At 41.1% G+C, this 211148-nt stretch overlaps 2 protein-coding genes and 1 pseudogene across 3 annotated transcripts; 2 read left to right on the top strand and 1 right to left on the bottom strand.

Moving 5' to 3' along the window:
- Nucleotides 1–29302: 29302 nt before the first annotated feature.
- On the top strand, nucleotides 29303–70024 carry PDLIM1 (PDZ and LIM domain 1). Its single transcript, XM_019952906.2, has 7 exons — nucleotides 29303–29589; nucleotides 46642–46793; nucleotides 48315–48399; nucleotides 52437–52633; nucleotides 63574–63725; nucleotides 68941–69058; nucleotides 69490–70024. The coding sequence occupies exons 1-7, from the start codon at nucleotides 29494–29496 to the stop codon at nucleotides 69674–69676; spliced, it is 987 nt and encodes a 328-aa protein (XP_019808465.1). The 5' UTR covers nucleotides 29303–29493; the 3' UTR covers nucleotides 69677–70024.
- A 20696-nt stretch (nucleotides 70025–90720) lies between these two features.
- LOC109578982 (multiple coagulation factor deficiency protein 2 homolog pseudogene) lies at nucleotides 90721–94063 on the bottom strand (annotated as a pseudogene).
- Nucleotides 93493–185952, top strand: LOC109553150 (cytochrome P450 2C21-like). Of its 2 annotated transcripts, none has more exons than XM_070780515.1 (9): nucleotides 93493–93585; nucleotides 136328–136490; nucleotides 139774–139923; nucleotides 147227–147387; nucleotides 160720–160896; nucleotides 161841–161982; nucleotides 171243–171430; nucleotides 183120–183261; nucleotides 185331–185952. In XM_070780515.1, the coding sequence occupies exons 2-9, from the start codon at nucleotides 136370–136372 to the stop codon at nucleotides 185510–185512; spliced, it is 1263 nt and encodes a 420-aa protein (XP_070636616.1). In that variant the 5' UTR covers nucleotides 93493–93585; nucleotides 136328–136369; the 3' UTR covers nucleotides 185513–185952. The 2 variants fall into 2 exon arrangements, with proteins under 2 accessions (XP_070636616.1, XP_070636615.1); XM_070780514.1 differs by lacking the exon at nucleotides 93493–93585 and adding an exon at nucleotides 121564–121757.
- Nucleotides 185953–211148: the final 25196 nt, after the last annotated feature.

Raw genomic sequence — 211148 nt, 5'->3', positions numbered from 1 at the left:
AGATATTAAAAGCCTGATGTGAGGCTATGTGATATGAGGCTATGAATGGCCACGTGACACTTTATGAGGTCTATCCTAAAGAACAACTTTTACGTTCTTCCAGGCCCCTCACTCTGGCATCATCAGAGGTTAAAATCCTGGGTAGACTGAGTCTCTGGACCTTTCTGGCTTACTCCTTTTTAAAGTGACTTCTGACAAACTCGAGTGAAACTGCAAAAGAGATAGATTTGAGAATCATCTTCAAAACAGCATAAATCATGTAGACTGATGAGAGCTTATATTATCAAGGTCAGAGGATTGCACAGTATGGTCTGTGGACCTCTAGGAGTCCTCAGTCCCTTTCAGGAGATTCATAGAGTAACAATTATTTTCATAATTTGTAGTAGCCAGCTTCAAAGGAGGCCTTCAGTGATCTGCACCTCTGGGTATTCACACCCTTCTGTGGTCCCCTTCTGCATTCTGTGGGTTTTGTGGCCATTAGAATATGGCAGAAGAGATGGTAAGTCAACAAGTCTAGGCCATAAAAGCCATTGTGGGTTTTGTCTTTTATTTGGACTACACTTTAGAACTAAGTCCTAGTTGTTATGTTGGATAAATGTGCTAATTCATCCAAAAGCAGGCATTAAAATAAATAGCAGGCTGGGACATTTTTCACAGAACTGGAACAAATAATCATAAAACTTATATGGAATTTATAAAGGACCTAGAATTGCCAAAGCAATCCTGAGGAAAAAGAACAAAGCAAGAGGCACACCCTCCCAGACTTCAGACAATACCACAAAGCTATAGTAATCAAAACAGTATGGTCTTGGCATAAAAACAGACATTTGTTTCAGTGACAGAGAATAGAGAGCCCAGAAATAAACCCACACACCCATAGTCAATTTTTAACAAAGGAGGCAAAACATACAAGGGAGAAAAGACAGTCTCTTCAATAAGTGGTGCTGAGTAAGTTGGACAGCCACACGTAAATCAATGAAGCTAGAACATACCCTCACACCATACATGAAAATAAACTCACAATGGCTGAAACACTTAAACATGACATGACATCATAAAACTCATAGAAGAGAACATAGGCAAAACTTTCTCTGATATAAATCGTAGCAACATTTTCTTGGGCCTTGCAAGGCAAAAGAAATAAAAGTGGAAATAAACAAATGGGACATAAACTTATAAGCTTTTGTATAGCAAAGGGAGCCATAAACTAAAAGATAAGCTACAGACTTGGATAAAATATTTCAAATGATGTAACTGATAAGGGCTTAATTTCCAAAATATACAAACAGCTCATACAACAAAATAAAACAAAAATAAAGCAACCCTATCAAAAAATGGGCAGAAGACCTAGACATTTCTCAAAAGATATATGGATGGTCAATAGGCATATGAAAAAAATGCTCAGTATCATTATTAGAGAAACGCAAATCAAAAACTACAGTTAGGTACCATCTCACACTGGTCAGAATAGCCATCATTAAAAAAGTCTAAAAGATGATGCTGTTAAAGTACTCCGTTCAATGTGCCATATGTATACATACATATATCTGAGTCACTTTGCTGTACAGCAATAATTAACACATTGTAATTTAATTATACTTGCATAAAAAATAAAAAAGGTTTTTAAAAAGAGTTGTAATCATCTTATATAAACCCCATAGACAAATTGATATATACTTTATCTCAATCCTATCAACATTTATATCCTTAACTTTAGTTCTCACTAGGATAGGACTCAATCAAGTTTTTGATCTTACAAGAGGAATCATAAAGTCTCTGTTTCCCAGTCCATTTTATCTGTTTATATATAAAAGACTCTGGGATCTCCAAAAAGGAGTTGAACCATGGAACTCATGCCCTTTTGTCAATCTTGGTTAACTGGCCTGTTGCTCAACAAGTAACTGTTGGTCAAGTATCTCAGTGTAATTTTCCAGCCCCTTATATAATTTAAACTGGAGTAAACAGAGTGAACTTATTGGCCTTTAGTGTTGGGGACCAATAGGGTTTCCTTTCGGACTGTTTAGCATTTAGGTAGTGTAATATCAAGCAGGAGATGGTAAAAGTGAACATCGACATTTTAGGAATCAGTGAACTCAAATGGACAGGAATGGGTGAATTTAATTCAGATGACCATTACTATTACTATGGGCAAGAATCCCTTAGAAGAAATGGAGTAGCCCTCATAGTCAACAAAAGAGTCCCAAATGCAGTACTTGGGTGCAGCCACAAAAACAAAGAATAATCTCGATTTGCTTCCACGGCATCATTCAACATTACAGTAAAAGTGAAAGTTGTTCAGTCATGCCGGACTCTTTGTGACCCCATGGACTATACACTCCATGGAATTCTCTAGGCCAGAATACTGGAGTAGGTAGCTTTTCCCTTCTCCAGGGGATCTTCCCAACCCAGGGATTGAACTCAGGTCTCCTGCATTACAGGCATTATAGTAACCCAAGTCTATGCCCCAACCACTAACACCAAAGAAGCTGAAGTCAAATGCTTCTATGAAGACCTACAAGACCTTCTAGAACTAACACCAAAAAAGATGTCCTTTTCATCATAGGGGATTGAAATGCAAAAGTAGGAAGTCAAGAGATACCTGGAGTAACAGGCAAGTTTGGCCTTGGAGTACAAAATGAAGCATGGCAAAGGCTAACAGAGTTTTGCCAAGTGAATACACTGGTCATAGCAAACAACCTCTTCCAACAACACAAGAGACAGTTCTACACATGGACATCATCAGATGGTCAATACTGAAATCAGACTGATTATATTCTTTGTAGCTGAAGATAGAGAAGCTCTATACCGTCAGCAAAAACAAGACTGGGAGGTGACTGTAGCTCAGACCATGAACTTCTTATTGCAAAATTCAGGCTTAAGTTGAAGAAAGTAGGGAAAACCACTAGGCCATTCAGGTATAACCTAAATCAAATCCCTTATGATTATACAGTGGAAGTGACAAATAGACTCACGGGATTAGATCTGATAGAGTGCCTGAAGAACTATGGATGGAGATTTGTAACACTGTATAGGAGGCAGTGATCAAAAGCATTACCAAGAAAAAGACATGCAAAAAGGCAAAATGGTTGTCTGAGAAGGCCTTACAAATGGCTGAGAAAAGAGAAGTCAAAGGCAAAGGAGAAAAGGAAAGATAAACCCATCTGATTGCAGAGTTTCAAAGAACAGGAGAGATAAGAAAGCTTTCCTAAGTGAACAATGCAAAGAAATAGAGGAAAACAATAGAACAGGAAGGCTGTATGTGTGTGCATGTGTGTGTAGGGAGGGACTAGAGATCTCTTCAAGAAAATTAGAGATACCAAGGGAACATTTCCTGCAAAGATGGGCACAATAAAGGACAGAAATGGTATGGACCTAACAGAAGCAGAAGATATTGAGAAGAGGTGGCAAGAATACATAAAAGAACTATACAAAAAAGATCTGAATGACCTGGATAACCACGATGGTATGATCACTCACCTAGAGCCAGAGATCCTAGCGTATGAAGTCAAGTGGGCCTTAGGAAACATCAGTACAAAAAAAGCTAGTGGAGGTGATAGAATTCCAGCTGGGTTATTTCCAATCCTAAAAGATGGGGACTTCCCGGGTGATCCAGTGGTTAAGAATCTGCCTGCAAAGGCAGGGCACACGGGTTCAATCCCTGGTCCAGGAAGACCCCACATGTCGCAGGACAACTACTGAGCCTGCACAGCTAGAGCTTGTGCTCTGCAACACGAGAAGCCACCACAATAAGCCCCCGCTCACCACAACCGGAGAAAGCAATGAAGACCCAGTGCAGCCATAAATAAATAAAACAAAATTTAAAGGCTATTTACAAAATAAATAAAATCCTAAAATATGATGCTGTTGAAGTACTGCACTCAATATGCCAGCAAATTTGGAAAACTCAGCAACAGCCACAGGACTGGAAAAGGTCAGTTTTCATTTCAATCTCAAAGAAGGGCAATGCCAAAGAATGTTCAAACTACCCCGTACAAATGCACTCATTTCACATGCTAGCAAGGTAATGCTCAAAATCCCTCAAGCTAGGCTTCAACAGTATGTGAACGGAGAACTACCAGATGTACAATCTGAATTTAGAAAAGGCAGAGCAACCAGAGATCCAATTGCCAACATCTTTTGTATGTTGGATGTTGGAAAAAGCAAGGGATTTCCAGAGAAACATCTACTTCTGCTTCATTGACTACACTAAAGCCTTTGACTGCGTGGATCACAACAAACTGTGGAAAATTCTTAAAGAGACGGGAATACCAGACCACATTACCTGCCTCCTGAGAAACCTGTATGCAGGTCAAGAAGCAACAGTTAGAACCAGACATGGAATAACAGACTGGTTCCAAATAGGGAACAGAGTACATCAAGGCTGTATATTATCATCCTGCTTATTTAACTTACATGTAGAGTATATTATGTGAAATGCCGGGCTGGATGAAGCTCAAGCTGGAATCAAGATTGCTGGGAGAAATATCAATAACTTCAGATATGCAGATAATACCACCCTTATGGAAGAAAGTGAAGAGGAATTAAAGGGCCTCTTGGTGGAGGGGATAGAGGACAGTGAAAAAGCTGGCTTTAAACTCAACATTCAAAAAATGAAGTTCATGGCATCCAGTCCCATCACTTCATGGCAAATAGATGGGGAAACAATGGAAACAGTGACAGACTTTATTTTCCTGGGCTCCAAAATCACTGCAGATGGTGACTACAGCCAAGAAATTAAAAGATGCTTGCTCCTTGGAAGAAAAGCTATGACCAATCTAGACAGCATATTAAAAAGCAGAGACATCACTTTGCTGACAAAGGTCCATCTAGTCAAAGCTATGGTTTTTCCAGTAGTCACGTATGGATGTGAGAGTTGGGCCACAAAGAAGACTGAGCAGTGAAGAATTGATGCTTTCTAACTGTTTTGTTGAAGAAGACTCTTGAAAGTCTCTTGGACTGCAAGGAGATCAAACCAGTCAATCCTAATGGAAACCAACTCTGAATATTCATTGGAAGGACTGATGCTGAAGCTCCAATACTTTGGCCACCTGAGGCGAAGCACTGACTCACTGGAAAAAACCCTGATGCTGGGAAATATTGAGAGCAGGAGAAGGGGGCAACAGGATGAGATGATTGGATGGCATCACTGACTCAATGGACATGAGTTTGAGCAGGCTCTGGGAGATACTGAAGGACAGGGAAGGCTGGTGTGCTGCAGTCCATGGAGTTGCAAAGAGTCAGACATGATTGACTTAGCACCCAAACGTGTAATACCAAAACCTTGTGTTTTAATCCCATAAATGTCCATTTTATTTATCCCATTTAAAATAACTACCTAAAGATTTCTTATCTATTTGGGATAAGTAAGTACCTTTAAAATTTCTTCCTTGTTGGGGAAATGTCTCTACACCTTCCCTAAAGTTCTTTCTTTCCTGTTAATGGATCTAATTTAATGTTTTTATTAGCATCTGTAAGACACATTGAGCAGAAGCCAAGAACACTATAAGGTTTTCAAAACCAGTTTTTCTTGTTTGATTTAAACTAAAGGAGTTTTTAAGTTAACTATTAGAGATACGGACATATTTATATTTTCACCTTTGATTTTTTTCATTGGCACCAATAAGACAGGTGCTTATAATGAAAGTTCTCTAAAAAGCTACCAATTTAGAAGTTTCTCCAGTTTAATTTAAAGCATCTATCATCTGGCTATTAATGAGATATATATTAATAGTGACTCAAACCACTAAGACAAAAGAGATTTCTCCATAAGAGAATGGGGACTACGTCAACTGAAAAGAATCCAGAAAGTTCACTCCCCAAAATAGCACGGCAGAGGTCAAGTTTTCAAACACATACACACACACACACACACACACACACACACACAACACCTTAAGATCAGGTAGAACATTTACATCTCAAAGACACAGGAAGAGAAATGCAAATTCCCCCTACAAGGCTTTTGTTTAAGATCGGAATTTGCCTGGGAGGAGTCCTTCAGAGTGACCTGAGAGTCTTGTCTCCCAGGCTCGATGTCCTCCAAAAGACAGAATAAGACAGAACTATCAGCTTCTAGAGGAGAAGGCGATGGCACCCCACTCCAGTACTCTTGCCTGGAAAATCCCATGGACGGAGGAGCCTGGTAGGCTGCAGTCCATGGGGTCGCTAGGAGTCGGACACGACTGAGAGATTTCACTTTCACTTTTCACTTTCATGCACTGGAGAAGGAAATGGCAACCCACTCCAGTGTTCTTGCCTGGAGAATCCCAGGGACGGGGGAGCCTGGTGGGCTGCTGTCTTCTGGGGTCGCACAGAGTCGGACACGACTGAAGCGACTTAGCAGCAGCAGCAGCTTCTAGGGTGTGCTCTTTTTTTTTTTTTCAGTTGACACCATAATGGAAAAGAATATGAAAAAAAAATATAAATGTGTATATATGTGTATATATATACATTCATATATATATATATATATATATATATATGAATCCCTTTGCTGTATGCTGGAAACTATGCTATGCTATGCTAAGTCACTTCAGTCGTGTCCGACTCTGTGCGACCCCATAGACGGCAGCCCACCAGGCTCCTCCGTCCATGGGATTTTCCAAGCAAGAGTACTGGAGTGGGGTGCCATTGCCTTCTCCGATGCTGGAAACTAACACACTGTATATCAACTATACTTCAATAAACATAAATTAAAAAAAAACAATAGGCTGCAAGTTAGAACACCTGGATTCAAGTACTGCCTCTGATACTTACTAGGTTATGAAACCTCGGAAATGTCACTTAAGCTGAGCCTGGGTTTTTTCATCAGGGAGGGGGAGACATCTGGACCAAAGAGGGGGTTCTGTCAGGAAGAAGGAACAAGAAGTGTGTTTGAAGGGCAACCTGCAATGGCCCACCACAGAGCATTCCAGTTTTCCCAGTGCTTACTGTGTACCAGTAATTTTCATGCATTATCTCGTTTATTTCTCATAGCAAAACTATAAAGTAGATATTCTTATCTCCGTTTATAGGTGAGGAACCTGAGACTCAGAAATCCAGCCCAAGGTTTTACAGCAAGTGGATTCAGTCTCACTGCAAAGCCAGGGTCCTCTCCACTGATTCTACTGCTTTCAAGGACAGCCATCAAGGACCAGTCTGCAGACCAGTATACCTCTGGAACATCTAAAGTATACTCAAAGATTACAGCATCTCCAAGAGTAACCTCATGGAATAAAGACAACTATTTGATGAGCACCTATTATGTGCCTGAATGAAAATTCAGTATGTCCCTCCTCCGTCCTCTGCCAGAGCCAACAACAGTATCAATGGCATAGAAAAAATCTTCATGCGTCCCTCAGGAATCCACGTCATCTTACTCTTTACCACTCACAAGCCTCTCAAAAGTGTGGTCCAGCCTCACTGCCTGTGCCTCCTCACTGCCACACAGACCCTTCACTGGCGCAGTATGTAGTGTTGCAGATTTGCAAAGCTCAAAGGCTACCAAGAACTTCGTGCTTCTCCATATTGCCTGCATCTGTTAAGAATGACTTCAGCTATAGCAGCAGGTGATGCAAAGCAGCAGCTTATGGGACACAGGTATGTCTTACATCTCACAGGAAAGCAGACAGGGCTCTGGGTTAGTGTTTGATTCTCCTGGCCTCTCATCATTATCAGCTGGCGGCAATGGCCACTCCAAGCTTCACATCCTCATACATCTATACTTGAAGGCAAGAAGCAGGACATAAGACAGAGTTTTTCTTTTTCTCATTACCTGCTTCCCTCCAAGACAGATCATGTGTGGGACCACAAAGCAAGCCTCAGTAAATTTTTAAAAACTGAAATAATATCAAGTGTCTTTTCCAAACAATGCTATAGATTAGAAATCAACTACAAGGAAAAAACTGCAAAAACACACAAACACATGAAGGCTAAACAATATGTTACCAACCAACCATGGGTCACTGAAGAAATCAAAGAAGAAATCAGAAAGTCATTGAAGAAATAAAAAAATACCTAGGGACAAATGGAAACAAAAACACAACAATCCAAAACCCATAGGACACAGCAAAAGCAGTTCTCAGAGGGACGTTCATAGCAATACAATCTTACACAAGGAAATAAGAAAAATCTCAAATAATCTAAATTTATACCTGAAACAACTAAAATAAGAAAAAACAGAACCCAAAGTTGGTAGAGGGAAAGAAATCATAAAGATCCAAGCAGAAATAAATGAAATAGAGACTAACAAAACAATAGAAAAGATCAACGAAACTAAAAGCTGCTTCTTTGAAAAGACAAACAAGATTATTAAACTTTTAGTCAGACTTAAAGAAAAGAAGGGAGAGAGTACAAATCAATAAAAATTAGAAACGAGAAAGGAGAAGTTATAACTGACACCACAGAGATAAAAAGGACCATAAGAGAATACTACAAGCAACTATATGTCAATAAAATGGACAACCTAGGAGAAATGGACAAATTCCTGGAAAGGGACAATCTCCCAAGACTGAACCAGGAATACAGAAAATATGAGCACATGAATTACAGGCACTAAAATGCAATCAGTGATTTTAAAACGCTCAGCAAATAAAAGTCCAGGAGCAGGTGGCTTCACAGATGTATTCTATCAAACACTTAGGAGTTAACACCTATCCTTCTGAAACTATTGCAAAAAATTGCAAAGGAAAGAACACTCCCATTCCATACTAATTCTACGAGGTCACCGTCACCCTGATGCCAAAAAAATAAAGAAAATTACAAACCAGTATTACTGATGAATATAGATGCAAGAATTCTCAACAAAAACTAGCAAACCAAATCCAATAATACATGGAAAGTCATACGCAATGATGAAGTGGGATCTATCCCAGGAATTCAAGAGTTTTTCAATGTCTGCAAGTCAATCAGTGTGATATACCAAATCGACAAATTGAATAAAAACCATATGATACTCCAATATAGTCCAGATACTTCCTCTCTTCCTCAGACCTCTGCTCACACCTTACATTTTGAGTGGGGCCTTCACTGACTCTGTCAGACAGAGAAGCCACTCACATGCCAGCCTGGTACCTTCTAACCCAATTAAAAAAATATATATATATATATATGATCATTTCAATAGATGCAGAAAAAGCTTTTGATAAAATTCAACACCCATTTATTTGTTTGGCTATTCCAGGCCTTAGCTGCAGCACACAGGATCTTGAGTTGCAGCCCTTGAACTCTTGAGTTGCAGCATGTGGGATCTAGTTCCCCAATCAGGGATGGAATCCAGGTTCCCTGTATTGGGACTGCAGAGTCTTAGCCACTGGACCACCAGGGAAGTCCCCAACACCCATTTATATTAAAAAAAAAAAAAACACCTCTCCAGAAAGTGGGCATAGAGGGAACCTGCTGCTGCTGCTAAGTCGCTGCAGTCGTGTCCGACTCTGTGCGACCCCATAGACGGCAGCCACCAGGCTCCCCCGTCCCTGGGATTCTCCAGGCAAGAATACTGGAGTGGGTTGCCATTTCCTTCTCCAATGCATGAAAGTGAAAGGCGAAAGTGAAGTCGCTCAGTCGTGTCCAACTCAGTGACCCCATGGACTACAGCCTACCAGACTCCTCCATCCATGGGATTTTCCAGGCAAGAGTACTGGAGTAGGGTGCCATTGCCTTCTCCGAGAGGGAACCTACCTCAACATAATAAAGGCCATATATGACAAATACAGAGCTAAATTCATATTCAATGGTGAAAAGCTGAAAGCATCTCTTCCAAGATCAGGAACAAAATAAGGATGTCCACTCTCACCACTTTTATTCAACATAGTTTTGGAAGTCCTAGCCACGGCAATCAGAGAAGAAAAAGAAATAAAAGGAAACCAGATTGGAAAGAAAGAAGTAAAACTCTTTGTATATGATATGATACTATAGATAGAAAATCCTAAAGATGCTATCAGAAAACTAGTAGAGCTCATCAATGAACCTGGTAAACTTGCAGGATACAAAATTAATAGTGTAGAAATCTGTTGCATTCCTACACACTAACAACAAAAAATGAGCAAAATTAAGAAAACCACCTAAATTACCATGTGGCTCAGACTGTAAAGCATCTGTGTACAATGTGGGAGAGCCAGGTTCGATCTCTGGGTTGGGAAGATCCCCTGGAGAAGGAAATGGCAATCCACTCCAGTACTATTGCCTGGAAAATCCCATGGTCAGAGGAGCCTGATAGGCTACAGTCCATGGGGTCGCAGAGAGTCGGACACGACTGAGCGACTTCACTTTCACTTCACTTTCTTTCAAAAAGAATATCTAGGAATAAACTTATCTATTGAAGTAAAGAGATCTGAACTCCAAACAATGTAAGACTCTGATGAAAGAAATCAAACATGACACAAAGCAGATGGAAAGATATACCACATTCTTAGACTGGAAGAATCTATATCGTTAAAGTGACTATACTACTCAAAGCAATCCACAGATTCAATGCAACCCCTATCAAATTAGCAATGATGTTTTTCACAGAATTAGAACAAAAATTTTTTTAATTTTCATGGAGGCAAAAAAGACCCTGAATAGCTAAAGCAATCTTGAGAAAGGAAAACAAAGATGAAAGGAATTCCTTGGTGTTCCATTGGTTAGTATTCCATGCTTCCGCTGCAGAGGGTATAAGTTCAATCCCTGGTCAGGGAGCTAAGATTCCCACTGCAGAGCAACTAATGAGCCCCTGTGCTCCAAAGCCCAAAAACCAGAACTAAAGAGCCTGCACACCGCAACTACTGGGCCCATGTATCACAACCTCAGAGTCCATGTGCAGCAATCAAAAGATCCTGTGTGACACAGTAAAGATCCTGCAAGCCTCAACTAAGACCCAGTGCAGTCAAATAAATAAATACCAAAAAAAGAAGACGTGCGGTGGGTGGGTGGGTGGGTGTGTGTGTGTGTGTGTGTGTGTGTGTGTGTGTGTGTGTGATGGAATATTACTCAGCCATAAAAAAGAATGAAATAATGCCATTTGCAGCAACATGGATAGATCTAGAGATTGTCATACTGAGTGCAGTAAATCAGATAGAGAAAGACAAATATATGTTATAACTAATATGTGCAACCTAAAAAAATAGTACAAATGAACTTATTTATAAAACAGAAACAGAGTCACAGATGTAGAAAACAAAGATATTACTTAGCCATAAAAAAGAATGAAATAATAACATTTACAACAACATGGATAGACCTAGAGGCTACCATAATCAGTGAAGGAAGTCAGAAAGAGAAAGACAAATATCATATGATACTGCTTGCATGTGGGATCTAAAAATAATAATAAGATACAAATGAACTTATCTACAAAACAGAAATAGACTCACAGACAGAAAACAAACATGGTTATCAAAATGGAAAGGGGGCAGGGAAAAATTAGGAATTTTGAATTAACATATACACACTATTATATATAAAATAGATAACCAATAAGGACCTACTCTATAGCAAAAGGAACTATACTCAACATTTTGTATCTTCTTTTCCTATAAGGGAAAAGAATCTGAAAAAGAATAGATGTATAGATGTATAACTGAGTCATTTTGCTATACACCTGAAACTAACATTGTAAATCAGTTATACTTCAATAAAAAATTAAAATAAAAAATGAAAAAGAAAATTTAAAAAATATAAAGTTATTGAAGTAAAACAGAGCACCTGCATAACCACTGCCACTGAGATATAACATCTTGATATGTTCTCCATACATAAGCATGTGTGTAACACATGTGTTTGCAACCTGCTTTTTTACTTACCACAAGCACCTTTATTTTAAAAAAATATATATTTATTTTAATTCAAGGACAATCACTTCACAACACTGCGGTGGCCCCTGCCACACATCGACATGATTCAGCCACAGGTGCACATGCATCCCCCCATCCTGAACCCCTCCCCGCCTCCCTCCCCACCCCCCTCCCCACCCCATCCCTCTGGGTTGTCCCAGAGCACCAGGTTTGAGTGCCCACCCTGCTTCATGCGTTGAACTTGCACTGACTATCTGTTTTACATATGGTAATATACATGTTTCAATGCTGTTCTCTCATATCATCCCACCCTCGTCTTCTCCCACATAATCTAATAGTCTGTTCTTTACATCTGTGTCTCTTTTGCTGCCTTGCATATAGGATGGTTGTTACCATCTTTCTAAATTCCATATATATGCATTATATACTGTACTGGTGTTTCTCTTTCTGACTTACTTTACTCTGTATAATAGGCTCCAGTTTCAACCTCATTAGAACTGACTCAAATGCATTCTTTTTTTATAGCTGAGTAATATTCCATTGTGTATATGTACCACAACTACCTTATCCATTCATCTGCCAATGGACATCTAGGTTGCTTCCATGTCCTATCTACTGTAAACAGACAAGCACCATTTTTGACAAAACATTCACCTCTATGTCATTGTTTTAGTGATCACACAGTTTACTTAGCAGCCCTCTACTGCTGATGCCTAGGATGTCTCCAGTATTTTGCAACTATGGATAGTACATGATGAACAACCTTTGGCATACTTTTTGTCTACTTTTCCCCCTAGATTAATTTCTTGGAAGTGGAATTGCCAGATCAAAGAGTATACTGTATTAAAGGCTTTCAACACACACACATTGTCATACAACTGTTGACAATATCTATCAGTTCTTCCTTGGAACTTATCTTGGATTTGTTCTTTCCTCTCTGTCACTAAGACTTCATCGTCTTATGCCCCACTCCACCCTCAACTGATACCACTTCCTGAAATCTCTTCTAAGATAAAATACTTCCTACCCACAGAATGATTGTGGATTTAGAGGTGAGAATACATTGCAGATGGACTGTCTCAAGTATTTTGGAAAAGTTTCCAAAAGATTAAAATGGGGCTCCTTAAACCTAGGGCACTGAGAGTCCAGGAGGACAGCCATCACAAAGGGGGATGAGGCAGAGCAGCTGGTGTGCGTCTAAGAGGACACTTGTAGGAAATTACAGGAGCAACAGGCCAGATGAGACGGGGAAAGAGGAACTCTGGGAAGAGAGAGCTTAGAGCTTTCAGGAAGAGCTGTAGGAAGAAACAGGACAGACAGCAAGTTAAACTTTACCCTAGGTTGGAGGCGGGGAGGGGGGTGGGGTGGTGCTTTACAGGGTCAGCTGGGAGCAGGGGCAGGTCAGAGAGAGAATAATAAACAATGGAGTCCCTTTCGAGGACCCAGCAAAGAATCACCAATTTGCTATATTCGTTTAAGGAAAACCTCTCTTGATCCTGTTCCTCTCCAGCTACTGCCTCATTTCACTCCTTCCTTTTACAGCAAAAGGCCTCAAAAGAGCTGTTTCTACTTGCTATCTCCAATTCCTCCCCTCTCATTCCCCCTTGAGCCCACTCCAATCAGGATTTTGCCCCCACGTGCCAACAAAATCCTTTCATCAGGACCCTCAGTGACCTTAAGAGCATTACACCCTGAAGACAATTTTTCAATCTAAATCCCTAGGACTTCCCTGGTGGTCCAGTGGCTAAAACTCTGAGCTCCCAATGCAGCGGCCCTGGGTTCAATCCCTGGTCAGGGAACTAGATTTCGCAAGCTGCAGCTAAGAGCCGGAATGCCGTGAGCAAGATCCTGCACATTGCAAAGAAGATCCGGAGTAGCCAAATTAAAAAAAAAAAATCCCAGCTCCCTCATCTTGTCAGCAGCACTGGACACCCCTGATCACACCTTCCTCCTCCCTCGGCTTCCTGGACTCCACCGCCTCTTGGCTCTCCTCTTCCCTCACTGGCCGTCCTCTCTCAGCCTCCTCTGGTAGTTCCTCCTCATTTGCCAGGCTAGCAGCTTGCAGTTGGCGTTCCTAGGCCCAATCCTTGGATGTTGCCTCCCTTTCTACTTCCCCGGTGTCCTCATCCACTCTTGTGTCTTTAAAAAGTCCTCTATATGCTCATCTCTTGCCTGGGGCTCTCCCATGGCCTGATTCCTATCCACCCCTCCACTGAAATACTGCATGGGTGTCGGAAACTTCAAGTATGTCCAGGACTAAATTCCTCAGTATATCCCCAAAGCGGCCTCTCCCACAGGCTCCCCCATTTCAGTTAATGGAAATTCCATTCTTGTTGCTGCTGTTCAGGCCAAAACACTTGAGTCATGCTTGACACCCCTCCTTTATCTCACTTCCTATCCATCAGCAAATGCTTTAAAATACAGCCAGAAGTCAAATACTGCTTGCAGAGTCCTCTGCATCCACCCTGGGTCCTAGCCAATAATCATCTCTCTCCTGGATTATTACAACAACCCACTTATGGCTCCCCTGCTCCTGTTCTTGCCTCCTCTTCCATCTGTTTCAACACAGCAAGCAGTGTTGAAAACAAAAGACAGATCATCTTAATCCTCCTTGCAAAGCCCTTAGGACTGTCCCTCTTCCTTTTCAGTTGAGTTCAGCTTAGTTGCTCAGTCGTGTCTGACTTTTTGCGACCCCATGGACTGCAGCACGACAGGTCTCCCTTTCCATCACCAGTCCTGGAGTTTACTCAAACTCATGTCCATTGAGTCGGTGATGCCATCCTACCATCTCATCCTCTGTCGTCGCCTTCTCCTCCCGCTTCAATCTTTCCCAGCATCAGGGTCTTTTCCAGTGAGTCAGTTCTTCACATCAGGCGGCCAAAGTATTGGAGGTTCAGCTTCAGCATCAGTCCTTCCAATGAATATTCAGGACTAATTTCCTTTAGGATGGACTGGTTGGATCTCTTAGCTGTCCAAGGGACTCTCAACAGTCTACTCCAACACCACAGTTCAAAAGCATCAATTCTTCAGTGCTCAGCTTTCTTTATAGTCCAACTCTCACATCCATACATGACTACTGGAAAAACCATAGCTTTGACTAGATGGACCTTTGTTGGCAAAGTAATGTCTCTGCTTTTTAATCAGCTGTCTGGGTTGGTCATAATTTTTCTTCCAAGTGGTTCCTTCTAGTGGTTCTCAAATGCCCATCAGGCTCTCTGTTATTTCTCTGACCTCATCTCCTACTCCTCCCCTCCCTCACTCAGCTTCAGCCCCACTGGCCTCCCTGCCAATGAAGGTGCCAGGCTTGTTTCCATCTTTGAACTTACTATTCCTCCACCTGAAATGCTCTTCCCCCAGCTACATGGGTTGCTCACTCACCTAGCTCAGGTCTTGACTCAAGAACTTTCCTGAAGTCTTGTTACTGAAGGCGAGTTCATGGAGTTTGGGAGCAGAGAAAGGTTTACTGCAGGGCCATGGGAAGACGCCCTGGAGAAGGGAATGGCTACCCACTCCAGTATTCTGACCTAGAGAATTCCATGGACAGAGGAACTTGGCAGGCTACAGTCCATGGGGCTGCAAACAGTTGGACATGACTGAGCAACTTTCAAGCAAGGAGAACATATGGGTCTTGCTCAGAAAAACCAAAACTCCCTGAAGGGCTTCAGCAAGGTGAGAGCCGAGTGTCCCAGGGAGCATGTTCAACTTGTGCATAGTTCTCTGATTGGTTGATGGCGACCAATCCATAGGCACCAGAAGACCGATGGCTACAGGCTCCTGATCATCAAGCAGCTAATTTCCTCCATTTGGTTGTGGTTTTAGCATCTGAAAAACATGAGATACTATTATCTAGGTACTTCAGAGAAGAGCTAAAGCAGAGAATGTGGGGCATAGGGTCCTGCTGCTTAATCTTCCCTCATCACTTGGTATTTGCAACCTTGCTCCACAGAGCATAACACCATCTATCATGCTGTATATTTTTTCCTTAGAAAACATTTTATTTGGAATTAAGTTCAAAATTATAGAAAAGTTCCAAGAATAAGGACAGTACAAAGAACATCCATATAGCCGTTACCCAAATTCACTTATTGCTAATATTTTATCCCATTTGCTTTATTTGCATTCTCTTTGTCTCTCTCTCTTTCACACACACTATCACAAAAACACAACTTTTTTTCCTGAACTATTTGAGAATAGGTTATATACATGTGGCCCTTTATCCCTAAATAATTCAGCATATATTTCCTAAAGGTAAGGATAGTCTCTTTTACAACCACAGAGTTATCAGCCAGTAAATGTAACATTGTTACAAGGCTTTTCTCCCATCTGTATCCATGTTTCTCTCCAGTACAAGGTCAAGTCTGCTGCTGCCGCTAAGTTGCTTCAGTCGTGTCCGACTGTGTGTGACCCCAGAGATGGCAGCCCACCAGGCCCTGCGGTCCCTGGGATTCTCCAGGCAAGAACACTGGAGTGGGTTGCCATTTCCTCCTCCAATGCATGAAAGTGAAATGTGAAAGTGAAGTCACTCAGTTGTGTCCGACTCCCAGCGACCCCATGGACAAGTCTACTATCAGATATATAACATTTGGATTGTCTGACTCTACTCTCCTTTAATCTGAAGCATATCCAAAACCTTCCTTTGTCTATTATGACATTACCATTTTTGAAGACTATAGTCCATTTGTAACTGAGCAGGACCCTATGGGTTCTTCTCGGATCAGACCCTTCCCCACATCTTCTGCTACAGCTCCTCTCTGAAGTATCCAGCTAATAGGATCTCAAGCATTTATTTCCTGCATTTTTCAGATGCTAAAACCACCACCAAATGGAAGAAATTTGGCTTCCCTTGTGGCTCAGCTGGTAAAGAATCCGATGTGGGAGAGCTGGGTTTGATCCCTGGGTTGGGAAGATCCCCTGGAGAGGGAAAAAGGCTACCACTCCAGTATTCTGACCTGGAGAAATGCATGGACTATAGAGTCCATGAGGTCACAAAGAGTTGGACACAACCAAACAACTTTCACTCACTCACTTAATGGAAGAAATTAACTGCCTGCTGACAATGAGCACAAAGCCCTCACCTACAGGCACCTAAGAATTGATTAACAATTCTTAACATCCAACCAATCAGAGAATTGTGCATGAGCTGATCACGTACCTTGTGACCACCCCTCCCTTACCTGGTCTTTAACTGTTTTGCTGTAACCCTTCAGGCAGTTTGGGCTTTGAGGGGCATCAGCCACTTGTCTCCTTGTATGGCCCTGCAAGGGCCTTTCTCTGCTCCAAACTCCAACATAACATTTTGGTGGTGTTTGGCCTCACCGCGCACAGGAAACTTGCGTTCGGTAACAACATGGCAAACTTCAACACCACCTTGCCAGAAGATCATGATTAGCATCAGAAAAACATCTACTTCTGCTTTATTGACTATGCCAAAGTCTTTGTGTGGATCACAACAAACTGTGGACAATTCTTCAAAAGATGGGAATACCAGACCACCTGACCTGCCTCCTGACAAATCTGTATGCAGGTCAAGAAGCAACAGTTAGAACTGGACATGGAACAACAGACTGGCTCCAAATAGAGAAAGGAGTACGTCAAGGCTGTATATTGCCACCTTGCTTATTTAACTTATATGCAGAGTACATCATGAGAAATACTGGACTGGAAGAAGCACAAGCTGGAATCAAGATTGCTGGGAGAAATATCAATAACCTCAGATAGGCAGATGACACCACACTTATGGCAGAAAGAGAAGAACTAAAGAGCCTCTTGATGAAAGTGAAAGAGGAGAGTGAAAAAGCTGGCTTAAAACTCAACATTTAGAAAACTAAGATCATGACATCTGGTCCCATCACTTCATGGGAAATAGATGGGGAAACAGTGGAAACAGTGGCAGACTTTATATTCTTGGGCTCCAAAATCACTGCAGATGGTGACTTCAGCCATGAAATTAAAAGATGCTTGCTCCTTGGAAGAAAAGTTATGACCAGCCTAGACAGCATATTCAAAAGCAGAGACATTACTTTGCCAACAAAGGTCCATCTAGTCAAAGCTATGGTTTTTCCAGTAGTCATGTATGGATGTGAGAGTTGGACTAGAAAGAAAGCTGAGCACCGAAGAATTGATGCTTTTGAACTGTGGTGTTGGAGAGGACTGTTGAGAGTCCCGTGGACAGCTAAGAGATCCAACCAGTCCATCCTAAAGGAAATTAGTCCTGAATATTCATTGGAAGGACTGATGCTGAAGCTGAAACTCCAATACTCTGGCCACCTGATGTGAAGAACTGACTCATTGGAAAAGAGACTGATGCTGGGAAAGATTGAAGGTGGGAGGAGAAGGGGACAACAGAGGATGAGACGGTTGGATGGCATCACCGACTCAATGGACATGAGTTTGAGTAAACTCTGGGAGTTGGTGATGGACAGGGAGACCTGTCATGCTGCAGTCCATGGGGTCACAAAGAGTCGGACACGGTTGAGCAACTGAACTGACCTGTGAGGGGCTAAAGAACAATTTGTGACTTAAACATAACATCCTGAGAAGGATGCTGCATTGCTATGTAACATTCCAGCCAGGAAAGCATAACCTGAACCAAATCACAAGGAAACATCAGACAACCCTCTACTAAATAAAAGGGGTTGGGGGAGGTGTCACCAAAAGCAAGTCCTGGGGCTTCCCTGGTGGTCCAGTGGCTAAGATTCTGTGCTCACAATGCAGGGCACCAGGGTTTGATCCCTGATCAGGGAACTAGATCCTGCATGCTGCAATGAAGACCCAGCACAATCAAATAAATAAATACTTTTTAAAAAAGGAAGTCTTGCTTGGTCACTATGTATTGGTTTCTTTCTTTCTTTCTTTGTTTTTTCTTTGCATCTGATAAGCAATCTGTGGGGAGATAGTTTAAGACCATACCAACATCCTCTTCCTCATCAAACGCTAGATTTTGCATCAGTGATGATTCTTGCTGGAGTTAATTTTGACAATGATATTACAAAAAGATGGTTTTCAAACTCCTGTACTCCCTCTCCTTTTCCTAGTTGGCATTCATGCTTTAGATGATGTCCTTATGAGCCCACCTCCTTGAGGTCCACATCAGGGAACTCCTGCCCCCTCCTCCAATTCTGATAGGGGGCAGGCTTCCAGACCGCCTACCTCTAGTGCCCCACCTGGGTGCCGGGAAACCCTACCACCTTATCCTTCCAGCCCTGTCCTGAATCCTCTGTTACTAGAGGTGAGTCCCACCAGTACTACAGGAAGCACAGCTACCTATCAGCCTCCCAATACCAAACTCTGTCCCTTAAGGGAAGTGCCGACTGCTGACAGAGGAACAGAGTCCACGTCCCTTTTCCTATGACTTGCAAAGAGAAATCTGGACATTTTCCCCAAGACCCCAGTTAGTTCTCAGAGCAATTCACTACACTGACAATGTTCTATGGACTTCAGTTCAGTTCAGTCGCTCAGTTGTGTCCGACTCTTTGCGACCCCATGAATCTTACTTGGGGGCAATCTCCACCTTTCTACCTGCTGCACCTCTAAAGAGAAAAGCCGGTCCTGATGAACTGATGAACTCACAGCCCCAAATCAAGGATATGTAATCTACCTTGGGTGGGGGGTGGGGAGTGCAATCCCCAACCAGGACCCCCACTGTCCTACGGCTAGTAGTCCCCACTGGGACTACCAACAAGGAGGTAGAGGGCTTGAACACAAGAACCCACATGCTTCAGTGAAGACTGAAGACATCATGTGCCACGACTAAGACCTGGTGCAGCCCAATAAATAAATAAAATAAAAATACCTTCTTACTACACCATCTCATCTAAGCTGAGGGCATTGAATGCTCCGGGGTTCTACTATTTTGAATATAACAATGGGCTCTTGTCCCTTGCGCATTGTGTTCATAACTTGTCCCTTCCACAGATCTGAATGGCTGCTTACTTGTGAAAGTCTTTGGTTCCCAGACATCTTAGATATCTGTACTTTCAGGATATGTCTGCACATGTGGCACTCCCCAGAATGAGGGCCTCAAGACAAGGGCACCCCAGGGAAAATTTGACCCCTATGTAAATGCTTCTCCTTATATTCACACTGTGTGGCATAAGGGAGCCTGTATATTAGGACATTGAGTCCCATTCACAGTCACAACACATAACAATACTCAATACAGTCCCAGGAGGGCCATCAGATTAATACTGGCAGGGATACGACTGGAAGAGGGGTTGGCAGCTCCATGAGGAGGCTTTGCCTACCATGAGGTAACCCTAGAAAATATAACCAACACTTTAGAGAGCCTAACCCTGACAGCTGGAAATGCCCTAAATAGACTTTCAACTTCTTTAAACTCACTGGTCAATGTGGTCATAGACAACAGATTGGCCTTGGATTACTTCCTAGAGAAGCAGGGTGGTGTTTGTGTGGTTATAAACAAAACCTGCTGTACCTCTGTTAATTATTTGGACCAGATTGAGGTGGGCATCAAAAAGATTTATGAGCAAGCATCATGGTTACACAGCTACAACCAGGGGTCAGACCCTAGTATCATCTGGTCCACCAGTAAGGAAGCCCTCTCTCCCTAGCCTTCCTCGGTTCCTACCCGCCCTGGGCTCAGTCATGGTCATCCTTCTCTTCCTCCTCTTTGGACCATGCCTCTTTAATCCCTTGGTGAAGTTCCTGTCTTCTGGCTTACAACAGTTCCACGTTAAAATGATGGCCGTGCAAGGATTCCAACCCATACTGCCCTCTGACTTAAAACAAGAAGTTGTCCTGCCCCTGGGACCCCCTATACCAGGCATCCAGAGACTTTTACTCCCTGACAGGCAGGGTTGATGCCCCTGCCCAGCCCAGAAGCAACTATAGAAGATGGACCACCAACCTTCTGCTTCCCACAAGAATAGGAAGTAAAAATCTCTGAGCAGAGAATGAGAGGGAAAGGGGCAGGACACCAACACTAGATAATGAAGAAGAGGCACAGTTGTTCCGATGTGATAAAGACCAGCTGGAACCAGTTGAAACCAAGGTGGCCTTGAGAATAGTCTGGTCATTGACCTGGAGCTCATTATACCTTCACTGAGACACTAAAACCGCTCCCCCTTACATCATGACAGGACCAAAAAAAAGCCAAGTAGCCAGTGGTCCAATTCCTGGGAAACCTCCACCCTATTCTGAAATAGCAAGACGATTTCTCCCACTCAGCCTACGAAACTATCTATACTTAACCTATAAAAACCTATGACCCCATGCCACAGGACTGCATTCATGTTTTGAGAGGGTTCCACATTCCGCCTATGGAACGTGTCTCTCCCTAAATAAACTTGCTTTCCCTTCATTATGGCTGCTCTTGACTTCTTCCCTGCTTGAGAAGCCAAGAATCGTCACTTGGTGGTCCGTCCTAAGGACTCCCACAGGTCCCAGGATGTCACATTTCCCTCTCCTGCAATGCATCCACCACTTATTCAGGTACTTCAGGTACTTTCATACTTTCTGCATAAAAAGCTATTCCAGGTTCCTCTTGTACTTATCCTGTTGCAGCCCTAGAATTTCCTTGAGAAGCCCTGGTTCCTTTTACAGTATTTAAAAAACAAGGTTAGGAAAGCAAGTGTACTCATTGCTCTGGAGCATCTTTGCTCTTAGGCCCTTTGGGCAGGAAAACACGCATGCAAATAACATAGACATACACACACATTTCGGACAAGGCAATGGCACCCCACTGCAGTACTCTTGCCTGGAAAATCCCATGGACGGAGGAGCCTGGTAGGCTGCAGTCCATGGGGTCGCTAAGAGTCAGGCACGACTGAGCGACTTCACTTTCACTTTTCACTTTCATGCATTGGAGAAGGAAATGCAACCCACTCCAGTGTTCTTGCCTGGAGAATCCCAGGGACAGAGGAGCCTAGTGGGCTACCATCTATGGGGTCGCACAGAGTCGGACACGACTGAAGCGACTAAGCAGCAGCAGCAGCATACACACATTTAAATACATACCTACCCACAAAACATGCCATAGGGTTTACTTGTTTATCTTGTTTATCTCTTACACTAAAATGTAAGCTTCATGAAGGAGAAAATTTGTTTTGTTTTCTTATTCGTTATTGGGGTATAGCTGACTGACAAACAATGTTGTGATAGTTTTAGGTGGACAGTGAAGGGATTCAGCCATACATATACGTGTATCCATTTTTCCCCAAACTCCCCTCCCACCCCAGCTGCCACATAACATTGAGCAGAGTTCCATGTGCTATATAGTGGGACCTTGTTGGTTATCCATTTTAAATATAGCAGTGTATACATATCCATCCCAAACAGAGGAGAAAATTTTTGTCTGTTTTGTTTGCTGTTGACTTTTTAGTGCACAGAATAGTGTGCAGCAAATGGGAAGTAGTCAACAGACAGCTGTTGACCAAAACAGAAGAAACAGCCGAATCCTCACAGCTGACCAATGACATAGCCCTCTCTTTATCATGCTTCCAAGACCCAATGTAGGAACTAGTATCTGGCAGGATAGCAGATATCTTCATAGTCATTTTCCCATCTTAATTTTTTTTTTTACCTTTTTGTTTTTAATTATTTCATTGAAGTATAGCTGATTTAAAATGTGTTAGTTTCAGGTATACAGCAGAGTGATTCAGTTTATATACCTAGGTATATATAATATATAATGTTTTTCATATCTTTTCCATTATTTCTGACGTCTTTTAACTCTAGACATCTGTAATTTGTATCCTCTCTTATGACCCTCTGGGATTCATAAACTCAGGTGATCAGTGGGTAGGAGCTGAAGGCTCCTAGGTGACTAGTGACTAGTCCTGGGAACAGGAGAAGCCCCCAGGCCCATCACCCAGTGGTGATGGCTGAGACCTCTCCCCAGCCTAGAATGTGATCTAAAGCAGAAAGTGGGCACTAGGTGGTGGTACCTAGAGTCAGTTATCATTGCTAGGGTACCCAGTGGCAGCCCTGATGCTACCCAAGGAATGACCACACGGAAGTAGAGCTTCAGAGAGATAGGAGAGAAGACAGACCCAGAGGGAGTAGGTGGAGACCCAGCAGAGAGGAAGCCACCCTCCAGGAGCCCTGGCATCATGGAAACTGGCCCTGCCACTCCATCTGTCCTTGAAGTCTATAAATAGTTGGTTTCAGTATCAGCCATGGCCAGACCAGACCAGCAGCATGGGCAAACCCTGAGAGGAAGTGGATTTGGGGGAGGATGTCCCACACACAGAGAGAATGGGTAGGATGAGAGGAATGAGATGAGATGGAGGGAAAGACTTTGTCCCCACTGCACACCGCAGCAGGTCACTGGCACTTAACCCACCCCACAGAATTTTCAATGCTGCCGATCATTTAGTAATGTCATTTAGATAGATCATCCCCCACCCTTCCTACTACTTTGTTCTGTTTCTGCTGCTTAGTATAGCCTTTTTGCCTTCTCATTTGCTCATACATTTAAAGCTTATCTCAATTTCTACTTCCTCCAAGGAAGAAGTCCAAAACGCCATCCCACCAAAGACTTCTAATCAAGTTGCTGACACATGGGCTGGGGGTGACCCTGTTAGTGAAGAAAGAAGACCTGTGCCTTGGGCCCTCTGTGAGTTGGGAACATGGGGAATCTTCTAGGACCCTAAGAATCCCTGAGTAACCTCCTGTCCCCCCCTTTTCTGTTACAAAGTCTCCTGAACACTATAGCTCCTCCTCTGCCTCCCCAGCCCAAACTGTTCTCTGTTACTTGGTTACTGAGTGCTTTTAGGGAAGTCTCTTAACTTCTCTGTGCAGGCTGAGTTTGGTTTCAGAGACAGGGTTTCTAGGCAGGATGTTTATTAAGAAGGGCCCTTGGGCTCTATGCCTGGTGGAGGGTGTGACAGGAAGCTGGACTGGGCAGAAGGAGAAGCTGAGCTCCACGGAGCCCTGGAGCCAAGCCATAATGACCCATCAGAGAGGGCCCATTTTGGGACAAATGGCCGGTCCTTTATCCCCACTAAGATCAGTCACTGAACACAGCCTGGGGACAGGCATGCCCCTGGGGAGTGTCAGTCCCTGAGGGGGCTAAAAGCTAAAGGGTGTCCATCTCCCAGGAACTGGAAAATTAAGTCCTTCCACAAAGAGAGAACTGGGCAATGCAGCGGTGCCTCAGCTTTTTCCTATAATAAGGGCATCATGACACTTCATTGGCCTCTTCTCTGGATAAATACAACCATATATGTCAAGTTCCTAGTACACATTCTGACTTGTTTAGTAATGAAGACCAAGTTCATTTTCTGAATATTGGGCTAGAATCAGGTGGGTAACTCTGACCCCAAGCTACCTTTCATCTTTTGGGGAGGTGACCAAGAGGTGGGTCCAACTGCACTAAGACTCAAATTTAGACTTCTGAAGTTTTTCCTCATGAGGTTACATAAAAGTTCATTGAAATATAATAACAGTAATGAAATATGTTAATCCCCCAACTTCAAATTCAGGTCTTAGCAGATAAATTATATTTTTTAAACAATCCATTATCTTGTGAACAACACTACTCTATGACATTATCTTTTTGTCTTCTCCAATACAGAGGTTCAATAGGAGCCACCTTATCTATGATTCTGTTTTGGAATTTCTTCTTTTTTAAAAATAATTAATTAGTTTATTTTGCTGTGCTGGATTTTAATTACCGTGTTGGGGGCTTTCTCTAGTTGTAGTTATCAGGGACTATTGTTTTTTGGGGTGGATGGGCTTCTCCTTCTGTGGTTTCTCTTGTTTTGGAGAAGGGACTCTAAGGTGTGTGGGCTCAGCAGTTGCAGCTCATCGGTTTAGCTGCCTTGCCACATGTGAGATCTTCCCAGGCTAGGGATCGAACCCTTGTTCCCCTGCAGTGGCAGGTACATTCTTAACACTGGGCCACCAGGGATGCCCTCTTCTTTGAACATTCAGGGATGCTTGAGAAATGGTAGTGGTCTAGCCTCTTTGACGATTTGAAGATTTTTGTGCCACATGTTCAGGGAGCCAGGAAGCAGGTGGACAAAATAGCTGCTTGTCTGCTAGGCACACGGCAGGCCTTAGATCCCCCAGCTGATCTGCCCACACCTTTATCAGCCAGGAGGGAACTTGAGCCAGTTCCGGTGTCCAGGTGTCCTTAGGCCCCGCCCCCCCCCCCCCCGCCCGCCCCGGCTCCCTGAAGCATGCTCTTTGTCAGGAATCCCAGAGCCGCCCAATCCCTAACGGCCACTTCAGGATTCCACCTCCCCCCCCACCCCCAGACTGAACGAAAAAGCCGGAGAAAGGAAAGAACTGGGAGCTGAACTTCCTGCCCAGTTCCTGGCGCAGCGGAGGGCAACTCCCCCGGGTCGGCGGTCCTGGACCGGCGCGTGGGATCCCAGTACACCGTACTGAGTACAGGACGCTGACCCGGGGAGTGAGGTCGCGAATTGCTGGGCCAGACAAGCGGGATAGGACCGGCGGGAAAAGATGTCTTTGTTTTGCGAACCTCTGAGCTTGGGTTTCAGTGTTTCAGTTCTTTTCAGCGGGAGAAGAAACAGTTGCCCTGATGTCTTTAGATCTAGGTGCCCCGGGCAGTTGCACTGGTTTGGGGATAGGGGTGCTGCCGCTGCGCGCGCCCCAGCCCCACCCCAGGCGGCTAGATGAGAGCTTCCGGCTCTCTAACCCCTGGACAGAGCCGCCTCAGATCTCAGTGTAGGCTTGGAATCCCGGAGTCACTTACGCCCCATCTTGAGTCCCAGAGGAGGGGTCATGGGCACGATCTCCAGGAATGGGAGCTCTGTAGTCCCCTGAGCTAGTCCAGGACTTGTCCTGGAAATTAAATGAGACGGTCTGTAACGCCTAACTCAGCCTTAGTCTCACAAGACCATCACAGCAAAACATAAATAAATAAATGCATTTAAAAAATAATGAGTTAATTAAAAAAAGGAATGAGGCTGCTATTCCAGGAAGCAGTGGTTCTGAAGGGTCCTGGCAATTGCACCCTTGGTGTGGGAGTAGACAGCTCTGCAGAAGCCAAGAGGGGGGCGGGCCTGTTAGCTCGGGAATCCACTAGCAGACAGCCACCCAACCTGTTCTGTCCACTTGTAAAACTGAACAGTTGGAAAGGCCCACTATTCCCTGACTTCCTAGATCACTGCTCCTCTGTCCTTTTCCCATCCTCCTTGCTTCCATTTCTTCAGCATCCTCTCTACCTTACCCCCACCCCCTCACGCACAGGTATTTTCATCTAAAAAACTATTAGTTTTTTGAACTAAAAGATTTTTAGATCAAAAAATTTCCATGGAATTTATTATAATAATAATAAACAAGGTAACTGAAGTTTAGAGAGGTTAAGACCATTCAACTAGTACTCTGCAGGAGTCAAGAGTCTGAGGGAACTGTAGAGTTTGAATTAATAAGTAATGGTTTTAAGATAAAACAAGGTTGCTTGTCTTTGGGGGTCACAGTTGTCAATCCATCACTGGGCATTTTCTGAATAGAGGCTGTGTGTCCAACTCAGAGCTAGTTCACTGGAGCAGGGGGAAGGAGATCAAAAAGATAGAAGACAAGGGCCCCCACAGGGAGAAAGATTAGCATTTAGTCTCCATCCAAGGAGCTGAGGCCATTTAATTAATTTTTATTTTGAAAACTTTACGTCATGTTAGAAGAAGTTATTGGATTGGCTAAAAAGTTCGTTTGGGTTTTTATTTAATATCTTACGGAAAAACCTGAATGAACTTTTTGGCCAACCCAATATTAAAAAATTTTTTTTCTCCAATTGCATCTCTCAAAGTTTTTGTACTGTCTCCTAATTTTTGGCAGTAGGTAGACATAATTTTTATTTTTTATTTATAAACTCTATAAATAATTTTGTCTACAAATAATAATTGGTTTAGAAATAATTGTTTCATTCTTTTTTTATATAATCTTGAAAACACATTTCCATGCCTTCTCATAGACTTTATGATTATCATTTTTAGGCTGTGCACTACTCCCTCACATGGCCATACCATATTTAGCTACTTTTCTGTGGCTGCTTAATTCCAGGTTTTTTTTTTTTTTTTTTTTTGTCATTATAAATAATGCAGCTATAAATATCTTTGTACATATAGCTTTTTCTTTTAAATTATATCCTGGAATCAGTGCCCAGAAAGGGAATGGCCTGGTCAGAGTGTTGACTGTTTTTAGCTTTTGCTGTGTAGCGCCAGACTACAACTGACAACGTTTAAAAACTAAATGATGTAACCTATGTACCAGTGCCCTATATCCAAAAAGAATACTGTAAAGAATAGGAACTGTTGGCACTCACGATGTATCAGGTCTATACATCTAGGGATGAATGAGAGGCAGTTCCCACCTTTGGGAGCACAAGAGCTGTGGCTCTTCAACCTTTTTCTCTTCCTAAGACACAAAATATTCAAAACTGCTCCCCATCTTAGGGCAGACCCAGAATTTGGTTAGTCTCCCAAATTCTGCAGGGACTTGAAACACAAGCATGTTTTTAAATCAGGAGAATCTTAATCAAAGATGGTATAATTTTATCTAATAACAGTGTATGAGATACAAAAATTTAAATATATTTGTGTAGGATATAAGATTAATAAAAGTTAATGTTAATATTAATTTATTAGATTTAAATTATTAATAACATCATTCAAGATGCTCCCATTCTTATTTTTTCTGCACTTGATAAATTATTCTCTGAGAAATCTTAGTATGTCTCACAATGATTATGTTTTTTCTTTTCCTTTATATTTCTTCTGATTTTTGTTTTATGTATCTTTGTTTCTTTGTTGTTAGGTGTCTAATGGTTTATAATATCTATATTATTTGGGAATTATACCTTTTATTATTAAAAATATTCATCTTTGTTAATAAAAAAGATAATTTTTGGCTTTGATGGAGCAGGTAGCTGGCTCCTGGTGGTAACACTATTCTTTTTTCTCACATCCAAGAATATCAGGATGCGGAGTGGGTGGAAGGGATAAATTAGGAGTTTGGGATTAATAGATACACACTGCTTTATATAAAACAGATAAACAGCAAAGATCTACTGTATAGCACAGGGAACTATGTTCATTATTTTGTTATAACTTTGAAAAGGATCTGCAAAAGAACATATGTCTGAATAGTAAATCAACTAAACTTCAATTAAAAGAAAAGAATATCAGGGTGCAAAATGAGAGGGATGGATAGATGACATAAATCCACTTTAATTTCTAAATTCAAGCAAACCATTCCCAAACCAGTCACTTGTCCTGTGACACAATTGGACAAGTAAGATGATCCCTATATGTGTAAAGCTCTGCACAGGGCATCTGGGTAGGTAGGCCAGTATCACGAGGAGACAGAACACTGGGGCTCAGGTGGCAGCATGAATTGGAGCCAAGAAAAATATGAAGAACCTGAGATTCAAAGGTCATAAGGTTGGCCAATGTATTGCCTTCATTAAATACTATTCTTAGGCTCTGGGATACAGCAGTGACCCAAACAGATAAAAACCCTTACCCCTGGGGAACTAAACCTTAGGGGTGGAGGCCGGGTGCAAATTAGTGAAATACTGATTTTGTCAGATGATGATAAACATAATGGGAAAATAAAAGCAGAGGAAGGTGACTCGGTGTTCTGGACAGGAAGTTTTAAATAGGGCTCTCGGAGATGACCGGACTGAGACCATGACATCTGAACAAAGGGCGAGCCTTAGGATGTCTGGAGCAAAGCATTCCAGGAGCCCTGATGCAGGGCCTTGAGGCTGGAGCGACAGGCCGGTGTGGGCAGAGAGTGGCACAAGGAGATGAGATCAGAAAGGGAGCTGGGGCCATTCCGTGGGTGGCCCTACAAGCTTCTTAGGCATTCAGCTTCACTCAAGAGTAAGTGGGCAATGAGACGTGGTGCGATCTGGCCTGGCGAATGTACTCCAGAGCGAGGGGGACAGAGCCCACTTAGGAGGATAGCGGCGCCCTGGGAACCCAGGTGTTTGGACTCAACCCGGTTACCTCTACACGCAGCTGGTCTGCCTCAGACTTGAGGTCTGAATTGTTGGGAAGGTCAGAATCTACGGCGAATCCAGCCTGTAGGAGAGGTTTCTAGGAAGGTTTTGAAGTTCCCTTACAAACTCTGGCGACGGTCTCATTAGCATTAACAAAGTTCCAGTCTGGGGTTCTTTAGTAAGGGGAGCCTGCGCAACAGTCCAGTTACACCACTGTCAGCTGCGTGGCCTCGGGCAAGTCTTCTAATCTCAGGCCGACTCAGCTAATTTATTTGTAAAATGGAGCTATAAATGCCCTGACTGCTTCACATTTTCTAGCGAGATCACTGGACAGCATCTTTAAAACATCACTGTCGTTTACATGAAAGCAAATGTGAAAATGGAGCTGACCTCAAAGGGGTGACTTTGTAAAGCACTTTCAAACTGGTTTTCAAGCGTAGACTCCTCCGCGGTCACCGGAACCTGCCCGCCTCTCACCTAGCGCCCGCGGTGGGGCTGGGAGCCCGGCCGGGCTGCGCCCGGGGCAGGGCTGTTTAGATCCCTAGACCCTGAGCTGACCCCCGGCTCTCGGGCCAGACTCTCTGCCCGGGCCGCGTGCTGCGGACCGCGGGCGGGAGGACGGGAGGGGCTGGCGGCCGCGACGCGGCCTGGGAGGAGCCGCCCCCGCCCTCCTCCTGCCTAGCTCCCGCCCGCCGCAGGCTCCACCGGACCGCGCCGCGCGCTCTTTCTCCGACAGCTGCCAGGGAGCACAGTTCGCCACTCCGCGTCCTGCCCCGTCTGTCCCCTTGGGTCGCCACCCGCCGTCGCCGCGCCATGACCACCCTGCAAATAGTCCTGCAGGGCCCGGGACCCTGGGGCTTCCGCCTCGTGGGGGGCAAGGACTTCGAGCAGCCTCTCGCCATTTCCCGGGTAAGAGGAGCCCGGGACGTGCGGGGAGCGGAGCCATCCCGGGCTGGGGAGTGGCGTGCCCTGAAGGGGACCTGGGGCGGCCGGAGCCCCGTGGGCGCGGTCGGAGACGGCGGTTTTCTGAGCCCGGGACGGAGCTGGGATCTCCGGGCGCGTCCAGGTGCGCCAGGTGCGCGGAGCGCTTTCCGCACGTCTCGGGCCCGCCGCCCTTGCCGGACGCCCGGCTCGCAGGCGAGCCAGGACCTGCGGAGCATCCACTTACCGCGTCTGCAGGACAGCGGGGGCCAGTTTTCGTTCCTTCGCCTTGAAAGCTTGGCGGGCGTGTGGACGCGCTTTGTCAACGGGCGAGGGGCTCAGTGTTCCCGCAGATCCCGCTCGCTGGGAGATAGCACTCCACTGTTCTAACAACGCCGTAAAGCGGCCGAAAGCAGTTTGGAAATAGCAGGAACCACCTAGAAACTGAGGTGGAGCGGGTGGGAGGTTTACTAGGCCGGGGGTGGTGATAGGGGCGGCCCGCGGGGGACGAGTGAAATTAACAACAGTGGAAGTCTAACTAATTGGACTTCATTCATGGCCGTTTTACCTCTCTAATGTCTTTTGGAGAAATGGCGGGATTTTACCACCCGAATAAACCCTCTTGGATATTCCACTCCTTTGCGGGAGATGGCTGTGACATATTTCGCCTGGCATTTCGGGATTATCAACCGATCAGCTTTAAACAGGGAGGGGTGCGATGAGGGTCCTACTTTATGTGTGTGTCAGGGGGAAGTGGTGTTTGAAAAATTCTAAGAGAGCCCTCATCTATTTGGAACGGCCCAGGTTCAACTGGAGATGACCAGATCCATCATTCCCAAATAAAGTGGAAACCCGAGGGAGATCCAGACTTAGCGTTTGGAAGCCCAGGTTTGGTCATCTAGTCTGGGCTAAAGGCAAGCTTGAGGTCCCACTGAGAGGTGCCACATTCAATGTGCCACCTGGAAGTTGGCCCAGAAATTTTTGGATTGAATTTAAAAGGGGAGCTAAAAGCACTCTGGTATCACTCTTTGCTAGGCTTCTCATTCCATTCTTGGGCTCATCTGCTTGCTGAAGGTGACCCTAGACCTGCCTTTCCAGTCATCTGAACATTCCTCTTTTTTAGAGGGGCAGTTTGGAGAGGGAGGGGAGTACCTACAGGTCATTTTGACTTAAGTCCCTGCTTCCAGCCCCGGAAAGAATATGGAAGGTACAGGAGAAAAAGAATCAGGGCCTCCTCTGAGTCTTCTGTCCAGCCATAGTCCTACCTACGTTTCCTTCCAGGTGGGCCTAGTGAACTGATGAGGTCTTCTTTAACCATCCCACTCCTAGAAGGGACAGGTGCTTCAGTTCTTAGGCACTGTCTCCTCCCTATCTTCCACCTCTTGTCCCCAGGGGGCCACTTTGAGTATTGCCAGGTACATACTATCTTCCCAGGCACCAGCCAGATTCCTCAAGTGCAGAAACTACCTTTCCCAAATCTGGACCCCCGTGCCCAAGCTTGGCACTGAGCTGAACCTGGCTGTGCCTAGTAAATCTTTGCAGGCATATTAATAAATGCTTATCCAGGGGAGAGACATTTAGACTTGCTTACCTCATAGTCCATTTGTCCCCACTCTTTGTGTCTATAATTAACCTGTCAGCCCTCTCAGCTTCTGAATTTATATGTCACATGAAACCTTTTCTTTAGAATTGGAGAATATGGCTCCTGTTAAGAACGGAAGACAGAGCAGGAGAACAGAGTAGCAGTGATTAAAACAAACAAGAAAACCAAAAAAACTTAAAAAACTCTAAAGGGAGGGGAAGAGAGATTTTACTGGTCATCTGTTGAAAGGGCGTTACTGCCTGTCATTTTAGCTGTTTTGAAAAGGCTTAATGCAAGTGGCGCTGTGCAGGAATGATGGTAGGGGGTGGTACTGAATTCAGTACTGTGAATTCAGTAGTCTGTACCCTTATCTGTTTATTTTTTTATTAGCACAAGTGTCATGAGCATGTCGCATATTCTAGAAACTATGCAAAGCCCTAGAGTTCCAGAAATGAGAAGACACAGCTCCACTCTCAAGATGTTTGTGGTTTAGTGAGGAAAGCTAATCTTTATAACACCCTGGGCTGTCCTTTGATTGAAAAGTGAAGGTGATTCGGAGGAGGTGACATCCTCTTGATAACAATTATTTACCTGTTTACTCACCTCATTATTTCCACATGGAAAAAACATGGAACTCTGAACTTCCTGAGCATGGGAAAGTCATTGTCATAAAGGGTCCCCAGGTGGGTAAAATCTGGTGTAGATTTGATATTTGGTTCTTACTTGAGTTGTCCCTGGAGGGAGTCTCCTGTCTGAGGCTGTCTTTTTTTTTTTTTTAATCTCCACAATGGGGATAACTCTGGTCACTGGTGGGTTAAGGTATGTGAGATTGCTCTGTAAACAGTGAACAGTATTGAGGTGTGAATGTCCACAAAGTTATACACACCTGGTTGGTAGGTGTGCTACATTTATCATTGGGGCAGATACAGTTTGCTGTGGTTTTTTATATGCAGACTTTGAGTCTCCACACCAAAGCAAACCGTAAAATTAAGCTGGAAGAGGAGTGCCTTTTACTTAAATAGCTATGTTTGCTTTCTCTTGCATGAATTATTCTGTTATTAGCTCCATCCTTTTGTTAAACTACTGAAGTTCCTGAATATAACTCTGAAGTCTTGGGTACTTGAAATTTTTTTTTTTAAACTTAATTTTATTGTAAAATTAAAAAGTCATAAACTAAAAATGCACAGCAAGTGGTTATAAATAACCAGTAGAGTTACTACCCAAGTCAAGATATAGAACATTACAGAGTGCCAGGCTGGGCTCCCTGTGTTACATAGCAGCTTCTCACTAACTGTTTTACACATGATAGTGTGTAAAATATGAGCCGGAGGATGGGGAGGGAGGCTTAGGAGGGAGAGGATTTATATATATTTATGACTGATTCGTGATGTTGTATTGTAGAAACCAACACAACATTGTAAAGCAATTTTCTACCAATTAAAAAAAAAACAGCCAGACCTCAGCAGCTCACTAACCTGCCTCATTGTTTTTCACAAGTTTCAGAACAGAAACAAACAGAATACATTTGTATGTGTGTGAATAGCTGCTTTTATTCCTCAGTATTTTCATCTGTGCTTTTGTGATAAATTTTCAACCCAGATCTCCAAATTTGAATGGATAAAACTATCTTTCTTCCTTTTCCCAGTTTTTCATTTAAGCCTCTACCTTGGACTCCCTACTTATCCAGAAACACATTTGCAGTTGTCCCCTGAGATTTTTTTTTCTCAGTCAGATCTACAGTTGTCTATCTCCTTGAGTTTTTTTTTCCTCCATGTCAATTTCTTATTTCCTCTAGTTGCTTTCAAGGGAAGCCTTCAGAGGATTTACACCCTGGCCAAAATTGCTGTTGAGTTTATGTTGACTGTTTTTCCTCTCCCAGCAACTGACAAAAGACAGGAAGGGGTGGAGCCAGAGATAAGGGATGCTCTTGGTAGGAGGCTGCTCATTTGCCTCTTGAGTCCTGGGGAAACCTCTGTTAACAGCCTCTGGTTTTCGCTTGTGCATCCTAAGGGGTGCTGAATAATGGATACTCTGTAGTCAGAAGGTCTTTTCTGACTTTTAAGAGTGTTATTTCCAGATTCAAGGGCTTACATCATGTCCTTAAGGGTGAAAGAGCAGGGCTTATCTGTCAGATTGTGAAAAGCCAGTATTGTCCATAAAGGCTCATTATGCATTAATGGTCCTTGCTGTGTGCTCCCTCATTCTGTGAAATCGATCACCTAGGAAATATTAGCTGCTCCAGCTGGTCAAAGGAGTGGAGGAAGAGGACGAATTACAGGGAATGTCATGGAAGTGAATGCTTGAGCCTATGGCATGAAACTGTCTAAGCTGTGTTATGTCCCTTTGACAAGAGTCTCTGCTGCTGCTGCTGCTAAGTCACTTCAGTTGTGTCCGACTCTGTGCAGCCCCATAGACGGCAGCCCACCAGGCTCCACCGTCCCTGGGATTCTCCAGGCAAGAACACTGGAGTGGGTTGCCATTTCCTTCTCCAATGCATGAAAGTGAAAAGTGAAAGTGAAGTCACTCAGTTGGGTCCGACTCTTAGTGACCTCACAGACTGCAGCCTACCAGGTTCCTCTGTCCATGGATTTTCCAGGCAAGAGTACTGGAGTGGGATGCCATTGCCTTCTCCGAAGAGACTCTGCATGTTACCCCAACTCCTGGGTGCCAGCCTGTTGGCTTGTCTTTGAGGAGGAGAGAGCGGAGAATGGTGTTAAGGTATTGCAAGTGAAGTTGCGACCCTGTGGACTGCAGCCATTGGAATGGGATACATAATTGAGAGGAAGTTATCATCTAACCACTGAGGTCACTTTCCTAGTCTGATCAGGACTGGGAGAAGCACCATAATTCGTCTTGTCCTGGAGCTGTTTTCTAAGCTGTGCTCATTCCTTGGCATACCTTGTCACTGCTCCCTGGATGAGAGGGAAACAAGTATTCTTTGCATTTTACAGGTGAGAAGCTCCATGCCCAAAGGTCAGGCAATTTGAATTTACAGATTTTTCAGTGAATGAACTATTTCTTAGCTTCTTTGTAAAGGAAAAGGTAAAGGCTCATTAAAAATGAGCAAATGTCATAAAGTTAACTTTTAAAGGATAATTTGACTTCCAGTATGTCTCAGAGGAGAGCCTGAAAAGCTGCATGGTAGAGTGCCCGGGACAGGAACTCAGGCTGACCTCCAATCCTGAACACCACACTGGGTGACCCTGGGTATGTCACATGCCTTCTCTAGGGTTCAATTCTCTGTGAGGATAAAATAAAGAAACAAATGACCAAACCATTGATTTTGTACCCTTTGAATACGAGGGCCCCCCTTTTTATTGTTAAAAAGTGTCCCAGCCTCTCCTATGGCATTGGTTCTATCTTTAACCACCAGTTGATTGAGAAAATGTGTTATATACTCAGAAATGTTTTCCAGTAAATTTGGGTTGTGTTATTCATCTGTGAATATCTGTGCCTAAATGACTCTTGTGTTAATCACAAGAGCCTCTGTTTACACTTGACAGGCTTGTATGAGAATATTTATTTAATCAACATGCAACAATGGCCATAGTTAATCTAGTTAAACTATATATAAGACTTTTTATATGCTAAGCAGTATTATAATATGAACATATTCTTTCAGTAATCCTTGTGATGCTTCTAAGGTAGATACAATTAAGATGCCCATTTTATGGATGAAAAAAACTGAGTCATAGAAATGTGAAATACTTTGCCCTTGTCATGCAGTAGTGAGTGGATAGAGCTGGATTTTGACTGAGTGATCTGACTTCAAAGGCCATGGCCTTAACCTCTATATCATAATAATATTGTAATAGGAGCTATTATTTTGTGAGTGCCTACTCTGTGCTAGCTGTGCACTTACATTATCTTTTTCTTCACAACCCAGGGACACAGGACACACGATAAATTGCAGAACTGGAATTTGAAACCAGGCAGATTGACTCCCAGGCCGGCTTTAACTACAGTATTCTGCCCTCTGATAAGCCATAACTATCAGTATTTCATTGGTAAAAGTATTACCCAGCACCCAGGTCTGAGAAGTGCTAATCGTGGGACAGGTCTCATCATGAGGGGTAGGACTCTCCTGGGCTCCTCACCCCTGAGACCCTTGTGCCCAGGGCGGTTTGCTAGGCTGGTCTCAGCCCCAGTGCTCTTAGAGCTCAGAGCATCTCAGAGAATAGCAACTCCCCTTCCTGTTCCTCCTGAAAAGCTAGAAGCCATGGCCCCACCTGGGAGAATTGACAGTCCAGCCATGGGAGTCCATGGCCATGCGGGCAGGGAAGAACACAAGAGCAGAGGAATTGGATGATTTGCCAGAGAAAAGTCTGCCCGGGTGGCCAGGAGGGGATTTGGGGCAGTTTTTATGACAAATGAAGATTACCAGGGAGTAGACAGATCCACCTTGCCCAGCCAAAGATGGGGCCTGTAAAGTGGGAGCTGAGTCCAGTCCAGGACAAAATGTACCCATGAAAACCTGAGATGAAAAAGGTAATTTCTATGTGGCACTTAGCACCCCTTGTGATTGTTGATACTGTTATTAGCACCAGTGTGGGTGAACTGGAAAGGTCATCTGTAACTGAGGTCTGTGGTGTGTTTTCATATGTAGAGTACACTGCCTTCTCAGGAAATGCCGTCAACCTGAAAGACAACTTTCTGAAGGACATTCTGATCTTGTAGAAGGCTAGGTTCTTGACCAAGCACTTGGCCTAATTTTAATAGAGATGACTACTCAGATAAGCTTCCCTGGTGGCTCAGAGGTTAAAGCGTCTGCCTGCATTGCAGGGGACCTGGGTTCTATCCCTGGGTCGGGAAGATCCCCTGGAGAAGGAAATGGCAACCCACTCCAGTATTCTTGCCTGGAGAATCCCATGGACGGAGGAGCCTGGTGGGCTACAGTCCATGGGGTCGCAAAGAGTCGGACACGACTTGACTTCACTTTCGCTCAGATAAAAAGATACGGACATAGGTAGGACCTATATAGGGTAAAGAGGTCAAATGCATACAGATAGATGAAATTAAGGTGATGTACCAATGATTTACATCCATTTCTTTAAAAATTACACTTTCAAAGCTTTAATGTGATCAGACTCTATATGCTCAGTCGTGTCTGACTCTTTGCAACTCCATGGACTGTAGCCCACCACCAGGCTCCTCTGTCTGTGGGGTTTCCCAGGCAAGAATACTGGGGTTGGTTGCCATTTCCTTCTCCAGGGGATCTTTCTGACCCAGGGATCGAACCTGGGTCTCCTGCATTACAGGTGGGTTCTTTACCAACTGAGCCACCAGGGAAGTCACAGTCAGACCCTATGACTCAGCAATTCTCCAGTTAACCGCTCAATAGAAAAGTGTCCACATGGCATGAAAGACATATCAAGAATCTTCAAAGCGGTACTATTCACAATAGCCCCAAACTCGGAACAACTCAAATGCATTAACAAAAATGAAATGGAAAAATAAATGCTGGTATATATACATATATTTATAACAAAGAATGAAATGAAACACTGCCTCAGTGAGAATGGAGGAATTACAACCATGCATGATAATATGGATCAGACAGATATACAGTGTTGACAGGAAGAAGCCAGACATAACACATAAATACCACATCATTAGAGTTATAGAAGACTAATCAAGCCAAATTAATCTATAGTGTTAACTAGCATTCATCTATGGTCGGGATCATGGTAACCTTTGCCAGAAGGCTAGTGATGGAAGGAGGCACGAGGGGGTCTTTGGAAGTTCTGGTAGCGTTCAGTTTCTTTGATTCTGATTCCATGGACTCGCTTTGTTTGTGATACTCCATCCAGTTGTTTATTCACAAATCATGTCCTTATCTGTTTGTGTGATATGCCTCAATAAAATGCTTACATTAAAACTCTTGTGCTTTGTATACAGGATCAAGTAGTATAAAAATGTGGACAGCCCACGGTAAAAAGCCTTCCCCACACCATTTCCCAATCTTACTTCCCAGAGGTAAATGCTGTTTAACAGTTTGCTGCAAAACTTTTCAGACATTTTTCCATTCATGTAGCATTTTAAAAATCAAATTACCATGTCATGATGAAATATTTGGATGTCATTGCTTTTGCTTTCTGCCTTGTTTTTAATGTAGCAAATCAAGAATTAAAGCCATCTTGATGTCATAGGAAAATAAAATCTCGGTATCAGCCTGACCAGGATTAAAACTTGTCTCCTCCCTGTGTTAGCTGAAGGGTCAGCCTCTGAAACCTCAGTGTGGGAGTAATAGTACTTGTCTTCAAAGGTTGTGGTGAGGATTAAGATGGTGTTAGATAGATCCTAGCAGTTTGACTAACACACGGAAGGCATTGGGATGCAGTGGTACTATTAAAAAATATTAATGGTAGCTAGAAGGCAATGGCACCCCACTCCAGTACTCTTGCCTGGGAAATCCCATGGACGGAGGAGCCTGGTAGGCTATAGTCCATAGAGCCGTTAAGAGTCGGACACAACTGAGTAGCTTCACTTTCACTTTTCACTTTTATGCATTGGAGAAGGAAATGGCAACCCACTCCAGTGTTCTTGCCTGGAGAATCCCAGGGACAGAGGAGTCTGGTGGGCTTCCGTCTATGGGGTCGCACAGAGTCGGACACGACTGACACGACTTAGCAGCAGCAGCAGTGCATATTGAGCACTTACTATGGGCCAGACTTTGTTTTAAACTACAAATGTAATTTCATTTAATTGAACCATGAATGAGGTTGATCCTATTATAAATTTCATTTGATAGAGACTTCCCTGGTGGTCCAAAGGTTAGGACTCAGTGCTCTCACTGTGGTGGCCTGGATTCCATCCCTAGTTAGGCAGTTAAGATCCTGCAAGCCAAGTGGTGGAGCAAAAAAAAAGTCATTTGGTAAATGAAGAAGCCTGGGCACAAAAAGTATAACTGCTCAAGGTTATGTGTTTAGTGAATGGTAAGGCTTTGGGCTGTGGGTGATTGTTATTGGGGCTGTTGAAAAGCACATGGGGGGACTTTCCTGGTTGTCCAGTGGTTAGAGTCCGCTTTTCAGTGCAGGGACGCAGGTTTGATTCCTGGTTGGGGAACTAAGATCCCACATCCCTTGGGCAGCTAAGCCCACGTGCTGCAGTGAAGAGTCCCAAGTGATACAGCTAAGATCTGATGCAGCCAAATAAATATTGAAAAAAAGAAAAAGCATACGGGGTTCAGAGGGACTTGTATGGGGACTTTTGAGAGACTGATGACTTCTTGATCAATTAATCAGGGTATTCTACTTTGCTGTCTGCGTTTTAATTCTATTCCTATGTAAGTAATAATGGTTGATCTTTCAGACTACGAGAGCTTTCTCTCTAAATGGCCACCCCTTAGCATTAATAGTTTCCTTTTGCACTGAACCGTGAAGTGAAGCTAGATTAAGGCACAGCTCACTTACAAGGACCTAAACTACTTTATTGCCTCATTTTCTTAAGAAAAATGGTTATAGAGTAACTAAGAACAGTTTGAAACATTCTTGGGGTTTTCAGGCCGACTTGCCTAAGTACATACAGCTTCTGTGGCTGTAATGTGGCTTCAAAGTCTGTGCCATAACCTCGACCCACAAACAAATTGAGTCAGAAGTCTGACTAAGGAGAGTTCAAATTCCACATCTAAATGGTATAGTGTGGGGCTGGGCTCTGCTATGTCACCCAGCTCAGAGTCTTTTAAATTTATATATCTGAATACTTTGACACAGCTGCTAGTTCAAAGGAGGTTGTCCCTCAAGGTACATGGCACTGAGATTGAACTTGAATTCCAAATTTCTTTAGTTCAGTCTTGTTTTCTATGATGTTAAAAATGCTAAACTATCATTGTTTAATATTTAATTAATACAGCCAACTTGTAAGATGGATTTAAGGTAATTTACAGCAGTAAAATACATAGCTACAAAATTTCAAACATAAAAACACACATCAGAAGATGTAACAAAAAACTGGAACAAAGAAGAAAGAGGTGTGCCAGGACCTTTATATCAGATGGTTTCTGTAGTTGCATACTGCATTTAGCTGTGAGTTTTCTGGCTGAGGCATAATAGGAATCATGTTAAGTTGTTTAGGCACCTGGAATGAAATGACTTGTGCAGTACTCTACTTGCATTTAAGGATGTTTATCAATGTTGTCGGAGAAGGCAATGGAACCCCACTCCAGTACTCTTGCCTGGAAAATCCCATGGATGGAGGAGCTTGGTGGGCTACAGTCCATGGGATTGCTAAGAGTCGGACACGACTGAGCAACTTCACTTTCACTTTTCACTTTCATGCACTGGAGAAGGAAATGGCAACCCACTCCAGTGTTCTTGCCTTGAGAATCCCAGGGGTGGGGGAGCCTGGTGGGCTGCCATCTATGGGATCGCACAAAGTCGGACATGACTGAAGTGACTTAGCAGCAGCATCAATGTTGTAGGGTCAATGTTAAAGGATCAAGGTTAACAGTATTCTGTGAACATTCAGGAAATTCACCTGTATTTCTGTCCACAGATAAACATCAGAGCACCTTTTGAATAGGGACAATTTTTTCTTTGCAGGATTGGGGGTGGGGGCCAGTGGAGACTTTGCATCAGAGTTGTTTCAACTGATTGACAAGTATTATATTTGGTTAAAACCTCCATCTCTGTCAAAGGAGTGGCAGTACAATTTATCATCCAGGCTGGAACACTGTTGAGAGTGAAATAGGGTGCTTTTGATAATTAAGCTGGGAAAACAGGTTTTGTCCTGGACAAACCAGGGTGTCTTATAGTCTTGGTTATAAAACTTTTCTACATAAAATTTTTAAACTAAGCCAGTGGTCACAAGCATGTTTGCCTGAAGGGGTTGGGAGGCAACAAAAGGGTTTTGACTTGAGGGTGAGGTAATGGAAAAATCAATAGCAGCAAGAAGGATGATAAATGGCAACTGGTTCCAGGTTTCTGTGTTGGGGACAGAGGAGCATGGCGTGGACTAATTGAATGGAGAGTGTCTGCCTCAGCTAAAGCAGGCAGAGTAATTAAAAAGCCGAGATAGTAGGCAAGGTTCATTTATTGGGCCCCCTCAATCTTGAGCCTAGGGATTAAAGGAATCCCTTCTCGCTGTCAATAGAACAGATAACTTTAAGTGTAAGTGCCTTCAGGCAAGTCCTCTAGGGGAAGCCAGCCTCCAAATGGCTGTCCTAGAGGCTGCATGGTCGACCCTTGAATGGATCTGCTTCTCTCAACTGCTGTTAGGGACTATCTGTAAAGGCAGTCACCTTAATGTCAGTAGAGCTAGGTCTAAGTGGTTGTTTCTTGGCAGTAACCGGACAGTTGAGTCAGAGGCTATGTTTAAATTCCTTTGTTGTTCCCCATTGTTTTCCAGATAAAGTACAGATAAAGCCTTGTTAAAAAGAAAATAACAGAACTCTTGCAGCCAGATCTGTTTTTATATTTCCAGACTCATCCCTCTCCTCCCCCTTTGCTTCCTGTGCTTTATCTATGCCAGTCCACATGCAGTTCCTATAAGCCGGAACGCTCTTTTCTGCCTCCTGTGGTGCCTTTGCACAGTTTTAAGCAATGCCTCCTCCAGGGAGTCTTCCCTGCTTCCACCTTTAGGCTCTCATTGCGTCTTTACTTGTTTCTAGTATCGGCTGCTGTACATGCCTGTCTGCCCCAGGAGGCTGTGAACTTGAGAGTGTTCTCTGCCTGGGGCATTTTGTATAATCCTCACGACAACTTTCTGACACCAGGACAGTTATCACTCCTATTTCATAGGTGAGAAGAGGGAGGCACACAGAGGTGAAATATCCCACTCAGGGGTACTTAGCTCATAAGCGTCAGAGCCAGGACTTGATTCCTGGCTATCTGACTTCAGAAGCCACATCTTAATAAGCTACACTGTCTTTCAGAAAGTACTTAAGGAATGTCTGTCTGATGAGTGAATGAATGAGAGAAAGGAGGTAACAGGAGGGATAAAATAGGTATATGCCATAATACAGAGGAAGAAAGTCATCTTTTCATTTGCGATGGCCAGTGGGTATGCATCCAGGTTTATATAAGAGCATTAGTTATTTAGATGTGTGTGCAATGGCACCCCACTCCAGTACTCTTGCCTGGAAAATCCCATGGACGGAGGAGCCTGGTGGGCTGCAGTCCATGGGGTAACTGTGAGTTGGACACGACTGAGTGACTTCACTTTCATGCATTGGAGAGGGAAATGGCAACCCACTCTAGTATTCTTGCCTGGAGAATCCCAGGGGCGGGGGAGCCTGGTGGACTACCGTCTATGGGGTTGCACAGAGTCGGATACGACTGAAGTGACTTAGCAGCAGCAGCAGCAACATGTGTGGTAAGTCACTTCAGTTGTGTCTGACTCTTTGTGATGTAAATTGAAGAAAAGGGCTTGTAAATTGAAGAAAATAGGTGAGCCTCATCATAATCCTATTCTGTGCCATTTAGAAGTGAAATTCAGTGCATCTTCTTTTGTGTTCAGGAGTCTGACGGCAGTGCACAGGCTTTAATGATGCAGTGAAGGGCAGATGTACAGGTTGGCCTCTGAGCAAAGTGTCTGCCTGGCGGGGCAAAGGGTGAGAAAGACTTGAGTGAATTCTGCAGAAAATGGCAGATTGTTCCTTAGTGGAAATTGTGCTTAACCCCATTTATTCTCAGGCAGGAAAAGTTGTGATCAAATTGTATGGTCTCTGAGGAAGAAAGCTGGAAGAGGGTTTTGCGGATGTCCATTGAAATAATTAATGGGCCTGTCTCTTTGGAGCAGAGTGTAGGACTTCTCTTTAAGAAGCTGAAGCTGACTCCTTTATGAGCTGGTTCTGATGGAATTTGAGGGTCAGGAGGAAATTAGAATAGACAGTGTGGCAGACTGGTTTAAGTGGAAGGACTCCAGAGCCACACAGCCCGCCACTCACCAGCTGTGTAACCTCAGGCAAACTGCTTAACCCTTGTTACTCTACTTCCTTCTCTGTGATGATGTCAATAATGTTGGCTACCTGATAGCATCTCGGGAGGATTGGTGAATTAACCCTTGCCAGACGCTTTCACTGTGTTTGACACATAATTAGCACTCATTAGCTGATGAATGTTGCTGTGATTGTGATGAATAGTTGATGTGCAATAAGGATCGGAGTCCTCCATTCAAGATGGGAACTAACCAGAGGAGACGCAGGCCTTCTCTCCTGAGGGCTTTTCATTTCTGATTTGAGTATTTTATAAGGGAAGGTGTTACTGGGTCTCAGCTCAGCACAGACCAGTGGAGATGGTTAATAGATGGCAGGAGGTACCCAGGCCTTGGTAGGAGTTTGGGACACTCCAGTTCCCTGTGTTGAAGGCCACAAAAGATGAATCTCCTCAATTCTGGATTTGTCTTCAGCTCTGACAGTTATTTGGGTTTGGAGCTTCTGCTGCTGGCACTGTGGTAAAGCAGGAAAGGAACGGAGTTTGGTTAAATGAGAGGATCTAGTTTCAAGTTCAGGCTCCAACCTTTAGCAGTGTGAACTTGAGTCAGTCACAGCTTTTCTGGGTTTCAATTTCCTCATCTGTAAAATTATCTTACATGTTAATGGTGAGTTCATCGTCATTATTATGTCAAGTAGCAGAAAGTATGTGAAAGAGCTTTGTAAAAAGCAAGTCCCGTAATTTCATTTAAATCCACCTTTTTCCCCTAGAAATAAACAGCTCATGAAAGAATATGGACTCTATTTGTGTGTGATTCCGTCCAAGTTCCATCTGATGATAGTGTTTTACAACTTTCTGAGATTTCTTTTAACTTCCCATTAATTTGGGTTAAAAAAAAAAAAGACCAGAAGAGGGGATGGCCAAGCCTTGATTACTCAGGCTCAGGGCTCTTAAGACTGGTTCTAGCTCGTCCAGAATCTGTCAGGATGTTTTGAGCAGAAGTGTCTCACCTTCAAGACAGTTTAAACCAAGTGCTGGAAATTACGGAGTTCTTAGCAGCTGAGCATATGCAAGTAAGAGGAAACTCTGTCTTCTTTTTCTCAAGCTTTTTGTCCCCCCAACCCCCACCTTATTTTAGTTTTGTGAGTGGTCGCATTCCAGGAGAGTGATGCTGGGGAAGATGGTTATTTGATTCCTTTTGAAATAGTCACTTTTTTAAAAAGGATGAAACGAAGCAGCATGATTACATATTTAACAACGCAAGGTATTTTGGATTCAATCATTCATTGGACACATATTCATTGCCCACATACTGTGCTGGTCACAGCTAGGCACCTGAGGACATCACAGTGCAAAAGGCAGACAAAAGCCTGCTCTCACACTTATGGCTCTCAAGCATTATATATAAACAAATTCAGAAAACAGACTTACAGACTTAATGTGACAAGTGCTGTGAAGAAGAGAACGTATGAAAAGGTTGACAACGGGCCCTAATTTAGACTGGAGATCAGGAATGTCTTCTGTGAGAAGGGTCATTTAAGCCCAGAAGTTAATCAGGCAGTGGCTGCAGCAGTGCCAAGGCCCTGAGGCAGGAAAGAAGGAAGGAAGGCCCCTGTAGCTGGAGCTTAGGCGGGGGATGGCCTGGGCCTTAGGGAACTCATCCATGATTTTGGGTTTTATCCAAGGGAACTTCTCTTTAACATCATGAGAATTGGTTATGACAAATGAGTTCATCAGGCTGCTCTCCCTGGAGACAGAGTAAATAAAGTGATGCTTAGTGCCATTTTTAAAACAAGGGGTCTGTGTTGTTCTTTAGAAAAGGGAAAACATATACGAAGTCACACCAGGTCAGTCTTCTCAGGAAGACAAGCAGAAAATGAGAGGAATTTGTTTTTACTGCACATACTGTGACTCAGAGCTAACTCCCTGAAGTCGACTGAAAGGAGAGCGGCCATGCTTGCCTGTATTAAATTTCTTTTCCCAGTGGCTGCATGGGAAGAAGGTCCGAACCTTAGATTGGGGGCTTTCATTTTCTAAAGGCCAGATCTCTGGTAAACGGATGATGGGAAAGCCAGAAAGGAAGGTTAGGAGGTCAGGATCTCTGCACTGGTTTCCACATCCTGCTACATTCCAGGAGAGTTTTGCCTGATAAAGTCATAGCATGTCTGAACCGGAAGGAACCTTGGGGACCAAAGTCATCCGTCCCTTATTTTGTGGGGTCCAGGCACTGATGAGGGGAAAACCTTGACAGCAACATAACACTGGCCACCTCAGGAGGTCAGTGTTTCCTTCTGGCAAGGGCTGATTGGAAACTGTGGCTGCTGAAAACTGCATCAGATACAGAGGCTCAGGGCATAAGCCTGTGTCCTAATTTGGTGTGTTGGGCCTCTTCTCTGTGGTTCAGCCTTATGGAGACCCTCAAGTGTTCACAAAGTCTTCCTCACTGGGCTCCCAGGAGTCAAAGGCCTTTTCCAAGGTGAGGCCAGAACCCTGTGGGTGCTGGGAGCCTGGGTGTAATCTGCTCCCAGAGGGCTTGGACTTCCATTGAGGAAGGTCTTTTAATGCCAAAGTCATGACTGACCTTGGGATGATGGTCCTGTTTTTAGTATGCTGCCAAGTCCTTCAGTCGTGTCTGACTCTGCACTCTGTGGACTGTAGCTCACCAGGCTCCTCTGTCCATGGGATTCTCCAGGCAAGAATACTGGAGTGGATTGCCACACCCTCCTCCAGGGGTTCTTGCCAACCCAGGGATCGGACCTGCGTCTCTTACATCTCCTGCATTGGCAGGCAGATTCTTTACCACTAGCACCACCTGGGAAGCTAGATGTTTTTAATATACCTTGGTTTAAAAAAATACTTAATAGTAAAACACATCTCTGAGCTTAGTGCTGCTTCAAAATGAGTTTGTACTTTGTTCATCACAATAGTGTCTGTATTCACTTGAAAAATAGTTGTACAATTCCAAATGAGGCATGATAATTATTCAGGTCACACGTAATGCTCAGCAGGCAGATGGATTTGATGACCCACTGCAGTCATTGGCTGGCTTCGCTCAAGCATGGTGGCCCATAAATTTGGAACCCCTTGTTTTAGAAGCATTGGCGTGAAGAAAATCAGCCACCTATAGGGGCTGACCCTAATAGTTAACTTTTTGGCTAGGAGGAACCAGTGTATACTGGTTCATACTTTAAAATATTCTTTGTTGCTTTTTTTCAGTTACAAAAGTACTCTAAGCTCACTGTGAAAATCAAAACCATTACAGAAATGTAATATTGTGAACAATTTGGTTTTAGTTCAGTTCAGTCGCTCAGTCGTGTCTGACTCTGCGACCCCATGAATCACAGCACGCCAGGCCTCCCTGTCCATCACCAACTCCCGGAGTTCACTCAGACTCATGTCCATCGAGTCAGTGATGCCATCCAGCCATCTCATCCTCTGTCATCCCCTTCTCCTCCTGCCCCCAATCCCTCCCAGCATCAGAGTCTTTTCCAGTGAGTCAACTCTTCGCATGAGGTGGCCAAAGTACTGGAGTTTCAGCTTTAGCATCATTCCTTCCAAAGAAATCCCAGGGCTGATCTCCTTCAGAATGGACTGGTTGGATCTCCTTGCAGTCCAAGGGACTCTCAAGAGTCTTCTCCAATACCACAATTCAAAAACATCAATTCTTCAGTGCTCAGCCTTCTTCACAGTCCAACTCTCACATCCATACATGACAACAGGAAAAACCATAGCCTTGACTAGACGAACCTTTGTTGGCAAAGTAATGTCTCTGCTTTGAATACGCTATCTAGGTTGGTCATAACTTTCCTTCCAAGGAGTAAGTGTCATTTAATTTCATGGCTGCAGTCACCATCTGCAGTGATTTTGGAGCCCCCCAAAATAAAGTCTGACACTGTTTCCACTGTTTCCCCATCTATTTCCCATGAAGTGATGGGACCGGATGCCATGATCTTCATTTTCTAAATGTTGAGCTTTAAGCCCACTTTTTCACTCTCCACTTTCACTTTCATCAAGAGGCTTTTGAGTTCCTCTTCACTTTCTGCCATAAGGGTGGTATCATCTGCATATCTGAGGTTATTGATATTTCTCCTGGCAATCTTGATTCCAGCTTGTGTTTCTTCCAGTCCAGCATTTCTCATGATGTACTCTTCATAGAAGTTAAATAAGCAGGGTGACAATATACAGCCTTGACGAACTCCTTTTCCTATTTGGAACCAGTCTGTTGTTCCATGTCCAGACTAGTAACATAGTAATATACTAGTTGGCTGATCCCAGGTAAGTCACAGATCTTTCAAAGCCTAAGTTTCCTGGTCTCTAAAATGGGGACCATATTGGGACTGATACTTGCCTTCCTTTCTCACAAGGTTATTGTGTGGGTCCAGTGAAATGGTTTCTAGAAACAACTAGTAAACCTCAATGTATTACGTAACTTTAAGGGGTCAGTATCATTATAACTTATGATTTTAGCCTTCTTTACTTTTTAAATGCTTTGACTCATATCAGTGAGTCCTTAACCCAGTGGTAACTTACTCAGTGGTTTCCTTGGAGGCAAACGGTACCTAAACCTGCTCACTCCTTTTTTCCCAGGTCACTCCCGGAAGCAAGGCTGCTATAGGTAATTTATGTGTTGGAGATGTAATCACAGCCATCGATGGGGAAAATACCAGCAATATGACACACTTGGAAGCTCAGAACAAAATCAAAGGCTGCACGGACAACATGACTCTCACAGTAGCCAGGTGAGGAGGAAATGCTCTCTCATTTCCGAGCGACCAGAAGCTGCTTTTGAGCAGGGACTGCCTCACCTATTTCAGAATTCCCTATACCCCCAGCTCAGTGCCATATAGGTAGTGTGGTATAGGTAGGCTGAAGGTCTGTGGAATTGGATTTTCAGATTGCTCATCTTCCTCTCTGATTTTACAGTGCTTCTCACTGTGTGGGCATCTTTTTCTAAGATACTTGAATTGTCACTTGATCTAACACAACTAACCAAAATTTTGAGGAAGTAAAATCAATTTATATACTGTCAGATATAATGAAATGAAACCACTGAGTATCTACTGCTCCCGCCACACAACACTGAGCCCTGGATGCTGCTCTAGATTACAGTTACAGAGACAGACTTCATTGAGCACATTAGACAAAGTGCTGAAAGTTTAAGAAAGGAGAGCTAGAGTTGATGAATGAGAAGAATGCTCTGGGAGTCGTAATTGGGACAGAGTTCCCGTTTCTCTTCCATTTAGTCTTGGAAGGGGTCCTGTAAAGGCATGGTTTCAGAAATGATTTGGTTCGACCTGTATAGCTCCCTGTTTCCTGTTGGATCAAGTTTACATTCTTCGTTCGGATCTCCTGTTTACCTGTCTTCAATGTCTCATTAACCTTAGCTTGCACAGTGCTTCATCGTGAACCCTTTGGTCTCCTCTGCAAAGTAGCTTTATGGCTTTCTTCTACCTTGTACCAGGACTGGCAGGAAGACCAAGTGTGGGGCAGGATGCCAAAGCATCTTACATGCTTATATGCTTCCGAGCCCTGCCCTCATGAGAGGTGCACTGTTTTATTACTATCCCCTCAGGAGCACATTTACCCTTCATTCTCCATTCCTATCTCAGTGCAATCTTCTCCTTTTAGACATTCATTCATAGATTGATTTTTTGATCCATTTACCATTAAATTGAACAGCTACATCTTGTATATATCTGGCCCCGTGCTAGGCCATCTGACCATAGAAGGATAAGTACAAATATTCTGTACCTGTAAGAGTGAAAAACAAAAACGCTAAAGATAACTTAGAGGAGACCTAGAGTGTTGCTGTGTAATGGTACAGAGATGTTTTCCCAAGTTCAGGAGAGGCACCATGATCAAGCTGGTTGTCTGGTCTGCATCAAGAACACTGGATGAGACAGAGAAGCTCATTCTGTCCTGAGCAGAGGTGGGGTGGCATCAGGCAGGTTCAGGAGCCTGGAGGAGGCTGGTGCAGCTGGGTCAGCAACACAGAATGTATTGGGGGAGGGCTGAGGCTGGACGAAGGGCCAGCAGCCTGGGAAATCCCTCAGGGCTGAGTGGGCAGCTGTCAGAGTAGCAATCAGACATGATGTCATGAGGTTGATGCTTCCGAAAATCACATCAGTGGTAAAACAGAGGGGAGGCTGGGGAGCAGAATGCTAGTAGCTGGGTAAGAGGGGACAAAACCCGACTCCATTTTTAGTGTGTATTATTTATTGGCATGCATGAAACAGCTTAGCTTTGTCAATCTGTTGCAGATCTGAACAGAAAATCTGGTCTCCTCTGGTGACAGAGGAAGGGAAACGTCACCCATACAAGATGAATTTAGCCTCTGAACCCCAAGTAAGTACTTGCTCACCAGCGCTCTTGCTTTTAGCATCCCGGGACATTTCCACTTTTGACACAGCTCAGCTCACCTCTGCTTTTCCTGCCCTGGATGCTGGGGATAGGACGCAGGAAGGGCCCTCCACTGACACGTCTTGGACCTGGCTCTTATTCGGTTCTTCCCGTAAGGGAACTGCAGGAGGAAAGGGCTGGAAAACCCCAGAGCAGTGACGTCAGGGCCTGGTTAGGAAGGGGATATGGAAGCGGGTGGAAGCTTTCCTGTGTAGAACAGAGTGGCAGAACCATGGCAAAATAGAAGCACTGACTCAGCTCATGATGGACCGCTGATGCAAATGTGCTAAAGATGGAAAGAAGTTTGGGTCCTGAGGCCTACAACTTAGCAGGGACATGTAGTAGTGGACCCAGATATCCCTGGCCACCCTTCATCCCACTACCTGGTTTCTGAGAGTCTTAGGGTGGAAATGCTAAGTGCTCTAGTTTTCCTTAAAATTACTAAAATTAATTGGTAGTTCATATTGGAAAATAGGGTAGGGAGTCAATGCACAGTTTTGTTGGCCAAATAGAATTTCCTGGGATGGAAAATTGTCTGGAGATCCCATATTTGGAATCATTAATAATGATTTTATTTCTTCTGTACAATGAATGGATGGATGTTCTTTAGCAATAAGGACAGGAAATGTAAAGAAGAATGTTTAGAACATCTTTGTAAAACTCCTCACACTTGGTAGGCTACTTTTCAACAGTGTCTGTTGGATAAATGAATGAGTTGTTAGTGGTATGTTAGTAGTAACTCAATAATGGCTTTTGAAAACTTCTTCTAAAATGGTTTGTGATTGTTATACATTTAGCCCCAATTGAAGATTTGAAGTTTAATTTTTTTTCTCAGTTTCAGACAGTGTATCATTTTTATGGTATATTAAGATATAATCCAGAGAAGGCAATGGCAACCCACTCCAGTACTCTTGCCTGGAAAATCCCATGGACGGAGGAGCCTGGTAGGCTGCAGTCCATGGGGTCATGAAGAGTCGGACACTTACTGAGCGACTTCATTTTCACTTTCATGCATTGGAGAAGGAAATGGCAACCCACTCCAGTGTTCTTGCCTGGAGAATCCCAGGGACAGTGGAGCCTGGTGGGCTGCCATCTGTGGGGTCGCACAGAGTCGGAAATGACTGAAGTGACTTAGCAGCAGCAGCAAGATATAATCAAAAGATAAAATATAGCTAGTTATCTTTTATACCTAAAACAGAAACTGGTGTGAAATTGAACTCACTGGTACATTAGTGTGGGTAAATTAGTGGTTGTATGTGAATGGTATTTCTCAAATGTCTTCCATTAAAATGTCAGAAGTGTAATCATACGAAATTTTTCCCATTAGTTAATAAAAATAATACTTAGTCCTAACAGTCACTTTAAGGATCATTTTGCATCTGCCATTTCAAAACTGACATGACTGTATTATTCTCTACAGCTCCTCTAAGGAAAGTTCATGAAATGGCATTCAGTTTATAAATTGGCAGCTGTGCAAACTAATTTAAAACATGCCACAGTCAATTCCAGTTTCCTAGGGAGTTCTCAGCCACTTCATTAAGTTTACTATAAATGTTCAGTTTTAATCTGTTAAGTCGTCGTATGTTTTATAATATATCAGGAATGATTTTGTTTTAGTGCCGTCTTTCTAAAATCCTAGTTTTTCACTTCAGGAAGGCAATACTTAAATTTCAGTTATACTTTTTATATGTATTATACTTTTTATATGTATTATACTTGAATTTCCATCTTAAACATGAGTACTTATCTTTAGTCTTTTGAAGGTAATTTTCTTCAGATTAAAAAAAAACCTCAAACACTTTAGCATTTAATTTGACTATATATTTTTTTGAATTCCAGTAATTCTTTGTTCATATGAAAAACTTCCCACCTCTCATTTTCCCAAAATCTTCCACTTCCAGTCACTCTAAAATAGAGGAGTGAGTAAGAGCAGAGTTCATCTGTAATTGAAGGATCTGTTCGTTCATGTAAGGCCAGCCCACACCCCAGCTTATCTGAGGTCAGTGCAGTTACACACCTAGTTTATATTTCCTCATTATTGAGTTTCCTCGGTGACTGATAAATACAAAGCCCAAACAATGACATCATCCCTTCCAAAAGGCAGGCCCTGAATTAACCGCCTGATTTCTGGAAAGACCAGTATTCACTTGGGGTTAGAGATACTCCTTTTATGTACAAAACAGATACATTCTTGGGAGATTCTCTGTAGAGTGAAAAATCAGAATTTCCAACCTGCATTTTCTACTGACTTCCATTGCAGTTGAACATGGGTTTCTGTGGAGGGAGAAGGGAATGACGCTGGTTGACTGCTGTGGTGCCAGGCAGAATCCAGAGGCTAAGAGAGATTAACTTGCTCAAAGCCAAACAGGAGGCAACAGGGAAAAACCTGAGCAGAGACAGAGTATGAGGGCTCTTCCCTGGTGCTCAGCATCAAGAGATGCTCCTCAGAATTGCTACAGGGAAGGAGAGAGGAGAAAAGAATTGCCATCCTGGCTGCTGCTTGTGCGAGTGCCCTACAGAGCTGCAGGGTCCCAGGCCACCCCTTGGGAAGTCTGCGGCCGTTAAAGACCACTTCTTATGTCATTGTTATTCCTCGTGCAGTAAAAACTTTCCTAAAACTTTGCTAAAGTTATTTGCAGAACTAATTATACTTCCCTTTGGTGAACACACTACATGTACTGAACTTTTGTCCAATGTGGATCAAGTCAGCTCAGTGTAAGGTGTACAGGAAAACCTCACTGTTTCTAACATGTCAAAGAGGGAGCCTGTCTGAATCATCATAAACACATTTTCATGTTGTCTTTTAAGTCAGTGGTGGTGTTTTAGTCGCTAAGTCATGTCCGACTCTTACGTGGACTGTAGCCTGCCAGGCTCCTCTATCCATGGGATTCTCCAGGCAGGAATACTGGAGTGGGTTGCCATTTCCTTCTCCAGGGGATCTTCCCAACCCAAGAATTGAACCCTGGTCTCCTGCACTGCAGGCTGATTCTTTACCAACTGAGCTAAGTCAGTACACAGTGAATTAAGCTAGTGGTTTTCATCATCAATTCTGAGAAAGCATGAAAGACTTTAAGGCTTAGTAAAGAAAGAGGAAAAAAAAAAAGGAAGAGCAACAGAGGACAGGAGCTCTTGGGGCAGTTGTTCTGGGTCTGAGTGTTAATGAGGAGTCCGGGTTTCAGGAAGATTTCTGGGAAGCCCAGAAAATAGGGCGCACATCATGTTTAATAGATTGCACAGGGTACGCTCTCAGCTAGGAGAGGGGTTGACCCAGAATGCCTGTGCAGAAAGCACCTTGCTGCCATCAGAAAAGCTGTGAATTTTTTTTTTTTTTTCCTTAAAAAGGAATGTTAGTTTAAAAGCTTTTGAGGGGTGTTCATAGAGTAGCTCTGAGGTGGTGTGGCTGTAGTAATTATCTACTGAGACCTGGCAGTCTAGAGTGGAGGTTGATGGTGGGTGCTTCCCCAAATTACAGAAAGAGGGGGATGAGCACAAGAGGAATTTAAAGTCCTTTCCTGCAGCTACCTGGGCATGGCCGCATAATAGGTATCCCCCAGCCTTCCATCTTATCAGCTTGGCCTTCCCTCACAAGAAACAACAGCTCAGTCATTCCCTGTAGCCTGCTTCTGCTAGTGCACCCAGGCTTGTCTGCCTAGTCATCAGCCACTTCAGTGTTGACACCACAACCCTCTTATCTTGCTTGTCTAAACCTTTCCTTTCTGGGGAATTTATCTCTACCTTTTATCATCTCCTGCTTTGCACTGAAGTGATGCGGGTTCCTCTCCTCCTGGTACTTAATCCCTCTGGAATGTGTCCTGAAAGGCTGTTTCAGCTCTGACTTGGATCCGGACAGCCTAGGGCATCAAGGGATGTCCTACCTAGGGGTGTCCAGCAGAAGATCAGGTTCTGCTGGACCTCAGTACCGGATGTACTTAGTAGTACATACTGGACACCACTTTGATCTCTCCTTTGATCCCTGCCTGCAGGAGGCCCTCCACATAGGAAGCGCCCACAACCGGAGTGCCGTGCCCTTTACTGCCTCACCCGCCTCCAGCTCTGCCCCCAGGGTCATCACAAACCAGTACAACAACCCAGCTGGCCTCTACTCCTCTGAAAATATCTCCAGCTTCAACAACGCCTTGGAGTCAAAGACAGCAGCCAGTGGGCAGGAGAACGGCAGAGCGTGAGTAGGCCCATGCAGTCTGCCCTGGGCCAGTCCTGGGAGAGGCTTACCACACCAGAACAGGCCTGTGCAGGCAGCGTGGAGAAGGGTCAACCACTAGCCCAGAGAAAAATGTCTGCTTTAGCACTGTCTTTGTTTTTTAACTTTTTTGGCTGCATGTGGAATCTTAGTTACCCAATCAGGGGTCAAACCCTCACCCTCTGCAGTGGACGGGACTGTCTTAACCACTGGGCCACTGGGGAAGTCCCTAGCACAGTTGTTTCTGTATTCATTTTCCTCGTCTCTGAAAACGGGGTGACACCACCTGCCTTGTAGGGTTGTTGTGAAATAAGAAGTAAGCTGTAAAATGTCCAGTTGATTCTTCACTGAGACCCTGTTATTATTGTTCTGATTTCTGTGGTCACTGTCTTCTTCCAAGTGACCATCCTCTTTCTTTTTTTTTTCCATCCTCCTTTCTTGACAGCCCTGCTGCTTCCTGAAAAATTCTTCAGTGTTTAGAGTTGGGGCTCTCTGCTTGTGTTCACCATCCAGTGTGGGCAAGGGATGGGTACTTCATGATGCAGTTTTTGGTGAAGCAATGTTTGCTTTTTTCCCTCCAGTGGACCAGTAGAAACGATAGGAAGAAGAGATGTCCGTGCACGTATAAATGTGTGTCCATTGGAACAGATTCTCATCTGGGATAGAGGAGGGCTTGGCCAGGGTGGGGAGGTCTAAGGAGACATCTTGCTCAGGGCTGGGGAGGCCTGTGCCCTTTAGCCACAGCTGCCTCTAAGTCTTCATCTAAAGGATCCTTTGTGTCTTCCCGGCAGAGGGGGCCCAGTATCAACTCCCTCCCAAACTCTTTGAAGATGAATCCAAAAACACAGGGAATCCTGCGGCCCATGGCAAAGAACTGGGTTTGAGAATGGAGAGAGAGTAAGAGATGGGATCAGTTCTGTGCGGTGGAATACAGGAGGGACTAGGTCATAAGTTGTCACCTCATTTGCCCAAAGGTGGCAGGGAAGATGAGGACTTGAGGACAGAGCTCTGGGTGCAGACACGGGGGAGCAGGGCAGCTCATGGGAGTGGTACAGTGCATGCCCAGCCCAGAGGGGAAACCACTCCTTGTTCCAGTCAGACCCCACATGCTGACCTAGGATTTCCATTTCTGATGGATAGTTGCATCAAAACAGAAGTCAGAAAGTTTTTCATCTGAAATCTCTTGATTTTTCGATGCCAGTGACAGTCAAATTTGTTGGAAAATATCATGTGGTCCAAACTTGTCTGATCTCAGAGGATCTTTCCTCCTTGGAACCCTCAGTTCTTTCTTCTTTTTAGTTGATTCATAACCTTGTGTTAGTTTCAGGTATACAGCTGAGTGATTGAGTTTTTTATCTATATGTGTGTATTTAAATATTTTCAGATTCTTTTTCATTATAAGTTATTTCAAGATATTAAATATAGTTCCCTGTGCTCCACAGTAAATCTTTATTGTTTATCTGTTTTCTATATGGTGGTGTATATCTGTTAATGCCACACTCCTAATTTATCCCTCCCCCACTTACCCCTTTGGTAACCATAAATTTGTTATGTCTGTGACTCTGTTTCTGTTTTTTACATAGATTCATTTGTGTTATTCACATATAAGTGATATAATATTTGTCTTTGTCTGACTCTGTCTCACTTGGTATGATTTTATTTAGGTCTATTCACATGGACGGAGGAGCCTGGTAGGCTGTAGTCCATGGGGTCGCTAAGAGTTGGGCACGACTGAGAGATTTCACTTTCACTTTTCACTTTCATGCATTGGAGAAGGAAATGGCAACCCGTTCCAGTATTCTTGCCTGGAGAATCCCAGGGACAGAGGAGCCTAGTGGGCTGCTGTCTGTGGGGTCGCACAGAGTTGGACATGACTGAAGCGACTGAGCAGCAGCAGCAGCATTCATTTTGCAAATGGCGATATTTCATTTTTTTAGTGGCTGAGTAATATTCTGGTGTATGTGTGTGTATCACGTCTTCTTAAACCAACTGTTGCTAGGCACTCGGCTATTATAAATAGTGCTGCAGTGAATATTGAGGCACATGTATCTTTTCAAATTAGAGTTTTCGTCTTTCCTAGATATATGCCCAGGAGTAGCTCTATGTTTAGTTTTTTTAAGGGGCCTCTACACTGTCCTCCATAGTGGTTACACTAATTTACATTCCCGCCAGCAGTGTAGGAGGATTCCCTTTTCTCCACATCCTCTCCAGCATTTGTTATTTGTGGGCTTTTGGATGATGGCCATTCTGTGAGGTGGTACGTCATTGTAGTTTGCATTTGCATTTCTCTAATAATTAGCAATGTTAAGCATCTTTTCATGTGTCTGTAGGCCATCTGTATGTCATCTTTGGAGAGAAATGTCTGTTTAGGTCTTCTGCCCATTTTTTGATTGTTTTTTTTTTTTATGTTAATTGTATGAGCTGTTTGCATATTTTGGAAGGTAACCCGTTGTTGTTGGTCACATTGCTCGCAAATATTTTCTCTCATTCCTTAGACTGTTTTTTTGTCTTCGTTTAGAGTTGAAATCCTCAGTTCTCATATTTAGCTCTGAAGCCAGTTTTGCTGTTCAGTTTCTCTGCAGTTCACCTTCAGCAAGACTCTGCCTGGCTGTTAGGGTGATTAAATGACAAACCCATTGCTTCAGGTGCAGATTAGGACAGGTTACAGCATGAGAGGTTCCAAACTACTTAAATGTTTGAAAGGAGCTATTGTGGGGACCCTCTCGAGAGCTCCTTGATCATACTTTATCATACGGTCCTTCTCCCTGAGAAAGAGAGAGAGGCATCATGGGGTACTTGGCTGCATGCAGGCCCCTGGGCCCAGCACCAGGAGGGCTCTGTGATTTCTTTCTGAGCTTCACAGGGCCTATCAGGGGAGACTTCTTGTGACGTGACTTGGCTTTGCAAGATGTTAGTGGTCACCAGCATTTGCTGTAGTATACCAAGGCAAAGTGGCTATTAACACTTCTTTGCCCTCCAATTCTGAGTCCTACAGGCTTGGGATGGGGCTGCCTTTCAAGGTGACTGTGGGAACTTCTGGGGTGCCTGAGAAAGAGTGCCACGCTGGGCCCCCCTAAGCTTTCCATGGGCAGACTCTGAAGCGAAGCTTTCTCTCAGGCAGCTCAGTGGGGAGCTGGGGGTGAAACACCGAGAGCTGTGATCTCCATTCTTTGGTGCTTTTGTGCTGAGGGAGGCTGAGAATGCGACCCTCTTTTACAGTCCCAGAGTGGAATGTTCCATGATCTGGATTTAATAACCCAGGAAATGACACATCCTTCACTGAAAGGCTGCTATGCACTGGGAGAAGTATGTGCCTGGGGAGTATTTTTAGTATGGCCTTGGCCGTTATTCTTTCATTCGTGTCTTCTTTCTTCTCTCATGCTTCCCGCCTGCCCCCTCCTTCCAATCTGAAACAATTAAATCTCTACTGTCTGGACGCTGTGCAAGCCTGTCCTCCAGGCCCTGTCCCCTCCTGTTGCAGACTTTTTGGCTACAGTAGCCTCTGAGTCTTTATCACCAGTCTCCTTCCAGATTTTCACCGCAGAGAGGGGCCCAGCTTCTGCTCCATCCCAAACTCTTTGAGGATGAATCCAGAAACAGTGGAGATACTGGCAGCCCCTGGCAGAGGAAGTGCCCTCTGCATGGGTCTCTGCTTACTGGTCTATTCCAAGAGAGGGCAGTTGTGCTTATCAGGAAGGAAGAGTCTTGTGCAAACCCAGCAGCCACCGGGTCTTGTTGCCTGCTCCGTCAGCAGAAGTCGCAAGTGCTCACCCCGCCACTGTTTAGTCTGTGAAATTCGCTGAGGTTCCAGAATTGGCTCACTTCATACTTTGCATCTGAGGTCATCACTGATTCCCTGGGGTGCACTCTGAGTTTCTTTGTCGCATGCACTTCAAAATAGCCTGGTGTGTGTGTCTTATAGGATTTCCCAGAGCCACATCTCCATCAGACAAGAACATAGGTGCCTTGCCATTTCCAAATTAACCTGGTAAGGCATATGAAAGGTACCATCTGCCACCTGAACTCTCAGCACACACACACACACACACACACACACACACAAGATTGAGTGGGAGGGTCTCTGGGTCAGTTCAGCTTAACAGTCATTTATTGACTGCCTACTGTGTACTAAGGGTGGAGGAAATTCTGCTCTGTTCAGAAGAAAACTTTCACCTGCCCTCTGACCTCTTTCCACTGAGTTTAGGGGCTGTGGTCATTTTCTGGTGATTTGGGCCTAGATTTCAATGTATATATATGATGCCACTTGATACTTTCTTAAAGGTGCAAGCTTGATAGATAGAGGGACCTGAGCTTGAATTCTAGCTCTGCCTCTTGCTAGCTGTTGGGACCTTGGGTAAACCACACAACCTCTAAAACTGTTTCTTCATCTATAAAGCAGATAATGCAAACTAGCTGACCACTAGATTATTGAGAAGTTTCAGTGAGATGTGCAAAAAATATCCACCATGGGGCCTGGCCTCTGGTGGTACTCTATAAATGCTACTTACTACAGATTTCAGCATGGATGAAGTGCTCCATACCCATTACTTCCAAGTACTAGGAGCTCTGTAGAGTGGAAGCATGTAGACAAATGTCATGGAGAAGATTTTGCTGTGACTCACTGTATGCTTCTATATTTCCCAGCACTGTAGCTTAAGTTCAGCCAACCAGCACAGTTGATTACCTTTCTGATAGAGTGGTAGCCTCTTCGTGGAATAATCATTTGGGCTCCCCCAGGTAGTACAATGGTAAAGAACTCAATGCAGGAGACCTAAGAAACATGGGTTTGATCCCTGAGTTGGGAAGATCCTCTGGAGGAGGGCATGGCAACCCACTTCAGTATTCTTACCTGGAGAATCCCATGGACAGAAGAGCCTGGCGGGCTACAGTCCATTGTGTCACAAAGAAAGGACTTAGCATGCAGGCAACCAACATAGTAACCCCAAGATACTAGTTTTTCCTAATTGTGTTCTCAGGCAATCCCCCCATGAACTCATGAGGCAGATTTCTAAATCAGTATAGTAGAAATAAGGGAGTACATTCACTGTTCTTTGTTCCAGTGATTCCAGAGGGACTATAGTAGCCCTGACTCATTGGAACTGGGTCAGAAGGAAATCTCCTTCATGAAGGTGGCTGCCTGTTCCTCTAACTAAACTTGTCCACGGCCCACAGACTGGGCTCTGAGGTCTGGATAGCCCACCCTCTTCTCCTGGTGGCCATAATTACTCCTCTGGTTTCTCATTAGGTCCAGCATCTAGGCCTTTGAAGACTAAAACTTAGGGAGCCTTCTGGCCAGGATCCCCTTTCAAAAATGATTCCATCGGGTTTCTCAGATTTACATATTTGGTGAACATTGGGGTAACCAGGTTGGGGCATCTCAGACACGAAGAATCTGAGTTAGCCTGCATCCTCACCACCTATGTAAAAATCACATACTAAAATCTCTACATCATTTCCAGTTAGTGTTTAACCTTCATCATTTGGAGAAAATTTTTCTTATACTTAATTTTTTATTTTGCAGTAATTATAGATGCACACTGCAGTTATAGGAAGCAAAACAGAGAGATCCTCTGTACCCTTCAGCCAGTTTCCATCATTGGTAACATCCTGAAAATTAGAATGTTGGGGTTAGTCACATCAGTGAAGCTCAAAGAATGAACATGCTCTGTGGTCTCAGGGAAGGGCAAAATTTACGTAGAAGAGACTCATCAGCTGGTCACTTGCCCAGGCTGCAACTGGGGGAAGGAAGCCACCACCCCTGCCCATCCACGGCTCCTGGTCTCTGCCCTTGTCTGTCTTCCTCCCACCCACAGGGAACTGTGGGGGCCTCCCATCCCCCGGCAGGTGATGGGCCACCTGGAGGAGTGGTTTTAACCAAGCTGGGAGTAGAAGTTTAGTTTCCCCACTCTCTCTGTGTTGATACTGGAGGTTACTGGGGGCTGTGCATTGTTGCTGGCGTGGGAGTTGTGGGTACCCACATGGCCTCCAGAGACTCACAGCGGTTGAGTGGTGGCCTGTTCACTGCTGGGCGGTAGTGAAAGACAGCCGCTAGGCTGTCTTCATTCAGCTGGGCAGGGATGGCATCCGGGCTTCCTCCTGGTCATTCTCCAGTACCCTAGTGCGGTGGTTGGGGCATCTCATTTCAGCCCAGTGACGGTGGAAGTCAAGACTCTGCACTGACCTTTTTTTTTTTCTTCATTTGTCCGGGAAAAAAGTGGTTATTGTTTCCGAGTCTTGCACCATCCTGGCTGTCGCCTTCTCCATCATTTTGTTGGAGAGGGCACGCTTTTCTGGGGCCTTGTCTTATCTAAGTTTGTTGCCTTTTCTGGGTTGCTGCCTTATTTAGCTCCACATCTGAAATATATGAAGCAAAAAGGAAACCCTGGGAACTCATCAATGTTACTCCTTGGGTCCCAGGGTCTCTGGCTGGCCTGCCTTCTCCTGTCCCCCTTCTTTTTTTTTTTTTTCTGTTAAGCAGTTTTATTATTGCTCCAATTAGATTCCACCCCTATCCACACCCCCATTCCTGTCCCCCTTCTGCATCTTATGTTCATCTTATATTTGATGTCCAGGTGTTTAGATGTACTTAGCGGGAAGAATAGAGACACTTATGCCTACTCCCATCTTCCCCAGTGGGAAAATGATTTTTATTTTTTATATATTTATTTATTTTTAAAGCTTTTTTTTTTAATGTGGACCAGTTTTTTAAGTCTTTAGTGAATTTTGTTACAAAAATTCTGTCTTATGTTTTGGTTTTTCAGCCAAGGCATGTGGGATTTTAGTTCACTGACCAGGAATGGAACCTGCACCCCCTGAATTGGAAAGTGAAGTCTTAACCACTGGACTGCCAGGGATGTCCTGGAAAATTATTTTTATGAAGAGAATATCTTCTCTTTCTGGATGCATCTTATAATTCAAGTCATCTCTCTTTTTGTCTCAAATATGTCACACAAACAGGCAGTTTTAGTGTGGAACCAAAGTTGACTTACTGTGTGAGAAAAATGATGCCATTAAGGTTATAGCAGCAGTGGGATTTGTTTCTTATGGCTTCTTTGTTTTAGTTGAGATTTATATACAGATTATTAAGTTGTGCTGCAGGTGATGGTGCAAAAAAAAAAAAAAAGAGTCTTTTATGTCCACTCTGGTCACTTTGCTGTTTTGGTGGAGCAGACTCTTTTCCCAGGGTTACTGTCCCATAACCATAGGTGTGCTTTTTCTCTGTTCTCCTTGACTTTCCGACTTTCATCCCAGCTCCTCTTTTGACTGGAACAGGCTTGTGTATTCTCTTAAGGTGTGCAGGCTTAGCCTCTGAAATCCTCCTCTTGAGACAAACTCAAAGGGAGTTTTTTCCTGATGTTCAAAAAACCGCTGGCCTTAAACACCCAGCTATGTCAGATACTTCATCAGGCAGAGGGTGCCTGGCTTGGGCTATTGCTGGGGAGACAGGTCCTATGGTCAGGGCCTAAGAGACTGGAAGAAAGTATTAAACACTGAGGGAACTGGTGGTATACATTCAGCATCAAGTCTGACAGGGAGAAACAAGAAGCAGGAAATATGAAGAGTGTAATGGATAGTTACTCTGAAGGAGTTAAATTGATTAAATTCTTGTATTTTGTTTTTAAAATTGTAAAGACTGAGTTTAGAAGACTGTGCTTTTAGTGACCCACCCTCAGAAGTTTTTCTCCTGCTAACTCTAGTCATATACCTAATATTTTTTGAAAACTTATCACTTTAGAATTCTTCCTTTCAATGCTGTTACTATATGTACAGAATGAGAATGCTTTTTTTAGGACTCCATTACTCATGCATATTTTTGTCCTAGAATTTTTTTTTTTTTAAGATACAGTGATGTCATTTGTCCATATCTGATAGTCTAATGTCTTAAGACTTGGGTCTTAGGATTTTATTTTTGAATTAGGCAAACCATAGCTTCAAATAAGGCGATGGATATTGAAAGTGCTTTATAAATTGTCAAGTGGTGGAAAGATATTGTCATTATTTAAGAAGAAACACTAAGTTGTTTTCTTTTTTTTAATCACAGAGATATTTTCCAAGACAGTTTGCTGGAAGAATATGTGATGACCTTGTAATTTGGGGTCTGTCATTTTTAGCGGTCCCTTGGTGGCTTCCAGACATAACAACATACGCCAAAGAAGGGGAAAAATTCTCCCCAAGAACATTCCACGGTCTGATCTTGATTTTAAAATAGTTCTAAGTGTAACAGAAAAAAACATTTGTCAAAATAACATAATTCATTTAGTACAGGGCCAGCTCAGAACTCAAGACCCAAAGAAGGAGTCTGGCTGAAAAGGTGGCCAGAGGAAGACCATGGCTCTTGGTGACTGTCACTCCTCAGGGTGGCCCATCACCTGCCTGGGGAGTGGAAGAGAGAGGCAAGTGCAGGGGCCACCTACTGTGGGTGGACAGAGGTGGTGGCCACCCGCTCCTGCACCCACAGCCAGCACAGGTGACCCGCGGATGCGTCTCTCCCCATTACATGGTGACCTTCCCTGAGAGCAGCAGAGCAGTGGTCACTCTTGGAGGGCTCTGTCCTCAACTGTGAGAACCTGGCTGTGTAGTCAAAGCAAAAACCCGGAATTTCACTGATGTGAGTGACCTTGTGACTTGAGGCACATTTAAAATGGAATGTAAACTGATTATACAATGGGTGGGTTATAAATTGCATTGCCATCTGGTATTTCCTCTTTGGCTCCCCCGGGCATACTGTCCCTCTTCCCCAGCGGGTGGCGGCTTCTGAAAAAGCAGCCGAGGCTCAGAGACTGCAGGTGATCAGGACCCAGGAACCTGGTTTGCCCATTTCCCTGGCACAGCCTTGGGGGGGGTTCCCTGTGACCCCACAGGAGCAGAGACAGGGTGCAGCGAGGAGGAGAGAGGGACTTAATCTACTTCCCTAATGCCTGCCGAGCTCTGGTCCTGTGCCAGGCACTGATTGAGGGCAGGACCCACAATGATGGAAAAGACAGGCCATAGCCCAGCCCTCGTGGGGCTTGCTTTGCATGGAAAGATAGACAATAAAGAAATAAGTATAATTTATGGTAAAAGAGTTAGAAACATGTGGAGAAAGATGGAGCAGAGCAAGGGGAGAAGTGATGTGTATGAGATGGAGTGTTTTAAGCTGAGGGTCGGGGACCCCTCTGAGGAGGGACATCCGAGCAGAGACATGAGTGAAGCATGGAGGCCATGGGGCTGTGTGGGGAGCGAATATTCCAGGCAGAGGGAGCAGGATGTGCAAAGGCCCCGAGTCTGGTGTGTCCTAGAAACCCCATGAAGGCTTTTCTGCCTGGAGTGAGCAGTGGGTACCAAGCAATGTGCTTGGAGAGGGGAGCAGAGCCACATCTTTTATGGCCTTTGTACTTTTTGTAGCAAATATTTACTCCAAAGAAGATGAATTTGGTTAAGCTTGTGTTTTTGTTATTAAAACTGTAAATATTTGGTTCTGAGTCAGATGAGAACACTTTGAGCCACATCATGACACAGTCTAATTCTTATGTTTAAAATCTCTCTCTGGCCTCCGGTCGGAGGAAAGACAGTTCCAGGGGCTGAGTGGCAGCCAGGGGACAAGTTAGAAAGCTGGTCAGCTGGGCTGTTAATGGATGGCATGGCTAGAGCAGGCAGTGGAGGGGGTGGGACTCAGGACCGACTTAAGAGGTAAAGGTCACTGGAGTCTGCTCCCTTTCACTCTCCACCCTCCCTCAGACCAGGCAGCAGCAGTGCCTCCCCTGGAAAACGGGCTCTGGAGGAAAGAGGCCCCAACTTTGCCTGTCTCATCCTGTCGTGGGGAGCCCAGAGGGACAAGGGGAGGTGTGGGCAGCAAGGCCTGGTTGGCCCCATCCCTAGGCTTGAGCTGAGGCCTCTGTCACCCCCCCGCCCCCATCTCCCTTACATGGAGCAGCACTGTATTGTTTACAGAGTACTTACCTAGAGATTGCCTTAGTGAAGTCAAGTCAGACAAAGGCGGATATCATGTGATATCACTTATATGTGAATCAAAAAAAAAAAAAAGGTACAAATGAACTTATTTACAAAACGGAAACTGAATCATAGGTGTAGAAAACAAACTTATAGTTACCAGAGGGAAAAGGCAGGGGTTTGGGGGTGGGAGAAAGGATAAATTGGGAGATCGGGATTGACATATACACACTACTGTAAATAAAATAATAACTGATAAGGACTTCCTGTATAGCACAGGGAACTTTACTCAATACTCTGTAATGGCCTAGATGGGAAACAATCTAAAAAAAGACTGGATATATGTGTATGTACGATTGATTCACTGTATACCTGAAATTAACACAACATTCTTAATCAACTGTGCTCCAATAAAAAAAACAAAGTACTTACTTTCTCATCCTTGCCACCAACCCTGTGAACTGGACAAGGTGTACACTGTTACCTCTGTGTAGTAGGTGAAGAGACCAGAGCTCCTTGCCATGAGAATGAGGAGAGTTTTATAGAGACAGACAGAACACTTTGATATCATCAGGAAACACTGATTTCTGCTCTGGGGAAAGAATGAGGCCTGGACTAAGGGGACTCAGCTGAGTTTTCAGTGCTCAGTTGTGGTTGACATTTTCCCTCTTCTAAATTTTCTTTCGACATAATGTTGTTTATATAATTTTGAAAGAAGCACAGCATTCCTGTTCCATGGGATTAGGCCAAAGAGTAGTTGAATCACCCACTCTAGCCTCTTACTGACTTGAAGCAGCAACCAGCCCTGCCTACAGACACCTCACCGTATCATCAGGGGGGTCCGTGGCTGCATTAGGAGCTGGCTTCATCCATTGGGATAGTTTCTCTTCACTCTTTGACACAGGGGTGTCTTCTCTTGGAAGGGGGTGCTGGTGGATTTCCCCCCCCTAACTTCTGACGTGTCCTAATGAACTTGCAAACATTCTTTACAGCTTAGACCATTCTCAGCTTCCAAGCGGACTCGTCATCGATAAAGAATCTGAAGTTTACAAGATGCTTCAGGAGAAACAGGAGTTAAATGAGCCTCCGAAACAGTCCACTTCATTCCTGGTTTTGCAGGAAATTCTGGAGTCTGAGGAGAAAGGTAATCAGCCGTGTGTGTGGTCAGAAGCTGTTGTCTGAGGCCTGAGCTGAGGGGTAGTCGTTGCTGAAACACAGGTGAACACAGCCTGAGAGGTGGAGAGAGCAGTGTGCTTTGGAAGGCCGGCCTCTTAAATGCTAAAAGCTCTTTCAAAAAAAGAGGGGGACTGAATGAGCTCTCAGCCACACCTGCTTAGCTGTTTCCTGTCGCAGGCACTGAGGGAGACTGAAGGCGGCGGTGAACTTGACGGTTGTGGCGTTCTGTGGGGGTGTCTGTTGGCCACTAGTTTCGTTTGAGCCCACATACCGTGCTTCTGTGGTGGTTGGCACGTGTGAGTGGGTGAAGGTCGTGGGCTGTGACAGCAGAGTGAATGAATCAGCAGCACAGGGAAGCCAGGCTCTGGGCTTCACTTTGGGGCCATGCTCTTGTTCTTGCTCTAGGGTGGACGGCCTCTTCAAAGTCCGAGGGCCCCCGGTTTGGCAACATACCCCGGAATTGACCTTAGGCAACCCTTTGAACCTTTCTAGACTTGTTTGCTCATCTGTCAATCGGGGATAAAAATCCTTTCCTCTTAAGATTGGTGTGAGGATCAAATTACACAAAACACCCAGAGTTGTGACTGGCGCACACAGTAGGTGCTTCATAACTGTGACAATGTTTGAAACCTCATCAAGAGGTTCCAGGCCAGCCTTGGCTTGTCCACATGTGAGATCTGAAGCTCGAGGCACCCAGGGCTACCCGTTTGGCTCTTCAGGTCTCAGGAGATAGTCTTTGCCCTGTATACATCAGACACTGTTTGTTTCTTATGATAATTTTCAAGTGGATGGCAGCAAGCTATCTCAGCTTTGTAGCAACAACAGTGAGAAATTCCTGGCAGACGGGTGTGCTGTAGAAGGGAGGCTTTTCCTCCTTCTCAAAAAGGTGACCTATGAGCCACAGCTCTCAGGCTCATCCACCTCCCAGGTCGTCATTCATAAGCACCTCTGATTCTCACTGTCAGCCTAGCTACCAGTGATGTCTGGAGATTTGGGGTTTGCAGCCCTCTACACTCTGCACTGTCCTTTTCCCTGAGGCTCGCTGGAGTCCTGCCTTCTCTTGCTCTCTTGCTCCCAGTGTGCCTGCTTGTGAAGAGAGAGTTGGTACTTCTGGGAGGGACATGTGGTGGTTCTGTGAGATCCACTTCAGCCAGGCTCCAGAGGGGCTGGCTCTTTGCCCAGGACAGCCAGTGAGGGTCAGAACTGAGCTGCCTCTGGAAGAGTCCCCTTCCTCCTGAAAGTCCCCAACTGCAGAGTCGACTCCCCAGGAGTCCTTCCTTAGCTGAAAGTCCCCTACTGAACACACCCAGCACCCCGGCTTCCTCCCCACTTTGGTGGGTTCCTTAAAGAAATTGGCAGTTTAGAGGCACAGGAAGTTAGGAAAATTCTTCTTTTATGCTGCTGCTGCTGCTAAGTCGCTTCAGTCGTGTCCGACACTGTGCGACTCCATAGACAGCTCCCCACCAGGCTCCCCCGCCCCTGGGATTCTCCAGGCAAGAACACCGGAGTGGGTTGCCATTTCCTTCTCCAGTGCATGAAAGTGAAAAGTGAAAGTGAAGTCGCTCAGTCATCTCCAACTCTTCACAACCCCATGGTCTGTAGCCTACCAGGCTCCTCCGTCCAGGGGATTTTCCAGGCAAGAGTACTGGAATGGGTTGCCATTGCTTTCTCCTTTCTTTTATGCTAGAAGGATATTATCCCTGCCAGCAATATCCCCCTTTGCTTGGAGTACCTGTGCAGTTTGGAAGGAATGAGTCATATACTCTACATTAAGTTCCAGTCTTAGCCCAAATGACCGAAGTCTCGGGGTCCAACCCTAGAGGATGATAATTTTTCAAAACATGTGAGAAATCACAACTCTACTCTGAATAAATGGGTGTAAAATCCTTTAAGAAAGGAAATATCAATCTGTTCCAACCCAAAGTAGAACGTATACCTTTCAGGGCTCAGCTCACTGAATGCCCTCAGGTCACAGAGGTCACAGAGAAGGACCTGAAGCCCAGGATCACTGAACTGTCTTGAGGTGGCAGTTCCCTGATCATCAATATCTAGACCCCTTGCATCCTATATTCTGCCTGCCAAGCCAGTGGTCTCCATTCTCAAGGCTACCTCCTGGTGCTAGTTGGCAGCTAGTGCTCCAGCCATCATGTCTACTTCCAGGCACCAGGAAGGCTAACTGAGGAATCCATCTTCCAGATGTACCAGCTTTCTTTTTCCCAGAAGTCCTACATGACTATTCCATTTATATTTTGACCAGAATTTAGTCACATGGCCCTATCTAGTTGCAAGAGAGTTTGAGAATTATAGTTTTTCTCCCCTAGGTTGGATGACTGGATATCTTCTTATGCCAAATAAAATAAAAATTTTGCTAAAAATGAAAAGGGAGATAGATCTTGTGGTCTCTCCTTTATTTCTTAATATGCACTTGCATTAAATTTTCACAAAAGAAACAGCATAAGTTCCAATCCAGACATCTACCACATGCAGAAGGCTCTCAAGTAAGGGAGCTCAAATGCCTGTTTTCATTTGAGAGATAATGGTCAAAGCTCAGGGCAGTGGCTGGTGCATGGTAAAAGCACTCGGTGAGGGTTGCTGTCATTCGAGAAGGCCCGTGGCTCATGAAGCAGCCTGCACCACCAGCACTGGTGTCCAGTCTCTGCCCGTGACTCACCACGAGACCTCGAGGGAGTGGCTCGTCTCTCTAAGTCCTAGTCTCTGCACACGTCCAGTGAGGCTAATAATGGCCACTTCACAGGTGGTTTACAGCCTGGAGGGAAATGACACGTGCAAAGTGCCAGGCACACAGTCAGTGAGGCCCCGGTGGGAGGTTTGGCTCTAGCAGGTGAGAAAAGTGAAAGTGTTAGTTGCTCAGTCGTGTCCGCATGGACTGTAGCCCACCAGGCTCCTCTGTCCATGGAATTCTCTGGGCAAGAATACTGGATTGAGTTGCCATTCCCTCCTCCAGGGGATCTTCCTGACCCAGGAATTGAACCTGGGTCTCCTGCATTGAAGGCAGATTCCTTACCATCTGAGCCATGAGGCTGCAGCAGGGCTTGGTGATAACTCTCCAGACTCAATGTGGGTCTTCTCATTTGGGGTGAAATTTAGCGTCTGGACTGGGAGAAAGGGTCCAGGATTCCTCATACTCCCTCTTGCTTTAGGTCAAATTCTGAAATTTGCAGGGAGAAGGAGTCTTTTTTTTTTCAATTGTGATTTCAATATATCTAATACAGGACTTCCCAGGTGCACTCAGCTGGAGGCTTGCTCAGAAGGTATCTAGGCTCATTTTGGCAGGTGCCCAGGGTTTCAGGAGACTCCTTAGGTGATCTGTGGTTCAGATCATCAAGGGCCACCAGGTGTGCGGTTAAGGACCGTGAATTTGATTCTGTAGGCAGTATGGAGCCCTTGAGTGTTGCTGAACAGTGAAGTGGACAGAAAAAAGATGTGGAATTTTCTTTGCATTTGCAGTGTTGGCTGACTAGGTAAGAGAAGAAAATCAAGCCAGCAGGTGGTGCTGCAGGGCTGCATAAGCTGCAGCGAGGTCAGCATCAGGCAGCCCACAGCCTCCTCTACTCACACTTTGCCCAGGTCCATCAGTTCACTTCTCTCTGTTCCAAAAAGAGATGTGGGTTCTCCTACCAAGTGGGGCTCATGTGTCATGTTACTTCTCTTCTCCTGCACTTCCTACCTTTCCTGGTAATTTTTCTGTGAAAAACAGTCCATCACATAAGAGACCCTGACCTCATAGGTTTGGCTTCCTTAGAACTACCGATTTTCTCTCCAAGCTTTCCAGGTATGCAAAGATGCCATTTCCTTGTCTTCACGGCAGGTAGACAGCCCAGCTGGTTCCAGCCAGAAACCGAGGGAGCTTGTTTGGGACACTCAGAGTCATGAGGCTGCCCAGCCAGGCCCCTTTGAGATCCCTTCAGGCAGGGCCAGAATTAGGATAAGGTGAGGGAGGCATTTGCTTTGGGTACAGAATTTAAGTTGGTACCCCAAAACTTGATAATCAAGACAGAAATGATACTTGAGTGCAATATTTTATAAAAATAAAAATTAATGCAAAAAAAAAAAAAGATTCTATAATGAACAAAGCTGGGACTGTGAGCAAGGAAGGGAGAAAGGTTTGGAAGGGCAAGATGATAACCTTGGGCTGTGCATGTTGCATGCTAAATTGCTTCAGTCATGTTTGACTCTTTGCGACCCTATGGACTGTAGCCCACCATTCTTTTCTGCTAAACCTGTGGTAGGCTCTGTGGAGTATTGAAAAAATATATGAAACAGAGCTCTGGTGGTCCAGTAATTTGTAGTCCAGACAGAGATGTGTAAATAGCTGACAAACATAACAATACTTACTGGGCCAACATCACAGGAAAAAAAAAATGTGATGTGGAAACACAGCCAGCCAAATATATAGCAATAATAGTAATATTAGTAGCTTACCGTTATTATTCACGGCTACCTACACAGGTGATGAACTGGGCTGTAGGCAGAGCTCTGGAAACTAGGAGCTGGTTTTTCATGCAGAAAGCTGACTGCAGGAAGGCTGCTACTGTCTCTGCTCTGTGGCAGGTGGTTTTTATCTGACTTCTAGCATTCTGTACTATAATGATTTTGTTGTCCTTGTAATGTGGGTTTCTTTTGGCCTCTGACTACACTGCCATTTGATTACTGAGCGACTTCACTTTGACTTTTCACTTTCATGCATTGGAGGAGGAAATGGCAACCCACTCCAGTGTTCTTGCCTGGAGAATCCCATGGACAGAGGAGCCTGGTGGGCTGCCGTCTATGGGGTCGCACAGAGTCCGACACGACTGAAGCGACTTAGCAGCAGCAGCAGCAAAGTATTTTTAAGTCCCATATCAATGTGTTTGCATGTATTTAATCAGCATGTAATGTAATTTGTTTTGAGGGCTGAGCATATATGCCAGGGAGGGCTACATGTGTCTTTTTCAACCATTTTGTTCCACTTTGAAGGGGAAACATTCTCCTATTTTATAGAAAAGGAAACTGTGGACCAGAGAAGTTAAGTAACTTGCCCAGGATCACACAGCAGTCAAGTCTGTTTGACTCTGGTGCCCATGACCTTGCTGGAACATACATATAAGTGACTCTGAAAGAGCTAAATGATGCTTATACAATCCTGCCCTTCCTGGCTAACCCAAATGTTTTCCTCCTTTTAGGGGATCCCAACAAGCCCTCAGGATTCAGAAGTGTTAAGGCTCCAGTCACCAAAGTGGCTGCTTCAATTGGAAATGCCCAGAAGCTGCCCATGTGTGACAAATGTGGCACTGGCATTGTGTGAGTATCTGCCTTCCCCAGGCATCAGTGGCCCGCAGGTTGTGTGAACCATGAAAATGTGGAAAGGGTTGGATGTTGCCCGTTGTGGGCATGATGGAGAAAAAAATCCTGCCTGGAAAATGGAGCAGAGAGGCGAGATTGGTCCTGTGTCCCAGAGCCAGGTGGTGAAGGCTTTCCTTGGCTGTGAAACCCTTAGGGTATGAACATGTAAAACCAGAAAAAGCTGGGCTGCTCTGTTGAAGTGGGAGGGACTTCCGGAATTCTTCAGGGGGAATGTCTCTGGCCTCCAGGCAGGAGAAGCCCCTTTATGACTAGAGGCCAATGGGGAGGCTCTGATCTGCCCTTGGAAAGGAGCCCTTTGGGAGGAGCTCCAGCCTGTCACCTTCAGGTACTCATCACTAATGGAGCACCTCTTCTCTCCTCTCCTGCAGCGGCGTGTTCGTGAAGCTGCGGGAACGTCACCGCCACCCCGAGTGTTACGTGTGCACCGACTGTGGCACCAACCTGAAACAGAAGGGCCATTTCTTTGTGGAGGATCAGATCTACTGTGAAAAGCATGCCCGGGAACGGGTCACTCCACCTGAGGGCTATGACGTGATCACAGTGTTCCCCAAGTGAGCGGGCAGCTTCCCGCCCAGCACTGCTCTCCATGCAGCCCCTGCTGCATTTTGTCCTCTGAAAGCTCTGGCCTCTCTCTTCTTCCGAGTTCTTGCTTACTTTGGTTTTGTCGCTGCTCATTCAGCATCACGTCCCCCTTTGCTAATGACTCACGCTGGCTGTGTGATGCCTGCTTTTATAATTAATGGGAAATGGCCTTGTTCGGTGTCCCTTTGCCAGCGTCACTGTGTCTTCTCTTTCCCTTCATTCATCTCTGCTGCAAATGGACATCAGCCAAATTCAAACCAAACTGAATTTAATATGTCTGATGATGATTTCATTTTTACTCAATAAATTAATAGACTTAAAGGCAGTGTGGTGTCTCTTTACCATGTGACCAAGTGTCCTCTTTCTTATCTCAAGCCAGACGAGATTTCTGAGGCCTTTCCTCTTGTTTTGGGGTTTCTACTCCTTTGAGATGTGCAGGCCTTTTCCTCCAGGTGTGAGAACATTGGCATTTGAAACAGCCATGTTCTTTTTTTGGCCCTGCTGAAATCCTGAATCCCAGAGCATTCAGGATCTTAGTTCCCAACCAGGGATGGGGTCCAGGTCTTTGGCAGTGAGAGCATGGAGTCCTAACCACAGGACCACCAGGGAAATCCCAACAGCCATGTTCCTTTATTTCTTTGCAGCCTACTCCAAATTATTCTCTGATGCTAATATAATATAGTTATGTTGTAACAGAATATTTTCTTTACATCTGGCTGTTTTGGGTAACTTACCTGAAGAAATGAATGCTTTCCAAATGGCCTTAAAATACTCCCTAGTAAGTCCCTCCCCAGGCTGGTTTGCTGCTGTTACAGCCTCTCCTTTATTAAGGGAAGTAAACTCAGAAAGGTGGCCAGCAGCCCCAAACCTGCAGATTGCTCAGGAAAGTAGCAAATGCATTCTCCTCAAAGAAGAGACGGGAAGCCTGGGTGTTGAGCCTTGCATCAGAGATCTGAGGTTCAGTTCAGTCGCTCAGTTGTGTCCAACTCTTTGCGACCCCATGGACTGCAGCACACCAGGCTTCCCTGTCCATCACCAACTCCCGAAGCTTGCTCAAACTCCTGTCCATCAAGTTGGTGATGCCATACAATCATCTCATCCTCTGTCATCCCCTTCTCCTCCCACCTTCAATCTTTCCCGGCATCAGTTCAGTTCAGTGGCTCAGTTGTGTCCAACTCTTTGCGACCCCATGAATCGCAGCACGCCAGGCCTCCCTGTCCATCACCAACTCCCGGAGTCCACCCAATCTCATGTCCACTGAGTCGGTGATGCCATCCAACCATCTCATCCTCTGTCATCCCCTTCTCCTCCTGCCCTCAATCTTTCCCAGCATCAGGGTCTTTTCAAATGAGTCAGCTCTCCACATCAGGTGGCCAAAGTATTGGAGTTTCAGCTTCAACATCAGTCCTTCCAATGAATATTCAGGACTGATCTCCTTTAGGATGGACTGGTTGGAAGTCCTTGCAGTCCAAGGGACTCTCAAGAGTCTTCTCCAACACCACAGTTCAAAAGCATCCGTTTTTCGGCCCTCAGCTTTCTTTATGGTCTAACTCTCACATCCATACATGACTACTGGAAAAACCATAGCTGAGGTTACCAAAGCTCATCTCCTGGTGACTAACCACTAGTAGAGTCATTGGCTCAAACAATGGCACTCTCATCACTCTAGAGACTGATTTGTTAAGAGATGGACAGGTCATTCCACCGACCCTACTCTGAAAGAGCAAATCGTCTGCCTTTAGTATTCACCACCATGGGTAATAGCTGATGTTTTTCGTGGATGATGTCCTTTATGGACCAGCTTTCTAAGAGTAAGGATCCTAATTCGATGGTAGCGCTAGGATTTTACTTTGCAGTTCTCCGAAACTTGGACACACCAGGGACAATTTAGACATAAGCAGTTCTAGTCTATAAGACCTGAAGCAAAACTTTCAGGCAGAAAACTATTTTGAAGTTCTTGATTTTTCTTTTCTGTTTGCAATTAGTTCTTACTTTGGGCTTCCGATGTGGCGTTAGTGATAAAGAATCCACCTGCCAATGCAGGAGACACAAAAGACACGGGTTTAATCTCTGGGTTGGGAAGATCACATAGTGGAGGAAATGGCAATTCACTCCAGTATTCTTGCCTGGAAAAATCCATGGACAGAGGGGCCTGGTGGGCTACAGTCCATGGGTGGAAAAGAGTCAGACACTGCTGGGCACAATTGTGACTTTAAACTCTTTTCTATTAAGTTTGTAAAAGGCAAGATGATTGAAAGTTCTTAATTTGGGCAAATCCACACAGAATGAAAGCTCTGTGAACCACAGCAAGTTTGATGGATTTACAAATGCAGTAACAATTGTGATTTGGGTTTATTGATTGGAAAAGGATGAATGGGTATTACACTCTTAGAACTTTTTCCAGTTCTTTTCCTCAGATACTGTGCCAAATGTCTGACACTTGTTTAATGACAGTATTATTCTTAGGAGTGGATCTGAGGTGCAGGGTGCCTCCCTTCCAGTGGAGGTCAGATCCTGAGAGTGTCAAGTGACCACTGTGGCCGCTATCTACAGCCTCCAAGGCTAATTAACTTCCCAAGAAAATGAAACAGGGTGTCAGCTTTACTGTCCTCGGTACAAGTTGTGTGTTTTATGGCCAAGAACTCCTCTTTTTTGGTTTATAGAGTTATTTTAGCCAAGAGTAATTTTAAGGTTTGGCTTGTTGTCCTTGCCTACCATGTTCGTGTAATTTTATTTCTTCTGTCACACTTAATCTAAAATGAGGGCAAAAATAGAAGGAATGTATTGGAATATCTCTAATATTCCATCATTCCTTAAATGCTATGCCTTTCGACAGCTTCCTGATGAGGAAAAACAGAGTCACAGACTTTGATGAAGTGATTCCCTCTGATTTGCAACATTCTTCTACTTCTTGATTTAGTTAGTTAACATCAGTGGTCGTCCAGGATAAAGCCTCCTCCGGACAGGCTTCTCTGCTGGTTCACCACGCCTAGGATCTGATGTGCCCACGTATCCAGGGCACACCTCAAAGGCACACATCACATGAGACTCATCACATAATCATAGTCTCCTGAAAGGAATGAAGCCCCCATAGGAGCTATTCTGTCTTTATCAGTTTTGTCAACTGAGCAGGGAGATAGTCCACAAATATTTGGTGAACAAATCAGTAAATGTATGCTTCATCCTTGTCCAAAGTACAGTGCAAGCTACATATGTGATTTAAAACTCTCTAATAACCATAATGAAAAAGGAAAAGGTAGAACCAATAAATCAATTTTAATAATACATTGTTTTGGGCTTCCCTGGTGGTCCAGTGGTTAGTAATCCGCTTTGCATTGCAAAGGACACAGATTCGATCCCTGGTCCGGGAAGATCCCACATGCCTCAGATTAACTAAGCCCAGTGTGCCACACCTACTGAGCCTGTGTGCTGTAGCTACTGAAGCCACCTCAATGAGAAACCCCCACACTGCAACCAAGAGTAGCCCCTGCGAGCCACAACTAGAGAAAATCTGAGTGCAGAAACCAGGACCCACAACAGCCTAAATAAATAAATAATACCTTGTATTTAGTACCATATATCCAAGTGTTACTTTAATCTATGCCACTTGCCACATTTCAAATGCTCAATAGGCACATGTAGCTACTGGCTACCTTTGCTAGACCACACAACCTGCACCTTCGTTAAAACAAGACATCTTGGATTTCTGTTTTGCTTCTAGGTATCATGTTTTTCCTTGTTCTCATATGTCCCAGATCTCTTCTAATTGCCTTGCACTCTGGCTTCTCAATTCTGCCCATTCTCCACTAGGACTGCTATTTTGAAAGCATCCTGTTGTTTTCTCCAGTCAAACCCTATGTCAACTTAAAAGTACACAACTTGAGGGCTGTGAGCTTAAGCTTTATTCAGAGTCTTAGGACTACTGCCCAGGAAACAGTCAATCAGTAGCTCTGAGTAAGCTGCTCCAAAGAGGTAAGGGAGAAGTCAGTATATATGTGAATTTTATGACTGGGAAATACAAGTAGTTAAGCTTACATCTTGGTAAAAGATCACTGCTAATCATGAAGAACAGACATCTCAAGTTAGTGATTTCAGTACTTTTCTACACATGTGAAGATGCAAGAATCTGGAGTCCTTGAACTTCTTCCCAGGACATGCATCTAATTATCTAGAGGCCAAAGCACAGAGCACCTCATCCTGTTTTTCTCATCCTGAATTCCCTTCAGGGTACACTGTTGGTAGGTAACTTCAGTGGGTTATGATTTAACCCACTAGTTTAACTGGGTGATGAGTGATGCTCTTTGTTCTTTTTGGTTCGCTTCCCACTTTGGGTCATAAATTTGACCAAGGTGTGGGAGGCATTTCATGACCAATTTGTCCCGTGGGCTAGGAAGACTCATTCCTAGGATAAGAATTCCATTGATTGGCTATTCATGTGCTATATTGAATTAGGCCCTGTTATCCTATAGAGTCTCTGTATCATCTATCTTACTAGACTGTTGTGATCCAAGAAATGTTTCCCCCATGTTGCTTTTCCCCATATTTAGAGTTCAGTTCAGTTGCTCAGGAGAAGGTAATGGCAACCCACTCCAGTGTTCTTGCCTGGAGAATCCCAGGGACAGGGGAGCCTGGTGGGCTGCTGTCTATGGGGTCACACAAGAGTTGGACACGAATGAAGTGACTTAGCATAGCATAGCATAGCATCAGTTGCTCAGTTGTGTCCAACTCTTTGCAGCCCCATGGACTGCAGCATGCCAGGCCTCCCTTTCATCACCAACTTCTAGAGCTTGCTCAAACTCATACTATTTAGAATTAACTTTACAGAGAGTTATATATGTGACAAACTGCCTCAAGATATAAGTGTATATATATATATAGTAATATAGTAATTACAAGATATAAGTAATAGCATTAGTAAGACTATAGTACAGCCAACTCTTTGCAGCCCCATGGACTGCAGCATGCCAGGCCTCCCTTTCATCACCAACTTCTAGAGCTTGCTCAAACTCATACTATTTAGAATTAATTTTACAGAGAGTTATATATATGACAAATTGCCTCAAGATATAAGTGTATATATATATATATAGTAATATAGTAATTACAAGATATAAGTAATAGCATTAGTAAGACTATAGTACAGCAGTGAGACAACTCAAAGCATAAACAGTTTAAAAACAACAAAGAGAAAAATTTAGAACAATGATTAGTATAACTGGTTGCAATCTGGATACTAATAAGCCAACAAGTTCAAAAGGGGCCCACTGAAGAAGCCAAATTCTGGATAAATCAGGCAGAGAGAAAAAGATAAATCTTTCATCTTTGTTTACATAGGTATACTTTAGTCAGGAAGGAGTAAAAAGAGGAAAGAGAAAGACAGGGAGGGAGGAAGGGAGAGGGAAAGGGAAAGAAGAAGAAAGAAAGAAGGAAAGAGATTCTACTTAAAAAGAAAAACTTAAAATCAATATTTAATTTTGCAAAAGCAAAAATGGAAACTGGACCTCAATGGGAAGGTAGCTTTAATGTGCTAAAAGGGTTTAATAATAAACCTAAGAATTGTACACAAGCAAAAATATCTTTAGGGACTTCCCTGGTGGCCCAGGGGTTAAGACTCTGCCCTTCCATTGCAAGGGACGTGGGTTCAATCCCTGGTTGGGGAACTAAGATCCCACATGCTGTGTGTCATGGCCAAAATATAAAAATTAACAAAATAGGAATAATAAAATATTAAAATATATATATATATATCTTTTAGAAATGAAATCATTTAGAGAAAGACGAAACTAGGGATTTCTCTTGTGATCTAGTGGCTAAGAGTCTGAACTTCCAGTGCAGGGGGCCCTAGTTCAGTTCCTGGTTAGAGAACTAGATCCTGCATGCCTCAACTCAGAGTTCGCATGCCACAATGAGGATCAAAGATCCCAAGTGCCATTCTAAGACACAGCCTGGCCAAATAAATAATAACAGATTTGTTATTAGCAAAACAAACTAAAGGATGATAGTAAAAACAATTTTTTAAGAAGGGAGAAAATCCCAGATAACATAGTAGAGAAGCAGGAATAAAATTAAATATGTGGGGGGTAACTCTAAACTAAAAAAAATGTATAACAGTGGTAATATGTGATAGAATTTAAATATTTATGTATATTAGACTTATGCATATAAGAGGAAAGGTTTCCTCATATGTGGAGAACAAATATTAAAGCCAGTACTATTTTGGACAAAAAGTCATGAAATTTAAAATCGTATTCATCAATTTATTCAGTCCCATTTAATTAATTCTTGTTGATCTTGATCTCTTGTTAGCAGTTTCTGAAACCATCAGTTTTCCTCTAGAATTCTGTAATTTCTTACCCATTTCAGTGGTATGATCTAAAAATTATCAGAAACTTGTAAAAAGAAAAGTCCTTTCTATGAACCTTCTTGAAGATCTTCATTTTTGTAAAATAGAGTGATATTAATGTCAAAGACTTAAAATGGCATGGTTAAGGACCTGATTACAATTCAACTGACAAAGAAGTTTGGTTATTTATGCCACATATAACATATTAAGATAATAACTAAAAATATGACATAGCATTATGCCAGGACATATCCAATTTTAGGAATTTCATATAATTTCTAGAACATTTATATTAATATATAACCTAAGAAGTTTTATCATCACTCATTTGACATTGCTTCCCATGTAATTCAACATGCCAAATAAGCCTAGTTAATCTCTCTCTGAGATGTTTCAGGGAAATTCTGGAGCATCCCAAATTTAGCTAAAGATCAAAAGAATCAAAATCATCAAAAAAAAAAAAAAGAATCAAAATCAAAGTTTGATTTAAGAAAGTTCGTCAAGGATGTCAACAAATTTTAAAATACTTAGATAGGGTTGTAAATCACTATGAAACAATACTTGTTTACTTAACCAATGTGGCAAAAAGCGATTTCAAAGGCCAATACAGAAAGTTGCAACAGATTATGTAAAAGGTTAAAGAAACTTTACAATCTGTTATCAAAAGTGGATCAATAATCTACGAAAACTTTGCTCTCTTAACAAAGAAAAACAAAAACACAGGTTTTGCACCATCTTGCATTTACCATTAAAACTCATTCACAAAAAAAAGCTCATTCACTTAAATTTATTTCAATCTTAGCCAGCCTTGACCACATATAAAATTCCTTTCTAAAGATTCTTTTTTTTTTTTTTTTTCCCTCACAGACCTTCTACAGCTTTCTATTTCCCTATTAGTTCATTCCTTATTTTCTTTTCCATTTAGAAATAACAAACTTTAGGATAAATTACCTTTATTTTCCTTAACAAAATGCATCTCCATTCTTTGTATCTTAAAAAAAAAAAAAAAACTTCCTTGGATAAGAAGGTATTTTCCTTATTAATTTAGTAGTTTTAATTACATATACTAACTAGAGTTTTTAACCTTGTAAACAAAGACCATTGCCCACCATTCCTATACTACAAGGATCAAGCCGTTAGCCACTGCAATTGCTGACCTATAAGTATACCCTGAAAGGGATTCAGGATGAAGTAGTCTGTGTTTTGGATATATGGGTCCCTAGATAATTAAGTTGTGTAATCTAAGGAAGAATTTCAAAGACCCCAGAGTCTGGCATTTTCCCATATACACATAGATAAGTGCTAAAAACATTAACTTGATATCTGTTCTTTTTTTTTTTAATATATATTGTGTATTTGACTACATATATTTCCCAACCAAGATATTCATATATATTAATACGTTGGCTCCTCTTTCACCTCTTCAGAGAAGTTCCTCAGAGCTATCTGAGAGTCTGTCTTCCAGGCTCTAGTCTTCAGTAAGACACTGAATAATGCTTACCTCATAGCTCTTAGATTGTTTTTGTTTTTTTTCCTCAGTCGAAATCTTTAAATACCTTAATTTCTAGTGAAAATTAAGAAGTAAGCAATTATGGACTGCCTTTTACATTAGCTTTCTGTAGAACTGAAAACATAAATGCTATTTATAATTTTTTAAAAGTCATATGCTTTCTTATAGAAAAAATTTCAGTGCAGCACTGAACATATTTATTAATAATCCAAAATATCTTTAGTTTTTCTGAAAAGAAGCCTATGTTTAGTAGTCAATATTTCAATATCTTATTTAATTTTGGAATAATCTAGATATTCAATAAATGTTCATTGTTTAATTTAGCAAAACTCTTGATGAAATAAAATTCATATTTTAAGGCAAGACCAGAAAACTTTAAACATAACTTTTTTCTCCACCTCTTTAGACTTCCTTCATCCCTCCTGTATTATGCATCAACCAGACCTTCCAATGGCACAAATACCTGCTTAACCTTAATACTTGCTCAACCTTAAAGATACACTTTTTTTCCTTCTGGCACCAGCCATGTAACTCCTTAGAAGGTATGCACTTTCTCTGTCCTGTAAGTGGTTAGGGCAACACATCACTCACCTTGTACATGAGGATATCTTTGGTGAAATTTATGGACAATGCCAGTGTATCATTTCCCTTAGAGTGATTAGTACTGAAAGCACTGGCTCAGATGATCTGGACGTATGCTGGGCTGCACCTAATGGAAGATCTCAGCTTAGATTCTTACTTATGAATGTCACTAGCTATCTTATTTGTATTCTGCCTTATTTTACAGATTATTGTTTCTTGCATTACCAAATGTGTGACTGAGCTTCTGATAAAAATAATGATGGCTAGGTGACTTGAAACGATTGACCAAATATACAATCCTATAAGATCGATGGCTGTAAGTGTGTAACTTTAGATAGGGCTTCCTGGGTGGCTCAGTGGTAAAGAATCTGCCTGCTGACGCAGGAAACTTGGATTTGATCCCTGGGTTGGAAAGATCCCCTAGAGAAGAAAATGGCAACCCACTTCAGTATTCTTGCCTGGGAAATCCTATGGACAGAGGAGCCTGGAGGGCTACAGTCTATGGGGTCACAAAAGAGTCGGACACAGCTTAGCAATGAAACAACAGCAACAACAACTCTAGATAGGGGAAGAAGCAACCAGAGGGAACCATTTTCTGGACCATAACAGGATAGTAAGATAGGCAGTCCAGAGGCTTTTGGCTACTGTTAACAGAGCCTAGTCAGTTCAGTAATAAATAGCACAGTGAGTAGCCTATCAACAAACTCCTCACCTAACCTGGGAATGAGCATTCCTAGTAAATGTCTCCCAAACCTTCGTAGAAATTCAGACCAAAAGAGATGGGTTGTAAAATAATGTTGTTCACTGTCCAGTTTAACAAATCAAGTCCTAAGCCACTGCAGTCACTGACCCACAATACATTCTGAAAGGAATTCCAGGTGAAGATCAGGATAAGGCACCTTGTGCTCTGGGAAAACTGACAGAACCTGCCCTCAGACAGACATTTCCAGCAGAAAATTTTATGAACTCAGTTTTTTTGCATCTTCTCATACTTAGAAGAGCACTAAAACCATTAACCAAGATATCTGTTCCTTGTGAATAGCAGAAAACTTCTACCAAGACGTGTGCTTGGTTGCCTGTAGCCGTTTGCCACAATCATGCATATGCTGGTCTCCCCTCTTACCTCTTTGGAACAGTCCTGAGAGCTCTAGGAAAGACTGTCACCTGGGTTATAATCCTCATGTTTGCTTGAGTAAAATTTCCATTTCTTTCTTAGATTGACCACTGATTAAGTTTTTCATCAACACTCTAAAGTTTCAAGTTACCAAAAAGGTTTGGAGAAACTAGTTTTTTCTTTATTTTTTTTTAATTGAAGGATAATTGCTTTACAATATTGCATTGGTTTCTGCCATACATCAACATGAATCAGCCATAGGTGTACCTATGTCCTCTCCCTCTTTAAGTAGGCATACCATAAAACATAACTGTTCTTAAAGAGTTCAACTAAAAAGTCCCATCCCATTTATATTTACTTGTTCTCAACAATTATGTTTTGATTGCCCATGAAAACTTTGTGATACAACATTGTAAATCAACTCTATTTCAGTTAAAAAAAAAATAGGAGAGAGAAAAGGGGAGAAAACTCAGACTATCAGTGCCAATAAACAGCCTCTACAAATGGAAAAACAAACCAAAACAAAGAAAATTCGTGAAACATTAAACAGGGTCAACCATCATCCCAAGCTGTTAATTGCTGACAAATGTTGTAACAGAGATAACACAACTTACTTAACTAGTAAACCCAGGTAGAATAAACATTTTATTTTTAATTTGATAACTCTATAGCTGTGTCTATTTAAATCAATAACTTCAAATTTGCTTTTCTTTACTAGAGCTTAATCTTAGGTCATGTGAACTTGAAAAACAATTGGTTAGCTTTTACTACGTTTAGAAATATAATTCATAAGTGCTTACATTTAAGCCGGTTAATTAGAGCTCTCTGTCAGTTAGATTTTCCATGAGGGAGTCTTTTCAGCAGTTTGAACTTTTAAAATGCCCTCTCCTCTCCCTTGCCTATCCCCCCACCTCCAACCCCAGCCTTTTTTGTTTAAGTTACCTGATTGAATTAACTAGGCTCAGGTCCTTGTGGGCTGTATTTACATCTCTGATTTGTAGAGATTTGCAGGACAAATATAGTTGCTTTTAATTCTTCAAAGAACTGAACTATGGGACTTCAGTGGTGGTCCAGTGGTTAGTAGACATGGTCCACTGGTCCGGGAAGATTTCACAGGCTGCAGAGCAACTAAGCCGGTGCACCGCAACTCTGAAGCCCACCTGCCCTAGAGCCCATGCTCGGCAACAAGAGAAGCCGCCACAATGAGATGCTCAAACTCCAACTCGGGAAAGCCTGTGCGCAACAAAGAAGACCCAGAACAGCCATAAAAAAGAAAAAAGAAAAAAGAACTGGATGCCACCAAAATGACATCAAAAGATTGATCTGCTCAACTACATTGTCTTTAATTTGTTTCTTTCTATCAGCAGGAAGATCTCTGACTAAAATGGAAGTAAAACGATTTCTATGTTCTAGAACTTCAGGGTTCAGTGTATCATGCCTTCAGAAAGTTTGAACAAGGCATTTAATAAAGGCCTTCTCTACTGAGCACACAAATCAAACCCAGACAAATTTATACTAGGAGTAAAAGTCTCTGTTATTGCTTCTAATAGCCCCTGAATACTAGCCCCTGTTTTTACTTCACACTGGCCTTAGGTAACTCTATTGCTCCCCTTCAGTATTTTTAAGTAACACTTCCTGAAGGGCATATTTGTGTGCCCTGTTTTATAATGCCAGGCAGGGGAAGCAATTCCCAGGGAGACATAGGTCTGTCTTCACAATGAAGTGAAAGTTGAAGTGAAAGTTGCTCAGTCGTGTCCAACTCTTTGTGACCCCACGGACTGTATAGTCCATGGAATTCTCCAGGCCAGAATACTGGAGTGGGTAGCCTTTCCCTTCTCCAGGGGATCTTCCCAACCCAGGGATCAAATCCAGGTCTCCCGCATTGCAGGCGGATTCTTGACCAGCTGAGCCACAAGGGAAGCCCAATCATCTTAACATAAAGCCTGTTGGAATACACCAATTTTCTTATAAGCTTCGTATCTCAGTTCCATCAGCTCTTAGACCTTTAACTTTAGTCTCCATGAGGATCCCATGAAAAGTCTCGGTCTTAAAAGGAGTTCCAGAAACTTTTCCTTTCTATCCCCCATTTTATCCACTCCTATATAAACAGCTTTGTGGGGTCGAGTCAAGGGACCCAGGCTCTTCAATCTTTAACTTGATTAATTGGTCTAAATAACTGTTGTCCCAAGCAATTGTTGTTAGCCTTCTCAGTGTAATTTTTTCTTCTTTCTCAGTGTAATTTTTTCCTCCTTCTCAGTGTAATTTTTACCTCTTCCAGCTTTTAAAATTTCTCCAAACTGGGGTAAATAAAGAGGACTTGCTTGGGCCCTTTAATGTTGGGGGACGATTGGAGGGGGCTCATTTGACCTATCCAACCTTAGATAGTGCTGTATCAAAGCCTTTGTTTTAATCCCATCAACATCCATTTTATCTTATTTCTTAATAGCCTTCTAAAGATTTCCATCTTGTTTGGAGCAAGTCCCATGATTTTCCCCTTAATAACCCTTCCTATTCTCTTGTTAATTAACCTAACATTAATCAACCAATTTTTTTTTTGTTTGTTTTCTTTGGTGGGGGAGTGAAAGAGCTGGTTTATTTTTTTCACCCATTTCTTTTTATTTTTAATTCTTATTTTATATTGGAGTATAGCTGATTAACAATGTTAATGTTTTCTGTTTTGTATTTTTAGTGTGAGAGAGTCCTTTTATTCTTTTTTTTTATTGGCTACACCACTTGGCTTGTGGGATCTTAGATCGCCAACCAGGAACTGAACCCAGGGCCCTCAGCAGTGAGAGCTTGGAGTGCTAATCATTGGACTGACAGAGGATTGGGCTTCCCTGGTAGCTCAGTTGGTAAAGAATCCGCCCACAATGCAGGAGACCCCAGTTGGATTCCTGGGTTGGAAGGATCCCCTGGAGAAGGGAAAGGCTACCCACTAAAATATTCTGGCCTAGAGAATTCCATAAACTATACAGTCCATGGGGTCGAAAAGAGTCAGACACAACTGAACGACTTTCACTTTCAATGTTTATATTGGCATCTGTAAGACCCATTGAGATGAAGCTGAGACCACAAATTCAAATAGGCTTCCCAAACAGGTTTTTTTTTTTTTTTTTAAACTATAGGCTTTCTTAAAGTAAGCCATTATATTTCTTTGTATTCATTTTTAATTTACTCTTTCCATACGTACCAATTAAACAGCTGTTTATGATTAGAGCTCTCTAAAAATTTACCAATTTAGAAGTTTTTTCCAATTGAAAGGATCCATCATCTGACCATTGACAAAAAGGATCTGAATGATGACTCAAACCAATAAGATGCAAGAGGTGTTCCCACAGGAGAGTGCAAAGGATGAAGCCCTCACAAGATCTGGGAAGTTTATTCCTTCCCTTCTGCTTCCCCCTGCCACCCTCAATAATCTATAAAGTTAAGGCCTTCATACAACCAGATGCAATGAAGGTTGAAATGAAAAAAGTCCTTATAGATCAGGACCCCTTATGACCAACTCCCTGGAAAACAGGCACGCCAGGCAAAACGACTGCTCAGAATCCCAGTCTGTTTGACTGGATGCCAAATGTACACTGCATGAGTACTTTCTGGGTGGAAGAGACCAGAGAGATTTTTCTCACTGGTCAACAAACCAAGCCCTCAAGACACAGAACAGGATGCTTAAGAAGATCAGGTAGAATATTTACATCTCAAAGGCACAGGGAGATAATGCAAGTTCCTCCTAAAAGGACTTTTTCTCCTTTAAGATTAGAGTGTTGAAAAAATGTTTTAAAAAAATGACCAAAATAATCACAGACATTTTTTTGCATGTTTATTTTCTTTGTTTTTAATATAACTTATTTAACTATAAATTTACAGAAGCGAATTTTTGATAACAAATGTTAAAATGTTTTAAACAGCTGACTTGCAACATTCCTGAAAATTACCAGTGGACTCTTGTGAGCTGGTAGGAGATGGCCTTAACAAACCACTGACCCATTCCCAGAAGCCTCTGTATTCTTGCTCCAATCTGGATTGATTGATGTCTACAGTTACTGCAGGGTTATCATATTAGAATTTTCATTTTGATTTTCTTTTTTTAAATTTCTCTTTGCTTTATTATACTCCCTCATCTTGCTGGAGTACATCCTCAAGTAACTCACAAAGAAGTTACCTTTTATATAAGGAGTAAGAAGAAGAACAAAATTTCTGGGTTCTTGTATGCTTGATGATATTCTTATTTTCTTTTTAATTTAATTATTTTTTTTAATTGAAGGATAATTGCTTTACAGAATTTTGTTGTTTTCTGTCAAATCTCAATATGAATCAATCATAGGTATATATATATCTCCTCTGTTTTGAGGCTTCCCTGGTGGCTCAGAGGCTAAAGCGTTTGTCTGCAATGCAGGAGACCCGGATTTGATCCCTGGGTTGGGAAGATCCCCTGGAGAAAGAAATGGCAACCCACTCCAGTATTCTTGCCTGGAGAATCCCACGGACAGAGGAGCCTGGCGGGCTACAGTCCATGGGGTCGCAAAGAGTCGGACACGAATGAGTGACTTCACACACACACCTCTGTTTTGAAACTACCTTCCATCTCCCTCCTTAGCCCACCCCTCTAGGTTGATACAGAACCCCTGTTGGAGTTTCCTGAGTCATACAGCAAATTCCCATTGGCTATCTATTTTACATATGCTAATGTAAATTTTGACAGTTTATTGTCATCCACACAGTCATATTATGATCGACACAGTCAAAGGCTTTGGCATAGTCAATAAAGCAGAAATAGATGTTTTTCTGGAACTCTCTTGCTTTTTCAATGATCCAGCAGATGTTGGCAATTTGATCTCTGGTTCCTGTGCCTTTTCTAAAACCAGCTTGAACATCTGGAAGTTTACGGTTCATGTATTGCTGAAGCCTGGCTTGGAGAATTTTGAGCATTACTTTACTAGCGTGTGATATGAGTGCAATTGTGTGGTAGTTGGAGCATTCTTTGGCATTGCCTTTCTTTGGGATTGGAATGAAAACTGACCTTTTCTAGTACTGTGGCCACTGCTGAGGTTTCCAAATTTGCTGGCATATTGAGTGCAGCACTTTCACAGCATCATCTTTCAGGATTTGAAATAGCTCAGCTGGAATTCCATCACCTCCACTAGCTTTGTTTGTAGTGATGCTTTCTAAGGCCCATTTGACTTCACATTCCAGGATGTCTGGCTCTAGGTCAGTGATCACACCATCGTGATTATCTGGGTCGTGAAGATCTTTTTTGTACAGGTCTTGTGTATTCTTGCCACCTCTTCTTAATATCTTCTGCTTCTGTTAGGTCCATACCATTTCTGTCCTTTATCGAGCCCATCTTTGCATGAAATGTTCCCTTGGTATCTCTGATTTTCTTGAAGAGATCTCTAGTCTTTCCCATTCTGTTGTTTTCCTCTATTTCTTTGCATTGATTGCTGAAGAAGGCTTTCTTATCTCTTCCTGCTATTCTTTGGAACTCTGCATTCAGATGCTTATATCTTTCCTTTTCTCCTTTGCTTTTCGCTTCTCTTCTTTTCACAGCTATTTGTAAGGCCTCCCCACACAGCCATTTTGCTTTTTTGCTTTTCTTGTCCATGGGGATGGTCTTGATCCCTGTCTCCTGTACAGTGTCAGAAACTTCAGTCCATAGTTCATCAGGCACTCTATCAGATCTAGGCCCTTAAATCTATTTCTCACTTCCACTGTATAATCATAAGGGATTTGATTTAGATCATACCTGAATGGTCTAGTGGTTTTTCCCTACTTTCTTCAATTTAAGTCTGAATTTGGTAATAAGGAGTTCATGATCTGAGCCACAGTCAGCTCCCGGTCTTGTTTTTGTTGACTGTATAGAGCTTCTCCATCTTTGGCTGCAAAGAATATAATCAATCTGATTTCAGTGTTAACTGTCTGGTGATGTCCAGGTGTAGAGTCTTCTCTTGTGTTGTTGGAAGAGGGTGTTTGCTATGACCAGTGCATTTTCTTAGCAAAACTCTATTAATCTTTGCCCTGCTTCATTCCATATTCCAAGGCCAAATTTGCCGGTTACTCCAGGGGTTTCTTGACTTCATACTTTTGCCTTCCAGTCCCTTATAATGAAAAGGAGATCTTTTTTGGGTGTTAGTTCTAAAAGGTCTTGTAGGTCTTCATAGAACCGTTCAACTTCAGCTTCTTCAGCGTTACTGGTTGGGGCATAGACTTGGATTACTGTGATATTGAATGGTTTGCCTTGGGAACGAACAGAGAACATTCTGTCGTTTTTGAGATTGCATCCAAGTACTGCATTTCGGACTCTTTTGTTGACCATGATGGCTACTCCATTTCTTCTGAGGGATTCCTGCCTGCAGTAGTAGATATAATGGTCATCTGAGTTAAATTCACCCATTCCAGTCCATTTGAGTTTTCTGATTCCTAGAATGTCGACATTCACTCTTGCCATCTCCTGTTTGACCACTTCCAATTTGCCTTGATTCATGGACCTGACATTCCAGGTTTCTATGCAATATTGCTCTTTACAGCATCAGACCTTGCTTCTATCACCAGTCACATCCACAACTGGGTATTGTTTTTGCTGTGGCTCCATCCCTTCATTCTTTCTGGAGTTATTTCTCCACTGATCTCCAGTAGCATATTGGGCACCTACTGACCTGGGGAGCTCCTCTTTCAGTATCCTATCATTTTGCCTTTTCATACTGTTCATGGGGTTGTCAAAGCAGGAATATTGAAGTGGTTTGCCATTCCCTAAGCTGGTTTTAGAAAAGGCAGATGAACCACAGATCAAATTCCCAACATCTGCTGTATCATTGAAAAAGCAAGAGAGTTCCAGAAAAACATCTATTTCTGCTTTATTGACTATGCCAAAGCCTTTGACTGTGTGGATCACAATAAACTGTGGAAAATTCTGAAAGAGATGGGAATACCAGACCACTTGACCTGCCTCTTGAGAAATTTGTATGCAGGTCAGGAAGCAACAGTTAGAACCTGACATGGAACAACAGACTGGTTCCAAATAGGAAAAGGAGTATATCAAGGCTGTATATTGTCACCCTGCTTATTTAACTTCTTTGCAGAGTACATCATGAGAAACGCTGGACTGGAAGAAACACAAGCTGGAATCAAGATTGCCAGGAGAAATATCAATAACCTTAGATATGCAGATGACACCACCCTTATGGCAGAAAGTGAAGAGGAACTCAAAAACCTCTTGATGAAAGTGAAAGTGGAGAGTGAAAAAGTTGGCTTAAAGCTCAACATTCAGAAAATGAAGATCATGGCATCCGGTCCCATCACTTCATGGGAAATAGATGGGGAAACAGTGGAAACAGTGTCAGACTTTATTTTTGGGGGGCTCCAAAATCACTGCAGATGGTGACTGCAGCCATGAAATTAAAAGACGCTTACTCCTTGGAAGAATAGTTATGACCAACCTAGATAGTATATTCAAAAGCAGAGACATTACTTTGCCAACAAAGGTTCGTCTAGTCAAGGCTATGGTTTTTCCTGTGGTCATGTATGGGTGTAAGAGTTGGACTGTGGAGAAGGCTGAGCGCTGAAGAATTGATGCTTTTGAACTGTGGTGTTGGAGAAGACTCTTGAGAGTCCCTTGGACTGCAAGGAGATCCAACCAGTCCATTCTGAAGGAGATCAGCCCTGGGATTTCTTTGGAAGGAATGATGCTAAAGCTGAAACTCCAGTACTTTGGCCACCTCATGCGAAGAGTTGACTCATTGGAAAAGACTCTGATGCTGGGAGGGATTGGGGGCAGGAGGAGAAGGGGACGACAGAGGATGAGATGGCTGGATGGCATCACTGACTCGATGGACGTGAGTCTGAGTGAACTCCGGGAGTTGGTGATGGACAGGGAGGCCTGGCGTGCTGCGATTCATGGGGTTGCAAAGAGTTGGACACGACTGAGTGACTGAACTGAACTGAATGTAAATTTCCTGTTACTCTTTCCATACATTTCACTCTCTCCTCCCCTCTCCCTATGTCCATAAGTCTATTCTCTATATGTTTTTCCATTGCTGCTCTGTAAATAAAATTCTTCAGTACCATTTTTCTAGATTCCATATATATGTGTTAGAATATGATATTTATCTTTCTCCTTCTGACTTACTTCAGTCTCTATAATAGGTTCTAGTTTTATCCACCTCACTAGAACTGACTCAAATGCATTCCTTTTTATGGTTGAGTAATATTCCATTGTGTATATGTACTGCAATTTCTTTATCCATTCATCTGGCAGTGGACATCTAGGTTGTTTCCAAGTTCTAGCTATTGTAAATAGTGCTGCAATGAACAATGGGATACATGTGTCTTTTTCAATTTTGGTTTCCTCAGGGTATATGCCTAGGAGTGGGATTGCTGGGTCATATGGTGGCATCATCTACTCAATGGACATGAGTTTGAGTAAGCTCCAGGAGTTGGTGATGGACAGGGAAGCCTGGTGTAGTGCAGTCCATGGGGTCACAAAGACTGAGTGACTGAGAGACTGAACTGAACTGAACTGATGGTGGCTTTATTTCTAGCTTTTTAAGGAATCTCCATACTGTCTTCCACAGAGGCTGTATGAATTTACATTCCCACCAACAGTGCAAGAGCATTCCCTTTTCTCCACACCCTCTCCAGCACTTATTGTTTGTAGACTTTTTTATGATGGCCATTCTGACTGGTGTGAGGTGATATCTCACTGTATTTTTGATTTGCATTTCTCTAATAATGAGTGATGCTGAGCATCTTTTCATGTGTTTGTTAGCCATCTGTATGTCTTCTTTGGAAAAATGTCTCTTCAGGTCTTTTTCCCACTTTTTGATTGGGTTGTTTGTTTTCTGGTATTGAGTTTATGAGCTGCTTGTATATTTTGGAAATTAATCCTTTGTCAGTTTCATTTGCTATTATTTTCTCCCATTCTGAAGGTTGTCTTTTCACCTTGCTTAAAGTTGCCTTTGCTGTGCAAAAGCTTTTAAGTTTAATCAGGTCCCACTTGTTTACTTTTGTTTTCATTTCCATTACTCTAGGAGATGAGTCATAGAGGATCTTTGATTTATGTCAAGTGTTCTGCCTATGTTTTTCTCTAAGAGTTTTATAGTTTCTTGTCCTATATTTAGGTGTCTAATCCATTTTGAGTTTATCTTTGTGTATGGTGTTAGGAAGTGTTCTAGTTTCATTCTTTTACATGTAACTGTCCAGTTTTCCCAGCTCCATTTATTGAAGAGGCTGCCTTTGCCCCATTGTATATTCTTGCCTCCTTTGTCAAAAATAAGGTACCCATAGGTGCATGGGTTTATTTCTGGGCTTTCTATCTTGTTTCATTGGTCTATAGTTCTGTTTTTGTGCCAGGACCATACTGTCTTGATGACTGTAGCTTTGTAGTATAATTTGAAGTCAGGAAGGTTGATTCCTCCAGCTCGATTCTTCTTTCTCAAGACTGCTTTGTCTATTTAGGGTCTTTTGTGTTTCCATATGAATTGTGAAATTTTTTGCTCTAGTTCTGAATCAGAGACATTTTCATCAGTGCTTTAGAAATATTGTTGTCTTCTGAGCGGAATCAGTTTCAGTGTTATAAAAAGGAAGTTCAGGGACAGGTGGATAGCAAGGAGAGGATACTGTGGACACTTAGAGGAACTGGGAGGAACAGAAGGAGGGGCCCAGCCTGCATCAGTGGCCTTTTGAAATTTTGATATGTTTTCAAGCAGGTTTTTGTTGGTGTCCTACAAAGAAATTACATTATTATTTCCTCTTTTAGAAGCTAAATGTAATCAAACTAAACATTTCATTCAGTCTATCTGACTTTATAGCTGGCTTTCTCTAGTTGTATATGCAAAAAAAAAAAAAAAAAAAAAAAAACCCACCAAAGGTCAAAAGAACTCTATCTTGGCTAGTTTAGGGTGACATCTCCTTCAGTATAACTTTCCCATGTAAGTAAGTACTTGCAAGTGCAAACTCTGTGTATCATACATGAACCTGGCTGGTGTGTTATTTGAAGGTTGGAGTCCCTTGGACTGCAAGGAGATCAAACCAGTCAGTCTTAAGGAAATCAACCCTGAATATTCACTGGAAGGACTGATGCTGAAGCTGAAACTCCAATACTTTGGCCACCTGATGTGAAGAACTGACTCATTGGAAAAGAGTCTGATGCTGGGAGGGATTGAGGGCAGGAGGAGAAGGGGACGACAGCATGGTGAGATGGCTGGATGGCATCACTGACTCGATGGACGTGAGTCTGAGTGAACTCCGGGAGTTGGTGATGGACAGGGAGGCCTGGCATGCTGCCTTTAGTTCTCACAAATTACAACTTGTTTACATCCAAACCGATCCATCCCTATTGACAAACTGTACCACAACCTGGTAGTTCCTCTTTGGCTCCACTGGGCAGCCTGTCCCTCTTCCTCAGTGAGTGGTGGCTTCTGATAAAGCAGCTGAGACTCAGAGGCAGGAGGTGATCTGGGCCCAGGAAGTCAGGTTGCCCATTTCCCTGGCACAGCCCTAGAGGTGTCTCTAACCTCATAGGAGCATCCAGAGGGTGCAGTGAGGAAGAGAGAGGGACTTGATCCACTTCCCTAACTTTTGCTGAGTCCTGACCCTGTGCCTGGCACTGATCCAGAGCAGGACCCATAATAGTGGACAAGATAGGTCACAGCTTGGCCCTCATGGGGCTTGCTTTGCAGGGGGAGACAGACAATAAGGAAACAAGTATAATTCATGGTAAGAGAGTGAGAAACAACACGGAGAAAGACGGAGCAGAGCAAGGGGAAAAGTGATATGGACGGGTGGACTGTTTTAAGCTGAGGGTCAGGTACCCTCTTTGAGGAGGGACATCTGAGCCTGGGAGCCACAGGGCCATGTGGGGAAGGAGCGTTCAAGGCAGAGGGAGCAGGACGTGCAAAGGCCCTGAGGCTGGTGTGTTCCAGGGACAAGAGAGAAGCGAGTATGCCCAGAGGAAATGAAAAAAGGGAGCGTTGCTGGAGATGCTTTTGAAGAGGAACCCAAGGGCCAGGCCTGTTGTAGACTGTTGCAATAGGTACTGGGTGATGCTGTCCCAATCTGTCTTCACGCAGGACCAAAGGGCTTATTTGCCCAGCTTTTGGATGTGCTGCCAACTGACAGACATCAGCTATCAGCCCTCTTCTTCATTACCCAATGTCATTCCCTTTTCCTGAGTAACACATGCAATGACTGACCAATATCAAGGTGTAAAGTGCCAAGACCCCAATTTTAGGTGACTCTGGAAGCCTGTGATAGCTTCAGAGTTCCCCACACCTTTGTTAAGCTGCATTGCAGCTCATCTGTCTTTCTGCTTGGCCTGACTTCGTCTCCTATCTGCGGTGAGGATCCTAAAAATCCTCCCTAATAAACCTATATAGTAACCCGTGATGATGTATTGGGAGTGGTCCATGAAAGCAGATGCTAAGGTAGGATTTAGAGCTGGCTCACCTGCTGCCCGCCTGGAAATGAGTGCCCTGTCACTGCTGGTATATAGTGCAGGTGCCCTGACACAACAGAGAAGGGCAGTTATTAAGATATTCACCAGTGGAGTATGGGTTTGGCTTATTTGTGGAAAGGAACACACAAGGCATTGGAAAAACATGGGCAACTCTGTAATTGTAAGAACAGTGAAATTGGATGCTTGTTGTTAGGCTTTATTGATTCTTTTGAAAAAAGACAAGAAATAGTGAAATGGTCAGTTCAGTTCAGTTCAGTCACTCAGTCATGTCCTACTCTTTGCGACCCCATGAACTGCAGCACGCCAGGCCTCCCTGTCCATCACCAACTTCCGGAGTCCACCAAAACCCATGTCCATTGTGTCAGTGATGCCATCCAACCATCTCATCCTCTGTCATCCCCTTCTCCTCCTGCCCTCAATCTTTCCCAGCATCAGGGTCTTTTCCAATGAGTCAGCTCTCCACATCAGGTGGCCAAAGTATTGGAGTTTCAGCTTCAGCATCAGTCCTTCCAATGAACACCCAGGACTGATCTCCTTTAGGATGGACTGTTGGATCTCCTTGCAGTCCAAGGGACTCTCAAGAGTCTTCTCCAACACCACAGTTCAAAAGCATCCGTTTTTCGGCCCTCAGCTTTCTTTATAGTCCAAATGGTCAACCACCAATTAAAAGTTAAGCATAGGGTACCTCTCTGGTGGTCCAGTGGCTAAGACTCCATGTTCCCAATCAGGGGGCCTGTGTTCGATCCCTGGTCAGGGAACTAGATCCTACATGCTGCAACTATGACCTGGTGCAGCCAAATAAATAAGTATATAAATAATTTTTTTTTTTTTTTTTAAAGATGCTACAGGCGAAACAGGAGTTAAAAAACCAAGTTGTCCACTTCATTCCTGCCTGGAGTCTGGGGGAAAAGGTGACAAGCCCTCTCTAGGGTTAGAGACTCTTGTTCAAGGCCTGGGGTGAAGGTCAGTCATTGCTGCATAGCCTTGAAGTGGGAGGAAAGACCACAGTGTGGGCTCTTACATACTGATAGCTAAAATAAAAGAATCTAAAGCTGAGCTCTGAAGAATTGATGCTTTTGAACTGTGGTGTTGGAGAAGACTCTTGAGAGTCCCTTGGACTGCAAGGAGATCCAACCAGTCCATCCTAAAGGAGATCATTCCTGGGTGTTCATTTCGAAGGACTGATGTTGAAGCTGAAACTCCAATACTTTGGCCACCTGATGCAGAGTGCTGACTCATTTGAAAAGACCCTGATGCTGGGAAAGATTGAGGGCAGGAGAAGAAGGGGATGACAGAGGATGAGATGGTTGGATGGCATTACTGACACAATGGACATGGGTTTGGCTGGACTCCAGAAGTTGGTGATGGACAGGGAGGCCTGGTGTGCTGCAGTACATGGGGTTGCAAAGAGTTGGACATGACTGAGCAACTGAACTGAACTAACCAATGATAGAATCCTGGGCCCCCTGAAGTAGAAGCAAAGAGTTCTAATGATTGGACTACCAGGGCAGTCCCTGTCCAATCTTATTAAAATGTTTCTTGAATCAAGCCTTTGCCCAATAAGAGATTTAATAGTGCTTGGAGACTACAGTATATCCCATTTCTCCTTTTATTTTTCTTGGTTTCTCTTTCTCACCCTACTGTAACAAACTGCTGCAAGTCTTTATGAAAATATCTGAGCGGTGTTTTGGAACGGAATTATTTGGAGTTACTGAAAGCGTTCCATCACATTATTATGGGTTATATTTGCATATAATGGAGAAGGCAATGGCACCCCGCTCCAGTACTCTTGCTTGGAAGATCCCATGGATGGAGGAGCCTGATAGGCTGCAGTCCGTGGGGTCGCTAAGAGTCAGACACGACAGAGCGACTTCACTTTCACTTTTCACTTTGATGCATTGGAGAAGGAAATGGCAACCCATTCAAGTGTTCTTGCCTGGAGAATCCCAGGGATGGGGGAGTCTGATGGGCTGCTGTCATGGGGTCGCACAGAGTCGGACACGACTGAAGCGGCTTAGCAGCAGCAGCAGCAGCATTTGCATGTAAGGAGGAAAGTTATCACCAAAGCATGCTTACTTCATGATTTGTGAACTGGGTATAGTCGATGTATCTGTCATTGTTTTTTGTCAGTGTCTCTCAAAACACCATGTATTAAGTTGATCAGTTCATATTCTCTTATTGGTGGTACAGTGGTGGCCTCCCAAATCAGAACCTGAGGCCTGATGTGCCCTTCCCTTCCTGGGGCCCACCTATGTGTTCCGTTGAGTCAGGGGCCACTCTGTCGCGGTACCTCTCTGTACCTAGCTGCTGCTATCTCACCAGACTGGCCAGCTCCTGCTGCTCACCCCCTGCACAAGCCAGCAGGCAGGAGCTCTGCTCTGGGGGGCGCCAGCTTGGGGCCACCTCGGACGTCACAGACTGGCTGTTGGGGTCAGAGGTGGGCTGAGCCCACAGCACTCACTGACTCAGACGGTGATCATGCTTGATGGACTAGTCGAGAACCTCTACGTGGCCACCATGGTCTTGGCCGCTTGCATGCCTGGTTCCACCAAGGGCTGGCAGCTGACATTGCTGGAAGGGCCAAGGTACTTCTTTCTACCCGGCTGCTTTCTGGAGCCACCCCTTTCTGCTCCACGTGCAGTGGCAGTGAAGCAGGCACCAGCTCTGGCAGCCCTGCTCATCCATTGGCTCGCACAACAGTGGGCCCCTCCCCCAAGCAAGCAACAGTTAGTGAACAACGTCAACTAACTTCCCAGGTGGCGCTAGTGGTAAAAATCCCGCCTAGAGTACATTGAATTCCTGGGTCAGCAAGATCCCCTGGAGGAGGGGACAGCAACCCACTCCAGTATTCTTGCATGGAGCATACCATGGACAGAAGAATCTGGTAAGTTAGGATCCATGGGGTTGCAAAAGAGTCAGACACAACTGAAATTGACTTAGCACAGCACAGTTACCCTTGGTGGCTTGGCTTAGCCACTGGATGGTGCCAAAGTGGGCCCCCTCCCCCACTTGTAATACAGAAGGAGCCTGAATTTGGACTGAAGGAAGATGGTTTTTTGAGATGCTAGTCTGCCATCTTGGTCTCCTAGCTTTCCAATTAAAGTTATTAATTCTTGTCCCAACAACTGGTTTCCTGATTTATTATCCTGTTGTGCAACCAGCGGAAGGAACTTGGGCTCAATAATAGTGGTACCTGTTTGTTCCTTTCCTTTTTATGGACATGAATGATGGCTGTGGAGAGTTCTAGGCCATCAAGCAAATTTTTGCTATTACAATCATGCATCTTGAAATAATGGAGCTGTAGTTCTTATGGGGACATCTTCTGCTTTTGGTTTGTTGGTGACACCTTCCAGATGCTCCATAAAGCATGCTTGATAGTGCACTCAGTTCTTAATCAGGCCCAGTCTGCCAGGATGGGAGAAGCGGGCCCTGGTTCCTTGAGCCTGGCACCTGCTACACAAAAGTTCCAGGGCAGGCTGCACAGGAAGTGAGTTCTGAGCAGCCGCAGAGGTCTCATGTCAGCGGTACCTCTTTTAGTTAAACCTCTTTAAGCACAGAGAAAACCTCTTATTGGGAATTTGAAACTCTGATCTGTTACTGAATTGGTTGGACCTGCGCCAGTGTCCTAGCACCCAGCAACACCCCTTGTCTTGGCCAGGGAAGTTCTTTTTTCCATAATATTTGCACAGCCAATAATGAAACCGATGCTAAGACTGGAAGGACACAAGCTTTATTCAATGGCCAAGAATGGAGTAGGAACCTGGTTCACAAATCAACTTCTCAACTAGCTTAGGGAGGAGACACCATTTATATAGGAGAGTTGAGGTAAAATAGGGGAACTGGAAGTAGCAGGAGGAATATTCATGACTAATCTGAGAACAGAGGTGTCGTTTGGACAGGAACTGAGGCAATACTCCTTTTCAGTCCTTGTCTGGGCATTTCCAGCTGTTGGCATGGCGATTGTCCATCATCTTAGCGCTGGTGGGTGTGTCACTTAACATATGCTAATATATTACAATGAGCGCACAATAAGGCTCAGGGTCTACTAGAAGGCAAATCTTCCACTATCTTAGGCCTTATTAGTTCTAATCAGTTCTGGTTTATTTCTTCACGGCTTTTCTGAAGATGGCGGGCACAGTGGAGCACTGCAGTGCCCAGGGCCACCTCAAGGGACCACGTGCTCTAGCTGGATGGCAGATGCAGATGATAGTCTTGTCTGGCGTAGGCAGCTGGTGAGTTAGCCCCAGTGCCTTATTTAGTTCCCTGGACACCAGTAAGTGAGCTGAATGTGTTTTCACAACAGTTACAGAATACAGTTCTGTATTCTTACAGAATAATCGTGTGTTAGCTACCTGTGACTATTTTTTGTGGAAATTGTTGGAATGACATTATCATATCCTGATAAGCATAAAACAAGCATATACACAAGATGCATTTACCACCTTTTATGTTAAGATTGTACTTGTATGACCAGACACACGTTTGCATGTTTTTCTCTGTGTATGCCTATGGTGATTTGGTGCCAAATTATAGTGCTTTTGGGGGCTTTCCAAGTGGCTTGGTGGCAAAGAATTCATCTGCCAAGCAAGAGGCACAGGGTTCAATCCCTGGGTCAGGGAGATCCCCTGGAGGAGGAAATGGCAACCCCCTCCAGTATCCTTGCCTGGGAAATCCCCTGGACAGAAAGAGAGCCTGGAGGGCTACAGTCCCTGGAGTTGCAAAAATTGGACAGACTTACTAACTAAACAAGGAATAGTACCTTTCAATGGATTTCATTGTCTAGGTACCAGTCAGGGCAAACCTAATCAAGTGTTTTTTCTTCTTTAAATGAAAATTAATAACATAAATTTATTTGATTACTCGCTAATAAATACCAGGGTATAAATGTATATATTTTAGAATCATTGGTTTCACTTTCTTCATGGTCTATAATTTGGTTCTAGTATCAGGACTGCTTATCTTAAATTCATACTAGATAATGGGTTAAAACTTTAGTGGTAATGTTTTAGCCCCCAAGACCAACTCTAATAACCCATATGGTTCTTGCTCAGGCAAGGATCTGGACTTGACTCACATAGTTGCTCTGATTGTTATGTTGCATTCCAAATTGTCCCTCCTCTTTTTTGAGTTCATTTTTCAATCTAAATGAAGGAAGAGATAGTAAAAATCAGTTTATAGCATATTATTATAACGATACTTTACAGGTGCACTTTTCCAAAAAAGTCTTTAAAAAATTGAAGTATAGTTGATGTACAATATTAGACAAGTTACGAGTGTACAATATAGTGTTTTGCAGTTTTTAAAGGTTATATTCCATTTATTGGGTCTTCCCTGGTGGCTCAGATGGTAAAGTGTCTGCCTACAATGCGAGAGATCCAGGTTCGATCCCTGGGTAAAGAAGATCCTCTGGAGAAGGAAATGGCAACCCACTCCAGTAATCTTGCCTGGAAAATACCATAGATGGAGGAGCCTGGTAGGCTGCAGTCCATGGGGTTGCAAAGAGTTGAACACAACTGAGAGACTTCACTTTCACTCCATTTATAGTTATCATAAGATATTGGCTATATTCCCTGTGTTGTACTGTGTATGCTTGTAGCTTTTTAAAAAATCTACATAATAATTTGTACCTCTTAATCCTGTGCTCCTATATTGCCCTTCTCTGTTTCCCTCTTCTCATTGGTCAGCAATTTCTCTATATTCAAAAAAACCTTTTCTTATTCCTTATAAGTTTGTCTGTAAAAAGAGGAATTAAGCTAAAATTAAGGTCACGTTTTAAACTGTATTAAAGTGTTTAAAATCACTGTGTTCTGGTAATGGGCCTACGTGGCAATATCCTAAAATTTCACAAGATGGCGAGCATTTCCCTTTAAAGCAGAACTGAAAGGCCCTTACTGGAAAGGCAATATGCTTTTTGCTTCATTGAAACAAGAAAACCAGAATGCTTCCTACCCCTCCTTTTCTTACCTATGTTTGTAGTTCAAAAAGACAAAGCAAAACATCTTGTTTTACTTTCTTTTTGTACCAAAGATGAAGATAAAAATAAACTTGCTTTTAGTAATTTCTTCTCATTCTTCCTAGTTTTTCTTCTAGAGCAACAGGCACAACTTTTACTTTCTAACTTGTAATCTTTCAGATGTCTGACTTCATCGTTCTTTTTCTCTCTTTACTCTTCTCCTTTCTAGACCTACCCTCAGTTATTTCAGTTCTCAGCATATAAAAAGGTTTCATAATTCTTAACTCTCCTGTTCTTTCTTATATCAATATTTAATTGCTTCCAGAATTTGCAAACAGCCATGAGTCTTTGGTGATAGATGTAATTGCTTTGTATGAGGAATTAAAAGAGTAGCTTCTTTTAATACTTGCTTTTTTTTTTTTTTTTGGCCTTGCAGATAGCTTTTGGTTACAGAATAGTATAAATATAAGGCAGAATGTGTGAATGGGTATTTGGAAGACCAAAATTAAAAGAGCAAGGATGGATCAGTTAATTGAAGTTTAAAGGAAAGTTGATATGCTTTTATTCACGTTGACTTTTTTGGTGATATGCGACTGTTTTAGTGGATATTTCTTTAGAGTTTAAAAAGTTAATAATTGATCTGAAAGACAGAGTTACAGTATATGCTTTATTGCATTAAAGAAATATTTTTCACTATTTTTAGCTCACCCTTTAATCCTGCTTTTTTTCTCCTGAACTATGTTACCTACAGTGTGGTCTGTTTCCTGTATTTTTCAGAATCATTTTGATTATAAAGATCATTATAAAGTTTTATTAACTTGATAAAGAAATTACTAACTGAAAGAATCAAGATTCTGAGCTTGCCATGAGTACAAATGAGGCCAAGTCATTTTCTTTCTGAGCAATCTTTCATATTCTCATCTTGTCCAAATCTAAATATTATCTAAACCAACCTGTGGCTTCTAGTGTTTTAACACAAAAATCCTGCCCAGAGCTCAGAGGCAACCATATGGAGAAGACCCTGGGGATACTTAATTCTGTTCTTTAATGGTTAAAGAAATTAACTCTTGGAAAGATGAAGCAAATATTTTAAAGTTTTTTGAGAAAACAAGAGTAGGAAATAGGGCTATAACCCATGACTATAGGCCTTCTGTTAATTTTTCCACCCTACTCCAAGGCTCTGCTTTTCTGGTAGCTCAGCTGGTAAAGAATCCACCTGCAATGCAGGAGACCCTGGTTCTATTCCTGGGTTGGGAAGATCTCCTGGAGAAGAGAAGGGCTACCCACTTCAGTATTCCAGGCTGGAGAATTCCATGGACTGTGTAGTCCATGGGGTCTCAAAGAGTTGGACAGGACTGAGCAACTTTCACTTTCACTCCAAGGCTCCATAAAGTATTCTTGGACTTTCAAAGGACTGCCTAGACCAGTCAGTAGTGGCCCAATAACCTTGTTGAAATGCTTCCATTTCCATGAGGTTACCTTCTAAACAACACTTCAGATACTTGATCTTCAAACTACTTAACTGATCTTACCCCAGAGAGCAGGAAGCTCCATCTTAAAACAGAGGACACTTGAGCTTTGGGGAAGGAGAAACTTTGGGGGAAGTGATACTGACTTAGACTGGGTTGGGATGCTCCAGCTGGGACCTTGACAGCCTCCAAGTATGTAGCTAGGTTGGGAAATGCTAAAATGATTGGGTATATTGGAATCAGAGACACATGTCACAATTTTACCCTGTGCTGACCTGACATGCTTTGTACTCTACATAATTAGTAGTTAAGTGATCCAAGAGAAATCACTTATCTACTGTGGTCCATGGTTGCTTCATCTGAGGTTGGAATTCATGACATCTTAGAAAGTTTCCTATTTCTGATATGTCATTCCATTTCCTGAGTCATCTTGTAGAAATAGAAAGAACACTAATTTAGCTATGTGCTCTGTAGAGAGTTGCACAATTTTTATAACCCCTGTTTTAATCTGCTAATTCTGCACTGTAATAATTCCTAACAGCTAATACCTAGATAGCATATTGAAAATTAGAGACATTACTTTGCCAACAAAGGTCCGTCTAGTCAAGGCTATGGTTTTTCCAGTGGTCACGTATGGATGTGAGAGTTGGACTGTGAAGAAAGCTGAGTGCCGAAGAATTGATGCTTTTGAACTGTGGTGTTGGAGAAGACTCTTGAGAGTCCCTTGGACTGCAAGGAGATCCAACCAGTCCATTCTGGAGATCAGCCCTGGGATTTCTTTGGAAGGAATGATACTAAAGCTGAAACTCCAGTACTTTGGCCACCTCATGCGAAGAGTTGACTCATTGGAAAAGACCCTGATGCTGGGAGGGATTGGGGGCAGGAGGAGAAGGGGATGACAGAGGATGAGATGGCTGGATGGCATCACTGACTCGATGGACGTGAGTCTGAGTGAACTCTGGGAGTTGGTGATGGACAGGGAGGCCTGGCGTGCTGTGATTCACGGGGTCACAATGAGTCAGACACGACTGAGTGACTGGACTGAACTGAATATCTCAGGGTTTTGTAACAATTGATTTAAAAAATGAAACAATTGGAGTGAATTAATTATAGACAGCAAAATGATATATGAGTGTAAGAAATGACTGTGCTTTTAATTAGTCTTTTCCCCCCCAAAAAATCCAGTATAGAGAATTATCTTATATGCACAGTAAAAATCTTGCCTCAAGGGTAGAGACCTTGTCAGTATCTACTTTCATAGTCCCAAAGCCTTGTGCAGTGCTTGGTGTAGGTATAAATGTGCTTGATAAGTTTATATAAAAAAATAGATATGTGAGGCTTCTTCTATTAAGCTTACCATATCCAGGGAAGCCATAATAAGTTATTTAGCAATATTGCTGATTCAAATAGTTTTGTCTTGTAGAGAGTTAAATGAATAGAAAAATTCATAGATAGTAACAATCATTGGAACTTCTTTGACTCTTTCTGGTTAAAATGGAACAGGGAAAATGTGAACTGACTTATAAAGTTTATCAGTTAATTCTTTCTGGAGGCATTTAGGTGATTGGGTATGTACTATGTGACAGGCACTTTCAGCAGCTACTGTGTACATGGACTTGCTCCAAGCATCATGGGAGATTTTCAGTTTTGTAATGTTGTTGAATTGTAGGACAAGGTCCCTGTTTTGTAAGTGGTGGAGGCCTAACTGAAGAAAGGCAGAATATACATATTCTTACATTTTGGATGAAAGAATCATAACTTTTAAGAAGCAGCTCATACTCTAAAGTGAAGCTATAATTGGTGATTGAGCATCAGTCCAGTTCAGTCGCTCAGTCGTGTCTAACTCTTTTCGACCCCATGAATCACAGCACACCAGGCCTCCCTGTCCATCACCAACTCCCAGAGTTCACTCAGACTCATGTCCATTGAGTCAGTGATGCCATCCAGCCATCTCATCCTCTGTCATCCCCTTCTCCTCCTGCCCCCAATCCCTCCCAGCATCAGAGTCTTTTCCAATGAGTTAACTCTTCGCATGAGGTGGCCAAAGTACTGGAGTTTCAGCTTTAGCATCATTCCTTCCAAAGAAATCCCAGGGCTGATCTCCTTCAGAATGGACTGGTTGGATTTCCTTGCAGTCCAAGGGACTCTCAAGAGTCTTCTCCAACACCACAGTTCAAAAGCATCAATTCTTCGGCACTCAGCTTTCTTCACAGTCAAACTCTCACATCCATACATGACCACTGGAAAAACCATAGCCTTGACTAGACGGACCTTTGTTGGCAAAGTAATGTCTCTGCTTTTCAATATGCTATCTAGGTTGGTCATAACTTTCCTTCCAAAGAGTAAGCGTCTTTTAATTTCATGGCTGCAGTCACCATCTGCAGTGATTTTGGAGCCCCCCAAAATAAAGTCTGACACTGTTTCCACTGTTTCCCCATCTATTTCCCATGAAGTGATGGGACCAGATGCCATGAGCTTAGTTTTCTGAATGTTGTGTTTTAAGCCAACTTTTTAACTCTCCTTGTTCACCTTCATCAAGAGGCTTTTTAGTTCCTCTTCAGTTTCTGCCATAAGGGTGATGTCATCTGCAGATCTGAGGTTATTGATATTTTTCCCGGCAATCTTGATTCCAGCTTGTGCTTCTTCCAGCCCAGCGTTTCTCATGATGTACTCTGCATATAAGTTAAATAAGCAGGGTGACAATATACATCCTTGACGTACTCCTTTTCCTATTTGGAACCAGTCTGTTGTTCCATGTCCAGTTTGAACTGTTGCTTCCTGACCTGCATACAGATTTCTCAAGAGGCAGATCAGGTGGTCTGGTATTCCCATCTCTTTCAGAATTTTCCACAGTTTATTGTGATCCACACAGTCAAAGGCTTTGGCATAGTCAATAAAGCAGAAATAGATGTTTTTCTGGAACTCTCTTGCTTTTTCGATGATCCAGCATAGTGAAATCTTAAAAGAAGTGATGATATAAATTGGTCATGGAGGACAGGAAAGGGAATTTCAGATGGGAATTTCAGAACTATTCTGAACTCTGGACAAGTAGATTGGCAAAGAGACTGAGTAGATGGAGCAAAGGGCTTTAAATGGTTTGGTAAAGTTGGGGCTTGGGTTGATATGAAGTTGGAGCTGGCATTTAGGAAGTAATATGAATACTGAGTTAGAAAATTTTATTTTGTGTAGGTAGAAATATTTTTTTTTTCTGATTGCAGGGTCAACATATATTCTTTTTTTTTTAGTTACCCATTTTTTAAATTTATTTTTATTTTAAAAATTATTTATTTTAATTGGAAGCTAATTACTTTAAAAATTTATTTATTGTTAATTGAAGGATAATTGCTTTACAGTATTGCATTGGTTTCTACCAAACAGCAACATGATTACATAGAAATTTGAGCAAGAAGATGTGATAAAAGAATGTGAGTACAGATGATATTTGACAGAAATTATTCAGGAGTTCTTGAAAATGGTTTGGAATATTGTCAGGATGGAGCTCAAAGGATGATGGAGGTCTGCATTTTCTAGACATAGCATTTTGACGGTCCAGATAACCACTACAGCCATGGAGGTGCAGAGAAGTGTGATGATGTTCAGTTCAGTCCAGTTGCTCAGTCATGTCTGACTCTTTGCGACCTCACGAACTGCAGCATGCCAGGCCTCCCTGTCCATCACCAACTCCGAGTCCACCCAAACCCATGTCCATCGAGTCAGTGATGCCATCCAACCATCTCATCCTCTGTCACCCCTTCTCCTTCTGCCCTCAACCTTTCCCAGCATCAGGGTCTTTTCAAATGAGTGAACTCCTTCATGAGGTGGCCAAAGTATTGGAGTTTCAGCTTCAGCATCAGTCCTTCCAATGAACACCCAGGACTGATCTCCTTTAGGATGGACTGGTTGAATCTCCTTGCAGTCCAAGGGACTCTCAAGAGTCTTCTCCCAACACCACAGTTCAAAAGTATCAATTCTTCAGCACTCAGCTTTCTTTATAGTCCAACTCTCACATCCATATATGACCACTGGAAAAACCATAGCCTTGACTAGATGGAGCTTTGTTGGCAAAGTAATGTCTCTGCTTTTTAATATGTTGTCTAGGTTGGTCATAACTTTCCTTCCAAGGAGTAAGCATCTTTTAATTTCATGGCTGCAATCACCATCTGTAGTGATTTTGGAGCCCAGAAAAATAAAGTCAGCCACTGTTTCCCCATCTATTTGCCATGAAGTGATGGGACCGGATGCCATGATCTTAGTTTTCTGAATGTTGAGCTTTAAGCCAACTTTTTCACTCTCCTCTTTCACTTTCATGTTTGATGATTAAGTTTGATGATGAAGGAAACAGAATTAGTTGGACAGGCCCAAAGAAGCCAATGGAGGAGAAATATTTTAAAAAGAAGGAACAAATAAGATTTAATTGAAAAGGTGGGAACTTTCCACCTGATTGGTCCCTGGATTGGTTAAGAGGATTTCCTGCTGCTGCTGCCGCTAATTTGCTTTAGTCATGTCCGACTCTGTGCGACCCCATAGATGGCCTCCCACCAGGCTCCCCCGTCCCTGGGATTTTCCAGGCAAGAACACTGGAGTGGGTTGCCATTTCCTTCTCCAATGCATGAAACTGAAAAGTGAAAGTGAAGTCGCTCAGTCGTGTCGGATTCTTAGCGACCTCATGGACTGCAGCCTACCAGCCTCCTCTATCCATGGGATTTTCCAGGCAAGAACACTGGAGTGGGGTGCCATTGCCTTCTCTGAAGAGGATTTCCTAGTTGGCCCTAATAAGAGAGCAGTTTCAACTGAGTGATACTAACACTTAACTTACTTTACTTGGAAGAAAGCAGACAATGGTGCGGGGAAATTTCAGTAATGAGGAAAGAGATGCTCTACTTGAGAACTTAAATGGAGGTGGGCAAGGTCTGAATGACTTAAGTGGGGGCTAGATTAACTGGAAAAATTGTGTGGGAGGGAATAAAGATACCTAGGATCTGGGACAGTTGGCAGAGTGAAGGCAGAATGAGGTACAGGGATGAAAATATGGACCTTGGGCCATGGTGTAGGTATTGAATTCTGAGGTCCTTAGCCCCTTCCTCCATTCTGCTCCCAGTAATCCTGCAACTACGTAAGAGAAGATTGTAGGATTTTTTTCCCTAGAGAAACTAAATCACTCTAGAGAAAAGATTTCCACATACTGACATCTAGATAGAAAGTGTCCACCAAGCTGTTAGAACAATGAAAGAAAAAAAAGATCTCAAGGCACAAGGATCAGAAAGCTTGATGCTGAGATTCAAAACCTTGAAAATTCTGAGAGAGAGAGAGAGAGAGAAAGGATGAGTGCCTGTATGCCCGTGAGTGATCTAACCATCTGTAAAGATTTTGAGTCAGAAAGCCTTCCAAGTGGACAAGAGAAAATTGGATGCCAACAAACACATTTCTAAAATTCAGGGGAAATAATTATCAAACTAAATTAGGCATCTTTGATCATAAATGTTACTTATTATGCCTCTTGATCTGTGCCCTGGTTTTTGAGTTACCAGGATAACTTGGAGGTGGTTTCACACCAGTTCACATAGAACTATCTTATTTATTTACTTATTGGTCACATGGCTTGTGAAATTTTAGTTCTCCAACCAGGAATCAAACCTGGGCCCTTGGCAGTGAGAGCGTGGAGTCCTAACCACTGGACCACCAGGGAATTCTCAGACCTATCTGATTTAGAGGCAGCATTGGGTTGTTTAATAGTTAAGAAATCAGACTCTGGAGCCAGTCCATCAATTCAAAGCCCAGCTCTGGTGCTTATTAACCACTTGACTTTGGGCATGTCAGTTAGTCTCTGGAACTCTATGTTTTCATCTGTTAAATGTAATGCCTTGCTACAGTACTTACTTCATTGGGATATTATGCGTCTAGAATGAGTTAATGTGTCAGTTTAAGGTCAGTTCAGTTCAGTCGCTCAGTAGTGTCTGACTCTACGACCCCATGGACTGTAGCATGCCAGGCTTCCCTGTCCATCACCAACTCCTGGATCTTGCTCAAACTCATGTCCATCAAGTTGGTGATGACATCCAACCATCTCATCCTCTGCTGTCCCCTTCTCCTCCAGCCTTTAACTGAGTATAAATGTTGACCATATCTGCAAATGGTCATCTGAATTAAATTCACCCATTCCTGTCCATTTTAGTTCACTGATTCCTACGATGTTGATATTCACTCTTGCCATCTCCTGCTTGATCACATCCAATTTACCTTGATTCATGGGCCAAACATTCCAGGTTCCTATGCAGTATTGTTCTTTACAGCATTGGACTTTACTTTCACTCCCAGAGACATCCACAGTTCAGTTAAGTTCAGTCACTCAGTTGTGTCCAACTCGTTGCGACCCCATAGACTGCAGCACGTCAGGCCTCCCTGTCCATCACCAACTCCCAGAGTTTACTCAAACTCACCTCCATTGAGTCGGTGATGCCATCCAATCATCCTCTGTTATCCCCTTCTCCTCCTGCCTTCAATCTTTCCCAGTATCAGGGTCTTTTCAAATGAGTCAGTTCTTCACATCAGGTGGCCAAAGGATTGGAGTTTCAGCTTCAACATCAGTCCTTCCAATGAACACCCGGGACTGATTTCCTTTAGGATGGACTGGTTGGATGTCCTTGCAGTCCAAGGGACTCTCAAGAGTCTTCTCCAACACCACAGTTCAGAAGCACCAATTGTTCGGCACTCAGCTTTCTGTATAGTCCAACTCTCACATCCATACATGACTACTGGAAAAACCATAGCCTTGACTAGATGAACCTTTGTTGGCAAAGTAATGTCTCTGCTTTTTAGTCAGCTGTCTCGGTTGGTCATAACTTTCCTTCCAAGGAGTAAGCTTTTTATTTCATGGCTGCAGTCACCATCTGCAGTGATTTTGGAGCCCAGAAAAATGAAGTCTGTCACTGTTTCCGCTGTTTCCCCATCTATTTGTCATGAAGTGATGGGACCGGATGCCATGATCTTAGTTTTCTGAATGTTGAGGTTTAAGCCAACTTTTTCACTCTCCTCTTTCACTTTCATCAAGAGGCTCTTTAGTTCTTCTTCACTTCCTGACATAAGGATGGTGTTATCTGCATATCTGAGGTTATTGATGTTTCTTCTGGCAATCTTGATTCCAGCTTGTGCTTCCTCCAGCCCAGCGTTTCTGGTGATGTACTCTGCATATAAGTTAAATAAACAGGGTGACAATATACAGCCTTGATGTACTCCTTTCCTGATTTGGAACCAGTTTGTTGTTCCATGTCCAGTTCTAACTGTTGCTTCCTGACCTGCATGCAGGTTTCTCAAGAGACAGGTCAGGTGGTCTGGTATTCCTATCTCTTTCAGAATTTTCCACAGTTTTTTCTGATCCACACAGTCAAAGGCTTTGGCATGTCAATAAAGCAGAAATAGACGTTTTTCTAGAACTCTCTTGCTTTTTCAGTGATCCAGTGGATGTTTGGAGAAGGCAATGGCACCCCACTCCAGTACTCTTGCCTGGAAAATCCAGTGGATGGAGGAGCCTGGAAGGCTGCAGTCCATGGGGTCGCTGAGGGTCAGATACGACTGAACGTCTTCACTTTCACTTTTCACTTGCATGCATTGGAGAGGGAAATGGCAACACACTCCAGTGTTCTTGCCTGGAGCATCCCAGGGACAGCGGAGCCTGGTGGGCTGCCGTCCGTTGGGTCACACAGAGACAGACACGACTGAAGTGACTTAGCAGCAGCAGCAGCAGCAGTGGATGTTGGCAATTTGATCTCTGGTTTCTCTGCCAAGTGTAAAACTAGCTTGAACATCTGGAAGTTCATGGTTCACATATTACTGAAGCATGGCTTGGAGAATTTTAAGCATTACTTTACTGAGTGTCATTTCTCCTTCGGCCCAGCCTCTTCATTCTGCAACGATTAGTAATTGCCCTCTGCTCTTCCCCAGTACCATTTGGACACCTTTCTCCCTGGGGGGCTCATATTCCTGTGTCATATCTTTTTGCCTGTTCACACTATTCATTCTGGCATTCTGGCGACAAGAATACTGGAGTGGTTTGCCATTTCCTGCTCCAGTGGACCACGTTTTTGCTGACAAAGGTTTGTATAATCAAAGCTATGGATTTTCCAGTAGTCACGTACTGATGTGAGAGTTGGACATAAATAAAGAAGGGTGAGCACCAAAAAATTGATGCTTTCCAATTGTGATTCTGGAAAAGACTCTTGAGAGTTCCTTGGACAGCAAGGAGATCAAACCAGTCACTCCTTCTAGAGGAAGTCAACCCTGAATATTCATTGGAAGGACTGATGCTGAAGCTGAAGCTCCAATACTTTGGCTACCTGATGGTAAGAGCCGACTCATTGGAAAAGACTCTGATGCTTGGAAAGATTGAAGGCAGGTGGAGAAGAGGGTGACGGAGGGTGAGATGGTTAGATAGCACTACTAACTTAATGAACATGAATTTGAGCAAACTCCAGGAGACAGAGAAGGACAAGGAAGTCTGATGTGCTGCAGCCCATGGGATCACAAAGATTCGGAGATGACTTAGTGAACAGCAACAACAAAGGGAGGCTCTAAAGGGAGGGGATGTATGTATACATAGAGTTGATTCACTCTGTTGTACAGCAGAAACTAATGAAACATTGTAAAGCAATTATACTCCAACTTAAGCAAAAAAAGATATACAGTTGGGCCTGGGAAGGCTCAGCTCAGGCACTGGAGTCTACAACACCGACAACTATATGAGCCTCAGTGAGCACTGCTGGGCTTCCATAGTGGTTGCAAGGGCAATATGGGCCATTAGTAGTACCTCAAGGCCCAGCGACCAGGGATCAGGACAGGCGTTGGTGGTGGCCAGAGCTGGTGATGGGCACAGATTCAGCTGCAGGGGCCAGTTGAGGTCTTTGTTGGGGCAAAGGCAGGGTGCAGGCACACATACAATGTATAGGGCTGGAGTAGGCAGCAAGGATTGGGCCAACTGAAGGCTCACTGGCAGTTGCAGGGGTCCTGGCTATTAGTGTGCTCTCCCACAGCTGCAAACTTTTCCCCTAGACATGTGCACTGCAATGGAGACCACAGATGGGGCTCAGATTGGGGGCATGCAGGTGCTCAGTTGGAGGGGTTGGGTTAGTCTAAGTGTATGCCCAACAGTGGGTATCAGCCAGGGGAGTCTAGGCTTGCATCTTGCACACACATAGCCTCAGAAACCTGAGCTGACTTTTTGTGGTTCTTGGTCTCTGACTGGGGTCTGGGGACAGGGACTGGGCAGGGACTCTATTAGCTGCATCAGCAAATACTTGAATTTGTGAATATTTGAATTCACAAATGTGAATGTGAATACAGTGAATATTTGAATTCACAAATGTGAATGTGAATACAGTGAATATTTGTGGTTCAAAAGCTGGTCTCATCTGCAGGAGATGCCAGGTGGCTTGCAGCATGTTGGTTTAATCAGTGGTGAAATATGCTGAGTTTGTTTCCTGAGTAGGCCACTATGAACTGCAGTGACTTCCACCATGTGGCTGCTGTTAGTAACCCCTGCTTTTCTTCTTGTTCCTCACCATTCTTATACATCTCAGCTCTGTGAATCTGTCTAGGGTGAAATCAAAGCAGGACATCTGTACAGTGACCCCAGATGCTGGAGAAGCCTGTTGCTCAGTCTTCTCTCCCTTTCCTGGTGAGGGGAACTCTTTCTAGCTGGGCGGTTCCTTCTTGGCACTGAACACTGCTGACGGGGGGTGGCATGATTTTTTACCTCCACTAATGCCTGGAAAATCCCATGGATGGAGAAGCCTGGTAGGCTGGGGTCACTAAGAGTCGGACATGACTGAGCGACTTCACTTTCACTTTTCACTTTCATGCATTGGAGAAGGAAGTGGCAACCCACTCCAGTGTTCTTGTCTGGAGAATCTCAGGGATGGGGCAGCCCGGTGGGCTGCTGTCTATGGGGTCACACAGGGTTGGACATGACTGAAGCGACTTAGCAGCAGCAGCAGCAGCAGCAGCAGCAATACCCATCCTCTACCTATTCACAAATTAGAATCCTGGTAAGAGACCTAGAAATTAAATTCTGTACTCAAATATTCCCACATATTCTTTAAGAGTTTTGATGGTGACTGAGAGCAAAGAGCCAGAGAGTATGTCTTCGATTAACAACCTAGTGCTTTTTGAACTCTGCTTGAGGGCATCTGGTAAAAGATTGTTGCCTACTAAACTTTGAGGTCCCTACTATCTGGAGTAAGACAGGTTATCACAAACATTCATAAACTTTCAGCTTTCTCATGTTTGTGTACTAGAAGTTAATATTTAATAGCAAGTGTTTCCTACATTTAATATTATGTTTATGATTTCTTCAGATTCACATGATTAAAACATATTTGAGAAGCAAAGACTTTTCAACTGGCAGTTCTGATTTTAACCCACTGTGTGACTAGATGCAGAAGTCTGCCTCTCTGAACCATTGTCACATTGCTCTTAAAATTTGGAAATAAGGCATTTAATTATATGATTTCTAAGATCTGTTCCACCTCAATCATTTCTATGTGTTCTTCCTTCTATGAAGAGTAAAATGGCCAGGCATATGAGCACCCAGAAAGGTTGCACAGAAAAAGTTAAGACACAAGTTTCGTAGGCAAAAGAATTACTAGAAGAGATGCTGAGAGAGAGCGAGCAAGAGAGAGGAAGAGTAAAATTGTTTTAAAATTTGCTATTTTTCCAGTATCAGAGATGGAGAGAGAGTGAGAGAAGAAATATAATCATTTAAAAAATCTACTCTTCTTTCAAGACCAGAAATGTCCTAAGGCAGTAGATATTAGGTATGGGATGGGACAGCTAATAACTGCATTTCTTTGAAATCAAGTCCTTTGAATCTTTGAATCCTGGCTTCCTGAAATTCTAAATATTACAAAGGGCCAAACTGTTCTGAACTCTCATTTTTATTTAATCATGGTGAAATTACTGACTCAATAACTGATTTTAAACAGATTTTTATGCCAAAATGAGATTGTAAGATACATCATAATTACTCAACAAATGTGGAATGTAAACAAATTGAAATACTTTCCAATGCAGAGTTCACAAGTTATAAGACCAGAGTTGGAATCGTCACCATGTCTTAGAAATGGAAATTTGGGTAAAGTCCTTCAGTTCTGATTCTCACTTGCCTCATCTGTAAAATGAATTTTAAAATATTTGTTGTATGAGTTGATCATGAAATTCAAATAATAAGATAGCCACAGAAGTGCTCATAAACTTCAGAGTTCTACAAAAAAAAAGATTGTTATTATTATTTTTTGCTATAGAGCCCTGGTTTGAGTTCCCTGAGTCATACAGCAAATTCTCATTGGCTATCTACATTACATACGGTAGTGTACGTGTTTCCGTGTTACTCTCTCCATTTATTTCAATGGCTCCTTCATCCCCCTAACCTGAGGGGTGGGATATAGTGGGACATGGGAGGGAGGTTCAAGAGGGAGGGGACATAAGTATGTCTATGGCTGATTCATATTGATGTATGGCAGAAACCAACAAAATATTGTAAAGCAATTATCTTTCAATTAAAAATAAGTAAATTAAAAAAGATTATCATTTTTTAATTAAGAAAACTCATCTATTTTCTTTTAAAAAAGCATTTTAAAATTCTAGGCACATTACTTAAAATTTTAATAGTGGTTTACCACCCACAGCGAGGAAACTCCACAATAAAGAGAACTTCACAAACTGCCGGAATACAGAAAGGCCACCCCAAACACAGTGATATAAACAAGATGAAGAGACAGAGGAATACTCAGCAGGTATAGGAACATGATAAATGCCCACAAAACCAAACAAAAGAGGAAGAAATAGGGAATTTACCTGATAAAGAATTCCGAATAATGATAGTGAAAATGATCCAAAATCTTGAAAACAAAATGGAATCACAGATAAATAGCCTGGAGACAAGAATTGAGAAGATGCAAGAAAGGTGTAACAAGGACCTAGAAGAAATAAAAAAGAGTCAATATATAGTGAATAATGCAATAAATGAGATAAAAAACACTCTGGAGGGAACAAATAGTAGAATAGTGGAGGCAGAAGATAGGATTAGTGAGGTAGAAGATAGAATGGTAGAAATAAATGAATCAGAGAGGAAAAAAGAAAAACGAATTAAAAGAAATGAGGACAATCTCAGAGACCTCTGGGGCAATGTTAAACGCCCCAACATTCAAATCATAGGGGTCCCAGAAGAAGAAGACAAAAAAAAAAAGACCATGAGAAAATACTTGAGGAGATAATAGTTGAAAACTTCCCTAAAATGGGGAAGGAAATAATCACTCAAGTCCAAGAAACCCAGAGAGTCCCAAACAGGATAAACCCAAGGTGAAACACCCCAAGACACATATTAGTCAAATTAACAAAGATCAAACACAAAGAACAAATATTAAAAGCAGCAAGGGGAAACCAACAAAAACACACAAGGGGATTCCCATAAAGGTAACAGCTGATCTTTCAATAGAAACTCTTCAGGCCAGGAGGGAATGGCAGGACATACTTAAAAGTGATGAAAAAAATAACCTATCGCCCAGATTACTGTACCCAGCAAGGATCTCATTCAAATATGAAGGAGAAATCAAAAGCTTTACAGACAAGCAAAAGCTGAGAGAATTCAGCACCACCAAACCAGCTCTCCAACAAATGCTAAAGGATCTTCTCTAGACAGGAAACACAGAAAGGATGTATAAACTCAAACCCACAACAACAAAGTAATAGCAATGGGATCATACTTATCAATAATTACCTTAAACATAAATGGGTTGAATGCCCCAACCAAAAGACAAAGACTGGCTGAATGGATACAAGACCCCTATATATGTTGCCTACAAGAGACCCACCTCAAAACAAGGGACACTTTCAGACTGAAAGTGGAGGGCTGGAAAAAGATACTCCACGCAAATAGAGACCAAAAGAAAGCAGGAGTAGCAGTACTCATATCAGATAAAATAGACTTCAAAACAAAGGCTGTGGAAAGAGACAAAGAAGGACACTACATAATGATCAAAGGATCAATCCAAGAAGAAGATATAACAAATATAAATATATATGTAGCCAACATAGGAGCACTGCAATATGTAAGACAAATGCTAACAACTATGAAAGGGGAAATTAACAATATCACAATAATAGTGGGAGACTTTAATACTCCACTCCCACCTATGGATAGATCAACTATATAGAAAATTAACAAGGAAACATAAACTTTAAATGATACAATAGACCAGTTAGACCTAATTGATATCTATAGGACATTTCATCCCAAAACAATGAATTCCACCTTTTTCTCAAGCACAAACGGAACCTTCTCCAGGATAGATCACATCCTGGGCCATAAATCTAGCCTTGGTAAATTAAAAAAATTTTGAAATCATTCCAAGCATCTTTTCTGACCACAATGCAGTAAGGTTAGATCTCAATTACAGGAGAAAAACTATTAAAAATTACAACGTATGGAGGCTGAACAACATGCTGCTAAATAACCAAAAAATCACAGAAGAAATCAAAAAAGAAATAAAAATATGCATAGAAACGAATGAAAATGAAAACACAACAACCCAAAACCTGTGGAATACTGTAAAGGCAGTGCTAAGGGGAAGGTTCATAGCAATACAGGCATACCTCAAGAAACAAGAAAAAAGTCAAATAAATAACTTAACTCTACACCTAAAGCAACTATAAAAGGAAGAAGTGGGGAGATCAGACCTCGCCCCGGGGCCGGGCGCGCTCGGGGGGACGCGGCCGCAACTTCTGCGGCCGCGTCTAAAAAAAAAAAAAAAAAAAAAAGGAAGAAGTGAGGAACCCCAGGGTTAGTAGAAGGAAAGAAATCTTAAAAATTAGGGCAGAAATAAATGCAAAAGAAACAAAAGAGACCATAGCAAAAATCAACAAAGCCCAAAGCTGGCTCCTTGAGAGGCTAAATAAAATTCACAAACCATTAGTCAGACTCATCAAGAAACAAAGGGAGAAAAATCAAATCAATAAAATTAGAAGTGAAAATGGAGAGATCACAACAGACAACACAGAAATACAAAGGATCATAAGAGACTACTATCAGCAATTATATGCCAAAAAAATGGACAACGTGGAAGAAATGGACAAATTCTTAGAAAAGTACAACTTTCCAAAACTGAACCAGGAAGAAATAGAAAATCTTAACAGACCAATAACAAGCCCAGAAATAGAAACTGTAATCAGAAACCTTCCAGCAAACAAAAGCCCAGGTCCAGACGGCTTCACAGCTGAATTCTACCAAAAATATAGAGAAGAGCTAACACCTATCATACTCAAACTCTTCCAGAAAATTGCAGAGGAAGGTAAACTTCCAAACTCATTCTATGAGGCCACCATCACTCTAATACCAAAACCTGACAAAGATGCCACAAAAAAGAAAACTACAGACCAATATCACTGACGAACATAGATGCAAAAATCCTTAACAAAATTCTTGCAATCAGAATCCAAGAACACATTAAAAAGATCATACACCATGACCAAGTGGGCTTTATCCCAGGGATGCAAGGATTCTTCAATATCTGCAATCCAATCAATGTAGTACACTACATTAACAAATTGAAAAATAAAAGCCATATGATTATCTCAATAGATGCAGAGAAAGCCTTTGACAATATTCAACATCCATTTATGATAAAAACTCTCCAGGAAGCAGGAATAGAAGGAACATACCTCAACATAATAAAATCGGTATATGACAAACCCACAGCAAACATTATCATCAGTGGTGAAAAATTGAAAGCATTTCCCCTAAAGTCAGGAACAAGACAAGGGTGCCCACTTCACCACTACTATTCAACATAGTTTTGGAAGTTTTTGCCACAGAAATCAGAGCAGAAAAAGAAATAAAAGGAATCCAAATTGGAAAAGAAGTAAAACTCTCACTGTTTGCAGATGACATGATCCTCTACATAGAAAACCCTGAAGACTCCACCAGAAAATTACTAGAGCTAATCAATGAATATAGTAAAGTTGCAGGATACAAAATCAACACACAGAAATCCCTTGCATTCCTATACACTAATAATGATAAAATAGAAAGAGAAATTAAGGAAACAATTCCATTCACCTTTGGAATGAAAAGAATAAAATACTTAGGACTATACCTACCTAAAGAAACAAAAGACTTATATAACAGATCAGATCAGATCAGTCGCTCAGTCGTGTCCAACTCTTTGCGACCTCATGAATCGCAGCACGCCAGGCCTCCCTGTCCAACACCAACTCCCGGAGTTCACCGAGACTCACGTCCATCGAGTCAGTGATGCCATCCAGCCATCTCATCCTCTGCCGTCCCCTTCTCCTCCTGCCCCCAATCCCTCCCAGCATCAGAGTCTTTTCCAATGAGTCAACTCTTCGCATGAGGTGGCCAAAGTACTGGAGTTTCAGCTTTAGCATCTTTCCTTCCAAAGAAATCCCAGGGCTGATCTCCTTCAGAATGGACTGGTTGGATTTCCTTGCAGTCCAAGGCACTCTCAAGAGTCTTCTCCAACACCACAGTTCAAAAGAATCAATTCTTCGGTGCTCAGCCTTCCTCACAGTCCAACTCTCACATCCATACATGACCACAGGAAAAACCATAGCCTTGACTAGACGAACCTTTGTTGGCAAAGTAATGTCTCTGCTTTTCAATATGCTATCTAGGTTGGTCATAACTTTCCTTCCAAGGAGTAAGTGTCTTTTAATTTCATGGCTGCAGTCACCATCTGCAGTGATTTTGGAGCCCCCAAAAATAAAGTCTGACACTGTTTCCACTGTTTCCCCATCTATTTGCCATGAAGTGATGGGACCAGATGCCATGATCTTCGTTTTCTGAATGTTGAGCTTTGAGCCAACTTATTCACTCTCCTCTTTCACTTTCATCAAGAGGCTTTTGAGTTCCTCTTCACTTTCTGCCATCTGCACATCTGGTGTCATCTGCATATCTGAGGTTATTGATATTTCTCCCGGCAATCTTGATTCTAGTTTGTGTTTCTTACAGTCCAGCATTTCTCATGATGTACTCTGCATATAAGTTAAATAAACAGGGTGACAATACACAGCCTTGACGAACTCCTTTTCCTATTTGGAACCAGTCTGTTGTTCCATGTCTAGTTCTAACTGTTGCTTCCTGATCTGCATACAAATTTCTCAAGAGGCAGATCAGGTGGTCTGGTATTCCCATCTCTTTCAGAATTTTCCACAGTTTCTTGTGATCCACACAGTCAAAGACTTTGGCATAGTCAATAAAGCAGAAATAGATGCTTTTCTGGACTCTCTTGCTTTTTCCACGATCCAGTGGATGTTGGCAATTTGATCTCTGGTTCCTCTGCCTTTTCTAAAACCAGCTTGAGCATCAGGAAGTTCACGGTTCACATATTGCTGAAGCCTGGCTTGGAGAATTTTGAGCATTACTTTACTAGCATGTGAGATAAGTGCAACTGTGCGGGAGTTTGAGCATTCTTTGGCATTGCCTTTCTTTGGGATTGGAATGAAAACTGACCTTTTCCAGTCCTGTGGCCACTGCTGAGTTTTCCAAATTTGCTGGCATATTGAGTGCAGCACTTTCACAGCATCGTCTTTCAGGATTTGGAATAGCTCAACTGGAATTCCATCACCTCCACTAGCTTTGTTCATAGTGATGCTTTCTAAGGCCCACTTGACTTCACATTCCAGGATGTCTGGCTCTAGGTGAGTGATCACACCATCGTGATTATCTGGGTCGTGAAGATCTTTTTTGTACAGTTCTTCTGTGTATTCTTGCCACCTCTTCTTAATATCTTCTGCTTCTGTTAGGTCCATACCATTTCTGTCCTTTATCGAGCCCATCTTTGCATGAAATGTTCCTTTGGCATCTCTAATTTTCTTGAAGAGATCCCTAGTCTTTCCCATTCTGTTGTTCTCCTCTATTTTTTATATATAGAAAACTATAAAACACTGGTGAAAGAAATAAAAAAGGACACTAATAGATGGAGAAATACACCATGTTCATGGATCAGAAGAATCAATATAGTGAAAATGAGTATTCTACCAAAGCAATCTATAGATTCAGTGGAATCCTTATCAAGCTACCAACATATTTTTCACAGAGCTAGAACAAATAATTTCACGATTTGTATGGAAATACAAAAAACTTCAAATAGCCAAAGCAATCTAGAGAAAGAAGAATGGAACTGGAGGAATCAACCTGCCTGACTTCAGGCTGTACTACAAAGCCACAGTTATCAAGACAGTGTGGTACTGGCACAAAGACAGAAATGTAGATCAATGAAACAAAATAGAAAGCCCAGAGATAAATCCATGCACCTATGGAGACTTTATCTTTGACAAAGGAGGCAAGAAGATACAATGGAGAAAAGACAATCTCTTTAACAAGTGGTGCTTGGAAAACTGGTCAACCACTTGTAAAAGAATGAAACTAGAACACTCTCTAACACCATACAAAAAAATAAACTCAAAATGGATTAAAGATCAAAACGTAAGACCAGAAACTATAAAACTCTTAGAGGAAAACATAGGCAAAACACTCTCCGACATAAATCACAGCAGGATCCTCTATGACCCGCCTCCCAGAATATTGGAAATAAAAACAGGAATAAACAAATGGGACCTAATTAAAATTAAAAGCTTCTGCACAACAAAGGAAACTCTAGGCAAGGTGAAAAGACAGCCTTCAGAATGGGAGAAAATAATAGCAAATGAAGCAACTGACAAAGAATTAATCTAAAAAATATACAAGCAACTCCTGCAGCTCAATTCCAGAAAAATAAATGACCCAATCAAAAAATGGGCCAAAGAACCAAACAGACATTTCTCCAAAGAAGACATACAGATGGCTAACAAACACGTGAAAAGATGCTCAACATCACTCATTATCAGAGAAATGCAAATCAAAACCACAATGAGGTACCATTTCATGCCAGTCAGAATGGCTGCTATCCAACAGTCTACAAGCAATAAATGCTGGAGAGGGTGTGGAGAAGAGGGAACCCTCTTACACTGTTGGTGGGAATGCAAACTAGTACAGCCACTATGGAGAACAGTGTGGAGATTCCTTAAAAAACTGGAAATAGAACTGCCATATGACCCAGCTATCCCACTGCTGGGCATACACACCATAGAAACCAGAATTGAATGAGACACGTGTACCCCAATGTTCATCGCAGCACTGTTTATAATAGCCAGGACATGGAAGCAACCTGGATGTCCATCAGCAGATGAATGGATAAGAAAGCAGTGATACATATACACAATGGAGTATTACTCAGCCATTAAAAAGAATACATTTGAATCAGTTCTAATGAGGTGGATGAAACCGGAACCTATTATACAGAGTGAAGTAAACCAGAAAGAAAAACACCAATACAGTATACTGCTGCTGCTGCTAAGTCGCTTCAGTTGTGTCTGACTCTGTGAGACCCCAGAGACGGCAGCCCACCAGGCTTCCCTGTCCCTGGGATTCTCCAGGCAAGAACACTGGAGTGGGTTGCCATTTCCTTCTCCAATGCATGAAAGTGAAAAGTGAAAGTGAAGTTGCTCAGTCATGTCCGACTCTAGCGACCCCATGGACTGTAGCCCACCAGGCTCCTCCGTCCATGGGATTTTCCAGGCAAAAGTACTGGAGTGGGATGCCATTGCCTTTTACTACTGCATATATATGGAATTTAGAAAGATGATAACGATAACCCTGTATGCGAGACAGCAAAAGAGACACAGATGTATAGAACAGTCTTTTGGACTCTGTGGGAGAGGGTGAGGGTGGGATGATTTGGGAGAATGGCATTGAAACATGTATAATATAATATATGTGGAATGAATCGCCAGTCCAGGTTCGATGCATGATACAGGATGCTCGGGGCTGGTGCACTGGGATGACTCAGAGGGATGGTATGGGGAGGGAGGTGGGAGGGGGGTTCAGGATGGGGAACACTTTACACCAGTGGTGGATTCATGTTGATGTATGGCAAAACCAATACAATATTATAAAGTAATTAGCCTCCAATTAAAGTAAATAAATTTATATTAAAAATAAATAATTAAATGAAATATGTCAAATAATTTAATAGTGGTTTAATGGAAGACTGCTTTCAAATTTGGTTCTTTTATGTGGTATAAAGTTGAATTTTGATTTTATTACATTTAGGCACTGATCTAAATGTATTATATTCTTGTCTGTGGAATATAGACATGGTGGCCTTTTCAGACTGGGGGTGTTATTAGATGTGCTTAGTTTCCCAGCCTCCACCCTGAACCATGCTCCTCTGCTGCTGCAGAAGCTGTGGAGGGAAGCTCTGGTTGCTGAGGACCTGCCTGCTGATTTCCTCGGAGGCTGACTCCTCCTGCTGTATCACCAGCCATGGCGATGACCAAGTAACATTGGGTGTCCTGCATTGGGTTTTATGGCTCTTAGGAGAGGGACTTCATTTCCTCCAGGCTGCTGTTGTATGAGCACCTGTTCTTCTTTTTTTAGGGCTTCCCTGGTGGCTCAGATGGTAAAAGCATCCGCCTACAATGTGGGATACCTGGGTTCGATCCCTGGGTCAGGAAGATCCCCTGGGGAAGGAAATGGCAACCCACTCCAGTGTTCTTGCCTGGAAAATTCCATGGATGGAGGAGCCTGGTGGGCTACAGTCCATGGGGTCACAAAGAGTTGGACACAACTAAGCAACTTCACTTTCACTTTCTTCTTTTTTAAAGTTATAATTGGTGTATATGATGTGTCAGATGTCCTAGGTTCACATCTGAACCTAGGACTACCTAGGGTAGTCCAGTTCTCCCATTTATTAACTGAGCAGGGAGGTGCCTGAATCGTTTCAAGGTAATTTAACTGAAAGGTTTCTATTCAAAGCATCTTTTGAAGATCAAGTGAGCTAACTGGGTGGTGGAAAATACCTGGCACAGAAGAATCAGTAAAATATTTCTTCAATCTTGTGGTACTGGTTATATGCTGATTGTATTGGGTTTGTCAAAAAGTTGGTTTGAGTTTTTCCATACCTGAACCAACTTTTTGGCCAATATATTGATATAGCTATAGTCTGAAATTAGACTACTTAAATATTAAAGAACATTTATTAAAACTAAATTAATTAGCTAAATGTTGAACAGTAACAGACTTTATTTTCTTGGGCTTCAAAATTACTGTGGAATGGGGCTGCAGCCATGAAATCAAAAGATACATGCTCCTTGGAAGAAAAGCTTTGACAAACCTAGACAGCACATTAAAAAGCAGAGATGTCTGTTTGCCGACAAAGACCCATCTAGTCAAAGCTATGGTTTTTCAGTAGTCATGTACAGATGTGAGAGTTGGACCACAAAGGATGAGTACCAAAGAATTGATGCTTTTGAACTGTGGTGTTGGAGAAGACTCTTGAGAGTCCCTTGGACAGCAAGGAGATCAAACCAGTCAATCCTAAAAGAAATCAACCCTGAATATTCATTGGAAAGACTGATGCTGAAGCTGAAGCTCCAATCCTTTGGCCACCTGCTGGTAAGAGCTGGCTCACTGGAAAAGACCCTGATGTTGGGAAAGATTGAGGGCAGGAGGAGAAGGTGGCAACACAGGATGAGATGTTTGGATGGCATCACTGACTCAATGGACATGAATTTAAGCAAACTATGAGAGATAGTGAGGGACTGGGAAGCCTGGCATGCTGCAGTCCACGGGGTCACAAAGAGTTAGACACAACTGAGTGAACAACAAATCCTAAGTAAGTATTCAAATTTATCCAAAATAAAACTTATTGCTGTACTTGCTAGCAAGGTTGGCCCAGAAGTTTGGGCTTTCCCAAAGGGGTTATGGGAAAACCTGAACAAGCTTTTTGGCTAACCTATTACAACTATTGTTTATACCACTTTGCAATTTTCGTCATTGTTATTTTGCACTTGATTTTTGTACATGATTCGCTTTAGTTTTTCTATTTATTTGGTCTCAGGAGGTGCGTCTTTTAAAAACCCATGAAATATTTGAAGGAAATGAGAAGTCATAGTGCTTCACTTGATGATTTTTATCTCATGCTTAATAGACCTCATGCTTTTATATTGTCTTTAACTGGAGAGATCAAGTTTTCTTTATTTCATTTTGCTTTTCCCTATTAAAAGGAAAGATGTTTCATTTTAAGTGGTATATCAAGTTGTATTAGCAAATTTTATATTATAATTGTTTTTATCTGTTCATATAATCAGAGATGAGAATTAGTACTGGTAGCCTCTCAGGTGGCACAAGTTGTAAAGAACCTGACTGTCAATGCAGGAGACACAAGAGACTTGGATTCAGTCCCTGGGTTGGGAAGATCCCCTGGAGGAGGAAATGGCAGTATTCTTACCTGGAGAATTCCATGGACAGAGGAGCCTGGCAGGCTACAGTCCATGGGATTGCAAAGAGTCGGACATGACTGAGCACACACGTGCACACACACACACACACACACATGAGAGTAAAACCAACAGCTCTCAAAAGGCTGGCAACTCCCTACATTCTGTATCAGTTTGCAGATTTTGTTGAAAACATCTAGAATTTTAGCTTCCCTTTCCTTATGAAAGCTAATGATAATTTCTTTAAGCTTTGCTATCACTTATCAGTCATATTTAGACTCAGTAGTTTTACTTGCCTTTTGCACCTCATTATTTTTGTGTCTCACATGCTCCCTTTTTGGGATATATTTTTATTTGTTGGACCTTTTCTTCAGGTAATTATTTCAGAAATGGTTTCAATATTATAAAATGTTTGAATGTTTACATGTCCAAAATTTTTTTATATTATATTTATTTATTTGTTTTATTTGTGGCCATACCATGACACAGGGGGGATCTTAGTTTCTGGACCAGGGATTGAATTCATGCCCCACTGCAGTGCAAGCATGAAGTCTTAACCATTGGACTGCCAGGGAAGCCCCCCAGATATCTATATTTTGATCTTATATTTGAATTCTAGTTTATCTGGTGTAGAATAATACTTTAAAAATCATTTCCTATTGAATTTTTGAAGGCTTTACTTGACTATTATCTATCATTTATAAGCATTGTGTATGGGAAGATTTATTCTAAATTGAGTCTGATTCTTTATAATTTCCTTTTAACTTTCTAGAGCATTTTAGGCTTTTTTTTTGTTTTCCTTGATGTTCTCACATTTCACAAAATTTTGAGAGTGTCGGTCTTTTCTCTTTAATCCTGCTTAGAACTTGGTGGGTACTTTGGATCTTTCATCATTATAGGAAAAATTTATTCCATTTCCTTTGCTTATTAATACATTTGATTATTTTTCTCTCTCCTTGAAACTCCTGTGATAAAGTTGCTAGAATTTCTAGAATTATTGTCCATATCATTCAACTTTGTTTACAGTTTTTATCATTATTATTTTGTACTCTATTCTTGTGGAAACCCTGTTCCCCCTGAATCTTCCTGATAAAATAAGTCAACCTGCAGGCAAAGCTATTTTATTACTCAGCATATCTGTTTATTAAAAGCATTTTTGCAACCACATTCTTAACTACCAAAAACTTTTCATCTTTCCATTAACTTTTTATTTGGTTAAATTTATCTGATGATGTTCTATTTAACATTTTTTCTGTTTTTAATTCTTCAGGGATTAGTTCTATGATTTTTAAGTTAGATGTTTGTTATGCTATTGAAGTTCCTCAAATAGCTTTTAAGTCTTGAAATTTTGTTCATATCTGTGAGTCTTTATATATTTTCTGGAGTGTATTTCCTCACCTAAGTGTGAATATGCAATGTTTGCTCAAGTTATGTGATCCTTATTGGAAATGGGTATGTAAAGAAGGGAGTGGGTGATAAGTAGTCAAGGGACTTTCCACTGATGTCTTTGAGTGATTTCTTTCCTTGACTTGAGGATTCCTCAGTATTTGTTATTCCTTTTTTTATCTACTGTCTGCCGGCCTGCATTCTCTCTGGGAGTAAATGGTGTCAGAACTCCTGGCACAAAGAAAAGAGCTCTTGAAAAACCATTGGAATCCCTCTACTCTTTTCTAAGATAAGACCAGCTCCCTATTCTTTTCTTTATTTGCCCTGCTTCCTTGTCTTGATGTGGCCTTTCCGTAGATCTTCTGAGAAAAGGCTCTAAGGAATTGCTTATTTTTCTGCTCATATGATGATGAATTTTGACACAGAGATACTCTCTTTCATCGTTTGTCATGATCATGAATTCCAGCCCTTTGAAAATCTGATATCTTCAATTTCACTACTAATATGTGGTCATCTCTGAGGAATTGAGTTATTTTTTAGTTGGGATTTCCATCAAAAACTTAGATATTTATCAGTATTAAGGCTGATAAGTTTTTGTTTAAATATCTACTGACAGGCCAAAGTGCAATGATGGTAAAACAATATTTATTCAAAAGTTCAAAGACTCATTGCATGTTTGGTGATAAGCCTGCACTTAGTATTTTTAAAAAGTCTTTAGATTTTAAACTTTCAGTTGCCCTCATGTGAAGCACACCAATGGAACTCTTCGTAGTTCTGGTGACCTGTCTTTCTTTTTTGATTTTCCTTTTTCTGTGGAATCAGAGGCATGCCAAAGGGAAGCTGCCACCTGGGCCCACTCCTCTCCCAGTTGTTGGAAATATTTTCCAGATAAATACTAAGAATGTCAGCAAATCCATAAGCAAGGCAAGTATGAGTGATTTTCTTCCAGTTGTTTGCCATGAGTAAGTAAGACAGCCCTATGTCTTGTCCCAGTTTGTTTTCTTGACACCAGTTTTTTTTTTAATTAAAATTTTTTGGTATGCTTAGCCTTTTATTTTAAATTACCAGAATTAGCTCCTATGGAACCCATTTATGCTGGCAAATCAACCAACTCTTGTTACTGCAGACACCGTGTTTTTAAAGAGTGGTTTTAAAGGGAATTGCCCAGTGAATACCCAGACATGATTTTATCATTTAGTTATTATTCATTTTTAAAAATGGAAGTGTAATTGATGTACAATATTATATGCTACAGATGTACAGTATAGTGATTCACAATTTTAAAGGTTATACTTCATTTATAGTTACTATAAAATATAGGTGATATTCCCTATCTTTTCTCTGTTGTATATTCTTACTTCCTTTGTTATAGAATAATTCACTGTAAGTGTGTGGGTTTATTTTTGGGTGCTCTATTGTGTTCCATAGATGTGTCTGTTTTTGTACCAGTATCATACTTTTTTGGTTAATATAGTTGTATAGTATATTGTGAGGTCAGGGAGTCTGATTCCTCCAGTTCAGTTTTTTTTCTGCACCCCCTCAAGATTCCTTTGACTATTTGCAGTGTTTTGTGTTTCCATATAACTTTAAAATTATTTATTCTAGTTCTGTGAAAAATGTCATTGGTATTTTGATAGAACTGCAATCTGCAGATTGCCTTAGTATGATCATTTTATATATGATTTCTTCTAACTCAAAAACACAGTTTATCTTTCCATCTGTTTCTGTCACTTTCAATTTCTTTCATCATTGTTTTATAATTTTCTGAGACAGGTCTGTTATTTCCTTATGTAGGTTTATTCCTAGTTTTTTTTTTTTTGGATGCAGTGGTAAATAAGATTGTTTCCTTAACTTCTCTTTCTGGGGGGCAATCCTAAGATGGCAGAGGAATAGGACAGGGAGACCACTTTCTCCCCCACAAATTCATGGAAAGAACATTTGAATGCTGAGCAAATTCCACAAAACAACTTCTGAATGTTGGCCGAGGATATCAGGCACCCAGAAAGGCAGCCCACTGTCTTCAAAAGGAGGTAGGACAAAATATAAAAAATAAAAAGAGAGACAAAAGAGATAGGGATGGAGATGCATCTTGGGAAGGGAGTCTTAAAAAAGAGAGAAGCTTCCAAACACCAGGAAACACTCTCACTGGTGGGTCTGTGGCAAGCCTTGGAATCTCAGAGGGCAACATAACCGGGAGGAAAAATAAATAAATAAATAAATAAATAAATAAAACCCACAGATTAGGTGCCTAATGGCAACTCCCAGCGGAGAAGCAGCCCAGACGCTCGAATCTGCCACTAGCAAGTGGGGACTGGACAGGGAGGTGCAGGCTGCATTGCTTAGGGTAAGGACCGGGCCTGAATGCCCCAAGGGCAATCTGAGGGAACTAACATGAGATAGGAACCCAAACTGTGGGATAGCTATCCCGCAAAAAGCCCTAACATAAGACACTGCCAGGCCCACTCACAGAACAAAGGACTGAGCAGAGCTAGCCAGCTGCTGACTGGCCCATCGCCCGCTAGAGACACGTAGGCGATGGCAGCCAGAGCCAGAAGGGGACAATTGTGGCCCCAGAGAGGCATCCTCTACCAAACTGCAAGCAGGCTTCATTGCTAACCAAGACTTCTAGGGATTCTGGATGGTTGACTTCCACTGGGAGTGTTTCAGCCAGAGATCAGCTCCCTAGAAGAGACACACGGCACACTTGAGAAGGCATGCCCATTGTACACCCAGGAAAGAGTGGCTGGGGAGGTGATAAGATGCAGCCTCCAACTGGGGGCGACTGTGCTTGCCAAGCACCTGGTCACCTGAGCTGCTTGGACCTGGGAAGGGCACAAAATGCAGGTCCAACCAAGTCTGTGCCTTTGTGGAGTACCCAAGAACCTGAACCTGAGCTGCTTAGACCTGACAAGTGCATGCAACCCAGGGCCCGCCTCAGACAGTTCCTGGCAGAGCAACCTAGAGCCTGAGCAGTGTAGACTGGGAAAGCACACACGCTGTGAGTTGGGGTAAGCCCAGTGTGGCAGACACTGCAAGCACTCCCCACACATGCCAGTGATATTTGTTAGCAATGTTCCTCCCTCCCCACAGCAGTACTGAACAAGTGAGCCTAAAAAAAGTGACCACCACCGCCCCCTTGTGTCAGGGTGGAAATTAGACACTGAAGAGACCAGCAAACAGAAGAAGCTAAAATAAACAGAGGGAACCGCTTTGGAAGTGACTGACAGGTGCAATAGATTAAAACCCTATAGTTAGCACTGACTACATAGGAAGGGGCCTATAGATCTTGAGAAGTATAAGCCAGACCAAGGAACTATCTGATAATGAACTGACCCCACACTGTCCACAAAAGCTCCAGAGAAAGTCCTAGATATATTTTTACTAATTATCATTAAAAAAATTTTTTTTAAAATTTTAAGTCCTCTATTACTGCTTTAATTTTCATTTTTATAACCTACTGCTGCTGCTAAGTCGCTTCAGTCATGTCCGACTCTGTGCGACCCCATGGACGGCAGCCCACCAGGCTCTGCTGTCCCTGGGATTCTCCAGGCAAGAACACTGGAGTGGGTTGCTATTTCCCTCTCCATTGCGTGAAAGTGAAAAGTGAAAGTGAAGTCACTCAGTCGCGTCTGATTCGTAGTGACCCCATGGACTACAGCCTACCAGGCTCCTCATCCATGGGATTTTCTAGGCAAGAGTACTGGAGTGGCTTGCCATTGCCTTCTCCACATTTATAACCTACTATTACCTTGCCAAGAAAAAAAAAAAAAAAGACCCTATTTTTAAACAAACTTCATGTATATATATATATATACTTTATAATTTTTGTGACTTTGTTTTTTAAATATTGTATTTTTGAGAATCTAACCTCTACTCTAGATTTTTAATCTTTGCTTTTTGGTATTTGTTATCAATTTTATACCTTTAAGAACCCAATCTGCAGCACTCGTTTTTACCTGGGAGCGAGATTACCAGCTTGATTGCTCTCTACCCCTTTTGACTGCTTTTTCTCCACCAGGTCACCTCTATCTCCTCCCTTCCCCTTCTCTTCTCTACCCAACTCTGTGAATCTCTTTGTGTGTTCCAGGCTGTGGAGAATACTTCAGTTCAGTTCAGTTCAGCCGCTCAGTTGTGTCTGACTGTTTGCAACCCCATGAATCGCAGCACGCCAGGCCTCTCTGTCCATCATCAACTCCCAGAGTTTACTCAAACTCATGTCCATTGAGTCAGTGATTCAATCCAGCAATCTCATCCTCTGTTGTCCCCTTCTCCTCCTGCCCCCAATCCCTCCTAGCATCAGGGTCTTTTCCAATGAGTCAGCTTTTCTCATGAAGTGGCCAGAGTATTGGAGTTTCAGCTTTAGCATCAGTCCTTCCAATGAACACCCAGGACTGATCTCCTCTAGAATGGACTGGTTGGATCTCCTTGTAGTCCAAGGGACTCTCAAGAGTCTTCTCCAACACCACAGTTCAAAAGCATCAATTCTTCAGCACTCAGCTTTCTTCACAGTCCAACTCTCACATCCATACATGACCACTGGAAAAACCATTAGCCTTGACTAGATGGACCTTTGATGGCAAAGTAATGTCTCTGCTTTTGAATATGCTATCTAGGTTGGTCATAACTTTCCTTCCAAGGAGTAAGTGTCTTTTAATTTCATGGCTGCAATCACCATCTGCAGTGATTTTGGAGCCCCCGAAAATAAAGTCTGACACTGTTTCCACTGTTTCCCCATCTATTTCCTGTGAAGTGATGGGACCAGATGCCATGATCTTAGTTAGGGAACTAATTACTGGCTGGATCTGTCTCCTTTTGATTCCCCCTTTTATCCTCTTGGCCACCTCTGTCTCCTTCCTTCCTCTTCTCTTCTCTGTGTAACTCCGTGAACATCTATGAGGGATCCAGACTGTGGGGAGCACATAGGGAAGTGATTACTGGCTAGCTTGCTCTCTTCCCTTCTGATTCCCCCGCTTCTCTTCCTTGTCACCTCTATCTCCCTCTTTCCTCTTCTCTTCTCCATTTAACTCTATGTATCTCTCTGGGTGTACCTCACTGTGGAGAAACTTTTCATCATTAACCTAGATGTTTTATCATCGGTGCTGTATAGATGGAGAAATCTTGAAGCTAGTGTAAAAATAAGTCTGGAAACCAGAGGCAGGAGGCTTAAGTCCAAATCCTGAGAACACCAGAGAACTCCTGACTCCAGGGAACATTAATCAATAGGAACTCATCAAAAGCCTCCATACCTACACTGAAATCAAGCACCATCCAAGGGCCAACAAGTTCCAGAGCAAGACATACCAAGCAAATTCTCCAGCAACACAGGAACATAGCCCTGAGCTTCAATATACAGGCTGTCCAAAGTCACACCAAACCCACTGACATCTCAAAACTCAGTACTGGACACTTCATTGCACTCCAGAGAGAAGAAATCCAGCTCCACCCACCAGAACACCGACACAAGCTTCCCTAACCAGGAAACCTTGACAAGCCACCAGTCCAACCTCACCCAGAGCAAGGAGCCTTCACAATAAAGAGGAACCACAAACTGCCAGGATACGGAAAGGCCACTCCAAACATAGCAATATAAACAAGAGGAAAAGGCAGAGAAATATTCAGCAGGTAAAGGAACAGGATAAATGCCCACAAAACCAAACAAAAGAGGAAGAGATAGGGAATCTACCTGATAAAGAATTCCGTATAATGATAGTGAAAATGATCCAAAATCTTGAAAACAAAATGGAGTTACAGATACATAGCCTGAAGACAAGGATTGAGAAGATGCAAGAAAGGTTTAACAAGGACCTAGAAGAAATAAAAAAGAGTCAATATATAATGAATAGTGCAATGAATGAGATAAACAGCACTCTGGAGGGAACCAACAGTAGAATAACGGAGGCAGAAGATAGGATAAGTGAGGTAGAAGATAGAATGGTAGAAATAAATGAATCAGAGAGGAAAAAAGAAAAACGAATTAAAAGAAATGAGGACAATCTCATTTGTTAATGTTAAATGTCCCAACATTCGAATCATAGGAGTCCCAGAAGAAGAAGACAAAAAGAAAGACCATGAGAAAACACTTGAGGAGATAATAGTTGAAAACTTCCTTAAAACGGGGAAGGAAGTCAAGTCCAAGAAACCCAGAGAGTCCCAAACAGGATAAACCCAAGGCGAAACACCCCAAGACACATATTAGTCAAATTAACAAAGATCAAACACAAAGAACAAATATTAAAAGCAGCAAGGGAAAAACAACAAATAACACACAAGGGGATTCTCATAAGGATAACAGCTGATCTTTCAATAGAAAATCTTCAGGCCAGAAGGGAATGGCAGGACATACTTAAAGTGATGAAAATAACCTACAGCCCAGATTACTGTACCCAGCAAGGATCTCATTCAAATACGAAGGAGAAATCAAAAGCTTTACAGACAAGCAAAAGCTAAGAGAATTCAGCATTACCAAACCAGCTCTCCAACAAATGCTAAAGGATCTTCTCTAGACAGGAAACACAGAAAGGATGTATAAACTCAAACCCACAACAACAAAGTAATAGCAACGGGATCATACTTATCAATAATTACCTTAAACATAAATGGGTTGAATGCCCCAACCAAAAGACAAATACTGGCTGAATGGATACAACAACAAGACCCCTATATATGTTGTCTACAAGAGACCCACCTCAAAATAAGGGACCCATACAGACTGAAAGTGGAGGGCTGGAAAAAGATATTCCACGCAAATAGAGACCAAAAGAAAGCAGGAGTAGCAGTACTCATATCAGATAAAATAGACTTTAAAACAAAGGCTGTGAAAAGAGACAAAGAAGGACACTACATAATGATCAAAGGATCAATACAAGAAGATATAACAATTATAAATATATATGCAGCCAACAAGTGAGCACCACAATATGTAAGACAAATGCTAGCAAGTATGAAAGGGGAAATTAACAATATCACAATAATAGTGGGAGACTTTAATACCCCACTCACACCTATGGATAGATCAACTAAACAGAAAATTAACTAGGAAACACAAACTTTAAATGATACAATAGACCAGCTAGACCTAATTGATATCTATAGGACATTTTACCCCAAAACAATGAATTTCACCTTTTTCTCAAGTGCACATGGAACCTTCTCCAGGATAGATCACATCCTGGGCCATAAATACAGCCTTGGTAATTTCAAAAAAATGAAATCATCCCAAGCATCTTTTCTGACCACAATGTGGTAAGATTAGATGTCAATTACAGGAGAAAAACTATTAAAAATTCTAACATATGGAAGCTGAACAACACGCGGCTGAATAACCAACAAATCACAGAAGAGATCAAAAAAGAAATAAAAATGTGAATAGAAATGAGTGAAAATGAAAGCACAGCAACCCCAAACCTGTGGGACACTGTAAAAGCAGAGCTAAGGGGAAGGTTCATAGCAATACAAGCTTACCTCAAGAAACAAGAAAAGAGGCAAATAACTAACCTAACTCTACACCTAAAGCAACTTGAAAAGGAAGAAATGAACTCCAGGGTTAGTAGAAGGAAAGAAATCTTAAAAATTAGGGCAGAAATAAATGCAAAAGAAACAAAGGAGACCATAGCAAACCCCAAAGCTGTTTTTTTGAGAAGATAAATAAAATTGACAAACCATTAGCCAGACTTATCAAGAAACAAAGGGAGAAGAATCCAATCAACAAAATTAGAAATGAAAATGGAGAGATCACAACAGACAACACAGAAATACAAAGGATCATAACAGACTACTATCAGCAATTATATGCCAATAAAATGGACAACTTGGAGAAATGGACCAATTCTTAGAAAAGTATAACTTTCCAAAACTGAACCAGGAAGAAATAGAAAATCTTAACAGACCCATCAGAAGCATGGAAATTGAAACTGTAATCATAAATCTTCCAGCACACAAAAGCCCAGGTTGAGATAGTTTTACAGCTGAATTCTACCAATAATTTAGAGAAGAGCTAACACCTATCCTACTCAACCTCTTCCAGAAACTTGCAGAGAAAGGTAAACTTCCAAACTCATTCTATGAGGCCACCATCACACTAATACCAAAACCAGACAAATATGCCACACAAAAAAAGAAAACTACAGGCCAATATCACTGATGAATACAAAAATCCTTAACAAAATTCTTGCAAACAGAATCCAACAACATATTAAAAAGATCATACATCATGACCAAGTTGGCTTTATCCCAGGGATGCAAGGATTCTTTAATATCCACAAATCAATCAGTGTAATACACCACATTAACAAATTGAAAGATAAAAACCTTATGATTATCTCAGAAGATGCAGAGAAAGCCTTTGACAAAATTCAACATCCATTTATGATAAAAACCCTGCAGAAAGCAGGAATAGAAGGAACATACCTCAACACAATAAAAGCTATATATGACAAACCCACAGCAAACATTATCATCAGTGGTGAAAAATTGAAAGCATTTCCCCTAAAGTCAGGAACAAGACAAGGGTGCTCACTTTCACCACTACTACTCAACATAGTTTTGGACGTTTTGGCCACAGCAGTCAGAAAGGAAAAATAAAGAAATCCAGATGGGAAAAGAAGTAAAACTCTCACTGTTTGCAGATGACATGATCCTCTACATAGAAAACCCTGAAGACTCCTCCAGTAAGTTACTAGAGCTAATCAATGAACATAGTAAAGTTGCAGGATATAAAATTAACATGCAGAAATCTCTTGCATCCCTATACACTAACAATCTGCCTCCTTAGCGCAGTGGGCAGCGCGTCAGTCTCCTATACACTAACAATGAGGAAACAGGAAGAGAAATTAAGGAAACAATTCCACTCACCGTTGCAAAGAAAAGAATAAAATACTTAGGAATAAATCTACCTAGAGAAACAAAAGACATATACAAAAAACTATAAAACACTGATGAAAGAAGTCATAGAGGACACAGACAGATGCAGAAATATACCATGTTCATGGATCGGAAGAATCAATATAGTGAAAATGAGTATACTACCCAAAGCAATCTATAGATTCAATGGAATCCCTATCAAGCTACCAATGGTATTTTTCACAGAGCTAGAACAAATAATTTCACAATTTGTATGGAAGTACAAAAAGCCTCAAATAGCCAAAGCAATCTTGAGAAAGAAGAATGGAACTGGAGGAATCAACCTACCTGACTTCAGGCTCTACTACAAAGCCACAGTCATCAAGACAGTATGGTACTGGCACAAAGACAGAAATATAGATCAATGGAAGAAAATAGAAAGCCCAGAGATAAATCCACGCACCTATGGACACCTTAACTTCGACAAAGGGGGCAAAAATATACAATGGAGAAAAGACAATCTCTTTAACATGTGGTGCCTGGAAAACTGGTCAACCACTTGTAAAAGAATGAAACTAGAACATTTTCTAACACCTTACACAAAAATAAACTCAAAATGGATTAAAGATCTAAATGTAAGACCAGAAACTATAAAACTCCTAGAGGAAAACATAGGCAAAACACTCTCTGACATAAACCACAGAAGGATCCTCTATGACTCGCCTCCCAGAATATTGGAAATAAAAACAGGAATAAACAAATGGGACCTAATTAAACTTAAATGCTTTTGCACAATGAAGGAAACTATAAGCAAGGTGAAAAGACAGCCTTCAGAATGGGAGAAAATAATAGCAAACGAGGCAACTGACAAAGAATTAATCTAAAAAATATTCAAGCAACTCCTGCAGCTCAATTCCAGAAAAATAAACGACCCAATCAAAAAAATGGGCCAAAGAACCAAACAGACATTTTTCCGAAGAAAACATACAGATGGTTAACAAACACATGAACAGGTGCTGAACATCACTCATTATCAAAGAAATGCAAATCAAAACCACAATGAGGTACCATTTCATGCCAGTCAGAATGGCTGCTATCCAAAAGTCTACAAGCAATAAATGCTGGAGAGGGTGTGGAGAAGAGGGAACCTTTTCTTACACTGTTGGTGGAAATGCAAACTAGTACAGCCACTATGGAGAACAGTGTGGAGATTCCCTAAAAAACTGGAAATAGAACTGCCATATGACCCAACAGTCCCACTACTGGGAATACACACTGAGGAAACCAGAATTGAAAGAAACACGTGTACCCCAATATTCATTGCAGCACTGTTTATAGTAGCCAGGACATGGAAGCAACCTAGATGTCCATCAACAGACTAATGGATAAGAAAGCAGGGTACGTATACACAATGGAATATTATTCAGCCATCAAAAGAACATGTTTGAATCAGTTCTAATGAGGTGGATGAAACTGGAGCCTATTATACGGAGTGAAGTAAGCCAGAAAGAAAAACACCAATACAGTATACTAATGCATATAGTGGAATTTAGAAAGATGATAACAATAACCCTATATCCAGTTCAGTTCAGTTCAGTTCAGTCACTCAGTCATCTCTGACTCTCTGCGATCCCATGAACTGCAGCACGCCAGGCCTCCCTGTCCATCACCAACTCCCTGTCCATTATCCAAACTCATATCCATTGAGTCCGTCATGCCATCCAACCATCTCATCCTCTGTCGTCCCCTTCTCCTCCTGCCTTCAATCTTTCCCAGCATCGGGGTCTTTTCAAATGAGTCAGCTCTTCCCATCAGGTGGCCAAAGTATTGGAGTTTCAGCTTCAATATCAGTCCTACCAATGAACACTCAGGACTGATTTCCTTTAGGATGGACTGGTTAGATCTCCTTGCAGTCCAAGGGACTCTCAAGAGTCTTCTCCAACACCACAGTTCAAAAGCATCAATTTTTCGGTGCTCAGCTTTCGTTGTAGTCCAACTCTCACATCCATACATGACTACTGGAAAAACCATAGCCTTGACTAGATGGACCATTGTTGGCAAAGTAATGTCTCTGCTTTTTAATATGCTATCTAGGTTGGTCATAACTTTCCTTCCAAGAAGTAAGCTTCTTTTTATTTCATGGCTGCAAACACCATCTGCAGTGATTTTGGAGCCCCCCAAAATAAAGTCTGACACTGTTTCCACTGTTTCCCCATCTATTTCCCATGAAGTGATGGGACCGCATGCCATGATCTTAGTTTTCTGAATGTTGAGGTTTAAGTCAACTTTTTCACTCTCTTCTTTCACTTTCTTCAAGAGGCTCTTTAGTTCTTCTTCACTTTCTGTCATAAGGGTGGTGTCATCTGCATATCTGAGGTTATTGATATTTCTCATGGCAATCTTGATTCCAGCTTGGGCTTCCTCCAGCCCAGCATTTCTCATGATGTACTCTGCATATAAGTTAAATAAGCAGGGTGACAATATACAGCCTTGATATACTCCTTTTCCTATTTGGAACCAGTCTGTTGTTCCATGTCCAGTTCTAACTGTTACTTCCTGACCTGCATACAGGTTTCTCAAGAGGCGGATCAGGTGGGGTCTGGTATTCCCATCCCTTTCAGAATTTTCCACAGATTCTTGTGATCCACACAGTCAAAGGCTTTAGCTTAGTCAATAAAGCAGAAATAGATGTTTTTCTGGAACCCTCTTGCTTTTTCGATGATCCAGCAGATGTTCCAATTTGATCTCTGGTTCCTCTGCCTTTTCTAAAACCAGCTTGAACATCTGGAAGTTCGTGGTTCACGTATTGCTGAAACCTAGCTTGGAGAATTTTGAGCATTTCTTTACTAGCATATGAAATGAATGCAACTGTGCGGTAGTTTGAGCATTCTTTGGCATTGCCTGTTTTTGGGATTGGAAAGAAAGCTGACCTTTTCCTGTCCTGTGGCCACTGCTGAATATTGTGACATAGGTTCCCTTTATAGTAATTATCCTTTGGTAATTTTAATGGCAATGAAAATTTCTTTAAGTAAAAAATCTACTCATTTACAGAGTGACAAAACTAAAATTTTCCAAAAAGTAGACTGAAATCAAGGAAATAAGTAAAACCGAATTTAGGAAAATTCAGTTTCTATTATCTCAACAAATGAATGAATAATGCTTCTACTCTTAGCTATTTAATAGAGCAATAACTCTAAATCTTGAAGGAATTATCTGAAATCAGGCTTCTCTGAGACAATTAGTTGTCAGAGTACTGCCCAATGAAACTCCTTTCTTTGTGTTTGGATCTGGTTTTGAAGATTGTGTTAGCACTCCAGAATATGCAGTTGTTAAATCACAGCCTTGGTTAAGTTTTTTCTTTTTTTTTCTGGTTAAGTTTTAAAAATATCTCTTGATTTTAATTTCCATGTCTTTAAAATGTAAATAAGAATTATTTTGCACAGGTTATTTGAGTATATTATATGTTCAACAAGTTACTAAATGCCTAATTTTATCAGGGCTTCCCTGGTGGCTCAGATGGTAAAGAGTCTGCCTGCAGTGTAGGAGACTTGGGTTCGATCCCTGGGTTGGGAAGATCCCCTGGAGAAGGAAATGGAAACCCACTCCAGTATTCTTGCCTGGAAAATCCCATGGATGGAGCCTGGCAGGCTACACTTCATGGGGTTGCAAAGAGCCTGACATGACTGAGCAACTTCACATTTTTAATTTCAATAATAAGTATGTTAGATTTTGGGATTTTCAAAGATGAATGAAAAAAAAACAACCCTAATGTTATGGAATTCACCATCTAGATGATAGGTGTGTATTTATGGAACAATCATGCACATAAATGTATGGATGCATCATGCTGCACTTAGTTGCCCAGCTGTGTCCAACTCTTTGTGACCCCATGGACTGCAGCCTGCCAGGCTCCTCTGTCCATGGGTATTCTCCAGGTAAGAATACTGGAGTGCATTGCCATGTACTTTTCCAGGGGATCTTCCCAACCCAGGGACTGAACCCAGGTCAAAACATACAATGTGGTGTTGTGGTTTAGTTGCCAAGTTATGTCTGACTCTTTTGCAACCCCATGGACTGTAGGCCCCCAGGCTCATCTTCATGGGTTTTCCCTGGCAAGAATACTGGAGTGGGTTGCCATTTCCTTCTCCAGGGGATCTCCCCAACCCAGGGATCGAAACCACATCTCCTGCCTTGCAGGCAGATTCTTTACCACCCAACACCAGGCTTGTATTTATGAAACAATCATGCAAGTAAACATATGGATACAAAACAAGTAATAGAAACACAGTCGAAACAGGCAGTGTAACTTGAAGAATTAGGGGTAAGAGGGGTAGTTAGCAGAAGTTTCTCTGAGGAAGTGAAATTAGAGCTGATATCAAGACCATCCCCAAGAAAAAGAAATGCAAAAAGGCAAAATGGCTGTCTGAGGAGGCCTTACAAATAGCTGTGAAAAGAAGAGAAGTGAAAAGCAAAGGAGAAAAGGAAAGATATAAGCATCTGAATGTAGAGTTCTAAAGAATAGCAAGAAGAGATAAGAAAGCCTTCCTCAGAGATCAATGCAAAGAAATAGAGAAAAACAGAATGGAAAAGACTAGAGATCTCTTCAAGAAAATTAGAGATACCAAGGGAACATTTCATGTGAAGATGGGCTCGATAAAGGACAGAAATGGTATGGACCTAACAGAAGCAGAAGATATTAAGAAGAGGTGGCAAGAATACACAGAACTGTACAAAAAAGATCTTCACGACCCTGATAATCACGATGGTGTGATCACTCACCTAGAGCCAGACATCCTGGAATGTGAAGTCAAGTGGGCCTTAGAAAGCATCACTACAAACAAAGCTAGTGGAGGTGATGGAATTCCAGTTGAGATATTTCAAATCTTAAAAGATGATGCTGTGAAAGTGCTGTGCTCAATATGCCAGCAAATTTGGAAAACTCAGCAGTGGCCTCAGGACTGGAAAAGGTCAGTTTTCATTCCAATCCCAAAGAAAGGCAATGCCAAAGAATGCTCAAACTACCGCACAATTGCACTCATCTCACATGCTGGTAAAGTAATGCTCAAAATTCTCCAAGCTAGGCTTCAGCAATACATGAACCATGAACTTCCAGATGTTCAAGCTGGTTTTAGAAAAGGCAGAGGAACCAGGGATCAAATTGCCAACATCTGCTGGATCATCAAAAAACAAGAGAGTTCCAGAAAAACATCTATTTCTGCTTTATTGACTATGCCAAAGCCTTTGACTGTGTGGATCACAAGAAACTGTGGAAAATTCTGAAAGGGATGGGAATACCAGACCACCTGACTTGCCTCTTGAGAAACCTAAATGCAGGTCAGGAAGCAACAGTTAGAACTGGACATGGAACAACAGACTGGTTTCAAATAGGAAAAGGAGTATATCAAGGCTGTATATTGTCACCCTGCTTATTTAACTTATATGCAGAGTACATCATGAGAAACGCTGGGCTGGATTAAGCACAAGCTGGAATCAAGATTGCTTGGAGAAATACCAATAACATCAGATATGCAGATGACACCACCCTTATGGCAGAAAGTGAAGAAGAGCTAAAGAGCCTCTTGATGAAAGTGAAAGTGGAGAGTGAAAACGTTGACTTAAACCTCAACATTCAGAAAACTATGATCATGGCATGCGGTCCCATCACTTCATGGGAAATAGATGGGGAAACAGTGGAAATAGTGTCAGACTTTATTTGGGGGAGGGGGGGCTCCAAAATCACTGCAGATGGTGACTGCAGCCATGAAATAAGGAAAATAAGACTGTAACCTGGTAAAGTGCTTGTTTGTTCCATTCTTTTTTAATTTGGAGATTAATTATGTTTGGAGTCCCTGACATAAGACTAGTCTGGTTATAGCTCCAAGAGTAAGTAAAAACATGTTCTGAGATAAGTTTGGAGATGTAAACAGGAGTCAGAACATTGGTCTTTAGCATCAAATCAGTGTGATGTATCTCAACATTTGCTTTGTGAAAAAATCAGTCTGGTTGCTGTATGGAGAATAAATTGTAAGGTAGCAGAAGGAGTGAAATATTGGACAAGCTGAAAGACTGTAAGCCCTATATCATGTTTTACATTGAATAAGTTGCCATGATAGAAAGACCTCACTCACATCACTACACAGGGAAGCTGGAAAATGTTTATGACTATGTCCTTATGTATTATGAAAGCTTAGAGGTCTCTGGTGCTAAAAATATGTGGAGAATGGATAATGAGGAATGATTTTTAGTTTGCATGTGGGGGAGATAAGCACCTTTCCTTAAACCAGAGGAGAAATGTATTATTTATTATAACTATAAGAAAGAAGAGGAATTTTGGTGTAATTATAGATTTGGCAGAAAAAAGCTTAACAGAACAATATAGAATTCATACTATAGCCTCTGTCACATAGTAGCAGCTGAATAAGGGATTACTATTGATGGTGATGATAATAATAACAGTATTACTAATCATATAATGGTAATTACCATTGGAAATATGTGATTTCATACTAAATTACTGGTTCTAGAAGTTGAAGTTTTTTATAATGGATGAATGAATATTGAAGTGTATCTTATGAAAATTAAAAGTATTTCCCACATTATCTATTTTTTCAGTTTTGAAATGCTCACTGTTCTTACATCTCCTGTTCCTTTTCCAGCTAGCAGAAGATTATGGTCCTGTGTTCACTTTGTATTTTGGCATGAAGCCCACTGTGGTGTTGCATGGATATGAAGCAGTGAAGCAAGTCCTAATTGATCAGAGTGAGGAATTTTCTGCCAGAGGCAGTTTACCAGCAGCAGACAACATCAACCAGGGATTAGGTATGTTTTTATTTGAGGAGTGTGGGAATTGTAGGTTGGAAAGATTCAAAAAGGCTAAAGAATTGAGAAATTATAGGTACTTGGAGAAGTTTACAACGACATCGTAATTCCCACATTTCTCTATAAAGAATCGTTGTTATTGTTTAGTCACTAAGCTGTGTCCGACTCTGTCATTACCCCATGGACTGTAGCCATCAAGGCTCCTCTTCCATGAGATTTTCCAGGAAAGAATACTAGAGTGGATTGTCATTTCCTTGTCCAGAGGATCTTCCTGACCCAGGGATCGAATTCTTGGACCTGTGTCTCCTGCATTGACAGGCAGATTCTTTATCCCTGAGTCACCTGGGAAGCATGAAGGATCATCAATCCATGTTTAAAATTATGAACGTGACACAGTATCTCTACAAAGCTTTAAATGCAGTGAAAGCAAACCATCTAATCACTAATGTTCCATTAATTTGCAATTAAGCGATGCTCATTTTAAATTATGGACAGTTAAGATAATGAACATTTAAAAAGTAGAGTAAGATAATGAGCATTTTAAAAAGCCAGAAAGAAAAACACCAATAGAGTATACTAATGCATATATATAGAATTTAGAAAGATGGTAACAATAACCCTGTATACGAGACAGCAAAAGAGACACTGATGTATAGAACAGTCTTGTGGACTCTGTGGGAGAGGGAGAGGGTGGGATGATTTGGGAGAATGGCATTGAAACATGAATAACATCATATATGAAATGAATCACCAGTCCAGGTTCGATGCACGATACTGGATGCTTGGGGCTGGTGCACTGGGATGACTCAGAGGGATGGTACAGGGAGGGAAGAAGGAGGAGGGTTCAGGATGGGAAACATGTGTATACCTGTGTCGGATTCATGTTGATATATGGCAAAACCAACACAATATTGTAAAGTTTTAAAAAAAAAAAAAACCTAAAAAAAAAAAAATCACATTCGGAAAAAAAAAAAAAAAAGTACAGACATTGCTTTGCTTAACAAAGGTCCATCTAGTCAAGGCTATAGTTTTCCCAGTAGTCATGTATGGATGTGAGAGTTGGACTATAAAGAAAGCTGAATGCCAAAGAATTGATGCTTTTGAACTGTGGTGTTGGAGAAGACTGTTGAAAGTCCCTTGGACTGCAAGGAGATCCAACCAGTCCATCCTTAAGGAGATCAGTCCTGTGTATTCATTGGAGGGACTGATGCTGAAGCTGAAGCTCCAATACTTTGGCCACCTAATGAGAGGAACTGACTCAATGGAAAAGACCCTGATGCCGGGAAAGATTGAGGGCAGGGGGAGAAGGGGACGACAGAGGATGAAATGGTTGGATGGCATCACCGACTCAACGGACATGAGTTTGACTAAACTCCAGAAGTTGGTGATGGACAGGGAGGCCTGGGGTGCTGCATTCCATGGGGTCACAAAGAGTCAGACACGACTGAGCGACTGAACTGAACTGAAGATAATGAAAGAGAAAGAGAAGGGAGGGAAATGACTAAATTGTCCTATTAATCAAACATTTTGCTTTCTGGCCAAAGTCATGGATGCTAAGAAACATTTTTGGAAACATGCATAGTATGCACAGAACCAATAAGGGTTTGGAATATTTCCAAGCTTGCCTTTAATTTTCTATTCTTAAAAAAAAAAAAAAAAACAACAACACAGGAAATATTTGTACTCAGCAGAATACAAAGCATAAAGCACAAAAAACTCTGAAAAGAGGATCATTAAGAAACATTGTTAAGTATCAATTGGAGTATTAATTAGAGATGATATTAGGAAAAGCTTTTTAAATTGAGTCCTTGAATTGTCTTTCATCTGTTTTTGTAGCTGGGCCTAATACCAGACAGTCCTCTGGCCAGTCAATGGGTTCCTACAAAAAGAAACAAGGCCTGAATAGGATCCTTTCCTCCTCTATGTTGTTCTTTAACGTCTTTTTGGACAAGTTCCTTTTGAGCATTGTCTTTTCCCCTGATCTCTTCTTGAGTCTGGAAGTCTGATGTTGAACTTCCTTGGTGTTAAGACCATATTTCATGGATGAGATTTAACAAATAAGGAAAAATGTTAAAATGAAAAGAGCTGTGACTGTGTCCCCTATTTGAAGAATGGATTTTCTTGAACTTCCTTCTAAATGCACAAGTACTGTTTCTCCCTCTCTTGAGAACTGACTCCTTTTGTTGTTTCTTCTACAATTCACTCACAATGCACAAGCTGGTTCTAAAACCTAGAACTGCCTTACGATTTAGCAATCCCACTGCTGGGCATACACACTGAGGAAACCAGAATTGAAAGAGACACGTGTACCCCAATGTTCATCGCAGCACTGTTTATAATAGCCAGGACATGGAAGCAACCTAGATGCCCATCAGCAGATGAATGGATAAGAAAGCTGTGGTACATATACACAATGGAGTATTACTCAGCCATTAAAAAGAATACATTTGAATCAGTTCTAATGAGATGGATGAAACTGGAACCTATTATACAGAATGAAGTAAGCCAGAAAGAAAAACACCAATACAGTATACTAATGCATATATATGGAATTTAGAAAGATGGTAACAATAATCCTGTGTACGAGACAGCAAAAGAGACACTGATGTATAGATCAGTCTTATGGACTCTGCGGGAGAGGGGAAGGGTGGGGAGATTTGGGAGAATGGCCTTGAAACATGTATAATATCATGTATGAAATGAGTCGCCAGTCCAGGTTCGATGCACGATACTGGATGCTTTGGGCTGGTGCACTGGGACGACCCAGAGGGAGGGTATGGGAAGGGAGGAGGGAGGAGGGTTCAGGATGGGGAACACAGGTATACCTGTGGCAGATTCATTTCGATATTTGGCAAAACTAATACAATATTGTAAAGTTTAAAAATAAAATAAAATTAAAAAAAAAATAAAACCTTAACCTATAACTTGGACTCCATGGATTGTTAGCTGAGTCATCATAGAGCAAGCATTTGCCTCTATGATCTTTCGCATCCTCATCAATAAAATGGAGACAAAATACTTGGTTCACAGAATTGAATTGATTTTTGTAGGAGCTAATGGATGAGGAAGAGTGTAGTAATACGTAAAACCAAGAGTCTTCACAGTACAACACTAAACTGGGTTAAGAGAGGAGGAGGCAGGTGAAATTGGGCTCAGTGGGAATTCCTGAGGCTGCCACCATTATATTTAACCCCTGTTAGGTGTCATTATCACTTCCTGTTTTAAAGACTAAGCTGTAATTCATAGTAATGGATTTTTCTTCTCTATTTTTTGGTCAATATAGGAATTGTTTTCAGCAATGGAGAAAAATGGAAGCAAACTCGGCGTTTCTCCCTCATGGTTTTGAGGAATATGGGGATGGGGAAGAGGACTATTGAACACAGAATTCAAGAGGAAGCCTTATGTTTGGTGGAAGCATTAAAAAAAACCAATGGTGGGTATTTCTTTATGTAATTAGCAGTAACTGCTTGGGCAGACCAAATGCTATTACAAGTAGACTACAGAGAGATAATGGCTCAAATACAACAGAAGTTGACTTCCTGCTCACATGACGGTAGCAGGAGGGGAAGTTGCTGGTATAATGGCCTTTTCAAGCACCTGGTTTCCAGGGCCTTTGATGCTTTCAGCACATGGTTGCCTTCCTGTGGCTCCCAGAGTTCATCTCTTTGAATGGTAGTGGGGATAGTAAAGAAGAAAGAAAAGAGCAAGTAGTGTTTTTAATAGGTTAGATATGGCAGTGGCACACAAAAGTTCTTTCATATCCCATGGGCTATAACTGAGTCACAGGGCCACACCTTACTGTATAAGGAGCTGGAAAATGTGGTTAGCTGTGTGCACAGGAAGAAGAGGAGAACATGGATTGTGGTAATCTGCTAGTAACTTGAAAGACTAAGTTCTCAAGTTCTTGAGAACTTTTTGCAACTTCTTGAGAAGCATTGCAAATATTTTGCAACATATACATGTCATGTCATTATGCTACAGCATCTTAAACTTGTACAGTCCTGTCTATCAGTGATATTTTATTAAAACTGAACCAAAATTAGTGGTTCAGGTGTGGACTTTGCACCAAATCCTTCTCTGAGTAGGCCTGTATTACAGCTCCTCTGTGGGTGTGAAGGGAGGGAGCTTCAGCAGCACACATCTGCTCAGTGTACACGTGTGTGGATGCCCATGCAGGACAGGAAGAGGGGATAAGAGAGAAAGGGGTGAGTAGGAGACTTGACAGGGAAGGAGAAAGATAAGGATCTTAACACATATGTGCTTTTGTAAACCATAGTGCTTAATTTTTGAAGAACATGAACTTAATAACACTATATTCTAAACAATGACTCACCATCATGTTTTTTTTTTTTTTACTAATGTTATATTATGGTCCAGATGGGTTTTCTCCCTCATTTTTTTGTGTTACTCATATAAATAATGCAATTATTACAAATATTTCCATGATTTGGGTTTCTTCTTTTGAGTAAGTTTCTCAAGATGGCAGTAGAGTGTCAATGAACATCATTTGGACTTTTGGTGCATATTATCTAGGAATGGGTGGAAGATCTGGCAGAAGAAGAAAACAAGGCTCATCCTGCATAGATTATTCTCTACCCTTTTGTTCAAACTTAGCATATTAAATAAATATTTTCACATGCTTAATTTTAAAATGTTTATCACGAATATTATTAACAAAATAGAATAGTAGTTCATTATTTTGGATGTTCCATAGTTTATTTTAGGCAACATAGATTGATTTCAGTTTTTTGTTGTTAATAATATTAAACAATGCAATCTATACTAATCATTGAACATCCCCGATTACTTTCTAGAGTAAAATTTTGGAAATGCAATGAATAAATCAGTAAATATTGGGTTTTAGCAAGTTGCTGTTGTTTTTCAGTCACTAAGTCATACCTGACTCTTTGTGACTCCATGGACCACAGCACACCAGGCTTCCCTGTTTTTCAATAGCCCTAAGAGTTTGCTTAAACTCATGTACATTAAGTTGGTGATGCCTTCCAACCATCCCATCCTCTGTCACCCCCTTGTTGTCCTGCCCTGAATCTTTCCCAGCATCAGAGTCTTTTCCAATGATTTGGCTATTACCATGAAGTGGCCAAAGTACTGGAGCTTCAGCTTCAGTGTCAGTCTTTCCATTGAATATTCAGGGTTGATTTCCTTTCGTATTGACTTGTTTGATCTCCTTGCTATCTGAGGGACTCTCAAGAGTCTTTTCCAGGACCACAATTGGAAAGTATCAATTTTTTGGCACTCAGCTTTCTTTATGATCCAACTCTCACATTCATTCATGACTATGGAAAACCCATAGTTTTGACTAGATAGATCTTTGCAGCAAACTGATGTCTCTACTTTTTAATATATTATCTAGGTTTGTCATAGCTTTTCTTTCAAGGAGCAAGTATCTTTTAAACAGCTTATTATTAACTGGTTCAATTTTCCCATAGTGAATATGACCTTCTCTCAGCTTCCTTGCCTATGATCACCCAGACTCTGCTTGATTCCACCTAACTATGGAGACCTCATCATCTTGGGGTAGCCCAGTTTGTCACTGGTTAACTAACTGTTATAAGTTTATTTCACATGTTGAGCAGAATCTTTTTTCTTGTAATTTCTACTTTTTGATCCCTACTAAGTTTTTTAATTCTGAAGTAAAGTGTTGTGGTAGTAGTCACCAGGCAGAGGCAGGATGGATTTCCCACTGAAAATTTAGTATAACTGTTGAGGTTGGTAGTGGTTCACACTACCAACATCTCAATATTGATTGTTGATATTGGTAGATACACACATCTCAATAGGATATGAAAAGTTATATTACTCACATAATGAGGCTTTCTGTGTAGGACACAGTGGCTAGAAAACCAACCCAAAATTGCCTGGAGAAAGCCGGAAAAGGATTCAGTTCAGTTCAGTTGCTCAGTTGTGTCCGACTCTTTGCAACCCCATAAATCGCAGCACGCCAAGCCTCCCTGTCCATCACCAACTCCTGGAGTTCACCCAGACTCACGTCCATTGAGTCAGTGATGCCATCCGGCCATCTCATCCTCTGTCGTCCCCTTCTCCTCCTGCCCCCAATCCCTCCCAGCATCAGAGTCTTTTCCAATGAGTCAACTCTTCACATGAGGTGGCCAAAGTACTGGAGTTTCAGCTTTAGCATCATTCCTTCCAAAGAAATCCCAGGGCTGATCTCCTTCAGAATGGACTGGTTGGATCTCCTTGTAGTCCAAGGGACTCTCAAGAGTCTTCTCCAACACCACAGCTCAAAAGCATCAATTCTTCAGCGCTCAGCCTTCTTCACAGTCCAACTCTCACATCCATACATGACCACAGGAAAAACCATAGCCTTGACTAGATGAACTTTTGTTGGCAAAGTAATGTCTCTGCTTTTGAATACGCTATCTAGGTTGGTCATAACTTTTCTTCCAAGAAGTAAGCGTCTTTTAATTTCATGGCTGCAAACACCATCTGCAGTGATTTTGGAGCCCCCCAAAATAAAGTCTGACACTGTTTCCACTGCTTCCCCATCTATTTCCCATGAAGTGATGGGACCGGATGCCATGATCTTCGTTTTCTGAATGTTGAGCTTTAAGCCAACTTTTTCACTCTTTAGGTCATTGATCACACCATCGTGATTATCTGGGTCGTGAAGATCTTTTTTGTATAGTTCTTCTGTGTATTCTTGCCACCTCTTCTTAATATCTTCTGCTTCTGTTAGGTCCATACCATTTCTGTCCTTTATCGAGCCCATCTTTGCATGAAATGTTCCCTTGGTATCTCTAATTTTCTTGAAGAGATCTCTAGTCTTTCCCATTCTGTTCTTTTCCTCTATTTCTTTGCATTGATCATTGAAGAAGGCTTTCTTATCTCTTCTTGTTATTCTTTGGAAGTCTGCATTCAGATGCTTATATCTTTCCTTTTCTCCTTTGCTTTTCACTTCTCTTCTTTTCACAGCTATTTGTAAGGCCTCCCCACACAGCCATTTTGCTTTTTGCATTTCTTTTCCATGGGGTAGTCTTGATCCCTGTCTCCTATACAATGTCACGAACCTCATTCCATAGTTCATCAGGCACTCTATCTATCAGATCTAGGCCCTTAAATCTATTTCTCACTTCCACTGTATAATCATAAGGGATTTGATTTAGGTCATACCTGAATGGTCTAGTGGTTTTCCCTACTTTCTTCAATTTAAGTCTGAATTTGGCAATAAGGAGTTCATGATTGGAGCCACAGTCAGCTCCTGGTCTTATTTTTGCTGACTGTATAGAGCTTCTCCATCTTTGGCTGCAAAGAATATAATAAATCTGATTTTGGTGTTGACCATCTGGTGATGTCCAGGTGTAGAGTCTTCTCTTGTGTTGTTGGAAGAGGGTGTTTGTTATGACCAGTGCATTTTCTTGGCAAAACTCTATTAGTCTTTGCCTGCTTCATTCCGTATTCCAAGGCCAAATTTGCGTGTTACTCCAGGTGTTTCTTGACTTCCTACTTTTGCATTCCAGTCCCCTATAATGAAAAGGACATCTTTTTAGGTGTTAGTTCTAAAAGGTCTTGTAGGTCTTCATAGAACCGTTCAACTTCAGCTTCTTCAGCGTTACTGGTTGGGGCATAGACTTGGATTACTGTGATATTGAATGGTTTGCCTTGGAAACGAACAGAGATCATTCTGTCATTTTTGACATTGCATCCAAGTACTGCATTTCAGACTCTCTTGTTGACCATGATGGCCACTCCATTTCTTCTGAGGGATTCCTGCCCACAGTTGTAGATATAATGGTCATCTTAGTTAAATTCACCCATTCCAGTCCATTTGAGTTCGCTGATTCCTAGAATGTCGACATTCACTCTTGCCATGTCTTACTAGACCACTTCCAATTTGCCTTGATTCATGGACCTGACATTCCAGGTTCCTATGCAATATTGCTCTTTATGGAAAAGGATACCGGCTTGAAATTTTTACGGTGGTTAGAGGGTGGAGTTCCAATGTATACACCAGGGTTTGTGTGGTTTAAACTTACTGCTTGTGTCAAAGAAGCAATCACATCAATTATTCCAGGTGTGAGCAGAAGAAGAAAAAGTAAGGCTTAAAAGTTGTCAGGAGTCAAAAAACAAAAAATGGTGTAATATTCTTTATTTTATATTGTTAACCTGCTTATAGTTCAATTCAGTTCAGTTGCTCAGTCATATCCGACTCTTTGCAACACCATGGACTGCAGCACATCAGGCTTCCCTGTCCTTCACCAACTCCCAGAGCTTGCTCAAACTCATGTCCATCAAGTTGGTGATGCCATCAAACCATCTCATCCTCTGTTGTCCCCTTCTTCTCCTGCCTTCAATCTTTCCCATGATCAGGGTCTTTTCAAACAACTCAGCTCTTCCCATCAGGTGACCAAAGTAATGAAGTCTCAGCTTCATAATAGGTCCTTCCAATGAATACTCAGGACTGATTTCCTTTAGGATGGACTGGTTGGATCTCCTTGCTGTTCAAGGGACTCTCAAGAGTCTTCTACATCACAGTTCAAAAGCATCAGTTCTTCAGCACTCAGCTTTCTTTATAGTCCAACTCTCACATCCATACATGACTACTGGAAAAACCATAGCTTTGACTAGATGGACCTCTGTTGGCAAAGTTATGTCTCTGCTTTTTAATATGTTCTCTAGGTTGGTCATACTTTTCTTCCAAGGAGCAAGTGTCTTTTAATTTCATGGCTGCAGTCACCATCTGCATTGATTTTAGAGCCCAAGAAAATAAAGTTTGTTACTGTTTCCATTGTTTCCCTATCTATTTGCCATGAAGACCAAATTTGGATTTGAAGTCCAAATCATGGGACCAGATGCCATGATCTTAATTTTCTGAATGTTGAGTTTTAAGCCAACATTTTTACTCTCTTCTTTCACTTTCATCAAGAGGCTCTTTAGATCTTCTTCACTTTATGCCATAAGGATGGTGTTATCTGTATATCTGAGGTTTTTAATATTTCTCCTGGTGATCTTGATTCCAGCTTGAGCTTCATCCAGCCTGGCGTTTTGCATGATATAATCTGCACATAAATTAAATAAGCAGGGTGACAATATACAGCCTTGATGTACTCTTTTTCCAATTTGGAACCAGTCTGTATTCTATGTGTAGTTCTAACTGTTGCTTCTTGACCTGCCTACAGATTTCTCAGGAGGCAGGTCAGGTGGGGTCTGGTATTCCCATCTCTTTCAGAATTTTCCACAGTTTTTTTTGTGATCCACACAGTAAAAGGCTTTGGTGTAGTCAATAAAGCAGAAGTTAATATTTTCCCGGAACTCTCTTACTTTTTCTATGATCCAATGGATGTTGGCAATTTGACCTCTGGTTGCTCTGCCTTTTCTAAAACCAGCTTGAACATCTGGAAGTTTGTGGTTCACATGCTGTTGAAGACTGTCTTGGAGAATTTTGAGCATTACTTTGCAGCGTGTTAGATGAGTGTAACTGTGTGGTAGTTTGAACATTCTTTGGCATTGCCTTTCTTTGGGATTGGAATGAAAACTGACTTTTTCCTGTCCTGTGGCCACTGTTGAGTTTTCCAAACTTGCTGGCATATTGAGTATAGCACTTTCACAGCATCATCTTTTAGGATTTGAAATTGCTCAACTGAAATTCCATCACTTCCACTAGCTTTCTTTGTAGTGATGTTTCTTAAGACCCACTTGACTTCACATCCAGGATGTCTGGCTCTAGGTGGGTGACTACACCATCGTGGTTATCTGGGTTTTTAAGATCCTTTTGTATAGTTCTTCTGTGTATTCTTGCCACCTCTTCTTTATATCTTCTGCTTTTGTTAGGTCTGTACCATTTCTGTCCTTTATTGTGACCATCTTTGCATGAAATGTTCCCTTTTTATCTCTAATTTTCCTGAAGAGATCTCTAGTCTTCAATCCCTCTCATTATTTTCTTCTGAGAGAAACACACACTCAACCTTTTGCAATGCATTTTGCAAAATATGATTTCAATTCTCCCCAGTCTCCTTACCTTCTTGTTATATTGGTCAATTTCTTCTGGGTATTTTGAAGAATGTCAATAGCAAGAGCTAAATTTTATAGTTTTAAAAACATTTCAAAATGATCTCCTCCTTGTGTATTACCTTGTGGCTTTAATTGGAGAATGATATAAATGGGAGAATAATTGGGAGAAATTTAATAAATAAATTACACTGGATTAGATAATTTTGCTTAGGGAAATGCAAATTTATTTTGTTGTTGTTGTTGTTTTTCATTCACTGAGTCATGTCCGACTCTTTGCAACCCCGTGGACTATGGCATGCCAGGCTTCCCTGTCCTTCACTATCTCCCAGAGTTTGCTCAAACTGATGTCAGCCCCATCTTATCTTGCCCGCAGTCTTTCCCAACATCACAGTCTTTTCCAATGAGTCAGCTCTTCAGATCAGATGACCAAAGTAATGGAGCTTCAGCTTTAGCACCAATGAATAGTCAGGACTGATTTCCTTCAGGATTGACTGGTTTGATCTTGCTCTCCAAGGGACTTTCAAGAGTCTTCTCCAGCACCTCAGTTCGAAAACATCAATTCTTCAGCACTCAGCCTTCTTTATGGTCCAACTCTCTAGGCATGTTGAATTTATAGTGATGATGGCAGGTCTAGGTTCTTCTTATAATAAAAAAATCTTAGAAATCAACCTTTCTCCATTATTTTAAAAAGTAAACTTAAGATTTATTTGAAAATTATATCCCAACTTTTATATATTGTTTTTTAGGATCTCCATGTGATCCTACTTTCCTTCTGAGCTATGCTCCCTGCAATGTGATCTGCTCCATTGTATTCCGGAATCGTTTTGAATACAGTGATGAAAATTTTCTGACCTTGGCAAAGTATTTTGATGAAAACGCAAAAATTTTAAGCACCCCCTGGATTGAGGTAAGGTCAACGTTCTCTTTAAATAAGAAATAATTTTCTATCTAAATTGATTACCACTTCTCTTTGTGCTATTGTTTGTTACCACTTAGTGAGTTATCAAAGCAATTGAAAGTGTTGAAATGAATTTTTAAACAAAATATAACAATAGTAATAAAAAATAGTGCAACAATTATAGCAAGGTATTTTTTTTGGAGAAATCTTTTCTCCTCTGATTTTTATGTGTATATATAGGATGGTATATGCATTGTATTTTTTATGTTAGTAAACTGTCAGAAAAAATTAATTACCTATGTTGTCGGACACAACCGAGCGACTTCACTTTCATGCATTGGAGAAGGAAATGGCAACCCACTCCAGTGTTCTTGCCTGGAGAATCCTAGGGATGGGGGAGCCTGGTGGGCTGCCGTCTATGGGGTCACACAGAGTTGGACACGACTGAAGTGACTTAGCAGTACTATAACTAACAACTAAAATTCCATGGATCATAGTGTTCTGATGTTTTACTTGGGAAGGACTCTAGAGAACAAATAGTCTATGTAACAGAAAGCTCACTTGAAAATACTGAGCGTATTTTCAAAGTAACCTAACCAAAAGAAGAATGAGTTAGATATAAAAACTAGATTTCTTGATTCTCTATCCAGTTTGATACAAGATAGCAGCTGAATAAATTTCTTCAGTACCTACCGAGGATATTAAGTCATGAAGATACTGTTTAAAAAGGTTTCTGTAAACTCTAGGACTGTGATGGCCTAATGAATAAGGGCAATGAGTACATTTCTGAAGATGTAAAATGCCTAAATAAAAGTAAGTTAGATAATATAGGCATTTCCTTAATCTTTCTGGTATAGTTTCTTCATTTAAAAAATGGTATGATGTGAACAGACTTAAAAGGAGTTATTGACAGTAATACAATAATACTAGGAGACATTCAATAAAGGACAGAAATGGTATGGAACTGACAGAAGCAGAAGATATTAAGAAGAGGTGGCAAAAATACACAGAAGAACTGTATAAAAAAGATCTCCATGACCCAGTTAGTTATGATGGTATAATCACTCACCTAGAACCAGACATCCTGGAATGTGAAGTCAAGTTGGCCTTAGAAAGCATCACTACAAACAAAGGTAGTGGAGGTGATGGAATTCCAGTTGGGCTATTTCAAATCCTGAAAGATCATGCTGTGAAAGTGCTGCACTCAATATGCCAGCAAATTTAGAAAACCCAGCAGTGGCCACAGGACTGGAAAAGGTCAGTTTTCATTTCAATCCCAAATAAAGGCAATACCAAAGAATGCTCAAACTACTGCACATTTGCACTTATCTCACACACTAGTAAAGTTGCTCAAGTTCTCCCAGCCAGGCTTCAGCAATCGTGAACTGCAAACTTCCAGATGTTCAAGCTGGTTTTAGAAAAGGCAGAGGAACCAGAGATCAAATTGCCAACATCTGCTGGATCATCGAAAAAGCAAGAGGGTTCCAGAAAAACATCTATTTCTTTATTGTCTATGCTAAAGCCTTTGACTGTGTGGATCACAACAAACTGTGGAAAATTCTTCAAGAGATGGGAATACCAGACCACCTGACCTGCCTCTTGAGAAACCTGTATGCAGGTCAGGAAGCAACAGTTAGAACTAGACATGGAACAACAGACTGGTTCCAAATAGGGAAAGGAGTATGTCAAGGCTGTATGTTGTCACCCTGCTTATTTAACTTATATGAAGAGTACATCATGAGAAACGCTGGGCTGGAGGAAGCACAAGCTGGAATCAAGATTGCCGTGAGAAATAAAAATAACCTCATATATGCAGATGACACTACCCTTATGGCAGAAAGTGAAGAAGAACTAAAAAGCCTCTTGATGAAAGTGAAGGAGGAGAGTGAAAACATTGACTTAAACCTCAACATTCCGAAAACTAAGATCATGGCATCTGGTCCCATCACTTCATGGGAAATAGATGGGGAAACAGTGGAAACAGTGTCATACTTTATTTTTCTGGGCTCGAAAGTCACTGCAGATGGTGACTGCAGCCGTGAAATTAAAAGACGCTTACTTCTTGGAAGGAAAGTTATGACCAACCTAGATAGCGTATTAAAAAGCAGAAACATTACTTTGCCAACAATGGTCCATCTAGTCAAGGCTATGGTTTTTCCAGTAGTCATGTATGGATGTGAGACTTGGAGTATCAAGAAAGCTGAGCACCGAAGAATTGATGCTTTTGAACTGTGGTGTTGGAGAAGACTCTTGAGAGTCCCTTGGACTGCAAGGAGATCCAACCAGTCCATCCTAAAGGAGATCAGGCCTGAGTGTTCATTGGTAGGAGTGATGTTAAAGCTGAAACTCCAATACTTTGGCCACCAGATATGAAGAGTGGACGTATTTGAAAAGACCCTGATGCTGGGAATGAGGGCAGGAGGAGAAGGGGATGACAGAGGATGAGATGGTTGGATGGCATGACCGACTCAAAGGACATGAGTTTGGGTAGGCTCCGGGAATTGGTGTTGGACAGGGAGGCCTGGGGTGCTGCAGTTCATGGGGTGGCAAAGAGTCGGACAAGACTGAGTGACTGAACTGAACTGAAGAGACATTAACACATCAGTTACATAATGGACTGAACAGTTCAGTTCAGTCACTCAGTCGTGTCTGAGCCTTTGTGACCCCATGGACAGAACAGCCAAACTAAATAAGGAAACACTGGCCTTAAGCAACACATTAGATAAGATGTACTTGATAGATTTATATACAACATTCCATCCAATTGCCGCAGAATGCACCTTGTTTTCAAGTACACATGAGACATTTTCCAAGATATATCATATGATTTTACAAAACAAGTGTCAGTAAATTCAAGAAATTGAAATGATATTGAACATCTTTTTGACCACAATGGTATGAAACTACGAACCAGTTACAAGAAAAAAACTGGAAAAAACACAAACATATGGGAGCTTAATAAGATGCTGCTAAACAACAATAGGTCAAAGAGGAAATCAAAATACCTTGAGAGAAATGAAAATGGAAACACAACATTCCAAAATCTATGTGACTCACAAAAGCAGTTCTAAGAGGGAAGTTTGTAGTGAAACAGGTCTACCTTAGGAAACCAGATAAATGCGAAGTAAACAATCTAACATTACACATAAAACTAGAAAAAGAGTGGGCACTCTCTGTCCCCCTTCTGATGTCTATGTCAGAAGCTTTCTCTGTCCCTTTTCTTTCTTTAATAAAAGTGCTACACAAAAGCTCTTGAGTGATCAAGAATGGTCCCTGGTCCTGAAGCTAAATCTTCTTCAGATATCATCAATCTGACATCATTTACCATAAGCTATTATCTTGGGGGCTCATCCAGGATTTTCAGGACAAGGTAAGAACACTCAAGAGCTCTAGCCTCACTGCTTTCTCAGTATAAACATTTTCTGCTTTACTTTACTAACGCTATGGTGTGCGTGTGTGAATGAATGACACGTTCTGTGCAAAGCAAGTGATGAGCCCTGCTCTGTGATTTCGAGGTGCCCCGTAATGACTTAAGGGAGCTCCAAAAAGGGGAGCCTTGTTGGGGTTTATACCGACCTGCCATTCAAGAGGCACTCAACGTCCCTGTGAGGGGAGCAGCCAGAAATGGGCAAAGGGTGTGGAGTGAGCTTTCCTTTCTCAGTCAGTTTTTTTCTGGTCTCTTTGACCATTCCATAACTGCCTGGGGAATTAGAACTACTAACCTGATCTGTCAGATCATAGACTTTCAAGGGCATTGTGATTCATGCCATTACTATGTACTTTTACTTAAACCCCAAGTATGGAAGCGCCTAGCCTTACTAGGAGGCAAAAGTTACAAGAGCTTCTTTGGGAGCAAGCCAGAGCTCTAACTCCAGGAATGTCTCTCAGGCTAGAGGTCACTCACTTGACTGCCTGCCTCAGGGCCCAAAGTCCTAAAAGTGAGTCTTTGTCATGGCTGTGCCTCCTATCTATGTGGATAAAGCACTGCTGGTGACTATGAGGTTTTTGAGGACATCAGTTGGGAATTGCAGGATCTGTTCAGATTGGAAGTGCAATGGGCTTCTTTCTTTGGTAGTGCTAGCTATTAGCAGACCAGAGAAAGCTCTCCAATGGCTTCTGTCTCAATTCCCTAGATATTCCTTTTATGGAATCTGTGGAAAGGAACTGGAAGGATTGGAACTAGAATCTTGAGGATAAAAATCACTTTTTTCCTCCCTGGCCAGCCCTCTACCACCTTTGCTATCACATATACTGGCGTGGTGACACTTAGAAGGGACATCTTGGGTGTTGCTCATCTCTTTATGTCTCACTGCTTCTACTGCTATCAGTAGTACTGTACTATCAGGACTGTACTCAGGAATGTACATGGGCACACGTAAGATGGATGCTTCCTCTAGTAGTCCTAGCTTGGGAAACATTCTGGGAAACTACTCCGGCAAATCCAACAAAGGTCTTGGTGGTAAGGAACTAGAAATCAATCTGGGATGTCATCAGGTCTACCGCTGGTGCATCTCCATGCCATCTTGGTGGTAGAACTGGGAGGGATGAGTAAAATGCCTGCATCAGTAAGGAACAGACTAAGTCTGACCAGGGAAGGAAAGCTTCAGTGGAAAGTCTGTTTGCACACGCATCTAGAGGAGGGAGGGACGCCTCTGGTGGAAAGAAGCCATGGCCTTGGATGCTGCTTTTTTCTTTGTTAGAGATGGGAGCTAACAGTTCCAGAACAACTCCTTTAAAATGTAGTTAAAAAACTTGGGACAAGTTTGATCCCCAGAGTTTAAAAAATACACGCCTGATCTTCTGTGATACTGAATGGCCACAGTATCCTTTGGAGAATGGGGAAAACTGGCAGTTTAAAGGGACTCTCAGTTATGATACTGCTTTACAACTAGACCAGTTCTGTAGAAAACAAAGGAAATGGGTAGAAGTGATATATGTGTTGCTCTTTATCTCTCTGCGAGACATGCCAGACTTATGTCCTAAGGGTGCAGATTTGAGTGTGAAGCCTTCAGCTGTCTCCTGTTTTCTTACTTTGCTCCTGTATCTGGGGCTCCAAACTGAACAGGCTGAGAATCAGGGTACCCTTCCAGGAGGGGCTGCCTCAGTCTCAGTAGAAATTCCAACAGTCTCAATTGTGGTTGAGACCCTAGAAGATCCAAAAAGTACATAGAAGGCTTTATGGGACTAACTTTACTTTATGACTTTACTTGGAGAGATGTAATGTATGTCTTGGGACAGGAGTTGACTCCTGATTCAAAAACTTGAATTTTGGGGGAAGCCACTACTTTTGGAGATGAATGGCTTGAAGGCAAGGGGCAAGAGGGAACATGAAATAGCCCTCCTTCCTACTGGGAGCCAAGCAGTTCTGATAACAGAGCCTCTTTGCTGGATGTATTCTTAAAGGACTCAAACTAGTGCAAAGACTTTAGACTATGCTAAGTTGACTGAGATAGAATAGGAAGAGAAGCAAACTCCTGGTAAATTCCTAGAATGACTACAGGGGGCTCTCTGCAAGTTTACTGATGTTGATCTCAAAATTACAGAGGGAGAAATGATCTTAAAAGATAGTTTTTTCACTCGATCAGCTCCAGGTATCTGCTGTAAGTTACAAAAACAGGCGTTTGGACCTAATCAGTCTTTAGAAAAACTTTTGCAGTGTCTCAGATGGTATTACGGTAGAGAATATGAGGAGGAAAATAAGAGGTAAAAAAGAACCAGGCAAAAGACTAAAGCCCCAGCATGGCTGTTAGATCCACTCTGAAACAGCCTGAGGAAAAATGCCCAGAAGGACCCAGGTGAAAAAGGGTGGACTTGTTATTACTGTGAGAAGAGCAGCATCTCAAGCGGGATTGCCCTCAGTCATCTAAGCCACCCCAGCTGCATGTCCAGTCTGTAAAGGACCATACCAGAGAAGAGACTGCCCTCTGAGGTGTAGGCCCCAGGGATTGGACTCTTAAGACAATCAGGACTGTAGGTGCCTGGGGGTCCCCACACAAGCTCCCATCCTAATTACACCCGAGGAACCCTGGGTATTAATAACTGTGGGGGGCCAATCAGTCAATTTCTTTTGGACACTGGGGCAACTTTCTCTGTGCTCACTGAAGCCCCTGGTCCGCTTTCTTCCTGATCCACTTTCCTCCTGATCCACTACTATAATGGGACTGTCCATATGAGCCAGACGTTATTATTTTAGTTGTCCTTTATTCTGCAACTAGGACTCTGCTATTTTCTTGAGTTTCTAATCATGCCAGAGTCTCCTTCACCCCTCCTGGGGAGGGATATACTGAACAAGGTCCAGGCCTGTTTTCATGAATATGGACGCTGCTCTTTCTCTCCCATTAATTGAACAAAATATAATCCTAAATTGTGGGCTGATAGAAAAACTGAGGGTTGAACACAAAATGCTATTCCTGCTGTTATCAAGCTCAAAGATCCTCACCTATTTTCACATCAAAAGCAGTACCCACTAACTCCTGAGGTTAAGGAAGGGTTAAAATCCATCATTTTAAGATTTAAAGGAACAGAGGCTATTAATTCCCTATTAATTCCATGCAACACTCCTATTTTGGATGTAAAAATGTCAAGTGATAAATGGAGACTAATTCAAGATATACAAATAGTAAGTGCCTAATCCTTATACTTTATTGTCTGAAATTTCTAAATGAGCCAAATATGACTTTTAGACAATTTGAGAGGATTTGGGGGCATTACAGGCTACTGCCACATTTGGATTCCAGGTTATGGAGAACTTGCCTGGCCTTTAGATAAACTTATAACTGAAACTCAGCAGGCCCAAATCAACAAGCTGGTTAGGTTCCCAGAGACTTAAAAGGCTTTTAAGGCTCTCCAAACTGCTCTCTTGCACGCTTCTGTTTTGAGCTTGCCCACAGGATCAGAATTTAGTTTGCTCCTTAGTAAAAAAAAAAAAGCCTATGGCCACATTCCTTAACGGTAATTCCTACTATTGTTTTGCTAATGTCTAAAGCTACTATTGATTTTGACTAATGGGCAAATATCTTACTGTACTGACTTCTCATGATGTGAGTGAGATCTTAAACTCTAAAGCTCAGAGCAACAATGGCTCTGTCTTTAAAAATGCTGTAACTCAAGGGGTGTTGAAAATTCTAGGAATAAAATATCACTTACACAGTTCCTGGAGACCCCATCTTCAGAAAAAGTTGAAAAGGCTAATGGCATTATTAACAGGCATCTGTGTAGACTAACTCAGGAACCACAAGACAGTTGGTTTAAATTCTACCCATAGCTTTAATGAGGGCTCGAATTGCCCCGAAAAAGGAAGGACTGTTCCCATTTGAATGTACCTATGGAACACCCTTCTTACACACAGACATTGTTATAGACACTGAAGCCTTAAAATTAACCATGTGACTCAGTTTTCAGCTCTACAACCTCCTCATCAATTGAAGGTTTCCCATGGTGGGTTTCTCCAAAAGGACTTTCTTCAAGTCTTCACCAACAACAATTGTATGTGATGCCTCTTCTTGATCTGATGACATCTAGCAATCCTAAGATGAACTGATGTAACTATGGACATAATGTACTTTTAATTTTGATTATGTTTTAGCTTGGTTTAATGACTATTTTGCCTTACATCTGTAACTGTATAACAGGGTTTGTTTCTAACTTTCTGAAAGCTTTTAGGTTACAAATGGTTGTCCAGGCTCCTACAAGTGCCAGAGCCTTCCCCAACTATTACTTGGGGCCCATGGATCAGAGACCCTCAATATGAGGGTTAGGAGAATATGTTGCCTCAACAGTTTAGGGATGACACCCCTCAACAGCAGGAAGTAATTATAGAATGAAAAGGATGCCCCTTTCCCTTGGCAACATAATTCTCCAAAAGAAAAGGAGGGGATGAGAGAGTCAATTCCTAGGTAGGTTGATAAGAAGTCTGGGATCCCTAAGGAGGAGAAAGGGATCTGGGCTCATGAAGCAGAGATAGGGTTCTGGAATTCTCAAGGAGGAGGAAAGGACAAATGTATTTTTTTCCCTCTACATTCTTTAGTCTTCGTCACAGAAAATGTTTTTTTCCTTAAGCCTGGTACTGATGATTACACACAAACAACTCATTTTAAACTGTGTAGTAAAGATTATATAACAACAATACATCCTTCTTGAGGACAGTTTCTCCTTCGTGAAAAACTTGTGGCTAATCCTGTTATCTTAAAATGTAAATTATGGGAGTGGATCTAGTAAGATCTTTACAACCTTGAGACATTCTTTTGATTTATCATAACTAATTAAAAAATTATATAACTCCCTTGCTTAGACTAGCGAGGGGAGTACTCTCTGTCCCCCTTCCGATGTCTATGTCAGAAGCTTTCTCTGTCCCTTTTCTTACTTTAATAAAACTGCTACACACACACACACACACACACATCAAAAAACAAAACAACAACAAAGAAAAAAAAAACTAGAAAAAGAAGAACAAACAAAGCCCAAAGTTAGCAGAAGGAAGGAAATAATAAAGATCAGAGACTAAATAAACAATAGAGGCTAAAAGGGCAATAGAAAAGATTAGTGAACATAAAAGCTAGTTCTTTGAAAAGATAATCAGATTTGATAAACTCTAGCCAGACTCATCAGAAAAAAAGAAAGTGCAAATAAATAAAATCAGAAATGGAAGAGGCACATTACAATTGATATCACAGAATTTCAAAGAATCATGAGAGACTACAGTGAATAATCATACACCCATAAATTAAACACCTAGTGGGAAATGGATAAATTCATAGAAACACACATACCAAGATTGAATCAGGAAGAAACAGATAATCTGAAGATGGAACGCTAGTAGTGAAATAGAACCAGGAATCAAAACTCCGCAAAACCAAAAATCCTGGACCAGATGGCCTCACAAGTGAATTCTACCAAATATTTAAAAAAGAACTAATGCCTGGCCTTTCCAAACATGTCTAAAGGAACACTTTCAAACTTATTCTATGATGCATTACCCTTATACCCAAATTAGAAAAAAAAATTCAAAAGAAAAGAATAATTAAGGTCAATATTTTTGATGAGCCTAGCTGCAAAAATCCTCAACAGAATATTCAGTTCAGTTCAGTTGCTCAGTCATGTCCAACTCTTTCTGACCCCATGGACTGCAGCATGCCACGATTCCCTGTCCATCACCAATGCCTGGAGCTTGCTCAAACTCATGTCCATTGAGTTGGTGATGCTGCCATCCCACCATCTCATCCTCTGTCATCCCCTTCTCCTCCTGCCTTCAATCTTACCCAGCTTCAGGGTCTTTTCTAATGAGTCAGTTGTTCGCATCAGGTGACCAAAGTATTTGAGCCTCCACTTCAGCATCAGCCCTTCCAATGAATTTTCAGGACTGATTTCCTTTAGGATGGACTGGTTGGATCTCCTTGTAGTCCAAAGGACTCTCAAGAGTCTTCTCCAACACCACAATTCAAAAGCATCAGTTCTTTGGTGCTCATCTTTCTTTGCCAACTCTCACATCCATACATGACTACTGGAAAAATCACAGCTTTGACTGGACAGACCTTTGTTGGCCAAGTAATGTCACTGCTTTTTAATAATGCTGTGTAGGGGGTCATAGCTTTTTTTCCAAGGAGCAAGTGTCTTTTAATTTCATGGCTGCAGTCACCATCTGCAGTGATTTTGGAGCCCATGAAAACAAAGTCTGTCACTGTTTCCATTGCTTCCCCATCTATTCACTATGAAGTGATGGGAGTAGATGCCATGATCTTTGTTTTTTAAATGTTTGTTTTAAGATGCTTTTTCACTCTCCTCTTTCACATTCATCAAGAGGCTCTTTAGTTCTTCTTGGCTTTCTGCCATCAGGGTGGTGTCATCTGCATATCTGAGGTTATTAATATTTCTCCTGGCAATCTTGACTCCAGCTTGAGCTTCATCCAACTGGGAATTTCCCATGATGTACTCTGCATATAAGCTAAATAAGTAGTGGGACATACAGCCTTGATGTATTCCTTTCCCAATTTGGAACCAGTCTCTTGTTCCATGTCCAGTTCTAACTGTTGCTTCTTGACCTGCCTACAGGTTTCTCAGGAGACAGGTAAGGTGGTCTGGTATTCCCATCTGTTTCAGAATTTTCCACAGTTTGTGGTGATACACACAGTCAAAGGCTTTGGTGTAGTCAATGAAACAGAAGTAGATGTTTTTCTGGAATTCTCTTGCTTTTTCTATGATCCAACAGATGTTGGCAATTTGATCTCTGGTCCCTCTGCCTTTTCTAAATCCAGCTTGAACATCTGGAAGTTCGCAGTTCATGTACTGTCAAAGCCTGGCTTGGAAAACTTTGAGCATTACTTTGCTAGCATGTGAGAAGAGTGCAGTTGTATGGTAGTTTGAACATTCTTTGGCATCGCCTTTCTTGGGATTGGAATGAAAACTGACTTTTTCCAGTCCTGTGGCCACTGCAGAGTTTTCCAAATTTGCTGGTATGTTGAGTTTGGCACTTTAACAGCATCATCTTTTTGGATTTGAAATTGCTCAGCTGGAATTCCATCACTTCCACTAGTTTTATTTGTAGTGATGCTTCCTAAGGCCCATTTGACTTCACATTCCAGGATGTCTGGTTCTAGGTGAGTAATCATGTCATCGTGATTATCTGGGTCATTAAGATCTTTTTTGTATAGTTCTTCTGTGTATTCTTGCCACCTCTTATTCATATCTTCTGCTTTTGTTAGGTCCATACGATTTCTGTCCTTTATTGTGCCCATCTTTGCATGAAATTGAATTCAGTAATACATTATAACAATTATAATCTATGAATAAGCCAAATTTATTCTGGGGATGCAAAGCTGGTTCAGTGTCTGCAAATCCATCTATGTGATACATGGCATTAACAAATTAAAAATAAAAATCATATGATTTTTTTAAGTTATAAAAAAAAATGTTTTGACTGAATTCAACATCCATTTATGATAAAAACTCAGAGTGAATATAGAGGGAACACACTTAATTGTAATAAAGCCCCTACAGGAGAAGCTGTCATCATTCTCAATGGTGAAACCCTTAAAGTATTTCCTCTCAAATCAGGAACAACACAAGGATTCCCACTCTCTCCACTTTTATTCAGCATAGTACTGGAAGTTCCAGCCACACAAGCAAAGAAAAAGAAGCGTGGTACTGGCACAAAAGCAGACATAGATCAATGGAACTGAAGAGACAGCTTAGATACTTACCACACTTAGTAGGTAATTAATATACAACAAAAGAAGCTAGAATACAAAATGTAGAAAAGACACCCTCTTCAATCAATGGTATTGGGAAAACTGGACAGTTACATACAAAAGAATCAAACTGGATGCCTTTATCACACCACATATAAAATAAATTCAACATGGATTAAGGATTTAAATGTAAGAACCAGAACTATAAAAATTCTAGAAGTAATCATGGATGTGTGCTCTTTGACATTAGTCTTGTTGATATTTTTTTGGTTATGCATTGTTAGGCAAGGGAAACAAAAGCAAAAATAAAGGAATGTGACCTGATCAAATGTAAAAGCTTTTGCACAGTGAAGGTAACTATCAACAAAACAAAATGCCTGCCTGCTGAATAGAATATATTTGCAAATGATGCATCTGACAAGGAGTTAGTGTTCAAAATACACAAAGAACTCATACACTTCAATAACCAAAAGAAAACCCTAATTAAAAAATGGACAGGAGGTTCAAATAGATATTTTTCCAAAGAAGACAAAAGTTGGCCAATAGGCACATGGAAAGATGGTCAAAACACTAATTATCAGGAAAATACAAATAAAAACACTAAAGGGTTTTACCTCACACCAGTTAGAATGGCTATTATAAGAAAGAGAAGAAAACAAGTTTTGGGAGGATGTGGAAATAAGGGAACACATATGCACTGTTGGTAGGAATGTAAATTGAAATGGTCGCTATGGCAAACAGTATAGCTGCTAAGTCACTTCAGTCGTGTCCGACTCTGTGCGACCCCATAGATGACAGCCCACCAGGCTTCCCCATCCCTGGGATTCTCCAGGCAAGAACACTGGAGTGGGTTGCCATTTCCTTCTCCAATACATGAAAGTGAAAAGGGAAAGTGAAGTGGCTTAGTCGTGTCCAACTCCGTGCGACCCCATGGATTGCTGCCTACCAGGCTCCTCCATCCATGGGATTTTCCAGGCAAGAGCACTGGAGTGGGGTGCCATCGCCTTCTCCAGTGGCAAACAGTATAGAGGTTCCTCAAAAAGTTAAAAATAGAACTACTATATGATCTGGGACTTAACTCGGTAATTCTCTCTAGAAAACTTCTGGGTGTTTATCTGAAGAAAAGAAACTTATTCAAAAAGATATATGCACCCTTATGTTCATTGTAGCGTTGTTTACAAAAGGTAAGATATGAAAACCACCTAAGTGTCCACTGATAGACGAAAGCATAAAAAAGAAGTGGAATACACACACACACACAATGAAATATTACTTTGCCGTATAAAAGAATGAAATTGTGCCATTTATGACAGCATGGATAGTCCTAGAAGATATTATGCTAAGAGAAGAATGTCAGACAAAGACAAATATTATATAATTTACTTCATATTTAGAATTAAAACAATTTTAGAGCAAACAAAGTAAAACAGAAACAAATTCATAGATACAGAGAAGAAATTGGTGGTCCTCAGGGAGGAAGAAGTAAAAGGATGAATGAAATAGTAAAAGGGATTAAGAAATATAAACTTCAGATATAAATGTAATAAGTCACAAGGATATAATATACAGCATAAGGAATAGAGTCAATAACATTTCAATAACTGTATGATGACAGATGATTCCTAGGTTTATTATGGCAATCAATTTGTAATGCATGTAAATGGTGAATCACCATTTTGTACGCCTGAAACTAATATAATACGTGTCAACAGTTAATATATTTTCATAAAGATAAATGTAGAAAAAGTGTACGATCTCTGCACACCCTGTTTAGGTGACTCTCTGTAGACACGTGTGTAGTGTGAACTGGGATGAACACTGGAATCTACCTCTGTCACTAGTTTTGTGACTTAGACTGGTTGACTAACCTTTCCGAACCCCAGTGCCCTCATTTGGAAAGATGTGGTATGACCCTGAATTTCTTCAGAGTTGTGGTTATGAAAATAATTCGAATGGTTTTGAAATTAGTTGGTAATCTGTGCATACTGTCACTCAGGCCATTTTATCAGTTCCCTCTCCTTCAAATCCCAAATGGGTTTCAGTGCAAGGAGCATATCTTAGTCATCTTTATTTACTTATTTTATAGCAATATGTCTGCGCCATAATATGGGCTTGTAAATGTTTGCTGAATGAATTGACTGTTTCTTTTCTTTTTCAGCTCTACAATGCTTTCCCCTCTTTACTACATTATCTCCCAGGGAGTCATAACACATTATTTAAAAACATGACTGAGCAAAGAAAGTTTATTTTGGAGAAAATAAAGGAACACCAAGAATCCCTGGACCTCAATAATCCTCAAGACTTTATTGATTACTTCCTGATTAAAATGGAAAAGGTAAAATGGGATCCAGACTTGCTACTTCATCTTTGTAGGTGGAGTGATGTAATACATGGAATAGCTTTGTTCTTATCAGTGGAATTGGTTTATTAAAACAAATGCTCCTTCTTAAGGATATATTCATTGCTTGTGCAACCTATTGTTGTGCAAACCATACTGGATGTCTTGAATTATTTCTGCATTGTCACTGAAAATTGCTTGGAAGTGTTTATATTTACCATGTTAAAGCTGGTTCTTTATTTGAGAACAGATTGAAACACACGCACACATTCAAGATAAGTGATAGATGGTATATTCTCTTTCATTAAATAAATTCCATGAATGGGTGATGTAAGAAATGAGAGAAGGCAGAAATGGATGGGAATCTAGAAAGGCTTACTCTTGGAAAGACAGTAGAAAACAGATGAAGTAGGTTTTGAGGATTAGCAGAGATGACAAAACTGGTTCAGGGAAAGATAAGTGCAGTGATGAAGTGTGTGGAATTTTTAAAGAGATTGTCTTGATAGAAACTGAGGAACTGTTGTGGGTTTAATGACTGATGAATTTGGGAATAGTGTTTCAGTTTGAGGATAGGTGGTTCTGAAGGCCTGAGTGAGAAATTCAGATATGATGAAATTGACAATAGATGCCTGAACTGATGGTGAGTAGCAGTGATGACTTGATAAGAGTCAGGTTAGACAGAAATTACTGAAGAACTGATATACTCCAGTGGGTGAGAAAGTGAGGAATCAGAAAGGACTTGGAAGTTTAACTCTGGTTATATTTTAATTGAAGAAATTCTAACAATACATCTAACTTTACCTTCATCTGTAACATTCTCTAATGTTTGGCTTAATTTGTCAAATAAGTAAACTTAAACAATTATGTTGTTTTATGGAATTATTGTAAGTTACTTGTAAGTTGCTTTTACTTATCATGTAATCCTAATACATCATTGCCAGGAGAAACACAATAAACAGTCTGAGTTTACCATGGACAACTTGATCACCACTATATGGGATGTGCTTACTGCTGGAATAGAGACAACAAGCCTCACTCTGAGATATGGACTGCTGCTCCTGCTGAAGCACCCAGAGGTCACAGGTAGTATCACAGATGATGGACAGGATGAAATTCTGGTTAGAAATTGGCAGGCAACACTGATGACTTTTCTACTCTTCATCTGCCTAGAAGATGTACAAGAAAAACTTCTATCCTTAGTACATATTCCTATCATTGTATGAATTGCATTCAAATTAGAGTATAATAAAACAGGAGAATAAAATGTTTAACCAGTAGCAGAATTATGGAGGGCAGAGGTCACTGTCCTCCCTACTGTGGTGGAGTATCCTTGATTTGCATCAGGTCAGGTGCAGTAGGGCTGCCATGGTGCCTCAGACGGTGAAGAATCTTCTCTACAATGACATTGCTTGATAAGCCTTCCAAGTCCACATAAATGTACTTTTGTCAAAAGTTAATTCTACTCAGATGCATTTGCAATGGAAGGATTGACACAACAAAATCACAATCTTTCTTCATCAAAAAACCTCACTCTTTAAATTAAAAAGTTATACACAAAAATTATGTTCAAATACACCCTTTTGGCCAAACAAAATTTCCTGAAAAATGTAATTTCTCATCCTCCTTTTTTTCTTTATTCAGTCCTCATCTAAGAGAATATTTCCTTTACTCTATCATGCTTTGTGCTTTGACCTATTAAGACACTTTTATTTTTATTTTTTTTGAGTTTAATTGTCTTATAATGTTGTATTAGTTTCTGCTGTACAAAAAAGTGAACTAGTTATATGTATATATATTTACGGGCTTCCCAGGGGGTGTTAGTGGTAAAGAACTCACCTGCCAATGTGCATGTGAGACATAAGAGATGTGGGTTCATTCCCTAGGTTGAGAAGATCCCCTGGAACAGGGCATGGCAACCCACTCCATTATTCTTGCCTGGAGAATCTCATGGACAGAGGAGCCTGGTGGGCACAGTCCAAAGGGTCGCATAATATCTTCTAGGACTTTCCATGCTGTCATAAGTTGACTAAAGCAACTTAGCACGTATGCATATAGATTTGTAACTGTTATATCTTTTTGTTGGTTGATTCTTTCATCATTATGTAATGTCCTTCTTTTTTCTCTTGTTCCATACAGTCTTTGTTTTAAAGTCTATTTTGTCTAAGAATTGTTTCCTCAACTTTCTTATTCTTCCATTTGTATTCAATACATTTTTCTTGTGGAGCAGCTGCTGGGCGATGGTGGGTGGGGTTGAGTCATGTGGCAGCTGGTTATGAAAGCCCATGGGGTCCAGTCTAGTGCTGGCCCTCTGGTGGTTAGAGCTGGGTCCAGGGCCTCTTCCTGAGATGGCTGGCAGAGAGTTCTGGGGCTTCCTAGAATTGGGTGTCAGTTTGCTGTTGGGTGAGCCTGAGACCCAAGATGTCTTCTAGTAGTGCTGACCTGCTATTGAGTAGGCTGGATCTTGACATGGTTGGCTGCAGGACTGCTGTGGTCCTGGGGCTGAGGTTGGCCTGCTAGTTGGTGGATCAGGCCCCAGGAGTCTTGAGGATAGTACCTGCCTTCTGGTATATGAGGCCACATCCTGGCTTCTCTGGCTGCAGGGTCTGGGGTATCTTGTTGGGGAGAGCCAGATCCTGTGTTCTCTGGCTGTAAGACCTTAGGTGTCCTGGAATTGGAGTTGGCCTGCCCGTTGTCTAGATGGGGGCCCAGGGAGACCAGGGGTTGGTGTCTCCCAATGGTTGAGAGGAGTTGGGTCCAGGGACAGCTGGGGGTCAGGGCTGCTATAGTAACTGGCATGCTGGTGGGTAGGACTGTGTCCCAGCCCAGCTAGCTACTTGGGCTCCCACATCCAAGAACGGGTGATAACTGGCTGATGAGAAGGGCCAAGGTCTGGCACTAATAAGCCACAGGGAAGATTCTAAAATTGCACTTACTATCATCTGTGTCCATGTGTTGGGATGAGCTCTCCAAAGTAGCTGCTACCAGCATATGTGTTCTGGAGGTGAGCCCCAACTGTCCTGTGCCTCTCTGGGAGCCTGTCCAAGATCAATAAATGGGTCTGACCCAGGCTCCTTTCAAATTACTGCTCCTGCTTCTGGGTCCCAGAGTGGGTGAGATTTTGTATACACTCTTTAAGAGTGGAGTCTCTACTTCCCACAGCTCACTAGATCATCTGAAATAAGCCCTGTTGGCCTGCAAAGCCAAGTGCTCTGGGGGCTCATCTTCCTGGTGCAGCATTCCTGAGTTAGGGAGCCCAGTGATGGGTTCAGACCCCTCACTCCTTGAGGAGAACCTCTGTAATTGTAATTATCCTGTTCATGGGTCTCCTACCTGAGGGTAAGGTCTTAACTGTGCTATGTTTCTGCTTCTCCTATGCATTCATGATTCCATCCTTAGATCTTTAGTTGTTGAAGAACTTTCTCTTAGACTTCAGGTTGTTCTTATTGATAGTTGCTCTGTAAATCATTGTATTAATCGTTTTGTAATGCTTGTGGGAGGAGGTGATCTCAGAGTCTTTCTACTCGGTCATCTTGAGTATTCTCCCTTAACTTACTTATTATTCCTATGTGTTGAGTCAACCAAGCATCTTGTTCAGTTGGTCCATTTATTAAGTATTTACTGCATGGAGTACTTCTACTCTCTTAGAACTTTCATAAAATAAAACTGACATAAACAAAATGGTTAAACTGTACGATGTGAGCCTTTGAGATCCCACATCCCTGAGTTTGTTTTAAAAAAATACACGAAGGAGAGAATCAGAATTGAGAAATGAATTTCATGATGTAACTGTGCTTTATATGTATGTGTATTTATTTATTTATTTATTTTTTTTTTTTTTTTTTTTGAAAATACTAATAATTATTTATTTAATGGGAGCATTAATATTCAACAGAGAGAGAACACATATTCAAGTGCTTAACACAAAAATCGAGGTCAGACCAAACCACAGAGAAAATCTCTATACGTTTCAAAAGTTAGACCCCATATGTAGCATGAAGAAAAGTGGAAGTGTTAATCACTCAGTCATGTCCCGCTCTTTCTAACCCCATGGGCTGTAGCCCAGCAAGCTCCTCTGTCCATGAAATTCTCCAGGCAACAATACTAGAATGAGTAGCCATTTGCTTCTCTAGGGGATCTTCCCAACCCAGGGTTCGAACCCGGGTCTCCTGCATTGCAGGCAGATTCTTTACCATCTAAGCCAGGGGAGTCCCTATATGCAGTGTCCGTTCTTCAAACAAGCTATGATAATACTAGATGTCAGATCAGCCTTCCTTCAGTCTAACAACTTAGACATTTGAAAATATTATTCTTTATAACGGTTGTATTTAATTCACATGCCATAAAATATACCCTTTGAAAGTGTTCAGTTTGGTGGTCTTTAGAATATTCACAGAATTATGCCACCACAAACACTGTTTAATTTCAGGACATTTTCATCCCCTCCAGAAGAACCTCCGTTCCTGTTCAGAACATTCCTGTTAGTTAGAACCCCTGTTCCTTCTCCTTCACCTCTCTCCTCAACTCTTGGCAACCACTGCTGCTGCTGCTAAGTCACTTCAGTCGTGTCCGACTCTGTGTGACCCCACAGGCTCCCCCTGGGATTCTCTAGGCAAGAACACTGGAGTGGGTTGCCATTTCCTTCTCCAATGCATGAAAATGAAAAGTGAAAGTGAAGTCTCTCAGTCGTGTCCGACTCTTCACAACCCCATGGACTGCAGCCTATCAGGCTCCTCCGCCCCTGGGATTTTCCAGGCAAGAGTACTGGAGTGGGGTGCGATTGCCTTCTCCGTTGGCAACCACTAACCTGCTTCTTTTCTTGTCTTTATCTGCCAGCTCCAAAGATTTCATACACATGGAATATAGAAGCATAAACTATGTATTCTTTTCTGTCTGGCTTCTGTTACTTGGCTTGTTTTCAGGGGTCATACCTGTTGTAACATCAATCAGTACATGATTCCTTTCTACATAGCTTGATAATGTTCCATAGTTTGATCATGCCACTTTCCCTTCCCCATTCATCTATCAGTAGCCATTTGGGTTATTTCCACCTTTTGGCTATTATGAATAATGATTCTGTGAACATTCATGTACAGTTTTTTGTGTGTTCATTTTTTAAACTCTTGAGTTAAAGAAGAAAATCATAATTAGAATGGCAGACTATTTAGAAATTACTGAAGATGACAATGCCCCATACAGAAATCCATGTGCTGTGGTCAAAGCAGTTCTCAAAGTACAAATTAGTCTTAAAAGATATTTTTAAAAAAACTTAAAATTGCTGAAAGTAAACTAAGTATTCAAATCAATATTTGAGAAAAGAATAATAAAATTATCCAAAGTAAAATAACATGAGTAATAACTCTGTTTTTTCCCATAAATTATATAAAATAAGATAAAAGGAAAAATCCTTACAGACTTTATAAATAAAATTGAAAAAACACTTCTTTGAAAACATTGATAAAATAGGAACACCTCTAAGAAGCTTAACTGGAAAAGAAAGAGTTTACAAGCCTTTCTTGCAAACCTTTATAACCAAAGGTTTACAAGCATTTTCTATGCACCTATTTTTCAGTAATGAAGTAGAAATTTTAAACAACTATAAATTATCAAAATTGACTAGGAAGTACGTATGAATAGAAAATAACCATAGAAGAAAATTACTTTTCCATTATCTGTCCATCCAACCATTCATCCTTCCATTTCCATCCCAACCAGCTATCTAATGCTTTTTGAAAAGTAGCCAGTTTCCTCCCTCCTAAATACCACATACAGACATTTGTCCTGGCAATTTATTTACCTTTAAAGCGTCAATAAATACAGGAAGCAAACAAAGTTTATAGTACAAACTCACTTAAGTTGTTTTACCCAAACCAAACAAGAATGTGACCAAGAAAATGTGGAACCATCTCACTTATCAATACAGATTCAAGCCAAGTACAGAAAAATACCAAAAATAATACACAGCAGTGTTGTAGGCTTAATCTAAACTAGGAGGATAAGGGTAGTATAATATTAGGAAACCAATCTAATTCACTAAGTTAATAGGATTAAATACTAACATTTATATGTTCAATTCAGTTGCTCAGTCATGTCCACCTCTTTGTGACCACATGGACTGCAGCATGCCAGGCTTCCCTGTCCATCACTTATTCCCAGAGCTTGCTCAGACTCATGTCCATCAAGTTGTTGATGCCATCCAACCATCTCATCCTCTGTCATCCCCTTCTCCTGTTTTCAGTCTTTCCCAGCATCAGGGTCTTTTCCAGTGAATCAGTTCTTCACATCAAGTAGCCCAAAGTATTGGAGCTTCAGCTTCAGCATCAGTCTTTCCAGTGAATATTCAGGACTGATTTCCTTTAGGATAGACTGGTTGGATCTCCTTGCAGTCCAAGGGACTCTCAAGAGTCCCCTCCAACACCACAGTTCAAAAGCATCAATTCTTAGGCACTCAGCTTTCCTTATGGTCCAACTCTCAAACCCATATATACTACTGAAAAAACTATAGCTTTGACTAGATGGACCTTTTGTCAGCAGAGGAATGTCTTTGCTTTTTAATATGCTGTCTAGGTCGGTCATAGCTTTTCTTCCAAGGAGCAAGCATCTTTTAATTTCATGGCTGCAGTCACCATCTGCAGTGATTTTGGAGCCCAAGAAAATAAAGGCTGTCACTGTTTCCATTGTTTCCCCATCTATTTGTGGTGAAGTGATGGGGCCAGATGTCATGATCTTAGTTTTTTGAATGTTGAGTTTTAAGCCAGCTTTTTAACATTCATATGATCATCTATATATATGATAAATATTAGAAGCAGTCAGTTGTAAGCACTAAAGCTTCAATAAAATTGATTCATAATTAGGTTATTAATCAAGAAAAATGAGTCTTTTCTCGTATGATAGCATTAACCACATGTACAATATTGTGGGGGGAAAGATCTCTCATATTTGTATCCCAATCTATAAAAATATGACTGTAAACTTAGCAGAAAATGTATATGAGACAGCAGAACTTTCACTGAAGCGATGAGATGTTGATGAATAGAGATGCATCTAACTCCTGGCCTCAGTGCTACAAAGTACGTTTTCTCCAGGTTAATTTAACGCATGCAGTTCCAATAAAATCCTAATAGAATCTTTTTTAAAGCTTGACAGATTGCTTCTCAAGTTCATACAAAAGAATAAATAAAGAAAAATGGCCCCAAAATGTATTTAAAAAGTAGTAATTGTTGGGAGTTTGCACCCCTAAATTTTAAAACATGCTTGGAAAATCTATAAATAGATCCATGTATACATTAGAATTTAATACATGATAAAGAGAAAATTTTCACATCAGTAGGAAAGGATGGACTAGTTAATACATAGTATTAAGTCAACGGGCAGTTTCTTTGGGAAAATACATATCTAGATACCTATTTCATGCCACACACTGTATTTCAAATCTATAAAACCCTAGAAGAAAATAAAGCAATATATATCTATAGTTGTGGAGAAAGCCTTTAAAAGCATGACAGATATCTCTGAAGTCTTAAAAAGAAAACTAACAAATTCAGTTTTTTGAAATTATGGTGAAAGACTGTAATAAACAGGATTAAGTGAATAGACAACCGGGAGAAAACACGTGAAACTGTGTAACAGATAAAGGGTTAATATTCAGAATTTATAGAAAGCTCCCACAAATCAGTATGGAAAGACAATAGGATAGAAAAGTGTGAGGATGATACGAACAATTGCCTAAGAAATACAAATGGCTAATAAACATATCAAAATGCTGTCACCTTCCTTTATGATCAAGGAAAACGGCTATTGGATTCAGTTTTCATCTATCACATTGCCCCAAAATTACAGTGACTGATAATGTCTGGTACTTGGGAAGGTGTGGTGAGAAGGGCACACTTACATAGCCTTACTAGAAATTTGGATTTACATAGCCTATTTACAAGGATTGCATCTAAGCCAAACTTAAACATGTACTTTTGACCTAGCAGTTCTATTACCATAGCATAGAAATTTATTGTAGCAATATTAAAAAAAAAAAGAATAAAACTTGAGGACACCTTAAATATCCCTTAGAAAGGAACAAATTAAATAAATTTGGAATATTCTTTATCCGTTATACCATGCAGCCATTGAAAAGAATAATAAGCTGATTTTGTATAATTCGACATGGTTAGATGCTGCTAAGTCACTTCAGTTGTGTCCGACTCTGTGCGACCCCATAGACGGTGATGTCAGTTAAGAGCCCTGGTCTGAAACAGAGTTATCATCCACAAGCTGGTTACCCTTGAACAAGTTACTTCTCCAAGTGTTACTTTACCCACCTTGAAAAGTGGGACTGTTTATAGTGCTCACCCCCTAAAGGTCTGTGCGAATTAAATGGGATCTCCATGCATCAAGCTGGAGACAGCAGTAAGAAGTGGATATAAAATGTGACACAGCAGCTACATAGTTGCCTGTGTATTGACAAAGTCAAAGAAGGTCCCTATCACAGTGCTTGTAGTAATTAACCTAGGGGAGTTTCAGTTCAGTTCAGTCGCTTAGTTGTGTCCGACTCTTTGCGACCCCATGAGTCGCAGCACGCCAGGCCTCCCTGTCCATCACCATCTCCCGGAGTTGACTCAAACTCACGTCCATCGAGTCGGTGATGCCATCCAGCCATCTCATCCTCTTTCGTCCCCTTCTCCTCCTGCCCCCAATCCCTCCCAGCATCAGAGTCTTTTCCAATGAGTCAACTCTTTGCATGAGGTGACCAAAGTATTGGAGTTTCAGCTTTAGCATTAGTCCTTCCAAGGAACACCCAGGACTGATTTCCTTTAGAATGGACTGGTTGGATCTCCTTGCAGTCCAAGGGACTCTCAAGAGTCTTCTCCAACACCACAGTTCAGAAGCATCAATTCTTCAGTGCTCAGCTTTCTTCACAGTCCTACTCTCACATCCATACATGACCACTGGAAAAACCATAGCCTTGACTAGACGGACCTTTGTTGGCCAAGTAGTGTCTCTGCTTTTCAATATGCTATCTAGGTTGGTCATAACTTTCCTTCCAAGGAGTAAGTGTCTTTTAATTTCATGGCTGCAGTCACCATCTGCAGTGATTTTGGAGCCCCCCAAAATAATGTCTTGACACTGTTTCCACTGTTTCCCCATCTATTTCCCATGAAGTGATGGGACCAGATGCCATGATCTTCAGCTTTAAGCCAACTTTTTCACTCTCCTCTTTCATTTTCATCAAGAGGCTTTTTAGTTCCTCTTCACTTTCTGCCATAAGGGTGGTGTCATCTGCATATCTGAGGTTATTGATATTTCTCCTGGCAGTCTTGATTCCAGCTTGTGGTTCTTCCAGCCCAGCGTTTCTCATGATGTACTCTGCATATAAGTTAAATAAGCAGGGTGACAATATACAGCCTTGACGTACTCCTTTTCCTATTTGGAACCAGTTTGTTGTTCCATGTCCAGTTCTAACTGTTGCTTCCTGACCTGCATATAGGTTTCTCAAGAGGCAGGTCAGGTGGTCTGGTATTCCCATCTCTTGAAGAATTTTAGGGATATTCATTTCTTAACTTCACACATCTGTGTGACTTTTAATTATTTAAAGGTTTTTCCATTTTAAAAAAAAACAGCAAATGCTGTTTTGTAATTTTGAAAGCTAATAAAATGGTTTAAAAAATCCTATCACCCCTGCTGTCGGGTATTTCTACCAGCATCAATCTCCCCACCACCCCTGCATTCATTCTGATGGATCAATTTAGTATTTTGGGTAAACCAATAGGTCTTTCTTATTCCCACAGCCCTGAGTTTTGAATAATCCAGAACACAGGAATAGTAGTAAAGAAACTGTTTAATCTCAGTTCAGTGACACTTTTCTTTAAGTGTCCCTTAGAAGGTTTTTCCTTTCCTGGCAGCTTTTGTTATTCAGCGTGGATTGACTTGCCTGAAGAAAGGATTTAGCTCTTCAGCTGGCACGCCGCAGGCACTTTGGAAGAAGAGGAACGCTCATCCGTGTTCCAGCTCTCTGCTAGGGGGTGTCCAAGAGTAGGATTTACATCATTCCAATAAATCATCTGCACAATCTTCTTTGCATGGAAAATTCCCTTTCTGCCTGCTCTTTGTCTGGTGTTGACCTGCTGTATCAGTTCTGATTCCCCACCCCAGCCACCCGCCCCCTATGTATGTGTATTTAAGTCTCTAATGAAATTCCAATTTGTCCATGACACTGAAATTCTTTTTCATTTTTTCCCTTGTAGAGAAACACGTGTAATTTTTCCTTCTCTCCATATCCTACCACAATGTAATCATGATTAAGAAGATAAAATATCTTTATCACTTGACACAAATTCTGATTTCTACCTTGCCAGCTAAAGTCCAGGAAGAAATTAACCATGTGGTTGGCAGAAACCGGAGTCCATGCATGGAGGACAGGAGCCGCATGCCCTACACAGATGCTGTGATCCACGAGATCCAGAGATTCATTGACCTTGTCCCCAACAACCTACCCCATGCTGCAGCTCAGGACATTAAATTCAGAGAATATCTCATTCCCAAGGTGAGAGGTATTTCATCTATACTCCTCATTAAGACTCTTAGGTTCAACTATCACAGAAGTAGATGTATAGATTGCCTAATTGTCTACAGTATTACAAAGTCATGTCTCAGATATTTCACCCTCAGACCACATACTCCTTTCCTTTTAATTTGTAGATAGAATTTAATAAATATAATAGTGCTTAGACTCCCACAGGATTCTTAGTACATTGTTAGTCCCATATTCTGCCTGTTCATTAGGCTACTCTTCTGTCCACTCCCTATTTTCCAGTGTATGTTTTATTACTGTTACCACTTAACCAGTAAGTGCCTCTCTATCTGTTTCACTTGTCAAAAGTCCAATGCAACAGTTTTCTTCCTCCCTACCTGCATTTGAGCTACTGATCTCTTCTGGAAGACCATGCAGCCCATCAGGATCATATTATTGTGACCAACTCAATCAGTTCAGTTCAGTTCAGTCACTCAGTTATGTCCGACTCTTTGCGATTCCATGGACTGCAGCATGCCAGGCCTCCCTGTCCCTCACCAAGTCCTGGAATCCACTCAAACCCATGTCCATCGAGTAGGTGAAGCCATTCAACCATTTCATCCTCTATTGTCCCCTTCTCCTCCTGCCTTCAATCTTTCCTAGCATCAGGGTCTTCTCGAATGAGTCGGTTCTTCGCATCAGGTGGTCAAAGTATTGGAGTTTCAGCTTCAACATCAGTCCTTCCAATGAATATTCAGGACTGATCTCCTTTAGAATGGACTGGTTGGATCTCCTTGCTATCCAGGTGACCCTCAAGAGTCTTCTCCAACAACAGAATTCAAAATCATCATTTCTTCAGCACTCAGCTTTCTTTATAGTCCAACTCTTACATCCATACATGACTACTGGAAAAACCATAGCCTTGACTAGACGGACCTTTGTTGGCAAAGTAATGTCTCTACTTTTTAATATGCTGTCTAGGTTGGTCATAACTTTCCTTCCAAGGAGTAAACGTTTTTTTATTTCATGGCTGCAGTCACCATCTGCAGTGATTTTGGAGCCCAGAAAAATAAAGTCCCCATCTATTTGCCATGAAGTGATGGGACCGGATGCCATGATCTTAGTTTTCTGAATGTTGAGTTTTAAGCCAACTTTTTCACTCTCCTGTTTCACTTTCACCAAGAGGCTCTTTAGTTCTTTTTCACTTTCTGCCATAAGGGTGGTGTCATCTGCATATCTGAGGTTATTGATATTTCTCATGGCAATCTTGGATTGCTAGGCTTTATCCAGCCTGGCATTTCTCATGATGTACTCTGCATAGAAGTTAAATAAGCAGGGTGACAATATACAGCCTTGATGTACTCCTTTTCCTATTTGAAACCAGTCTGTTGTTCCATGTCCAGTTCTAACTGTTGCTTCCTGACCTGCATACACGTTTCTCAAGATGCAGGTAAGGTGGTCTGGTATTTGCATCTTTTTCAGAATTTTCCACAGCTTATTGTGATCTGCACAGTCAAAGTCTTTGGCATAGTCAATAAAGCAGAAATAGATGTTTTTCTGGAACTCTCTTGCTTTTTTGATGATCTGGCAGATGTTGGCAATTTGATCTCTGATTCCTCTGCCTTTCCTAAAACCAGCTTGAATGACTGGAAGTTCACAGTTCACATATTGCTGAAGCCTGGCTTAGAGAATTTTGAGCATTACTTTATTAGCATGTGAGATGAGTGCAATTGTGTGGTAGTTTGAGCATTCTTTGGCATTGTCTTTCTTAGGGACTTTATTCAATGTTCTTGTTTCATAACTGAACTCATCTTGCTCCTACAAGCACACCAACTATTTTCAGCTCTGAATTCTTCCCTTCCAGTTCTTCACCATGGACTTTTCCCCAAATGATCTAGTCTTCCACAGAGAAATTCAGAATCCATTTTAGGGAACTCCCTCAACTCCCTTCCACTAGATTTACAAGTTATCTACATTCACACCCCTTTATTTTCCTTTTCATTTTGTTGTTGTGGAAGAAGGGCTTTCCTTTTATTTAAAGTAAATCTTTCCACTTGTGTCATGGATCCCTTTCCTCTCACTTTTTCAGGGTTCCTCTTCAAATAATCATTTCTTCTTCTTCTTCTTCTTTTTTTTAAATTCTCTCCTTCTCTGTTGGCTCCTTTCCATTAGCATTTAAACATACCCAATTCTCTTGCGTCTTAAGAAAAATTTTCCCAAACCCTGACTCCTTCTGTTCAATATAAGTGGTGATTCTGGTCTTGTTACTGATCTTAAAGGAAAAGTTTTCACCTTTTCACTGTTGAGTATCATATTGACTGTTGGGTTGTCATATATAGCTTGTATTACATTGAGGTACCTTCTCTCTATACCACTTTGTTGATAATTTTTATGATAAATGAATGTTGAATTTTATCAAATGCTTTTTTTTTCTGAATCAACTGAGAGGATTCTATGATTTTTATTCCCCATTTTGTTAACGAGTTCTATCACACCAGTTGATTTACACATGTTGAACCATCCTTGCATCCCTGGAATAAATCCAGCTTGCTCATAAATCCACCTGTTACTGTATTCTTCAGTTCAGTTTGCTAATATTTTGTTGAGGATTTTTGCATCTATGTTTATCAGGGATTGTCGTTTTTCAGTCCCTAAGTCGTGTCTGACTCTTTTCATCCCCATGGACTGCAGTACGTCAGGCTTCCTTGATTTTCACCATCTCCCAGAATTTGCTCAAATTCATGTCCATTAAGTTGGTGATACTGTCTAACCATCTCATCCTTTGCTGCCCTCTTCTCCTTTTGCCTTCAGTCTTTCCGAGCATCAGTTTCTTTTCCAATGAGTTGATTCTTTGAATTACGTGGCCAAAGTATTGGAGCTTCAGCTTCAACATCAGTCTTTCCAATGAATGTTCAGGGCTGACTTCCTTAAGGATTGACTGGTTTGATCTTGCAGTCCAAGGGACTCTTCAAGAATCTTCTCCAGCAGCACAATTTGGAGGCATCAATTTTTTGGCACTCAGCCTTCTTTATGGTCCAACTCTCACATCCATACATAATTAACTGGAAAAACCATAGCTTTGACTGTATGGACCTTTGTTGGCAATGTGATGTCTCTGCTCTTTAATATGCTGCCTAGGTTTATTGTAGCTTTTCTTCCAAGGAGCAAGCGTTTTTTAATTTCATGGCTGTGGTCACTGTCTGCAGTGAGTTACTTTGGAGCCCAAGAAAACAAAATCTGTCACTGTTTCCACTTTTCCCCCTTCTTTTAGCCATGCAGTGATGGGACCAGATATCAAGGATATTGGCCTATAATTTTCATTTCACGTAATATTCTTTTTGGTTATAATAGAAGGGTAATGTTGGCTTTTCAAAGTTAGTTTGCAAGTGGCCTTTCCTCTTGTATTTTTTGGAAGAGTTTGAGAATTGGTATCCATTTCTCTTTATATATTTGTTAGTATTAATCAGTGAAACTGTCTGGCCCTGTACTTTGTGTTTTGGGAGTGTATTGTGTGTTTTGGGATTGCCAGTTCAATCTGCTTACTCATGATTCATGTATTCAGATTTCTAATTCTTCATGATTCTTTCCTGATAGGTTGTAGGTTTCTAAGAATCTATTTTTTCTAAGTTCTCCAATTTGTTCCGGTATGGTTCATTGTATTAATAGTTTGTTATGATTGTATGTATTTGTCCAGTATCAGTTGTAATGTTTTCTCTTTTATTTCTGCTTATTTTAGTCTTATTTCTTCTTTTCTTGGTAAGTCTAGCTAAAGATTTTTCAGTTTTGTTTATGGCTTTAAAAAGCCAGCTGTTAGTCTCATTGGTTTTTTTTTGTTTGTTTGTTTGTTTGTTTTGTTTTTCTTATTGGTCTCTGTTTCTTTTATTTACTTTATGATCTCTATTTCCTTCCTTCTGCCGACTTTGAGCTTTGTTTTTTTCTTCTTTTTCTAGCTCTTTAAGGTGTCAAGTTAGGTTGCTTGTTTGATATCATTCTCTTTTCTTTCTTTTTTTTTTTTAATTTTATTTTTAAACTTTACAATATTGTATTAGTTTTGCCAAATATCAAAATGAATCCGCCACAGGTATACATGTGTTCCCCATCCTGAACCCTCCTCCCTCCTCCCTCCCCATACCATCCCTCTTGGTCGTCCCAGTGCACTAGCCCCAAGCATCCAGTATCGTGTATCGAACCTGGACTGGCAACTCGTTTCTTACATGATATTTTACATGTTTCAATGTCATTCTCCCAAATCTTCCCACCCTCTCCCTCTCCCACAGAGTCCATAAGACTGTTCTATACATCAGTGTCTCTTTTGCTGTCTCGTACACCGGGTTATTGTTACCATCTTCCTAAATTCCATATATATGCGTTAGTATACTGTATTTATGTTTTTCCTTCTGGCTTACTTCACTCTGTATAATAGGCTCCAGTTTCATCCATCTCATTAGAACTGATTCAAATGTATTCTTTTTAATGGCTGAGTAATACTCCATATAGTGAAAATGAGTATACTACCCAAAGCAATTTATAGATTCAACGCAATCCCTATCAAGCTACCAACAGTATTCTTCACAGAGCTAGAACAAATAATTTCACAATTTGTATGGAAAAACAAAAAACCTCGAATAGCCAAAGCTATCTTGAGAAAGAAGAATGGAACTGGAGGAATCAACCTGCCTGACTTCAGGCTCTACTACAAAGCCACAGTTATCAAGACAGTATGGTACTGGCACAAAGACAGAAATATAGATCAATGGAATAAAATAGAAAGCCCAGAGATAAATCCATGCACATATGGACACCTTATCTTTGACAAAGGAGGCAAGAATATACAATGGATTAAAGACAATCTCTTTAACAAGTGGTGCTGGGAAAACTGGTCAACCACTTGTAAAAGAATGAAACTAGACCACTTTCTAACACCATACACATTCTCTTTTCTTGATGTAGGCATTTATCACTGAACTTTTCTCTTAGAACTGCTTTTCCTGACATCACGAGTTTTGGTATGCCATGTTTACTTTTTTTTTTTTTTGTCTCAAGGTACTTTTTGGTTCTCTTTTGATTTATTCTGTGATCCTTTGATTGTTCAGTAGCATATTGTTTAATATCCACATGTCTGTGTATTTTCCAGTTTTCTTATAATTGAGTTCTCAATTTATAACATTTTGTTTGGAAATATACTTGATATGATTTCAGTCTTCTAAAACTTTTTAATATCCACATGTCTGTGTATTTTCCAGTTTTCTTATAATTGAGTTCTCAATTTATAACATTTCGTTTGGAAATATACTTGATATGATTTCAGTCTTCTAAAACTTCTTAATACTTGTTTTGGCCATAACATATGATCTATTCTAGATAATGTTTCATGTGTGTTTGGGGAGAACATGTTCTATTGCTTTTGGATGGATTGTCCTTATAGATCTATTAAGTGCATTCTGCTTTTTCAATTGGAATGTTTAGTTTATTGCAATTCAATATAATTACTGATATGGTGGGTTTATATTTGAAAATTCATCATTTGTGTTCTGCTTATCCACCAAGTTCATAATTCTACTCTTCCTCCTTTACTGTCTTCTATTGGGAATAACTGTACTTTTAAATAATTGTTTTTTTTGTTTGTCCCTCTTTTTTATATCTCTCTGCTGCTCATTTCCTGCCTTTCTATGGATTAGTAGATTTTTTTCCAGGAGTATAAATATCTGTTGTCATTGAACTATTTTTTAAATGATTTCTCTTGAGATTACAATATGTATTCTTAAATTTTTACAGTCTTCTTAAAATTAAACTATTAAATTTAAAAAATACAAGAACATTGCAATCATATATGACAATTTAACCTGTTCCTCTTCCTTTATCAGAGAAGGCAATGGGACCCCACTCCAGTACTCTTGCCTGGGAAATCCCATGGATGGAGGAGCCTGGAAGGCTGCAGTCCTGGGGTCGCTGAGGGTCAGACACTTCTGAGCGACTTCACTTTTCATTTTTCACTTTCATGCATTGGAGAAGGAAATGGCAATCACATGTATAATATCTATGTATATTATAAAGCTACCATCAGTGTTATAATTTTTGCTTTAAACAGGCAAACATCTCTTTAAGAGGCCACGTAGTGATACAGATTTTGTGGACCATGTAGTCTTAATCTGCCATTGTAGAATAAAGGCAGCCATAGTTAATACTTTAAGAAATAGGCAGGGAAATATTCCAATAAAACTTTGTTTACAACAGGTGGATATCTGGATATAGATTACTATGTTAACTGGGTATAAGTTTTTCCCTTTAGCACTTTAAATATTTCATTTTACTATTTTCTGATTTCCATTTTATTGATGAGTATTCAGCAGTCATTTGAATTCTTGTTCTTATGTAGGTAATGGGCCATTTTTCTTCGACTGCCTTCAAGTTTTCTCTGTGTATTTGACTATATTTTAACTACAATATATTTATGTTTAAGTCTGGTTTTGTTTTTATTTATTCTATTTGTCTACATTGTGCTGCTGCTGCTGCTAAGTCACTTCAGTCGTGTCCGACTCTGTGCGACCCCATAGATGGCAGCCCACCAGGCTCGCCCGTCCCTGGGATTCTCCAGGCAAGAACATTGGAGTGGGTTGCCATTTCCTTCTCCAATGCATGAAAGTGAAAAGTGAAAGTGAAGTCGCTCAGTCTACATTGTAGATGTCTACATTTTCTTCATTATTTTCTCAATTTTTTTTGCCCATCCTCTCTCAATTATTTTCTTTTTTTTTTTTTTTGGTACTCCAATCACCTTATTGTGTTGTTGAAAAGGTTCCTTAGGTTCTGGTTGCTTATTTGTTTTCAATTTTTTCCTTTTCTACAGACTGAAAAAAGTTTTATTGATTTATCTTCTATTTCACCAACTTTTTCTTTCAAACTATTGTAAAGTCTATTTAATAATTAATACAATCAACCATAAATTTTAGTTTTGGAATTTCCATTTGGGTTCTCTTTACAATTTATATTTTGATCATTCATTCATTAACATTTTACTTAATGTTGAGACATTTTTTCATTTCCTTGACTATAATAGCTATGATTATAAATTCAAAATTTGATTGTGATTCAAAATTCTTGTTTATTCCATTATCACTATTGTTATTTTAGTGTTACTGTTGTTCTTCTGTTTCTCTTCTGTATGGGTCACATTTTCTTGGTGTGTGTGTGTGTATGTATGTGTGTCTAATTATTTTGGATTTTTTGTCTACATATTTTTAATGATATATCATAGGGACTCGTGATTCATTTATATCCTTTGAGGAACATGAAGCTTTGTTCATTTGCTTGTTTTAGCAGGTCATTAACTATGCTGTTCTCAACTCAAAATTCTGAGTTTTAAATTTAGTTTTTTTTTAACTTTAGGGTAGTTATCTGGAATTTATTCCACATGTAATTCAGGGCTTATAGGATTTTCAGAGATTTGGGATATTTCATATAGGGAATTTAAGGGTCCTCTTCTCTGGCTCTTTCTTTTATGGAATTATCCGCCGCCCCCCCCACCCCCAGCCCTGTTTTTTTTTGTTTGTTTGTTTCTGTGCAGTGGGTACAGCTGAATATTGTCATTGATTCTTTAAAGCAGTGAGACTTGGCTTATGGCCATGTTTTAGTCACTCAATATTTTGTTGTCTGAGACCTGTCCTCATGATAACATCATTAAAATGGAAAACTCACCCAGTATCTTTTTGTCTTCTCAAGTGTTTTCTACACTTCATGCTTTTGGCTGCCTTGCAGAATGTGTGTGTTTGTGTGTATTTCACAGTTTATAATTACTGTGTGTTGGAAAGTTCTTCCAATAGGGGCTTCTCAGCCGTTACTCTGTTGGTATGTCTCTAAATTCACTAACCTTTTCTTTTGCAGTCTCTAATGTTTTTAATTCAATCCAGTAAAAATTTCATTTCTTGAATTCCTATTTTTACTGTTTTGAATCTCTGTTGAGATTTCTCATTTATTCTTTTTTTGTTATTAATTATTCCTTTAAGAACTTAGATATACTTATGATGGATGGTTTGTAGTACTTGTGTAGTTCTTAGATAATTCTAATATCTAGGATAATATCGGTTCTAATATGGGTTCTAATATGGATTCTATTGGCTCTTTTTCCTTCAAATTTGGGTCACATTTACTTCATTTCACATTTATTTTTAATTTTCTGTTGTATAGTGAATGTTTTGAATGATGTCTTATGGGGAATCTGGATTACCCTTTCTTTAAGGGCACTGAATTTTATTTTGATAAGCAGCTAAGTTACTGACAGATGTCCTTTAGTGTCTTAAGCTTACTATAATTGTTTGTCATTGTGATTTAATTTCAATTTTTGATTTAATCTTAGGGCATGACCCTTAGTCCAGGGTGGGTTCATTAATCCAACAACTTAGAATTTGGGGGATCAATCATAACAGTAAATCTGAGTTGACAGGAAAGTTCTTTCCACTCTCACTGGGTTGGAACCTCAACTTCTCTATCACTGTACAGCATCTGGTATCCACTTTCAATTCTCACCTCCCCAGGAATCATACTCTAATTGGGGTCCTGAAGCTGCCCAACCCACAGACATGAATGTACAGAGAATAGTCTTGTATACTTTTGAGATCTTCCCTGTTTATAGATTATTCCTGACTTGTGTCCTTCCTCATGAGTTGCAGGCATCAGGTTTTGATTTCTGTCTCCTTAGCTCAGAAAGGGTCCCACTTTGCTCGGCTGCCACCTCCCTGCACTCTAGGAGGAAAGTGTTTTCAGAAGTATATTAGGAGTGAATATAGGACCTACCTAATTCCTCTTTATTAAAGAATCACAATCCTGGATTGCTTCTTGTTCAATGCTGGAAAGCTGTTACTTCGTGTTTTTTCCCCTGAGGATTTCAGAAAGTATTATTTAATTTGGCTGCACTGGGTCTTCATTGCTGCTTGTGGGTTTCTCTAGCTGTGATGAGCAGAGGCTAGTCTCTAGTGCAGTGCCTGGGCTTCTCATGGCAATGATTGTCTTCTTGCATCATGCAGGCTGTAGAGCATGTGGGCTCAGTAGTTGCAGTGCACGGACTTTGTTGCCCCGAGGCATGTGGGATGTTCTCGGATCAGGGATCAAACCCATGTCCTGTGGCAGGCAGATTCTTCACCACTGGATCACCAGGGAAGTCCTCCTGTCTGTTTTTATATATATTTCAGGTTTGTGAGGGCAACTCAAAAGCAGTTACTCTGTTATACCTTGAAGTATACGGTCCCATCTTCCTCAGTTGGGAAGATCCCCTGGAGAAGGAAATGGCAACCCACTCCAGTATTCTTGCCTGGGAAATCTCATGGACAGAGTGGCTTGGCAGGCTGCAGTCCTTGAGGTCACAAAGAGTCAGACACAACTCAGTGACTAAACTGCAACAGATGGTCCCATCATCCAGGATAAATTTTTTGGTCATTAATTAGCTTTATATGAAAGCCTTTGTACTGTGGCCATACTATCTTCCTGTACTTCATGCGCAGGGCACATCTCTATGCCCACCCAGGTCAGAAAATGAATCACAGGAGTTGCTGTGTCATAAGGAAGAGGTTTAGGAAAGACTGAAACTTCAGTTTCCCCTTTATTCCAATCAGTTCAGTTACTCATTCATGACCAACTCTTTGCGACCCCATGGACTGTAGCACGCCAGCCCTCCCTGTCCATCACCATCTCCTAGAGCTTGCTCAAACTCATGTCCATGGAGTCGGTGATGCCATCCAACCATCTCACCCTCTGTCATCCCCTTCTCCTACTGCCTTCAATTTTCCCAGCATCAGGGTCTTTTCGAATGAGTCAGTTCTTTGCATCAGGTGGTCAAAGTATTGGAGCTTCAACATCAGTCCTTCCAATGAACTTTCAGGACTGATTTCCTTCAGAATCGACTGGTTTGACCTCCTTGCATTATAAGGGACTCTCAAGAGTCTTCTCCAAAACCACAGTTCAAGAGCATCAATTCTTCAGTGCTCAATGTTCCTTATGGTCCAACTCTATACTTGACTACTGGAAAAACCATAGCTTGAACTAGATGGACCTTTGTCAGCAATGTCTCTGCTTTTTAATATGTTGTTTAGGTTGATCATAGCTCTTCTTCCAAGGGCTAAGCATCTTAATTTCATGGCTGCAGTCACCATCTGCAGTGATTTTGGAGCCCAAGAAAACAAAGTCTGTCACTGTTTCCATTGTTTTCCCATCTATTTGCCATGAAGTGATCGAACTGGATGCCCTGATGTTAGTTTTTTAAATGTTGAGTTTTATGTCAGTTTTTTTCACCTTTCACTTTCGTCAAGAGGCTCTTTAGTTCCTCTTCATTTTCTGCCAGAAGGGTGGTGTCATCTGCATATCTGAGGTTTTTGATATTTCTCCAGGCAATCTTGATTCTTTTATTTATTTGCACACTTGGAAATGATTGTCTTTCAATTCATGATGTTTTGGAGTGAGAACTATATCATGTATTTGGAAAGGCTATACAGTATACCAGAAGGCATTCAGATGAATCTGAATTTAAATTTTGTCTCTGTATTATTGTGATCCCAAGATATTGTGAATAAAATTATTGTTATCATAATAGCAGCAAAATTTCTATTTATTGAGTGTTTTAGCTTGTGGTAATAACCTCTGTTTAAAAAGTATTTCTTATATTATCTCATTACATAATAAAATAATTGTTTATTTTTTTTTTTTGTTTGCTTGTTTTTAGTTTAGTTTTTTTTTTTTTTTGGTGTGCTTAGCCACTTGTGGGATCTTAGTTCTCCCACCAGGGATAGATTGAACCCTAGCCACCAGGGAACTCCCTGTTTATATTTTACTTGTGATGAAAATGAAGCATGCAACTGTTAAAAAAAAAAAAAAGGCAAAAAACTTTCCTATAGTCACAGAGATTAATTTAGTAGAGAAAAATGTTCAACTGATTCTAAAAACTAAACTCTAAATTGTTATGTTACATGGTATCTCTGAGTTTAGGAAAACCTTACAAGAAACCAGAAATGCCACCCTACTTCAAGAAGAATATTCAACAAATACATTGAAAAAACATAGGAGGAGGAGGGTATGCTTACTAGTTACTCATCTTAGTAGGAGAAGAAAATAGTTTTCAAAAATATGGCCACTCATGTAGTTTTGAAGAAGATGTCATATTTGATTCCAAAGAGAAAGAGCTAGATTTTCAGTGACATCAGCACGTTTAACGTTTTTTGTCAAGAAAAACGCAGCTCCTTTAATTTACTGGAAAGCAAGTGCAGTAGGTAGACTACAAGCTGAAGACGATTATCTTGGAGTCAGGTTTTAACAGTGCCCTGAACCGGCATTGTAGGATTTAAGATCTGTTAGGCTTGGTCACTGGGCTTCCCTGGTGGCTCAGACAGTAAAGAATCTGCCTGCAATGAGGGAGACCTAGGTTTGACCCCTGGGTTGGAAAGGTCCCCTGGAGGAGGGCATGGCACTCCAGTATTCTTGCCTGGAGAATTCCCATGGACAGAGGAGCCTGGTGGGCTACAGTCCATGGGGTTGCAAAGAGTCGGACATGACTTGAGTGTCTAAGCACAGCACAGGCTTGGTCATTAACTTGTTCTCTGACATGGAAAGAATAAATTTTTTTTTTTGTATGTGTGCTTCAGTCATCTCATCTACAAAAGGAAAGGATTAGACAAGGTATTTTTTTTTTTCAAGCTCCGTGACCATTTTTGCAATCCAGTTAATCTGTTTCTCTTTATCTCAGGGCACAACCATATTAACATCTCTGACTTCTGTCCTGCACGATGGCAAGGAGTTTCCCAACCCAGAGCAGTTTGATCCTGGTCACTTCCTGGATAAAAGTGGTAACTTTAAGAAGAGTGACTACTTCATGGCTTTTTCAGCAGGCAAGCATGCTTCATTTTTGTCTGTACATCAGTGGTAAAATGAGAGAAGGAAGGGCTTTGCATGGAGGCTAGTCTGGGCTGGACAAATTGTCATTTGCATGAGGCCAGAGGCACTACTCCCAAAGTGCAGATAATTTTTCATTGGATTGGAGACTGTATTTCCTGACTTCTGCTGTCTTACCCACTGCTGAGTCTCCTAAGAGCTCCTCCTAGATACCTAGGTTTCTAGACACTGCGGCTTTTCTCCTCTGCCCTGAGAAGTCAATTCACTCAATGAAGTCAATTCACTTAATGTAGTCTGCATACCTTATATGTAGTAGACTCATGCTCACTCAGGTCCAGAGATACAAATGTGAGTAACAGATGCATCCTTCCTCTAAGAAAGAGAAATGCAGGTTAAAGGCAAGGATACTCCAGAGAGAAAATACTCTTCAGAGTGTTTCCACTCTTTCAGTGGGCATCCAGAGAGAGAAGCTCCTGAATCTTGCGTTTTGAGGGACACAGCAGAGGGCAGAGTAGTTGGAAGATAAAGGAAGTTTTCTTGCAGGAAGAAACATTTTATATTTAGTATCTTCCTTTAATTTGTCAGGGTCCTTGAAAGAAAGAGGTAGGATACTTTAGACAGTTTAATGAAGAGACTGTTTTCAGAGGTGTGGACACGATTAAGGGACATGGCAAGGAGTGGTCAAGTACTCAGGGATGAGCATCAGCAGGACGATGTTACCATCCTGTGTCGAAGAGTCAGGAGAAGGAGGGTGTTGCTGAAACTCAAGCAGACTTTTAGCAAAGAGAATGGCTGCCTCAGCAGGAGATGGGTCTGTAGGTTGGAGAATATAGCCACTGCTGAAACTGTGGCCTGACAGGCTGGGACTGAGGGAGGGCATACTCTAACCTTCTCAATGTTTAATCCTCTGAGTTTACTCACAGTAAAGAAGGTAACTAACTATTGGGGTTGTGCGTTCCAAAGAAATCAACTTCCTAAACACAGAGTAGGTGCAAAAGAAAAACAAACAGAATGGATCTGGGAAGATGGAGAAACACCCCCAGACTATGAACAGTGCCCAGAGGTGACCGCATGGACAGACAATGCTAATCTTATATTCTTCCTGAATTTTGGGTCCATTGTTACATAATGAGCCTGCTCGAGATTTCTGTTCAGTTTACAGAGTTTGTGGGATTGCTTTTGTCCTGACACTGTGCTACCATTACAAGATCTAAGGCTTTACCTTATGAGCTTATATTCCAGTGTGTGGGACAGAGGAATAATTATAATTTCATGTGAAATATTCTGTATTAGAAGCACTAATAAGTCTTGTGGAATACCAATGAGGGAGTAAATTATATCTACCTGAATAGATCAAAGAAGTTTGTATAGAGTAAATGACAGATGCAGTGGATCTAGAAGGATGTAGAGAATCTCAGCTGGCAGAGTTGAGGAGATGAGTATTTCAGTTGGAGGAATGACTGGAAATTCCTAACACCTCAAATAGCTTATGTGTCCGGGATTGGTGAACATGTAGTCATACTTTTGTCTAGTTTGTGACATTTCTTTTTATAGCTGATAGTGGTAAACTCTTAAAATAGTGTTAAAACAGGGACATGGCAAGGTCAAGATTATTTTTAGAAATCAGATGAGGAGAAATAAACCTGTTGTTGAGACTTGGGTTGGAGGTAGATGGAGAACATATAGTGTGTCTCATGCCGATTGGGATGAGTAAGTGTGTGTATATACGTCTGTTTGTGTGTATATGTCTGTGTGTTTGTGTATATCTGTGTGTGTGTGTGAGTGTAGAAAAATGTCACTGGCCACCCTCAGGAAAGCAATTCCCACATGGGTGTACAGAAGGGATTAAAAAAAATATATTAAATAGAATGTACACAGAAATATGTTCTGAGGGAATGAAGCAGACCAGATTTTGGTGTAAATAGGAGAAGCCATTGGTTATTTGGTCTTTCCTTAGTTTATCTATTTATTTACTCTATTCTTTCATTTCATATTTATCTACACCTCCCTGTGCACTAGGTCAAATGAGAATTATATGGATATTTCATTTATGTCTCATTTCTAGGAAAAAGAGTTTGTGTTGGAGAAGGCCTGGCCCGCATGGAACTGTTTTTACTCCTGGTCAGCATTTTACAGAAATTTACCTTGAAACCTCTGGTTGATCCGAAGAACATTGATACTGCACCACTTCTGAAAGGAGTGGGATCTATACCACACTTCTACGAGGTCTGTTTCATTCCAGTCTGAAGAAAGGGCTGCTGCCGGATCGCAGATGAGCCTCTCCAGCTCTGTCTACACAAGCTGATGCTCTTTGCCCTTGCTGTTAGCTATGGTCCACCTCTCCCTTAGAGTCAGGAGTGACTTTCCTGAGCCCTGTCTCTTCTGATTTTCTTTAAGATTCAGTTCAAGTTTTGCTTCATGAACTACAGCTCACTGTTTTGTCTTCAATAAAATGTTTTTTCGTAATTCTATCCTGAGATCTTAAACTGTATCTTATCTACAGTGAAAAGGTACCTTATAAATGTCATATTTTGATTTTTAAAAAAATTAGAGTAGAAAATTATCACATGTGTTAAAAAATATATATATATAATGTACTCATCTCTTACTGCTATTATCTCTTGACAGTTTGGCATGTATAATTTCTGTTTTTTTCAATGTTCATTAAAGTGTAATTATATGTGTGATGTATATGTTTTTATATATGTATATATACATACACACATGCAGGAAGAAAGCAGAGGAAGATTGCTCCAGCTAGAGGGAATAACATGAGACCAAAATTACATTTGCTGGTTATTTTCAAGGCTGTCCTTTCTCTTTTCCCCTAGTTATTAGACACAGACCCACACATAGACCCAGTTACTGATATACAGACATATTAAAGCAAAAAAGAAGGAAAATAATATGTATTTATGGTTATATTTGAACACACAGAGAAATATGCATGTGTATTTCTGTGGATATGTGTGTATGTATGTATTATTTATAATATATCTCTGACTTCTTGGTGACATCAGATAATAGCAACAGGTACTTTCACAATCTATATAAATAAATGTCTCTCATAATACCATATTTCATGCCTATAATAATCTTAAAAATTATCTTAGTGTTCAAGGATATTCAGATTATTTTGAACTTTTGTTAATATAGAAATGCTCCTACCTGCATACATCTTTTATTATTCCTGTACTATCTCTTTGAGATAGTTTGCTGGCAGTGAAGTGTCTGCACATGTATGTGCATTTTTGTTTTTCATCAATACTGAAGAATAATGCCCTAAAAAGTATGTATCTCTTAACTTTTCTGTCATGACTGTAATAGAGACTATTTGACCAAACCCACTTATATGCTGAGAACAGAATTCTTTGGTAGATTTAGTAACTTTAGTTTCCTTTCATGGATTTTTCAAGTAGGACATTTTATCATCTACAAATAATATATAATTGCAATGACCAGAAACTTCTTGATATAACATCTATATTTATGTCTGTATTTTCTTCCTCTGTCTGGCTCATCACAGACACACAAACATATGCCTATGTACATACGTATTTGTCATCAGGGAAGAGTGTTAAAAGTTGTGAGGATTTCTGGGGACAAGAAAGCAGAGGGTTTGGGAAATCCATATCAGGAAGCCTGTTATTTGATGTGATTTTACCTTTGAAGTGATTGTTGATTTGAAATCAGGAGCTGAGAGTCTGAATGGCTGACTATAAAATATTGTGTAGGAGCTTTAGAAACAAACAAAAAAATTGAAATGTTCTGAGGGCTCAAAGAAAAAAAAAAAAACTGGAGTCTAGAGCTTGCCAAGTAAAAAGGATCAAGTAAATGTTCCAACTTCAGCTGAAGCCTGAAGATTATGAAGATCTGTAAACAAGCCTTAAGAATAAACCTGAGGTTGAAGAGTAGTCATAAGACTAGAGTTCATCTTTAAGTAATTTTAAACATTGCTTAAATTACATTGATTCACCCCTAAACATTTTCTGCTTACTGGAACATACTTTTTGCTGGAGAAAACTAATGTCACCCCGAGCCCCAGATTATCATTGCATTATTTGATGTACAATGTGTAGCATAGACACAAACCTAGCTGAGGGAACAAGTGACTTTCTCTGTAAATGTAAAAGTTTGATAATGGTTAACATTTTTTAATGATAAACATTCTCTGTAAGTTGAGAAAAATTCTGAAAAAAAGATGTCTCCAAAATCCTAGAAACTATTTTCATTGTTGGTGAAATATTGAACCCCATAAGTTTGAAAAAGTAAGAGTATCCACTTTTCATTACTTCCTTTCAAACTTAGACTGAAGGATGTCAGCAAATGTGGTATAGAGTAATGACTTCTAATAATTCTCTCTGATATAAAACAATGAAAGCACAAGTAAAACTTATCAGATATGCTTTTTCACATCTTTGACCATTAGCCAAGAAGTGCATCAATTTGCAGAGTTCTTCAAGAAAATGGATAAACCTCAGTAATAACAGTGAGGTTTGTCATGTTTTGCCTTATTCCCTTCTATCTTCCCAGCTTTGAGGTAGCCTTGAAAAGCTACAGGGTATAATCATGGTGAAAAGCATCAACAATATATCAGCCTCAAGTAGGAGGCAGTGAGTGGAGCTGGAACTCCTTCAAAACCCTGTTCCCAGAGAATCATTATTATTTAACCTGCCTGTGGTCACTGTGGAAGACTACATTCAGGATTGATCTCAGAAGTTTCCCAGTATGAACAGCCTTTCCACAGACACATTTGTTGAAAACAATCAGGGGCAATTTTTGAATATTGTAGATGCCTGAAGCTATAGAAATCAATACGCTAACCAAAAAGCTTAAAAGGAAAAGTTGAGGAATGAGATACTCATGGAAGGCTTTGGAAACCTGATGAATTCCCAAGACACTGCGTGTGTGTGTGTACTAAGTCACTTCAGTTGTGTCTGACTCTGTGCAACCCTAAGGACTATAACCAGCCAGGCTCCTCTGTCTATGGGATTCTCCAGGCAAGAATACTGGACTGGATTGCCATGCTCTCCTCCAGGGGATCTTTCTGATGGAGGGATTGAACCCTCATCTCTTATGTCTCCTGCACTGTCAGGCAGGTTCTTACCACTAGCAACACCTGGGATACCCTCCTGAGACATTAGAAATCTACAAATGTTCTGAAAAGACTGGAGAAGATCCTAAACTCTCACCTCTGGCAAACCTGGAGGTTCTGTGCAAGGAGGAAGTGAAGGATACAGCAGAACTATAAAGTGTCTGGATGCGTGTTGAAGGCATGCTCCAACACATATATATATATAAAGTGTCTTGCAAATATTAGATGCTGTTTTGGTTCCTAAAACTACTAAGGAAATATCTGTCCAATAATTAGATGAGCACTAAGCTAATTGAGTGGTCTTTAGTGGACATATATGACAAAGAATAGAAACTTTATGTGAGTTCCAAGGAGCTGCTAAACAAAAATAAACAAAGGAAACTGTTAAGCATGTCCTCCTTAGATCTTGAGAGTGTTACACCCGAGGATGTAATAGAAGTACACTGCTCATGGCAAAGTAGAGCGGCCTGAGAACTGGCTATGAGGTTAATAAAAAAATGAATTGAAAAAATGAATTGTACTGCTTTGTACTAAGATCAAATAATTAAATAATTATATTGATAAAATAAGCCAACCACTCCCTGCAAATATCTAGGGCTGAATCTAGTGAATAATGTGAAACACATCAATACTTCAAATTTCACAACATTGCTGGGAGAAATTATACCCAAATATAGAGTTATACCATGTTCATAAATTTAGAAAAATCAATATTGTTTAAGTGTCAGTTCTGTCAATGTAGAGATTCAATGAATTCTCAGTAAATATCAGATCTTCTGAATTGATCAATTGATCTAAAATTTGTGTGGAAATACAAAGAAGCCAATATAATCAAGAAGAAAGAAGAATAAAGGTAGAAGACTTACACCAGATATGAGGACTTAGTTTAAAGCTATAATAATTAGGACAATATGGTATTGGCACAAGAGTAACAAGTTGAAATACACTAGAATAGAAGAAACTTTAGAAACAGACTCACACCTATATGGCCATGTGATCAGATCAGATCAGATCAGTCGCTCAGTCATGTCTGACTCTTTGCAACCCCATGAATCGCAGCATGCCAGGCCTCCCTGTCCATCACCAACTCCCGGAGTTCACTCAGACTCACATCCATCGAGTCAGTGATGCCATCTAGCCATCTCTTCCTCCGTCATTCCCTTCTCCTCTTGCCCCCAATCCCTTCCAGCATCAGAGTCTTTTCCAATAAGTTAACTCTTCACATGAGGTGGCCAAAGTACTGGAGTTTCAGCTTTAGCATCACTCCTTCCAAAGAAATCCCAGGGCTGATCTCCTTCAGAATGGACTGGTTGGATCTCCTTGCAGTCCAAGGGACTCTCAAGAGTCTTCTCCAACACCACAGTTCAAAAGCATCAATTATTTGGTGCTCAGCCTTCTTCACAGTCCAACTCTCACATCCATACATGACCACAGGAAAAACCATAGCCTTGACTAGACGGACCTTTGTTGGCAAAGTAATGTCTCTGCTTTTCAATATGCTATCTAGGTTGGTCATAACTTTCCTTCCAAGGAGTAAGCGTCTTTTAATTTCATGGCTGCAGTTACCATCTGCAGTGATTTTGGAGCCCCCCAAAAAAAGTCAGCCACTGTTTCCACTGTTTCCCCATCTATTTCCCATGAAGTGATGGGACCGGATGCCATGATCTTCGTTTTCTGAATGTTGAGCTTCAAGCCAACTTTTTCACTCTCCACTTTCTCTTTCATCAAGAGGCTTTTGAGTTCCTCTTCACTTTCTGCCATAAGGGTGATGTCATCTGCATATCTGAGGTTATTGATATTTCTCCTGGCAATCTTGATTCCAGTTTGTGTTTCTTCCAGTCCAGCGTTTCTCATGAGGTACTCTGCATATAAGTTAAATAAACAGGGTGACAATATACAGCCTTGACGAACTCCTTTTCCTATTTGGAACCAATCTGTTGTTCCATGTCCAGTTCTAACTGTTGCTTCCTGACCTGCATACAAATTTCTCAAGAGGCAGATCAGGTGGTCTGGTATTCCCATCTCTTTCAGAATTTTCCATAATTTATTGTGATCCATACAGTCAAAGGCTTTGCCATAGTCAATAAAGCATAAATAGATGTTTTTCTGGAACTCTCTTTCTTTTTTGATGATCCAGCAGATGTTGGCAATTTGATCTCTGGTTCCTCTACCTTTTCTAAAACCAGCTTGAACATCAGGAAGTTCATGGTTTACATATTGCTGAAGCCTGGCTTGGAGAATTTTGAGCACTACTTTACTAGCATGTGATAGTGCTACTTAATTTAGCTGGAAAGAATAATCTTAATGCTAGATGAAATGGATATTGGGAAAAAATCACCTTGTTCCTTACAAGTTGCTTACAAACACTTATTTGAGATGGATCATGGACATAAGTATGAAAAATAGAACTATAAAGCCTCTGCTGTGAAACATAAGAGAAAGTCATTATGACTTTGCACTTGAAAAAGTTTTAACAAAATTAGAACAAAAAAGCACTAATTACAAGAGATCAACAAATTGGTCTTTATTTAAGTTAATTTTAAACTCCTCTTCTTCAAAAGATATCATTTAATATCATCAAAAAGCTAGCCAGAGTCTGGGAGAAATATTTACACTGAATAAATCCAATGAAGGACTCACATCGAGATTACATCAGTAAAATGAAAGACTTCCATTCAGATACTTTTTTTAGATGGGCAAATGTTTGAACAAATTCTTCACAGAAAAGAATATCCATATGGTCAATAAATATGAAGAAAGGTACTCAATATTTTTAGTTATGTGGGAAATAAAAATTAAAATCACAATGGATTACTAGTATGTACCCACCAGAATTTTTAAAAAGTCCTGAAAATTCCAAGTATCATGAGGAAGTGGTACTACTAGACCTGCCATACATTTTGGTGGGAGGACAAACTGTTTCAAAACCTTGAAATGTTGAACCATATGTTGTAAAGCTAGACATCTGCCTGGTCCTGGAGCCCGAGGACTGTTAGCTGTATATCCTTGAAAAATGTCAGCCTGTATCTAAGATCACACATGGAAAAAAGTGTTCACAATGGCTTTCTTTATAGTAGCTCCAAACTGGAATCAACTCAATGTCTATTAGCTTAACAGTGGGTAAATATATCACATCACATTCATGAAATAGGATACTGCCATCAATAAAAAAAGACAATCCTCGGCAACTTGTGGAAACATGGAAGAATCTCTAAGATGAAGTTAAACGAAAGAGTCCAGACACCAGAAAGTATATTCTGTAAGATTCTGTTTCTGTTCTTTTCTAGCATAGGTAGATGGAGAAGGCAATGGCACCCCACTCCAGTACTCTTGCCTGGAAAATCCCATGGACAGAGGGGCCTGGTACGCTGCAGTCCATGGGGTCGCCATAGGGACACAACTGAGCGACTTCACTTTCACTTTTCACTTTCATGCATTGGAGAAGGCAATGGCAACCCTCTCCAGTGTTTTTGCCTGGAGAATCCCAGGGACGGGGGAGCCTGGTGGGCTGCTGTCTATGGGGTCACACAGAGTTGGACATGACTGAAGCAACATAGCACCAGCAGAAGCATAGGTAGAACTAACCTTCATTGAGAGAAGTCAGAATAATGACTTATTGTCTTGGGTAGATAGATTGGAAAAGGAAGTGAGAGAGCCTCCTGTGGTATAGGACCATGTTCTAGATTTTGATGTAGATGGTGCTTAGGAAGGTGTGCTGCTGCTGCTGCTAAGTCACTTCAATCGTGTCCGACTCTGTGTGACCCCATAGATGGCAGCCCACCAGGCTACCCCGTCCCTGGGATTCTCCAGGCAAAAACACTGGAGTGGGTTGCCATTTCCTTCTCCAATGCACGAAAGTGAAAAGTGAAAGTGAAGTCACTCAGTCGTGTCTGACTCTTAGCAACCCCATGGACTTCAGCCCACCAGGCTCCTCAGTCCATGGGATTTTCCAGGCAAGAGTACTGGAGTGGGGTGCCATTGCCCTCTCCTAGGAAGGTGTACACATATGTAAAAATTCACCAAAGTGTACACTTAAGGTTAATACACTTTACTGCATGTATTTTATACTAATATTTTATCAAGGGAAAAATAAAAAAAATGGACATAAAAAGCAAGATGCACACAAAAGTATGAGGATTAAAAAGTAGGCAATAGAAAGAAAAACCTGTTAAATCTATGCATTGGAATTATATGAAAATAGCAAGTATGATGTAAAATTATGGAAATGAAAAGAGAAAGAATGCCAGAATAAAAAGCAGAAAAGAACACATTTAAGGCACAATGTAATGGTTTTCTATATAAATACATTGTGAATGATTACCACAATTATTCTGTAATTATCATAGACATTAAAGCAGGTATGAGGAGATGCCTATCTGTCATTTTTTATTGCATTTCCCTGGTGACTAGGGATGTTGAGCATCTTTTTACAAACCTGTTCAGTTCACTTCAGTTCAGTCTCTCAGTCGTGTCTGACTCTTCGCAACCCCATGAATTGCAGCACGCCAGGCCTCCCTGTCCATCACTAACTCCCGGATTTCACCCAAACTCATGTGCATCAAGTCGGTGATGCCATCCAGCCATCTCATCCTCTGCCATCCCCTTCTCCTCCTGTCCCCAGTCCCTCCCAGAATCAGGGTCTTTTCCAATGAGTCAACTCTTCACATGAGGTGGCTAAACTTTTGGAGTTTCAGCCTCAGCATCATCCTTTCAATGAACACCCAGGACTGATCTCCTTTAGGATGGACTGGTTGGGTCTCCTTGCAATCCAAGGGACTTGCAAGAGTCTTCTCCAGCACCACAGTTGAAAAACATCAATTCTTTGGCACTCAGCTTTCTTCACAGTCCAACTCTCACATCCATACATGACCAGTGGAAAAACCATTAGCCTTGACTAGACGGACCTTTGCTGGCAAAGTAATGTCTCTGCTTTTTAATATGCTATCTAGGTTGGTCATAACTTTTCTTCCAAGGAGTGTGTTTTAATTTCATGGCTGCAATCACCATCTGCAGTGATTTTGGAGCACCGCCCCCCCCAAATAAAGTCTGACACTGTTTCCACTGTTTCCCCATCTATTTGCCATGAAGTGATGGGACCGGATGCCATGATCTTCATTTACTGAATGTTGAGCTTTAAGCCAACTTTTTCACTTTCCTCTTTCACTTTCATCAAGAGGATTTTTAGTTCCTCTTCACTTTCTGCCATAAGGGTGGTGTCATCTTCATATCTGAGATTATTGATATTTCTCCCAGCAATCTTAATTCCAGCTTGTGCCTCTTCCAGCCCAGCATTTCTCATGATGTACTTTAGCCATTTGGAAACTTTCTTTGGAAAAATGTCTCTTCAGATCATCTGCCCATTTTTTAAAAAACCTTTTAACTTTGTATTGGGTTATAGCTGATTAACAATGTTTGATAGTTTCAGGTGAACAGTGATGGGACTCAGCCATACATATACGTGTATCCCTTCTCCCCTAAATACCCCTCCCATCCAGGCTGCCACAAAACATTGATCAGAGTTCCATATGTTATACCGTAGGTCCTTGTTGGTTATTTATCTTAAATATAGCAGTGTGTACATGTCCATCCCAAACTCTCTAACTATCCCTTTCCCCTGGTAACCATAAGTTCCTTCTCTGTGAGTCTCTGTTTTGTAAGTAATTTCATTCATATAATTTCTTTTTAGATTTCACATATAAGAACGTCTACCCATTTTAAAAATTGAGTATTTTTTTAAATTGAGTTGCATGAGTTCTTTTTCTTTCTTTCTCTATTCTTTATGGATATATGAAAAAGTTTTTATTCAAACATTTAAGCATAGTTGGTTTATAATATATTTTTCAAATGTACAGCATAATGATTTAGTATTCTGTAGAGTACACTCCCTTAAAAGTTGTAACAGGGTAGTGGCTATAATTCCCTGTGCTATACAATATATTTTTGTTGCTTATCTATTTTATAGATAGTAGTTTGTATCTCTTACCTCATGCACTGGATTGACCTTTCTCCTTGTCTCTTTCCTTTGGTAACCACTAGCTTAGAAGAGAAGGCAATGGCAACCCACTCCAGTACTCTTGCCTGGAAAATCCCATGGATGGAGGAGCCTGGTAGGTTGCAGTCCATGGGGTTGCTAAGAGTCAGATGTGACTGAGTGACTTCACTTTTACTTTTCACTTTCATGCATTGGAGAAGGCAATGGCAACCCACTCCAATGTTCTTGCCTGGAGAATCCCAGGGATGGGGGAGCCTGGTGGGCTGCTGTCTATAGGGTCGCACAGAGTCAGACATGACTGAAGTGACTTAGCAGCAGCAGCTTGGTATATATATCTGTAGGTCTCTTTCTGTTGCACATATACATTTGTTTGTATTATTTTTTAGTTTTCACATATAATGGTTATCATATAGAATTTGTCTTTGTTTGTCTGATTTAATGTCCATCCATGTTTCTGTAATTGGGAGAATTTCATTATTTTTATGACTGGGCAATATTCCATTATATGCATATACTACATCTTCTTTATTCATTCATATGTTGACTGACGTTTAGCTTGCTTTCAAATATTCACTATTGTAAATAGTGCTGCTAAGAATATTGGGGTGCATATATCATTTCAAATTAAGATTTTCATTTATTCTCAATATATACCCAAGATATGCCCAAGATTGCCAGGAAAAAATATCAACAACCTCAGATATGTAGATGATACCACTTTAATGGCAGAAAGTGAAAAGAAACTAAAGAGCCTCTTGATAAGGGTGAAAGAGGAGAGTGAAAAAGCTGGCCCAAATCTCAACATTCAAAAGACTAAGATCATGGCATTGGGTCCCATCACTTCATGGCAAATAGATGGGGGAAAGGTGGAAACAGTGACAGATTTTACTTTCCTGGGCTCCAAAATCACTGCAGATGGTGAGTGGAAAATTTTTAATGTCTTTTAAAATTAAAAGACATTTGCTCCTTAGAAGAAAAGCTGTGACAAACTAGACAGCATACTAAAAAGCAGAGGTACCACTTTGGCAACAAAGGTCCATGTAGTCAAAGCTATGACTTTTTTAGTAGTCATGTATGTATGCATGTGAGAGTTGGACCATAAAGAAGGCTGAGAACCAAAGGATTGATGCTTTGAAATTGTGGTGCTGGAGAAGACTGCTGAGAGTCCCTTGGACTGCAAGGAGATCAAACCAGTCAATCCTAAAGGGAATCAGCCCTGAATATTCATTGGAAGGACTGATGCTGAAGCTGAAGTTTCAACACTTTGGCCACCTAATATGAAGAGCAGACTCTTCGAAAAAGATCCTAATGCTGGGAAAGTTCAGTTCAGTTCAGTCGCTCTGTCATGTCTAACTCTTTGCAACCCCATGAACTGCAGCACGCCAGGTCTCCCTGTCCATCACTAACTCCCGGAGTCTACCCAAACCCATGTCCATTGAGCCGGTGATGCCATCCAACCATCTTATCCTCTGTCGTCCCCTTCTCCTCCTGCCTTAAATCTTTCCCGGCATCAGGGTCTTTTCAAATGAGTCAGCTGTTCACAGCAAGTGGCCAAAGTGTTAGAATTTCAGCTTCAACATCAGTCCCTCCAATGAACACCCAGGACTGATCTCTTTTAGGATGAACTGGTTGGATCTCCTTGCAGTCCAAGGGACTCTCAACAGTCTTCTCCAACACCACAGTTCAAAAGCATCAATTCTTTGGCGTTCAGCTTTCTTTATAGTCCAACTCTCACATCCATACATGACTACTGGAAAAACCATAGCCTTGACTAGATGGACCTTTGTTGGCAAAGTAATGTCTTTGCTTTTTAATATGCTGTCTAGTTTGGTCATAACTTTCTTTCCAAGGAGTAAGCATTTTTTAATTTCATGGCTGCAGTCACCATCTGCAGTGATTTTGGAGCCCAGAAAAATAAAGTCAGCCACTGTTTCCACTGTTTCCCCATCTATTTGCTTTGAAGTGATGGGACCGGATGCCATGATCTTCGTTTTCTGAATGTTGAGCTTTAAGCCAACTTTTTCACTCTCCTCTTTCACTGTCATCAAAAGGCTTTTTAGTTCTTCTTTACTTTCTGCCATATGGTGGGGTCATCTGCATATCTGATGTTATTTATATTCCTTCCAGCAATCTTGATTCCAGCTTGGGCTTCCTCCACCCCAGCATTTCTCATGATGTACTCTGCATATACGTTAAATAAGCAGGGTGACAATATACAGCCTTGACGTACTCCTTTTACTGTTTGGAACAAGTCTGTTGTTCCATGTACAGTTCTAACAGCTGCTTCCTGACCTGCATACAGGTTTCTCAAGAGGCAGGTCAGGTGGTCTGGTATTCCCATCTCTTTCAGAATTTTCCACTGGGAATGAATGCTGGGAAAGATTGAAGGCAAAAGGAGAAGGGGGCAACAGAGGATGAGATGTATGGATGGCATCGCTGACTCAATGGACATGAGTTTGAGCAGACTCTAGGAGATAGTAAGGGACTGGGAAGCCTGAGGTGCTGCAGTTCATGGGGTTGCAAAGATTCAGAAATGACTTAGTGACTGAACAACACAATACCCAGGAGTGGTTCTATTTTTAGCTCTGTGTGGAACTTCCTTACTACTGATATTTTTCTTAGTGTTTGCATCAATTTACATACCTACCTCTTCACATCTGCTCCAACATTTGTTATTTGTGGTCTTTTTGATGATAGCCATCTGACAGGTGTTGAGATATCTCATTGTTTTGATTTTCATTTCTGTATTAATCAAGAATGTTGAGCAACTTTTCATGCTCTTGTTAGCCTTTAGTATGTCTTTTTTTAAAATTTATTTTAATTGAAGGCTAATTACTTTACACTATTGTAGTGGTTTTTGCCATACATTGACATGAATCAGCCATGGGTGTACATATGTTCCCCATCCTGAGCCCCCCCTCCCACCTCCCTCCCCGTCCCATCTCTCTGGGTCATCCCCATTGCACCAGCCATGAGCACCCTGTCTCATGCATCGAACCTGGACTGGTGATCTGTTTCACATATGATAATATACGTGTTTCAATGCTATTCTCTCAGATCATCACACCCTTGCCTTCTCCCACACAGTCCAAAAGACTGTTTTATACGTCTGTGTCTCTTTTGCTGTCTTGCATATGGGGTTGTCAGTACCATCTTTCTAAATTCCATATATATACATCAGTATACTGTATTGGTGTTTTTCTTTCTGACTTACTTCACTCTGTATAATAGGCTCCGGTTATATCCACCTCATTAGAACTGATTCAAATGTGTTCATTTTAATGGCTGAGTAATATTCCATTGTGTATATATACCAAGCTTTCTTATCCATTCATCTGCCAATGGACATCTAGGTTGTTTCCATGTCCTGGCTATTATAAACAGTGAATGCTGCAATGAACATTGGGGTACTTGTGTCTCTTTCAATTCTTGTTTCCTTGGTGTACATGCCCAGCAGTGGGATTGTTGGGTCATATGGCAGTTCTATTTCCAGTTTTTGAAGGAATCTCCACATTGTTCTCCATAGTGGCTGTACTAGTTTGCATTCCCACCAACAGTATAAGAGAGTTCCCTTTTTCCTGCACCCTCTCCAGCATTTATTGTTTATAGATTTTTGGATCACAGCCATTCTGACTGGTGTGAAATGGTACCTCATTGTGGTTTTGATTTGCATTTCTCTGATAATGAGTGATGTTGAGCATCTTTTCATGTGTTTGTTAGCCATCTGTATGTCTTCTTTGGAGAAATATCTGTTTAGTCCCTTGGCCCATTTTCTGATTGGGCCATTTTTTTTTTTTTTTGGAATTGAGTTGTAGGAGCTGCTTGTATATTTTTGAGATTAATTCTTTGTCAGTTGCTTTGTTTGCTATTATTTTCTCCCATTCTAAAGGCTGTCTTTTCACCTTGCTTATGGTTTCCTTCATTGTGCAAAAGCTTTTAAGTTTAATTAGGTCCCATTTGTTTATTTTTGATTTTATTCCCATTACTCTGGGAAGTGGGTCATAGAGGATCCTGCTGTGATTTATTTCGGAGACTGTTTTGCCTATGTTCTCCTCCAGGAGTTTTATAGTTTCTGATCTTACGTTTAGATCTTTCATCCATTTTGAGTTTATTTTTGTGTATGATGTTAGAAAGTGTTCTAGTTTCATTCTTTTACAAGTGGTTGACCAGTTTTCCAGGCACCACTTGTTAAAGAGATCGTCTTTTCTCCATTGTATATTCTTGCCTCCTTTGTTGAAGTTAAGGTGTCCATAGGTGCGTGGATTTATCTCTGGGCTTTCTATTTTGTTCCATTGATCTATTTTTCTGTCTTTGTGCCAGTACCATACTGTCTTGATGACCGTGGCTTTGTAGTAGAGCCTGAAGTCAGGTAGGTTGATTCCTCCAGTTACATTCTTCTTTCTCAAGATTGCTTTGGATATTCGAGGTTTTTTGTATTTCCATATAAATTGTAAAATTATTTGTTCTAGCTCTGTGAAAAATACCATTGGTAGCTTGATAGGGATTCCATTGAATCTATAGATTGCTTTTGGTAGTGTACTCATTTTCACTATATTGAGTCTTCCGATCAATGAACATGGTATATTTTTGCATCTTTCTGTGTCCTTTTGGATTTATTTCAGCAGTTTTTAAAATAGTTTTCTATATATAGGTCTTTTGTTTCTTTAGGTAGCTATATTGCTAAGTATTTTATTCTTTTCGTTGCAATGGTGAATGGAATTGTTTTCTTAATTTCTCTTTCTGTTTTCTCCTTGTCTCTGTATAGGTATGCAAGGGATTTCTGTGTGTTAATTTTATATCCTGCAACTTTACTATATTCACTGATTAGCTCTGGTAATTTTCTGGTGGAGTCTTTGGCATTTTCTATGTAGAGGGTCATGTCATCTGCAAACAGTGAGAATTTTACTTCTTTTCCAATATGGATTCCTTTTATTTCTTTTTCTGCTCTGATTGCTGTGGCCAAAACTTCCAAAACTATGTTGAATAGTAGTGATGAGAATGGGCACTCTTGTCTTGTTACTGAGTTTAGGGGAAATGCTTTCAATTTTTCATTATTGAGGATAATGTTTGCCATGAATTTGTCATATATAGCTTGTATTATGCTGAGGTATATTACTTCTATTCCTGCTTTCTGGAGAGTTTTTATCATAAATGGATGTTAAATTTTGTCAAAGGCTTTCTCTGCATCTATTGAGATAATTAAATGGTTTTTATCTTTTAATTTGTTAATGTGGTGTATTACATTAATTGATTTGTGGGTATTAAAGAATCCTTGCATCCCTGGGATAAAGCCCACTTGGTCATGATGTATGATCTTTTTAATATGTTGTTGGATTCTGTTTATTAGAATTTTGTTAAGGATTTTTGCATCTATGTTCATCAGTGATATTGGCCTGTAGTTTTGTTTTGTTGTGGCATCTTTGTCAGGTTTTGGTATTAGGGTGATGGTGGCCTCATAGAATGAGTTTGGAAGTTTACCTTCCTCTGCAATTTTCTGGAAGAGTTTGAGTAAGATAAATGTTAGCTCTTCTCTAAATTTTTGGTAGAATTCAGCTGTGAAGCTGTCTGGTCTTGGGATTTGTTTGCTGGAAGATGTCTGATTACCGTTTCGCTTTCATGCTTGTAAGGAATCTGTTAAGATTTTCTATTTCTTCCTGGTTCAGTTTTGGAAAGTTGTGCTTTTTAGAAAAGAATTTGTCCATTTCTTCCAAGTTGTCCATTTTATTGGCATATAAATAGTCTCTTATGATCCTTTGTATTTCTGTGTTGTCTGTTGTGATCTCTCCATTTTCATTTCTAATTTTGTTGATTTGAACTTTTTCCTTTTGTTTCTTGATGAGTCTGGCTAATGGTTTGTCAATTTTATTTATCTTCTCAAAGAACCAGCTTTTGGCTTTGTTGATTTTTTCTGTGGTCTCTTTTGTTTCTTTTGCATTTATTTCTGCCCTAATTTTTAAGATTTCCTTCCTTCTACTAACCCTGGGGTTCTTCATTTCTTCTTTTTTCTAGTTGCTTTAGGTGTAGAGTTAGGTTATTTATTTGACTTTTTTTTTTGTTTCTTGAGGTATGCCTGTATTGCTATGAACCTTCCCCTTAGCAATGCTTTTAAAGAGTCCCATATGTTTTGGGTTGTTGTGTTTTCATTTTCATTCGTTTCTATGCATATTTTGATTTCTTCTGTGATTTGCTGGTTATTCAGAAGTGTGTTGCTTAGCCTCCATATGTTGGAAATTTTAATAGTTTTTTTCCCTGTAATTGACATCTAATTGTACTGCACTGTGGTCAGAAAAAATGCTTGGGATGATTTCAATTTCATTGAATTTACCAAGGCTAGATTTATGGCCCAGGATGTGATCTATCCTGGAGAAGGTTCGATGTGCATTTGAGAAAAAGGTGAAATTCATTGTTTTGGGGCAAAATGTCCTACAGATATCAAATAGGTCTAACTGGCCTATTGTATCATTTAAAGTTTGTGTTTCCTTGTTAATTTTATGTTTAGTTGATCTATCCATAGGTGTGAGTTGGGTATTAAAGTCTCCCACTATTATTGTGTTATTGTTAATTTCGCCTTTCATACTTGTTAGCATTTCCTTACAGATTGCAGTGCTCTTATGTTGGGTGCGTATATATGTATAATTGTTATATCTTCTTGGATTGATCCTTTGACCATTATGTAGTGTCCTTCTTTGTCTCTTTTCACAGCCTTTGTTTCAAAGTCTATTTTTTCTGATTTTGGTATTGCTACTCCTGCTTTCTTTGGGTCTCCATTTGCATAAAGTATCTTTTTCCAGCCCTTCAATTTCAGTCTGTGTGTGTACCTTGTTTTGAGTTGGGTCTCTTGTAGACAGCATATATAGGGGTCTTGTTGTTGTATCCATTCAGCCAGTCTTTGTCTTTTTGTTGGGGCATTCAACCCATTTATGTTTAAGGTAATTATTGATAAGTATAATCCTGTTGCCATTTACTTTATTGTTTTGGGTTCGAGTTTATACACCTTTATTCTGTTTCCTGTCTAAAGAAGATCCTTTAGCATTTGTTGAAGAACTGGTTTGGTGGTGCTGAATTTTCTGAGCTTTTGCTTGTCTGTAAAGCTTTTGATTTCTCCTTCATATTTGAATGAGATCCTTGCTCAGTACAGTAATCTGGGTTGTAGGTTTTTTTCTTTTCTTTTCTTTTTTTTTTTTTTTAGGTTTTTTTCTTTCATCGGTTTAAGTATGTCCTGCCATTCCCTTCTGGCCTGCAGAGTTTCTGTTGAAAGATCAGCTGTTATCCTTATGGGAATCCCCTTGTTTTTTATTTGTTGTTTTTCCCTTGCTGCTTTTAATATTTGTTCTTTGTGTTTGATCTTTGTTAATTTGATTAATATGTGTCTTGGGGTGTTTTTCCTTGGGTTTATTCTGTTTGAGACTCTCTGGGTTTCTTGGACTTGGGTGGCTATTTCTTTCCCCATTTTAGGGAAGTTTTCAACTATCATCTCCTCAAGTGTTTTCTAATGGTCTTTCTTTTTGTCTTGTTCTTCTGCAACTCCTATGATTCGAATGTTGGGGCATTTGACATTGTTCCAGAGGTCTTCGAGGTTGTCCTCATTTCTTTTAATTCTTTTTTCTTTTTTCCTCTCTGCTTCATTAATTTCCACCATTCTATCATCCACCTCACTTATCCTATCTTTTGCCTCTGTTATTTGACTGTTGGTTCCCTCCAGAGTGTTTCTGATCTCAGTTATTGCATTATTCATTGTTGATTGACTGTTTTTTATTTCTTCTAGGTCCTTGTTAAACATTTCTTGAATTTTCTCAGTCCTTGTCTCCAGGCTATTTATCTGTAACTCCATTTTGTTTTCAAGATTTTGAATCATTCTACTATCATTATTCTGAACTGAATATTTCTCTGCCTTTTCATCTTATTTGGATTACTGTTTGGGGTGGCCTTCCTGTATTCTGGCAGTTTGTGGTTCTTCTTTTTTGTGGAGATTCCTTTCTGTGCATGGGGTTGGATGAGTGGCTTGTCAAGGTTTCCTGGTTAGGGAAGCTTGTGTCGGTGTTCTGGTGGGTGGAGCTGGATTTCTTCTCTCTGGAGTGCAATGAATGAAGTGTCCAGTAGTGAGTTTTGAGATGTCTATGGGTTTGGTGTGACTTTGGGCAGCCTGTATATCGAAGCTCAGGGCTCTGTTCCTGCATTGCTGGAGAATTTGTGTGGTATATCTTGCTCTGGAACTTGTTGGCTCCTGGGTGGAGCTTGGTTTCAGTGTAGCTATGGATGCTTTTGGATGAGCTCTTATCGATTAATGTCCCCTGGAGTCAGGAGTTCTCTGCTGTTCTCAGGTTTTGGGCTTAAGTCTCCTGCCTCTGCTTTTCAGTCTTATTCTTACAGTAGCCTCAAGACTTCTCCATCCATCAGCACTGATGATAAAACATATAGGTTAATGGTGAAACGATTCTCCACTCTGAGGGACACCCAGAGAGGTTCACAGAGTTACATGGAGAAGAGAAGAGGGAGGAGAGAGATAGAGGTGACCAAGAAAAGAGGGGGAATCAAAAGGGGCGAGAGCAATCTAGGCAGTTATCAATTCCCTATGTGCTAGTGTGTCTTTGTAATAATGTCTGTTCAGATCTTCTGCCCAATTTTTGATTAGGTTTGGTTTTTTATATTAAGTTTTATAAATTGTTTATATATTTTGGATATTAAGCCCTTGTTGGTCATATCATTTGCAAATGCTTTCTTCCAGTCTGTAGATTACCTTTTCATTTTGTTGATGGTTTCCTTTGCTGTGCAACAGCTTTTAAGATTAATCAGGTCCGGTTTGTTTATTTTTGCTCTTGTTCCCTTTGTTTATATATTTTGAGCACTAGGCCTTTATTGGTCATATCATTTGCAACTATTTTTTCCTATTCATTAGATTGTCTTTTTGTTTTGCTGATGGTTTATCTGCTGTGCTTTCACAATTTCTTGTAAGACGCATTTAGTGGTGATAAAATCCCCCAGCTTTACTTTATTGGAAAATTCTTCTTTTTGTTAATATAGTTACCTCTGCTATATAATAGGATCTTGTTTTTTTACACTTTACTTTTTTAAAAATTTATTTTTTTAAATTGAAGCATAATTGCTTTACAGAATTTGTTGTTTTCTGTCAAACCAATATGAATCAGCCATATGTATACATATATCCCTTTCCTATTGAGCCTCCCTTCCTTCTCCATCCCCATCCCACAGCTCTAGGTTGATACAGAGCCCCTGTTTGAGTTCCTGAGACATACAACAAATTCCTATTGGCTATCTAGTTTACATATGGTAATGTAAGTATCCATGTTACTCTCTCCATACATCTCACTCTCTCCTTCCCTCTCCCCATGCCCATAAGTCTATTCTTTATGTCTGTTTCTCCTGCTATCCTGCAAATAAATTCTTCAATATCATTTTTCTAGATTCTGTATATATGCATTAGTATACAATATTTATCTTTTTCTTTCTGACTTATTTCACTGTGTATAATAGGCTCTAGGTTCATCAACCTCATCAGAACTGACTCAAATGCATTCCTTTTTATGACTGATGCTGAAGCTGAAACTCCAATATTTTGGCCACCTCATGCGAAGAGTCGACTCATTGGAAAAGAACCTGATGATGGGAGGGATTGGGGGCAGGAGGAGAAGGGAGCGATAGAGGATGAGATGACCGGATGGCATCAGCGACTTGATGGGCATGAGTTTGGGTAAACTCCGGGAGTTGGTGATGGACAGGGAGGCCTGGCGTGCTGCGATTCATGGGGTCACAAAAAGTCAGACATGACTGAGCGACTGAGCTGAACTGAACTGAATATTCCTTTGTGTGTATGTACCACAACTTCTTCATCCATTTATCTGTCGATGGACATCAAGGTTGCTTCCATGTTCTAGCTATTGTAAATAGTGCTGCAATGAACAATGGGACATATGTGTCTTTTTCAATTTTGGTTTCCTCAGGGTATATGCCTAGGAGTGGGATTGCTGGGTCATATGGTGCTTTGATTCCTAGTTTTTTTTTTTTTTTAAAGGAATCTCCATACCGTCTTCCATAGTGGTTGTATCAATTTACACTCCCACCAACAGTGCAAGAGCATTCCTTTGCTCCGCACCCTCTCCAGCATTTATTGTTTGTAGACTTTCTGATGATTGCCATTCTGACTGGTGTGAGGTGATATCTCATTGTAGTTTTGATTTGCATTTCTCTAATAATGAGCAATGTTGAGTATCTTTTCATGTGTTTGTTCGCCATCTGTACGTCTTTGGAGAAATGTTTGTTTCAGTCTTTTTTACGTTTTTTGATTGGGTTGCTTTTCTGGTATTGAGTTGTATGAGCTGCTTGTATATTTTGGAAATTAATCCTTTGTCATTTGTTTCATTTGATATTATTTTCTCCCATTCTGAGGGTTGGCTTTTCACCTTGCTTATAGTTGCCTTTGCTATACAAAAGCTTTTAAGTTTAATCAGGTCCCACTTGTTTACTTTTGTGCTTATTTTTACTGGAAAATTCTTTATCTTGCCTTCACTTCTGGAGAATAACCTTACTGGGTAAAACACTCTTCTTTGGCAGTTTTTTTTTTTTTTTGGTTGTTGTTCTTAGAACTTTGAATGTATCATCCCATTATCTCCTGGTCTGCAAGGTCTTTGTTGAGAAATATTCTAATAGCCTTAAGGTTGGGTCCTTTTTCTAAGAGAAATATGTTTTCTCTTGTTGCTTTTAAAGCTCTCTCATCTTTGATTTTAAACAGTTTCATTATGTATTTTTTTGGAGATCGTTTTGGATTGAAGTTTTAGGGTGATCTATTTGCTTCATGAACTTGAATAGCCAAATCTCTCTCCAAGTTTGGGAAGCTGTTAGCTATTATTTCTTTAAGTAAGCCCTTCACTCCTTTTGCCTATCTTTCTCCTTCTGGGACTCTAATGGTGCATACATTATTTCTCTTGAAGATGTCCAATAAGTTCCATAACCTTTTTTCACTCCTTCTCTGCTGCTGCTGCTGCATTTTTTTTAAAATTAATTTACTCCTCTGAAAATATAATTTAAATCTTCTGTCTTCAGGCTCACTGGTTCTTTTCTTTGCTTGCTGCAGTCTGCTGTTGAAACTGTCTATTGTTCAGTCATTGTACTCATAAGCAATATTTGGTTCTTTTTATATTTTCTATCTCTTTGTTGAACTTCCCATTTAGTTCTTTTATTGTCTCCAGTTATTGTTAAGTTGTTTATCTGTGTTCTCTTGTAGCTCTCTGAGCACCTTTGAACAATTGTTTATAATGCTTTGTTGGACAATTCCTAGATCTCCATTCCTTCACGGCCAGCTACTGGAGATTTACTGTAGTCCTCTGGTGGAGTCATTTCCCCCTGATTCTTCAGTGATCCCCAGAACCTTCCAGATATGTCTATGGATTTGAAAAAGTATCCACCTCTTCCAGGCTTTATGGACTATCTTTAGTAAGAGAAGATTTTCACCTGTGAGTGGGAGTATGCCAATGTATGCTGTTACTCTAGGTCAAGTGCTGCAAGGTATGAGTTGTGGGAGCATGTGGAAGCACTGAGTCTGAGGAAAGGGGCATGATGTCTCATCAGCTCAGGCCACTGGTACCACAACACTGACAAACTGTGTAGACCTTGATGAACACTGCTGGGGTTGCTCAGTGGCTGTAAGGATAATAGGTATCTTCAGTGGTGTCTAAAAGCTCAGTGGCTAGGGAACAGGACAGGCATTGGTGGTGGCCAGAGAAAGTGGGCACAAACTCAGCAGCATGAGTCAGCTACAGGTCTTATGTTGGGGCAGAAGCCAGGTGCAGACATATATATAATGTGTAGGAAGCAAGAATCAGGCCAAGTAAGGGCTCACTGGCAGTTGCAGGGGTCATGGCTGTTGGCATATTCTCCCACAGCTGCAAACTCTCCCTCTAGACATGTGCACTGCAGTGGAGGCCACACACAGGGCTCAGGCTGGGTGTGTGTGGGTGCTCAGCTGGAGCAGTTAGTCTAAGTGTATGACCAGCAGTGGGTATCAGCCAGAGGAGTCTAGGCTTGCATCTTGCACTCACACGGCCTCAAAAAAAGAGCTGGCTTTGGGTGTGGGGACTCTGGACTCTGGCTGGAGTCTGGGGACAGACTGGGAAGGGGCTCCAGTAGCCACATCAGCAAATGTAAATACCTGAGGCACAAAATTTGGTGTCATCTTCAGGAAATGCCAGGTGGCTTGCAAGATCTTTGTTTAATCAGTGGTGGAATCTGCTGAGTTTGTCTCCTAAGTAGGTCCCTGTGAACTGCAACAACTTCTACTGTGTGGCTGCTATTAGTGGTCCCTACTTTTCTTCTTGTTCCTCATATCTCTGTACATCTGAGCCTTATGAGTCTGAGTAGGGTGAAATCAAAGCAGGACATTTGTACAATGACTCCAAAGGCTGGAGAAGCCTGTTGCTCAGACTTCTCTCCCTCTCCTGGCGAGGGGAACTCTTCCTACCTGGGAGGTTCCCTCACCACACTGAACATTGCTTACTTAGGGGATGGTGTGATTTTTTTAGCCTCAACTAATGCCTATTCTCTACCTACTCACAAATTAGAGTTCTGGTAAGGGACCTAGAAAGTAGATTCTGTACTCAAATATTCTGACATATTATTTAGAATTTTGGGGATCACTGAGAGCAAAGGGCAAGAGAGTGTGTCTTTTATTAACATCCCAGGTTCTTTTTGAGCTATGATTGAGGACTTTAAGTAAAAGACTGTTGTTCCCTAAACTTTGATGTCCCTACTATCTGAGGTAAGACAGATTACCACCCACTTTCATGGAAAGGGGTGTTTGCTATGACCAGTCTGTTCTCTTGTCAAAACTCTGTTAGCCTTTGCCCTGTTTCATTTTGTATTCTAAGGCCAAACTTGCCTGATACTCCAGGTATCTCTTGACCTCCTACTTTTCCATTCCAATCCCCTATCATGAAAAGGACATCTTCTTTAGGTGTTCGTTTTATCTTGTGGACTTCATAGAACTGGTCAACTTCAGCCTCATTGGCATTAGTGGTTTGGGCATAGATTTGGATAACTGTGATGTCGAATGGTTTGCCTTGGAAATGAATGTAGATCATTTTGTCATTTAAGATTGTACCCAAGTACCACATTTCAGACTCTTTTATTGATTGTGAGGGCTACTACATTTCTTCTAAGGGATTCTTAGAACAATTACCCACAGTAGTGGATATAATGGTCATCTGAATCCCAAAAGAATAACAACAACAAAAACAACCCTTTTTTCAGTACCAGAATGTCCTGAGACAGTGCACAGTAGGTATGGGGTTGTGTGCATACCTAATAAATGCTTTTATTTGAAATCAAATTCTTTGAATCTGTGAATCTGGCTTCCTGAAGTTCTAAAGATTTCAAAGGGACAAACATTTCTGAACTCTCATTTTCATTTACTTATGATGAAATTACTGACTCAGTAACTTTTTAATCCTAAATGGATTTTCATGCCAAAATGAGGCTGCAAGATACAAAACATTTACTTAGCAAATGTAGAATGTATTTGACTTGAAACACTTTCCAATGCAGAGTTCACAAGTTACAAAACCAGAGTTGAAGTTTTGTACTATGCCTTAGAAATAGTAATTTGGATGCATCCCTTCAGTTCTGGGTCTTATTCTCCTCATCTGTAAAATGGATTGAAAGATATCTCTTTTATGAGCTGATGATGAGAGTAAAATAATAAGGCAGCCACAAAAGTGCTTCATAAACTTTCTACAAATAAAAAGAATTATTTTTTTGGAAGCCATTTATTTTCTTTAAAAAAAAGCACTTTAGAATTCTAGGCACATTATTAAAAAATCTAATAGTGGCTTTAAAGAAGACTGGTTTTAAATTTGGTTCTTTTGATTTTATTACACTTAGATGCTAATTTAAATACGTTGTGTTCTTATCTGTGGAATATGGACATGGTGTTCTTTCCAGACTGGGTTGTTATTTTATGTAGTTAGTTCCCCAGCCTCCACCCCGAGCCGTGCTCCTCTGCTGCTTCAGAAGCTTTGGAGGGAAGCCCTTGTCTCTGAGAACCTTCTTGCTGACTTCCATGTTGAAAACTAAGTAACATTGGCTGTCCTGATTGAGTTTTACATGTGCACAGCTCTTAAGAGGGGGACTTCTCTCCAGGCCATTGTTGTTGTGGAATACCAGTTTCTTTTTTTTTTTAATTTAAATTTATTTATTTTAATTGGAGGCTAATTACTTTACAATATTGCATTGGTTCTGCCACACATCAACAAGAATCCACCACAGGTGTACACATGTTCCCCATCAAACACCCCTCCAACCTCCCTCCCTGTACCATCCCTCTGGGTCATCCCAGTGCACCAGCCCCAAGGATACTGTATCGACCTGGACTGGCGATTCATTTCTTATATGATATTATACATGTTTCCATGTCATTCCCCCATATCATCCCACCTTCCCTCTCGCACAGAGTCCAAAAGACTGTTCTATACATCTGTGTCTCTTTTGCTGTCTCGCATACAGAGTTATCATTACTATCATTCTAAATTCCATATATATGCGTTAGTATATTGTACTGGTGTTTTCCTTTCTGGCTTACTTCACTCGGTATAATCGGCTCCAGTTTCAGCCACCTCATTAAAACTGATTCAAGTGCATTCTTTTTAATGGCTGAGTAATACTCCATTGTGTATATGTATCACAGCGTTCTTAACCATTCGTCTGCTGATGGACATCTAGGTTGATTCCATGTCATGGCTATTATAAACAGTGCTGTGATGAACATTGGGGTACACGTGTCTCTTTCAATTTTGATTTACCCTGTGTGTATGCCCAGAGCAGTGGGATTGCTGGGTCATAAGGCAGTTTATTTCCAGTTTTTTAAGGAATCTCCACACTGTTCTCCATAGTGGCTGTACTAGATGGCATTCCCACCAACAGTGTAGGAGGGTTCCCTTTTCTCCACACCCTCTCCAGCATTTATTGCTTGTAGACTTTTGGATCACAGCCATTCTGACTGGCATGAAATGGTACCTCATTGTGGTTTTCATTTGCATTTCTCTGATGATGAGTGATGTTGAGCATCGTTTCATGTGTTTGTTAGCCATCTGTCTTCTTTGGAGAAATGTCTGTTTAGATCTTTGGCCCATTTTTTGATTGGGTCGTTTATTTTTCTGGAATTGAGCTGCAGGAGTTGCTTGCACATTTTTGAGATAAGTTCTTTGTCACTTGCTTCATTTGCTATTATTTTCTCCCATTCTGAAGGCTGTCTTTTCACCTTGTTTATAGTTTCCTTTGTTGTGCAGAAGCTTTTAATTTTAATTAGATCCCATTTGTTTATTTTTGCTTTTATTTCCAATATTCTGGGACGTGGGTCATAGAGGATCCTGCTGTGATTTATGTCGGAGAGTGTTTTGCCTATGTTTTCCTCTAGGAGTTTTATATTTTGAGTTTATTTTTGTGTATGGTGTTAGAAAGTGTTCTAGTTTCATTCTTTTACAAGTGGTTGACCAGTTTTCTCAGCACCACTTGTTAAAGAGATTTTCTTTTCTCCATTGTATATTCTTGCCTTCTTTGTCAAAGATAAGGTGTCCATAGGTGCATGAATTTATCTCTGGGTTTTCTATTTTGTTCCATTGATCTATATTTCTGTCTTTGTGCCAGTACCATACAGTGTTGATGACTGTGGCTTTGTAGTAGAGCCTGAAGTCAGGCAGGTTGATTCCTCCAGTTACATTCTTCTTTCTCAAGATTGCTTTGGATATGTGAGGTTTTTTGTATTTCCATATAAATTGTGAAATTATTTGTTCTAGCTCTGTGAAAAATACCATTGGTAGCTTGATAGGGATTGTATTGAATCTATAGATTGCTTTGGGTAGTATACTCACTTTCACTATATTGATTCTTCCAATCCGTGAACATGGTATATTTCTTCATCCATTAGTGTCCTGTTTGATTTCATTCACCAGTGTTTTATAGTTTTTTATATATAGGCCTTTAGTTTCTTTAGGTAGATATATTCCTATTTTATTCTTTTGTTGTAATGGTGAATGGAATTGTTTCCTTAATTTCTCTTTCTATTTTCTCATTATTAGTGTATAGGAACGCAAGGGATTTCTGTGTGTTGATTTTATATCCTGCAATTTTACTATATTCATTGATTAGCTCTAGTAATTTTCTGGTGGGGTCTTTAGGGTTTTGTATGTAGAGCATCATGTCATCTGCAAACAGTGAGAGTTTTACTTCTTCTTTTCCAATTTAATTCCTTTTATTTCTTTTCCAATTTAATTCCTTTTATTTCTTTTCCTGCTCTGATTGCTGTGGCCAAAACTTCCAAAACTATGTTGAATAGTAGTGGTGAGAGTGGGCACCCTTGTCTTGTTCCTGACTTTAGGGGAAATGCTTTCGATTTTTTCACCATTGAGGATAATGTTTGCTGTAGGTTTGTCGTATATAGCTTTTATTATGTTGAGGTATGTTCCTTCTATTCCTGCTTTCTGGAGAGTTTTTATCATAAATGGATGTTGAATTTTGTCAAAGGCTTTCTCTGCATCTAGTGAGATAATCATATGGCTTTTATTTTTCAATTTGTTAATGTGGTGTATTACATTGATTGATTTGCAGATATTGAAGAATCCTTGCATCCCTGGGATAAAGCCCACTTGGTCATGGTGTATGATCTTTTTAATGTGTTGTTGGATTCTGTTTGCTAGAATTTTGTTAAGGAATTTTGCATCTATGTTCATCAGTGATATTGGCCTGCAGTTTTCTTTTTTTGTGGCATTTTGTCAGGTTTTGGTATTAGGGTG

Source organism: Bos indicus, chromosome 26 (genome assembly GCF_029378745.1).
Source record: "Bos indicus isolate NIAB-ARS_2022 breed Sahiwal x Tharparkar chromosome 26, NIAB-ARS_B.indTharparkar_mat_pri_1.0, whole genome shotgun sequence".
Classification (NCBI taxonomy): Eukaryota; Metazoa; Chordata; class Mammalia; order Artiodactyla; family Bovidae; genus Bos; species Bos indicus.
The sequence above is the reverse complement of the archived record's forward strand: the minus strand, read 5'-3'. Positions and strand labels throughout refer to the sequence as shown.

What these genes read in the sequence shown, in the direction of transcription:
- PDLIM1 (XM_019952906.2), top strand. Translation starts at nt 29,494, where the DNA reads ATGACCACCCTGCAAATAGTCCTGCAGGGCCCGGGACCCTGGGGCTTC. An exon ending in GGGCAGGAGAACGGCAGAGC is followed by an intron (nt 52,634 to 63,573) that starts GTGAGTAGGCCC and finishes CATTCTTTACAG; the next exon opens with CTTAGACCATTCTCAGCTTC. An exon ending in TCTGGAGTCTGAGGAGAAAG is followed by an intron (nt 63,726 to 68,940) that starts GTAATCAGCCGT and finishes TCCTCCTTTTAG; the next exon opens with GGGATCCCAACAAGCCCTCA.
- LOC109553150 (XM_070780514.1), top strand. Translation starts at nt 121,590, where the DNA reads ATGGAACTCTTCGTAGTTCTGGTGACCTGTCTTTCTTTTTTGATTTTC. An exon ending in TCAGCAAATCCATAAGCAAG is followed by an intron (nt 121,758 to 136,327) that starts GCAAGTATGAGT and finishes TTCCTTTTCCAG; the next exon opens with CTAGCAGAAGATTATGGTCC. An exon ending in AGCATTAAAAAAAACCAATG is followed by an intron (nt 139,924 to 147,226) that starts GTGGGTATTTCT and finishes ATTGTTTTTTAG; the next exon opens with GATCTCCATGTGATCCTACT.